This window comes from Andrographis paniculata, unplaced genomic scaffold (assembly GCF_009805555.1).
Source record: "Andrographis paniculata isolate CXL003 unplaced genomic scaffold, ASM980555v1 Contig56END, whole genome shotgun sequence".
Classification (NCBI taxonomy): Eukaryota; Viridiplantae; Streptophyta; class Magnoliopsida; order Lamiales; family Acanthaceae; genus Andrographis; species Andrographis paniculata.
In genome coordinates this window covers 1,189,603-1,477,960 of record NW_026137591.1, presented here as the reverse complement: position 1 = coordinate 1,477,960, position 288,358 = coordinate 1,189,603, and the positions used below count along the sequence as shown (strand labels likewise).

The 288,358-nt window shown below is 26.9% G+C and overlaps 23 protein-coding genes and 1 non-coding gene across 34 annotated transcripts; 16 read left to right on the top strand and 8 right to left on the bottom strand.

The window, feature by feature from the left end:
- The first annotated feature begins 16,220 nt into the window (after positions 1–16,220).
- Positions 16,221–17,483, top strand: LOC127256787 (calmodulin-binding protein 25-like). Its single transcript, XM_051282978.1, has one exon. It carries the CDS (start codon positions 16,479–16,481, stop codon positions 17,133–17,135), a length of 657 nt encoding a protein of 218 aa, XP_051138935.1. The 5' UTR covers positions 16,221–16,478; the 3' UTR covers positions 17,136–17,483.
- Positions 17,484–34,784: 17,301 nt separating this feature from the next.
- Positions 34,785–39,668, top strand: LOC127256581 (uncharacterized). 4 transcript variants are annotated; one of them, XM_051282666.1, is made up of 3 exons: positions 34,785–34,945; positions 35,390–39,248; positions 39,396–39,668. In XM_051282666.1, the coding sequence occupies exon 2, from the start codon at positions 35,454–35,456 to the stop codon at positions 39,225–39,227; it is 3,774 nt and encodes a 1,257-aa protein (XP_051138623.1). In that variant the 5' UTR covers positions 34,785–34,945; positions 35,390–35,453; the 3' UTR covers positions 39,228–39,248; positions 39,396–39,668. The 4 variants fall into 4 exon arrangements, with proteins under 4 accessions (XP_051138623.1, XP_051138622.1, XP_051138624.1 ...); XM_051282665.1 differs by having other exon boundaries at positions 39,387–39,668; XM_051282667.1 differs by having other exon boundaries at positions 35,418–39,668.
- A 5,193-nt stretch (positions 39,669–44,861) lies between these two features.
- On the bottom strand, positions 44,862–44,935 carry TRNAV-AAC (transfer RNA valine (anticodon AAC)). The gene has a single exon. It is a non-coding gene; the product is annotated as a tRNA-Val (tRNA).
- A 3,397-nt stretch (positions 44,936–48,332) lies between these two features.
- On the top strand, positions 48,333–52,135 carry LOC127256689 (histone-lysine N-methyltransferase, H3 lysine-9 specific SUVH1-like). Of its 4 annotated transcripts, none has more exons than XM_051282821.1 (4): positions 48,334–48,446; positions 48,562–48,586; positions 48,797–51,192; positions 51,836–52,135. In XM_051282821.1, exon 3 carries the CDS (start codon positions 49,029–49,031, stop codon positions 51,156–51,158), a length of 2,130 nt encoding a protein of 709 aa, XP_051138778.1. In that variant the 5' UTR covers positions 48,334–48,446; positions 48,562–48,586; positions 48,797–49,028; the 3' UTR covers positions 51,159–51,192; positions 51,836–52,135. The 4 variants fall into 4 exon arrangements, with proteins under 4 accessions (XP_051138779.1, XP_051138778.1, XP_051138782.1 ...); XM_051282823.1 differs by having other exon boundaries at positions 48,401–48,446; positions 48,901–51,192; XM_051282822.1 differs by lacking the exon at positions 48,562–48,586 and having other exon boundaries at positions 48,333–48,446.
- Positions 52,136–53,800: 1,665 nt separating this feature from the next.
- LOC127256762 (probable protein S-acyltransferase 1) lies at positions 53,801–59,622 on the top strand. 2 transcript variants are annotated; one of them, XM_051282937.1, is made up of 7 exons: positions 53,802–54,347; positions 54,652–54,831; positions 54,904–55,209; positions 56,651–56,872; positions 58,088–58,543; positions 58,803–58,901; positions 59,189–59,619. In XM_051282937.1, exons 1-5 carry the CDS (start codon positions 54,246–54,248, stop codon positions 58,538–58,540), a joined length of 1,263 nt encoding a protein of 420 aa, XP_051138894.1. In that variant the 5' UTR covers positions 53,802–54,245; the 3' UTR covers positions 58,541–58,543; positions 58,803–58,901; positions 59,189–59,619. The 2 variants fall into 2 exon arrangements, with proteins under 2 accessions (XP_051138895.1, XP_051138894.1); XM_051282938.1 differs by lacking the exon at positions 54,652–54,831 and having other exon boundaries at positions 53,801–54,347; positions 59,189–59,622.
- Positions 59,623–64,871: 5,249 nt separating this feature from the next.
- On the top strand, positions 64,872–69,085 carry LOC127256812 (uncharacterized). Of its 2 annotated transcripts, XM_051283020.1 has the most exons (6): positions 64,900–65,010; positions 66,353–66,403; positions 66,599–66,803; positions 67,158–67,246; positions 68,163–68,270; positions 68,642–69,085. In XM_051283020.1, the coding sequence occupies exons 3-6, from the start codon at positions 66,626–66,628 to the stop codon at positions 68,846–68,848; spliced, it is 582 nt and encodes a 193-aa protein (XP_051138977.1). In that variant the 5' UTR covers positions 64,900–65,010; positions 66,353–66,403; positions 66,599–66,625; the 3' UTR covers positions 68,849–69,085. The 2 variants fall into 2 exon arrangements, with proteins under 2 accessions (XP_051138976.1, XP_051138977.1); XM_051283019.1 differs by lacking the exon at positions 66,353–66,403 and having other exon boundaries at positions 64,872–65,010; positions 68,642–69,084.
- A 9,388-nt stretch (positions 69,086–78,473) lies between these two features.
- Positions 78,474–84,236, top strand: LOC127256538 (stomatal closure-related actin-binding protein 1-like). 2 transcript variants are annotated; one of them, XM_051282589.1, is made up of 13 exons: positions 78,474–79,092; positions 80,036–80,333; positions 80,435–80,563; positions 80,917–81,009; positions 81,097–81,237; positions 81,348–81,416; positions 81,496–81,579; positions 81,654–81,834; positions 82,355–82,471; positions 82,548–82,606; positions 82,695–82,829; positions 82,909–83,058; positions 83,916–84,236. In XM_051282589.1, exons 2-13 carry the CDS (start codon positions 80,052–80,054, stop codon positions 83,952–83,954), a joined length of 1,479 nt encoding a protein of 492 aa, XP_051138546.1. In that variant the 5' UTR covers positions 78,474–79,092; positions 80,036–80,051; the 3' UTR covers positions 83,955–84,236. The 2 variants fall into 2 exon arrangements, with proteins under 2 accessions (XP_051138546.1, XP_051138545.1); XM_051282588.1 differs by having other exon boundaries at positions 78,474–79,099; positions 83,916–84,235.
- Positions 84,237–88,576: 4,340 nt separating this feature from the next.
- LOC127256761 (proteasome subunit alpha type-3) lies at positions 88,577–92,566 on the top strand. Its single transcript, XM_051282936.1, has 9 exons — positions 88,577–88,858; positions 88,962–89,045; positions 89,160–89,233; positions 89,357–89,443; positions 89,534–89,618; positions 89,711–89,757; positions 90,130–90,195; positions 91,042–91,132; positions 92,339–92,566. Exons 1-9 carry the CDS (start codon positions 88,715–88,717, stop codon positions 92,408–92,410), a joined length of 750 nt encoding a protein of 249 aa, XP_051138893.1. The 5' UTR covers positions 88,577–88,714; the 3' UTR covers positions 92,411–92,566.
- A 3,573-nt stretch (positions 92,567–96,139) lies between these two features.
- Positions 96,140–98,493, bottom strand: LOC127256786 (probable cytochrome c oxidase subunit 5C-1). Its single transcript, XM_051282977.1, has 3 exons — positions 98,370–98,493; positions 98,227–98,280; positions 96,140–96,708 (listed from the first exon to the last, which is right to left on the bottom strand). Exon 3 carries the CDS (start codon positions 96,681–96,683, stop codon positions 96,489–96,491), a length of 195 nt encoding a protein of 64 aa, XP_051138934.1. The 5' UTR covers positions 96,684–96,708; positions 98,227–98,280; positions 98,370–98,493; the 3' UTR covers positions 96,140–96,488.
- A 2,391-nt stretch (positions 98,494–100,884) lies between these two features.
- Positions 100,885–105,810, bottom strand: LOC127256580 (probable protein S-acyltransferase 4). The gene is made up of 6 exons (XM_051282663.1): positions 105,410–105,810; positions 104,832–105,014; positions 103,642–103,950; positions 103,278–103,499; positions 102,065–102,541; positions 100,885–101,254 (listed from the first exon to the last, which is right to left on the bottom strand). Exons 1-5 carry the CDS (start codon positions 105,464–105,466, stop codon positions 102,101–102,103), a joined length of 1,212 nt encoding a protein of 403 aa, XP_051138620.1. The 5' UTR covers positions 105,467–105,810; the 3' UTR covers positions 100,885–101,254; positions 102,065–102,100.
- A 10,854-nt stretch (positions 105,811–116,664) lies between these two features.
- On the top strand, positions 116,665–118,564 carry LOC127256691 (uncharacterized). Its single transcript, XM_051282827.1, has 3 exons — positions 116,665–117,030; positions 117,394–117,620; positions 118,118–118,564. The coding sequence occupies exons 1-3, from the start codon at positions 116,673–116,675 to the stop codon at positions 118,394–118,396; spliced, it is 864 nt and encodes a 287-aa protein (XP_051138784.1). The 5' UTR covers positions 116,665–116,672; the 3' UTR covers positions 118,397–118,564.
- Positions 118,565–127,990: 9,426 nt separating this feature from the next.
- Positions 127,991–129,947, top strand: LOC127256722 (uncharacterized). The gene is made up of 3 exons (XM_051282870.1): positions 127,991–128,348; positions 128,918–129,147; positions 129,669–129,947. The coding sequence occupies exons 1-3, from the start codon at positions 127,991–127,993 to the stop codon at positions 129,945–129,947; spliced, it is 867 nt and encodes a 288-aa protein (XP_051138827.1).
- Positions 129,948–135,489: 5,542 nt separating this feature from the next.
- On the bottom strand, positions 135,490–137,323 carry LOC127256699 (uncharacterized). Its single transcript, XM_051282836.1, has 3 exons — positions 136,952–137,323; positions 135,994–136,223; positions 135,490–135,861 (listed from the first exon to the last, which is right to left on the bottom strand). The coding sequence occupies exons 1-3, from the start codon at positions 137,307–137,309 to the stop codon at positions 135,583–135,585; spliced, it is 867 nt and encodes a 288-aa protein (XP_051138793.1). The 5' UTR covers positions 137,310–137,323; the 3' UTR covers positions 135,490–135,582.
- Positions 137,324–141,774: 4,451 nt separating this feature from the next.
- LOC127256747 (uncharacterized) lies at positions 141,775–146,921 on the bottom strand. Its single transcript, XM_051282908.1, has 3 exons — positions 146,576–146,921; positions 144,749–144,978; positions 141,775–142,050 (listed from the first exon to the last, which is right to left on the bottom strand). The coding sequence occupies exons 1-3, from the start codon at positions 146,919–146,921 to the stop codon at positions 141,775–141,777; spliced, it is 852 nt and encodes a 283-aa protein (XP_051138865.1).
- A 6,686-nt stretch (positions 146,922–153,607) lies between these two features.
- On the bottom strand, positions 153,608–155,866 carry LOC127256709 (uncharacterized). Its single transcript, XM_051282855.1, has 3 exons — positions 155,448–155,866; positions 154,534–154,763; positions 153,608–153,886 (listed from the first exon to the last, which is right to left on the bottom strand). Exons 1-3 carry the CDS (start codon positions 155,803–155,805, stop codon positions 153,608–153,610), a joined length of 867 nt encoding a protein of 288 aa, XP_051138812.1. The 5' UTR covers positions 155,806–155,866.
- Positions 155,867–162,282: 6,416 nt separating this feature from the next.
- Positions 162,283–165,682, top strand: LOC127256606 (uncharacterized). Its single transcript, XM_051282717.1, has 4 exons — positions 162,283–162,293; positions 162,451–162,833; positions 163,722–163,954; positions 165,404–165,682. The coding sequence occupies exons 1-4, from the start codon at positions 162,283–162,285 to the stop codon at positions 165,680–165,682; spliced, it is 906 nt and encodes a 301-aa protein (XP_051138674.1).
- Positions 165,683–182,258: 16,576 nt separating this feature from the next.
- On the top strand, positions 182,259–186,878 carry LOC127256550 (probable auxin efflux carrier component 1b). The gene is made up of 6 exons (XM_051282607.1): positions 182,259–183,622; positions 184,704–184,980; positions 185,076–185,161; positions 185,253–185,410; positions 186,346–186,422; positions 186,512–186,878. Exons 1-6 carry the CDS (start codon positions 182,542–182,544, stop codon positions 186,576–186,578), a joined length of 1,746 nt encoding a protein of 581 aa, XP_051138564.1. The 5' UTR covers positions 182,259–182,541; the 3' UTR covers positions 186,579–186,878.
- A 17,567-nt stretch (positions 186,879–204,445) lies between these two features.
- LOC127256697 (transcription factor bHLH106-like) lies at positions 204,446–206,949 on the top strand. Its single transcript, XM_051282834.1, has 2 exons — positions 204,446–204,634; positions 206,472–206,949. Exons 1-2 carry the CDS (start codon positions 204,461–204,463, stop codon positions 206,928–206,930), a joined length of 633 nt encoding a protein of 210 aa, XP_051138791.1. The 5' UTR covers positions 204,446–204,460; the 3' UTR covers positions 206,931–206,949.
- A 15,824-nt stretch (positions 206,950–222,773) lies between these two features.
- Positions 222,774–228,325, top strand: LOC127256542 (probable disease resistance protein At4g27220). Its single transcript, XM_051282594.1, has 4 exons — positions 222,774–222,845; positions 224,025–226,922; positions 227,450–227,930; positions 228,020–228,325. The coding sequence occupies exons 2-3, from the start codon at positions 224,052–224,054 to the stop codon at positions 227,909–227,911; spliced, it is 3,333 nt and encodes a 1,110-aa protein (XP_051138551.1). The 5' UTR covers positions 222,774–222,845; positions 224,025–224,051; the 3' UTR covers positions 227,912–227,930; positions 228,020–228,325.
- A 25,141-nt stretch (positions 228,326–253,466) lies between these two features.
- Positions 253,467–259,854, top strand: LOC127256641 (CDPK-related kinase 1-like). The gene is made up of 11 exons (XM_051282753.1): positions 253,467–254,501; positions 255,264–255,394; positions 255,727–255,768; positions 256,133–256,241; positions 256,631–256,709; positions 257,238–257,534; positions 257,628–257,740; positions 257,841–257,948; positions 258,035–258,097; positions 259,180–259,347; positions 259,447–259,854. Exons 1-11 carry the CDS (start codon positions 254,016–254,018, stop codon positions 259,600–259,602), a joined length of 1,752 nt encoding a protein of 583 aa, XP_051138710.1. The 5' UTR covers positions 253,467–254,015; the 3' UTR covers positions 259,603–259,854.
- Positions 259,855–261,020: 1,166 nt separating this feature from the next.
- On the top strand, positions 261,021–261,748 carry LOC127256801 (60S ribosomal protein L12-like). Its single transcript, XM_051283003.1, has one exon. The coding sequence runs from the start codon at positions 261,103–261,105 to the stop codon at positions 261,601–261,603; it is 501 nt and encodes a 166-aa protein (XP_051138960.1). The 5' UTR covers positions 261,021–261,102; the 3' UTR covers positions 261,604–261,748.
- A 3,588-nt stretch (positions 261,749–265,336) lies between these two features.
- Positions 265,337–269,650, top strand: LOC127256811 (uncharacterized). The gene is made up of 6 exons (XM_051283018.1): positions 265,337–265,738; positions 266,493–266,585; positions 266,928–267,161; positions 267,409–267,511; positions 268,128–268,357; positions 269,010–269,650. The coding sequence occupies exons 1-6, from the start codon at positions 265,416–265,418 to the stop codon at positions 269,230–269,232; spliced, it is 1,206 nt and encodes a 401-aa protein (XP_051138975.1). The 5' UTR covers positions 265,337–265,415; the 3' UTR covers positions 269,233–269,650.
- A 1,069-nt stretch (positions 269,651–270,719) lies between these two features.
- LOC127256764 (rhomboid-like protein 20) lies at positions 270,720–276,344 on the bottom strand. 2 transcript variants are annotated; one of them, XM_051282945.1, is made up of 9 exons: positions 276,143–276,344; positions 275,954–276,054; positions 274,978–275,118; positions 274,395–274,461; positions 273,835–273,986; positions 273,587–273,688; positions 272,945–273,073; positions 271,070–271,261; positions 270,720–270,943 (listed from the first exon to the last, which is right to left on the bottom strand). In XM_051282945.1, the coding sequence occupies exons 1-8, from the start codon at positions 276,165–276,167 to the stop codon at positions 271,094–271,096; spliced, it is 885 nt and encodes a 294-aa protein (XP_051138902.1). In that variant the 5' UTR covers positions 276,168–276,344; the 3' UTR covers positions 270,720–270,943; positions 271,070–271,093. The 2 variants fall into 2 exon arrangements, with proteins under 2 accessions (XP_051138902.1, XP_051138901.1); XM_051282944.1 differs by having other exon boundaries at positions 270,720–270,892; positions 276,143–276,343.
- Positions 276,345–280,582: 4,238 nt separating this feature from the next.
- On the bottom strand, positions 280,583–284,677 carry LOC127256559 (F-box protein At2g26850-like). Its single transcript, XM_051282620.1, has 5 exons — positions 283,890–284,677; positions 283,661–283,740; positions 282,771–282,943; positions 281,817–281,903; positions 280,583–280,877 (listed from the first exon to the last, which is right to left on the bottom strand). The coding sequence occupies exons 1-5, from the start codon at positions 284,484–284,486 to the stop codon at positions 280,690–280,692; spliced, it is 1,125 nt and encodes a 374-aa protein (XP_051138577.1). The 5' UTR covers positions 284,487–284,677; the 3' UTR covers positions 280,583–280,689.
- Between the last annotated feature and the right edge of the window lie 3,681 nt (positions 284,678–288,358).

The window sequence follows — 288,358 nt, the reverse complement described above, 5'->3', positions numbered from 1 at the left end:
GATTTTGAATACTAGATCTTTAATTCAGATTTCAACAGCTTCTTCGAAGACTTTTGGAGATTTTGAGGAATTGATCTTTGATTTGACTTTGTCACTTTTGGACGATTTAATCTCTGGGCATACAAATTTGGTTTTCGACTTGACTATGATGGATTATTCGAAGACTTCTAGAGATTTTATCTTCGTGGGGGTGTATTTGGTGCTCTATAACATTTTTTGTGGTGTGTTTCTTTGACTTTTGGATCGAAATAAGACGGCTTGAATGTTTTGACGAAGAACACGAAAAATCTTGAAGTTCTAGCATAAATCTAATGGACTTTTCATTGACTTTGACATATTCTTTAACGGATTTTGGTGGTTTGATCTTCCCAACTGTTTGAACATACTTCGAAGAAATATTAATTCATCGATTTATCAATTAATATTAGATTATTTGTCCAAAATAATAATTTTTTATGAAGAATACGAAAATTATTGCAAAGATGGTCTAGAGACTTATCTATTTGCTTGAGTCTTCAAATAAATTTCGGTGTATTAAATGACTTGGCCATAACCCTTATTTACAAGGAGATAACCTCGTTTTTTTTTTTTTTTTTCAGACGAGGTCACGTGGCGCATTCCGATTGGTTTACAAGTAACACTTTTTGTTTTACTGGATATTGTTCCATCTTTTAAGGAAATTTGATTATATTTTTTCTTTGTGGTCGAGATTTTTATATTATTTACTTTCTCGTCATATATCAATTAGATATTTTCTATATTGACGAGATTAATTTATTTTATTATCAAATTTATTATGGATTCAAATATGTAAATAATATTTGTATGATATTTTTAATATTAAATAAATTTTGCATTAATGATTGATACTTATTGTATCAAATTTGATATATGTGCATAGTTAAATAGTATATATTTGTTTTATTTAAATATTATTTTATATACATGTGTTGATTAAGTCAAATCAGCAGAGTATTGATTTGACCCAATAAAGTAATCTTTATGGTTAAAATTTCTTAGACTGAATTTATTTAAGATAAAATTGGTGAAATGATAGGTGTGTTCAATTCCGTTTTATGAAGGATATATTTTTTTATATTATGTATGAAAACTCATATTTTTAAAATACAAAATTATTGAGCGAATTCTATTGTTGATTAGGTCAAATTTATTCAATCAACATATATAATAAAGATGCATAATATATATTTATTTAGTCAAATCAGCATCATATCTAATTTGATCCAATCAGTACAAGATTCGTGCCTAAAATAATATTACAAGATCCGTGCCTAAAATAATATTTTATGTTGAATTAAAATTTTTATTAATAAATAAAATGTATATTACATATATTGTATATAAGTATGCTCAATCTATCATAGTTAAATTACTTTTTTTACCATTTGTCTACGTCCACTCAAAAGTACCACTTTAATGTTTTAGAAAAATTAATAATACAATAATAGCAAAATACTTTTTAATTTTTACTTAAATTACAAATATATCATTACACATAAATTACTTTATACATAAAGTCAAAAGGCAAAAATATCAAAATATTTACACACTTTTACTAATCAAAAAAATACTACTTCATCCGTCCCAACTCAAATTACATTTTTTATAATTTTCGTTTGTCTCACTCCAAAATATTTCTTTCATATTTTAATAAAATTAATGATACGCCAATATCAAAATACCTCTGATTTTTACCTAAATTACAAGCATACTATCACACATATAATTACTTTTAGTTAAAGGACAAAAATGTTATAATCTCTTATTAATTAATAAAATATTATTATTTCTTAATCTACTACAAAATTCCAAAAAGCCCCTCTGAACCGGGACAAAGTGAATATATTTTTTAATCTATTACAAAACTCTAAATGACCTCTTTTTAGTGAGACGAAAATAATATATTGTATCTTTAATAATATTCATTGAAAACTGTATATTAATAAAAATATATTAGGTGAATGAAAATATTGTTTGTATTAAATAATACACCTTCCGTCCCGCAAAATTAGTCGCGTTTTTTGTTGGCGCGAAATTTAAGAAAATTTGGTTTATATAGTTAATTAGTATGATTAATTAATGTAATATATGTAATAAAATTTTATTTTAACTATTTTTATTTGATAAAATATTGAAATAAAAGTTGAAATATTATTTTATTTTATTTAAATTTAATGTTTTATTTATTGAAATTATTTTATTTTAAAAATATTATTATATTGATTGTAAATCATGCAATTAGATAAAAAAAAATTAATTATAATAATTTAAATACAAAAATAACAGCCGTAATACTAAAATTTTTAATATAAACAAAACATCAATTTTTTCGAATTTGATTGTTGGTAGGGATAGTTCGATATTACATACCAAAATTTATAACGCATATTTTATATATCATACCAAAATTTTTAGTATGCTATTTTATTGTAATGATATATTGTACCAATAATTTGGTATATCAAATTTATAGATGAAAAAATACTAAATTATAGAAATAACACTTATCGTACTAAAAAATACCGGAAATGCCAAATTTCGGTGCGGTATACAATATGATTCGGTATTATCTGAATACAATTTCAATCATTTCTAATTGAATTACATAAATGGTATCAGAATATAATAGTTTGTGCTGAAATATAAAAATTAAAAATAATTTTTATAATTTTAAAAATATATTAGAAAGTTAATTATTTTAGTATCAATATACTAAATTATTGATATACCCATATAAATCAAATACTAAAATATCAAACAGTATTGATATTTTTTTATATATATTATACCAACAATCACTACAGAAAGATAATATATTTGTAACGGAATTTCGTCTCTAAAGTTCACGTAGCTAACGTAATTTCATTCTTAATTCCGTCTCTAATGTCATTAGTAACGGAAAAAGTACATTTAAAGACAAAAAAATTTTGTTACAAAAATGATTTTTTCTTGTAGTGAATGTTAAAAGTATATGTAATTATCGTACTGAAAATTTTCGGTACGGTATCATACCATATAAAAATTTACGATATACAATAATTTTGACATTTTGGTATTTTTTTCATACGGTACTTGCATTATTTGAACAAATTGATATTTTTCACTCTTAATAATAGAGATAAATGAATTTTTTAAATATAATATAAAAATCAAATTCTAAATCAAATCTCATTATTAACTAATTTTCAATCGTAAAATATCAAATCAAATATTTTTAATATTATATTAAAAATTAATTAAAATTTTGGACATCACATAAACGCTATTTTTATATCATATTGAATATTTATTAATTTTTATTATTTAAAATTCTAGCCCTACTTTTAAATTTATAATAAAACAAACAATAAAAGTTAGAGGTACTAGTAATGGAATAAAATATAGTTAAATTTGTAATTGTAATTAGTATTTACTAATTATTACTATATTATGAAATGTGACTACTTTTGCGGGACGGCCAGAAGAGAAAAAATTGACTAATTTAGCGGGACGGAGAGAGTATATTGAGAGTATTTTTTAAAATAAATACTCCCTCCGTCCCAAAAAGAAGTATCCATTTGTTTTTTGTACGTAGTTTTAGAAATATTAGTATTGTATTGGGATATAATAGGAATAAAGTATAAACGACTAAAATAACATTGTTAGTATGTGTGATATAAAGGTAATGACATTTGTGTAATATATTGAAAATTGTAAGGGTATTTGTAATGTTAGGTAGATAGTACAGTTACTAAAAAAGGAAATTGATACTTTGTTATGGGACGGACTAAAATGAAAAAATAGATACTTTATTATGGGACGGAGGGAGTATATTGTTTGTGTTATTTTTTTTAAGTAAAATAATAACATATCAATATGTTTAAGTGGATCGGACCGCATCAAAACCGAGATAGGTCTAACAGATTCGGGTTTGAAATCTGTCTTGGTCCTTAATATGGGCCGGACCAATCCGGACCGGATCAATCCAACTCAAGAATTTAAATTAAATATTATATTTTGTATAAAATTAATGAATTTTTAGTTACCAATAATAATAGTAATAATAATGAAACAAGTAAAAATCTTAACGGCGTTACAACGGCAGGAAATGAAGGCAAATAAGACAGAGCCGAGCCGAGCCGAGCCGGGGTGTGGCTTGGGCTACAAGCCTGTCCGTGTATTGGGAATAACAAAAAGACAAGGCTTTCGGTGTAAGCATCATCTTCTCAATCTTGTCTGCTCTGCTCCTTCCCACCACGTCAGCACCGCGTCACCTACACGTCACCATGACGTCACAGCTGGCGACTGCACCTTCCTCACATTTTCGATTATTTTAATATTGTTTTAATATAAAAAAAAAAGGCTTCTAGAAAGTTGGCCCCCACTATATTCTTTCTCGGTCGACATTTAATGCATCTGTCTCTAATTTCAGTCACAATTTCCTTTTTTTTTTCTTTTTTCAAAATTCTACATAAATTAATTTTATTAAAAAATAAAAATATATTTTATTGAAGAAAATTATATCATAGAAGTTTGAGCAATCCTAAATGATATATATTGAATTAATTAATATTCAAATTTTATTAGAAGTATAAATATATCAATTAAAGTGAAATGGACTAAAATATACTCCTTTCATCCCATCGGAATTGAACCATTTGATTAGGAACACAGTATTTAAGGTGAGAATATTTAATTAGTTAATAATAATTACTTATGATATTATTATACTATTTTTTATAATTAATTATATTTATATTTTTAAAATAATTTAATATATATATGATTAAAAAAATTAAAATATATATTTAAATATTTAAAACTTATATAGGAATTAAAAAATATATGCAATATAGATATCATTTTGTAGATAATAAAATTTTTTATAATACAAGTAAATAAAAAAATATTTTTGTTTATTTATAATTAACATAAATAAATTTTATAAAAGATGTGTAGTTTTAAATATAGATAAAAATATTTATTTTTTTTAAAAGAGAGGCAGAAATAAATAGGTTTTAAGTGGGTCGTACGTCATTTATGATGTTGTATGTTACGTAGTTAATTAAGTTGATTTATATTTGTTAAATATGTTTTGATTTAATAATTTTTACCAAAAATAGAAATGTGTCAATTGTTACGAGACAGACAAAAATAGAAATTGTATCAATTGTGGTGGAAGAGAAGGAGTATATATATATATGAATTGATTTGAGACCGGAGAGAATAATTGTTCGATTAAATACTATTTTAAAAAAATAAATTAAAAAATAATACTATCTTGTCCCGTAACAAATATCATTTTTTTAGTCTGTCACATAAGTGGTCTTTTTCTATTTTTGACAAATTTAACAATATTAAATATGCTTAATAAATATAAATCAATTTAAATAAATTTTAAAATTTTTTACGCAAAAGAGTAAAATAATTTTTTAAAAATATAAAGACATAACATATAAATGACCTTTTTCTATCTCTTTTTTTAATAAATAAATTTTTTTCTCTACAAAATAATATTAATGCTATATATATTATTGAGATATAGTATTTAAAATATATAAATATCTCTTTTAAATTTCTTTTAATTATATATATTAATCAGTATTCTAAAAATAATAACAATACTATTTATATAAAAAATAATAAGATGATATTATAACCATTACTCCCTCCGTCCCAGAAGAAGCGTCTTGCTGGGAGTTGGCATGGGAATGAAGGAATAATAATATTTAATTGAAAGTGGATATAAAATAGAATGTAAAAGACTAAAATATCCTTATTTTTTTGAAGGATTTTAAAAAATAGGTTAGAGTAATAATTATGGATAGTTTGGAAAAGTATGAATAATTTTGTTATAAGGTGGGGACAACTGTTACTAAATAAGGAAACATGACAATTATTTTGGGACGAAAAAAATGAAAAAAATAAGACAACTCTTTTTGAGACGGACGGAGTATAATTAATTTATTAAATTACATTGTTTAAAATACCATATTTTTAACCAAATAAATTATTTATACCCGAGATGAAAAGAATAAGATTATTTTCAAAAAGAAAAATCTAAAAAAATAATAATAATAATTAAATTTAAATTCAAAATATCTTTATAATAATAAGCCTACTACCGATTATAAAGATTGATAACATGTGCCTTGGACTTAAATGGCACGTGGGTCCATTCAACTGCAAATAGGCGGGAAAAATAGAATCATCCTTATAACTACTAAGAGCAATTTGAACTTCAAATTAACTATCTAATTGAAATTCTATTTTAAATTTTATTATTTTAAATAATTTTTTAAAAATAAATTTAAAATTTATCGTAAATTAAATATTTTTTTGAAGGATTTGTATTTTATTTTAAATATAAAATTAAATAATAATTTTGTATAATATTTTATTAAAAAGATAGTACTATAGGTTTGTTCATTTAATTTATTTTTTGATGAATTTATTTTTTAAATTATATATGATAAATGGTATTAGTAATATAAAAAATAATATTTTATATTGATTGATTTTTTTTAAATAAATAAAATATATTTTCTCTTTCTGTGTACACTACTAAATTTCTGATTTTTAATTGTAGTGTATCAACATCAAAATTTTAAATTTTATTTTATTTTATAAAATAAAATAACTTTCAACTAAATAGCAAAAATATTCATACTTTTTAATAATTATACATTAATAAAGTATATACAATATAAATATTATTTTGTAAAAAATAATTTTTATATAATATAAATAAATAAAATAATATTATAACTTATTATTAATAACTACTAATCTACACTATCTAAAATACCGTGGCTTAACCAAAAGAGTCATTTGACACTGAAAAGTATTAAAATAACTAATTAATTTAATTAAGATTAAATAAAATTTTAAATTTAATTAAAATATGTAAAATAAAATTAAAAATGAGACTTGAGATGTAAGACAAACTATATGGACAGAAGATATGGAACAAATTAGATCTGAAAATAAATTATTTGCGTCATATTGAATACTTTGAACGAGTTAAATTAAAAAAATTAATATAAGTTGTAAGGAAGTTGTAGGGATTCGCAAATATTTAACACGATCCATTTATTATTGTGTCGGGTTCGTATTGATTCTTACATCGTATCGTGTTCGTGTTGACCTAAGTACATAATTAGGTCAAAATTCTAAATCCAAATCCAATTGCTTCTTGTTTGGCGTGTTAGATTAGGTTTTGTCAGATTTGGTTTTAACGCAATGTTTATACTGAATTAAATTAAATTATTTAAAATTGAATTGAATTTAAATCTATATATACGGCTAATTACTAAATTAGAATTATTATATATATAGTAAATTTATTAATTAATAATAATATATTATAATTGTATGTCATGAGTTAAGATTATCAACTCTAATTCAACTCGTTTATTATTGTGTCGAATTCGTATTGATTTATATATTATTAGATCAAAAATTTTGACCCAAATTTACTTATCTCATATCGAATTGTTGTATCGAATTAATTTTTTCTAGCTCTAAAATAAATAGAATACAAAAATAAAAAATAAAAATAAAAATGGTATTTAAGAGGTAATCCAACGGTAGAGATTAGTGGGGCCCCCATGTGATGCGGTGCCCTCTTTCACCATTAGTTCGTTTCCGCGTGGGTCCCATTTAGTTTTATTTTATTTTTTATTTTTTATTTTGTTAAGGGCTTAACGTTAACCAATCGTTTTCAATTTAATATTGTTTGCACTTTTTACCCTTAAAAAGGCAAAAATTGCGCGTAACTCCCTTGTGGTTTTGAAACTCAGCGTAAATTTTTTCTCTATTTTAAAAATTGCATGACGTCCCCTTATACCTTAAAAAATGTTGCATGAAACTACTTTTTGGTTTCGAAACTCAGCATAAATCCCTATTTTACTTTAAAAAATTGCATGACGCTCACTTATACTTTCAGAAATATTGCACAAAACCCCTTACCATGCAAAACATATAGATAGGAAATCATCTTCTTATCACAAGAGGAAAGTTTCATGGAGGTGGGGTTTCATGCAACGTTTTTTAAAGTATAATTATATCATGCAATTTTTAAAGTATAGGAAAACTTTACGCTAAATTTCGAAACCACATGGGAGTTATAAGCAATTTTACCCCCTAAAAATACTTTTTTTTTTAAATATTAAATTAAATATTTACTTATTGTTTATTATATTATATTAAAATTTAATTAAAATTCAAAATATTAGTATATTATTTATAAGTAATTATTCCAATAAAATAATTAATATTTAAAATTAAAATTCAAAACTAAAATCTTATAAATAAACATACTTGTAGCTAAAAATAAGAGTAAAATATAGTATAATACATAATTGTGATTTAATAAAAATATACAAAATACTCTATTTTTTATTTAAATAAAAAAAATTATGTTAAATTAAAATATGAACACAATATCATTTTTTACAAATAAAATTGGTAAGTACACATCTAATTTAATTATGCAAGTTTTTTACAAATAAAATGAGTAAAATATCTTAAATAATATTTTTTTTTGAAGAAAATAAATAACTAAGTAATATATCAATTATTCATTAAATAGGTTTTTTAAAAAAAAACTATTGTTACCAAATTTATTTATTTATTTTTTTTTAAAAAAATTGATCAATGATTAACTTTATTTTAATAAGGCTATTATTATTATTATTATTATTATTATTATTATTATTATTATTATTATTATTATTATTATTACTATTATTATTATTATTATTATTTATTTGATAAAAATTGTAAAATTAGATGTATGTTTACAACAAAATATAAGTTTTGGACGAATATGGTATTTTATGCATATTTTAATTAAATATAAGAAAATTCTATATAATAAATAAAAAAAATTAAAATATTTTGTGAATTATACTAAAATAAAAAATGCATTATATAAATTACCCTAAAAATAATAATAGAAAAAAATCGATATACTATATATTTTTTACTATTTAATTATATATATTATTAAAAACTATTTTTAAAATTTTTATTTTAATAATATTTCAAAATAAAATGCAAATACAAAAGTATGTGTTTATTTTATTTTAGTTTGAGCCAATTCTTTTATATAAGATGTAAGAACCTTAGTCAAAAAATAATAATAAAAATTGTAGCACGATTCCGTATAAATATTATAAAAAAAATATAATATACTCTCTCCGTTCAGTTAGAAAGTATACATATTTTTATTTTGGGACGTCCAATTATAAAGTAACTATTTCATTAAATACTCTATTTTTTCCACAAATATCCCTATTTTACATCACATCGTTACTTTTATACCAAAAAAGTAAGGGCAAAAATATCATTTTACTACTTTTACCGACCCACTATAATTAAAATACTATTATTCCTTAATCTCCGTGCCGGAGGGAGTATATTTTAACACAATATTTATAATATTATTTTATTCACCAACAATAGTCAACAATTTAACATTAAAAATTATTGATATTAATTTTTCATATCCAAAAATATAAAGTTAACACATCCTGAAATTTTACATTCTATTATTAACTTGTTATGAGAGAATAAAAAATATATACTTATTATTTTATTAGGAAGACGTGTATATTTGTATTTTTTATTAATAATTATCGAAAATCATATTAATAAAAATTATTTGATGAACAAAACCGGAAGAGTTGATTTATTATTATTATTTTTTGTATTGCCTAATATATAATCTATTTTTTATTTTAAAAACACTAATTTAATAATTAATTTTAGGGTAAACTGTTTTTTTTAGTCCCGTAACTGGACCCTCTTATCACTTGGTCCCGTAAGTAGAGCGTATCGCAAACTAGTCCCATAAGTGAAAACTTTTCGCTGTTTTAGTCTTCCGGCACCGAAGACGCCCGCGTGGCTCGCCGAAGGTGACGTGTCCGCCAAGTATCCCAATGTAAAATTGATTTTTGTTACTCCATCCGTTCTAATACAATACTCTTGTTTACTATTTATGTCCGTCCCAAAACAATAGTTTTATTTTCATAAATAATCATATCACCATAAAACTAACCCTACCTTTTCATTTTTATTACACAATTGTCATTACTTTTTACACTAATACACTCACAAGGGCAAAAAAATCTTTTATTCATACTTTTTATCCGATACCAATATAATATCAATATTCTTTAAATTTCGTGTCAAACCCAATTAAGACTATGTTTATGGGAAGGAAAAAATATAGTATAAAAAATAAAAAATAGGTGTTTGATTTGATGTTTGTTGCGGAAAAAAATGAGATAAATAGTGTATTTAAAATCCAATTCCAAAAAAACAAAACTAATTGTTTTGATTTATTATAAGAAGTCAAATACAATTTATTTAAAATATTTAGATTACATGATAAAAATATCGAACATAGTACTAAAAAGCACTTTATTATTGTATTTATAAGTTGATCTCGTACTTGTACTTTTATGTAACCGTGTGTAAGCTCTCACTCCATTATAATATATTTCTTAAATACAAAGGGTTTGTTTCAATTTTTTTTATGGCATAATTTTTTATAAATATTATTTAAAAAAATGATATATATTCATATTAACAATATATATAATTTACATATTTTATTTATTTACAAAAAAATTAAAAATTAAATAAAATATATTAACCTTTTATATTACCGACACGATCATTGTACTTACATAAAAACAAATTTATTTAAAAACACTAATAACTATACGATATGAAAATAATTATTTCCAATTCATTCAAAAACGCTAATGACTATACGATAGAAACATACAACATACGGAACAGAAGATTAATTATATTTAACATAATATAAAAATATCATATGAACGGACAATACGTGATATATTGTTACAATTTATTTCAACACAAAAAGTATATTACCATACAACACTGACATATTTTATTTAATACAAACATATTTTATTTTCCATCCGTCTCATTTAAAACAGATTATTTGAGATTTTGTAATAAATTAAAAAATAATAATATTATACTAGTCAGTAGAAGTGTGTAAGAGGTTTTGACATTTTTGTTGTTTGACTTTACATATAAAGTACTTTATATTGTACGTGTAATTCTATCTTTATAATTTAAATAAAAGTTAAGTTAAAAATATTTTGAATTGCTGTATAATTACTTTTTAATATAAAAAATAAGAGAATATTTTCAAATCACACGGATGAAAAAGGATAAAAAGGTACTTTGAATTAGAATTGAAAAATTATTAAATAAAAGTATGTAATATATGACTATTTTATTTGTACTTACCAGAAAATTCAACATAATACGGCCTACATTCGCATTAAATTTGTTTATTTTAATTAAACAATTTATATAGAACAGACGTATATATAGAAAGAATAAACAAATTAAGTAGGATGAGGTAGAGGTGGCAATTCGGCTCAGCCCGGCCCGACTTAGTTCCAAACACGCTGGGTCAGCACAACCCGATTTACATCGGGCCCGGAAAGGCCAGGCCGCTTTCTATTTTTAAAAAAATTTAAATTATTTTACTTATATTTTTAGCTTAGGATTAATTTAGAAGGGAATTGAACTCACAGCTAAACATATATAAACTAAAGCTTTAGCATCAAGCAGTGTTGTAATTTTGTATTTATTTCAAATATTAATATATATATATAAATTTATTAAAATTTAAATATTAATTCTAAAAATTAGGTCGGGCCAGGCACGGCCCGACCTTCATGAGTCTGGGAACAACCCGGTTCATTAGCGTTCCGGGTTAGGCACGGCCCGAAAATAATTGGGCCTATTTTTAGAGGCTCAAGCACGATTTTTTTTGTATCGTGTTTGGATCAGACTTTCGAACCGTACTTATTTTTGCCATCCGTCTGACTTATCGTATCTACATTTTAATTTCCGTCTGTCCCATTTATTATGTCACTTTTTTTTTTGAAAAAAATTTATATACTTTAATCTTATTTTAAAATTTTTAATTTTAATTAGACTAATTAGTTATCTTAAACTTAATTTAAAATTATTTTTATTATTCAATAATTATTTTCACTAATATATTTTTAATCATTTCTAATTATACTCCCTAAATTCTCGTATCTACGGTAAAAGAGACACCGTAGCCGAATCGAATGGAGTATTTTTTTCAATCAACACCATCGTCATTCCATAAATATATCATTTCTTTGTTTACTTATGGCTTCTTTTTTTTTTTTTTTTTTTTTTGCATTATTCTTAAATTTTCTTTTCGTAAAATATTAATTCATTTACTATACTAAATTTTTAAACCTTAAATATATTAGATTTTTCTCTTTGATTTTTATACAATATTTCATACATAATATGTATTTACATTATATCAATATATTTTAATTCATTCTTTAAAAAAAAAATTTAAAATATATTTCAATACATCGTTATATATTGAAATCTAGAGTTAATATTGTAGATTCCAAATTTATTAATGACCTAATGAAAAAAAAAACAAAAAAACAAAAAAAATCTCATATAAAAAAAATATGTTTTAATTAGAAGTAACAATGAATTGGGTTCAATTGAACCTCAGATTAAAATTAGATCCGATAAAATTCGCTTGACCTGACCTGACAGATCCAAAATACTTTTGCAGTATCTAATAGTTTAATTTAAAATTGGACTGGCACCCGCATACGTGAACTCAACACAAATTGAAATTTATATACTCCATTTGTCCTATAAGAATGTTACAATTTTTCATTTTTGTCGGTCCAAAACAATGATACTATTTTATAATTTAGTAATTGTACTAACATAATAAATATTTTTATAATTACAATATATTACACAAGTATAATTATTATTATATTACATCATAATAATAAACATATTTTGTTTTTTTTTTCATATTATTATTATCATAAACCTAAAATTCTACGTGCGAAAAGCCTATGTTACTCTTGTTATGGGACGGATGAAGTATATGATTCAAAAATGTCCATTATAAACTCATTATATAAATAAATAAATCAAATACAACAAAAATATTTTTAATATAATTATATTGTTAAAAATTATTATTTTTTTAAATATTATTGATATATTATTAATATATTAATCAAATCTAATTTGATCCGAATTCGAAATGGATATACCTAGAGGTGAGCAAAATATTTGATATTCAAAAATTCAATCTGAACAAAATCGAAATTTGAAATTTGGTTCGGATTTTAGGATTTTAGGACTTGTTAAGATTGAATATTTTATAAATTCTGAATAGGTATACTAAAAAGCCGAACCCATTCGAAATCCGAATAATATTTTTAACATATAATTTATTATATATCTTTAATATTTTAATCAAAATATAATATATTAATAAAAAAACTAAAATTTATTAATTATATTTTAGTATATTTATTTGTATTTATTATGTATATTTAATATTATAAAACAATTATAAAAATATAAAATTTTATAAATGTTTTTTAAAAAATAACAAAGATATAGAATTTCAAATTTTTCGGTTCAATTCGAATTTTGGTTATTTCAAATTGGATTTTGCCAAAAATTCAAAATTTTGAATCGATTCAAATTTGGCAAAATCTGAATACTCACTCCGAATATACCTGTAGACCCATATCCTGAACTAGATAGGATATATAGTACCCAACCTTATATTCGAATAATTAGATCCAACCCTTAATAAATGTGGGTGAAATCTCGCTTGTGTTTCGGGTCTATTCAAATCCATTGCTATTCCTAACTCTAGTCCCCTAAATTTTTTTATTTTTTTATTTTGTTATTTTTTAATTTCATTCTTCTATTTTAACATACATTTATTTTTTTAAACTATTTTTTAGATATTGATTATTAAATATTATAATTTTAATGTTTTATAATACTGGTAAAAATCGTCATTCGTCGGTGATTTGGATTGAACATATTAATTTTTAATTAATTCCATCGTGAACCTCAACAGTTATAAAATATATATACATACATCGTCATTTTATTTTTTTTTAACTATAGAAGATAAAGAATGTGTTCTTCTAAAAATATTTATTGAAACCGATATTCCTGATTAGTATTATAAAATATATATATATATATTCACATAACACTATATATTCTATATATTCAATAAAATTAGCAATTTAATTAAAAAATATTTTTTTTTTATATTATCAACACAATTTTCAATATCCAACATAAAAACACCTAAATCAAAATTTTACTATTATCTATCTATCCATCTAAAATTATTTAATGATGACATGGAAGTAATCTTTGAAACTCTTTTAACACAAAATCTTGAATATATATATTTGTTTTTTTCAAAAAAAATCTTGAATATTTGAAACATTTCTTATACTTCATCCGTCCCTTAATAATCTATCTATTTTTCTATTTTGGTCCGTCCTATAACAAAGTATTTATTTCCTTTTTTAGTAATTGTACTGTCTACCTAATATTACCAATACACTTCCAATTTATAATATATTACATAAATGTCATTACCTTTACATCATACAATATTAATAGTGTTAATTTAGTATTTTTATTTTTATTTCTACTTTATCCCAATATAATACTAATATTTCTAAAACTCCGTACAAAAAACAAATGGATATATAAATATAGAACGGAGGGAGTATGATAAACAATCGTTTCAAATCAAATTTTTACTATTATCAAAATACATTAAATTTGTGTGTTTATTTATAATATTTAATCAAATTTTTATTATTCATACAAAAAAAAATATTCCTATAAATATCAAATTAAACGCATATTTTTTATTTTCTATATTATATTAAAAATTAATTTTATATTTAAACATTACATTAATACTCATTTATAATATTATACAATTATTTAAATTCAAAAATTTATTATTCAAATCTTAAACTAAAATTCAAACCTTTGAACAAGAAATATTTAAAATGATTTTGATATTTTCATTATAAATATAAAAGGAAAAAATACTTTTATAAAAATTAAAAATAATTTTTATTTATATATATATTAAATTTATTTTAATTAAAAAAATATACTTTTAAATGACACAAATAAAAATAAAAATAAAAACTTTTAATTGAGATAAAAAGATTATTAGTGATACTTTTCCGGTGAGTCAAATTTATTTATTTTTTATTTTTGTTTTTGTCGTTAATAAATACTGTTATCAATATTGCAGATTATATACATTCTGTCTCATTATTTTCTTTAGGAAATACTTTCAACTTTTTTATATTTTTCAAGAAAATATTTACTTTCTTCGTTTCATTTTAAAAGATGTTTTTTTTTTGGGTTACGAGGTTTTTTAAATTTTATAGTAAATTAAAAAATAATAATATTTTATTAATTAGTGAAAATATGCAAAAGATTTTAATATTTTTGTTGATAACTTTATTTATAAAATCATTGTATATGTAATGATATATTTATAATTTATAATAAAATTTTAAAATATTTTAGCATCAATATATAATTAATTTTACTAAAAAAAATAGAATTAGACAAATAAAAATTATAAAAATGGTACTTTAATAGGGAGGAAAAGAGTATTTTTAGGGTGTATTTGTTCGGGGGTTTAAATTTTAAATTAAGATTTGAATAGTAAAAATTTTGAATTTGAATAATTGTATGATATAATATACATAGGTATTGATGTGATGTTTTAAATATAAAATTAATTTTTAATACAATATATAATAAAAAATATGTGTTTGATTTGATATTTTTTTTAAAAAAATGGGATAAATAATATATTTAAAATCCTATCCTCCAAACAAAATAATTTTTTTTTAAAGAAAAAGAAAAATTAATATTGAGTAATAAATAGCCTCAACATTTAAAAAGTAATGAAGACTGAGGCTATACTTATGTACTTTATACCCTTTTTTTTTTAACAATGACGGTAACCTTGTTGAATATATATATATATAATTAAAAAATAAAAAATAGCGGCGGCATATTTGGGTAACGGCGCCGTTAATATCGCGGAAAAGAAAAGAACAGAGTGAACGACGGCGTTAATCGATGCCGGCGCGGGTAATTATTCATAAAAATTACACTCTACAGTAAAAAAGTTTGTCCCCTAACTCAAATTAAATTAATCCCGGTTTTAAACCATGGTTTAGTTTCCGTACACATTGCCTGATCGGCTGCCACGTGTCCCTCGCGACACGGCTCGGATCCTTCCTTCAGTCACCGCGCTATTTAAAGCCCCCCTTCTAACCCTCACCCCCACCCACCTCCTCATTTGCTCTCTGTTCTTCTTCACAAATATTCGCTTCCTTCCTTTTCACACCTTCGTCTTCGAGAAAATTCATTCTCTCCGCCTAATTTGAGATTTTATCATGTTTTTTATGCCTTGATTTGTTGTTTCTCTGTGGATTGGCGGTTATTTTTGTGTAATTTTTGTTGCAGATTGTGGATTTGAGGAGGAGGAGGAGAGGTTTGATTTTGATTTTGAGCTCGGTGTTGGTGTGGAAATGGCGTCTGATAATCTGATGGCGATGGAGCAATTGCCGTGGTCGTTTCGATCGTCATTTGCGGACGCTTGGATTTCGGATTTTTTCAACAGAGATTGCGACGCTGCAGCGACGAAGGCTATGCAGCAGTCGTTCGCGTCTACTTCCTCCGATGGCGACGGTTTCTCGGCGGAGATGGTGGATTCGCTTTTGGTGACGCCGGAAATCAATATTCCAGTGCAGACGCCGGCGGTTTCCGGTTGCTCCGAGCACGAGGCTTCCGCCTCCGTCTCGAAGCAACGCCGGAGCCTCCAGCCGAACGGTAAAGTCACGAAGCGTAAATCTCGTGCGTCGAAGCGTTCTACGACAACGTTTATCACCGCCGATCCTGCGAATTTCAGGCAGATGGTGCAGCAGGTCACCGGCGCCAGGTTCGGCGGTTTGAACGGACAGTTACCGGCGGCGGAGGTGCTGAAACCGGAGGCGAAGAGAGCGGTTACTCTGCTTCCGCATAGTAACGGCTTGCCGACGCTCGATACTTCTACCTTCTTCCTCAACGCAGCCTCGTCGCTGCTACCTCCGCCGCCGCCGCCTCCTTCCGACGGCGCCGCCGCTGCGGTGCTCGACTTCGACTCATTTTGTAGCTTTCCCACTCTGGAGTCGTGGAAAGTCATGTAGCACGAACCGTTCCGTACTTGTTATTCCCGTTTTGCCCTTCCTTTTGGCCGTTGGACACTTACAGAGGAGGGGTAAAATTGGAAATCTGTTAATATCTGCTTCGGGGTTGGGGTAGAAGGATAGGGTAAGGAACTATGGGGGTAGGCATGGCGTGTAAGGTTGTAACTCTTTTTTCTTTTCTTTTTTTTAAATATCTTTTTTTTTTTTATTTCTTTTTTTATTTTCATCGTATATGTCAATTATGCTGATGAATATTTTATTTTTATTTTTAAATTAAAAAAATAGAGAGAGAAATGTTATAATGTAAAATATTAAATTCGTATATCTGCAATTATTTTTCATTTTTAATTAAGAGCTAACAATTTAAATTAAATAAAAATAAAATATTATAGATATATGTATATATATAGTTATAGATTTGTTTGGTCACAACTCAGTAGCTTTGCAGCTTTAGAATTGTAGGTTTCCAAATATTGCATTTTATTTAATTTCCACTGTCGCTCTAAAATAAGATTGTATTATTGTACCATTGTCCATCATTTCACAAATTTTGCGTTTTACTGACATATATTAGTAAAAATAAAATATTAAAATTGAAAAAATTAAATTAAAAATTTTAAAATAAAACTAAAATGTATAATATTTTTTTCAAAAGAAAAAAAAAGTGACAAAATAATAAAGGTGTGTTTGACAATTAGCTGATTCGATTAGTTGTTAGTTGTTAGCTGATTCGATTAGCTGTTAGTTGTTAGCTGATTCAATTAGTTGATTTGACTAGCTGATTCGATTAATTGTTTGTATTAAAATATTTGGTAAAATAACGGTTTGATATTAGTTATTTATATCAATAATATGCATATTCTTTTCGATATATTTACTGAAAACATTATAGAATTAATTATGCAGTGGGGTCAGTCTACGATTTCGACACGTCGGATTTGTGTGATTTGCACACTGAGGTGTTCCAAGAATAATATTATTAGAATTTGAAACTCAAATCAAATACTCCCTTATATATTTATATGCATACTTTTTAAAAATTTTACATTATTCATAAAAAATATTATTTTAGAAAATATCACATTAAATGTACCTTTTCGCATTATAAAAATTCTACAAATTTATGGGAAAATGGAGTTTTTAGGTTTGTTTATATAAAAAATAGGAATTATTTTTGGTTTGTCCAAATATTTTTTATTTGATATGATTATTTTATATATATATGATACATATTCTATCAATTTTTTTAAAAAATATCAGTATGGAATATGATTATTTATAATAACAACTTTATTTTTTTTATATTTCTCATACAAAATACATCAAATCAAAACATTAAACACACAAATTTGTTTTTGGACCATTTAAAAAAATGTATATATAAAAAAGCTATCGATCAATAACATAAAACTCTAAAAAATATACGCAATTAAACATATTATTTCCTCTGTCCACTTCTAACGTTTATATTTTTTATTTTTAGTCCGTCCAATAATAAAATTTACATTTTTTTCATAAACTATAGACATTACCACTAACTATTAATACTTTCGAGATTTACTTGTGAGATTTGATTTTCGATTTTACTATTTCAATTTTTTTTCCTCCCAAAAACATCAATTCAATCACCTATTTTTTATTTATTATATTACCACTAAAATTAACTTTTATATTTAAAACATCACATTAAACAATTATTTCAATTCAAAATTTTACTATTCAAAACCAAAATCTTACAAGTAAACACGCACGATCTTACCGTCATATTATTATATATTTATATCTAAAAGTAGGCTGCGGATTATGTACTGATCCGGCCAAGTCAGTAGGGTGATAATTTGACCGAATTAGCATATGTCATACAGATAACCAGCATATATTTATACATATGCAGAATATTTATAATATAGCATATATTATTAGATTATAACACAACATATGCTGATCCGATCGGATCAACATATCAGACTAAAGTATATAACATATATTTTTGCATAACACGCTGTGTATTGTATTATAAAATATTATATATTGAATTATTAAATAAAGTATAATGTATTATAAATATACTATGATAGTATATAATATATGTTGATTACCTTTATATGTTGATTCGATCAAATCAACATCATGCTGAGCACTGGATACACGACCATTGAAAAATGATTGGAATATGTTTAAATTTTAATTTATTACATCTGAGATTTAATGACCGTAATTAAATTATTACTTTATCCGTCATTTAATTGTGTGCTTATTTGACCGGATACGGGTTTTAAGAAAAATATGTAAGAATATAAATTTTTATTTTTTTGGTAAAGAAAAGTGGTATTTTTTTACTAAAAAATAAAACAGGAATAAATTTGGATGACAACCAAAAAAGAAAAGTGAGAATAAATTTGAATAACGGAGAGATGAGTATTTTTATGGGTAAAATCTAATGTGATAGAAATATTTATATATTACTTCTTTATGTCATAAAAGAGTAGGCTTATTTTACTTTCTTATTTGTTATTAAAATTACAAAAATTCACAAAAAATTTATAATATTAAATATAAATACTAAAAATATTTCTACTTTTATAAAGATATTTATTCTTTTATATTTTAAATGATAAAAAATTAAATTTTACATACTTACTTATTAAACTAATAAAATATTACACTCTCAATTATAAAAAAAATTCAAATACTTTTGGAACTGAGTTTTGTGTATATTAATATTATATTTATATAGTATTAATAAAGTTCAAAAAAATAATAATAGTCTTATTAGTTTTGTATATTATAAAGATAATGATATTTGTGTAATATATTATAAGTTGTATCAGTATATTTAATATTAGATAAATAATACAATTAATAACAAAAAAAATTAAATACTATTTTTATGAGATAAACAAAAATAAAAAGATAAAAAATTTATTATGAAACAAAAGAATATTTTTTTTAACCTATTATAATAAACGAAGAAATATATTGAATTTGGATGGAGTATTATATTTAAATATTTATTTAACTTCATAAAATATTATATCTAACCTTCACTTTTTTAAATAAATAAAAAAATAAAAACCTTAAAATTTAGAAAAAATATATATTTCCTCTGTCCCGTTGGAAGGGTGGCGTTTGCCTTTTGCACGTAGATTTTTTTAATAATAGTATTATATTAGATTGTAATAAAAAAAGACAAGAATACCCCTATTAGTATAGTGTAGTATAAAAATAATGACATTTGTGTAATATATTGTAAGTTGAAAATGTATTTATTATGTTAAGTAGAGTAGTACAATTACTAAATTAGGAAATAGTAACCTTGTTTTGGGACAGACGAAAATAAAAAATGGTAAACTTTCAATGTGACAGATGAAGTAATTTATTTTGTTTTGATTTAAATTTTTATTTATTATTATTATTATTTGAATTTTATTTTTAGTGTAATACTACTATTTTATAAATAAAATAATAATAGTACTCCCTCCGTCCCACATAATTTGTCCCTATTTTCTATTTTCGTCCGTCTCACATAACTTGTCCTTTCTATTTTTGGAAATATAATTATGCACTTTAATCGTATTTTAAATTTTATAATTTTCTTAACTTTTAATTAAACTATTTACTTATTTTAATCTTAATCTATAATTATTTTTACTAATATATTTCTTAATTACTTACTAATTATATTTTATCTAAATTCTCGTGTCTACGGTAATACATCCATATTACACGGGACGGAGGGAGTATATTTTTATCTGAACTAATTAAATGATATATATATACTCCCTCCGTCCAAGCTAAAAGTATACAATTACTTTTGCCGCGGAGATTAAAAAATAATAGTATTTTAATTATAGTGAGTAGGTAAAAGTAGTAGAATGACATTTTTTGCCCTTATTTTTTTGGTGTAAAAGTAATGATGTGATGTAAAGTATGGATATTTGTGAAAAAAACGAGGTATTTAATAAAATGATTACTTTGTAATTGAATGTCCCAAAATAAAAATATGTATACTTTCTACCTGGACGAAGGGAGTATATATTTGAAATAAAAAACAATAACAGCCTCTATCCAAACGAAACGGCTAGTATGTGTTGGGCAGAAATGAATCTTTGGGCCCAAGCAACTTGTCAAACCTATGATCATTATTTAATTACTCTAATTGCTATTTCAATAAATATTTAATTATATTAAATCTCTCATTACGAATCTCATCACAGCTACATGTTAATTTAGTAAAATATTAAAATAATAAAATAAATTATAATTATTTGTACCCTTAAATATTTACTCTTTTTTTATTTTTTTTCAATTTTTTAAAATATTAGTATTATATATATAATATAGTTTATCTGTCATTTAAATCTATGTTCACTTTTCTTTTTGAATTGTCATCGAAAAATATTCTCATTTCTTTTTTAAGTAAAAAATCATTTGACTTTTGTACTGTTTTTAACTATATATATATAAAATAATTATTATTCATTTTTATTAAAATTTGTGTCCGGTTAAATGAGCACATATTTGCATGACGGAAGGAGTAATATAATATATACACAATGAACAATCATACTTTTAAAATTGTAATAGTATTTAATATGTAAATTTATGGTTTTGTTGTAATAATATGTAAAATATTGTGTTCTTTTGTGGATTATTTATTTGTGATTTGAATTTATTTGAAATGTATATTAATTTGAATTTTTGTTTAAATAGTATTTTGATTAAATATTTTATGAGAAAAAAAAGATTATGTTCTTTTTGTCCCACAAGAATAATATTATTTTATATTTTGTCAATCTCAAAACAAGGTACCATTTTTCTAATTTAGTAATTGTACTGCATACAACTACTTAACATAATAAGTAATTTTACACAAATGTCATTACTTCTATTATACACCGTACTAATAGGTGCATTTTTGTGTTTTTTTACTATAAATCAATATAATAGTAACATTCAAAAATTTATGTGCAAAAAAAATAAAAATTGCTCTTGTTACGAGACGGAGATAGTATATTTATTTTTATTTAAATATACTGGAATTTGTAGTAGACTAAGAAATACTCTCTCCGTCCCAGTTAATTTGCACGTAGATTTTTTTATATTAATATTACATTAGTTTGTATTAAAAAGATAAAAATACTTCTATTAATATAATGTAATATAAAAATAATAATATTTTTATAGTATATTGTAAATTTTAAGTATACTTATTATTATATTAAATAAATAGTAAAATTACTAAATTAAAAATAACAACCTTGTTTCGAAACAAATAAAAATTTTAAATATATATATATATACTTCCTCCGTCCCATGTAATATGTGTGTATTACTGTAGACACGAGAATTTAGGTAAAGTATAATTAGTATGTAATTAAGAAGTGTATTAGTAAAAATAATTATTATTTAGTAAAAATAATTATAGATTAAGATTAAGATAAGTAAATAGTTTAATTAAAATTAAGAAAATTATAAAATTTAAAATTTAAAATGCGATTAAAATATATAATTATATTTTCAAAAATAGAAATGACAAGTTATATGAGACAGATAAAAATAAAAATAAAAAAAAAAAATTATATGGGACGGAGGTAGTAATTTCTTATTAGTACGGATGGAATATTACATTTTGTTCCCAAGTCAAAAGTAGTATTTCTAAAGGTCGAACTAAATTGTTCGTGTTAGGTGACAGCCTTTTAATGCTTTGACTTGGGTCTACAGTTGCTCTGTTTATTATTATTCTTTTTAATATTAATTTATTTATTAAATACAGGTTGGACATCCTTTCAAATAAGAAGGAATAAAGCAGAAATTACTAAAATAATTTTATTAGTACGTGTGATATAAAGATAATGACATATATAATATATTGTAAGTTGTAAGGATATTTGTAATGTTAAGTAGATAGTACAGTTACTAAGAAAATGAAATGGATACTTTGTCATTGACAGACTAAAATGAAAAAATTAATACTTTGTTATGGAGTATTACATCTTCATATCATCAAAATATATAGTTATATATATATATTAGTTTGTTCACATAGTCTTTTTTTTTTTTTTAATTGAAATAATTTTCTATAAAAAGATATATACACACAATAATATATATATTATATTTATAAAAAGTTAATTATTCAAAATAAAATATTACTGTATTTTTTATATTACTAGCACTGTTTTGTACTACACAAAATTTTCTTTTTTTTATTTATTTATTTGTATGTTTTTTTTTAAAAGAAAATCTACATACATTTGGGATTGAGTTCGGGACGTTAATCTTATAAAAGAGATAACAACCACTTCACCTTTAGACAAATATTGTCCCGTAAGAATAGTCTGGTGGTGTGGAGGTTGAACATATCATGGCTTCAAATCCCTGACGCTTCAGATTACTGTGTGAATTTATATTTTTATGTTTCGTAATATAAATAATATATATTATTTTTTTGTGAAAACTGGGAATAATTTTTTTTTATTACAATACAAAATAAAAATAAGTATAAATTCAGGTGACCAAAAAAACTATTATTTTAATTATCAAACTATAATTTTTTTATTTGATATATAATGAAAAATGAGAATTTATTTGATTATAAATTGAAATTTCAGTAAAGTTGATTTTATTACTTCCTTCGTCTCGAAATTAAGTATTCATTTATTTTTTGTACGTAATTTTAGAAATATTAGTATTATATTGAGATATAGTGAAATAAAGTATAAATGACTAAAATAAACTTATTAGTACGTGTCATATAAAAGTAATGACATTTGTGTAATATATTGTAAGTTGTAAGGGTATTTGTAATATTAGGTAGATAGTACAGTTACTAAAAAGGAAAATGAATACTTTGTTATAAGACGCACTAAAATAAAAATATAAATATTTTGTTATGGGACGGAAGGAGTAATAATAATATGGTATATGAGATACTATTTCTTTGCAAAATTATAAATAGAACTGTTGAAAACAATGACTAAAAAAAGGTCAATCATGGGATGCTATGGGTAAGGTTGTACTATCATTGTACTCTGCTATCAATATGTTCCTTTTTGTTTGACTTTGACTCTTACAATATTTTTATTTTATTTTATTTTATTTTATTTTATTTTAAAGTTCAATGGGTTTGAATAAAACAGCCAAGGTTTTCAATAACATCAAAAGAGATGATATTTAAAAAGAAAAAAAAAAGAAAAAAAAAAGAAAAAAAAAAAAGTCAGCATTCTCAATAATCCTCTAATCAAAATAACAGTAACAATAACAATGGATCTACTTGTGTTTGTTTCGAGGATTGGATTTTAAATAAACAATTTATCTTATTTTTTTCGTCTAAAAATATCAAGTCAAACACTTATTTTTTATTTTTTACATTATATTAAAAATCAATTTTACATTTAAAATATCACATCAACACATATTTATATCACATTATACAACTATTCAAATTCAAAATTCTTACTATTCAAATCTCAGCTCAAAATCCAAACTCTCGAAGAAACACAAAGACAATGTTTGTAGGGTTTGAAATTGTATAAGCAGTTTGATGCGACGTTTTTATTAATATATATATATATTTATTTTTCTATGCTAATTGCATTATTAAGTTCGCTTAGTGTATCCTATTTTGGTGACCTAATTGCAAATTATTAAATTCGATCAAAAATTTATTTGAAGTGCACTTAAAAAATAATCATCGTAAATTTTCAAATCATAAAAAAATCACAACTTTAATATAGTAAATTAATTGAAATAAAATTCCAATATATATATATATGTATATATCGAACCACTTTCAAAATATATTTAAATACGATTATAGTATTTGTATATATTTATGGCGTAGTATATTAAAAAAAATTAAATAAATTGTTGATTTTCTTTTGTAAATAAAAAAATGAATGATGTCTATACCATCGGTTTAAATATTTAGGTGAGTTGGTTATTTAATTCATCTAACATGGTATAAGAACTTTAAGTTTCGAGTTTGTATTTCACCGTTCCACATTTGTCGTCGTTTGCTAATGTTTATCCTCTTTTCCTAGAGAGAATGTGGTCAATTATATTAATATAATATATTATTTTTTTAAAAGAATATATGTATTTTACAAAAAGAACACTCTTGTAAATAGGTCGATTTCCAAATGTTTTAACTTTTAAATCGATTAAATTATTTCATATTTAAAGTTCTTTTTTTATTTAAATAGAGCAAATTTAGGTTTTAAAATAAGTCTTTTAATTAACATACCGACCTATTTATTATTATTATTTTTTTATAAATATATTTTTTGAATTATTATATATTAAGAATAACTTTTCATATAATAATAAATTTATTAAATAATTTTAATTATTTTATCATAAAAGTGAAATTTTTAACTTTTTCATATATATTAAATAATTTTTATTTCTTTATTTTTAATACTAAATTTGCATATAAATAAAAAAATAAAAATATTATGTAATCTTTTAAACAGACTTGTAGACCAATTTAAAAAAGCCCGGCTAAGGGTTTTAAAAAAATTTGTTTAGATATATAGGCGAGGTTTAGGCGAGTTATTTTTAAAACAAATCAAATTTATTTAGCCAAAGTCTGACCTATGATTCTATATACTTTCTTTCAATAATTGATAACTTTTAAGTTTGAGTATTTTTTACGAATAATAAAATTGATGTGTTAAAAATATTTAAATATTGAAAAGTTTTGATTGAAAATCCGGGTAGAAAATTAAGTTTCAAAGAAGTGATAATGCCCTTGCAATCAATGGTTAGATTCTTTGTATACAGAGCTTGGTATCATTAGGTACAAAATAGTTCCTTATACACTTTAATTAAATAGGCTGATTGAGAGGATGAATCAAATTCTTTTAGATAGAATTAGAAGTACGTTGACATCTTCGAATTTGCTTGAAATGCTTTGGGGTGATGTTGTTATACCAGCAATCTATTTAATGGACAGATCTTTATCGGTTACTTTGAATGGAAACTATCCCAAATATGTGTGGTTAGGAAAGTCTATGGTAGAAAAAATATATTTTTCTTGGTTATCTAAAGGTATAAAATGTTATAGTTTGTTGATTAAAAACAATCAATGTTTACAAGTAAATGTAAGTCGGAATGTTATATTTAATGAACTTGAAATGTCTTGCTTGAGTAATGTGTTATCTGTTTGAATTTTTGAAATTGATAATATTTAAAATAAAACCGAGTTTGATGATTTTTCCTTCAAAAATGATGAAAATGAGAGTTTTGAAAATTCTAAATATTTTCAAAATAATTTTAATCGAATTGAGATAAATTTTCAATTTGAAATGATGGTAATTTGATTATGTACTGATTGATAATCAATGTGCCGATTTTCAACAAAAAAATGTGTTTTAATTCTTTAAATGATAATTTGTGTCAAAGTATTTCAAATAAATCTAAAAAAACTACTCAATCCGCAGCCAATGTAAATTTAGGCATGCATACAGAGAGAAACAAGGGGAAAAATGTGATATTCTTAAATCATTTCTGTTATGTGAAAAAAATGAGGTTAATTAGTTTAATATAGTTGATTCCATAGATGTTTGTGCAACATTAATGTCACATTTTTCTTAAGTAAAAACCAGTCTCCTAGAACACGAGCTATTTTTTTTATTTTTTTATTTTTATGACGTAAAAATTTGCAGTTGTTACTTTTCGAGTGCGCGCTGAGTAAATATCCGAATGAACCTAATACCCTACAAACTATAACACAAGCTAATTTTGAATATATAAAATTTGTGTCTTATTATAATGCAATATGTTTGATTATGTACTCTGTGGTAAGTATTCGATCTAATATTGTTTATGTTGTAAGTTTTTTAAACCAATTTATATATAATTTTGGTGTGAAATATTGATATGTTTTAAAGTAGTTTAAATATTTGTGTGAGACTGGTAATTTAGGTTCAAAATACTCTAGTTGTAGTGTGAATTTGAAGTGAACTAAATGTCGGTCTATTTTGAAATTAAATCGTGTTTAATTATTTTTATTTTTATTTTTTTGATAGTTTTGATTAGTTTGTTATATTCTGTTTTAGATATGTGCTTATTAGTGTTATTGAAAAATATGTGCGGCTATGATGATATTCTTGTTTGTGTATGAATCTCGACCAAAAAAGATGAAGAGATGTATTTTTTGCCTAAAGATACGACCCATATTAAGCCTGATCCGCGTTCCTGTCTCTACTTTTCTGTGTGACCTGCGACCCGTGATTCGTATTTGGCGTTGACCCGACCAATGCGCGACCCGCTCTCCCCAAGATTAAATCCGAAATGTCCATCATAGGTCTTCAATCTGAGTCATTGATCGATAAATATATGTTCACTTTAATTTTTTATTTTTTATTTTTTATTATTATTTTTTTTTTGTGTGTGTTTTCTCTACTATCTATGGTTTTTGGTGATTTTAACCATGGGATCGAAAGCTTCTTCCAGTTTTGTGTCTTTGGGAGTATTTGTAAGGATTTTTATAGTTCGATTTTTCTGTTTCATTCTATTTTTATTTTGAGGGTGGGATTTTTGCCTCTTTGGGTAGAAGATAAGCGTTGTTGTTGGGGTTTTGTTGGCTGGCGCCAGAGTTGTTTGTCATTGTTCAGTCTCCTCTTCGTTAACAGGGGCTGACTTTGATAAATTTGCGATACATTGTGTGTGTTTGTTTGTTGATTTTCGATTGTTTTACGTTTTCGTTTTTTTGTTCTTTAATAAAAGTTTTGTTTAGTTTTTTTTTTATTTATTTCATTTAAATTTCTTTTAATTTTTTTTTTTTAAAAAAAACTTCAATTTAGTATGTAAAAAGTCTAAAATTATACTCGTTTCATCCCATATGAAGGATTTAATTTTTTATTTTTGTCTGTCCAAAACAAGGATATTATTTTTAATAATATTTTAATTGTATTACTTATCTAATATTATAAATATGCTTACAATTTTCATCATTACCTTTTATTACATAATACTAATATGAGTATTTTTTTCATTTTTACTACAATCCAATTTGATACTAAAATTAACAAATTCATGTGTAGAAAACAAATGTTACGGTTTTATTGTGATGAATGTAATATGAGTGAATAAAAATAAAAGTGGTGGTAAATTAATACTCTATCTGTCCCACGTAATTTGTCCATATTTTCAATTTTCGTCAATCTCACATAATTTGTCATTTTTTTTTTAAATATAATTATACATTTTAGTCCAATTTTAAAATTTAGAATTTTTTTAATTTTAATTAAACTATTTAGTTATCTTAATTTTAATTTATAATTATTTTTATTAATATATTTTTTAATTATACTTTACCTAAATTCCGCCATCTATCTACGATAATAATAGATCCTACTCCCTCCGTTCCAATACAATAGTTTTGTTTATCATTTTTGTCTGTCTCAAAACAATAGTCTCATTTTCATAAATAACTATATCACCATAAAATGATTCTTATTTTTTTATTATTATTACACAATTGCCACTGTTTTTTACACTAATATACTCACAAGGGCAAAAAAATCATTTATCTTTTATTTTTACTAACTACTAATATAATATCAATATTTTTTAAATCTTGTGTCAAACACAATAAAACTATACTTTTGGAACAGAGAGAGTATTATACGGGATGGAGGGAGGGAGTAATTGGGGATTGCCAATTTACAATTCGAATAATTGGGATGTGAGAAGACGTGACTTTTCAATAATTGGGGATTGCCGCATCCACCGTCCAATATCTTCCCACCAAATCATCTGACGGCTGTTATGCGACGACGTGGAGTTTCGTAGGGTGGAGATTGGTTGCTTCTGTACCTTGGATTCCAATTCAGCAATTGCATTTATTGCTCCCCTCCTAACAAACAAACAAGCTTTATTGACTTCCTTCAAATTATCATCCAACTCTCATTTTATTTAATTATATTTAGGGACACTTGGAATTAATGTACTCCAGTCCTATTGCTTTGTACACGAGATTTAAAAAATATTACTTCTTTCGTCTCACGTAATATGCGCGTATATTACTGTAGACACGAGAATTTACGTAAAATATAATTAGTAAGTAATTAAAAAGTGTATTAGTAAAAATAATTATTATTTAATAAAAATAATTATAAATTAAGATTAAGATAAGTAAATAGTTTAATTAAAATTAAGAAAATTATAAAATTTAAAATTTAAAATGTGTTTAAAGCGCATAATTATATTTTTAAAAATAGAAATGACAAGTTATGTGGGACGGACGAAAATAGAAAATAAGGACAATTTATGTGGGACGGATAAAGTAATATTATATAAATAGTTGGTAAAAAAGTAAAGATAAATGACTTTTTTGCCCTTATTAGTATATTAATATAAAAAGTAGTGACAATTGTATAATAATAATAAAAAAGTATGGATAGTTTTACGGTGATATGGTTATTTATGGAAATGAGATTATTGTTTTGAAACGAACAAAAATGGTAAATAAGACTATTGTATTGAAACGGAGGGAGTATAAATTTTTGTTTTTTTTTTTTTTTTAAGTACAATAGTATTTAAGTTCAGTCTTTTTTATTTTTATAATAATGTGGTAACTTTCAATCGCTACTCGAAAGTACAAGTTTAGTATTTATAAAGCATTGTACTATTTATTTTTTATTTTTATTTACACTTGATTTTTAATAATACTTACTACCTTCGTCCGGTTCTAAGGGGTTGCATTTACTTTTTGCGTGTTAATCTTTGAATATTAATTATTATATTAAAATGTAGTACAAATTAAGAAAAAATTGCAAAAATACTTTTATTAGTGTCTTATAATACTTATAGAATGATATTTCTATAAAAATCATGCAGATATAAAAATATTTTAAATTTTAAATACAATAATACAAAAGGTAAATGTGATTTTTAGAAGCGGACGAAAAATAAAGTATTTTTATTTCTAAAATCACCATATAATGTAATGAATATTGTATATACTTGTATTATTTTAATATAAAATATTATTTTTATATTATCAATACAAACTTTGATATCTAACGTTAAAAAAAAAAAATCATTAAAGAATATAGAATGAAAAAACTTAAATATGATAACCCATCTGTCCCACATAATTTGTCCATATTTTCTATTTTTATTCGTTCCACATAATTTGTCCTTTTTATTTTTGGAAATATAATTATGCACTTTAATCGCATTTTAATATTTTATAATTTTCTTAATTTTAATTAAACTATTTACTTATCTTAATCTTAATCTATAATTATTTTTACTAAATAATAATTATTTTTACTAATACATTTCTTAATTACTTATTAATTATACTTTACCTAAATTCTTGTTCTTGTGTTTACAGTAATACACTCATATTACATGTGACGAATGAAGTAGTTTTCTTTTGAATTTCTTTTACCAAAAAAAAGAAAAAGGATAAATAAGTTTAGTAATATTATATTAACCCAAGTGTCAATATTTTTATTACTTCTATTTTTATATGATTGTTTTAATATTATAATTTAATAATTATTTTATTTTTAAATTTTATTTAATACTATATTTTGTAAAATATATTTATAAGGGTATTCTTATTATAAATAAAAATAATCATAAAAAATTAGGCTCGTATAAACTTTTGAAAAAGTTTGCAGTTTTTATTAACAATAAATACAAAATAATATTATTCTAAATAACTATTGCCTCTTATAAAATATTTTATCAAAATTTAATTTTTTTGTTATCATTTTTTTTAAACATTAAAATTCAAAAAGCATGTTCACCGAATAATAATTAATAAAAATTATATATATATATATATATACTTGTCAATTAATATACAAAGAACATTAGGTGTTTCGTTTAAAGGATTTTTACTAATTTTTATTATTTATAAAAAAAAATTTTCTTTAAAAATATTAAATCAAAATTTTTTTTTCTACTTTATTCTTTTCACATTTTTTATTTAAATACATAATTTATTATTTTAAAATATATATATAATTATACATTTTATAAATTTTATAATTTATAATTTTTTAAATTTTAATGAAATTATTTAATTATCTCAATATATAATAATTTTTATTATATAGTAATTATTTTTATTAGTATATTTTTTAATTACTTGCTAATTATATTTTACCTAAATTTTCGTATCTACCGTGAACAATTTATCCGATACAGAGGGAAGTTAGTATTATACTAAAAAATTAATTTTATATTCAAAATATTACATCAACACTTATTTATATTACATTATACAACCATTCAAATTCAAATTTTTTTTATTGTTCAAATCATAACCTAAAATCCAAACCCAAACAAACAAACCCTATACATACATACTTATACAAAATTACGAAATAGTATACTCCCTCTCTCCCAGTGCAAGGTTGTCGTTTATTTTTTGTACGTGATATTTTAATATTAATATTATAATAAGTTGTTGTGAAAAAAGACAAAAATATCTCTATTAGTATTGTGTAATATAAAAGTACATTTGTGTAATACAGTGTAAGTTGAAAGGATATTTATTATGTTAGATAGGCAGATAAATTACTAAGACAATCTTATTTTTAAACGAACGAAAATAAAAAATGATAATATTCCACTGGGAATGATATTTTTCATATTTAAGTAAACTTTTGAGATTAATAATATTTAAAAAAATAAAAAATTATTGCTATAGGTTGGAGGAGGGGGGCGGTAGTGGGGATGGTTGTTGACCTGACCAAGGGTCTACACCCAGTGACGTGGCACTTTGACTTTGTCAAAGTCTTCCTTCTCTTGTAATTGACTGACTTCATGCTTATCATCTCATGATATCATTGTGGGGGTTTAAATATTTTATTTATTTATATTTTTATTATAGACCTATTTCCTTTGATAAAAAAATTCCAGAGTGTTTGAAAAATAATTTTTTAAGAATTTATTTATTTTTTTGAAAAAGTTTTTAGTTATTTGATAGTGATTTAAATATTTGATGAATTAATTTTTTTAAAATAATTTATAAATTTTACAAAAGTCGTGTGTTCTTTCACACTCCTTCAAACATTAATTTTTTTTCAAAAAAATAAATTAATATATTAAACACATTTATTATTTTTATATTATTTATACATAAAAAAATATTTAAATTTTTTAAATTTCAGATATAAAATATGAAGTAATGGAGGGTTTCTTCGTATTTTGAAATGAAATATTTATTTATAAATATTACAAAAATTATATATTTCCTCCGTCCACTGAAATAGTTTATTTGGGTCCGACCTGAAGTTTAAAAAAAAATATTTTATTGAAAAGGTGATATATAATTGAGATTTTTTAAAATTTAGTTAAAAATAAAAGTAAATGAAAATATAATATAATAAAATTAGTGATATTTATTATAAATAAGCATTGAATGAATAATATTAATTAAATGTTGATTTTGTCTAACTTAGTAATATGATAACTTTAAGAGATCGACTAAAAATAAAAATAATAATAAATTTGGCAGACGGATGAAAGTAATATATATATACCATATATAATATATGCATTTGATTTATTTACAAAAGTAAATAATTCAACATAAATATTATTTTTTATAATATTTATATAATTTTTCATATTTACTTAAAATACACTTTCATCTAAAAATATAAAATAATAAAACTTTCATATTAAATATATATTTTTTATTTTATTTTATTTATATTTTAAATTTTTCCATAATCTCAAAGTTCCTATTTAAATAAGCATTAATATTGCAACTACAATGGTATATAGTGGAATGGTTGGGACCATAGCCCAACTATTTTATAATAAAGCATAAAGCCAAATCTAAGGATAAATTAAAGGGTTGTTTGGATTGATTTTTAAAACAACAAAAACTAAAAGTATAAATATATATAAATATAAATAATTTTTTTAAAAAAAACTAAAAGTATAAATATAAATATAATTTTTTAAAAAAAATAAAAAAAATAATAATAATTTGATCTTGTATTTGGATGTTTTGTTATGTAATAAAGTTAAAAATATTTTTCAACCGTAAAAAAAAAAGATTGTTATTATTATGATTATATATACCGAATACACATTAAGTATAAATCAATAACATAGCGTATAAATTTAATATAATATAAATATATTTACAATTTCCATCATCAAAATTTATGCATATTTGATTGAATATGAATTTTTAAAAAAGTGAGTAAAATATATAAATTTTTATAATAAAAAAATAGAAAAAATAATATAATTTTTTACAAAAATAAAATGAGAAAATTGTTTTGATGACAACAAAAATATATAAATTTAGAACATATAAATTTAAATGACGGAAAAATTACTCTTTAGCTTAATATAAAAAATAAATCTTCATTTTTGTCATTATTTTGTTAATTAATAATTTTAAATATTATTTTTAATGAATTTAGCTAGGCTAAGCATAGTTCATCTTTTATGGGTCATGGAACGGCTCCGGCTCAATTCATTGGCGTGCCGTCAACCATATATGACCTGAAAAATTACGAATATATTTTTAGAGACTTACGCATAGCTTTTTCGTATCGGATTAAAATCAAATTTTCGGACCGTACCTGTATTTTTTGCTAGCTCTAGTTGCGAGTGCGTGGGGTAGAAAGAAAATTAATATATATATTGACTTTGATTGTGTTTTTTTAGTATTTAATACTACTTCAGTCCCTTAACAATCTATCCATTTTTTTTTTTTATTTTGGTATGTTTCATAACAAATTATTCATTTCATTTTTTAGTAATTGTATCATCTACCTAACATTACGAATACCCTTTCAATTTACAATATATTATACAAATGTTATTACATTTATATCATACGATACTAATAGGGTTAATTTAGTCTTTTTTACCTTTATTTCAATTTTATTCCAATATAATACTAATATTTCTAAAACTCTGTACAAAAAGTCAATGGATGTATAGATATGAGACAGCGGGAGTATGATTTTTTAAAATTTTATTATTAGTTATTTGTAACTATAAATATGTTATTGATATATTTATTTTTAAATTTTTTTATAAAAAAGAATATATTTTGATTAGAAATTACCGATTTAAAAATAGTATTTTTTTTCATATAAAATGTCACACTTTCTATTTTTGTCTATCTAACACATTATGTTACTTTATTTTTTTGAAAAAACATTATAGGAGTAGATTTTAATCATATTTTAAAATTTATAATTTTAAATTGTAAATTTTCTAATTTTTATTAGATTAATTAATATCTTAACTTTGATCAATAATTATTTATATTATATTGTAATTTATTTTATTTTATATTTTAAATTATTTATTTACCTTACATATGTTAAATTAATACTGACACAGTATTAATTGAAAGCAAATACTACACTTCAAAAGAAAAAATGATTATGAAGAAAGAAACAATTGTATGGGCAGTATTCTATTGACCAAACTGGTCAGGCTCGGCCCATACTAGTCAGGCCCAATATAGTCAGCCTATTTAAAACGACTTTACTTAATGGGCCGGGCTTAATGTATAGCTAATTCAAAAATGATATTTGGGCCCAATTATTACATCAGCCCAAAACTTATTTTACTTTCTCTACAATAAAATTCTGAACCAAAATAAATATATAAATTAAAATCCTACGTAGGGTTGTCGAATGGCGATTGGTATGCTGTTTTGAACCGACTTTCCCTAAGCCCAACATCAAATAGAGAGATACAGCTATGGTGGGCGTTCGATTCTGATATCATTTGGGCGCGCGTGGAACGCACTTCACTCTCCCAATCCTTTCGATTCGGCGCAAACTACCGCGATTCAGGTCAGTTGATGTTTTCTTCGAAACTAATTGCATCAAAAATTCAAAATACCTAGGTTTAGGGTTGGATCGATTATGTTTTCTTACTTTACTGCTTCAATCGGTACTTTTCTAGGGTTCCTGGATTGTGTTGATTATTTTCCCTAATTTTTCTTTGAATCGTTCGGTACTTTGTTAGGGTTTCTGTATTGTTTCGACGGTTTTGTAAATTTTAATTTTCTACGCGCTTAAGGGTCTTTCCTTTGTTGTAGATCTCGAAACGCCCATGGATTAGCTTCGAGGGTTTGAGTATCTTTGAAATCTAATTTTTATCGTTTTAAGTTTCATTTCTCCATGGTTTGGTGTTAATTGATTTTCTTATTCAAAGGTTGCTCGATTTATAGCACTTAGGGTTTGAATTTGTTCAAAGCTTATCTATCCATAACTGATTTTGTGTATTGGCTACAGGCGACTGAATCTAGGGTTTGGTTTTTAGTTCTAGCTTAGCAGGAAAAGGTTGGAGGTATAAAAAATGGATGTCGATGCAGAGATTCAGAAGGTCAAAGAAGAGAGGCAGAAAATGGAGAAGGATCTGGCTGCACTCACCTCTCTAACGTTTGACACCGATCTTTACAGTTCAAGCAAGTTCGAAGGTTATGAGAAATCGATCCCTGTTAACGAGGAGGAGGATAATATGGATGCAGCGGAGAATGAAATTGCTCGAAAAATGGCTTCCTTCACTGCCCCAAAACAGTTTTTCAAGGAGCCTCTGAGAGCCGGCGAGGATGATGATACATCGGGGTTTAAGCAGCCGAGCAAGATTATTGATAGAGAAGACGACTACAGGAGGAGGAGATTAAACAGGATAATATCTCCAGAAAGGAATGATCCGTTTTTGGACAAGACTCCCGGCCCTGAGGTGAGGACTTATGCCGATGTTATGCGAGAAGAAGCTCTGAAAAGGAAGGAGGATGAGGTGAAGAGGGAAATCGCGAAAAGGAAGAAGGAAGAAGAGGAGGCGGTGAAGGAGAATAAAGATGTCGAAAAGCCGAAAAAGAGGAACAGATGGGATGTTTCACAGGACGAAAGTGGCGCTGGGAAGAAGGCCAAAGCAGGGTCCGATTGGGATATGCCCGATTCGACTCCCGGAATCGGTAGATGGGATGCAACGCCGACTCCCGGGAGACTCGGTGACGCTACCCCTTCACTGTCGAGGAAAAATCGATGGGACGAGACGCCTACGCCGGGGCGGGTGAATGATTCCGATGCAACTCCTGCCGGAGGGGTCACACCCGGCGCAACCCCCGCCGGAATGGCGTGGGATGCGACGCCGAAGCTTGGCGGGTTAGCGACTCCGACTCCGAAACGGCAGCGGTCGAGGTGGGACGAAACTCCGGCGACTATGGGTAGCGCCACTCCGGGTGCTACCCCTGCTGCGGCGTATACGCCGGGTGTCACTCCTTTTGGCGCTGCGGACGCGGCTACGCCAACGCCGAATGCGATTATGCGTAGCGCCATGACTCCCGAGCAGTACAATCTTCTTCGATGGGAGAAGGATATCGAGGAACGGAATCGGCCGTTAACCGACGAGGAGCTCGACGCAATGTTCCCGGAAGAAGGGTATAAGATTTTGGAACCCCCCGCGTCGTACGTACCGATTAGGACTCCTGCTCGGAAGCTTCTTGCGACGCCAACTCCGATGGCGACGCCGCTGTACAACATTCCGGAAGAAAACCGAGGGCAGCAGTTCGATGTGCCGAAAGAGCTGCCGGGCGGGTTACCATTTATGAAGCCCGAGGATTATCAGTATTTCGGATCGCTTTTGAACGAAGAAAACGAAGAGGAGTTGTCTCCGGATGAGCAGAAAGAACGAAAGATTATGAAACTCTTGCTGAAAGTGAAGAATGGCACTCCCGCACAGAGGAAAACGGCATTGCGACAGTTGACGGACAAGGCGAGGGAATTCGGTGCCGGGCCGTTGTTTAATCGGATTTTGCCGCTGCTTATGCAGCCGACTTTGGAAGATCAAGAACGGCATTTGTTGGTGAAGGTTATTGATCGAGTGCTGTATAAGTTGGACGAGTTGGTTCGTCCGTTTGTCCACAAAATTCTCGTCGTTATCGAGCCTCTACTGATCGACGAGGATTACTACGCACGTGTTGAAGGTCGAGAGATTATTTCGAATCTGAGCAAGGCGGCTGGATTGGCAACTATGATCGCTGCGATGCGTCCGGACATTGACAACATCGACGAGTACGTTCGGAACACTACCGCAAGAGCTTTTAGCGTCGTCGCCTCTGCGCTCGGGATTCCTGCGTTGCTGCCGTTCTTGAAAGCTGTTTGTCAGAGTAAGAAATCGTGGCAGGCTCGGCACACGGGGATTAAGATCGTGCAGCAGATTGCGATTCTGATAGGTTGCGCTGTTCTTCCGCATTTGAGGTCTCTTGTCGAGATTATCGAACACGGTCTGAATGACGAAAACCAGAAGGTTCGAACCATTACGGCGCTGTCGCTTGCCGCTCTTGCTGAGGCTGCAGCTCCGTACGGCATCGAAAGTTTCGACTCGGTGCTGAAGCCTCTCTGGAAAGGTATCAGATCCCACCGTGGGAAGGTCTTGGCGGCGTTTCTGAAGGCGATTGGGTTTATCATACCGCTGATGGATGCGATTTATGCGAGCTATTATACGAAGGAAGTCATGGTTATTCTAATCCGTGAATTTCAATCGCCGGACGAAGAAATGAAGAAGATCGTGCTGAAAGTGGTGAAGCAATGCGTGAGCACTGAAGGCGTGGAACCAGATTATATTCGAAACGATATTCTGCCGGAGTTTTTCCGTAATTTTTGGGTCCGGAGGATGGCGTTGGACAGGCGAAACTACAAGCAGCTCGTCGAAACGACCGTCGAGATCGCCAATAAAGTCGGGGTTGCCGATATTGTCGGTCGAATCGTCGAAGACCTGAAAGACGAGAGCGAGCCGTATCGAAGGATGGTTATGGAGACGATTGAGAAGGTCGTCGCGAATTTAGGGGCTTCTGATATCGACGCTCGATTAGAAGAGCTTTTGATTGACGGGATTCTTTATGCTTTCCAAGAGCAGACGAGCGACGACGCGAATGTTATGCTTAATGGGTTTGGTGCCGTCGTGAATTCGCTCGGCCAGAGAGTGAAGCCGTACCTTCCCCAGATCTGCGGTACGATAAAATGGCGACTAAACAACAAAAGTGCGAAAGTTAGGCAACAGGCGGCGGATCTGATTTCGAGAATCGCGGTTGTTATGAAACAGTGCGGCGAAGAACAATTGATGGGCCATCTCGGCGTCGTGCTGTACGAATATTTGGGCGAGGAATACCCGGAAGTTTTGGGTTCGATTTTGGGTGCTCTGAAAGCGATCGTGAATGTTATCGGTATGACGAAGATGACGCCGCCGATTAAGGATTTGCTGCCTCGTTTGACGCCGATTTTGAAGAATCGACACGAGAAGGTCCAAGAGAATTGTATCGATCTCGTCGGCAGAATCGCGGATCGTGGCGCCGAATTTGTTCCTGCGAGAGAATGGATGCGGATATGTTTCGAGTTACTTGAGATGCTGAAAGCCCACAAGAAGGGCATCCGGAGGGCGACGGTGAACACGTTCGGGTACATCGCGAAGGCCATCGGCCCGCAAGACGTGCTTGCGACGCTCTTGAACAACCTCAAAGTTCAAGAACGACAGAACCGCGTGTGCACGACTGTCGCGATAGCGATCGTCGCGGAAACGTGCTCGCCGTTCACCGTTTTGCCCGCGCTGATGAACGAGTACCGTGTCCCCGAGCTGAACGTCCAGAACGGTGTTCTGAAGTCGCTCTCGTTTTTGTTCGAGTACATCGGCGAGATGGGGAAGGACTACATTTACGCCGTGACCCCGCTGCTCGAGGACGCTCTGATGGACCGGGACCTCGTGCACCGGCAGACGGCGTCGTCCGCGGTCAAGCACATGGCGCTCGGCGTCGCGGGTCTCGGTTGCGAGGATGCGCTGATCCACCTGATGAATTACGTCTGGCCGAACATTTTCGAGACGTCGCCGCACGTTATTAACGCCGTCATGGAAGCGATCGAAGGAATGCGAATCGCGCTGGGTCCGGCTGTGATTTTGAATTATTGTCTTCAGGGTTTGTTCCATCCGGCGAGGAAGGTCCGGGAGGTCTACTGGCGAATTTATAATTCGCTCTACATTGGCGCGCAGGATGCGCTCGTTTCGGCGTATCCGGTCCTCGAGGACGAAGGGAGTAACGTCTACTCGAGGCCTGAATTGCATATGTTCGTCTGATTGTTGCACGACGGATCGAAGGTAGTAATTGGTCTCGAATTGGTATCGTTTTTAGTATCGCTATTTTCGTATTATTACTGCAGAAGACTGATTTTTGCTTACGCTTTTATCGTTTAAAATTCGATTCCGGGTTCTGTCGTCTTATCTCGCTTATTGAAGGTGTTGTAGGTGTCGTTGAATGGTTTGATCGTCGAGTGCGCGGCGGAGGGATGTCGTCGACTTACATTATCGTCGCCGGACATCCTTGTAAGTGCCGTTATTAGTTTTATGGTTTCTTGGATATACTTTGAGTCGGATATTCGTATTGCAATTTTTTTTCTTTTTTTTTATATATACTTTGAGTAGCATAAGTTTCTGTGGACACTGGGATGTTATTTTGGTTAACTTTGTTTGAATGTGCTTTTGTTGTGATACTTCCAACTTGATTGCTTGTTTTGCTTTTGATTGGGTTTGTTACAATGGTATAGTTCACATAGTTTTTTTTTTTTTTTTTTTTTTTTTATGATTTTGCTTTTAGTTTTTGTTGGGATTATTTTATAAATCATGTTATATTTTGAAGGGGAAGTTTTGTAAAAAGAAAATGTTGTGGAAGATTTGATAGCGGCATAAATGAAAAATAATTGCAAAAGATTTGAAATTGGGAGTATTTTTCAATGCATTATTTTGAAAATAATGAAAGATTGAATATATATATATATATATAATGTAATGTAAGGGTGTGTTTGTTTGGGGGATTGGACTTTTTTGTCACTATTCATCCAATTTTTTTTTCCAAAAATATCAAATCAAACACCTATTTTTTATTTTTTATATTATACTAAAAATCAATTTTACATTCAAAATATTACATCAACACATATTTATATCATATCATACAATTATTCAAATTCAAAATTTTTACTGTTCAAATCTCAACTCAAAATCCAAATCTCTAAACAAACACACCCTAAATATATTTTGAAGTGTGTTTGTTTGGAGGTTTGGATTTTGAATTCGGATTTGAATAATAAAAATTTTGAATTTGAATAATTATATGATGTGATATAAATAGGCGTTGATGTGATGTTTTGAATGTAAATTTGATTTTTAGAATAATATAGAAAATAAAAAATAAGTGTTTGATGTGATGTTTTTGGGGGAAATTTTTTGAATGAATAGTGGATTTTTGATAATCCCTCAAACAAACACACCTGCATTTTCTTCAATTTTTTATAAGAACTTATCTTTTGGTAATGCTCTTTCTGTTCCTTTTAACAATTTTTTTATTTTTTTATTTTTGTTTGTCCTATAACAAAGTATCAATTTTATTTATTTTTTTTAGTAATTGTATTATCTATTTAACATTACAAATATTCTTCTAATTTCATTAGATTTATGTCATATAATACTAATAAGGGTAATTTAGTCTTTTTACTTATATTTCTATTACATCTTAATATAATACTAAAATTTTGTGAAAAAGTAAATAGATAGATAGATATAAGACGGAGAGAGTAGCATATAACATTTTTTAAAAAATTTTATAAAATTTTTCAGTGTGTTCTTTTTACAAAAAATAATCAATATATTTTTTCAAAAAAATTAATATATTATACATATTAATATTTTTATATTCTTTTCGTCCCACGTACCATGTTCACGTTGCTATTTTTGTCCGTTTCACATTCCATCTCACTTTCTTTTTAAAAAAAATGATTGTACACTTTAATCTCATTTTAAACTTTTTAATTTATTTTTTTTTAAATTTTAATTAAACTAATTAGTTATCTTAATCTTAATTTATAATTATTTATATTATAAGATAATTATTTTTACTAATACATTCTTAATTATCTACTAATTACACCCCTTCTAAAATACCGTATCTACAGTGTAGCAGACACGGTATCTGTGACGGAGGGAGTATTATCTACATAAGTTTTTTATACTTCATATCATTTTTTTTTTCAAATCAAAACACAAAACAAGCAAACCCTTAATTCTACAATTATAAAAAGTAATATTAATAAAATACTCATTTCGTCCCAATACAATAGTCATATTTATCATTTTTGTTCATCCCAAAATAATAGTTTCGTTTTTATAAATAATCATGTCACTATAAAACTACTCATATTTTTTCATTATTATTACACAATTGTCACTACTTTTTACACTAATACACTCACAAGGGCAAAAAAGTCTTTTATCTGTATTTTTACCTACTATCGATATAATATTAATATTTTTTAAATTTTGTATCAAACACAACTCAGACTATAATTTTGAGACGGCGAGAATATTATATTTTAATTTGTGTCAAAATTTTGAGCACACATATAAGGCAAAATAAGTATTGGGGTCGTTTACTTTGTTTTTTTTTTTTTTAATGAAGGTAAATTTTGATGTTTAGAAATCGTGTTACTATATTTTTATAATATTTATAGGGACTGTGCCAAAAAAAAAAAGAAGTTAGGTGAATAAGCTCATTATATATATATATATATATATTTATAAATAATTACATTAAAATACTATTAAAATAAAAAATTAAATTTCAAATTATAACTGAACAAACTCTAATGCTAAAATGATACTAGTATTTAAACATCGTTTGAATTGACTTTTACAAAGTGTTTTTTACTTTTGTTTCAAAAAAAAATTATTTTTATTTGTATTTGCTTTTGCTTAAAAGCTTTTGGGGTAAAAAAAATATTTTTTTATAAGGGTGTGTTTGTTTCGGGGGTTTGGATTTTGAGTTGGGATTTGAATAGTAAAATATTTGAATTTGAATAGTAGTATGATGTGATATAAATAGGTGTTGATGTGATATTTTAAATATAAAATTGATTTTTAGTATAATATAAAAAATGAAAAATAGGTGTTTGATTTGACGTTTTTTTTTTTGGAATGAAAAATGGGATGAATAGTGGAAATAAAATTCAATCCCCAAACAAACACAGTAAGGGGTGCTTATATTAAATTAAATTAAATTAATTAAAATATAAATTATCTTCAAATTAAAATTTAATTATATAGTATTTTAATTATTAATTGAGATATTAAATTTTAAAATATAAATTTAATTATATAGTATATAATTTAATATTTTTAAATATAATTTATAAATTTTAAACTAATTTGTAGAGTAATGTAAAATTTGATTTATGCATAAATTTAGTAAATATGTTTTCAATTAAGGTAGATAGTGTAGAATTTTTAAATATAATTTATAAAAATTTTAAAATAAATTGGAAAAGTTTAATAAAAGAAATAAATTTATATAAGTGTGTCATGTTTGGTAATTTTATGCACTTTCAATTTTATTATATCCAAACAAATTTTATTTTTTTATAAAAAACTGTTTTTGTAATAATTCATCCAAATATAAAATGGAAAAGCTTTACTTTTGGCTTCTATTTAAATTTTTTCAGTCAAATAGACCCTAAGTGTTTAAAATTTAAAATATTTATAATTTTTTTAAGATATAACATTTTAGATTAAAAATATATATATTAAATACTCTCTCCGTCTAAAAAATATAGTCCTATTGTGTTGAGCACGAAATTTAAGGAATATTGATACTATTTTTGTAGCGGGTAAAATGTAAGGATAAATGACTTTTTTTGCCATTGTGAGTATATTAGTGTAAAAAGTAATGACAATTGTGTAATAATAATGAAAAAATATGAATATTTTTACGGTGATATGATTATTTATAAAAATGAGGCTATTGTTTTAGGACAAACAAAAGTGGTAAATAATACTATTGTATTGGGACGGAAGTAATATATAAATTAAAAAAAATAAAAAATGATTGTAATACTTTATATGAATATAAAATATTCTAGTGTAGATTATAATGTAAAAGTAAGTTTACGTTTAAATATTGATATTACAAGTTTTGGAATTAATTTTCTATCTTCGTCCCAATAAAATTTTGTTTTTTTTTTTATCCATTTAATTTAATGTAATTTGTTTTTTAATTTTTAAAAATATAATTATACATTTTAATTATATTTTAAATTTAATTATTTATAATTTTTAATATTAATTAAATTATTTAGTTATTTAATCTTTTTTATTAATATATTTATTAATTACTTATTAATTATATTTTATCGAAATTTTTGTATTTTCAATAATGTGAACAAAATATTTGAGACAGAAAGAATAGTACTTATGTGATACTTTTTTGAAAATATTATTTTTAATAAATTTTATTAAAACTACTCTCTTCGTCCCACATAATTTGTCCCTATTTTCTATTTTCGTTCGTCCCATATAATTTGTCTTTTCTATTTTTGGAAATATAATTATGTACTTTAATCGCATTTTAAATTTTAAATATTATAATATTTTTAATTTTAATTAAACTATTTATTTATCTTAATTTTAATCTATAATTATTTTTACTAAATAATAATTATTTTTACTAATACACTTCTTAATTATTTACTAGTTATATTTTACCTAAATTCTCGTATCTACACTAATAGTCTCATATTTTATGGGACGGAGGGAGTAAATAAATAGATGTATATCTTTGATTGTGAAAGAATGGGTGTTCATTCATAATGAAGTATTGTTTGTTTACTCAATAATTTTGATTTTGATTTTGATTTTTATTTTTTACAATTATTAATAAAAATAAATATAAAATATATAACTTTTCGTGTGTTTGTTTGGGGATTAGATTTTCAATTCACTATTCATCCCATTTATTTTCTCCCCAAAAATATCAAATCAAACACATATTTTTTATTTTTTTATATTATATTAAAAATCAATTTTACATTCAAAACATCACATCAACACATATTTACATCACATCATACAACTATTCAAATTCAAAATTTTTACTATTCAAATCCCAACTCAAAATCCAATCCCCGAAACAAACACATACAATCTATCTATTTTTTATTTTGGTATGTCCATAACAAAGTATCCATTTCATTTTTTTTTAGTAATTGTACTATATACCTAACATTACAAATATCATTCCAATTTAAAATATATTACACAAATGTCATTACCTTTATAGCATATAATACTAATAGGGTTAGCTTAGTTTTTTTACCTTTATTTCTACTTTATCCCAATATAATTGTAATATTTCTAAAACTTTGTGGAAAAAATAAATGAATATATAAATATTAGATGGAGAAAATATATACAAAATTGTATTGGTAATATAAAAAATTATTGTTATTTTTTGTTAAATTGCATATATTATAATTTTTTAATAATATTTATAGAGAATCGTTCTACTGAAAAATACTAAATTTATATTATCCATATAATTCAAACTTTGACATAAAAAAAAAATATATATATTCATTTGAAAATACATTAACACATAAATGTATGAACTCAAACAACAATGTTAACATATATATATATATAAATAATACTCCCTTTTAACAAGAAGGTTAACATATATATATATAAATAATACCCCTTTTTTCCCAAAGACCGTGCAATATTTTTTTTTCGATATGTCCCAAGCACTTTACAATATTTTTAAAATAGGAAATAATTAATTATACATAATTTCTACCCCACATTTTATCCCTTCACATCATCCAAATTAAAAAATTGTACTATTATTTAATGAAAAAATATAAAAAATAATAATAATAATTATGTATTTGGCGTCGCCCGGACTCGAACCGGAGACCTTCAGTGTGTTAGACTGACGTGATAACCAACTACACCACGACACCTTTGTGTTTGGCTAATTTAAATATATAATATTAATATTTATAATATTTTGTATTCATAAATTGAATTATCTGTATAGAAAATAAAAGCTTACAAGAATAACAACTTTGCTCATCCAAATATTTTTTTGACCAAAATTAATTCTAAAAAAGTATATTAGAAAGTTGATTTTTTTTTGGTTTAGTTAATATGATAATTGTAATAGAGTGATTATTGTTATTTACTTAATATTTTATGAATAAAATAAATATAAATTAATTTTTAATGTAAATATTTTTTATATTTAGACAAAATATTGGTGTAAGTATTTGTAAAAATACTAAAAATTTAAAAAGTATACTAATATAAATTTGAATTATTTGTAATAAATTATTATTGTAATTATATAAAATATAAATAAAAAATTGTACACTTTATTCTTCCAAGACTAATTTTCAATTGTGATTTCAAAAAATAATAATAAACTAACACAAAATATTTTATACAAAACTTAAAAATTCAAAATGAAAAAAAAACTTCAAATAATCATTCAAAAAATAAAAATAAAAATAATCAAACATTCAATTTAAATAATACTCCCTCCGTCCACAGATAAAGTATACATTTACTTTTGACGCGAAGTTTAAGAAATAATGGTATTTTAATTATAATAAGTAGGTAAAAATAGTGTAATGACATTTTTGTCCTTACTTTTTTGTATAAAAATAATGATGTGATGTAAAGTGGGGATATTTGTGGAAAAAAGTGGGGTATTTAATTAAATGGTTACTTTGTAATTGGACGTCCCAAAATAGAAATATGTATACTTTGTAGCTGGACGGAGAGAGTATATTTTATATTTTTAACACAATTCTTCATATCACATGCCAAAAATCAATTCATCTAAAAACGTTTGGTGAACAAATATTTTTTCTTTTTAAATATATTAAATTGAATTTTTAACAAATTTCGAATTTTCGGATCGGATCGGATCGGTATACTTAAAATCCGAACCAATCCGAAATCCGAAATATAATATTTTAATATTTTTTTATTATATATATTTAATATTTTATTAGAAAATATTATATTTTAATATAAAAAAACTCATATTTATTAATTATATTTTAATATATTTAATTTGTATATATTATATATTTAATATTATAAAATAATAATAAATTATAAAAGAATTTAAAAATTTTAAAAAAATTATAAAAATATTTAGAATTTCGGATTTTTCGGTTTGGTTCGGATTACGGATTTTCGGATTTCGAATTTCAGTTATTTCGGTTCGGATTGGTTTTTTCAAAAGTTTCGAATTTTCGGATCGGTTCAGTTTGATTTTTCCAAAAGTTTCGAATTTTCGGATCGATTCGAATTTAGCAAAATTCGAACCGAAAATTCGAATGTTCACCCATACTAAAAATACATGTAAATTGATTAGAATAGATAAAGTATTAATTTTGAATTTTAAAAAAAAAAACAAAATTTAAAAATTAAAATGACCCAATTGGTTAGTAATACACTGTTTAAATAATAATATTTAATTAATTAATAATAATAAGTTATAATACTACTGTTGCCCAACTAAATTATTTCATTTGGTTTAGGCACAGAATTTTATATATTATGTAATTAGAAAGTAATTAAGAAATATATTAATAAAAATAATTATAGATTAACATAACTAAATACTCCTTCCGTCCCGGTGAAAGAGTGACGTTTGCTTTTTGTAGGTACATTTTTTAATATAAATATTATATTGGATTGTAATAAAAAAAAATAAAAATATATGACATTTGTGTAGTATATTGTAAATTGAAAGGGTATTTATTATGTTAGGTAAATAATACAATTAGGAAATGGTAACATTGTTTTTTTTGGACAGACGAAAATGGAAAATGACAATCTTTCAATTGGATGGAGAGAATAATTTAATTAACAAAATATATAAATTATAATTTTTAAAATGTGATTAAATTATATAATTATATTTACAAAAAATAAAAGAGTAAATTATGTGGGACGAACAAAAATACAAAAATAAAACAAATTAAATTGGACGAATGATGTATTATTTATAATATTTTTATGCGAACTAAATTGTTAGTATTTTAAAAATAATAATTGATATATATGTATAAAAGAAATTTAAAATATATATATATAAATATTTAAAAAATTATATTTCAAAGAAAATATATATATATATATAATATAAATATTATTGGTTGACACTAAAATTTTATGTAATATAAGAAATTATATATTTATTTATTTATGATAAATAATTTTGTAAAAGATGAGAAATTAATAAATATAGATAAAAATATTTATTTTATTTTTTTCATTCAAATCTATATTTATTATTATTTTATTTTTTTTGTGATTGTCATAAAAATTTATATTTTTGTTAATTATTTAAAAAATTTGTATCTAATCAAATAGATATAAGTTTCAATGGTGTAAGTAATATTTATTTAAGAGTGAGATAGAAAGAACAAAGTTTTAAGTAAATTATATACTTCCTCCGTCCGGCTATAAATTATATGTATTTCTATTTTAGAACGTTCAATTACAAAATAAATATTTTATTAAATACCTCATTTTTTTTCTTCACAAATACCGTTACTTTACATCATATTATTATTTTTGCACTAAAAAGTAAGGACAAAAATATTATTATATTATTTTTAAATACCTACTATAATTAAAATACTATTATTTATTAAACGTGCCGAAAAAAATAAATATTTATTTTGATGTGGACGAAGAGAGTGTAATATACTATAATGTTATATAGTCCTTTAGACTCAAACTAAGGTTTTTATTTATTATTATTATTTTTTATTTTTATCTATTTCAAAACAAAGTACACAATTTTTTATTAAATTTTAACTCAAAAATCAAAATTCCGAACAAACACACCTTAATAGTGCTCTATTCGTCTCAGATACCGTGTCTGCTATACTGGAGATACGGTATTTTAGGAGGGGTGTAATTAGTAGATAATTAAGAATGTAGTACTCCCTCTGTATACCGTGTCTGCTACATTGTAGACACAATATTTTAAGAGAAATGTAATTAGTAGATAATTAAGAATGTATTAGTGAAAATAATTATTCTATAATATAAATAATTATAAATTAAAATTAATATAATTAATTAGTTTAATTAAAATTAAAAAAAAATAAAATTAAAAAATTTAAAATGAGATTAAAATGTGTAATAATTTTTCAAAAATAAAAAATGACATGTACGTTATACGTATAGAAACTGCAACTATGTGGGACGGAAGAAGTAATAAAAAAGTCTTTGGAAACGGTGAGAGTATAATCAAATCGCCTTTCAAAGTGGGCTCTGACGGGCTAATTTAACAGCGTCAGTCCATTCTGACGGTTCAGTGACCTGTGCAGAGTCAGAGTTAAAAATATATGATTATTTATTCTATTCGGATTTCGGAGGCGCCTTTTCATCTCCGCTCTCTCAAAAGGGCGCACACTCTCTAAAGCTCAAAATCGACGTCTGGAGGTGAGATTTTACGATTTCCGCTCCAATTTGGTTTCGGATTTCTCCGCTTCACCCTGTATTTTGTTTCTAATTCATGTTTGTTTCGTTGTATTTCTCCATTTTGATCCGATCCTAGGGTTTGGTACTGGAATACGTTAGAGGTAAAGATTGCGTTTTATCGTCGATCTTCGAATCGTGTTCACATGTTTTGTTGCTATGCGTGTGAAATCTTTGTGTTTTATGATCTTTTTCTTGCTCATATCTTGTATCAATTTCTAGGGTTTAGGTAGAAATTGCGATTTCCCCCCCTTTTTTTGCAATGGTTGGTTTTTCTCATGTTTATTTCTTTGTGCTTATGCGAATTGCTGCAGGAGCGTGGTTTTTCCTTCATTCGATTCTTACTCGAATGATCGCTTTTAAAAATTGGTGCAATCTGTCCTGAAGTTGTTCTACCATTTCGATTTATTTTGTATAGCGTGTTGGTGAATTATCGTCTGGTATGGAAGCTAGGGTTTCGATGATTATCAAGAACAATCGAATTTAAGTTGATCATCAGTCAATCAAGAAATATCCTTAGATTCAGCAGTGTCTGTTCGTCGATAAATGGATAGAGATTTGGGGTCAGAGCCTACTCCAATCGATAAATCTACTGTGTTGGATGTGAAGCCGTTGCGATTTCTCGTCCCGATTTTTCCGAATGCTGCTTCAGCTTCAACCCCACAGCCTACACCCTTTACATTTACGTTGCCGTCTGGACCCTTTCCACCGGGAGTTCTACCATTTTACCCTTTCCTTGTGCAAGATGGATCGCAGAGATACGCCTCGGGTGCTCAAAATCCGAATGTTGATTTCGGGGTAGGTGGTAGTATCCCTGCTCCGGTTCCTTTGAATTCATTTAAGACCCCATCGACATCTCATCCAAACGGGGGTGTTAATCGGCGCAAGAGGACACACCGGGGTACCGTGGATATTGAAGATGATGACTACAGTTTCTCGCCAAATCAGAGCGGACAGAATGGAAGCGCAAGTGGATTTAGTGCTCCCGGGAATGATTTTGAAATCGGTAGTACCGGGAAACGGAAGGGGGGCCGGCCGAGGAAAATCGTGCCGGAGAATGGGGAGGATACTTTTGACGTAACGCCGATAATGGATAGCTTCTTGGCCGTGTTCAAAATTCACGATTTCGAGGAGTTTAGACGATCTATTGGTGACACAGATGCTGCCCAGACCATACTATTGGTCTACGATTTGATTCGGAGACGGATTTTGCAACTCGAAGAAGCAAAAGGGATATCCTCGGGTGTATCCCGACGCCCCGACTTGAAATCTGGAGCTGCTTTAATGGCGAAAAGGGACCGGACAAATAAAACTCGGCCGATCGGGCGTATACCCGGAATTGAAGTCGGAGATATCTTCTTCTTCAGAATTGAGCTTTGCGTCGTAGGTCTACACGCTCCAAGTATGGCGGGCATCGATTACATGAGTTTTAAAGATACCGGAGATGACGAACCTTTGGCTGTCAGCATAGTATCGTCGGGAGGATACGAAAACGATGGCGACGATGCGGATGTGTTGGTTTACTCGGGGCAGGGCGGAGTACAGAGGAAAGACGGACGAATGTTTGATCAGAAGCTCGAAAGGGGGAATCTTGCTCTTCAAAAAAGTCTAACTCGCGGTAATGACGTACGCGTCATAAGGGGTATAAGGGATAATAACAACTTGGCTGGGAAAATCTACGTTTACGACGGCGAGTACCGAATTCAGGAGTCGTGGGCGGAAAAACATAAACTCGGATGTAACGTTTTCAAGTATAAATTGGTTAGGGTTCCAGGGCAGCCGGAGGCTTTCTCGTTATGGAAACGGATTCAGCAGTGGAGAGACGGAACGGATACCCGCAACGGGGTTATTATTCCGGATCTAACGTCGGGTGCCGAAAGTCAGCCCGTCGTTCTCGTCAACGACGTTGATGACGAAAGAGGACCTGCGTATTTCGCGTACGCTCCTCGACTTAAGTATTCTAAACCTTTTGTCACGTCGAATTTTACGACGGGGTGTCAGTGTCTAGGTGGGTGTCAGCCGGGCGACACCGCCTGCCCTTGCGTTCGGAAAAACGACGGAGCTCTGCCCTACACATCGCTCGGAATAATTCTAACGAACAAATATCCGATACACGAGTGCGGAATGAACTGCGCCTGCCCTCCGGATTGCCGGAACCGTACATCTCAGGCGGGTTTGAAAATTCGATTAGAGGTTTTTAAAACGAAGGACAGAGGTTGGGGCCTCCGATCTTGGGACCCGATTCGAGCGGGAAGTTTTATCTGCGAATATGCCGGGGATGTCGTCGACGTCGTCGATGCCGATGAATATGGGAATGGAAATGACGATAATTATGTATTCGATGCAACCCGTCGCTACAAGCAGCTAGAATCACTCCACGACGATGACTCCGCCGGTGTCGGTAAATCGCCGTTTCCTCTTGTTATAAGTGCTAAAGAGAACGGGAATGTTGCGCGTTTCATGAACCATAGCTGCTCGCCGAATGTCTTCTGGCAACCTGTCGTTTGTGAAAGCAACAATGATTCGTACGTCCACGTCGCTTTCTTTGCCATCCGACATATTCCTCCGATGCAAGAGCTGACGTATGATTATGGGATGGTTGCTCCCGAGAAAGTAGATAAAGGAAAGAAAAATTGCTTATGTGGATCCACAAAATGCCGGGGCTACTTCTACTAACGGCACCGTGCTCGTAATTACTGGATTAAGAAAGGTTAATTATTGTTACTTTTTCCCCTACATCTATATTGTTCGATTTGCTCGTATTGCACTTCATTTGTAGTCGTTAAAAATAATCGTTTGTTTAGACAGGGTTTTAGAGATTTTTGGAAATTTGAAAAAAAAATAGAAAATTAGTATTTGATTTGATATTTTATGAGAAAAAATGTGTATTTGATGTGAATTTTTTGAAAAATGAATAGTGTCAAATAAGTGAAAGTTATGTAAACAAATAGACAAAATTGGCCACAATTTCTCAGTGGTTTCGAAATTCAGTGTAAATCTCCATTATATTTTGAAAATTGCATGACGCTCTTCTTATGTTTTAAAAAATATTGTATGAAACTTCTCGTCATGCAAAAAAAGTGTAGATGATAAATTATCTTCTCATCACAAAATAAATGTGAAAAGAGGTTTTATGCAACGTTTTAGGAGAAGCTATGTATTTTTTAAAGTATAAGGGGATTTATGGTAAGTTTCGAAACTACATGGGATTTATTGATAATTTTGCCAAACAAATATATACTTTTTGTACTTGCTTTCATCTGTCTGTAGGTAAAAGTCGAAATTGTTTGTCGACACACTTAAGTTTATTGAGCAAGATGTTCTCTGTTAATTCTCTTACCATGTTGTTACAGGTGTCGGACAGTGACCAGAATAGAATTTTCCGGTAGCGCAGGATTAAGAACGAACGATCTTTTTGAAGTTAAGAGTCGGGCTATGGATTCGCCACTCTGCTAGTATCGGTAATATGTTTATACATATATATATGTATGTATATTTTAGTACTAGTTACGGATTCGGCGAGGCAGTTTTGTTTTTGGACACCCCACACCCTCCCAACCCTTGGACATAAGTTAGGATGTTCAAAATTGTTTTTTTGACTATTATGTGGTAAGAATCCGAGAATATTTATTTGCCTGGTTCTGTTCGGTGCCTTTTATTTGTCGCAATTTTGCTGTTTATATGCGCAATTTGGCTGTGTTTATATACTATCTCTCGATGTCTGTCGAGACAAGAAATTCGATTTCTTGGGATGTTCTTTTGCCATGTCTTGTTTGAGGAATCGGTTCTTTCAAATTTGGACAAGAAATTTGAATTTCTTGGAATGATCTTCCCATGTGTTGTTCGAGAAATTGTATTTGCTCAAAAGTTTGGAGTAATTAGAATAGGTAAGGATGAAGTTCGTTGCAGTAGCACCTAGTTTAATTAGGTCGGGATCTCTCTAACTGTTAGATTCAGAACAGTAGAATACTAACTAACAATATAGTTAGAGCTGACGATGAGTCGATTCGTATTAACTTGAATACTTTAAACGAGTTAAATTATTCAACCATAACCTGACCCGTTCATTATCGTGTTGGGTTCGGGTTGATTGTGTTAACTCGTATACATAATTAAGTCGAAATTCTTGATTCAAATTAAATTAGTTTTTGTCGTTATGTTAGTTTTTATTGGTTTGAGTCTAAATTAAATTGAATTATTTAAAATTGAACTTGTTTAAATTAATTTATGAGAAAATTATTAAATTATGATTATTTTTTATATATAATAAATATATTAATCAATATTAATATATTATAATCTGGTTATTGTGTCGGGTTAAGGTTGAGACTGGTTCAAGTTGAAAGCCTCAACTTTAATCCGACCCGTTTATTGTCGTGTCGGGTTCGTATATTAATCAATATTAATATATTTTTTGCATGTTGATGTTTGAATATTAATTATTATATCAAAACGCAAGTACAAAGGAAAAAAAAGACAAAAATACTTCTATTACAATGATATTTGTGCAAAAAAAATTATACAAATATAAGAATATTTTTAATATTAAGAACAATGATGCAAACTGTCCTATTTATTCTGTCACTAATTTTTTTGAAAATAATTATATCTTTCTATTTTTGTCTGTCCTATTTATTCGGTCATTTCTTTAAAAGAATTATTAGGTTTTAATTTTATTTTAAATTTTTAAATTTTAATTATATTTATTTTAGTTTTAATTTAAAATTCTTTATAAATTATACATTTCTTAATTCTTTGTATCTACGGTAAAAGGCACATCGTAATCTGAATGGAAGAAGTAATATATTAGGATCATTTTTTATTTTTTTCCCTTATATTATACATAGGGTTTGTTTGCAAATTTTTATCCCTTACATTAAAAAAAAAAAAAAATTTAAATCAAAATAGTAAATAAACAAATTCACAATGTATAACAACAAACAAAAATGGACAAAAGACAAAAATATTTTTCCCCTTGAAGGATTGATATTTGGTTTTTGCACGTAGATTTTTAAATATTAGTATTATATTAAATTGTAGTGTAAAAGACAAAAATACCCTATTAGTATGATATAATATGAAAGTAAGTGAAAGAGTATTTATTATGTTAAGAAAGGTTTAGAAATAAAAACCTTATTCATGATTTACGATGAAATCAAAATAATTTTTTTCCCAAAAATAATTATAAAACATCGTTAAAGGGAACCGGGTTCAGTTTGAATCAAGGCGTAAATGGACCTAGATCAAACGTGTCTGTCCCGGACCGGCCGGCCCGTTGGGTACATTAAACCGATAACGACGTTGTTGTCTCATCAGTCATGCGACTGTAAGTGTTCTTCAAATCCAAAATTGAAATTCATCATCGACGACAAGCATGGCAGTGCGCGCGGATGGCGAAATTCATTGCAGCAATCCAATCATTATTCGTATCCGTAAAAACCGCTTGGATTGTGCAAATCTTCGAAGCTATTTCGAGAGGGTGGGAGAATCGGAGAGCAGGGGTGGGTATGGGGTAGCCAATTTTGCCAAATTAACCCTAGAAAGAGGGGCCGATATTGAGAAACCATATTTACGCATATTACTTCCTGTCCATGACTCAAATTTGTTGGCCCCTTTGACAAAAATCTTGGTATTGTCTCACCCATCATCGGACAGATCACAACAAGGTTGTTTCGAATGCGAAACGGAAAACGCCGATTTCAGGCGAATTGACTGACGGAAGAAACGCCGACGGCGATCGTGAAGTAATCAATTAGTTCTACGATGATGGGTGGGCTTCAAAATCAAGGTTTTGATCCGCCCTCCCAATCCGTCGAATCTTCTAGATCAAAGACGAGGCTTTACAGAGTTTGGAAGGGTCGCAATGCAAGCATTTCTTCCCCTCTTTTTCACCTAATTTTGTTTGTTATGTTTTATCTTCAATTCCGATTATCGAATGTTTATGCTTTCCCCGTTTTATGAAAGTTCTTCAATTTAGGGTTTCTTATCAATTGGATTGTTTCATTTCCCTCTGATTGATCTTCATTTTTGTTTTGCAATTATGGTTTTAGCATTGTGATTATGGTTCATTTAAAGTGAAGAATTCAATAATTTAGCAATTGGAAGTGCATATTATCTTGTGTTTAAAAAAGTTGAATGATCATTTCCATGGTGTTGCTTAATTCTTCAGAAATTTATATGTGGTGGGAGGTTGATCTTTGGTCCCGACGGCGGGTCCGTTGTTTTGTCGACCTTCTTGATAGGGGTGCCCGCCGTAACATTTTGTATATCGATGCTTCTAAGGATCCCAAAAGTTGACGAGTTGTATGGGCGTATCGTATTGATAGTAGGAGTTGTCCTAACAGTATTGGTGAGTTGAAATTTAGGATAACAATGTCAAAAATGATCGGTAGAACTTATTCTCGTGGTTTGTGTTTGACAGGACTTGATTTTTCTGTACATGACTTCTGCGACAAATCCCGGAATCATTCCTAGGAGCACACAGCTCCCGGAATGCGACAATGTGTCCGAATTCTTGGGATCTATGGATTGGATCAGCAGTGCAAGTCTCGACCTTCGGATCCCGAGAACAAAGGATGTTATTGTGAATGGCCACACGGTGAAAGTGAAGTTCTGTGATACTTGTTTGTTGTATCGCCCTCCCCGAGCTTCTCATTGCTCCATCTGCAATAACTGCGTCCAGAGGTTTGATCATCACTGTCCTTGGGTGGGCCAGTGTATCGGCGTTGTAAGGTTTCCGACACTTTTATTATGGATATGTTAAATTTTCCGGTATATCGTATGTGGGGAATTTTGCTAGATGTTTAGTTGAGAATTATACTCTTTCTGTCTAGGTTACTTACGCCACTTTCGTTGGAATGGAGACTAAAAAATATTAATATTACATTTCCTCTGTCCGGCTCTAAGGGTCCTATTTACCTTTTGTATCATTGTGCTTTAACATTAAAAATATTTTTATATTTGTATAATTTTTAGCACAAATATTATTATAATAATATTATAAAACACTAATTGAAGTATTTTGACCATTTTCTCTTAATTTGTACTACGTTTTGATATAATAATTAATATTCAAAGATTAACACGCAAAAAGTAAATGAGACATTTAGAGCCGGACGGAGATAGTAATATATATGTGAAGTAAAAAGTAAGTAGATGTATTATGAGAATTTATTAAGGGAGTGTTAAAAAACGTTGTAGGGTAAGTAGAAAAAAGTAATGAAAAATGATTATTATTAACTAAAATAAGGGTATTAAAATAATGCATGGTTAAAGAATTTTTGGAAAAATAGCATAAAAACCACTTTGGTTTATGAAAATTACACGAATGCCTCTTATTGTTTTGAAATTGCGTCAAAATCCTTATAGTTTCAAAGACCATGCATTTAATCCCCTCTTTTGTTAATAGTGATTTAGTAGTTATGCAGTTTCTGAATTACCTTCACAGTTAAAATGCGCGTAGAGCAATTGCTGTTAACTAATGACGGAATGAAAGTTAACACAGGGAAGTCTAAAGTAGTGTTAAAACAATAGGGGTTTTACGCAATTTTCATAAACCATAGGTGGGTTTTATGTTGTTTTGGCATGTTCTTTACTATATATGGATTATGTACAAATTTAGGGTGTGTTTGTTTGAGGGTTTGGATTTTGGGTTGGGATTTGAATAGTAAAAATTTTGAATTTGAATAGTTGTATGATGTGATATAAATAAGAATTGATGTGATGTTTTGAATGTAAAATTGATTTTTTTTAGTATAATATAAAAAATGAAAAATAAATGTTTGATTTGATGTTTTTGGAGGAAAAATTTTGTGGGAATAGTAGAAATCCCACAAAATCCCTCAAACGAACACACCCTAAGTGTACAACTAAAAAGACTCGACATAATTATACCGGATGTAGGGAGTATAATTTAGGGTGAAGTATAAATTATTTTCATGAACTACAAATATTCGATAGATAGTTTTCTTAAAATAGTGTAATCTACCTCTTTTAATAATTTTGGGTTTTGTTAAAACCGAACCATTTCATGGAGGATAATTTGGTTGTGTTTGTATGCATATATTGGTTATCTGTAGCAGTACTTCACTCTTGACTTTTGGGATTTTGATTTCCTTGATTTTGTTGGATCTGCGACTAATGTTTGCCTGGTTGATGTTTTGTTGCAGCGAAACTACCGCACATTCTATTTGTTTGTATCAACATCGACAATCTTGTGCTTATACGTTTTCATATTTTCTTGGATGAACCTCCTAAGAGAACCAGGCCGCATATGGAGATCCATGTCAAGGGATATGGTATCGGTTGTGCTAATAATCTACTGCTTCATTTCGGTGTGGTTTGTTGGCGGGCTTAGCGTCTTTCACTTCTACCTAATTTGCACCAACCAGGTTAGCAAACTTCCGTGATTGACATATAGAACTATTTTCATATTAGAGTGTGCTTTTGTTTGAAAAAAAGTGCAAGAAGCTATTTGCAAAACCTTCTACTTCTAAGGCTCTGTTTGGTTGGCATTCCAATCAAAGTTGGCACTATGCTCTCAATTTCTTATTCAAAATATTAAATCATACGAGACCCGCTCAAAATTCATTTAAAATCTTCTATTTTTATACCTCTTTTTGATAAATATATATTCGAAACTCTTCGTTTATTTGTAAATTAATTTATATTAATCATAAACAAATATTTATATTTTTTTATTTATTTGAATTATATAAAATTTTATTCTCTATGAAATGATATTTATATTGTAACTATTTTATTAAAATATAGTTATTAAAATGATTAAATAGATATTTTAAAAAATTTTAATCCTATATATATAGTACATCATAAATCAAATAGTAATTAAATAAATGACTTCCAACTCAAATTCCAACCGGTAACCAAACGCACTATAAGTTAGTAATTTTACATATATTTTGTATGTAGTATGTATAATTGTTGACTCGATGTTACCATGTGTCGTTTCTATTTATATAAATTGCTGATTAAATATTAACAATTTACTATTTGTATCTATAATCTATATGCAGAGTGGTGTTTGAATATTCTAAAGTTATTTTATCAAATGTGTTGAATGGATGTTAATTATGTGTGAGTAAACATTAATGATGTGTTGCTTGTATTTATATACATAATGTTTTTAAATATAAGTTACTTTAGCTAACTGGCCTAAATGGATATTATTCGTGTGTTGTCTGTAATTATATATATAGCGTTGACTGTGTTGTGTGTATATATATGTATATAGATGTATCGTTGTAGATTTTATTTTTATTAAATTTATACTAATATTACTTTTCTACTATCGATTAAATATTAGCCTTTAAATTAAAAGCTAATAAGTTAAGTAGAAAAGATTAGTTATAAAATTTTGTAAAAAACCCAAAAAGACAAACAACAAAAAGGAGTTTCATAACTTGTTTTAAATATCAATTATCAATAGACACTTTAAATTATTGTTATAAATAATCAATAACTATTGAGGATCTTTGATAGTGATAAAGATATTTGGTATTATTTGTAATTAAATTTCAAGACCTTGATGCAGTTCTATTTTGATGTATTGTTGTAACACTAAAATTAGTTTGATGATTGTACAGACAACATATGAGAACTTCCGGTATCGTTATGACAAGAAAGAAAATCCATATAATCGAGGAATGCTCAAGAACTTGAAGGAAATATGTTTCTCAAGGACAGTGCCTTCACTTGTCAATTTCCGGGAATGGGTGGCCGAAGAAGACTATTCTAGTATGGCATCCATAAGTAGAAAATTTGGTGTGGACACTCTGAAGTCGAATGGCAAGATAGACCTGGAACTTGGAGTCATTAGCAAGGACGGTAAATCTGTCCCGACTATTCTGCAGAATTTAGATTATAGTGGAATCAAAGACAGCTTCAAGAAAGGTACCAAAGATGGAAAGCCCAACCTTGACCCGATATTTTTATCCTTCGATGAAGAAGGCTCTGCCGCAGAAGATGCTAGCACCATTGATGATAATGGGACAGATGATCGTCCTCAGAAGGCATCGGCTGCAGGGCCTCGGAGATAAAAGGTATGCCATTATTTAAAGTTATCAAATGCAATATTGATCCCATTGCAATATTGATGCAATGAAAATTGGTGTTTGGATACAATTTTTTGAATATAAAAATAGATATTAGATGCAATGCTACTCTATGCAAATACAAACACAAACAAATGAACATTATTTTGTCGGAAGTAAACAAACTATTTTGTTGTTGCTATAAAGTGTTGTAGTTTTGATCTCTAAATACGTCCTTTTTTTTTTTTTTGGGAAAACGCTCATGTAGCATGAAAGGGTCGATGAATCCATTCCTAAGAGGTGAAGTCGATGAAATCATTCTGGGAGGAGGATGCGCCACAAGTTACCTTAGAGGAAAATCTGGCAGGTAATTATCGATGTATATAATTTTTAAGGAGCGGATATAATTGTTTAAGCTGTTTTTGTTTCATTTTTGTTTATGGGCAATTTTTCTTTCCCACGAAAATTGCTTGCACTATATTTCAAAAAGGGTATTATTTTTGCACATGATATGATGAAAGACGAAAACCATTAGACAGGTGAACTTGTAAGGTGTTACCGTGAAGTCATGGGTTCAAATTCCTACGTCTTCCGATCTTGTCTGCCGCACATAGTTCGCTTAGTATGACTTGTTTTGTCGGATATAATTTGCAGGCTATTAAGCTTGACCGGTGGTTTATCTAGAGCGCACACGAAAAGTAGCGGTTGCAGATTCTCACGGAAAAAAAATAAAAATTAGATAGCTAAATGAATTAAAATATGCCCATTTTTGCTGCTCATAAGCCTGAGGTTAGGTTGTAATAACACCACCAATATTGAATTCTCCTAATTAAAATATAAATTATTATTATTATTATTTTATTGCTATTGTTATTGTTGTTGTTGCTATGTTGTTGTAACTGATTGATTAGATGAAGTAATTGAAGGAGTTTGATATTGAATTGTGTAAAAGAATATCATGAATAATGTAAGAAATGTATTGTATAAGTGGATGTGTTTGGTTGCAAGTTAGCGAGGTGTAGATGAAAGTTTGAATTTAATGTTGAGCAACAAGATATTTTGATTGTAAATTGAGTTACAATGTAATACATATTTTATTAAAAAAATAATTCTAACTGTGTCCGCAACTAGTGAAATGGTACTTATAAAGCTGGTAATAAGTTGATTCATGTTGGTTGAATATTTTAAATGGGTTGAATATTCTAACTCGCCTATTTATTATCTTATCGGGTCCATGTTGATCCGTGTTGACTCGTATACAAAATTAAATTCGGATTGTCGTATCGGATTCGAGTTGAGAGTCTTAACCATGACTCGATTTGTTTATTATCATGTTGGGTTCGTATCAATCCGTATATATTATCCGATTGAAAATTTTGATCCAAATTCAATTATTTTGTATTAAATTCGTATCGAATTGTCGTGTGGTGTCAATTTTTGCTAGTTCTAGTTATTTATGTGGTATAATAATAATAATAATAATAACACTACATCTGACCCTGTAAAAGTATTCGATGATTACTTTTGGTGCATAGTTCAATGAAAATTTGAATTTTAAGTTACTAGTAGGACTTATTAATACATGTAAAGATTATTTTATCTTTCATATGTAAGTTAATGAACTGATAGACAACACCAAAATTACCTGTGGTATAGGATTCCATGATTCTCGAATCACTGCATGAGTAGAATGACGCTCGACCAAAATCCATGACTCCATTGGACTGCTGACGCTCAGAATCAGCGCATCGGATATCTCCTCCGTTGCGTTTGCTGAACCCTGATCCTTCTCCGGCGCCCTACACTGTCGTTTCAAGTGCCCCTTGCAGTTTCAATATACCACTTGACTTGCATCTTCATTGTCCTTATTCTTCGGCTTCAACTTTGACCATTCTTGATCTTCACCCTTTCCTTTTGCCTCAAATCTAAATTCAGTCGAGACATTCTCCCAAAGGGTTAGTCGAACCGCACTCATCGTCTTCCTGTCGATCTTCTTGTATTCGGCTTCATCCATGTCTTCGAATTTCTCCTTCAATACCGCATCTAGATCTTTACCATACATGTAATCTTCTATCAGCATATTTCAGAAATCGAAGTTCATACCATCGAATACCTTGACAACATGACGATCACCCATCTTAACTCCCACAAACAAACCAAGGTTCACTTGATATGAGAGCACATCGGATATCTCCTCCGCTGCGTTTTCCGAAACCCTTATCCTTCCCTGCCAACCTTGCACCGCCTATCACAAAGGGACTCGCTGCCTGACCTACCAGTCGGGACCGACCCAACACCGCCAGGAGACTTTCGACACAAGGCACCTCCGCAGGTCACAAGGGATTCCCACAACGATCCAACGTCCGATTCCTCTCAATCCACCCTATCAACGAACTAGGCTCTGATACCACTTGTTATGAAAATTTCAGGAAATCAAGATGAAATAACAAGGACAAAAGAACACAAGAATTTGGTAACCCAGTTCGATCACGATGATCTACGTCTGGGGGCGCTGCCAAGCCAGGAATTTTACTATAAAATACGCAGGCACATGTTAAAGTGAGAATACATGGATATTTATAGCCTAAGTCTTTGACAATAATATCCAAATCATATCTCCAAAATCTAAAATATAATATCCAAATTATATCCCTAGATTTTAGGATATAATCAGGCTTCATATCCCAACAATAGTCTTATAATACTAATAGAAGAACATTTGTACAATTATTATAGCTATTCATTTCCTTGTCAATTTATCTTGAGATGACTGTAAAACATAAATTGAGAAAATGACACAAAGCATCAGCCCTGCTTGTCAACCATTGAGAAATATATATATATGTATGTATATATATATATATTGAACTCAATATGTTGAAAAATGAAATAGTTTTGAAACTACTTTGAGGTTTAGATTTTGAAAAACTTACTTGACTTAGGATATTTATTTTAAAAACCTCAAAAGAAGGCGAAGGACTAATCGATGCCATTTATGCGCATTCTTAATCACACTATCAAGCGCAATCACAAATCATGAATGATTTTGGTGCATTTATGCACATTCTCAATGTTGGTGGGCTATAAAATTATTAATGATTCTTATCCCATTAAAGCTTAAATTTTTAGGTAAAATATTTATTTAACACTCAACATCGACATATAAATAACCAAATTCTTAAACTCAAGAGAATAAAAGGGAAAAGAAATCGAATGGTAGTTTTGGCTTGAGGTAACTAATGTTACACAATCATTTTATGCAATAACCAATATATGGCTCAAGAATAGCCTATAAGTCCTTCAGGGGCATCGATCCAAAAGTTTTTAAAAAGATTGAGACTCGTCGCTTAGGTTGAAAACCTTCACTCCGATCCGGGATAGTATCTTTGTTTGCTTATTGAATACATGATGTGAAATTGAGCCCTCGGAAAATAAATATTGTTCCCTATTTTTCCCGGGAAATCTACTTTGATATAGGAATTAGATCCTCTATGTTAAGAAGGTCAGTGATCGAGGTTCCAACTTAATACAAATTGGTACTAAATGGAATAGTTCACTCTTATGAGTAATATGAAGTTCCTACATTATTACTATGTGGGGCAATATTTAATACTCCAAAAGATGATAATCTTAAAAAATTTAAACCATGTTAAGAAGGAATTTCAACTTAAAATCAATTGGTACTAAGTGGAATAGTAATTCACACTTATAAGTAATAGGGAACGGAGGGAGTATATGTTTGTCAGGTTGGCCCCGAACGCGGAGGATTTGGAGTGTGGCGGGTCCTGAGGCCAGACTGAAGCAAGCTAGGCAGGGCGTATCCTAGACATAATGGATGTGTTTCTTTAGGGGAGTTTGAGAAAATTTGAGTTTTTATTTAGGTTTTATTTGAATTTTTGGATGAGTTTGAATTTTGATGTTTCTTTTGTGTTTAGGTTCGGTTTGGGTTTGGAGAGTTTTGATGTGTATTGATTTGATAGATAATGAATAAAATAATATAATGTGTATTAAGTTTAATTGATAAAATTTATATTATATGATTTGATTATGAATTTATATTATACCCAACATATATATTTTTTATTTTTATTTATTTCTATTATAGAAAATTTTATTCTCGAAATATATATTATATATATTTTTGTTACTGTATAATTATTATAAATATTAAATAAATATTTAAAAAAAAATTATATTGCAGCTTTTGCTGCAAGCTGCATTAATTGTCGGTCCGGTTTTGCATAGTTATTTTGCCCGGGACTTGCAGAAGCAGACCCAATATTTCTTTTAACAAGGCGGTCCAGGAACTATAGAACCCGTTCCAAATCCACCCCGTTGTCGTCCCCCACCCTTCAACATAGTAATCGCGGCTAAGAAAATAACTTATAAAAAATAGTAAATATTGTATAATAAAATAATTTTAAAAAATCTCAAAAAATATTGTTAAGTGTGTTTGTTGGGTTTGGTTTAAAAAGATTTAGTTTAGATTTTGTATTTTAATAATGTATAAGAAGATATTTTATAAATAAATAAAAAATGAGAAATACAAAATTCAAATACTCATTCTATTTCTTAATAACGTATTTATTTACTTTTTGGATTATTATACTTGACTCTTAGAATGTTACTTCCTCCGTCGTATATTTATATATTCAATTTTTTTAGATGAAAATTTTAAAAATATTAGTATTATATTAGAATAAAAAAAAATAAAGGTAAAAAAACATTAACCCTATTAGTATTGTATTATATAAACGTAATGACATTTGTGTAATATATTGTAAATTGGAAGGGTATTTGTAACGTTAGGTAAATAGTACAATTACTATAAAAATAAATAAATACTTTATTATGAGACGGACCAATATAAAAAAATGAATAGATTATTAAGGGATAGAGGAAATATTATATTTGTATTATATAATACTAATAAAAATATTATTATATTTTTTTCTTGATTTGTACAATGTATAAATAATATTAATATTTAAAATTTAATACGCAAAAAATAAATAAATATTTATTTAATAGACGAAGAGAAAATACAATTAAAAAAAAAAAAATCTTTTAAAGAAACACATCAAAAAGCTTCCAAACCAAGCATACGTATTTATTTTTAATTGAATATATAAATAGTCGCATCTATATTAAGACACACAAAAAAAATAGGCCCATATTCAGCAGCTATAATTTTGGGTCTTAATCATCTTGGGCCAGGCCCATTTAATTTCCATATATTTTTTATACACTAAGGGTGTGTTTGATTTAGGATTTGAATTTTGAATTGAGGTTTGAATAGTAAAAATTTTAATTTAAATAGTCGTATGATAGGATATAAATAAGCGTTAATACGATGTTTTGAATGTAAAATTAGTTTTTAGTATAATATAAAAAATAAAAAATAGATGTTTAATTTGATATTTTTGAAAAAAAAATGGGATGAATAGTATATTTAAAATCCAATCCCCAAACAAAAACACCCTATGAGTGTGTGTTTGGAGAATTTCTCCAAAAATATAGTATTCATCCAAATTTTTTTTCCAAAGACATTAAATTAAACACTTATTTTTTATTTTTTATATTATATGAAAAATTAATTTTATATTCAAAACATCACATCAACATCTATTTACAAATATTACAATTCAAACTTTTTATTATTCAAATCTCAATTCAAAATTCAATCTTTCGAACAAACACACTCTATACCTTAGCCTTAAGGGGTGCATTTCTTTAGGGGGGTTTGGAGAAATTTGCGTTTGGGTTTGATTTTTATTTAAATTTTGGGATGAATTTGAATTTTGTTATTCCTTTGGTATTTGGGTTTGGTTGGAGTTTGGAGAGTTTTGATGTGTATTAATTTGATGGATAATTAATAAAATAATATAAATGTGTATTAAATTTAATTGATAAATTTTATATTGTATAATTTGATTATAAATTTATATTATGCCCAATATATATACTCTCTCCGTCCAGGTGCAAGGTTATCGTTTACCTTTTGCATGTAGATTTTTAAATATTAGTATTATAATATATTGCAGTGAAAAAGATGAAAATACCCCTATTAGTATTGTGTAATATAAAAGCAATGATATCTGTATAATATAGCGTAAATTGAAAGAGTATTTATTATGTTATGCACAATTACTAAATTAAGAAATAATAATCTTGGGACAGACAAAAATAAAAAATGACAACATTTATTTATTTATATTATAAAAATTTTATTGTCTACAAAATGACAGCATATATATTTTTTTTTCGAAGAAACAGACCCTGATATTCCGGTTTATATATGCAGTACTTTTTGCTACTTGAAATTACATAATTATCCTCTAGTAATTTTCAAATCTGCACCTTTGCCCTGTGTAACCTCTGCGCAGCCGCCGAATATCTTATTCTCTTTCTTCATCGTTTCCTTCTCCTTCGCCGTTTCCGTGCTGCTCTTCGAAAGGGGATCAAATTGACCGCCGGTAAGTTCAATTTATGTATTTATTGTTGAAGAGAGTCGGTTCACGGTTTCAAGATTATTGGAATCGAAAAAGTTGGGTTTTGGTTCGGTGAACATCAAGCACCGTATCCTCCTCCCACTCCTTTGCCATATTTTGATTCATCTGTTTGTTTATTATCGTAGGTGAGGGAATATTTATTAATAATGTTTGTTTCTTTCCTTTCGTTTATAAAATTTTCAGTTTTACACGAATTGGCTTGGATTGGTGGTATTGGGTAGTTAGTTGGAAGATATATTTACCTTTCAGAGCTGAAAATATGCATTATTCGTCTAGGAACTGATTTACCTTCTTATAATCATCTTCCTGTTTGATTTTATGCAATTTAAGAGCAAGCATATTTTAGTTGGAAATTAGTCTTTTATGAATGGGTTGTCAGATTTGGCTTTTGTTTTGTTAATTTGATGAAAACATTTCACTTGTATTTACACTTGTGTGTTTGTTTGGGGGTTTGGATTTTTTTTGTTTTAGTTTGAATTGTAAAAATCTTCAATTGAAATAGCTGTAAGATGTTATATTTTGAATATAAAATTGATCTTAGTATAATAGTTTAAAAATTAAAAAATAAATGTTTGATTTGAAATCTTTAATTCCTTAGAAACAAGTGTGTACCTAGAGCATAAGCATGTTCGTTAAAGATATTCTTATGTCATTTAGCTATGGTATGTTGTATACTTGTATACCATCGGAACAAGACTTAATGCTTGTCTAGCTAGAATTCAAGAAGAATTGTTTGGCGTTTGCATTTATCCATTTTATTGGGCTAAGATATGAGTTTCCGATGTGTTTACATAGGTTGATTGTGGTTTATTACATAATTTTAAGCCTTGATGCTGGAGTAGGACATGTTGTAGCTGCTTGTAGTTGATTTATGTTGCATTATCGGGCTTTTTGTTACGGTTTGTGAGGCTTATAATAGATTATAATACTTTTTGATTTTTTTAGTGTCTATTATTTTTAGAGATGTGAAAGAGTTTAATGAGTTATATTAATTTTAGAAGAATTTGCCACGCCATGGGATCGGCATTACAATTCTACAATGTGGCACACATTGTTATACCTGTTGAATTTTTCCAAATAGTTTTTCTTTTTTTTCCTTGTCAGATTAGACTCATCCATTTATGAAGTCATACAACGTTTTTGTTTGCACGGGCATCCGCCAAGTCATTTCATTAGGTGTTTAATATTATATATTTCTTGGCAGCTCCATTATTGTTGTCAAAATGGACCTATGAAATTTTTTAATTTTATTTGCATTGTACTCTCCAATGGCTGCTAATAATATTACACGTTGGGTGAAATACAGAAGCAAGGCATTGGAACTTTTCTTTATCAAGCAAATTAAGGCTCATTGCTGGTATCAACTAATCAATTTTAGTAATAAAAATATAAGTGAATCTCTTGATGTAACTATACATGTTACCAAAATTATGAAATATATATATTCATACTATATTTCTGATAATGCATACTAATCTTACATTACAAAGCACTTGTGCGCCCTGTGAGATCTAGAATATATGTATATATTGAAATCCATCGAGGTTTGCAGAAATTGGCTGTAGCGAAGAGCTCAAGGATGGATCGTGGACTGACGGCGGAAGCAGCAGCGCAGCTGCAGGACGGAATTAACTTGGTGCTATCTCGATGGGCGGCCCTCCGGATGGCCGTGGAGAATGAGTGGGGCGGCCGAGATTCGTCGCAAAAGGCTCAGCAGCTCGGCCAACAATTATGCTATCTCCTCACCCAATCCAAAGGTATGGACTAGATGTTCTTTTGATAGCGTGTTGGTGGACACGATGGTGTCCTTTGTTGTAGTGAACAAATTTGAATTTTTGCTCACTGAGTTTTAGCTTTATTGCATGAATCGGAATTTGCAAACTGCTATTTGGAATTTGTCTATGGCTTTGGATTTGATTTGTGCTTGTAAGTTCAATGTATTTAGTATGCGAGTTTTGATGCAATTGAATTTAATTTCCAGTGCTATTGAATTTGGTCTTTCTTTCTTTATATTTCAATCCGTCCCTAATTTGTCTCAACTTAGTTGTGCTAAAAACTTGATATACCCTAAACTTGTGTTCTCAATTTGTACTTTTTGTTTTTGGCCCTAGAGCAAGTATACATTGAAGATTTGGAGGATATGCTTGAAGAGTCCGTTCTTTCTCTCAACACCGTGATAGATGATGGAAGCATTGAGGAGGTATGACCTATCGACAAATAGATGTGAGCTTCACGTATATCAAGTTATCAATATAGATTATGCTTGTTCTTCATTTTCTATATTTCCCGAAACAACAATCAACTAGGTCTGGGAAAACTTATATGGTATATGAATCTGATGTGTACAAATTTCGATTTAATAATGTATAATTTTGAAAAAATTTGAATTAGTAATGTAATCCTGAAGCACTTTCTGTATTAGTGTGATAACGGATCTGTATGTGCTTCAAGATTTAGTGTTTGTTTTGTCAATTGATTGAACTTTGAAGCCAAGGCAGACTGCTTAGTATTTTACGTTTGTTTGAATTGGGAAGTTTGTTATAGAGATATTTATTATTTTTTGTGCCTAAAGCTAGCTACTGAAAATAAAGATTTGTGTGTGCTGCATACTCCTGTCGTGTATACTCGGGCATATCTTATTTTAAGCTTAAGCAACTAACAAATTATACAACTAACGTAAGCTTAAGAAACTTATGATTTGTATTAGCAAACCTTTGCCACACTGTGCCTTTTATGTACTCCGGAGTGTTATATTAAGCTTAAACAACTGACGAATTGTATAGTAAACATTTGCCACATTGTTCTTTTATATACTTGAGAATAACTTATGCTAAGCTTAAGCAACTGACAAAGTGTATTGGGAAACATTTTTCAAATTGTGTCCTTATGTACTCGGGAGCATCTTATATTAAGCCTAAGCAACTGAGGAATTGTATCATAAAACATTTGCCACATTGTGCTTTCAGAATATTTAACTTAGAGAACTATTATTCATCGGGCTTGTTGAACACCATGGGTATTCATTTTTATTTATATTTTTATTTTCACGGTCATCTTATTATTAGTATTTTTTTCACTAGTTTGTTCATGGATCTAACAAAATTCTGTCATACCAGGTGGCAGAAAAGTTGTTGGTGATGCATGAAGAATGTGTACAAGGTAACTTTGACTCGATCGAAAAATTGAAGAGATCAAATGCTCCGAGTCTGACTTATGTCAAACAGGTAAACATGACTACATTGTGCTTGAATTTTTATCCCAAGATTATTGAACCCTTTAATATCTTATGCTTAGCTGTACATATTTTCAACTAGTTTTATTCAACTTCCGTATTGAGATCCGAGACCAAGTTACCCAATGGTTGAAATTTTCTACATTTATACAATACCATAATATGAAAACTATCCAAACATTTTCATTAGATGGATTAGATAGAACCACCATTGTAAATGAAAAATGCGTTGGACATGATGTTTAAAATGAAAATTAAGTTTTGGACGTTTGTTGTGAATAAACATTCGTGTTTGGTGCGACTCTTTTGTATTGTAGATTGAACTAAGTTGAGTGGGTTTTGATTAGTTTGGTGATATTTCAGCCCGGGAATGATGATGAAGAGAGTGAAGATGATGAAGTCAACATTAACCGGCCTTCGGATATGGAAGTTGATGTTCAACAGGGCGAACCAATCCCTAATACGACGGCCACAACCAGCGGTGATACTGATAGCCGCAGCCAAGCACCCGAAGTTGTAGATGGATGGACCGTTGTATCTTCCCGGCGCAACCGGAGTCGAAGAAACTAGAGGTGAAGAGATTTTGTTACTTCCTAAAACCTCTCGTGGTAAGATTTTTTGTTCTTTTGGTAATTTATGTTATAAGCTATTTTATGTCCATTTAGTCTAGCAGTAAATTTCTACAGACTCTACTTACCTTGTAGTATTGTGAATTTCGAGGTTTCAGTAGTTTTGAGGTGAGTTTGTTTGGAGGTTTGGATTTTTGGATTTGATATCTTAATAGTAAAAATTGAGTTGAAATAGTTGTACAGTGATATAAATAGGTGTAGTTGTTAATGTGATATTTTAAATATAAAATTTATTTTTAATATAATATAAAAAATAATAAAATATGTAATTAATTTGATATTTTTTTGGAGAAAAAAAAAATTTACTAAGGTTATATTCAATCCATCAATTTTATTTATCTAGTTTTAACTCCTCGCCACAATCAATAACTCTATTTTTTATTATTATTATTTAAATATTAAATTTTTTTTATTATTTTAAACAATTTTTTATTTTTATAATTAAAATACTTTTTAAAAAAAATTATAAAAATAAAAAATAAATGTACGAAGTTAAAATTTAAAACTTTAAATATATATATATTAAGGCAACACTGTTTTTTGGGCAGTGCAACGCCAAATCCGGCGCTGGGTTGAAGATTAAATAGTATTCCCGTCGACATAATTTATCTCTATTTCTTATTTTAGTTTGTCCACCTAATTTGTTTTTTTTTTATTTTTGGAAATATAATTATGTATTTTAATCACATTTTAAATTTTATAATTTTTAAATTTTAATTAAACTATTTACTTAGGTTAATAATCTATAATTATTTTTATTAAATAATAATTATTTTTACTAATATACTTCTTAATTATTTATTAATTATACTTTACCTAAATTCTCGTGTCTACAGTAATACATCCATATTACATGGGACAGTAATACACCCATATTACATGGGACGGAGGGAGTAAATTTTTTGAAAGATCTCAAAAACTAACACACGTGTAATTAATTCATAAATGAAATATTGAATTATTAATTGAATTTTGATAAGTTCGTAAATTTAATGTTTTTAATTTTTTTTTTCTTTTGTTTTTAAAGAAAATGGTAAATACATTATAGTAAATTGGGCTGAGCTTTTGCTTAATGGGCTAGGTGGAGCTAAAGTGTTGACCCGGGCTGGATTTTGTGTGATGTTCGGGCCTCTTGAACTGGGCTGAGTTTGGTACTTCCTTCGTCTCAGAACTATTGTCTCGGTTGTGTTTGATATAAAATTTAAAAAATATTAATATTATATTGATAGTAGGTAAAAAGTACGGGTAAAAGACTTCTTTTTCATTGTGAGTGAATTAGTGAAAAAAGTAGTGGCAATTGTGTAATAATAATGAAAAAATATGAGTAGTTTTTATAGTGATATACTGATATGGTTATTTATGGAAATAAGATTATTATTTTGGGATAGACAAAAATGATAAACAAGACTATTGCATTGGAACGGAGGGAGTATAATGGACCGGGTTTGTTTGTGTGGATGGGCCCATATAAAACGGGTTGGTCTTATATAAATAAAAATGGATTGGCCTTTCCAGTTCTTCGTAGAGGTTTGTTTTTTATTTTTACTCGTATCTCTCCATGAAATTCGAACTTCCAATTTCGAACATGTAGAGAAAGTTCGACCATTTGAGCTACACTTATTTCACTTTCAAGCATGTCGAGTGAGCTCGACCGTTTGAGTTATACTTCTACAAATTTTTTATAAAGTAAGGGTAAAGTGCTTTTGTTTTTGTGAAATTATTGTTTAGATAGCGGTTTTTTGAGGTTTTTAGAATTTTAAAAGTTTGAAAAACGTAAAAAATTAGTATTTAATTAAATATTTTGTGATAAAAAAATATATTTCATGTAATATTTTTTAAACAATGAATAGTGTCAAATAAATAAAGGCGTGTATCGTAAACAAAACCTTGCTTATTAGAAGCAATGGAATTTGAAATCCAATTAATGTTGGAAACTGGACTTGAGTATATTTTTATTTAAAAAATAAAAATGGACAAAAAAAAAATTATAAAGTATGGACTATGCTTTTTTTTTTAAATGTTGAAAAATTATAAAAATTAATTTGTAGGATGTTGTGTTATAAGTATGTATGCCACTTATTTTTTATATTTATTTCGTCCCTTATTTATCTATCTGTTTATTTTTATACTGAATTTTAGAAATATTAATATTATATTCGAATGTAGTAGAAATAAAGATAAAAAGACTCAACTAACATTATTAGTATTGTATGATATAAAGGTGATGACATTTGTGTAATATATTATAAATTGTAAGGGTATTTGTAATGTTAGATAGATACTATAAAAAAAATGAAATTGATACTTTGTTATGAGACATGACCAAAATGAAAAAATAAATAAATTATTAAGGAACGAAAAAAAGTATATTTTATCCTTTTACAAAAGTCAATATTCAATATAAAATATTATTTTTTATACTATCGGGCTGCACATAAAAAATCAAATCATAACATTAAACAAACAAATCTAAATTGCTTTATAAAATAAGATTAAGAAATAGCATATCAAACATAAATCTCTTTTATAAAAAAAAATTCATGAAGTATATATATTACTCGTATATTGTAATTTTTTTAAAGTGTAAATTATATAATATCCCCTTGTGTTTTACTAAAAATGCACAAAATACTCTATATTTTATTTATTATGTAAAACCTTATTGTGTTAATATAAAGTTTGTATGAAATACTCCTTATTCAAAACTGATATTTGTTCTAAATAAAGACTTAAACTAAGCAAATTTTATATATATAAAAACATAAAACATCTTAAATATTTTTTTTTGAATAATATAAATAAATAAATAATTCATCAATCACTTACGTTTATAGTTTGTATAACAATCAGATAACAATTTTGTCTCAAAAAATTATAAAATAAAGGATTAATCAATTAATTATTTATTTATTTTGTTTAAAAAAATTATTTAAGATATTTTGCATTTTTTATTTGTATAAGATTTGCGTAATTTAGGTCTTTATTTAAAACCAAATATCAGTTTTGGACAAGGAGGATGTTTCGTGCAAATTTTACATTAACACAAAGAGTTTCACGCAATAAATAAAACACATGATGTTTTGTGCATTTTTACTAAAACACAAGGAGTGTTATATAATTTACCTTTTTTTAAAATAATATTTCTTGAGAATTATTTTATTAAAAATACTAAAAAAACAAACTTAATATTAAATATGATATTTATCAATTTGCTCAATAATAATCATAACTGCATAAAAAAAGAAAAGGCAACGTTGTAGGACAACATCCTACAAAGGAATTTACATTAAACTCAAGCATTAATATATTAATCATAATTAAAACACTAATTGATCGTCCTTTATTAATTAGATTACAGATAGGGGAAATCTTTGTTTGTTTTTGTTTTTTTTTTTTTTTTTTTTTTTTATAATTTTGAGATAATTAATTATGAAATACAATAGTGCAATATTTGAAGAGGTTTTTGGTGCTTGTCAGCGTTATTCCGTCGAGGAAGCTAAATAATTTTATTGAGGTTGACAAATTAAATATTTTTATCATTTTGAATAAAATCGATAATAAAAATATATTTCTTCGGTCCCGTCATAATTGATACTGTTTTGGCTAAAAATTATTAAATCAAAACATACTTAACAAATATAAATCAACTTAATTAACTACATAATATATAACATCATAAATGACGACATAGGATCCATTCAAAAGTCTTTTATTTCTATATCTCTCCTAAAAAAATAAATAAATAAATAAATAAATTTACTTACTTGTATTATAAAAAATTTTATTGACTACAGAACGATATTCATATTGCATATATTGTTTTATTGCTATATAATTTTTAAATATTTAAACATATATTTTATTTTTTTAATCATATACATTAAATTTATTTTAAAACTATAAATATTATTAATTACATAAAAAAAAATAATATAATAATATTATAACTCATTATTATTAACTAATTAAATATCATTACCTTAAATACCGTGTTCATAATCAAATGGTTCAATTCTGGTGGGATAGAGTGAGTATATTTTGACTTATTTAGTCAATTTAAAAATACTAACATAGTAAGGATTAATCGAATAAAATCAGACAAACGGTGAATATAATCAACAATATAATCGATGTAACGGCGGAGACGATAGTTCGTGGAGCTCGAGATCCCCTAAGCCTCTATGTGGCCCCGCCACTAATCCCCACTGGTTGTGGCCTCCGTGTTGGAATTGTCCCGACCCGTTGAACATCAACTTCCATATCAGGAAGCCGATTAATATTGACTTTATCATCTTCATCTCTATTCCCGGGCTGAAATATTACCAACATAATCAAAACCATTGGATTTAATTAATAATACTTTCGTCCGGTTTTAAGGGTCTCATTTACTTTTTGCGTGTTAATCTTTGAATATTAATTATTACATCAAAACGTAATACAAATCAAGAAAAAATTGCAAAAATACTTCTATTAGTGTCTTATAATACTAATAGGAGGACATTTGTAAAAAAAATTATGCAAATATAAGAATATTTTTAACGTTCAATACAATGACGCAAAAGGTAAATGTGACCCTTAGAGGCGGACGAAGGAAATATATACAAACATGTGGTGTATTCAATCTATAATACAAAAAATTCGCACCAAACACGAATACTTATTCACGACAAACGTAAAAAATTTATTATTCGTAAAGCTGTCAAAAGTAAACACGACCCAAAGACTCAATCCGAATTCGGCACAAAAAACTCGTGTTTGAGCCTAAAAAAATATACCAGAAAAATTCGAACCGTGTCCGTGCCTAGCCAAACATGAATATGAACCGGCCGTCTCCGGGCCCATCAAGATCGGATTGTGCCCGACTCGCCCGATTTGTAAGTTAAATACTACCTCCGTCCACCGCCAATCTATCCATTGTTTTTAACATTAAAAATATCTTTATATTTGTATAATTTTTTGTACATATGTTATTACATTAGTATTATAAGACACCAATATAAATATTTTTGTCATTTTTCTTTGATTTGTACTACGTTTTGATATAATAATTAATATTCAAATATTAACATAAAAAAATAAATGGATAAATTGACGGTGGACGGAGGTAGTATAATTTGTTTTAAAAAATTATAAATATATTAATGAATGAACTTACGTTAGAAATAAAAATATAGTCTAATAGTTTGATTTTATTATTGTTCATGTAAAATAATCATAATTTAATGATTTCCTCACAAATTAATTTAAACTAAATTCAATTTTAAATAATTCAACCTAATTCACGCTCAAACCAATAAAAATTAACGACAACACAACAAAAAATTATTTAATTTAAATCAAGAAATTTGACTTAATTATGTATACGGGTCAACACAAGTCAATCCGAACTCGACACGATAATAAATGGGTCAACCCAATCCCGATACGATAATAAACGGGTTGAATAATTTAACCCGTTTAAAATATTCAACTTGACACGAACCCGATACAAGTCGACCATTGCCGGCTCTATTAGTTGGTTCAATTTTCAAACTTAACACAAATATTCTATTAGATTGTTTTAGAATTAAAATATATTAAAATGGGCCGGGCCGGGCTATGCCTGTCGGGTCTGGAAGTATTATCGGGCCAGCCCTTTGTCACCTCTGATTTTTCATTCTAAATATCTTGTTCGAACACATTTTTCTATTTATATTGTTTGTTTAAATAAGATAAATTAAATTTGAAAATTAATTATTTTTTTTAAAGTCACATAACTCAAACTTGAAAAATAAATTATTTTTATTTTTCTATTTGTAATTCTTTTTCACATGCATCCTAAGAAAAATTAATATTGATGCAGTATATTTCTTCTTTTATTTTTGTACTATTAATTGTTAAAATGTTTTATAAAACTTATATTATTTCAAAGTTACAAAACATAAAATTTATTTGATTATTCAAATATTTAATTGTTGTAAGTTTTAAAAAAAAATATATACTAAAATTTGTCAAAAATATTTCTTCATTGATTTTTACTAGATAAAATCATTTAATCTTGATCGATTCATCCATGTAACTATATTATATTATATTTTTCAACACAATTATCTATTTTATCAAATAAAAGAATTAATTCTCATTTTTCTAATGAATTTATTTTATCTTTAATTTTATTCTTTACTCTCATATTTCTGTATCAATAGCTTAAAGAATTTGAGAGTGTGTTTGTTTGAAGGATTTTAAAAAATTTACACTATTCATACAAATTTCTCCCAAAACACGTCAAATCAAACACCTATTTTTTGTTTTTTTACTACCTCCGTCTGATTCTAAGGGTTCCATTTACTTTTGCGTGTTAATATTTAAATATTATTAATTATATCAAAACGAAATACAAATTAAAAAAAATTGCACAATACTTCCATTAGTTTTTTATAATACTAATAAAATAATATTTGTAATAAATTATACAAATATAAAGATATTTTTACTGTTAAGTACAATGATGCAAAAAGTAAATGTGACCCTTAGAAGCGGACAGGGGAAATATATTATTCTAAAAATCAATTTTACATTTAAAACATTACATCAATACTTATTTATATCACATTATATAACTTTTTCAATTCAAATCTTTTACTATTCAAATCACAATCCAAAAAAACAAACACATATATATACTCCCTCAATCCCATTGAAAAGTTATCATTTTTCATTTTCGTTCGTCCCAAAATAATGTTATCGTTTCTTAATTTAGTAATTGTACTACTTACATAACATAATAAATACCCTTACAACTTACACTATATTACACAAATATCATTACTTTAATATTACACAATACTAATAGAGGTATTTTCGTCTTTTTCATTACAACCCATTATAATACTAATATTTAAAAATTTATATGCAAAAAAGTAAACGGCAACTTTGATCGGGACAAATAGAGTATATAATTTGCAGATAGAAATAGTGGTTCAATCTAATCCTTCTATTAAAAGTGCATTAGGACATGGAGATTTAAGAATATAAAAATGATAATTAAATAGTAAAAAAAAAAAAAATCTTGATTAAGTTACTAACCATTTGTTATTATTTCCAATAATTTAAGCGATAATCTTGATTCATTTTTTTAAAAAAAAAATTCAAATAATTTAAGCGATAATTTCTTGATTTAATTATTTATTGTTTTAATTCAAAGAATTTATTTTGTAAACAGAATTTTTGAGTTGGGTTTTTTAAAATAAAAGTTAAACTCTGTATTGGGTATCCAATTTTAGAATATATATATATAATTTCAATTTATTTGAATGAGCTTATATCACTTGTTTCGGTCAAGTCAGTATAGTGCTGATTTGACGGAATATTATAACATATATTGTATTATAAATATGTTGAGATATGTATAAATATACGATTGTTACTCATATTAACATATATATATATATATACGTTGATCAGATCGAATCAGATCTGCCGCCTATTTGAATATACAATTATATTTACTTTTGAAAACAAAGTATGTAATATTAGGTATCTTTTACAATGTAGGGACAAGTAACAAAAAATAACTATAAAAAATATAAATATATATCTATATATTACTTTTCCAAGAATTATATTTTTATATATAAAAAAGGAAATATATTCTTAAATAGTTGTACTATAGTGTATATGAATGAGTTGGGAAATTTAGATGAAAATATTCAATGATTATATTTATTATCCATTGACAAACACTTTAGACATTTTTATTTAAGATAATTGATAGGCACGTGCCATATCACGTGCGTCGCTTTCAATTCATGGGCTCTCACACATTAGCTATTAGGTGGACCTAAAGTCTAAAGTGCCAAAGCGGCGCAACTACCCATTTGATCCAAATAAATAATTAGGTGTATTTTATTCGATTTTATTTTTTTTTTAAATATAAAATTTATAATGAATTTTAAATAAAAGATAAATATTATATTATTTATATTAAAAAAAAAAGTAATTAAGAAAATATGTATGGTATTTTGAAATTGAAATAATTAGTGGATACAAGTGTTTTGGTTTTAACTTTTTAAATAAATTGTTTGATATGATTTTTTTTTTATGAAAATAAATATTATAAATAATATTTTTATAAGAATTGTAAAAATGTGGGTGTGTTTTTTTTGTGTGATTTTTGGAAAAAGGTTTTTTTATTTTTATTTTTAATGTGAAGTATAGAGAATAGTGTAAAAAATATAAAAATAATGAATATGTGTAATATATTAAATTTTTAGAAAAATATGCGGAAAAATTAGAAAGAACAAAGTCTGCATATTTCATTGTTTGGATATTTATAAAGTAAAATAATTAATAGATATAGATTTTATTCTTTTAATTTTTTTTTTCTTTTTTTAAGTATTTTGGATTGAGATATAAATTATGAAAAATTATATTATTAATATAAAAAATAATATTTTATATCGAAAATTTACGTGTGGTAAAATGATAGTATATATACCATATTATATATCTTGTGAATTATGTATAATAAATAAATAGTTGGGGAAACAAACTTATTATTTCTCTCTACAATAGATATATTTACTTTTAACATAATTTTTCTTAAATATTATATTTAAATAATAATTGATAAATATTTTATACAATATATTTTTTAGTTTTTATATTTTAATTTAATATAATAAATATAAATTTGGTAAAATTTATACTTGATAAAAACTTTCTTTTATCATTTAGGTCTGTTCCTTTAAATTAATTTTTTCAAATTTTACAATTTGAACTATGTGTTTTAGTAAAAAATAAATTTTTTTTAATCACAACACATCTCAACAAACATTATTTTAAATCAAATCCAAATCAAATTTTACCAAACTCAACCAAAAGAAACATACCCTATATTTATTTTTTTGCTGTAATAAAAGAATATTTTTGTTTTTTTAATAAAATAATACTATTTTTTTGTACTATTTTTTATTATAAAAAGAAATGATTTTTTTTTTATTTATTTTTGTAAAAATTTATTAACAATTCAGCGTCCATAATTTTCGATGATAAATGGAATATATATAATTTATATTCATACATGTAAAAACGATAAAATGTATATATGTATATATATATATATATGTTGAGTTGATTTATATGTTTGTTTAATCTTACTTATTTTATTGGGTTTAATTGGTAGAGTATTAGATTCGTACGGAAATTTATCCGCACATAGCGCCGACGAATTCCCACATTATAAAAGATTTTTTAAAAAAATTATGATAAAATGTATTCCCTCCGTCTCAATACAATAATCTTATTTACTATTTTTGTTTGTTCCAAAATAATAGTGTTATTTTCATAAATAATCATATCATCGTAAAATTATCTATATTTTTTATTATTATTATACAATTGTCACTACTTTTTACACTAATATATTCACAAAGACAAAAAAATTATTTATCTTTATTTTTTACCTACCATTAATAATATTAATATTTTTTAAATATAGAACAACATTATAATTTTGGAACGAATAGAGTATGTATATATATATAGAGTTGATTGATGAATAAAAAAAAAGAACAAAAAAAAGAAAATCAAAAGACGAAACGGACGTTAATATTGCCATAATTGGGCATTCTCGTAAATAACAGCAAAACCAAGTCCGAAGTTCCAAACGTCGACCTCTGGGGAGCGCGACAGCTAGCCAAAAAGTCCTCCACGCGCGGCGCCCCACGCGCCAAAGACAGCCTCTGATAATTGCGTGTCGCCACGCGAATGGGGACAGGCGCGTGGGCAGTTTGAATGAAGTAGCGCTTTTAACGATTCCGACCACGACGCTTTAACCGAGATGATTGAAACGCGACTTTAACTGACTTATTAACGGCAGCAAACTTGAAAGCGCACTTTTAACGCGAATTTACATAATTACCCCCGACGAGGATCACAGCAGCAAGGGTATTAATGTCATTTCGTACTGGACCAGCGGCGGGGCTGTATACAGACTGACAGTGGTGGTATCAATGGGGAAGGGTGTGGCTGGGGCGACGGAGCTTTTCCCTTTTTTCCCCATTTTGCTTTTGGTAAAGCGGGCAGAGATTTCTTCTCCTTAAACAACCCCACCGAACAGAAATCGACGTTTTTTTTTGAGGAATTTGTATATGAACACTAGCTGCTTCTGGTTGCTGTAAAAGTCTGCGTATCTTCTTCCGATCGGTATTGTGTGAGTTGCATTTTGTTCAATTTGTTTCTTATTTGTGCAAATTTTGGTGCAGCAGGCTCGCTAATGGCGTGTATTTGGTTTCTACTTTGTTAGTTTTCGTTCGCCGTTGTTGCAATTTCATGGTTTCTTTTTCTGTACTCAATGTACTATAGCTATGATGAGATTCGATTTTCACAAAATATGGTTATGAAACCGAATTTTGTTATGCAATTTCGTGAGAAGAAGAACTTGTCTGGAAAAGTTTCGATCCTTTTTTCTTTTTGCATTATTATTACCCTCACTTCCTGTGGTTGTTTTAATAATTATGTTTTGTCGCCTCCATTGATGCCTATGCTCGAAGGAAAGCACTTTTTTGATTTTGAGCATGACAGCCTGTGCAGAACATTATACAATTGTAACACCAACACCTCTACTTATTTGGATATACTTGTAAATGAAAGTATGCAGAAACATTGATCAGATTATGTGTGATTTAATAGAGATTAGATCCAATGATGAGGATCAGTCCGAAGTTCTTACTGTTGTAATTTGGATATACTCGTGAAGGAAAATATATGTAGAAACATTGATCAGATTGTGTGTGATTTAATAGAGATTAGATTGATCCAATGATGAGGATCAGTCCGGAATTCTTATTGTCGTAATTTGGATATACTTGTGAGGGAAAATGTGCAGAAACATTGATCAGATTGTGTGTGATTTAATAGAGATTAGATCGATCCAATGACGAGGATCAGTCCGGAGTTCTTATTGTCGTATTTGGATATACTTGTGAAGGAAAATGTGCAGAAACATTGATCAGATTGTGTGTGATTTACTAGATATTAGATCGATCCAACGACCAGGATCAGTCCAGAGTTCTTATTGTCATAATTTGGATATACTTGTGAGGGAAAATCTGCCGAAGCATTGACCAGATTGTGTGTGATTTAACAGATATTAGATCGAGCAAATGACGAGGATCAGTCCAGAATTCGGAGACTCGGAGGTGCCGGCAGTGTGGACAGTATCAGCTGATGCAAGTTTTCAGTGTAATCAGTTTCCGAAGTACAGGTTAGGGGCCAATAATGAAGTTTTGGATGAGGTCAAGGATGATAACAAGTGTCCGTCGTTGAAGGAAGCTGTTGTTCAAGAAACTAACCAGCTAACCGAACAACACAAGCGTCTATCTGTTCGTGATCTCGCCAGCAAATTCGACAAAAGTTTGGCTGCTGCAGCGAAACTATCCGAGGAGGTCGATTGTTTTAACTTCTAAATTGATGAATCAATGCATATATGGTATCTCAGCTGTATATTGATTTCCTTCTAAGGAGGCTAAATTTGTCGATTTTTCAGGCAAAACTGAAGGAGGTCGCATCTCTGGACGGACATGTGCTTCTGAAGAAACTTCGGGATGCATTGGAATATTTGAAAGGTCGATTAGCGGGACAAAATAAAGAAGTTGTGGAGAAAGCTATTTCAATGGTTGGTTTGTGCTTTTCATTTCTGAATATCAAGTGTCGACGTCACTTTTGTAAATTAATTAGTTTTGTTGGATCCCTATGATCTATCCGTACTAATTAACCATGCCATTAACTACATTATTTGAATCGTAATTAGTTCTCTCTAATGCAAACAAACAAAAACGAAGCGTAGATGGAGTAAGTATAATGAAGTAAGCATGCCTCATATATGCATTTTTCACGTTTTTAAAGTGTCGAATCTCTTTTCCATGTGAAGTATTGAATATAAATGTTAGTGAGTTTCTTTTCACGGTGTTCATTTTCCGGACAAAATCTTGTACAACATTGTTGTGATTAATGACTTTGTTTGACTAGGTGGAAGCTTTGGCCGTCAAACTGACTCAAAAAGAAGGAGAGCTGATTCAGGAAAAGTTCGAAGTGAAGAAACTTGTGAACTTTCTTAAGCAGGTTTTACGATTTTCCTCTTTTGTCGGTACACATCGTGCGCAATCATATCTTTAAGCACAAGAGTACGCCATTTTTTTTTTCTTGTAGGCTTCGGAAGATGCCAAGAAATTGGTGAATCAAGAGAAATCTTTTGCATGTGCTGAAATCGAGAGCGCACGAGCTGTCGTACAAAGGATTGGCGAGGCCCTTGAGGAACAAGAAAGAAACCAAAGCCCCGGGAAGCGGCAGGTAACTTCGATTCTTTCTAAGTGCAAAGTTTTTTGAATAAAATTAGTCACTTAGTCGATCTTTTGTTTATCTATGATGGAAAATGGTGATCGAGTTTTCGATATTGATAGGAACTTGAAGGACTAATCGAAGAGGTCCAACAGGCCAGAAGAATCAAACTAATGCATCAGCCTAGAAAGGTTTGTCGAAATAGCCAAAAGTTGCATATCTCCCAGCACGTTATATTTCTTAAATCACGTCAGTATATGTTATGTATAGGTTGCGGACATGGAAAACGAACTTCAAGAGCTGCGGCTTCAGATTAGAGAGAAGTGTGTAATTTCGGTGAATCTTCAAAACGAGGTTAGCTGTTCATCATGTGACCTTTTCTCAGTAAAAATAGTTTATTTCGAGGCTTACCATTTTATGTTTCGCAGCTGGAAATGAGTATGAAATCCGAGGAAAACATTCGCGGGCTCTACAAATTAATTGGTTCCGAGAAGTTAGGTTCTATTTTACGGATTCAGCCTTGTTCAGACAAAGCAGTAGAGCTTTCAAAATGTTCGATCCAATGGTTCCGTTTGTCATCTCAATGCAGCCGTCGGGAGCCTATTTTAGGTACATTTCGGGCTCTGAAAATTCCGATATGTTTCGTTATCCCATGATTGAAATGTTGAAATTTATCAGGAATTAAACCCTAAATCCAGTACTTGTCGTGTTGAGATAATTGAGATATAAAAATAAAGTAATTAAATCGAACCTGATTCCATTAGCTTCGTTAGATTCGAATTGGCAAACAATGGAGGATTTTGTGTTCTTGAAGCCAATGACGCAACCCTTTTGAAAAAATCGTGAGGGCGTTACTGAAGTAATTGTTTTTTTTTTTTTTTTTTTTTTTTTTTTTTGTTTCTAGACATGAGATCACAACTCTAATTTATATCCCTTGTTATTAATTGGCTTCTTCACCCAATTAATAAGTTACCGAGTTTTCGTAGTTACTAAATACTTTGAGTCCAATAAATTTATTAGATCACTTAGTATAGGCTTAATCTGATTGATAGCTAAATAGTTACATTTAATCCACAATTGAATTTTTAATCAAATACGAAAACTAATCACTAATGCAATCTTTCACCAGGTGCCAACAAGTGCGTCTACGCCCCGGAGCCAATCGACGTAGGGCGAGTTCTACAGGTCGAGGTAGTGGCAAATGGCCATAAAATCACGATCACTGCCGATAGCCAAATCCAGCAAGGTTAGTGATCGATCGTCGTCTAATTCATAATATACGAAACGAAATTAATCTCCACTTTTTCATGTCCCCCCGACAGCCTCAGACTTCGCGAGCTATGCCGAGGCGCTTCTGAGAAAACCGAGCATCGACTTCAGCGTATGCTGCCTTAAATAGCTAAATCGTGATCGTCATTTCGAGCAACTCATTTTTTATTTTATTTTTTCGAATGATCCTTACATTGCAGGTCTGTATCTTCCAAATGAACGGCCGGAACTATTCTTCCCAATCTACGCACGTGTTCCACATAGGGAAAACGAGGATAAAACTTAGCCGAGGATGGATCACAAAGGCCCGAGAATCGTACTCGAAGTCTATGCTGGTATGTGCGATGGCCATAACCGGCGTTTACGTACGTAGAATCATGATATTTTAATGATGCTCGACTATTTGTTTCGCAGCTGTGTGGATTCAGAGGCGGCGGCAACTCCGCAGCCAAGTCGCTGTTTTGGCAAGCCCGGAAAGGACAGTCGTTCGTGCTTGTGTTCGACTCGGAACGGGATCGAAATGCAGCGTTGATCCTCGCCCGGAAGTACGCATCGGATTGCAATGTGAGTATAGATCACATTACTTCTACTTCTCGTCGTCATTTGTGTCGAGTTGAGTATTTCTTTTTAGACTCGGCTTAAACTTTTATTGAACTGAGTTCAAGCTCACTATAAATAGTTAAGGCTTCTTTTAGATAGAAGTTTTAAAGTTTTAGAAAATTTTAAAAATTGTAAAAATTTGAATGTTCGACAGAATGTTTATAGAAAAAAAAAAAAAAAAAAAGTGTTTATTTTTATTCTTTCATATAGATGAATAGTTCCAATGTCCAATCAAATTGAACTTATGAGAGGTTATAGTACTCATTGAAGCAATAGGCAAATAATGCATAGTTTCAATTAACACAAGACATGTTGTGTTAATTGAAATCTATTGTGTTGATAGTCGGGGCGGATCTAAATGGGGGTTAGGCGTTGCCGGTAAAAAATAATAAAATTATGTATTTTTTTTATTAATTTGCCTTCTTACCTTCCTAATTTTTTATTTTATAGTGTAAAAACTTATAAAAAGTTTGTCCATTCTTACATTTACATTTTTAGTCTTTAAATTTTATTTTTTTACAATAAAAAAAATGTTGAATTTTTTGTAGTTTTATTGAAATTCTTTCTAAAATATTTAAATTTTCCCAATTTTTTTGTTTTTCTTATACCCGGCTGTGTTAGAAAAATGAAAAAAGATTGCATTGAATCGATAAAAAAATATTGATATTTTGTCCCGGGGAATTTTACGGCCGGTTCCGTCACCGTTGATGATTCATACTTATATATATATGTGTGTGTGCACAATGAGTTTATTATCTTTATCTTATCGAACTTTTTCGTGTAAAGCCTCCTCGACTCAATAATTCTTAATGCGGCGACAGGTGTTGCTCGCGGGTCCGGACGACGATGCTCTGGCGTAAAGATGGATATTCCCCATTTTGGTTTCGGTTTCGATTTCGACTTCAATATCAGCATATTTTTCTTAGCTGGAGAGTGATGGGATTTGTGTGTATGTAAATGTTGGAATCCGAATTGGGAGAGAAGGTTGTGAAAGTGTAAGTGTTGTGTGTATTATTGTTGTGTGATGAATTCTGTAGGCATGGTTTTTGGTTTGCCGAAATTCTTCAACTTTTTATTTTTTTATTTTTTTTTTGTGCGAATTCGAAGCTGTTATTCTTCAAGTACGTTCTAATAAATTTTCAGTCGAATTTAATAGTATAGTAGCTTGCAGCTTTGCAAGTTAAGCCTCGTAAGACAATAACTATTGGGTACAAGTAACTATTGGGTGCAAATTTAAGTCTCATATGCTTAAGTTTTATATAGGAAGATTTCAAGAAAAAAATTTATATTTTATAAGTCCAACATAAATTTTACTAGTATGAAACTAATGGCGCTGGGTTGGATGATTTGACGTCGGTAAATTTAGTGCCATTTTTTGGCGTTGCACTGTAGCAACGTAAAAAAATGACGTTGCTTCCTTATTTATTTTTATTTTTATAATTTTTAAAATTTAAAATTTTAATTTTTAAATTTATTATTTATTTTTCTAAATTTTTTAAAAAGATATTTTAAATTATAAAAATAATTAAAAAAAAAAGTTTAAAATAATAAGAAAAATTGAATATTTGAAGAATAATAGTGAAAAATAGAGCTATGGTTGGAGTAAAATTACTGTAGCAACTGCATATTTAGAGTTAAAACTGTATAAATGGAGTTGATGGGTTGGAGATGACCTAAATTCATTGAAGTTCTTTGCGGTAATACTCTCTTCGTCATATTCAAAGGTTATTATTTTCTATTTTCGTGTCTCAAAACATAAGTTACTATTTTTTAATTTAATAATTGTACTAACTATTAACATAATAAATATGCTTCCAATTTATAATATATTACACAAATGTCATTACTTTTATAATTTTATATTACACAATACTAATAGAGGTATTTTTGTATTTTTTTTAACTATAACTCAATATAATAATAATATTGAAAGATCTATATGCAAAAAAGTAAACGACAATTTTGCAATGAGACAAAGAGAGTATAAAAATAAAAATATTTTTCCATCCAACTATTTTTAATTGTAAATACAAACGTCTAATTACATAAAGTGTTTTTTTTTTTTTTCTATTTTTAGTGACATGGGAATCCACCGCCACTCCTCGAAAGTGCGCACTAGGTAAACGTTTAATTACATAAAGTGTTTTATAAATATAAAATGTGGAATTTTTTAAATAATCTTATTTGAACAAAATAAATAAATTAATATATAATTTTATTCGAAAATGTTATTTATCAATAATAATATATATATATTTTTTATCTGTATAACAATTAAACTAGCATAACTAAGTGAGTATTTTACAATCAATGTCAATTTTGAAGGAATAAATATTTTTTTGTACCTATTTTAATTTAACACAAAATTTCAAACAAAAAATTGACTTGACATAAAAGATAACATAGAATGTGTTATATTGAATAATGTGTTGTTAACATTTCATTACAAAAGAGATTACATAGAATAAGTTATATGGAATAATGTTTTGTTTGAGTTATACAGTGTATTATGATGTATAATTTGCTTATTGCGTTAAAATCACAATATATTGTGTTATAATAAATTATACAATATGTTATGCAATATTTTGTAATATTAATTTTTATATAATCTATTTATTGCATTGAAATTGAAATGTATTGTGTTGCATTTAATTATAGTATATCATCAAAATATGTATTATATATTATACTCCTTCCTTCCCATAACAAAGTATCTATTTTTATATTTTAGTCCATCCCATAACAAAGTATCCATTTTCTTTTTTAGTAATTGTACTATCTACCTAACATTACAAATACCCTTACAGCTTACAATATATTACACAAATGTCATTATCTTTATATCACACATACTAACAAGATTATTTTAGTCATTTCTACTTTACTCCTACTATATCTCAATATAATACCAATATTTTTAAAACTGCGTGCAAAAAGTAAATTGATACTTCTTTTTGGGACGGAGAGAGTATTAAGATATGACGTGAGATATATGTTATTTTATTTATAAACATGTGTTGCCCATCCTATACATTTGTGATAAAATCACAAATACAAGTGATTCATAATACTGGTTGTCTCACTTTAAAGTACTTTTTTTAATTTTAATAATAAATTAAAAAATAGTACTTCCTCCGTCTCATCGAAATTGAATCATTTGATTAAGGGGACGATATTTAAGGTGATGATATTTAATTAGTTAATAATAATTAGTTATGATATTATTATATTATTTTTTTGTATAATTAATAATATTTATATTTTAAAAGTAAATTTAATATATATGATTAAAAAAAATTAAAATATATGTTTAAATATTTAAAAATTATATAGCAATTAAAAAATATATGCAATATGAATATCATTTTGTAGAGAATAAAATTCTCTATAATACAAGTAAATAAAAAAATGACGAGAGAGAGTTAGAAATAAAGTGGTTTTGAGTGATCCTACGTCATTTATGATGTTGTATGTTATGTAGTTAATTAAGTTGATTTATATTTGTTAAATATGTTTTGATTTAATATTTTTTACCAAAAATAGAAAGGTGTAAATTGTTATGGGATAGACAAAAATGAAAATAGTATCAATTATGGTGGGACGGAAGGAGTAGTAATTTTTTATTAATTAATAAAAATATGTAAAATATTTTTAATATGTATTTTTTATATTTTATATATAAATTAATTATATATATAATGATACATATTTATAATTTATATAAAAATAAAAAACTATTTTAATATTATTATATAATTATTTTTACTATAATAAAACATAAAAAATTTTATTTTAATGTACCAAAATGATAAAAGTAGTCTTAGTTGGAAGTACTCTTTCCCTCGTTTTAAAGTATTATTTTATTATTTTTGCCAATCTCATTTTAAAATATCTTTCATATTTTTTAAAAAATAATCATATTTAATAATAAAATATCTTTAGTTTTTACTTAAATTACAAATATATTATTACAAATATAATTATTTTATACACAAAGTAAAATAACCAAAATATCAAAACCTCTTAAATATTTTAATTGACCAATAAAACACTAAGGTTGTGTTCTTTTGTGAATTTTACAATAAATTTTTACTATTCAAATTTTATTTCCCTCCAAAAATATTATATCAAACAATTATTCTTTTTATTTTATATTTTATATTATACCAAAACATCGCATCAATATTTATTTATACCATATCATATAACTATTCAAATTCAACTTTTTACTATTAAAAAATACAAACAAAAAAATTAAAACCCACAGACAAACACACCCCTTATTTCCTAATCATTTACAAAATCCCTAAGATTGTGTTCTTTTGTGATTTTTACCACAGATTTTTATTATTCAGATTTTTCTTTATCTCTAAAAATATCTCGTCAAATAATTTCTTTTTTTTTTTTTTATATTATATTACAAATTTACTTTACAATTAAAGCATGGACAACTTCCACATATCTTTCTAATTCTATATTCATATTCTTATTTATTTCCTATACATTAATTTTATCTTTTTTACTCCCTATTTTTACAAATTTATTATTTTTCACTCCCTATTCATCTAAAAATCCTATAGTACCCTTATTTAATTTCTTTATCATTTTTTTAACTAAACTGTAATTTTTATAATTTATTTTTATTTTTTATTAATTTAAATAAAAATAAAAGATTACCAAAAAAAAAAATTGACAGGAAATAATAATAATAATAATAATAATAATAATAAATATAAATATATAATACAAAAGTACTCATAATTCTTACATTATAATTATATAAAATATTTATAAGAAAAATATTGATTTCAATTAAATATAAGTATGAGTAATATAATAAACAAGCTGAAAATAATGAATTTTTATTTTAAAAAAATATTTTTTCTATTATAAAATCTTGCAAAAATAATTGAGCCATAACTAATAGATTCTATATATAAAAATTTATTTATATAAAATAAATAGATTTGTTCCATATATAAACAAATAATATATTTAAATATTATTTAGCTAAGGGTTTTGAATTATATTTGGTGGATAAAAATATGAATAAAAAGTTATTTAGAGGATAAAATGGGTAAAAATATGTAATAATTACAAACATGGAGTAGTATGGAATAAATAAGGAGGTAAATGAAAAAATTATATGAATAGGGATTGATAAGAAAAATGATTTAGAAATTAGGGATTTAAATAGAATTAACACTTAAAATATTGCATTAATCTTTATTTATATTTCATCAACCAACTGTTCAAATTCAACTTTTTATTATTAAAAAGTACAAAACAAAATATTAAATCTTCAAACAAACACACCTATTATTTCCTAATCATTTACAAAATAAGGGCCTTTTGAAATGGACCGAAGGGAGTATAAATGAAAATGTGATTCCTACGGGGGCTTTTGCGCAATTTCGGTAAAATCCTCGTCTTCCTTTCTTCCTCTCTTTGAGCTGTCTTGCTTACAAAGAAAACTCCCCAAATACTATAATTTAAAATTATAAATTGATTATAAAAACAGAAAGGAGAAGAAGGCGAAGCAGACTGAGAAGAACTTCGAAGCACACCGCAGCTTCAATCGGAGAGACTCTCGAGAGACGGTAAAGAGGTACGAAAAATGAGCAGCATAGGCACCGGCTACGATCTGTCCGTCACCACATTCTCGCCGGACGGCCGCGTTTTCCAGATCGAGTACGCCGCCAAAGCCGTCGACAACAGCGGAACCGTCGTTGCAATCAGATGCAAAGACGGCGTTGTTATGGTATTCACAGCTCTTGATTTGATTTGATTTTTTTTTTTTTTATTCGTTAGGGTTTTAATTGGGGGTTTCGTTTGCTATTATCTGTTTTCTTTCGCTGTTTCAGGGAGTTGAAAAACTGATTGCTTCGAAAATGATGTTGCCTGGATCCAATCGTAGAATCCACGCCGTTCATCGTCATTCCGGAATGGTGTGTGCACATCCATTAATTCTTTCAATTTCTTCCTCCATCCATTTCATTCGATTCGGACAATTTAACGTTGGTGTTAAAGCTAATTCGACTGTTTCCTTGTTGATTTTGCAGGCTGTCGCTGGATTAGCTGCGGATGGCCGGCAGATTGTTGCTAGGGCAAAATCTGAAGCAACTAATTACGAACGGTAGTTCGTTATTATTATGTTTTTGCTTCATTTTTCTTGAATTTCTTTAGTATGATTATAAATTTTTGTTCATGTAGTGTGAGGAGTTTGATTTTGGTAATTACTTTGCTAATCTGATTGCAGTGTTTATGGTGAGCCAATTCCTGTGAAAGAGCTTGCAGAGCGTGTAGCTAGTTATGTGCATCTGTGCACACTATATTGGTGGCTGAGGTTTGATTTCGATATTGCTTAAGATGTTTTATTGACGGGATTAGCATCTGTTATTTAACTGCAAGAGGAATCGCACTCTGTATTTTTCAGGCCTTTCGGCTGTGGAGTGATTCTGGGTGGTTACGACAGAGATGGGCCGCAGTTGTATATGGTCGAACCATCTGGTGTTTCTTATGTGAGTTTTGTTAAGTGTTAATGGAAACTAATATGTTTTTTTTCGTTCTGGTCTATGAATTGCTTGTAACTATTTCTTGGTTTTTGATGCAGAGATACTTTGGTGCTGCTATAGGGAAAGGGAGGCAAGCTGCAAAAACGTAAAATATTATGCTTCATTTATCTACCTTTCGAAAATGATTCATAAGACTTAAGAATATGAAACAGAACGTACAATATATATTAATTTTCTCGTATGTGCCTGCCCGCCTATTAGTATTGTGATAGCTCTTGCTGCTCTTCTCATTTAAGTTGTTTGCGACATTTCTAGTCGTGGCTCTATGTAATATTGGGGTATTACTAGTGTTCGTAACTGTTTACGCCCTTACATTAATTTAATTTATCTTTTTTGTTGATGAATTTTGTTATATTTCAGAACAGCTACTACATCTTTTGAAGATTCCTTATACCATGTACTTGTTTATCCATTTTTTATTTACACTGAGTGATTAATTAATTTTTGTTTTTGACAGAGAAATTGAGAAATTGAAGCTTTCTGATATGACATGCCGACAAGGGATTATTGAGGTGGCTAAAATGTGAGTTCTATCTTTTCATTTACATAAACGTGCTTCTTAAGGAGCTTGATTTGTATTCAATTGTTCTAGTGGTATAGATCATGTATTGACTTTCCAAACAGCTGGATTATCTGGAATTAAGGCGAGCTAAAACTATGAAAGTTCTACTGCTCTCTGTTCTTTCGATCATGCATTGTAGACATGCTGAATATATATAGGAATGTCACTACATATTTGCTGGGCTATAGGATTAGGATCTCTTATAATGAACATAAGATAATAGAATTGTAAAATTGGCATTTCTTTTCTTCTATATAATGTCCTCAATCAGTGATAAACACTTCGCAATTAAGTTCGAAGTTAACAACTATTTATGTTTCCAAGAAGCAATCTTTTATGCTGCATCAATCTTTCTTTCTTCTGTTTTTTTTTTTTTTTTCCATTTCTTGTGTTTTCGGATCATCATGACGGCATTTTTTGAATATTCTCTATCATTGTTCTGAGTTAGAAATATCAATTCTACTCATATTCGATCAGTCTTCTTGATTAATTTACCTATAAGCAATACTGACCTGTTAAGCTCATATAAAGTAACTTAACTGCCAAATTATTGCTTGCTTTAAGTTGGTGAATAATTCGATTTTTGCAAAATAGAGTTGCAAAGCAGCCAACGTAATGTTGAAATGTTACATGGCATATTGATTTTTATTTTTACCATTCGGTATTGCTTATTCTGGAAGTGTAATTTAATTTTATTGTAAGCTGATATTTTACTTTTGTGTAGCCTTGATTTGTTGTATCCTTTGGACCTTTTGTTGGTATCTTGTTGTGGCTTTTCGATTTTTGATGCATTGCCTGCATAACCAGTATTTATGGAGTGCATGATGAGGCGAAGGACAAGGCCTTTGAATTGGAACTGAGCTGGGTTTGTGACGAGTCAAACCGTCAGCACCAAAAGGTAAAACTAACAACTACATGCACTCTTTTTGAAATCTAGTGTCGTACTTTCTTTCACAAGTGGATTTAAGTAGAAATTACAGGTGTGCTGCTTAAAATGATATCAATATTTTGAGTCGAATCTCTGAAAATATTATACAAACTGTTGGCTGTGCCATTGTTGTTAATAGAATGTATGGGTGTGTTTGTTGGTGGGGTTTTGGTTTTGGATAATAAAAATTTTGAATTGAAATAAGTATTTGATGTGATAAATAAGTATTCATGTGATGTTTTGAATATTAAATTATATTTTAGTGTAATATAATAAATGAAAAATAGGTGGTTGATTTTGATGATTTTAGGGGATTTTATTTTTTTGGAATAATAAAATCAAAACCAAAACCTTACAAACAAACACACCCTAAATGTTTTGTTATGTTGGGTTTTGATTTCCTTGGAGCTTGAGTTGTTCGCTCATGTGGTTCTATATTAGTTATATGCTAATTAGAAAACACAATAGTTATTTTGGAGCGATGGATCATTCCTAATATCAAGCTTCTTTTTTTTTTCCTTTTTTTTTTTTTTTGTTTTTACATGTGACATTGTCTTCACCCATATATGTTATGGTCAAATTTACATTTGTAGAGTTGGATCTTGCAATGTTTGAATTTTAGAGGTGTGTTTGTTTGTGGATTTAGGAGTTGGATTTTTTATTTTGAATCTGAATAATTTATTGCTATGTAAATAGGTATTTTGTTTGATAATTTATGTACCTTATGTATGAGGGGTTACGGTACATTTGGAAAAATCAGCATGGTGTTGATTTTCATTTTCCTAATTAGCACAGATAAAATATACAGATAACACATGTCTTTGTTTCAAAAAACACATGCTGTGTGCTTCGTGAAATAAACACATGTGTTGTTTATACCTACAAAGTGTCATGTGAGACTATCTTATGTGCTGCATTTTTATTACATTAATATATACGAGATGTTGTTTGTAGTAATATCGTGTGATTTCTGCTAGCACACGACCGTAACTGCTACTTCTTATGTACTGAATTCAATTATAATGTGCGCTGTATAGACTATTGTCACGTGTTGTCGGTTATAAGATGCATTCTATTATATTAATATATACCATGCACTATATATACGCGGTTATATCACCATATATATATATATTATATATTATATTCATTTATATCCATCTCATCCGTCCGCAGGTCCCGGAGAATCTATTAGAGGAAGCAAAGTCAGCAGCTAAAGCAGCACTCGAAGAAATGGATGCAGATTAGTCTCTTTTACCCTCCTCTACTGTTATATTTACTTTCCGGTTTTACTCTATGAACATTTTTCATTGAATCCCGATGTGATAACTTGATGAAAAGACATGTCCCGTGTTAGTTTGCTTGCTTGCTGGTTCATCTTTAACTTTGCGAACTTGGATTTCATTGTCCTATCTAATTATTACAATGTCGGGCGTCCGAGGAGATATTCGATGCTAGAATGGGATCTCAAATTTTATTTTGGATTTGAATTCACCTGGAAATGAAATCCTTTTAGCAATCATTTGTTAGAAATGAAATCCACTCTTAGTTTATTGTCGGGGGTGAGTATTGGTCGGTTCAAATAAAAAAAATTCTAATTTTTTTTTTTTGGCTCGGACTATTTGGTTTAGGTGGTTCGGTTCAGTCCAAAATCGAATTTATAAATTTTGGTTTCGGTTGGGTTATGGTTTTCAATTTTTAATTATAGTTAACCGAAAAAACTTAATTTTTAAAAATAATAAAATTTATATATTAATGAATAAAAATATACTCTCCCAATCATTTAACAATCTATCTATTTTTTTTATTTTGGCCCGTTTTTCATAACAAAGTATTTTTTTTTAAGTAAGTGTATTATCTACCTAATATTACAATATATTACCTGTCATTACCTTTATATCATACAATTAATTTAGTTTTTTAATTTTTATTTATATTTTATTTTAATATAATATTAATATGTTTAAAATTTCGTGCAAGAATATATAGATATAGGACGGAGGGAGTATATTATAATCTAAGAGTATTTCTATTTGATTTTGTATATGTAAAATATATATTAATAAATGAAACATCGGTTTCTTCGGTTTTAAATTGAACTTGGTTCGGTTTATTTGGTTTTGAAAAATTTTGGTTCGGTTTCAGTTTTTAGTAACAAAAATCCAATCAAAATTGAAGGTTGGGTGCGGCTTTGGACAATCTTTTTATGTGGCATATCTTCTCTATGCAAAATGTTTTTATGAAAATTTGGGCGTGTTTGTTTGTGCTTTAGATGATGCTCATTTTGGATTAGAAATTTTTTGAATGAAAAATAAGTTTAAAATGTAATGTTTTTAATTTGAATTTTGCCTTAAATAATATTCTAATATAATATTTGGTGGTAATTAATAATGTATTTTTATTGATAATAATACGGCCAAAACAGTTGAGTTTTGGTTTGAAATTCAAAACATGCACTCTTAGGGTTCCATTTAAATATCAAAGTTGGATATTTTTACTAGGATGTCAAATAGGTTGGGTTAGCTCGGATCCGTTTTCATGGGGCGGTTTTTGGTCTAAAAAATATGTTTCGGAGCGGATTGTGGATTTTAAAATTTAAACTTGACCGGGTTTCATGGTGGATTATGAATTTTACTAAAAATACATTCTACTTTGGATATTACGGGCGGATATTTTAATAATTATTAAAATTAATATATATATATTTATATAATATATATTATATTACATATCTATTTGAAAAAAAATAAAATATAAATTAGAATTCTAATTTATAAATCAAATTTGTATTGAATTTTGTTTTTTTGTGTTTTTTTTTCAATTTTCTTTCATAATCATGACTACTATCGTCCCTGTTACTGCGGACCACTGTTAATATATGATTGTTGTTGACTTTGGGGTCTAATATTTTATAGCGGGGCGGATATCGGACCATACAAAATCTGTTCCGAACCCGCCCCGTTGACATCCCTAATTTTTACTACCGAGTGTTATTTAACAACAATATATGGGATCATTTCTGCACCTTTGCTGATCCAATAAAACTTAATTATGTTAATATAATTAATTAAATAATATAATTAAAGTAATTATATAAATTGAATTTGAGGTGGTGTTTTTATTCACTTACATATATATATATATATTTTATTATCGACGGGAATTTTTGTATTTCATAAAAAAATATTTTAAACAAAACTACATAACAAACAAATCTTATATATTTAAAATTATATCAATTGTATTTTAATCTAAAAATATCATTTTAAATAAATATTTTCTATATTTCTTATATATAATGTACTTTATTAAGAGCATTAAGAATTGAATAATTATGTTTATTTATTTATTATTATTTGAAATTGGTTCATCTTTTTTATTCCCGTCCAAATTGGAAAGTTCGAAGCGGAGGAAATGTTAATATATTTTAATTATTTTGAATTACTATTATAATTTTAATATTATTTTTGTCATTCAAATTTATACATAATTTTCTTTTTAGTTTGTCAGAAAAATATTTGTTATTTTCAGTAAATATTATTTTTTATATTTTTTTACTATAAATAATAATAATTATTATTCACTTTTATTAAATTTGTGCTTAAATATTTGAGTATATAATTGAATATTGGAGGAAATATTCTATTTAAGATTTAATTAAACTAATCCAATAATTTTTGTTTGATGTTCGGTTGAAAAATTTTGTTACTCCCTCCGTCCCGGGTGACGTTTTCTTTTTGCAAGTACATTTTTTAATATTAGTATTATATTGGATTATAGTAAAAAAAAGACAAAAATACCTCTATTAGTATGGTATAATATAAAAGTAATGATATTTATATAATATATTGTAAGTTGAAAGGGTATTTATCATGTTAAGTAGGTAGTACAATTACTAAATTAAGATATGATAATCTTGTTTTGAAACGGACGAAAAATGAAAAATGGTAACCTTTCAATGGAACGAAAGAAGTATTTTATTTTAAAATTCTATGAATTGAATTTAACTACAAGTCTACAAACATTCTATTCCAATATATTATTGATAAAATACAAAACTAAAATATTTAAATTGATAATAAATAACTCCCTCAGTCCCATATTTATATATTTATTTATTTTCTGCATATATTTATTTATCTTTTGTACAAAATTTTAGGAATATTAGCATTACATTAAAATATAGTAGAAATAGAAATAAAAAAAAAGAAACTAAATTAAGTATTGTAGAATATAAATGTAATATCAATTGTGTAATATATTGTAGTATTTATAATGTTAAATAGACTGTACAATTATTTTAAAAAAATAAAAAAAAAATGAAAAAAATAGATAGATGGGTAAAGGACATAGGAAGTAGATCAATATTAAATTAGATTACATATTTCAATATTTTTATTTAGATAATATAATAAGCTTTATTTAGTTTTTTAATTATATAAACAAATAGTATATGATTATAAAACAAGGTATTCATATAAAATTTTAAATTAAATTATTTTCAATCTAATTGTATTTTTCATCGAACTAACCAAATAGAAATTCGGATCTAAATTAATCAATTCATGTTACTTTTTTATTGTAAAATTTATTTATTTTCATTCCTCAGCCATTTCCAATTAAATACAAAAACATTACCTTTACTCCTTATTTTTCACTCCATAAACAATTAAATCCAAACTACCAAACTATGGGTGTGTTTAGTTACCGAATTTGATCGCTGATTTTACTATTTCAACTTTCTTATCTCTAAAAAAAAAAAATTATCAAATCAAACACTTATTTTTTTATTTATTTTATTACACTAAAATCTAATTTTAGTGTCAAAACATCACATCATTACATCAAACAGATTTTTACTATTTGGATTCTTTTTTCCATCCAAAAATATCACATCAAACAATTACTTCTCTTTTTTTTTTTTTTTTTTTTTATATATTATACTACAAATTTATTTTACATTCAAAACATCACGTCTTATATCACATCAATCAACTATTCAAATTCAACTATTTACTATTCAAAAATCCAAACCCAAAAACTAGAACCCACAGACAAATACATGTCCGCCCTCAAAACAACACATGGCAAAAACATGAAATGATCGAACATCTTAGACTGTTTACCAAACACACATTTCTGTAATGTCGTAAACTCATCCAATCTTTCATCGTGAAGAAAACAAGTTTCGATGCATTTGAAAGTACGATTATTATTGTTATTACCCAAACAAGTTATTTATAACGAAATGCAAGTTAAAGGGATGAGAAAGCACACCGTGACCATCCATAGGAGCATCGATGATCAAGATCAGCGCAGAATGATTTCATTCCTCGGCAACGACCACAGAGATTTCTCCTTTGTCCAGCGCGTCATAGAATGCTCTGACCCTCCGCTGCTCGTTCCAGTGATGCATTTTCCATAAACTTCCAGCAGCAATGCCGAGTGCGATTCCAATTGCAATCTCCTTCACCACACTTGGTCCTTTCAGAGTGGCGTGAGCGATTCTTGGGCCCGACATATTAGCTTATAAAATGATACAGTCCCTGCAAGCGATGTCAAAATAAGATTATGTGCGCACGTGCACTAATTATTTATAAGTAAAGGAGATTGAGGTCTAAATTAAAATAGTGAGAATGTAAGGATGTATACACATAGAAATTGTTTTTGTTATAATCTTGATCGTCATAGCAAAAGCGGGAAAATGCTGGGGAAACAAATTTTCTCGATAACTGTTATATCTTTGTACAATTTACAGGAAATTAGTTCACGAGTAGTACCACAATAGCAATGATAATACTAGTCAATAATGAATTTCTATATGAATTGTCGTATAGTATTTTAATCCATGGTGCGATTTTGTTGAGTAAACCTCGCCATGGATTGAGGATTTATAAGCTCAAATAGTTGCAATGTGTAGCAAACTACAAATATCAAAGCATTTGAATAAATTATAAAACCAAATTTTATGTGTTTCTTTGGCTTTTCTTCCGAGTTTTTTACTATTTTGACTATGCATTTTCAGTATTTTTTTTCTGCTCACAAAACAAAAACAAAACATCAGTATTATTTAAATGCAAAACCCAAAGCAAATCTTTCCAATCCAAACCAAAAGAAGCTTTCACACAATTGACTTGATTTCTAAATTCTAAGCACAAATTGCCAAAGTAAGTAACACGAAAAATCAATAAGATACATAAATTTTTAAAATCCTCAAAATGAACGGAAATCAGAAACTTTGGTCATAAAACAAACACCAGTATCCAACTGCCTCGAATTCTAACTTATCACACCGAAATAATTTATCCCTGCCCCAACCACATTCTTGTTTCCCTTTCTCTTTCCCTCTTACTATACCGATTACCAAAGATGCTAAAACCAAAAGCACTAGACCAAAAAGATCAATTCTAATAGCACAAATCAACAGCTTCCAGCAATTTGTGATACGCGTGAAATATCGACGACAAATCTCACCAAAGAACACAACTCACACAGTTTGATAGCATGAAATAGAAGCATTCAGTAAATTCAGCATAACTTTTGGCTTACAAATGTTCGAATGAAGTTAATATCACATTGAGGATATTACATAAAGCACAGAAATTGTATAGAATAAACACTACACAATTGTATTCATATAACTTTCATTCTTAATACATCACCTAAAAATGAAATTTTCATGAAAACGCAATAATCCAAAGTTATCAAGATCTGCAGCGCTGTACAGAACCCCAAAGCCTTTCAGTTAATTGCTAAAACGCCGATTTTTTTTCTTCCATTTTAAGTGACTGTTCCAGATTCAGACCTTTTTTTTTTTCACTGATTTATACGACTCACTGGTTTTTTGCAGCAAAAATTTAACACACAGAGGAACAGCCAAATCGATTTGGTACAAACTCCGCATCGAATAACACGTTTCGTTATTTGCAGTGAGGCAAACACGAACACTATACAAATGGATTCATTTCGGATTGGAATTTCCATTAAATGAAAAAATTAAAAACCAAGCGAACACCAATTGCATCTGAAACAAACAAATCCAAAACGAAACGATATCCGCATACCGATATATGAAAAAGCTCAGACCGAAGCCGCAACAACAATTAGATCCGCAAAACCTGTAAACAAAAATTGGAAAACAATAACACGGTCCGCAAGCTACCGCAGAAATTCGATCCAACGGATTGAGAGAAAGAGAGGAACTTACCCTAAACGAGGAATTGGGCGCAGCAGACGACGACAGAACAATACATACACAAGGTTAAATCAACGACGATGAAACGCTGTCGTTTTGACCTCAACGCCGCGTCTATTTGTAGTCAAATTCCGGTTTTGGTAGTCCAAACGGTTTTTAAGAGTGAAAATTAATACTCCTTCCGTCAGCCTAGGAATTATACGTATTTTTATTTTGGAATGTCTAATTATAAACTAAATATTTTATTAAATATCTCATTTTCTTTCGCAAATATTCTTACTTTACATCACATCATTACTTTTACACGGAAAAAATAAAGGCAAAAATATCATTTTATTACTTTTAACTACCCACTATAATTAAAATACTATTATTTTTTAAACACTGCGCCAAAAATAAATGTTTACTTTGTGTGTGGACGGAGGGAGTATTAGTTTCAATTAAATCTATATATTTTTTTTTTTTTGGTCTCATTTCAAAATTAATCTCGTACAAAAAAGAAAATATTATTTTTGGTTTCACCTATAAAATTTCAATAAAATATATTGACGTGGATTCAACGAAGGTAACAATTGCATATAATTTGGAACGAACATGATCATGTTAACTATAGCAAGGACGTATTATTTTAATAAATAAAAAAAATAATTTAAATTTAAATAATACTAAAAAATTTCAAACTCACGCCCGGTATCATATAAAAGGCTGTGGATCAAGCCTAAATATGAATTTATTGCAAAGCCTAATTTTGGGCTAAGTCGGAGTGGACTAACCCAGTCTATTAAGGGTGTGTTTGTTGGGGGATTTTTCCCCAAATCCATTATTCATCTAATTTCTTTTTTTTTTTTTTAAAAAAAAGTATCGAATCAAATATTTATTTTTTATTTTATATTAAAAATTAATTTTACATTCAAAACATTACATCGACACTTATTTATATCACATTATACAACTATTTCAATTCAAAATTTTTACTATTTAAATCCCAATTTAGAATCCAAACTCCCAAACAAACATACCAACATTAGATTTGAAAATAAAATAAAAATGTGTTTAATATATAATAATGAAATAAATATATTAGTAACAGATGAATGAACTATAATTTTTTTATATACTATTTTAATAAAAATAAATATTTAATATAATATTTAAGGAAAAAATCTCTATAAAATAAGTACGCACTGATTACACCCGGTCCGACCTAATATTTTTATTTATAGAGTATATAATATGTTAAATAAAAATGTGCTATCGGTTTTTATTTGTAGTATAGGATATATGACTAGTCTCTATTTAGTATATGTTCAATATAATTTATTCTTTTTTCTTTTGAAATATAAGTATATATTTTAATTATATTTTAAATTTTATAATTTATAATTTTATTAATTTTAATTAAACTATTTAATTATTTTAATCTTAGTCTATTATTATTTTATTATATAATAATAATTTTTTATCAATATATTTTTTAATTATTTATTAATTATATTTTATCTAAATTCTCATATTTAAACGAAGGTAGACAATTTATGCCATGTTTCGGGTTATAAAATTCAAACAATAACAACCTTTAGTTCAAGAGAGCTGAAATCTTAAACAATGTGACATTTTGGGTGTGTTAATGTGAACTGGCATTGACTTTCAACTATATATTACTAAAAAAAACGATAAATTGAATTTTCAATCCCATTATTAGATTTTTTTTATTATTTGTCTTAAAATAGTTCCGTAAGTGAAATCATGTGGCACCTGCGGGGCATGATGACAGACACATATCGGTCAAATCAGCATCATGTGTCTGACACGTGTCCGCACATGAATTATTTTAATTTTTATATTTTGTAATTTTATATATATATATTTAATTTTATTATTTTATTATTAAAAAAATAAAATTAGAAAAAAAATATCCACATGGTGGCCTCGTATATATGACGTTGATCTGGCCTACACGTGTCCGCCAGCCAGCTGTAAATACCGCATAGCCATTGAGAACTAAATTGAGAAAATTTTTTACTTATAAGACTATTTTAAACCAACTTCCAATTACTGAGACTAAAAAATAGTTTAACCAACTAAAAAGATAAAATCAAATATCACTTATAATATATATTCTATGAATTATATATATTTATATATTGTATTGCCTATTTATCCCGCTTTGCTCGACAATAACTATATAATGTCAGGACAATAATTAATAAATTTATTCAATGACGTATAAAAACAAATTAACAATTATTTCCAGCACGTAGTTTGAATTAAATCAACATATATATATATATATATTCTCTGCTAACATACTTATGGACGCCATCGTGTCATGTATTGTCGGTTCATATATTATATTTTTATTATATTAACATGCACTATGTACTATCAATTTATACCTTCATGTGTTGCCGATTTATACTTCATGTGCTAATGAGTTCTAATCAGTATACTTGTATCTACGACTTTCTAAAAGCGAAAAACAATTGGGCGGATATAGTAAATCCATTGATAGAAAACATTTATTCATGTGGGAATAGGAAACCATGTAATCTTTTATCATCCTTCGACAAGCGAATCTTAAAATTATACGCGCGCGCCCGGCGCACAAGTTAGTGAAAGAACTTTCAAGGAAATGAAAGGACAATGCAAAGGATGATTATACAGAACAATGAAAAATAGTAAAGCCAGATGAAAATAAAAAATAAAAAATCAACTGTTTGTTCATATTCATTAAATCCAAACTACTACTTTACTTCCACAGGGTTTATCTTCACCATAATCAATCAATCAATCAATCCTTGCAATACCCTGAAGCTAAATTTGATGTTTTCTGATTCAAGAAACCTCAGAAAAGAATCCCTTTTTCTAGCTGTCTTGAAAGTAAGCAATACAAACATCTGCAATCACATTATGAACTAGTGTCTGTCAATAAGCTGTTTAATTCAATCCATTCACCCTAAAGATCATTCATATGAAAAATAAGAAATCATATGATTAGACTCTAGGGAGATTTTAGCGATAGGCTCTATAGGAACTGGTCGATTCGATTTGGTTAAATATGTAGCGACAAACTCCTATGTTCCTATTTATTACGGTAGTTCTGAACAAGTTCTTAGATAACAAGCCTAAATAATATCACTTTTCTAGATCATAGATGTTAAATGCTATAGTGATAGAGAATGTCTAGTTTCCCTAAAGTATCGTGTTTGTATTTTAAGTATTTCCGTGTATTATAGGTTTTTCTGGATATGCATAGGGGTGTGCATTTGGTCGGTTCGGAACTTTCAATTTCGATCAGTTTTCGGTTTATAAAAATTGAAACCGAAACCGAACCGAAGTTTTCAAAATAAAATAAATTGAACCGAACTAGTTCGGCTTGGTTCGGTTTAAAACTGAAGAAACCGAACTTTTATTTATTTATATATATTTTACATATACAATCAAATACAAATACTCTTAATTATAATACATATTATTATTATTTTTAAAAGTTCGATTTTTTCGGTTAACCAAATTACAAATTGAAAACCATGATTGAACCGAAACTAATCAACCGAACAGTTGAAACTGAAAAAATTTCGATTTTTTCAGTTTGAACCAACCAATACTCACCCGTAGATATGCATAATTAATATCAACTACACATTGAAATCAACTAAAAAACATTTATTATTGTAGGCAAAAACATAAGTGTTAAGGAAGTTTACCTGTATTGTATAGTTGCCTTGATGCTTTACTTTGTTTCAGATATCATCGTCATATTTCTCTTCGGTTTTGTCCGTAAATTTGGTCTTCGAGCTGCTCGTGGGCTTGTCGATGTCTTGTTCGATGCGATTGACGAATGGGTGAGGAGGAGAGCGTTCGCTTTCTTCCCGGTGTTTCAAACTTTCCTCGATTTCATCCAATTGCAGATTCCGCAAAATATGAGGAACATTCATAGCGTCATTCTCGTTAAATGTAGTTCCCCTTTCGACACCTTGTTCTATATCGTCATTGACATTTACATTCGATGTGTGATTCACGGGCTCCATATTGGCAGCCCCATCTTCCCTTGCTATTGCTCGGAAGTCATTCATCGATGGCGGGATACTAGAGCTAAAGACTTCTTTGAAGTTCATGATCACCCCTTTGTTATATGGATTCTGCTTTCGATTGTATCGATACCTGAAGTTCTCGTACGTAGTCTGCATGTGATTGAAGTTGCATGTGATTGAAGCCTACAACTAAGTATGATATAGACTGTATAAATTTGACTAATATCAAACCTAATATAGATAATCGGAAACTAATCTACGATAAATTGAAAATGACAGTCGCCAAAATTCTCGACTTAGTCAGAGTCAGTGCTTTCTGCTGAGTTAGAGTTGGAAACAAAAGTCGCTCACAATAAAATTAGAGTTAAAAATATGACTCGCTCACAATAAAATTAGAGTTAAAAATATGACTCGCTCACAAAAGAGTTAGAATAGGAAACGAGACTCGTTTACAATAAAATTGGAGTAAGATACATGACTCGCTCTCAAAGAGTTAAAGTCGGAACAAGGCTTACTTATAATGAAATAAAGGTAAAAAAATGTGAGTTTTATGAACGAACTTTATTGAGACTTAAAAAAAAAAAGATTTGGCGAAAAATAAATTTGGAAAACGGGAACCGCAAACATTTCAAAATCGGAAGACCGGGGTTGAGTATCTTGGAAAAATGTAGCTACGATACTATGTTATATTTTGCAAAATTTCAAAATTGTATATTACTAATAATAATATTAGGACCTATCGTGATAAAAAAAAATATAATCTAAACCATATATTAAATATCTAAATATTTCTATGCCGATGCTCACTTAAGCGCATATACACACACAAACATTGACTATGAAGATGTTGAAGAAACATAACAAGCAATGAAGCCCGAATGATCACCTGGTTTGTGCTGATCAAGTAGAAGTGGAAAATCGTTAGTCCCCCGACGAACCAAAACGCGATGAAGCAGTACACGATAAGAACATCCGACAAATAATCGTGCGATATGGCTTCTAACAAACTGCCTTGCTGGTTGATTATATAGTACCAAGAGATACAAAAAATGTATACGCATAGGATCGTTGATGTTGAAATGAACATGTAGAAATATCTGTAATTGCGCTGCATAAACCAAAATGATTCTGTTAGCTTCAACTAAAAAGAAAGAACAAGTCGAAATGATCAACATTCCAAAAGAATCGAAAGATACGTGTTTTGATGAGATTCATAAAGACATGTATAATAAGCATACGAGAATACTCACTATACCAATGCATTGGCCAACCCACGGGCAATGATGATCAAATTTCTGAACACAGTTGTTGCAGATGGAGCAATGAGATGTTCGAGGAGGCCGATAAAGCAAACATGTGTCGCAAAACTTCACTTTGACAGTGTGTCCATTCACAAGAACATCCTTGGTCCGAGGAAGTTTCATATGAGGGGTTCGACCATTAGTCCACTCTACTGAAGGCGTGTTTAGTTCGAGTGTTTCATCACATTCCGGAGGCTTTTCATTTCTTGGGACAATTCCAGGATCTCTACTGGATGTAAAAAAGAGAAACAATATATCCTGCACAAGAAAAAGCCGATTTCCAGATAGATGTCAACAAGAAATCTTCGATGAAAGTAAGCCATTACAGAGTTCTTCACTCACTTATAGTTCATTTTCATCGCTATATCAGTAAGGATTCTCAATAAACAAACAGCCAAGAACACATATGAGCAAAATTACCAATAAACACACAACAAAATGCTGATCGAAGATCGTTTGCTTACCAATATGGTTAGCAGTTAAAAGCAAACAGCCTAGAACACATATGAGCAAAATATACAAATAAACATACAACAAAATGTCAATTGAAGATCGTTTTCTTACCAATGTTGTTAGCAGTTAAAAGCAAACAACTAAGAACACGTATGAGAAAAACAACTAAGAACACAGCAAAATGCTGATCGAAGATCGTTTGCTTACCAATACGGTTAGCAGTTAAAAGCAAACAGCCTAGAACACATATCAGCAAAATTATAACATACAACAAAATGTCGATTGAAAATTGTTTGATCACCAATATGGTTAGCAGTTAAAATCAAACGGACAAGAACACATATGAGCAAAATTACTAATCAACATACAACAAAATGTCAATTGAAGATCGTTTGCCTACCAAAATGGCTAGCAGTTGAAATCAAACAGCCAAGAACACATATGAGCAAAATTACCAATAAACATACAACAAAATGTCGATTGAAATTTTTTGATTACCAATATGGTTAGCAGTTAAATTCAAACAGCCAAGAACATATATGAGCACTAATAAACATACAAAAAAACTCAATTGAAGATCGTTTGCTTACCAAAATGGCTAGCAGTTAAGCAACAGCCAAGAACACATATGAGCAAAATTACTAATAAACATACAGCAAAATGTCGACTGAAGTTCGTTTGCTTACCAATATGGTTAGCATTATGGCGAAAACGAGTAAGGCATACCAATGACCAACATTTGTTGCAGTTTTGATGATAATGAAAACCTTGACACAAAATGCAATTACTGGACCAACAATCAGGAAAGTCGACAACAACAAAGATGCTGCGTCCGGACCGAATATCAATCTTCCTCCAAATAAGAATTTCTGTTACAACATTCAAAAACATCAGAACCTGTTGATACAGTGCTTCATTTCAAGTTCTAAATCAAATGAAAATGGCGATACAAAGTTACATACCTATGCACACACAAGTAATTACCAAAACTGCAATCACGAACTTATAATGAATCTACCTACAACTCCTACACAGTTTCACCCCCAAATCGATTGTATTTTGAATTTGAACTTGAATCTACCAAAACCTAAAAACAACACTCAACAAAAATAAATCCAGCAATTACAATTCAAAATTACCGAAGATAATATTCTCCTCAATTCAAAATCCCCAGCCACAACAAACTATCGATCAAAACACAACCGTAAAAGAACAAAAAACTGAAAAAAAAAACAATAAAATAATAACAAAATCAATTCCTTACATTACTTCCTTTCCAAACTTGATAAATCCTCTTAGGTTGGGGTTTCTCCAGGTCCATATAGAGGCGGAAATTGGAAGTGGAACAAGAACCGGGAGCCGAAAATCCCAAAATCAAATCCCAATGCGCATATCATCCATCAAAATTGATTCCATATCCTAGCCTCGAGATTTAATTGAAATTGTGTCGTTGATAATTGCATGCCCAAACATGCAATTCATTTCAGCGTTTTCCCGAATCGTTTGAGCCCGAAGAAATTGGGAGGATCGGGATTACCGTATAGGAATTTGGTTGATGAAGCGATTCAGCATACAGCACAGCACAGCTGCCGAAACCAATGGGACGGCACTCTCGACGGAATTTCTTAAGAACAGATTAGCAAATTCATTTCCCCTGAAACTTGTCCCGCCTTTGTTTCTTTCTGGTTTTTGTTTCTATTTGTTATGTTCTTGTCGTTTTCTGCATTCATCCTTGTTTATTATTAATTAATTAATTGTTAATTGCGTATTTATTTATACATTGGAAATGAATTTAAGGGTGTGTTTGTTCTGAGATTGGATTTCCACTATTCATCCTATTTTTTTTTTTCAAAAATATTAAATCAAACATCTATTCATTGCTTTCTTCCATTAATTTTGTTTCAATTAATTTTCGGCAACTAGCTTCCCATCCTTACTTTTTACATTTGTCCGATTTAATTCTATTCGATTTTAATCAAATTCGATTAGTTCCAAATTTACTCAAACCGATCAGCTTTGTTTGGATCCGTTTGCACATTAAGGGTGTGTTTCTTTGGGAGTTTGGATTTTGGATTGAGATTTGAATAGTAAAAATTTTGAATTTGAATAGTTGTATGATGTGATATAAATAGGTGTTGAAGCTATGTTTTAAAGGTAAAATTTGATTTTTAGTATAATATAAAAAATAAAAAATAGGTGTTTGATTTGATATTTTAGGGGAAATGGAATGAATAGTAAAGTTTGGGGAAAATCCCCAAACAAACACACCCTAATTTATCGTGAGATCGAGCTCAAATACTTTCTTGAGTAAGCCAAAAAACTCGATTCACGTCGATTTCGATAGACCTAAATTTATTCAGCCATTATACCAAAAGTTTCATCAATAACAATATTATTGTGTTATTAATACCGTACTATATATTTAATTAATACATTAACCACAACCCAATATAATATTAAATTTTTTGTCATCTCTTTGTCAAGTTTCACAGCCTACACCCCACAAAACAATTCAAAATTATTTGTTTGGTTGTGATTTCATTTTAATTTAAAATTATTAGCATTTACTTTGCATTATTTTTAATAAAAATATGATATTTATTTTCATAAAACATCACATTAAAATAGTATTATTATTATTATTTTTGCAAATTGATTTTTTCTTTTCTTTTTGGCATGTCTTTTAAATTTAGCCAATTATTAATTTTAGAAAAACTAAATTTCAACATTTAACTATTACTTTCTATTCAATACTCATTTACGGTCACTATATTTATTACATTAACTATCTTCATTACCGTTAATTACTAACTAAATTTACAAAGATACTAAGTTACTTTTTTTTATTATTTTTTTTTTACTTTGGTCAAAATTCAATAAAATCTTTACTTTTTTGATCACCGAATCCAACATGAATTATTTTTTACACAAGACGGAGAATGTATTTTTAAACAAAAATTCAAATCAATGTCTCATTTCGAATCATATTCAAACAATAACAAAACAAATCTTAAAACTTTTCAAAAAAGGCTGCATTTCCTAAGCACATATTACCTCTCTTTCCCACCATTTTCACATTACCAGCTTCAAACAAACAATTTTTTTTTTTTTTTTTAAAGGAAAAAACCCTAACCCCAAAAGGCTTTCTATATTCAGCAATTAAATATCACATGGCCATAATTGGGAAAGAATTTTGTTCCTGCTTCTGCTTAATTCTCCTGCTGCTGTTAATGGTTTTAGTGCTGCAGAAGAATCCATCTTGTTTTGCTGATGAAGAAGAAGATCGACATTCTGATAAAAGGGCTGCTGCTGCTGCTGCTAGAAGATCATCATATGATCATGTCAGAACCATCCACAGATCAGAAATTTCAAGAAACATCAACAATGGAAACTATGACGATGATAATGATGATGAAGTTTATGTTCTTGGGGATGAAAAGAGAAGAGTATACACAGGTCCCAATCCTCTACACAACAGATAACTACTAATTTCAATAAATCTTTCAAGATTTTTAATTTGAATGGTAACTTGTGTGTAATAATTATTATGTTTAATTTGTTTATTTTTTTAAGGGTTTGTTCACTTCGAATCTTTTATAAATTCTTTGTGTCAAGGGTTCTTGATGCAAGTTAGGATCGGAAATTGTCACGGGAATATTACAATTTTCAAGATTATACTATCAATTTAGAAAAAATTAACTATGGCAAATTTTGTCATTTTTGTGGAATTTATATTTTATTTGGGCTAATATTTCAGATTGGACAAAATTCGTACGGTTCATTCGAAATAATATAAGGAGGCAAAGCCATTGCTTTACGATGATGCATCACATTTTTGGGTTATTTAAGATCCTTTAGGACTTCAATTTATTGTTTTTCTATTTTTTTACAACTATTTTTATTTAGAGTTATTTTGGATTTTAGAGTTAGTAGGGTTTGTTTCTTTCACTCCAAATTACAGGTTTTTACTATTTAGATTTCGTTTAAAAAAAAAAAAAAAAAAAAAATTCTCTTACAAAACATCTCATCATATATTATTTTAATACCATCCCTCCCTTTTTAATTTTTTTTCCCATTTTATAAGTAGTTTTGCTGAATGTTTTTGTTTTATTCGATCCTTGATAAGCACTACAAGAAAAAAATATTTTTATAACAAATTTTTTTCGTCCCTCGATCTACTTTTTTCTTTTTTGTTACTAATGACATTAAAAAAAGAATTAGGGATGAAATTACCTTAACTATATGAACTTTAGAAATAAAATTTCGTTACAAATATTATTATTATCGTTAATTTTTTTGTAATGAAGTAGTTTTGTATATTTTCAAGTCATATATAAAATTAAGACTTTTGGGAGAATAATTCATTGTTAAAATTTAGCCCAAATGATAATCCCATTTGGATTAATGTTTGTTTGCATCTTAGACAAACTTTCATCCAAAACATTAAAACTCTATTTTTTTCATCCAAAACATCGTATCCAAAATTTGTTGTCCAATCTTTAATTTTTCTGCAAAAACATCCCAAAAATACAAATAATATATATACTAATAGAATATATTTTTTTATTTTTTTATTTTTATTTTTTATTATAGTACTGATAATTTTTTTTTTTTTTTTTTAAATCAATTAATGTAGGCATTATTAATGGGGTTGTTGGTGTAAATGTAATGAGGCAAATTAATGAAGAAGGCATGCAGGCAGGCCAGCTGTGGTTTTAAATATACATATGGGTTTGTTTTGTCCAATATTTTTTTGTGGTACTATTCTCTATAAATTTTACAAGAAATACAATATATATATAATATTTTATTCATTAAAAAAATTAATAATTAAATATAAAATATTATTTTTTATATTATCGATACAAATTTTTATACTTAATATAAAAAATTCATTCATAAAAAAAAGTACAAAATGAACAAACCAAATACTACCTTCGTCCACCGTCAATCTATTCATTTGTATTTGACGTCATTGTTTTTAACATTAAAAATATCTTTATATTTGTATAATTTTTTGTATAAATGTCATTACATTAGTATTATAAGACACCAATAGAAATATTTTTGTCGGTTTTCTTTGATTTGTACTATGTTTTGATATAATAATTAATATTCAAATATTAACATTAAAAAAGTAAACAGATAGATTGGTGGTGGACAATCGTAATATTATTTCCTCTGAAAGAAATAAAGGAGGAATGTCCCTTGAGAAAGTCATCTTCACTCACTCTTCCATTTGGGCAATTAATTTCTTTTCAAATATCAAGTAAATAAGATTCATCACCCTCACCACACACTGGACCAGCAATAATGCTGTGTTCTTTTTCGATTTATTTTATTTTGAACTATATATATATATATATTGTATTTTGGTTTTGATTTTTAGTTTATACAATAGTTGGACATAATATTTTATAAGAAGAAATTATTTATTTTTTAAGGATTTTTGAGGATTATACTGTATTTGTTTATTGTTTTAGTTTGAATATTTTGTAGGTTGTGTGATATTTTATGAGATAAAATATTATATTTTTATAGAGTTGTAAGGATTGTATACTAAATAATTAAAAAAAATTAAAACATAACAAAGATTAGGGTTTGTTTGCCTACATATTTTTTTTTCAATACAATTTTCAATATATATATATATTTTATCTTTTCACAAAAGTCAACATTTAATATAAAATATTATTTTTAATATTACCGATGCAATTTCTTATACCTCATATAAAAAATCAAAATAAAAAATACTAAAGAAACAAACCTAGGTTTTTTTTTTTTTTTTTTTTTTTTTTTTTTTTTTTTGAATTATAGAATTTGGTTTCAATAGTAGTTAGATGTAATATATATAATTATTTCAATGTTATCATACTAGAAGATATATATATATATATATCTCTCTAAATTTATATCTAATTCTTTCAACATATATAATACTTTCACTTTGCTAAAATTTTCATCAACGAGTGATTGTGTGGATTTGGAAAATTTGTAATGTACAATCAAAAGTACCTATATTTTGATTCTTTACCTTAAAAACAATCGTGTGTGTTTTTTTGTCCTCATGTCCTCTCTGTCCGTAACAAAATATCCATTTTTCTATTTTAGTTTATCCCATAACAAAATATTCATTTCATTTTTTAATAACTGTACTATCTACCTAACATTGCAAACATTTTTACAACTTACAATATAGTATTATACAAATACCATTACCTTTATATCACACAGTACTAATAAGGTTATTTTAGTCATCTCTACTTTATTCCTACTACATTCCAATATAATACTAATATTTCTAAAACTCCGTGTAAAAAACAAATAGATACTTAGTTATGGGACGGAGGGAGTACATTACTTTGTTCCGATGGAATGTACATTTGTACTTTTTTGTACTCCCTCCGTCCTATATAAGATGGACATGTTACTGTAGATACGAGAATTTGAGTAAAGTATAATTAGTAAGTATTTAAAAAATATATTAGTAAAAATAATTATTATTTAGTAAAAATTAATATAGATTAAGATTAATATAACTAAATAGTTTAATTAAGATTAAAAAAAATTTCAAATTTTAATATTTAAAATATAATTAAAGTGTATAATCAATTTTCCAAAAAAGAAAGGACAAATTATATAGGACGAATGAAAATAGAAAATAGAGACAAATTCTGTGGGACGGAGAGAGTATTAAATTAAGAAATTATAGCATGTGATTGATTAGTAGAAATATATAAGAAGATTTAAACATGTTTTTCCTTACAATTACAAAAGAAATGAAAACTTTTGTAAAAATTAGGAGTATTTTAGTGTTTGCATATACAATATTTTTACTATAATAAAAAATACATATTTTTAATTGGAACGAACAAAAACTATAAAAATAGTACGTTGAGTCGAAAAGAAAAAATACAAAATATCATCTTTTTGTCATTGAAAGACTAAAAAAATGATTGATAAGGCAGGGTAAATGATCAAATTATAGTTAAGAAAAACTAAAAAATAATATATATATAAAAGAGTGATAATTAATCACTGCTATAAGCACTAATACAATTGTTTTCCTTGGATTTGAAGTTGGAATTTCCCTTTTATGATTTTATATTACATATTCATTTCCCCAATTTTGGATTTATTGTATTAAAAATAACAATGTATACATGCAATGATGAAAATATGATATATAGTACTTCCTCCGTCCTATATCTATATATCCATTTGTACAGAATTTTAGAAATATTAGTATTATATTGGAATAAAATAGAAATAAAAGTAAAAAGATTAAAATAACTTTATTAGTATTGTATGATATAAAGGTAATGACATTTGTGTAATATATTGTAAATTGGAAGGATATTTGTATTGTTAGGTAGATAATACAATTACTAAAAAAAATAGATATTTTGTTATGGGACGGACCAAAATGAAAAATTGAATAAATTGTTAAGGAACGAAATGAGTATATTTATTTCAGTATTATTACATAAACATGTTGGGAAAACAATCTTAAGTCATTGAAAAAAATAAAGAAAATTATTGCTTTATACATATTAAGAGGTTTTTGTGAAAATTCATAAACAAATTCGTGAGCCTGATAAAGAATGGATAATATCATACTAGTATATATATATATATATATATGGAATTAAACAAATCTTAACAAATTGATATCAGAGCAAAGTTCAAAAGAAGTTAGCATGTGGCCGGAATTGATTGGGGAAAGTCTTAAACCTTTGGTAATTGGGTAAACTGTTTTTAGTATCGTAATTGGACCCCCTTATCATTTTAGTCCCGTAAGTGGAGCCTGTCGTAAACTAGTCCCATAAGTGAAAAATTTTCGCTGTTTTAGTCCTCCGGCGCCGAAGATGCCTGCGTGGCTCGCCGGATGTGACGTGTCCGCCAGGTGTCGCTGACCTGGCGGACACGTGGATTTATTTATTTTTTTTTTCATTTTTTTAATTTTTTTTAAAAACTTATTTTTAATTTATTTTTAATTTTATTTGTATTTTTTTATTTGGTCCAATTAAAAAAAATTAAAAAAAATGAAAAAAAAAATCCACGTGTCCGCCAGGTGCCGCTAACCTGGCGGACACGTCACCTCCGGCGAGCCACGCGGGCGTCTCCGGCACCGAAGGACTAAAACAACGAAAATTTTCACGTATGGGACTAGTTTGTGACAGGCTCCACTTACGAGACTAAAATAATAAATGAGTCCAATTACGGGACTAAAAAAAACAGTTTACCCTTGTTAATTTTATGATTGAAATATGTGTTTTGTGTCTTTTATTAAAAGTCTTTCCGATGTTATGATGTTCAAACAACGGATCCCTTTGATGAATAGAATATCACTATAGAGGATAGACTGTGGTTTGAAGGGATAATTTGTTGGGGAAACAAACCCAAATCCTATATCAATTGTGAATTTGTACCCGGATAGTTGTTGTTTATCGAATAAACCTCGTAAACAAATATACTATTTATTGGTGGAAGCAATAATTGATTAGGGAAGATTAACTTAAAAAAAAAATCATCTACGTTCGATTAGCGACCAAATGAATTCCGTTGACGAGATCGAATGAGAGACGTACTCTAAACTAAGGCGGCGGTCGACAGCAACTACCGGCGGACGGCTGCTTCAGGCAGCATTTAAAATTTTTTTTAATAGGATAAATTGCATGATACTTTCGTGTATTTTAGTAAAAATATACAAAATATATCGCATGTTATTTATTGCGTGACCCTCGTATTATGCTAAAAATATATACAAAACACTCAATTCGTCCTGAACTGATGTTTAATTTAATTATAAACACATCTAATTATGCAAATTTTATACAAATAAAATACTTAGGGGTTGTTTGGTTCATGGACTTTTTTGGTGGATTGAGATTTCAGACTAGGATTTATATGTGATGGGATTTATTGTATTTAGGATTTGGAATCCATATTATGTTTGGTTGGTAAAATGTGGTGGGATTTATATTTCGTGGATTTGGATTATTTATATTCTAAATGACATAATTGTCCTCTTATAAAATTGATTTATTTTGATAAATTAAACCTTTAATTCATTATTAATATAAATTAAAAATATATCAATAATTTTATAGGATGACAATAGATTCGCGTAAACTCGAGACCTGACCGAGCCCGACCTATTTATTTGAAGTTGAGTCCAATTATTTGAGTATTAGGCCTGGATCCGGGTCATGATCAGGGTAATATAATAATAATATATCAACCATACATATGAAAAAATAATTTCGAATAACATAATTATATTAAAAATATTTTTTATGTTTAACGTATTTATTATTTTATTATAATAATTTTCTAATAAAATACATAAATTTTAATATATATTGGATCTCGTATATGTGTAATTTTAAATTAAAATTTAAGAATTGTAAAAAAAAATGGATTTTTTGGAACCATCAAGTCTTACCGGCTATAGTCTCGGTCGGATCTAGTATAATCGGATCGAATTTGAATCTCGGATTTAACAATATATATTTGGGATGAATATCAGTTCCGACTGAACCCGACTTATGGTCGTCCCTATAATTTTATAATTCAAATAAAATTTATAATAAATAATAATTTAAACAATAAATTTATTAATTTATTTAAAAAGTATTGTACAATAAAAAATAATATAAATTTAATTAAATATATAATTTAAATAATAATTAATTTTAAAATTATTTAGTTTTTTATATAAATATAATACTATTATTTTTTTATAAGATGATATAAATGTAAAAATTAAAATTTCAAGAATGTGATTTAAAAGTAACAGGGTATCCCGTTACAAAAAAATCCCTTATTTGTAGAATTTTAGCCCCATTTTTCAAATCCTATCATTTTAAATTCTACCTTCCTTTTTTTTAACCAAACATGAATTTTATGGAATTTTAAATCTAAATCCCATTAAATCCTTCAATCAAACAGCCCCTTGAAATATCTTAAACAATCTTATGTGAATAAAATAAATAATTGATAATTCTTCATTTTTATATATTTCTTTTGTAAATATTAGGTAACAGTTTGTCTTAAAAATGATTGAATGAATCGTTGAGAATTTATTTAGTTATTTATTTTATTAAAAAAAAATACTATTTAAGATATTTTATTGCTTTTCTATGTCTAAAATATGTAAAATTAAGTGTGTATTTACAATCAAACATCAATTTTGTTAAAAATCTTGTGATTCGATCTTCATAAATGTGAATTTGGTTTACTATTTCTTTTGTGCTATGTCTCATATAGTCGGATTGATTTCGAATTGAATGTGAAATTTTAATATTTAATTAATGCTATTATATATTTTAATAATTATTGATATTACCTGAATTTATAATATTATATCGTTCTCATTTTTATTATTTTTTATGTTTTAATTATTCACAATTTTCAATATATTTATCTTTAAACTTACAAAATTTTCTTGGCAAAGTACACCAATATCACCGTGATTGAAAATATATAATCAATATTGGGATTGATTGAGATTTTTAAATTTTGAAGTATTTGAGTTTTTTTATTATATCATATTAAAATGCCCCATAAAATAATATTTTATAAAATAAAACATATTTTTTTGAATTGGTCCCGAACCCGATGAATTTAAGGTGACGCAGGTTGCCGAGGTGGGCTGAATTGGCCATCAAATCTTCTATTCTCATTTTTCCTATTCCTTCTCTTTTCTCCAATAAAAGGTTGTCACATGTAAGGAGAGAAAAGAAGTTATCTTTTTTTTTTTTTTTTTTTTTTTTTTTTTTTTTTTTCTGTTATTATTTTATTTACTTACTAGTTTTTTAAAATAAAATAAAAATTATATTCTATCTCAATTTTTATTATATTATTTTTTTATAAAAATTATTATTTTCTCAAGATATTACACTTATTATTTAGATTCAATAATATTTTAAAAAAAATTATTTGAATTTGGTAGTGATTTTTATTTTGGATATAATATTTTATGTTTAAATAATAATTATTTTTTTAAAAGTAATGTAAGAAATAAGTTAAATTAAAATTTCATATTATTTTTTATTTTATTTTTAAAGAAAATATTTTAATAAATAAGCAAATATTTAGATCATAAATTTTAATATTTTTCCATAAAATTTCATATAAAATATCATTATAAAATTGTGTTTAAACAACATCTGAATATTATATTTTAAAAATATAATAATATATTTTTTTTATGGTAAAATAGAAATATAATAAAAATTAAAATAGAAAAATTATGAATGAAATTTTATTAAATGTATTTTTTGAAAAAAAAAAAAAAAGCAATAGAATTATAGTTAAAAAGAAATACATATTCTCTCTCATCCTCGTATCCACGTGACTCTATTTCATTGGAGGGAACAAAGATAATAGAGAGAATTGAGTATAGAGAATTTGATGCCGCTTAAGTGAGTGTTAAACTTTGAACTAATACTTAATTATTTTTTTTTAAGTATATATATATATATATATATAGTAAGTTTGATTATGCTAGATATTATAAATATAGTTAAACTTACATTTATATATATATATATATTAATATCTGTACATCGAATTAAAAAAATAAAACAAAAAAGAAATCTTTGTACATAAAAAATGATCGATTACGATTTAAATACAATTATTTATTTTTGAGTATATGTATAAAATGAAAATATGTACGCTGTTAAAAGACCAAATTAGTAATAGTACCCTAGCCTTCTCGATATATTTTTACAAATATTCTTTATTTAATGACTTTAGTATTAAGAAATTAATTATTTAACAATCGGGATCATCGTTCGTTCCCCGCCTACTTTTAATTAAATGCATGTGTCTTTTCTTAGTAATTGAGTTTTGGATACATATATCTTATGGGTTCAGTTATCCTATTCTGTACTGTGCTTTTTTTATACCGATCAATCAACTTCTACTATGTATATTTTAATTTTTTATTTTAAAAGTACACGTAGCGGAAGATGATTGGTCTGTATTGTAAGAAATACAATACATTAGAGGTTGGGTAATTGAAGCCATATATATTGTTTGAAAATATATTTGTCGAAATTTGAGATATGACGAATTCCAAAAACACAAAATCAGTAGATGCGAAATCAAATCCGAGCCTCGCGTGGAAACGAATTCGGCCTTCCACCGATCGTCTCCCATAATAGAACGAATTATCAACGGAATAACCGATTCCGCAAACCGAATTAGAAACCTTTTGATTGGAAGAAAATTTGGAGAGAATTTTTTAACATTTAGAAGGAAGATGTTTTTTTTTGTATTCTGAAAAAAGAAAGAAAATATAATATATTCAGATTATTTTGCATTTAACCACGTGTAGAGGAACAAACTGTCAACAAACTATTTTATTTGATTATTTATTTATTTATTTTTTCAAATCAAAATAAATTAATCAAATAATTTGTGGGACAAATAATTTATTTCTTTTTCACCGATTTAATTAAATAACCTATATATATATATGTTTACTCACTGACTCATAGGAAAGCTACTACATTATGGGAACGCAACCACGAGCCGACAACAACTTGGAGCCGCGGCTTGAGCCGAACAAGATCGTCATGGTGACTGGCGCGTCGTCGGGGCTCGGTTGGGAGTTCTGTCTCGACTTAGCCAAAGCCGGATGTCGAATCATAGCTGCAGCCCGGCGCGTCGATCGCCTTCACTTACTATGCAATCACATCAATGAAAAGTTTCCAATCACTTCCTCGGCCGAGCCGAGCCAAATTCAAGCAAGAGCCGTCGCGATGGAGTTCGACATCACTAAAAACGAGCCAAATATTGAAGCTTCTGTAAACAAGGCTTGGGACTTGTTTGGAAGAATCGATGTTTTGATCAACAACGCTGGCATAAGAGGTAAAATAGCGATTGCAATTTCTACTATTTGCAGATCATTTAGGCTGTGTTTTTTTGTGAGTTTTACCATAGTTTTTTTTGCTAATTCAGATTCTTTTTTTCCTCCAAAAGTATCACATTAAATAATTATTTTTCTTTTTTTATATTATACTAAAAATTTATTATAATTCAAAACATCACATCAACCTCTATTTATATCACATCAAACAACTATTCAACTTCAATTTTTTATTATTCAAAATTCCAAACCCAAAAACTAAAACTCACAAACAAACACACCTTAATTTATTTTTTTTTGAAAAATTTGAATAATAATTTGAATGTCGAAAACTTTGCATTCTCATTTTTTTTTTGGCGAGAAAGGGCGTAAGCATGCTCCGTTGGATTTATCGCAAGAGGAATGGGACAAGATTATTCGAACTAACCAAACCGGGACGTGGTTGGTATCCAAGTACGTGTGTCGACGTATGTGCGATGCTCGCCGAGGAGGGTGCATTATCAATATCTCGACCCTTGGGCTCAATCGCGTAATATTTCCCGGTGGGGATGCCTACGCCGCTTCTAAATCCGCCGTCAACACAATCACCAAGGTCAGTGTTAGACTGATGGAATTCAATACTAGTATAATATTATTCGTTTTAAGCTGAATTCGTACAAATTTGCTTTTAGATTTCTCCAAAAGGTTTCATACCGATGTAATACTTAAATTTAGATTTCTCCAAAAGGTCATAATATATAATATATATATATTTTTTTAAAAAAAAATGTAACAATTGCTTCGAAAATTCCGAAGCTTTTGGAAATAGTTGTGGAAAGTCTGAAGCAACATAAATGGCAGCTAGTTTTTCTCTTCATGTATGATTTCGAGATAAAATCCGAAGCCAAAATTAATTTGCCTCACAACTCTTTTAAATTCTGAAGCAATTTTTCCGAAGCTATTTTAATAAATTCTAGTAGTGTAACTTATAATCAATATATATCATTTGGAAAAGGGTCCAACAATTGCTACATGAAATCTTTTTTTTTTGTGTCTTGTGTTGAGATTTGCTCGATTCATGAATAACACCATCGGTGTCGGGGTGTGTAGATTATGGCGAAGGAGCTCGGACCGTACAACATTAGAGTTAATGCGATTGCTCCCGGATTGTTCGACTCGGAGATAACTGGTAAGCTGATGCAGAAGCCGTGGGTTGTGAGTATGGTGGCGAAATTAGTCCCGTTAAGCACTTTTGGAACGGTTAATTCAGCGTTGGCGCCGCTTGTGAGGTACTTAATCGACGAGTCGTCTCGATATGTGACCGGTAATGTTTTCATCGTCGACGGCGGTCACACTTTAGCCGGTGTCCCTATTTTTTCATCTCTTTAAAGCCAAGTCTTAGTTATAGGGAAGCTTTGAGAGTAAGGTTGTATAAATGTACTTACGAATGTTCCTGTCAGCTATAGATGTCTCTTTTGTATTATTTATTTTAGTTTAGTCCGAACCTAGTATATATATCCTTGTACTCTTATTTTCGTAATAATACAATTTTATAATTTTTCCACAAATTCAAATGGTTAGTTTATATATATATATATATATATATACTCAAGTCAAGTTGAATCCACTTTTCCGTTTTCGAAATTGTATTGATGTCATTTCGAGCATGATTTACTAATCGAAGAAGTTGTAGTCGTTAGAAAATATTTATATGTGAACTCAAGCTCAAATTTGAGACTTAATTCTGTGATTTTATATAACATTATATTGTTTCACTCTTGCTAAAACATCGTATCTGTCCCGTTGGAAGGGCGGCGTTTGCTTTTTGCACGTAGATTTTTGAATATTAGTATTATATTGGATTATAGTAAAAAAAAAAGACAAAAATACTCCTATTAGTATGGTGTAATATAAAAGTAATGACATTTGTGTAATATATTGTAAGTTGAAAAAGTATTTATTATGTTAAGTAGGTAGTACAATTACTAAATTAGGAAATGGTAATCTTGTTTTGGGACGGACGAAAATGAAAAATAATAACCTTTCAATGGGACGGAGGGAGTATCATTTTCGAATAAAAAAACTAGTTTGTTTTCTCAAAATTTTCTTTCCAATACGGTTTTCAATATATATATTTGATCATATCACAAAAAGTCAATATTTAATAAAAAATATTATTTTTATATTACAGAGACGATTTCTATATTTTATATCGAAAAATAATTCTTCGAATCAAAACACTAAACAAAATAACCCTAAATTAGAATGAATTAGGAGAAAAAATAAAAATAAAAATCACAGCTTTTAGCTAATATATATATATAGTGGTGTCAATTTTTTTTTGTTGTGTTGGTTTGAAATATAAGTATAACAAAAAAAATCTGTCAATTAATTCGAACCCGAATTTCAATCCGAAACTCTAAATCTGAATATGACACAATTTTTTAGGTCAGATTTAGGTTAACTTAATTTTGTTTCAGATCAGTCAATAACTCGAACAAAGCTGACATAAAATAGACCCGAAAACTTGAAAACTAACACAAAAGAAATCCGAAACTAATATTTTAAAGTTATCTAGAAAAACCCGATATCAAATAGATTTAAAAACTTAGTTTTGTGTTTTTATTATTAGTAATTAATTATTTTTTTATAATTTTAAAATTCTTTATATTATTTTTATAATATATTATAATCTCAAATAAATAAAAAATAGTTTTAATTATAAAATTAGGATAAAATCATATCGGGTTTAGATATCAGTTTATTAATTGACCCGATTTCTATTTTTTAGGTTACCGGATCAACCCAAACCCGACTTGATCCACCTCATTTTTATTTTTTTGTTTAAAGTTTAGATTGATCTGATTTTTTTAAAAAAAAAACCCGAAAAACTTGAACCTAAAAATTCAGCTCGAATGAGTTTGATTTTTTAAGTCGAGTTCAATATTGACACCCATATATATATATATATATATATATCTAGAAAAATCTTAATTTAATAATCTTATTAAAATTATTAAGTATTTTTTCGAGCTCAATCTCGAGTAATTGTTTAGAATTTTATTGGACATGGATAAGCATTGAAGTTAAATTTAGAATGCTTATATATAGATAACATTTTATTACAATTCAAGGCTTTATGACACTTTTTACAAGTTTTGTTATTTTGGTGTAATAATTTTTTTTTTCTTTTATTTTTTTTCAGAAAATAGCACATCATAATATTTAATTCCTATAACAAAATATAATACCATCTTCATGTCATAAGAAAGGTAACCTTTGTTTTTTACATCATTATAATTCACATTAAAAATATTTTTACATTTAGATTATAAAAGACTAATATATTATTTTTATTTATTTTTTAATTTATATTATGTATTAATATAATAATTAATATAGAAAAACTTAATATAGAAAACCAACATCGCCTTTCTTTTGGGATGAAAGAAGTATAAAATTGCACGATTTTTAACCTATATTATTTTTATTTAAAAAAATATCATATTAAAATATTATTTTAAATTAAAATAAATAATAAGTCCACAACTGTGCTGTAAATGGAGATGGATAAGCATTGAAGTCAAAATAATGCTTTATAACACGCCTATGATTTGGATAAATTTCATAAATTTCTAAATATGTAATACTCCATCCGTCCACAAACTAATGTCATACTTTCTTATTTAGGACGTTCAACAACTATTATCCTATTTTTTTTTAAAATACACATTTTACATTTTTACCCTTCATTCATTTATTACTTTTAATCTCTACCATACAATTAAGGACAAATTTGTCAATTCATAACAAAAAGACAATCACCTAAAAAATCGTGCAAATATACTTTAAGACAATAGAAATTGGACGAAGGGAGTAGGTACTTTTGTGATAACATGCAATTTATGATAACAATTAAATTTAACCTAAAATAGATGTGAAGTGACACAGTTGTCCTTTTGTAAATAAAACTTAAATTATACTATTTCCGTCCGACTCTAAGGTTATTATTATTTTTTTTTATGTTGATATTTGAATATTAATTATTATATGAAAATATAGTACAAATTAATGGAAAAATGACAAAAATACTTTCATTAATGTCTTATAATACTATTACATTTGTGTAAAAAATTATATAAATATAAGAATATTTTTAATCTTAAGTACAATTACGCGGTAAATGAACTGCTGTCTTAAATTATAATCGTAAATTAAATGTCTTATCTTCTTCCTTATATCGCTGTACTACTTCTTCGTTGTTTTTCATTTTCCTTGCTATCCATGTTTCGTCATTCTTGAAGATGAAAGTGAGATCGATCGAGATAGAATGCTCGACGATTAGCTTATTTATTAGCTTATAGTTTATTCAATACTTAGAGCTGTGAATTAATTGTTTTGGGTTCGGGTGGGATTAAATTTTTAAACGGATTAAATTATTTAATTCAAAATTGACCAATTTATCTAAACGGGTCAAAAGATCGACGCAAACGCGACTCCTTCAAATTCGATCAATCCGAAAATATAATAACTTGTTAATCCATTTAATAAATTTTCAAACATGTTAAATGAACCAATACGAAATCCGACATGACTAACACAAAATTGATTCATTTACCCATTTAATATATTTTTAAAATTAAAATTCCACAAATAAAACAATATTCAAATAATCAATCCCCAAAAGAAATCTATAAGTCAATAAAAAATAGTTTTACATACGCGGTAAATAGTAAAAATTATTAAAAATATTATAGCTATATTGAGCTCTATTTAATAATTAATATTAATAATAATAATAATCAGATTGTGGTGTCGATTTCGAATTGAAGACCTCAAGTCTAACTCAATATGTTTATTATCGTGTCAAATTTGTGTCGACCCATATAGATAATCGGGTCATTCTAGTATAAAAAATTGGATATTTATATTTATTTTCATAAAAAATAATGTTAAACTGTGCATTAGAATCGAAATCGGAAAATACAAATTAAAATCATGACTTATAAAGTTTAGTTTTGGTTTGATCTTTTCATAGTAACATTTTTATTATAATTATTTTTATTCTTTACATGTCATTAAACACTGATCATCTCCCTTATACAAATATTAATAAAATTTTTATTGCATTATTCAGTAATTATTTTAATATATATTTTTTAGTTTTATTATGTTATGATTTTATTTTTATAATTAATATAATTAAAATTATTAAATTTTCTAGATATAAATTATTTTATTTGTAAAATATATATTTATTAAAATTAAAGCAAAATAAAAATATAAATATTAATCTCAAGTGATTTTATATTTATAATTTTTTACAGATAATTTTATATTATAAAATAATAAAATAAAATAAATTTCTTAGGAATTGCAAGAGTAGTGAGATAATAAATTAATCAATAATTAACATCATAAATAAATATACATAGATATGAAGAATTTATCTTTTACATTTTATATAATTTCTAATAAGAATATTTATACTTTTCAATAAAAATATATCAATTCTCTTCAAGAAAAATTATGAAGTTTTAATCGGATACGGAAAGTAAGAAATAATAATATTTTAAAATTAAAGTGAAATAAGTAAAAAAAAAAAAAGGGTAAAGTACCCTAAAAAAATTTCATTTAGGGGTTAATAAAAAGATTGTAGGATAAGTTGAAAAATAACGACAAATTAATTATTATTGGTTAAAATGGGATAATACAATTATAAATGACTGAAATTGTTTAATATAAATGAAATAAGCATAAATTTAGCTAAAAATTAAAAATAAATAATAACCTAATTTTAAGACACATGAAATACTATTTTTTTTTTTTCAAAAACTATCTTAAAAATAACAAAATATTTTAATTATATTTTAACAATTTTCAATAACTATTAATAATAAAAATCTTAAAACCCTAACACTAAATAAATCCAATTGTATTTTAAAATAAAATAATTAACTAATATCAAACAATTATCTCAGCGAACATTCTACATTAACAACTAATATATTATAAAACTGATAATAAATTTATATAGTCAAACTAACTAATTAAAAAAAAACATTTTAATATATTTATAGTAAAAGATAAACCAAATAATAAATTTATTTAGTCAAACCAATTAATATATTACAAAAAAAATAAATAAAAGTTTTAACATATTTATATTATTAATTTAAATTTTGACCACTTTTGGTATTTTTAGTTATTTTTGGTATTTTTGATATATTGATAATTTTGCAGTTTACTATTAATTTTGGTATATTAAATTTTAGTTTAGTATACCTATATTTGGTATATTGAAAAATCAATAGAATATAGTGAAAATATTGATGCGGTATTAATATGAAAATTCGTATAGTGTAAATTTTTATTAACCAAATAGTATAATAAGGTATTGGTATGATATTTTTTTTATACCAATACTTTCGATGCGAAGGACGTGAAATTTATGATTTATTATGTCGTCCGACTGAGATAGAAAAAAATAAATATTTGTTTTTTTTTGCTGAAATAAGCTATCATTTTGTATATGTCTGGTTTATGCTTAATTTATACTTAATCACTAAAATTATTGAGGTAAAATTATATTTTTTTGAATAATCAATAAAATTAATTAGGCAATTTTTAGTTCTAATTCATCATTAAAATAAATAGGAGAATTTTTTATTTTTATTTTTATTTTTATAATTAATTAGTGATGTTTTAATTATGGACCAAACTTGTTAAAGAGAGTAATGTTTAGTACTACATGATATTACAAAAAATAATGTTTTCTTCAATTTACAATTAAAAAAATATTTCTAAACATTTTAATATAGTAAGTTTAAATATAAAATAAATTTATTACTCGTTATAAAAATTAAGTAATATTTTTGAATTTCTAACAAACATAGATTTGTTTACTTTGTTCTTTTGATCGAATCAAAATCACGTTGATTTGACAAAATCAGTATATATTATACATGTAAAAGATTATATGGTACATATCGGACCATATTTATAATCCACTCATATAATAACACATCATATGATATTTTATAACCGTTGTACCATGTAAAACTCTACATTTTTTACATTTATATTGAATTGTTAGATTTTTGTGAATAAATAAAATATATTATATATATTATTTTAATATGTATATTATATTTTTTTATGTAATATTTATGAAAATTATATCATCCAAAAACACTATAAGTAATTAAACAAATTCATCTCCATAAAATATAAATAAAATAATACTATTATAATCCAATATTATTCAGTCATTAAACATACTGTATAAAATACCATAACTTCAACGCATCAATTATTTTATGACGAATGGAGTAAATTTAATACTATCTCCGTCCGGCTGTACATGTTTCATTTAATTTTTGCGTGTTGATCTTTCAATATTAATTATTATATTAAAACGTAGTAAAAATTAAGAAAAAAATAACAAAAATACTTCTATTAATATCTTATAATACTATTAGAATGACATTTATGCAAAAACATATACATATATAAAAATATTTTATATTAGATATAATGACGCAAAAAGTAAATGAGATTTTTAAAACCCGACGGAGAGAGTATTATGGACTCCCATTATTTTTATTTAAAATTCCAAAAATCCTTTAGATATATTTATATATAGACATAGATGTAGAGTATTATGCATTTTAAACAAGCTATGTATCTATTTATATCATACTAATTGAAATACATATCTATAGTTAGGATGCTAATAACTAGATATTACTCAATACTACCTATATGAAATATAGATGGCCAACTGCCTAAATTATTACTCCTTCCGTCCCATGTTGGATCTCTAGGTCACCATAGACACGAGAATTTAGTATAAGTATAATTAGTAGATAATTAAGAATATATTAGTGAAAATAATTATCCTATAATATAAATAATTATAAATTAAAGTTAAGATAAATTTAATTAAAATTAAAAAAATTAAATTAGAAAATTTAAAATGAAATTAAAATGTATAATTATTTTTCAAAAAAAAAAGTAACATGGAATGTAGGACGAACATAAACGACAATGTTGACATAGTAGGTGGGACGAAGGGAGTATTATTATTATTATTATTATTATTATTATTATTAGTTTATATTAATTTTAAATATATGTTATTTTAATATATTTTTTATGCAATTAGACTATTGTTATTTGTTTAAAAGTTATATTATGAGTTATTGGATATGGTATATTTAATGTATGGTCAGCACAGTGCTGATTAATTTCAATTAGTATATATATATATATATGACTTCAAAGTTTGTTTGATTTAATCGGTCTATATAATAAAAAAATAATATATTTATAAAATAAAATAATCAAGTTTATTATCATAGGTATCTTTCATGTAGAAAGATGAATAAGTCCACTCATTCTTAAAATCAGCTTTCTTAAGACCAAAGAGTTGGGCGGAAAGGGGGGAAGCCTTTTCTATTCTATTATTATTTTCTATTCTATGTGAGTCCGTCGTATAGAAAGCAACCTCTGGTATTTTTCAAAACTATTAATTGAATTTTCTATCAGGTTCTAGAAGATGCAGATGGTACAAAAATACTTTTTAAAGAGACTAATGTCGTAATCTTTTATTTTTTTGTTCCTCTTTTTTCAAGGTGTATACGTGAGACACAATACTACGTATTAATTTCGTTATTAATTTATTTGATTTAATTAGTCTATATAATAAAAAAAATATATAATATATTTATAGCAAATTGGTGATGCTCCAGAGTTGGGTCGTTGCTTGGTCAACTCTCGTGTGTGGATCAGCAGGTATTAAACCATCTGAAGTTGATTAGATGTTATATGGATTGAATAAACTATTCATATAAACAATATGTACATTTCTTTTCGGGAGCCCTACTGAAAAAACTTTAGAATTAAATGTGTTTGCCCTAGAGTAATTTGAGAATACGTGAGAATTCTCCCATAAGCGTCCTGGAAGGACTCATGTTGATCTGTAAGGTCAATCTACAATCCCGACACATCCAACTTTGCGTGACTTGCGGGCCGAGATGTCACAAAATCATATGTTTTGTTATAATATATCAATATATCATACATTTCATTATGTAAAAATATATAGTGAATGTTTTTATTATATATTAATTGGGTTAAATCATCATCATCGCTATATTAATATGATCCAATCAAATCCGCATCATATTGTATTGAGATTTATTAATCTATGAGTGATGCCGGCTACAGTCTAAACATAATTTGTCCCTAATGTATATTATCATGTTGGCTTCTTAATTGTGTGGTTAATTATCGGTTTGGCATGCCGTTGAGCCTATTTTATTTTTTAATGCTATATTAAATATAATATTATAAGTAAATAATATTTAAATATGAAAATTTAAGAGAAAAAAAAAATTCATTGTAAAAATTGTTATTCCGGTATATGTCGGTATCCGTATAGAAATAATTATATATTATATCCGCTAAATTTAAAAAAATATCTTTAAATTTTGCGGATGGAGAGAGTACAATTTATTTGGGTAAATTATATAACATCTTTTTGTAATTTTAGTAAAAAATGTACAAAATGTCTCGTATTTTATTTATTACGTGAAATCTTTTGTATTAAATTAAAACACGTGGATGTTACCATAATAATAATAATTGTATTATAATAATAATAATAGGGGTAAATTGATTTTTTCGTCCCATAACTAGACTCTTTTATCATTTTAATAGTAACCGGAGTCAGTCGCAAACTAGTCCCGTAAGTAGAACATTTTCGCACTTTTAGTCCTCCAATGTCGGGATGCCTACGTGGCATCCGCGTGGCTCTCTGGAGAACACATGTCCGCTAGGTCAACGGCACACGCCGAACACGTGGATTTTTTTTTTTCTTTTTTAAGTTTTAATTTAGTTATTTTGTCTTTTTTTGTAAAAACTAAAAAATTTCGAAAAAAGTTTTGAAAATTAAAAATTTCAAAAAAATAATATATATCCACGTGTCCGCCAGATGTTGCTAACCTGGTGAACACGTGTCCTCCGGCAAGCTACGCGAGTGCCACGTAAGTATCTCCAGCGCCGGATGACTAAAATTGCAAAATTTTTCTACTTACAGGATTAGTTTGCGACATACTCCCGTTACAAAACTAAAATGATAAAGGAGTTTATTTACGGGAGTAAAAAAATCAATTTACTCTAATAATAATTGTGTACGTGTAAGTTCAACATATTCATCAACCATCAAGCACAATTTATAGCAGTTTGATATGCCGAATCTCATCAAACTCTGAAGCTAAATGTTGTTTATATTATATATATTCTTAACAAAAAAAACTAATTTAAATTTAATCATTTTATGTTTTGTTTATTTGCCGTTTGAATACCAATTAATTGAATATAAAGTTTTGTAGAAAAAAATAATATATTATTTTCTAAAAATTATAATAATTCACCGTTAATAAAAAAAATAAAAATCGAACTCTAAAAATAATTAATTTTTATTTATCCCTGTGATAGACAACAAACATATTATTAGTCAATTCACCTCACGTATTACTAATCTCAACACAAAAGATCAGTGCAATATCCCCATAAAATATAAATTGTCATCACATATTGTTGTAATTAAAATCATATATTGTCTATCGACAATCTCTCTGCTATCAACACAATGTTAAATAAAATAATTCATCACTGTAACAGCCGCCAATAAAAAATATATATTTATACATATATACAGGTACGGAACTACACTAGGGCTTAAAAATATTAATTTTTTTTATGTATTTATATACAATTTGTCCCCCCAAAATTATCTAAATTCATATATAATTATGTTATTATTATTTATTTAAATTTATTAATTAAATATTAAATAAATTATAACATTTTGTCCCCCAGGATTTAGATGCTAGTTTCGTCACTGTATACATGTGTATATATATATATATATGCATACTTACTCACAACCTCAGATCAAAGCACCTGCTAAATATTATGGGAACTCAACCACGAGCCGACAACAACTTGGAGCCGCGGCTTGAGCCGAACAAAATCGTCATGGTGACCGGCGCATCATCGGGACTCGGTTGGGAGTTCTGTCTCGACTTAGCCAAAGCCGGATGTCGAATCATAGCTGCAGCACGGCGCATCGATCCCCTTCACTTACTATGCAATCAGATCAATGAAAAGTTTCCAATCACTTCCTCGGCTGGGCCGAGCCAAATTCAAGAAAGAGCCGTCGCGGTGGAGTTTGACATCGCTACAAACGAGCCAAATATCGAAGCTTCCGTAAACAAGGCTTGGGACTTGTTTGGAAGAATTGATGTTTTGATCAACAATGCCGGTGTAAGAGGTAAAATAGCCCGTACAGAAAAGTTGAAATTTAGTTGCAAAAAATTTTGTAACAAAAGATAATGAATTTGTAGTAAAAATATTTATGTGACACCTATGCCGCGTAGTAAAGGTCTTTGGCGACAAATATGACTTCCGTAACAAAAAATAAATTTTTTTGCATGAAAATTAAGTAAAGAGATATAGCTAGCAAATATGATTTCGCAGCTAAAGCTCTTCTGTTATAAAAATAAAATTTATAACAAAAGAATTTTAACAACAAAATATGTGTGATTTTCAAATGATTTTAGCAATAAAAAATAATTTTGTAGCTAAAACCCTAGCAAAAAAAATTTATCGAACGAAATTAATTTTGTAGTATATACTTTATTTTTAGCGATGAAATTTATGTTTGTTATTAAAAGACACATAACAACAAAAAAATTTCATAGTTAAAAATATTGTAGCTAATTAGATAAAGATTGTTTTTTCTCCTATTCGCGGATCACTTAATTTTCTTGGGTAGCTTCAATGATAATTTAAATGCCGAAAACATTGCATTTGTCATGTATTTCCTTTTTGGCAAGAAAGAACGCATACATGCGCCGTTAGATCTATCGCAAGAGGAATGGGACAAGATTATTCGAACTAACCAAACCGGGACGTGGTTAGTATCCAAGTATGTGTGTCGACATATGCGCGATGCTCATCGAGGAGGATGCATTATCAATATCATCTCCCTTGTCGGCCTCAATCGCGTGATATTTCCTGGTGGAGATGCCTACGCTGCTTCTAAGACCGCCATCAATGCAGTCACCAAGGTTAGTTTCGTCGATGTTGCTAGACAATATTATTTATGTCTTCCATGCTGAGATTTTTCATTACCCTATAAAAGTTATTTTGGTGCAGAAGACACGTTTTGTAAAGAATAAAATTTTAAAGAATATAAATAAATAAAAATATATTTATTTATTTATTTATAATTAAGATAAATTAATTTTACAAAAATATAAAAGAGTTTTAAATGTAAATAAAAATATTTATTTATTCAGAAAAATAAAAATAAAGAGATGTTCAGTGAAAACTATATTATGCATGATGTTATATATTATGAAGTTAATTATATTTATATTTGTTAAGTATATATTTCGACTTAGTAAATTTTACGAAAAATAAAAACGTATCAATTGAAATGGGAAAAACCAAAAAATAAATATGAGTCAATTGAAATGTGACGGAGGGAGTACTAATATTGTCAACAACTTAGTACAATACCTTCTCCACCAAAATAACTTTTATAGATTAGTTGGTTTACGAATATCGCCGTGGTTGGATTGTACAGATAATGGCAAGGGAGCTTGGACCGTACAACATTAGAGTAAATGCGATTGCTCCCGGATTGTTTGAATCGGAAATAACTGGTAAGCTGATGGAGAAACGGGGGCTTGCGACTGCATTGTCGAAAGTTCTCCCCTTGGGCTCTTTTGGGACAGTTAATTCAGCGTTGGGACCGCTTGTGAGATATTTAATTGGCGAGTCGTCTCAATATGTGACCGGAAATGTTTTCATTGTCGATGCCGGTCTCACTTTAACCGGTGTCCCTATTTTTTCATCTCTTTAAAGCCAATCCTTACTTAGAAAGGGATGTTTGAAAATAAAATGTTGTCTTAGTGTAGTCAAGATTGTATTTATAGGGTTGGTTTGAGATTTTTCCGAGTCTAGAGTTGTTATTTGAGTCGAGTTGAATCAACCGTTTCATTTTTTGACCTCAATTTGAACCTTCGTCGAGGTTAGTTCAAGTAATTGACTTCATTAATAAAATGAATTCGAGCTTGAGCTTGATTCGTTAGACTATAATTTTGATATAAACTCAAGACTTAGCTAATATGTATTAAAAGTAATAGAAAATATTTAAATTAATGATCGTATTGAATTTATTCAACTTGATAATTATTCAAGTATATATATATATATATTTTTCGACCTTCTCAATCATAATTAAGATCGTCATAGAATGACACACTTAGTAAATTTATAACTTTTTTTTTTAATAAAAATTAATTTGCTCCTACCAACAACATAAAGCACATTATTTTTCATCGTTATTTTTAGACGGAAAGAGTATTCGATACAAACTTTATCTTATTATAGGCATTACGGTATATACCAAAATACATAACATAATAAATTAACAACTTATATCTCAAAATAAAAAATATATATATAAATTATTATATTTATATTAAAATTTCTAATTATCATAAATTTCAATATTTATAATTGTTTTTATTTTCTAGCATAATACTCATGCTATGCATGAAAAAAATAAATTAAAAAATCATTTTAATATAATTTATATATTAAATTTTAATTTATTTAATATTGTTTTTTAATATGTAGATTTTTTATAAATAAAAAAATATTTAAAAATTAATTTAACTTAACAGTATAAAATATTAAACACACAACAAATAAGTTCTTCAGGTCTTGCCTGCTACAAGCTTCGACCCTCCATTCTTATCAAAATAATAAAATAACAATAAAATTTTCATATATTAAAAATATTTTACAATGTAACAATTAATATTTTTATAAAAATAATATGATTTTTTCTAATAAAATATTAAATTTAATTTATTCAAAATCAAAATAAAAAACCAAACACGTCAACAATCAAATGCAAATATAATTATTTAGAAAATTTAAAAAACTCATTGAGATCATCTATACATTTTAAATAGTTCTAAAATTTCTTGCTTATTGATCATAGCCATTCAATTTCCATGGTTCATAAAGAGGTTGGACGTATATAAATAGGTGTTGAATTGTTTTTCTATTAATTCATTCAAATAAAAAGATATTATATTTTATTTTGTAAAATATAAGATTTTTTTTTCTTTTTTTTTTTTCACTATTAAGTTTCAGAAATTGTATTTGAAGATGATAGTCTATTACAACAAAAATAATTGAATTGGATATATTTCCTTTGGCATACTATATTCACAAATAAATATATTTTTGACGTAAGTATATCTTTCGCGAAGTAAAAATCATACTCTAATTTTATTGCGGACAAAAAGTAGCTACAAATAGCTTCCGGTGCTGTCTCAAGGAATTCAAATGGAAAATATATATAACATAATAAAACATATTAAAAAAAGAAATCTACACGAACTGGATGAAAATACACCGTGTGATTTACTATTAAGAAATAGGTAAGTAATTTAAAACTAACATATTCTTTGCCATTTTCAAAGTCTAGGCGCATTTTTTACGTTTTGCATTATCTTCGTAATTGGTAATTGTGAGTTTCAATTTCGTTCGGAAGTCATTCACAATGGGAACAATGTTATGGATCACGTACGAATAAGTAGAAATTAATTGTTTTTTTTTTTTTCAAGATTATAGGGCAAGTATTCTTAAACTTTAAATATCTATTATCAGTGATATAACCAGCAATAAAAATTCGGGCGCAAAAAATTGATTTTTTTTTATCGATTCAATATTGTTGTTTTTTTTTTTATTCATAGTACACCTCGATAAAAAATTAAAAAAATTAAATGTTTTAGAAAAATATCAATAAAATTACATAAAATTTAATATTTTTTTACTATAAAAAATAAAATTTAAAGACTAAAAGTATAAATCAACAAACGGATAAAATTTTTATGATTTTTTACATTAAAAAATAAAAAATTAAGAGGGATAAATTACTATAAAATATATAATTTTATTAACTTTTATATAAAAAACATATATATTTTAAGAACTGGGTTCAGTTGACCCTCCTAGCCCCCCGCATAATTCCGCCACTGTCTATTATTATAAAATTCCGACAAAAATAATCCGTTTCTATTTGCATTTTTTCGCTTAGCAAATCACCATCTTAATCATCCCAAATAATACATAAAAGTCATAGAGAAAAAAATATCAGTTAACTTAATCAAATAAAAATATATTTTTATACAATATAAGATTTTTCAATACAGTTGTTCGGCTTGAACTCTGAATTAAATTATATTACAATATATGTTATCATGTTTCAAAAATTATAACTAAAATGTGTTTGTTTAGTATTTTAATATTAAAAAATAAATTGGATAAATAAATATTTAAAAAGAAAACATAAGTAATTAATAAATCTAGCAAATTCAAACAAAATAATAAATAATATATATGATAAATAATTATACCTCAATTGTTTTGCACAACGTTTTTATTTTTTATTATATTTAAAAATAATATATAGGGAGAAATAAAAAATTATATCCTTATTTTAATCCACTAGCTTATTCATACATTCTATATGGATATACGAAATTTAATTTTATTTATTTATTTATTATTAAAAAAAAATTAAAAATCTTTTAAAGCAAATATCATTTTCTATTAATTTCAAATTTCCGTATCAACACAATATATCACTTTCAAACTTTTCTACTTTTTGTTTATCCTGTAAACCAGGCCTGACCGGAAAGTTACACTAGGTAAACCATCTGTGGCAAGTGACCTGAAGCGTCGGAGGTTTGAACCCATGACCTCACGGTCACAAGTCCAACCCCTAGTGATTTTAGTAACTATTGATTTTACTTTTTTCTATAAATATTTCTACTTTTACTATCATATCATTACTGTTACACTAAAAAACAAAAACACAATTACTTTTCCACTATTTTTAAAGTTTTGCACAAAAATGAAATATATACTTTGTAGCTGAACAGAAAAGTATACTCTCCATTACGGCTATATATATATATATATTATACTACCTCCGTTCGGTTGTAAGAGTCTCATTTACTTTTTGGGTATTGATATTTGAATATTAATTATTATATCAAAAAGTAATATAAATTAAGAAAAAATTGCAAAAAAAATCCATTAATATCTTATAATACTAATAGAATGATATTTGTATAAACAATTATAAAAATATAAGAATATTTAATGTTAAATATATTTAACGCAAAAGTAAATATAAGAATATTTGAGGCGGACGGAGAAAGTATTATATTAAAAAATTAATTTGAATTTTACTGAGTATCTTTTTTAATTGTTTATTAATTATCTATAATAATATATTGAATTATTTATTTTATAATATTTGCACAGTGAATAATTCCATATTCAATATTTATTATTATTATTATTATTATTATTATTATTATTATCATATCCGGAAGACTCACTCAATCACCTCCGCTATTAACGGGGTCTCGGTTGATTTCCCTTCCTTTAGCTACTCAGATGTTTCAGTTATTATTATGTGTATGAAATCTTTATATCAAAATTTATTGATTATTTACTTTTTACAAGAAAATATATTGTTGAATAAATCAAATTCAATAAAAATTTCATTTTTTTTAAAAAAAATAACACTTTTCATCATTTATTTATTATTCTCTCTGTCCCATGTAATATAGGTGTATTACTGTAGACACGAGAACTTAGGTAAAGTATAATTAGTAAGTAATTAAGAAGTGTATTAGTAAAAATAATTATTATTTAGTAAAAATAATTATAGATTAAGATTAAGATAACTAAATAATTTAATTAAAATTAAGAAAATTATAAAATTTAAAATGAGATTAAAGTGCATAATTATATTTTCAAAAATAGAAAGGACAAGTTATGTGGGACCGACGAAAATAGAAAATAGGGACAAATTACGTGGGACGGAGGGAGTATTATAATTAAATTTTAATCCTATTCTAGATGGGCCACCCTATTTTATCAATCTTTGCCAAGTAAAATGAGGCCTAAATACTCAGGCCCAGGCATAGCCCACTTTCAAATTGTGCTGGGCCGCGCGAGCCAGTCTTATTTTATTTTATTTTATGCTGTAGAGATATTTTGCATAATTTCTTTTTTATCAATAAATAAATTATGTTAATCTAAATAAATACAATTATATGATAAAAATAATATTTATATTGATAATAAAAAAACTTAAAAATTAAATTTATAATTAAATGTTATCATTTATTCATAATATATATTTAAATTATATACGACACGTCATAAATTATATATGATATAATTTATAATTATATTTAATTGAAGATTGTAAATATTAAATTATTAAGAATAATACTCCACTTCAAAGTATTTTTTCAGAGTTGTGTAGCAGATTAAAAATAATAATATTTTATTAATAAATAAATATTTAAATAAATTTTAATATTTTTATTCTTTGACTATATATACACAAATTATATATTTGTAATTTTGGTAAAAATCAAAAGATATTTTGATATTTATGTATTGTTATTTTTATTAAAATAACAAAAATATACTTTTGAATAAGACAAATAAAAATAGTTAAAGAATATTTTTAATTGAGACAGATAAAATATATTGGATATTCACATATCCAACGATCCATTTATAAAGCCTTAATCGGACTATTCGCAATTTGATGTGGCTTAGATTGGACCAAGATAATTTTTGGCCAACAAATTTATGGTAAAGAGTATTGAACACAAAATTTTACTATTTATTATTTTTCCCAAAAAAAACTATTAAATTAAATATTTATTTTTTATTTTTTATATTATATTAAAAATTAATTTTACACTAAAAAAAATCAAATCAACATCTATTTATATCACATCATATAATTATTCTAATACAATCGTGAGTATATAAAAGCAAAAAATTATATATATACTATTTTTCTATATAAAATATCATATCTAGTCAGAGCTTTTAAAAGAACCGAGTCGTTCGTGAACTCGGCTGTTCGATTCGGCTCAGTCAAAGCTTGTTCGCGAATGTTAACGAACCGAGCCGAACAATATAAACAGGCTCGTTTGATTAACGAACGAGTCCGAGCTTTGTTCGCGAACGTTTGTTTAAATGATATATTTATTATAAATATTATATATACATATAAAATTATAATTTATAAATATATAAATATTAATTTAAAATATATAAATAAAATAATTTTAATTTTTTTTTATAGTTTATATAAAAATTTTAAAAAATAAGACAAACGAGCTCGAACGAGCTTAATCGAGCCTAAATGAGTCGAACACAAGCTCAAACAACAAAAATTCTTAACGAGCCGAGCTCGAATACTACGAACGAGCTCGAAAACTTAACAAACGAACACGAGCCTTGTTCGCGAACATTAACAAACACTTAAAATTTAGCTCGACTCGGATCGTTAACAGCTCTATATCCAGTAAATATTTTGAATTAAAATACAAAACAATAATAATAAGAATTCCCATTTCCCTCGTGAAGGCTTGCCTTTAAAGGGATGAAAAAATGGGAACACCGGCTAAACTGAGACCGGCATCGATGATGAAAACATTACCGGTCACATATTGAGACGACTCGCCAATTAAATATCTCACAAGCGGTCCCAACGCTGAATTAACCGTCCCAAAAGAGCCCAACGGGAGAACTTTCGACAGTGCAGTCACAAGCTCCCGTTTCTCCATCAGCTTACCAGTTATCTCTGATTTAAACAATCCGGGAGCAATCGCATTTACCCTAATGTTGTACGGTCCGAGCTCCTTGGCCATTATCTGCACACCCCGACAACAACGGCGTTATTCATGAATCGAGCAAATCTTAACATGAAACAATTATAATATCGCGTGTAGCCATATATAGTTGGACCCTTTTCGATAAATATTTGTTGCAACAATGAAACTAACCTTAGTGATTGTGTTCACGCCGGTCTTAGAAGCGGCGTAGGCATCTCCGCCGGGAAATATTACGCGATTTAGCCCACCAAGGGTCGCGATATTGATAACGCACCCTCCTTGGCGAGCTTCGCGCATATGTTGACACACGTAATTTGATACTAACCACGTCCCGGTTAGGTTAGTTCGAATAATCTTGTCCCATTCGTCTTGTGATAGATCTAACGGCTTGTGCAAGCGCTCTTCCTCGTCAAAAAAGAAAATGTATATATAAAATAAAAAATAACGTATTCACTTAGGGTTTGTTAGGTTGTGGTTTGAATTAATTTGAAATGAAGAATTAATTTGAGTTTTTATTTAAATAATATTTTGATGTGATGTTTAATTTATAAAAAAATAAACAAATTATGTATTTTTATTTGAAACTGTACAGAATAAAATACCGGTGATTTCAGTTTGAAATCACACAAGAACAAACTCTTAATGTTATATTGCTCCACTACTTCTTAACAATATTACCCGAAAAATATAATGTATAATATACAATATATATACACATAACAATAAAAGTCGATAAAAAGGTATAAAATATCATTTTCTATATTACTTTCATATATAATTCTCTATGCATTATAATAAAAATACTTAAAACTATAAATACTAAATGAACACGAGAAAATTGCAAAATATATCTCACACGTATATCCCATTATCATTTTTTGTCATGTATTTATCTCGTTGACAAAATATATCCTATATGTTTACAAAATTGTTATTTCTTTCCTTTTGTTGAGCGTGACTTTCACACGGGTCAAATGATAGAAATAACAACTTTTGCAAATATGTAAGATATATTTTACCAGCGAGATAAATATAGGACAAAAGTGATAATGGAGTATACTTGTGGAATATTTTTTGCAATTTTTCCAAACAAACACGCCGAAAGTTTTCAGGATTCAAATTATATTACCTCTTGCGCCGGCATTGTTGATCAAAACATCGATTCTTCCAAACAAGTCCCAAGCCTTGTTTATACAAGATTCGATATTTTTCTCCGTCGTAGCTATGTCAAACTCCATCGCCATGGCTCTATGTTGAATCTGGCTCGGCTCGGTCGGGGAAGTGACTGGAAACTTTTCATTTATTCGATTGCAAAGTAAGTGAAGGCGGTCGATGCGCCGGGCTGCAGCTATGATTCGACAACCTGCTTCGGCTAAGTCGAGACAGAACTCCCAACCGAGCCCCGACGACGCGCCGGTCACCATGACAATCTTGTTCGGCTCAAGCCATGGCTCCAATATGTTGTCGGCTCGGCTTTGAGTTGCCATAACCTCAGCCTGTACTTTCATCTAAGTTTTTGGAGTAAAGAAGACTTACTTAAATATGCATCCAAATTTCCAAAATATACATTGCAAAAAAATAAATAAATAAATAAATAAAATGAGAAAGACCTTTAACACGTTGAACACGATGCCAAATTGTCAATGATCATATCAAAGATAAATATTTTCTTGAAATAGTTAATTAATTAGTTTATTTAATGATGATAAAATAAATAAGTTTGAAAATAAATTGCCGAATATGTCATACACAATAATTATAATATGAATCTGAGTTTTGTGTATTCGACATATAATTAATATAATTGCTATTTTATGTGTAATTATTTGCTATACAAAATTAAGTTATCGATATCAAAATAAAATGCAACAAATAAATCCCAAATGTTCTTAGCATGCCTAAGTTAAATCACACACTTTTTACAATTTTTTTTTTAAAAAAAATTTTCTACGGTTTTATTCTCTAAATTCTTCAATAATAAATAAATAAATACAAACAATAATAAATATATACAAACCAAACACATAAAGGACTCTATTTTTATTGATCTCAATTTTTGGCTATCTATACTATTTATTCTAATACAATATCACTTAAAAATACTGTTACTTAAAAAAAAAAAAAAAAACCAAAAAAAAAAAAATCCACATAAAATATTGGTTTGTTGTAGGTTTAAAGATTCCAACAATCCAAATTGAATAAGAATATATTAGTAATTATATGGTTTTCTTATTTTTTGAACTTTCGATAAAATATGTATTGTGTATTATATTTACAACTGACATATATTAAACTGTAATATTTAACCAAAAGGTAAATGATATATCTGTTTGTTTGGGGTTCGGATTTTTTTATTTAATTTTTTTACATTTGAATTGTAAAAATTTTGAATTTAAATAAATTTATAGTGTGATATTTTGAATATAAAATAAATTTTTAGTATAATGTAAAAAATAAAAAATAAATATTTGATTTAATGTATTTTAAAAGAAAAATTTTGATAAATGGTAAAAATATGAAAAATTAAAAAAAATGATAAAAAGACACTCTCGAACCTCAAGTCATTTGGATAATTGTTATTTATTTAAAGATTATAAAAATTCGTATTGAATTATAATACGAGTTAAATGATGCAAAAATGCATGCTCCTGCAAGCTAATGTCAATCTTCCATCATGTAAAATTGTAAAAATTAATCTGGCTTGCAGAGTATTAGGTTCAACTGGGGATTTATCCGGTGCGCACTTTCGAATAGCGATTTCGGATTCCCACGTCATAAAAAAAAATTGTGAAAATCAAGATAAAAGAAAAAACCATAATTTGGTAATTCGGTTCGTTCATATTGATCTACGTTTGAGTAGTCAAACCAAGTATTTTCATTATTTTTTTTTGTATTGATTTGCGAGAGAATACATCTGAGTATTTATAGATAAAATGTGTTATGTGATGTAATTGATTGTCTCATTTAAAAGTTCAACCTTCTAAAAATATACTACCTCCATTCGGCTCTAAGGGTTTCATTTATTTTTTGCGTTTTAATCTTTGAATATTAATTATTATATGAAAACGTGGTACAAATCAAAAAAAATGGCAAAAATTATTCTATTAGTGTCTTATACTACTATTATATTGACATTTATGCAAAACATTATACAAATATAATGATATTTTTAATATTAAATATAATGATGTAAAAGATAAATGAGACATTTAGAATCAGATGAAGAAAATACATCATTTCTTTATATATATTTTACGGGAATATATATTTTACGGGAATCAACCAACCTAGCTAGCTATTGTTTTCCTTCTAACAAGTTGAACATAAAAGAAAATATCTTAATTGCCAGTTATATAATCTGAAATAATTCATTATCTAGTTGGCATAATGATTAAGAAATGCTTTATTTAAACATAATGATTGAATTAATTGTTTTGTGAATTAATTTGAAATTGAAATTTTAGTGGTACAAGAAAACTTTTTAAAGCTATTTATTTATAAGTTTTTGTTCAGGGTTTGACTATTTATAGAAGAAAGAAATTTCTAAAAATATGAAATAAAATATCTATTTTTTATACTCTCTCCGTCACACAAATGTGTGATCATTCGATCGAACATGAATTTTAATAAAAGTGATTAATAATTGTTAATTTTTTCTTTTATAGTAAAAAATAATACAAAAGTAAAATGATTTTGTACTTAAAAAAAATAAGAATATTTTTTATGACAATCAAAAATGAAAATGAATATAAATTTGAATAACGGACAAAATATTACATTAAAAAAAATTCTATTAATAATTCTTGAAATTTAAAATTTTACTATTTAAATTCAACTTTAAAATTCAAACAAGACAGACAATCGGAGCCTAAGGATCCGTTTGGTTATTAAGTTGGCCTTTGACACTATAGTACTTTTAAAAATTTGAGTCGTTTTCCAAAAATTTCAAGATAAAACTATTTATAATCTATCATTTCTATTTCTTTACTAAATAAATAAATATATGTATATATTTATTTAAAACTCAATATTTTTTATAAAATATATATATTTATGTATTTGTATTATATAAAATTTTATTTTTTATAAAAATAACATTCATGTCGAATATATATATTTTTAAATAATTCAAAAGATATTGAATTTATTTCTAATAAAATATACTCCCTTCGTACGACTATAAGGGTCTCATTTACATTTTGCGTTATTGTACTTAACATTAAAAATATTCTTACATTTGTATAATTTTTTGCATATATGTCATTATAATAGTATTATAAGACACTAATATGAGTATTTTTGTCATTTTGTCTTAATTTATACTACATTTTTATATAATAATTAATATTCAAATAGCAATACGCAAAAATTAAATCAGACTCTTAGAGCCGGACGGAGGTAGTATGTTATATCATAATCCAATTATTAATCAAACATCATCTTATTTCAAACTAATAAAATCAAACTCCAACTAATATCTCCAACGGACCACCAGACAATCATCTAAGAAAATTATTAATCCCGACGCTTCCAAGTCTTGTCTAGTGTGACTTATTTTGCCGGTCTAATTTGCAGACTATTAAATTGGACTGAAGATTTAGCTGGAGTGCTTCCAATAGAGCGGCGGGTTCTTACTCATAAAAACATATATATATAATCCACTTATAAAACATATCAACTATCTAAATAATCAACTATCTAGTGTGACTTTCCCGTCGAGCCTGGTTTGCAGGGTATTAGGTTCGGCCGGAGGTTTACCCAGTGCGCACTTTCAGGTAGCGGCTGCGGATTCCCACGTCATCAATATATATATACTGTTGAACTACTAAATTATACTCTATCTGTCCCACATACCATGTCCACGTTGCCGTTTATATCCGTCCCACATTCCATCTCATTTTAAACTTTTTAATTTATTTTTTTAATGTTAATTAAACTAATTAGTTATATTAATCTTAATTTATAATTATTTATATTATAAGATAATTATTTTTATTAATACATTTTTAATTATCTACTAATTATACCCCTTTTAAAATACCGTGTTTACAGTGTAGCGGACACGGTATATAGGATGGAGCGAGTAATATAAATTTATCTAAGTATTGAATTGAATGACTGAAAATTATGCACAAAATATGTTAAACCTTACCTAATCCCAATACTGCAAATCCACTAAATCAAAGATTGAGATTTGGAATCAATCGATTCAGATGCGTTGCACGAAATCACAACAGGTATATATACCTAATTTTAAATAATGTAATAAAATTAAAGGGAATATGTGTTCCTAAGAATATATTAGAAAATTACAAAAATAATATCGTTCACTTATACTCAATTATTACTTTTATCATTTATTATGTCATTTCTGTTATTTCACGTGCGCCCACGCATGCATGGCCCCTACTCAACGAGTGATCAATAAGCCGTCGGAAAAGAGTTCAAGCGACAATAATGCTAGTAAAGAACATCAATAATTATTTTGTTCGACAATATTTTTTTGTTTGTACTTTTTTATTTTTGTTTTTTTTTTAAGAAAAAAAAATAGTAGTATTACTTTCTTGTTACTTGTTAGCACATGGTTACGACAATTGAATTCTCACCAAATCCAAATCATGTTTTGGAAGTTGTATTCTTTTAGTATTTAGAAATTTTAGAAGTTTATGTTGTTAATTATGGAGAATTGTGAAAATGTTATAAAATTATTTATTATTTATTATTATTCAAATACTACGTGAAAATATATATATATATATATATGTATATATATTTATATTAACAAATATCCCTATAGGGAATGGTAAGAATTGAAAGTGAACAAACTAAAGTAAAATCATATCTCTTCAACTTAAAAAAAGAACAAGATTGAGACAATCTATCAAGAAAAACATCTTATTGATATATCTTAATGTGAAAGCGATAAATGCGAATTCATTCGACATCATTTTTTCAGAGTGAAGAAAAAATCGGAAGTCCGGGTAGGCTTATACCCCCATCCACGATGAATATATTTCCCGTAACATAATTGGAGGATTCGTGAATTAAGTAGCGCACGAGTGATGTCAATGCTGGATTTGTTGAACAAGTGAAACCCATCGGGATACCTTTCTTTATTACATCCAACGCATCTTGTTTGAAAAGAGCTTCGGTGATCTCGGACAGGAACAATCCGGGAGCTATTCCATTCACTCGGATGTTGTATTGTCCCAATTCTAGCGCCATAGCCTGTTAACATTTCGCGTAATAATTGAGATATATTTAAAAGTGATTCATCCTTAAATTCGAAGTAATTGAGATATATATCATTGTGAATTTAAAAAGATAATAAGAAATAAACGAAAAGAGAAAATTAAAATTAGTCCAATTACATAAACTAGAATAAAAGCCGAAAGAATCGAAGAAAAATATATTTGAATTAAATTTCCCTTTTCCTTTAGACGATTACGTAGATAATTTTAATTTTCCAGTGAGATTAACACCACAAATTTATTGTGTTTTGTTTTAAAAGAATATTTTTATGTAAGATATAAGAAATTAAGTAAGTAATATAAAAATAATAAATGTGTGTAGTATATTCATTTTTTTGAAAATATGTTAAAAAGTTTAGGTAAAAGAATAAAGCCTTAATGCACAAACCTAAAGGAAAGAAGAGAAGAAAATCAAGAAGATTTTTTATAGCTAGAAATCGCATGCGTTAAATGTTCATATTATATGCGATATTTGATTGAATTTTACCTAATTTATATGCGTATTGTTTATTTGCTGTATGCATAGGGCAAATATCAAATTTGGTGTAATTGGTAGAAAAAGTAAAGAAATTTTCAGATTTGCACCACCTAGCTCATGACATAAAAATTTAATTAAAGGCTCAAAAGCTCAACTACAAAATAATTAGGGCAAAAAAAATAAATAAAAGGAGAGGATCACATGCAGAAAAAAGAGGGGGAGAACAGCCAGAGCATATACGCACAAGAGCAGGAGACGAGACTGATATAATCATAGATTGCGCAGGAGCAAATCGACAGAAAAGATTTTCCCTCCCACTATGATTTTATCTTTCTTGATTGTTCTTTGTTATTTGATTATGGAGCGATACTTTTCTGTTTGAGAGGGGATAATGTTTTGGTTCTTGTGTTTTGGAGATTTTTACTTTTCTTTATAAAAGTTCTCTTTTATTATCAATAATTGTGTACGTTTGTGATTGTTGGATTGATTGAATATTTTGGTACCGATGTTTGAATTAGTCTGATAATCTAAAGTCAATTTAGGTAGGATATCCGTAATTGTATTCGCACTTGAATAGGCGACAAATGAGTTGAATAGTTCGTTCCCGGGGTTAGACAATCAAATCTAATTGCTCCTCTTAGATAATAATTGTTTTGAATTGGGTCTTTCTAGATTAGAATGTGATTAGACAATAATTCCTATGGGTGTACCTAGGTCTTTTTTAGCTTAATTAGGGGTAGTTAACGGTCGTACCTTAATTACCTACATTGTAAAGAAAAATTGGTTGTCAGAGCTTGTTGATAACTATAACCAATTTATTGATACTTTAATAAGAACTAACTTTATTGAATAATGATAAAACACAAGCGTCATAACTGCATCATCCCTTGAGCCAAACATGTCCGTAATAGCTAGTTTTTCCTTAATTTAATTGCTTTCTTATTTTATTTTCATTAGATAATAAAAGAAAATTCCCCCTAATTATTTAGGGCATTAGAACACGAAAGAGAGTGAATCACACAATCCATGTAGAAATGATTCATTCACCTGTATTACATCAAATTGTGATCATGAAATAGATGAAATATTATATTGACCGCGCGACAGGACAATTTTCTTTCTTTCTTTTTTCTAACGTCAATTCAAATTGATTATTTATTGAGTTATTTTGATTTAATGAACTGAAAATTGTTAAAGATAATTCTTGCTAGGCCAAAAAGACATCGAACACAATAGCAAACATATTTAATCACTCCATACTTAGTCAAGATAAAATTATACATTTTGTCACATATATGTCTAATTATTAGTTTTGTTGTATAGTTTTTTCACGTCCATATTTTGATAATGCAAATTAGAGTAGTTCACAATTTTGGCTCTGTTTATATACAATGATAAAAAATTGTTATATATATATATAAATAAATAAATAAATAAATTTTTTCTACCATTTTAAAAACATCACATCTAATATATATTTTTCATAAAATATAATTATATAAAATACTCAACTTTAATTTTTATTATTCAGAAAAATATTCAAAAATCATAGATAAACAAAGCGTCGGTTTTGCAAGTTGTATAGCATCTAGATGATAAAACTAAAATTGCAAACTATTGCAATCTACAAATTAACATGGACACAAAATCATTTAATAAATATGATACTTTTACGAACGAAATAACAATCACTACAAGAAAAAATCATTTTTGTAACAAAACTTTTTTGTCTCTAAATTTACTTTTTCCGTTACTAATGACATTAGAGACGGAATTAGAAATTGAATTACGTTAGCTACGTGAACATTATGGACGGAATTCCGTTACAAATATATTATTTTTTTTGTAGTGAATAAACCTCTCTATCAGGGTCGGTCCTGGACACGGGCTACACTCAAACTCTAAATTTTTTAGCCCTTTTAGGAATTATTTTACAAAAAAAAGTGTATTTGTATATATAAAAGAAAATTTATTAATATGCGTATAATATTAAAAATATATATATTGTAGTTCATTTAATTATATTAAAAAAGAGTTTTTTTTTTTCATTTTTTGCCCTAGACTCGTCAAAATTCAGAAACGATCTTGCTTCCTATGATCGAGTTATCTTAAGAATTCTACATGGTATTGATAGACAATTATAAGAAAAACTAAAATAAAAGGAACATATATATATTCGAAGAAAGAGGCAACAAACCCTAGTCATGGAGTCAATTCCCGACTTAGAAGAGTTATAGGGCACGCCGCCGTGAAATTGCACACGATTGAGACCGGTGATCGACGATATGTTGATTATCAAGCCTCCCCGGCCCGTGGAATGCATTCGGGATGCTATGCATTTCGATAGTTTCCATGTACCCATCAAGTTGGTGTCGAGAATTTGCTTCCATTCTTTGTCGGATATCTCGAGTGATGATCTCAATTTCCCTAATTATGTTACAAAATTTGTTCACATATTATGAAATTTTCACATTAGCACATAATATATTATTGATTCAACATTGAATGATTGAAACAAATTAAAACAAGCGTTTTCTAATAAACATGGCCTATAATTTCACTAAATAAGATTTTAAATTAAGTTAGTATTAAAGAACTAATTCATGGTTTGTTTGATAATATGGTTTTTTATTCTAGTCCATTAAAGTAGATATCATGATCTAACTTTTTGAGAAAATTTAAAACAAAATGAAATTTTATTTTTTGATGAGATGAAAACTTATAGTCGCCATTTTTTAGTGTTCGTGTTGGGTAAAAAATCATATTTTGGTCAAAAATAATTAATTTTTACCATATAATTTTAAAATTGTAGTCATACTCCCTCCGTCCCACGTACCATATTCATGTTGCCGTTTTTATCCGTCCCACATACTATGTCACTTTCCTTTTTTGAAAAATGATTACACACTTTAATCTCATTTTAAATTTTTTAATTTTATTTTTTTAAAATTTTAATTAAACTAATTAGTTATCTTAATCTTAATTTATAATTATTTATATTATTGGATAATTATTTTCACTAATACATTCTTAATTATCTACTAATTACATCCCTCCTATAAATACCGTGTCTACAGTGTAGCAGACACGGTATATGGGACGGAGGGAGTATATGGTTAAAAATAATTAAAATTTATTAAAACTTTGGTAAATCAAATATTTTGGTATTTTAAAATTTTTATTTATTTTTTATTACCGAAAATATCAAAAATTTTGTACGATATCATATCATATATACCGATCTTTTTCGATACGGCAATGGTATATAATTTGATATTTTGGCATTCGATTTATACCAATATATAATTCAGTATAGTAATACCAAAATTATTATTTTAATTTTTAGTAATTCAACATGAAATGGTATAATACCAATATCATACCAAAAATTTGGTATATCAAAATTTTGGTACTATATTACTCCCTTTGTCCCATGTAATAGGTGTATTACTGTAGACACGGGAATTTAGGTAAAGTATAATTAGTAAGTAGTTAAGAAGTGTATTAGTAAAAATAATTATTATTTAGTAAAAATAATTATAGATTAAGATAAGTAAATAGTTTAATTAAAATTAAGAAAATTATAAAATTTAAAATTTAAAATGCCATTAAAGTACATAATTATATTTTCAAAAATAGAAAGGACAAGTTATGTAGGACGGACGAAAATAGAAAATAGAAACAAATTATGTGGAATGAAGGGAGTAGTATATACATTTGTCATGCCTATTTTTTTATATATTGAATTTTTGGTATGATATTCGGTATGATTTGATATTTTTTATATACCCTACCGAACCATCGGTATACATAAAGTTAAAAAAAATTAGACCCCATTGAACAGCCCCAAGTTTGGAGGCTAATTCCGCCACTTTGGGTAATCTAAGTTTTTATTTTTTGTTTTTTCCTAGCTTGGTCAATAAATGCATTAATTTTATTTTTAATCTTTTAATTAATTTAAATATGGTTAAGAAACACTAAAACTTAAAATAAAAAAATAAATAATAATAATAATAATCGGTACCTCTTACTCCGGCATTGTTTATCAAAACATCGACGCGACCAAATACCTTCCAAATTTTTGCTACACAATCGTCAATGACTTGGCCCGGTGATGTGATATCGAGCTCTATTGCCACAGCTCGGCAAATCGGGTCACAATTTTCATCAACCGGCCTTAATTGATTGATTTCGTTACAAAGAGAATTGAGCAAGTGCACTCTACGAGCAGCTGCGATAATTTTGCATCCGGCCTGGGCCAAGTCACGGCAAAAATCACGACCAAGCCCCGAGGAAGCCCCCGTCACCAAGACTACTTTGTTATTCAAACATGACCATGGCTCTAAACAACGCAAACTTCGAGCTTCCATGTACAAAAGTCGCCGTAGTTTTAACTATTACACAAATTTAAAAAAGAAAGTAATTGCGAAATTTAATTGTTATTTATTTTTTTGTACATATTGAGAGGATTTATAGATGCACAGTTCAAATATGAACACATTAATGAATGTAGTGAGGTTAGGCAGAGCTTATTAGATTTAAAAGGTTGTTTGAGAAACGGCATTTTTGAGAGCCTTTAGTTGTTGGTCGATCCAAAAGTTAGTTTAAGTATTTAGAAATTAGTTTTTTAAAATAACTTACTGATCCCAAAAGGCTAATGTTTGTAACGCCGAAGTGTTCCAAAATAATTGTTTTGTTTTATTTTATTTTATTTTTTATTTGTCCTTGAAATAATTCATTTTTTTTTACATATATTGATATATTTTTCATTGTTTTATTTATTTATTATTTTAATATTTTTTCTTTTAATGATTTATAAATTTACTTTTATAAATTTAAATTGATTAAATTATTAGTTTTTATATATAAATTATTTTATTTGTAAAATTTTTTAATTTGTTCTAAATAAAGACAATATAAAATATTAATATTACTAATTTATTTATATATACTATTAGTTTGTTTCTTTTGCTTCTGAATCTCACGTTTCTACCCTTTGGTCTTTATGTTTTTCGAATAGAGGAAAAAATATATAATATCATGTATTTTTTTAATACTAAACTTAAATAAAATTTTTTCAAACTCATCAATTATTTTTTTCATATTATTTTTTTATTATTGATGAATATATAGAATAAATTTATTTAAAATTATAAATCTAATGAAAAATAAATTATTTAGACATTAAATTAATATAAATACATATACAAATTATTTATCTTTTAAAATTTATACTATTTCTAATGAAAATATATATTTATATTTTTCAATAAAAATACATTAATTCTTCCAAAATATTTTTAAAATAACAAAAACAAATATTTTACTCCCTCCGTCCACAAACTAATGTTCTACTTTCCTATTTGGGACGTCCAACAATTATTGTCCTATTTCCTTTTTTAAACAAAAATTTTACATTTTTACCCTTCATTCATTTATTACTTTTAATCTCTACCATACACTTAAGGGCAAATTTGTCCATATATAACAAAAAGACAGACACCTAAAAAATCGTGTAAATATACTTTAGGATAATAGAAAATGGACGGAGGAAGTAATAAAAACTTTCATAATTTCCAATAAAAAATAATAAAAACTACAAAATATCCTACACACCATAAGAACACAACTAATTTTTCAAAAATAAAATACAAAGTTCTTTTACCTTTCATTTTACATATAACAACAAATATAAAACAATTATTTTACCAAACACTTTAACACAAATGGCTAATATAATCAATTAGTCAAATCACCTAATCTAATCAACTAACAACTAATTGTCAAAACGCTCTTTTTATTAGGATAATTAATTTTAGAGTAAATTGTTTTTTTAGTCTCGTATCTGACCCACTTTATCATTTTAGGACTTTAAGTGGACCCTGTCTGAAAATAATTTCGTAAGTAAAATTTTTTCGCTAAAATGGTCCTCCGGTGCCGGACTCGCTATGCTGGCAGCCGTTGCTGACGTGGCGCTGACGTGGTTGACATGTCATCGCCACGTAGATGCCACGTCGAAGGACTATTTTAGCGAAAAAATTTTACTTACAGGACTATTTTGAAACATAGTCCACTTAAATGTCCTAAAAATGATAAAGAAAATCATTTACAGGACTAAAATATATTGCACGTGCGCTGATGTGATATCTACATGGTGAAATAAAGTTCTAAAATGATAAAATGGTCAGATACGGAACTAAAAAACAATTTACCTTTAATTTTATTTTGAATAAAACTTAATATATATTCTCAATATTTTAAATAATAATCTAAAATATTATTTCTATAATGTTGGTATGTTATCTTTTATAACAAATTCATTCCTAAAGATTATATGCGGCTTCAGGCTTTGTTTGCCTCAAATGTTTCGCATAGGTGTAATTCTTGTCGGACCTAGTTTGTATGCTATTAGATTCAATCGAAAATTTATCCAGAATGTGCTCGAAGAAATAGCGATCGAAAGTTTTTGCGTCACTAAAACAAAAAAAAAAAAAAAAAAAAAAAAAAAGAAGTCTCTTTTGTGGTTAAAACGGTTGGGCGATTTGGTTTGTTTGTGGATTTTAGGTTTAGATTTAATTGTTCTATGGGTTTTGATTGCACAGAAAATTATACTTCTTCCGTCCTACTTAATTTGTTTACTATCTTCAAATCGGTCCGTCCCACGTAAATTGTCTTTTTTCTTTTTTTGAAAATATAATTATACACTTTAATCATATTTTAAAATTTATAATTTTTTATTTTTTATTTTAATTAAACTATTTAATCATCTTAATTTTAATCTATAATTATTTTTATTATATCGTAATTATTTTTACTAATACACTTCTTAATTACTTACTAATCACATCATACCGAAAACTCTTTGCCCCAGCTAAAATGGACAAATTAGCTGGGACAGAAAGAGTAAATATTAATGTGTGAAATAGGATGTGGGTTTATTGTTGCATCCGATAAGGAGATAACCCGTTTCAAGCACATTCTTGGTTGGGCGGAACCAAAATTTGACGAAAGAGAGGCTGATTTTTAAAAAACTTTAAAATAACATAACCTATTTATTATCAGATAATTCTATTATTCGAGATGTCATATTTTAAAAACCTTACAAAATAACAAACTATGACAACATCAACTACATATTGCAATATTTATTATTGTATTGTTTAAACTCCATAAGTATTTTTTATTAGAAAAAGAATCACTTAAAAAAAGGAAAAAAAAAAAAAAAAAAAAACTTTAAAGGTGTTTGATAAATAGCTTTTTCAATTTAATTTTTTTTATTTCTTATTTGTCTTTAAAACATTATTATTTATTTCATATAAATAAAAATATATTTTCTATTGCAATAATTATCAATTATTTTAATATATTATTTATTAAATTATAATTTTATTTTTATAATATTAAATTAATTAATTTTTATATAATTAATTTTATTTGTAAACTATATATATTTATTAAAATAAAATAAAAATAAAAACATAAATATTATTAATTTATTTTTATATTAAAAGTAAATAAAATAGAATAAATTTATTACAAATTATTAATACAATAAATTAATCAATAATTAATATAATAAATATATTTACAAAAATTTTATTATTTATATATTTTACATCATTCTTAATAAAAAAATATTCATATTTCATATTAAAATATATATTATTTTTCTCAAATTTAAAATTAATAAAATATATATATTTTATAACATATTCAAATAACTAATAACAAAAATTTTAAAATTTTCAGAACTAAAAAAAATTTAAAAGCTAAAATATAAATATTTTTTTATTGTCATTTTACGTATAAATGACTAATATGAAACATTTATTTTACCAAATACTTTAATACAAACAGTCAAACCAGCTAATTGAATAAGCTAAAAGCTATCGGCTAATTGCCAAACACACATTTATGGAAGATTGTTTCTTTTTCGTTGGAATTTTTTAATATTTTTAATTTTTACTAAAAATTAATTTTATATTTAAAATATCACATAATATTTATTTATATCACATAAAAAATATTTAATGTATTATTCAAAATTCAAATAAACACACCCAATATAAACTTTAAATTTATTCTAATTTTTTTATACTATGTATACATGAATATTATATATATATATAGGGGTGGGCAAAAAAACCGAACCGAATCGTCGAACCGTTGAACCGAACTGAATCAAACCGAATTTTCGGTTAACCGAGCAAATTCGGTTCGAATACAAATACTGCATATTTGATATTTTTTCGGTTCGGTTCGGTTTCTCATATTTTTTTCGGTTCGGTTAACCGAACCGAATATATTTATGTATTTATAATATTATATTTTAAATTTATATTAATAATTATATACGGTTCGGTTTCGGTTCGGATATTTGAAATATTTGCAAATATTTTTTATTTAATTAGAATTTTATTTTTTTTATATATATTTTTTCTTAATTTAAGTTCGGTTCGAGTTATTTGCAAATACTACAAATATTTTCGATTCAAATACGGTTCGTTGTTTCGGGTATTTGTTCGATTCGGTTCAGTTATCAAATACCTGCATATTTGCAAATAACCGAATCGCGCCCACCCTCTATATATATATATATATATATATCTTAATTTAAGAAAATAAAGGTGTAAGATAGGGGAGGAGGGGCAGCTCCCCCTAGCCGCTACCTGCGTCCACCCCTGGTTGGGCAGATTATTAATTGCTTTTAGAGACTATGTGTTCGATTTTGGAGATTAACCTTTTCAATCGTTATTGTTTGATAACATAATCCTTCCAGGTTTTAAGTGATATTAATGATGTTTAATGATTTATTTAAATTTAATTGTGTTGAAAAAATGACGAAAATCTTTTTTTCTTTTTATTTTTGGCATACAACCAAGTGGCTGGTTTGTTATGAAAGTGTTTAATACGATTCGAAAATTCTGCAACACAATAAAAAAGTTGACCGAGTAGTCATCTTTGGCTTTATCAAAAGATGCTTACGGCCTTACTTAATGTGCACTTTTGGATAGCCATTACGGATTTCTACGTCATAAAAAAAAAAAAAAAAAAAAATGTTTTACACCCGATGGATTGAGAAAATTCGAACTGTCTCATGTAGACAAAATCTAAATGAAGACAAAGGTGTGTGACACGACGTTTGAATGGCATTTATCACGTTGGACATGCCGCGAAGTGACACACAAATCAGAATGGTAAAAAGTGTGTGTAGTAGGTATATTTGAATAGAGATACAGTGAGAGGAGAGACAAGTGAGTTTCTCACAATTCTTGTGCGAAATTTTCTCTTCTCACTTCAGAGAGTTGAAAGGTGTTTAAATGGAGTTTTGAAACTATCCAAAAGAAGGAGAAAAAGAACTTTAAACGGAAGGAGATGACCAATATGAAGACAATATTACGCAAAACTTGAATGTGGATCAACTCGTGTCGTTGCGATGTAGTAATAACTAGTCCGTCTGTGTTTGTAAAACAAATTGAAGTTTCGGTAGATGATAGATTGGGTCGATTTATTTGGTATCTTACATGGTTTAAAAACCTAGTGCTTGATTTATTGAACGACTCTTGGATTTGTATCCTCAAATGTAGATTTCAACACCAACTTGGTCAACAAATTGTGTTGTTTGTTCTTATTTTGCACATATTTAGCCATAGAATCATGCACATATACACTGTAGTTTCAACCATGAGATAATCAAGTGTTCAAAATTGTGTTAACCATCGATAACTTCATTATTCGTATAAAGTTCAGAGGCATTGGGCCTCTTTTGGACTGATTCGCATATACAAAAAAATGATTACGGAAAGGCCACAACTTCCTTAATTTAATTAGAATTTATTTGTGAACGATGGACTCAATAACAAGATTATTGCCAATCGGATCCAACAAAACCCCAAACCGACAAGGTCAAACAACCGAAAACCTAACTCAACTAATCGACACGCCAAAACTCATGAAAATGAAGACTTACCAAAAAATCGAAAAGAAGAACGGTTGTAACTTACCAAAAAAACAAATCAACATAATATATAAAATTACCAACAAATATAATGGTAATATATATAATTTGTGGGCCCACATACAAATACTTTTTGAAAATACAAAAGAAAAAAAGAAAAGTCTCACATGTGTTCGATGCGAAGTATATGTAAATATATATGTATGTATATAGTTCCGTCTTCGATATCATGTCATGACTACCGAAAATACGAGATTTTAAGAGAGATATAATTAATAAATAATTAAAAATATATTAATAAAATTAATTACAATATAATACAAATAATTTTATATTAATATTAAAATAACTAATTAGTTTAACAAAAATTTTAAATTTTAAAATATAATTAAAATGTATATTTTTTTCAAAAAAGAAAAATAACATTACACGTGGAACAGATAGAAATAAAAAATGTGACATTATATATGGAACGAAAGAAGTATAATTTATTTTAATCACGTAAGAACAAGTGTAAGAACAACAATTTCATTACTCCCTCCATCCCGGCGTAAAATATATATTTACTTTTTATACGGAATTTAAAAAATAAAAGCATTTTAATTGCAATGGATAATTGAAATTAGTTTAAAGATATTTTTCTTTTATCTTTTAATGTAAAAAGTAATAAATGTTAAATATGTTAAATATATATGTATATATATATACACGTGCGTGAATATTTGTATTATTACTAAAGTGAGAAATATATGCGTTGTTATAAGACGAACAAAAATAACAAAATGTACACTTTAAGCGGGACTGAAAGAGTATTATTATCATTACTATTATTATTATTTAACTGGTCTGTAAGCATTTTATTTTTTTGTTATTATTTATTAATGAAGTAACAGTTATATATATCATATTTTAAATAATAAAAGAAACAATTAAATAGTAAAAAAAAATTTGTAGATTTGGAGTTTAAGTTTGAATTTTGAATAATTGTTTGATACGATATTTTTAAAAATATATATATATAATAAATAATAAAAACCTTTTGGGAATTCAAAAAAAAAATAGTAAAAACTCAATTTTTATTCCGAGTTTGGACATAATCTAAAGAGATGAGAAAATAGGGACCCCAGCCAAAGTATAGCCGCCATCAACAATGAAAACATTCCCGGTCACATATTGAGGCGACTCATAGATCAAGTATTTCACAATTGATCCCAATGCTGAATTAACCGTCCCGAAAGAGTGCAACGGGACTGTTCTCACGATCGCATTCTCGAGCGACGACTTCTGCATCAGCTCCCGAGTTATCTCTGATTTTAGAAGCCCCGGCACGATCGCGTTTACTCTTACATTGTACTCTCCAAGTTCCATAGCCATTACCTGCATATATATATATATATTGATAGTTGATTCCCTCGTATATAAATAAATAAATTATGACTACCAACTTAATCTTTTAGGTAAAATCATCATTTAACCTAATATCAGAGTCGAAAAATTTAAGATTTTAGACTTTGTTGTTTGTCAATCAACCAATTTGAACTTTTTCTGTGTATTTTGAATGTAAATTTTAGTTTAAATAATATTTTATGTGACATTTTATTAAAGAAAATAGTATTTTTCTTTTAATTAAAAATAGTGAGAATTGAACAATAAAAAGAATTATAAAAAGAACAAAGCTCAATGTCTAGTAAAATTAGATCTTGTGGCAATATTTGCAGAAAATAAAGACCCTCTAGATTATATGTTTTTCTTTTATCTACGATATTAAAAAAAAAAAAAAAAGTTTGAGAATAAAATTTTTCAAGTATTTTCAAACTAAAATAGTTAGAATAGTGTCATTATGTTCTTTATAGATAGCATAATAGTATACTTGATGTCAATCGATTTAAAAATTTGAACAATTCTCTCATCTATTAAAATTATAAAGCACCATAACAAAAATGTTCAAAGAGAATAATTCTTAATTTACTAAAGAGAAATAGTAAAATTTATATTTAATCTTAATATTTTGCGAGGCCCCGAACCTTAGTGATTGTGTTGAGGGCAGCCTTCGAAGCAGCGTACGCATGGCCACCGTGAAACACCACGCGATCAAGCGCCGCAAGGGATGAGACATTAATAATGGAACCCCCGAGACGAGCCTCGCGCATACGGCGGCACACACATTTGGACACCAACCATGTCCCCGTCTGGTTAGTTCGGATAATCTTGTCCCATTCCTCGCATGATAGATCTAATGGACCGTGGAGGCGTTCTAACACAAAAATAAAATAAAATAATAATAATAATAATAATAATAATAATTATTATTATTATTATTATTATTATTTAAAAAATTGAGTGTTTGTATTCGATCAAATTATTATCCCAAACTTTTCGAAAGGAAAAATTGTAAAAAATATCATTGGCGTATACCCAATTATCATTTTTATCTTTTATTTATCTCGCTGATAAAATATATTCTATATGTTGGCAAAAGTAGCCATCTTTGTCCTCCGGCTGCGAGTAGAACAAACAGCCGTCATGTGAACATGAAGTATGGTCGAATGACAGAAATTGCGATTTTTGCAAATATATATAATATATTTTGCTAACAAGATAAATAAATAAATAAAAAAAGATAAGTAAGGGTGTGTTTGTTTGGCAGATTTGTAGGATTTCTATTATTCACTAAATTTTTCTCCCTAAAAATATTAAATCAAACATCTATTTTTTTTATATTATACTAAAAATCAATTAATTGTACATTCAAAACATCACATTAACACTTATTTATATCACATCATACAACTATTTCAATTTAAAATTTTTACTATTCAAATCCAACTCAAAGTCCAAACTCCCAAACAAACACACACAAGTATACATGGAGGATATTTTTTGTATCGAGGCAAGAAGAGTAAATGGAAAATAGGCAAAAAAAGTGAGTTCTACTAACCTCTTGCGCCGGCATTGTTGATTAAAACATCGATTTTTCCAAAAATGTCCCATGCCTCATTGACACGGCTGGCAATGACCTTCTCGCTCGCGCTGATGTCGAGCTCCACGGCCACGGCTGTAGGGCATGCTCGAACAGGCTCGCCGTAGGCTGTCTGTGGAAATATCTCGTTGATTTTACTACAAAGTGATTCGAGTCGATCAGCGCGCCTGGCTGCCGCTATAACTCTGCATCCGGATTCGGCTAAGTCCAAACAAAACTCCCAGCCGAGCCCGGACGACGCGCCGGTTACCATTACAACCTTGTCGAGTTCGAACCATGGCTCCATTCTGTTCTGTAGTTCTACTACAGTTGCCATAACTTCAGTTCAATGGAAAAATTAAGACAATTATACCCAAACAATGTAAAGTGGTGTTAGGGATTTATAAGTGAAGCCTGATAAGAAGTGTACAGCCTAGTGATACAATTAGGGTCTTCTTGTCATGTATAAATATATATTCCGTTCACGCAGCGTTTTTAGATGAAACAATTTTTTTATGTATGGCATGAAAAATTATGTAAAAGATATAAAATAGTACTCTCTCCTTTCCAAAAGAGGTGTCGTGATGGGGAGAGTAGACACTGGAATTAAAAAACAATAGTATTTAATTAAAGGCGGGTAAAAAGTAAAATGTAAATATCTAAAATACCGTTGCTTTTTTGAAGGGTTTTAAAAAAATTAGTTAAAACAATAATTGGGGTAGTTTTAGAAACATATGAATAATTTTGTTGTAAAGTTGGAACCACAATTATTAAATAAATAAATATGACAATTGTTTTGCGGACTAATGAAAATAAAAAAATAATACAATTCTTTTGGGATTGATAAAGTATCTTATTTTAAGTTGAATATTTGACTTTCTGATTTCTTTAATGACTTTTTTACAGTATTTTGACTATTTGACTTTTATTTAAAATATTTTGTATTTTTTATTACTTTTTCTATAAAAAGTTGTTAGAAAATAGTGATGAAAAAACAGAGCTTATAATTTCAACCATGTATATCCATTCAAAAGTGATTTTTTATTATTATGGTAAAACATAATTAATATACAACTTTAATTTTTATAAAAATATTTATTTTATTTGCAATTATAAACACAAATTATTTTATTTACATAAAGGGATACATTAAGTGGTGCCGAAGGGAGTATATTTTTATTTTTTTTTCTTTATTTATTTATTGGTATTTTTTTTATGTAATTTCTTAGGATCCATTTGGTTGGATGAATTTGGAGATGATGGATTTGAAATGGTATATTTAGATTACTTCGGATTTGAAATACTTTATAATTAAAATTCAGTAATTGATTGCAAGAAAATAACACTGTTAGAAAGGTTATTTGAAATATTAAAGATAATGAATTTGAAATCTACAACTATTTTTTAAGATTTATATCATAACGTCAAACGAAACTAATGAACATAGTTATTGGAAATATCTTCATCCAAAGATTATATTACCAAATAGGTTCTTAATATTATTTTATTTGAAAAAACTACAGTAAAAAATATATAATTTGGCAACCTCCCAAAAATTAAATAAGTTTGAATCAAACTAATAACCATAATTTTTCTTTTTTTTTGGTAACAAGCATATAGAAGAAGCAGGGTAGGCAAAAAAATCGAATCGAATCGTCGAACCGTTGAACCGAACTAAATCGAATCGAATTTTTGATTAACCGAGCAAATTCGGTTCGAATACAAATACTGCATATTTGATATTTATTCGGTTCGGTTCGTTTTCGGTTTTTCATATTTTTTTCGGTTCGGTTAACCGAACCGAATGTATTTATGTATTTATAATATTATATTTTAAATTTTATATTAATAATTATATACGGTTCGGTTTCGGTTCGGATATTTAAAATATTTGCAAATATTTTTTATTTAATTAGAATTTTAATTTTTTTATATATATTTTTTCTTAATTTCGGTTCGGTTCGAGTTATTTGCAAATACTATAAATATTTTCGGTTAACCGAAATTTTCGGTTCGAATACAGTTCGCGATTTCAAGTATTTATTCGATTCGATTCGGTTATCAAATACCTGCATATTTACAAATAATCGAACCGTGCCCACCTAAGAAGAAGCATTGCCATGGGGATTCACACATTGAATTTATTTATATTAATATCTAGAAGTTAGGTTCTTTCGTTGTCAGCAACAAGACAAACATAGAGATTAGGAGCCACACCTGGAGATCTGAAATCCATAAATAATTTACTACAGAAATAAATAAATAAATAAAAGAAGGATACGTGTAGGCAAACCTAACTTCACACAGAAAGGAACACAACACTTGGCTGAAAACAAATACTGAAATTAAATGAAAAAAAAAAATATCAATACGGTACCATAGCGAAAATTGCAAAAAGTATCTTCTACGTTATACTTAATTATCACCCTGGTCTTTTAAATATTATTCTAGCAAAATATATTTTACATATGTCGTAATTTTGTTATTTCAGTATATGCGTGAATTTTTATCCGAGTCACACTTACTTGCATTTCATGGACACCCTAGCAAAATATATTATGTATACAATATATCAAAAAATACTAAAAATATCATATTTTTATTATAGAATTTTTTTCAATATCATAGCGAAAATTGTAAATAATATTATGTACGTATACTTAATTATCACCCTGGTCTTTTAAATTTTATTGTAGCAAAATATATCTTACATATGTCATAATTTTGTTATTTCAGTATATGCGTGAATTTTTATCCGAATTACAGTGACTTGCACTTCATGGACAGCCTAGCAAAATATATTATGTATATACTGTATCGAAAAAATACTAAAAATATCATATTTTTATTATAGATTTTTTTTTGCAATACGATATCATAGCGAAAATTGTAAATAATATCATGTACATTATACTCAATTATCACTCTGGTCTTTTAAATATCATCCTAGCAAAATATATATTACATATGTTATAATTTTTTTATTTTAGTGCATACTTGAATTTCTATCCGAGTTACAGTGACTTGCACTTTATGGACATCCTAACAAAATATATTATATGTCACAATTTCACTAAAAATATCGTATACATATTTTTGAATTTCTATCCGAGTTACAGTGACTTGCACTTTATGGACATCCTAACAAAATATATTATATGTCACAATTTCACTAAAAATATCGTATACATATTTTATCTATCAAATATTGTGTTACATCTCATTCAATAGTAGCAGCACGTGGATTCGGCGAGATGTGAAATTCACGCACAATTAATATATGAAATAATAAAATTGTGACACTTGGAGGATATATTTTGTAATGGTAGCAATTAAAAAATAATAGTGATAATTAGGCATATATACAAAATATTTTTTATAATTTTTCCCAATATCATTACCATAAATTTTCGTAGGATAAAAGTATAAATTTTTGTATACATCTCTATATTGTTACTGTACCAAAGTTCAGGTATAAATTGGTATCATACTATCGTTTATATACCAAATAACATAAAGTAATTAAATGAATTAATAAAAACAAATAAAAGTAGTAGTATTTATATTGTTATTTTATATTTTGATAACTAAAGGCATTTTTTGCCATATTTTTTATTTCAGTATTTTCAATATATTATACCAGTAATCACTACAAGAAATTATCAATTTTGTAACGAAATTTTTTCGTTCCTAAATTCACTTTTTCCGTTACTAATGATATTAGAGACGAAATTAGAGATGGAATTACGTAAACTACGTGAACTTTAAGAACGGAATTCCGTGACAAATATACTATTTTTTTTTTTTTGTAGTGAATCTATGATACACAGGTGTTTATTTGGGGATTTCACTACAAAAAAATAATATATTTGTAACGGAATTTCGTCCCTAAAGTTCACGTAGCTAACGTAATTCTATTCCTAATTCCGTCTCTGATGTCATTAGTAACGGAAAAAGTAGATTTAAAGACAAAAAAATTTTGTTACAAAAATGATTTTTTCTTGTAGTGTTTAGACTTTGAGTTGAGATTTGAATAGTAGAAATTTTGAATTTGAATAGTTGTATGATGTGATATAAATAGGTATTGATGTGATGTTTTGAATGTAAAATTAATTTTTAGTATAATATAAGAAATAAAAAATAGGTATTTAATTTGATTTTTTTGAAGAGAAAAAATTGAATGAATAGTTGAAATCTTTACAAATCCTATAAACAAACACAACTTTCGGTACGACATACCAAATTTTTGTAAATTGGATACAAAAAAAATCATTATAGTATCGATATAAAAAAAATTATATCATTATTTTTTTGTATAGGGAAAATTATGGTATTGATATTGCACCCTTATCTTCAATATGGTCTACGAAACAACAACGTAAAATTTTTGGTATAATGTACTCGTATCATCCTGAGTAAGAATCATATGGTTGTGTGTAAGAAAAGGATTGAAGAAGAGAATATATTTTTCTTTCTTTGATTAAATGTATCACTACAAGAAAAAATTATTTTTATAACAAAATTTTTTTGTCTTTAAATCTACTTTTTCCGTTACTAATGACATCAGAGACGGAATTAGAAATGGAATTACGTTAGCTACGTGAACTTTAGAGACGAAATTCCGTTACAAATATATTATTTTTTTGTAGTGTATTGGGACAATGACTTCGTAATAGATAATATTACAATCAATTCACTACAAGAAAAAATTATTTTTGTAACAAAATTTTTTGTCTCTAAATCTACTTTTTAGTTATTAATGACATTAAAGACGGAATTAGGAATTAAATTACGTTAGCTACGTGAACTTTAGGAAAAAAATTCCGTTACAAATATATTATTTTTTTTGTAGTGATTACTCTTGTTAATTTTTATCATTATGCTAAATTTTTGACCAATTTGTGTGTTCAAATATGTTTAGAAATTGTTTTTTTTTAATATATTAAAAATAGATATTTAATAAATTAGGTGTTAGAAGAGAGTTTTTCGCTTCAAATTAAAATTAACTATATTCATCTTGCACAATTTTCAGTAAAAATGGTATTTTTTTTTCCTTTCGTAAAATATCACATCAAAATATTATTTGAACAAAAATTCAAATCAATATTTCATTTCAAATTAATTTCAAACCACAAAAAAAACAACAAAACAAACTTATACAATATTTTAAATAAGTCTTTGATATTATATTTTTTATGAATATTTTTAGAGAATTTTATTTTAATGAGCAAGAGAATTAAAATTTTAAATAATTTTAACCTATATTATTTGTTCTCAACATTATTCCCCTCTAATTAGTAGAGGATAAATATTGAATTGAAACTTATCCATCTTGCATCTTGTTGTAATGAAGTGACAACCTACTTTTTAAATTTCTAGTTATATGGTAAAAATTTAAACAAAAGGAATAGAAATTGAGATGAGCACACATGAAAGTTTTATGGACAATTCCGAAAAAAAAAAAAAATATCTCGGGGGCTCCCGTCGTTGGTGTTGGGCTTGGATGTCACTAATCCTCCATGTTTCAATTCGACTTCGCAATATACACTACAAGAAAAAATTATTTTTATAACAAAATTTTTTTGTCTTTAAATCTACTTTTTTCGTTACTAATGACATCAGAGACGGAATTAGAAATGGAATTACGTTAGCTACGTGAACTTTAGGGACGAAATTCCGTTACAAATATATTATTTTTTTGTAGTGATAACCAAAAAAAAAAGATTAATTATGTTACAAAAATGGTACAAATATGTATATATATATATATATTTATATATAAGTCAAGAAAATTTTATTACACAATTCGATCCAAACTGATCTAGGTTTGGGAGTTGTTGTCCAACTAAGAATTTCACTATACTCACTGCCAAAAGAATTAATAAGTGATTACATCAAATGTAATAGAAATAAGATATATTCTCTCCATCGGCCAAATGCATCATTTTGATTAAAAAATAATATATTTTATTGGTTAGTGAAAGTAAGTAAAAAAAATTATGATATTTTTGCTCTTTATATTATACAAATTAATAAGGTGTGTATTTTTATTTGTAATTTAGATAAAAATAAAAAATATATAGTATTAATGTAGATTACTCTTACTACAAGTATACATTTTTCTGATAAAGACGAAAAATAATAAAAATAATAAATATTATTGAGATGAATAAAGTATATAAGGTTGAAATTCTAAACTTATACTCCCTCCGTCTATTTTCTAATGACCTATTTGGTATTTACACGTATTTTTAGGCAATTAGAGTTTTTGTTATAAAATGACAAATTTGCCCTTAATCTTGTTTATAAAAAATGAAAGAGTAAATAAAGTAAGGGTAAAAGAGTAAATTTTGTGTATAAAAATAGAAAGATGAGTTGGACATTCCAAATAGAAAAGTAGGACGTTAGTTTGTGGACGGAGGGAGTATTTAGCATGGTTACAAAATTCTAACTTTATCCATAAACTTTACCCTTTCTAATTAGATTTCACAACACAACAATCTCCTTTTTAAGAATAATTGAATTTCTTACTTTCACTTTTCAATGCCAATGTTAGCTTCGAACCCTTTTTTTTTTTTTATATAAGGTGCAAACCAACAATCGCTATTTTTCGAGTGCGTTTTAGGTAAACATCCGGCCAGATTTAATAGCCTATAAACTAAGTCGGTAAGGCAAATCAAATAAGACTAATTGTATGTGATAAACAAGACTTGGAGACTATGGAGTTATTATTAATTATGAATAATTAATATAAAATAAATTATTTAAACTAAAAAAAAAAAAAAAAAAAAAAAAAGATAAAGGAGATGAAACAATGAGTCACAAGTTCTCAAGAAGAATTTTAATTTAAATAAAGTAATCTGGTCAACTTACATACGAAATTATAAAATTTTCAGCCAATCTCATGAGGACAATTAATTTCTTTACAAAGCAGCAACTGTTCTTGATCACTTTCCACAAATCAACCTATAAAAAAAAAAAGAAAAATCAGAACTGAATCGTCCATATCAATCAATAAATTAATTTCTATGGCAACCAAAGGGGAGATTCAAAACAACAAAATCGAATTTGAGCCATGGTTGGAGCTGAACAAGGTTGTAATGGTGACTGGTGCATCCTCAGGTCTTGGCTGGGAGTTTTGCTGTCACTTAGCCAAATCTGGATGCAGAATTATTGCTGCAGCTAGGCGCGCTGATCGACTCGAATCGCTATGTAATAAGATCAAGAATGAGTTCCCACTCGCTAGAGCTGTCGCAATAGAGCTCGACATAAGCGCCACCGAGGCAGTCATTGCAGCTCAAGTAAACAAGTCTTGGAATGTCTTTGGAAGAATCGACGCTTTGATCAACAATGCCGGTGTAACTGGTAACCTTGCATTCGCGGTTTATTTACGTTTTATTTTTATTTTATTTTTTTCTTGGTAACTCTTGTTAAGATATTGTAATAGTGATATTGGTTGTCTTCACTTTTGAGGGGATATGTTGGATTCAAGTGTTTGTTCTTTTTAAGATTTGGGTTTGAAGTCGGAGTTTGAGAATCGTAAAAATTTTGAATTGTAAGACTATTCACGTCGAAGAAACTATCTAAAAGTGTCTCCCCGTCTACGCATCATACATTTATTATAAAAGATAAAACAAATGGATTTTTTTTTTGTGTGTTTCTTTGCAGAGAAACCCAAAAGTCCAAATATATATTTTTCTATTGTTTTTTTGTTGATCGAATAGTTTTGAGGGGATATAAATAAAGGATTGATATAACACTTTAAATGAAATAAAAAAAAAAAATGAATATTTGATTTAATAATTAAATAAATAAAAAGTTAATGATCAATAGCGCTAGACCAAAACCAAACCTAAGTATTGATTCCTTTCAAGGTTTAGGTTTGGATTTAGGGTTGAAAATACTAAATATATAAATTGAAATAATGTTTGATTTGATAGAAATAAATAGCTTATGCAATATTTGGAATTTTTTTTTTTATTTAGTGTTTTAAATAAAAATAATTGTTTGATTTTACCAAATACCAAACCTAAGTGCTAATTCCTTTTATGGTGTGGATTTGGACTTAGGGTTTGAGAATACTAAAAATTTAAATTGAAATAATGTTTGATTTGATAGAAAAAGAGATAATGAATGTTGAAAATAATCGTTGTTGAATCTGACCTCCCAAGATCGAAGATCAATAAATAGTGCAATATATACCAAAATCAAATACTACTAAAAGAACCGACTCTAAATCTTTTTGTTCGATAGGAAATCTTCATGCTCCCTTGGATCTATCGGAAGAGGAATGGGACAACGTTATTCGAACAAACCAAAGGGGAACATGGCTAGTGTCGAAGCTTGTGTGCAAGAAAATGTGTGATTCCGGGCAAGAGGGCGGATGCGTCATTAATATATCCTCATTTTCTGCCGTCAATCGGGTTATATTTAGTGGCGGTCATTCCTATGTTGCTTCTAAGTCCGCTATCAACACTATATCGAAGGTAATTCTATTGTCCATTTTCTTCCGCGCAATCAGTATATATGTTAAAACATTTTATTGTAGAGTATAAGGCTTAGTTTGTGTTGGGGTTTTTTTCTTTTTAAATTTTTATTTAAGTAGTTATTAAATATGATATTTTATAAATATATATATACTACATCCATCTGCCTCTAAGGGTCACATTTATTTTTTTGCGTAATTTTACTTTATATTATAAATATCATTATATTTATATAATTTATTTTTTTACAAATGTCCTTCTATTAGTATTATAAGACACTAATAAAAGTATTTTTGTAATTTTTTTTAATTTGTACTATGGTTTGAAATAATAATTAATATTCAAAATAAATGCGCAAAAAATAAATGAAACCCTTAGCAGACCGAGGCAATATATATTTTTATTGGATATCGTGAGAATCGAACAATAAGAAAATTGGGGGGGGGGGAGGAGAATGGGAATAAAGCAAACCCTAATGATTTACAAGAAGCATTGTCACAAAGAAGCAACCTAACAAAGGTAGGTAAAGTAGTTGAGTCAAGTCAACCTAAAAACCTTGATTTGAACCTACTTGAATTTTTATATATTTATTATTTTAAATATTACTCGATTATCATTGTACTATTTTTAAAAATAATAATAATAATAATAATAATAAAAGAAGTTGACACAATTGTTTTTTTTTTTTTTTTTTGCACATTTGAACTTCGACTTAAAAAAAATCACTTCAAACGGATTATAAATTTTAACATTTTAACTGGTCTGGTTCAAAAAAGTATGAGTTTTTTAACAACTCATCCCGAACCTCGCCCAAATCTAGACTCGTTTTGTTCGATAATTTTCAAAATTAATATAAATAAATATACAATAGAAAGTCTATAATATATTTTTCTCCAAAATTTCTAAATTATAAATCTTAAATATATATATGTATGTATTTCCAATGTCTGAAAATTATATATTAATTTTGTTTATTGATGTTTTTCTAATTAGAAATCTTTGATATCTTTTTAATAGATTTTGGACACATGTTATAATGTGGACATGTAATAATTTGTACTTTCTATCTTTTATAATTAAAAATAATATATACAAAAGGAAAAAAATATATATGATTTATACTAAAAATATATATGAATAATTTTTTATGACATTAAAAAAAAAACAGTAAAATATTTTTTTTATGAAAATTGTGTATTATTTTAACTATTTTATAAATTTTTTGTATTTCCATTAAGTCTAGTTTAAAAGTTAGAATGATCATAAGAGTAAGCCATGATTCTAGGTTGTCTTCTTTTTAGGTTGTTTAACTATATAGTAATTTGAATATGATATTCATAACGTATTTTTACAGAATTCGAATGATTGTATAATAAAAATAAAAAAATAAAATAAACTCGAGCATAACATACCGTTGGTTTCTATTCTCATTTGATTTTTTTTGTTTAGGTTATGGCAATGGAGCTCGGGCAATATGGTATCCGAGTAAATTCTATATGTCCGGGCATATTTGAATCCGAAATAACTAATGGTCTAATGAAAAAACCATGGCTGAAGAAAGTTCTTTCAAGAACAGTTCCTTTAGGAACTTTTGGGACAGTAAATCCGGCATTAACATCGCTCGTAAGTTACTTAATCCACGATTCTTCCCCATACATCACTGGTAATAATTTCATCGTCGATGCCGGGGCCACTTTGGTTGGTGTCCCTATTTTTTCATCTTTGTAAACTCTTCTTCATTGTTATGTTTGTAGTGTGGATTTTGTGTTGTTTCTTTCATGTTAAAGAAATCATTGGGTGTGTTCTTTTTTATGTATATATAGGTTAGAATGTAATGTTTTTTGAAAAAAAATAATAATATACTTTTATCAAAAATAAAACTTAAACCAAACTTCTAAAATAGAGCTGCCATAAGGCGAGAAGAACGTCCAGGGCCGGCCTTGAGCATGGGCTACACAACCCCCCGTCCAATGCTCCAATGTTTTCGGCCCCTTTAGGGCCCCAATTTTCACAAAAATAAAAATAAAATAAAATAATCTTCCGTCTATAAAAATTACATTATAATTAATATTAAAAATATCATTATATTAATATATAAAACACTAATATATATAGGTTTATTGATACTAAGTTTTTATAAATATAATTATTTTAAATATATAATAGAAATATATAACAGAAGCTCATTATAGTTTATATAGTAATTAAATAGATACTATTTATAAAACATAATTGTTAGGTTTAACTATTAAAATTATCAATTTTCAAAGTTGATTATGATGAAGAAAAAGTACACAATAAGTCACTTTTCTTTTTAATTTGTAATTTGATTTTTTCTTTTTTCTTGTTTTTTTTTTTTTTGCACTATTTTATAGAACGCATATTTATTTTTTCTCTTAAATTTACTTTGAAATTTGGTAAATTGTTTTTTATTCTCGTATTTGACCTTTTTTTTTTTATCATTTCAAGACTTTAAGTGAATTATGTCTGAAAATAATCTCATAAGTAAATTTTTTTCGCTAAAATGGTTATCCAGTATCGGACTCGCCATGTTGGCTGTCGTTATTGACGCGGCTGACATCTCATCGCCACGTAGATGTCACGTCAGATGACCATTTTTCGAAAAAAATTTACTTGCAGGATTATTTTCAGATAGAGTCCATTTTTAAATGTCCTAAAAATGATAACAAAAGGTCATATACGAGACTAAAAAAATAATTTAGCAAGATATTTTGTAAAATAAAAAATAAAAAAAAAATCACGTTTCGCTGACTTTGTGACATCTACATGGTGATGACATGTCAGCTGCGTCAACGCCACGTCAACAACGGCGGGCCAGCGTGGCGAGTCTGGCACCGGAGGACCATTTTAATGAAAAAATTTTACTTACGGGACTAAATTTCAGACATAGTCTACTTAAAATCCTAAAATGATAAAGGGGGTCGGATACGGGACTAAAAAATTAATTTACAAATTTTATATTTCGATTCATAAATTTAATATTCCAAATTCATTCATAAATCACATACATTTGTAGTTTGGTTTCAGATTTTTTATTATGCAAAAATTACATTTCACTATAAAAATGGATCAATTTAGCTTACAAAATCATATCCAAAATAATATTCAAATCAAGAGCCAATACCAAATTTAAAACAAATGCAATCATAAGTTGATGGAATTTTCTAGAATATGTAGAATTGGTATAATATTGTAGATATTCTAAAACATTTTTCCTTAATCAATTGTAGCCACTAAATGTAATGTATATTAACTATCCTTTGTCTAAGGAGACATGTATAAAAAGGATACTAACTATGCATCACTCACCATAACAATTGAATTTATTTTATTTTTTTTATTATAGGTTTTTAAGAAATAGGAACATTTTCTTCTCTTTAAATATTTTTCAAATTAAAATAATTATCTATAATAATAATAAGTGAGAATAAATTCCGATTAATTTATTTGGAAACAAAGAGTGGAGATTGTTTAGGCGCTCTCATAGACACGTTACTAAAAATATCTAATAATATTAATACGATAGATACATAAATAAATTTGGAAGTTGTCATAAAATTAATTTAACTATTGAAAAATTAATAAATAATTCCTAATGAGTTTGATACGGTAAAAAATACATTCTAAACAAAATGTTATAATTAGTCAAAAAATTTGCTATGGGGTGTCAAAAAAATGACTCGAGATAAAAATGGTCCAATATTTGAAAGCAACACCATTGCTCGTTATGTTTGCTTCATTTATGGATCTTCCTTAATCTATTATGCCTACACTGAGCAAGAGTTTGATTTTTTCGCAACTGAGATTAATGTGAATATTGGCAACCGATTGAATCAACGATTAAGAAATAAGTTAAAAAAGAAGAGGCTAATCCTTAAGAAAGAAGAGGAAAAATAAGCACCTAAATGACATTGAGTCGTACAAATGAATGTTACGACATGGAGTTGTATGAATGATCAAAGGTTGATATCAACGATGAAGGTCAAAAGTAGCGTGTGAATAATATATATATAAGATGATCGAAGATGTCGAACCTTTTAAGGGTGCTAGTTTATTAGAAAATATATATTATATTTATGATATTTGTTTTATTTGAGATGTTTGTATGGTTTTTAACTTATTTAGATAATTTATATATTACTATAAATATATACAAGTTTTTAAAAATAGATAATTTCAATTTCATATTCTAATATGGTATCAAAGTCAAATTTTTTTTTCAAATACATTAATTATGATCTGTTATATCTAGTGTTTGTTGATATGATTGTTTATATATCTATTTTTATCACGTCGTTGCCGTCACTTCAATCTCCACTAAAAGATCGATGTTGATATTTTATAGAAGTTATACATTCTACATATTTAAAAATATTAGTTATATTTTCTTCATTCAATTTGAAAATATACATTTATTTTTGGCATCGGATTTAAGATATAATAATATTTTAATTACAATGGATAGTTAAAAAATAATTTACAAACAATTTTATTCATGTTTTTTTTGGTATAGAAATAATTATATGATGGTAGAGTATTGGTATTTTATAAAATAAATAAAAAAATCATAATATTTTTGAAATTATTACTTTGTTATTAGACAATTAAAATAGAAATATGTATACTTTGTGAGTGGAAAAATGTAATATAATTTTTTATTCAATTTATCAATGTAATATAAGATAAATATAACACATTTCAAACAAATGTGATTTTCTAAAAATGGTTTATTTTAATTTTAACATAAATCTAATATAAAAAGTAAAACCCTTATTTTGTTTACCTTTTTTTAAAAAAAAAAAAAAAAATTGTGTTTGTTAATCATTGGTATCATTACTTATATGAGTGTATTTAGTTTGAGTTTTAAATTCATATTAGTATTATTAAATATATGTGATTTTTAATTAAAATATACTCTCTTCGTCCACTTACAAAGTTTACATTTACTTTTGGCGCGGTGTTTAAGAAATAATAGTATTTTAATTATAGTGAGTAGTTAAAAGTAGTGTAATGACATTTTTGCCCTTCCTTTTTTTGTGTAAAAGTAATGGTGTGATGTAAAGTAAGGGTATTTATGGAAAAAAAAAGTAGGGTATTTAATAAAATATTAACTTTGTAATTGGACGTCCCAAAATAGAAATATATAAATATTGTAAGTGGACGGAGGGAGTAATATATTTCCTCACAGTATATTAAGTTAAAACATTATTTAAAATAAAATTAAAATCAAATCTCAATAGCAATCGCATTCTCAATCTCAATATCAATCTTAAATCAAAATTAACCGATTATAGGGTTTGTTTGATTGTGATTTAAAATTGATGTTTTCTGAAAATATATACTTCTTTCGTCTCATAACTAGGTATCTATTTGCTTTTTGCACGTAATTTTAAAAATATTAGTATTATATTGAGATGTAGTAGGAATAAAGTAGAAATGACCTTATTAGTATAGTGTGATATAAAAATGACATTTGTGTAATATATTGAAAATTGTAAAGGTATTTGTAATGTTAGATAGATAGTACAGTTACTAAAAAAGAAAATGAATACTTTGTTATGTGACGGACTAAAATAAAAAAATGAATACTTTGTTATGGGACTGAGGGAGTGTATATATATATTTAAAAAATTCAATACTTTAGAAAAAAAAAATATTAATTTATATAATTTAATTATATTATTAATATAATAAAACTTAATTCAGCAGCACCTGATCTTAACCCAAACTCTATATAATTATATTTGGTTTTATGGGTATTTATTTTAATATCTTTATTATTCAAAAGGTTTTCTAGATGAAATTAATAACTATATGAGTAATATTTTTCACGAGAAAATGAAATCTAGGAATTGATATTTTTGAAAGAAAAAAAAAAATTAATTAATTAATAATATAAGAAATAACTAAAAAGTGAGGGTAATATTTTAGAAATGGTGGACGTAATATTTTAAAAATATTTAATACTCCCTCCGTCTCCATTAAAGGTTACTATTTTTCATTTTTGTCCGTTCTAAAATAAGGTTATTATTTTTTAATTTAGTAATTGTACTACATACTTCATATAATAAATACTCTTTCAACTTACAATATATTACACAAATGTCATTACTTTTATATTTCACCGTACTAATAGGAGTATTTTTGTCTTTTTTACTACAATCCAATATAATACTAATATTTAAAAATCTACATGCAAAAAACAAACGTCACTCTTACTGTGGGACGGAGGGAATATAATATTTTTAAAATAATATAAATCGGTAAAACACCACAAGTGAACAAGCACATATAATATGTATATAATATTATTAATATAACTTCAAATTTATTAAACACACTGTGGAATGTCACTTTAATCTTTTATTTAAAAATTAATTAGGGAGCCACCAATTCGTGCTACAAATTAAAATAACTTTTTTCACAGTTTTTTAATCTTCTGTCACTTTTATTTTTATTTTTATTTTTATTTTTATTTTTTTAGGATTATACGTCTTCATCTTATTTTGAATTTTTTAAATTTTAATTAAATTAATTAATTAGATTAATTTTAATCTATAATAATTCATAGTATTATAAAATAATTATTTTCATCAATGTATTTTTAATTATCTACAGTAACAAAGACATCCAGTGTGAAATGAAGGGAATATAATAATAATAATAATAATAATACTTTCTTCGTCTCATAACAAAAGTATTCATTTTTCTATTTTAATCTGTCTCATTAAAAAATATTTATTTTTTTTTTAGTAATTATACTATCGATCAAACATTACAAATACCCTTACAATTTACAATATATTACACAAATATTATTATTTTTATATCACACAATACTAATAATATTATTTTAATTATTTTTACTACATCCCAATATAATACTCGTATTTCTAAAATCTCGTATAAAAAACAAATGCACACATAGTTATAGAATCGGATGGAGCAATAATAATAATCATAATAGTAATAATAATAATAATAATAATAATGAATGTTCAGACATGATTAAAGGGGCACCACATTTATTCTATGAATATTATTTTAAGGGATTAATTAAATAAATAAATATTATATATATATATATAATTAATTAAATAAAATTGAATATGCTGTCTAAAATTCCTTTTTGCAGAAAAAGAAAAAGCCCAAACATCACCTTCACTGTCTCTTTCATAAATTGACAAACTATTTATGTGGGCCATCAACTCAATATAGCTTGTGTTTGTTTTATATTTATACTCTCCCACCTGTATTTTCATTTCGTCCACTTTAAAAGTTTATATTTATTTTTTAAATATTTATATTTGAATATTAATTATTATTTCAAAATATAGTATAAATAAATAAAAAAAATAAAAATATTTCTATTAGTATCTTATAAAAAGTATGACGTTTATAGAAAAAATTATACATATATAAGGATATTTTTAATATTAAGTACAATGACGGACAGAGTAGATAGTATAATAGTTGATATTTTTTTAATAGATTTATCATTTTTATATATAATTAATAAATATAAATTAATTTAATTAAATTTTAACATGTTTGAGATTTATTCAAATTTTTTTTTTTTTTATTTGTTCTTTTTTATAAAATAATTTATGTGAATTGTAAATAAATAAATAAATATATTATCTATAAATAATACTCCCTCCCTCCCATATCTATATATCCATTTATTTTTTGTACGGAGTTTTAAAAATATTAATATTATATTGAGATAAAGTAGAAATAAAAGTAAAAATACTAAATTAATCCTATTAGCATTGTATGATATAAAGGTAATGGCATTTGTGTAATATATTGTAAATTAGAAGGGTATTTGTAATGTTATGTAGACAGTACAATTACTTAAAAAGGAAATAGATACTTTGATATGGGACGGACCAAAATGAAATAATTGATAAATGATTAAGGGACGAAAGAAGTAGTATATATTATTAAGATATACTACTTTCATTTGTCTCATATAAGAAGTAATATTTGGATTTCGGCACACGAATTTAGATGTGTAGAATAAAGTGTAAATTAAATAATGTGACAAGAGAGAAAAATATTTACTTTTTTTTTTTTTATTTAAGTGGTGCGGTGAGATAAAGTGTATTAATTCTTTTATATTTTGAAAATGTTGCAAAATATGTATAACAAATCTAAATAGAAAATTTTAATAATTAAACACTTTATTGTTACTATTTTTTCTTAAAATTTTAATTTGAAATATTTTTTTATGATATATAGAGAATTATATCGATAATATAAAAAATAATGTTGCGTTGAATATTGATTTTTTTTATGAGAATAGCGAATATATATTATATCTATTAGAAATAGTATTAGAAAAAAATTGATTGGACGAACAAACTCAATTATTTTAGTAATAAATATATTTTTAGCAATTTAACAACCATACTAATTATATATATAATATATTTATTAGCATGCACCGGGTATATATATATCAAATAATTTATAATTATTTGAAATTATAATTATACACTTTAATCGTATTTTAAAATTTATAATTTATATTTTTATTTTAATTAAATTATTTAATTATTTTAATCTTAATATATAATTATTTTTATTAATACATTCTTAATTACTTTTTAATTACGTAATACTTGAAACTCTCTGCCCCAATAAAAGAGACAAATTAATTAGGATAAAACGAATAATAGTTTATTGGTTAGTAAAAATGTGTAAGATGATTTTAAAATTTTTGTCATGTAGTTTATATATATATGTAATGATATAATCGTAATTTATGTAAAAATTAATTATATTTTAGTATTAATGTATCAATTTTTTTTAATAAAAAATTTATATCTTTTAGTGAAATAAACAAAAATTATAAAAATATACTTTCAATGAAAAGAAGAGTATAATTGTAATATGCAAGTGGAGTAAATAAAAACTAAAGTAATAAAAATATTGTTATTATTATTATTATTATTATTATTATTATTATTATTATTATTTATTATTATTAAGTGTTAAAATAAAGATAATAAAATTATTGATTGATAAAAAAAATTATTATGCATAAATATTGATAGGACATATGACATGTTTTTATTTTTAGACGGAACAAATAAATTATTTTTATTTTTAGTAAATTTATTCATTTTAAATATATTTAATAAATATAAATTAATTAAATTAAATTTTTAATATTTTATACCTACGATTCATTCAAAAAAATTTTATTTTTATTATTTTCAATAAAAAATATTTTATTTATTTATATTATAGTAGAAAATTTTATTATTTACAAAATAATATTTTATTATATATATTTTATCGAGATGTATTTCTAAAAGTTTTTAAACGAATATTCAAATTTTTTCAATTATATTTCTTCGGTCTTACTTGAATGTAACCCTTCTTGATTTTGTAATGAATTAAGAATTAATAATATTTTATTAATTAATGTAAGTATGTAAAATATTTTAATATTTTTGTTATTTAATTTTATATATAAAATAATTATGTGTAATAATATATCTGTAATTTAAGTAAAAAATTAAAAATATTTTGATATTATTGTATACTTACTTTACTAAAATAAAATTTTAATATTTTTCTATAAGACATACAAAAATAATAGTAAAAAAGTACTTTAAATTTGAACAAATAAAGTATATATTAATTCATATTTTTAAAATACAAATAATATTATTCATATAAATAAATAAATAATTATAATTACTACTTTCTTCGTCTTTTAGTAAGCTATCTATTTTTTAATTTTAGTCAGTCTCATAACAAAGTATCAATTTTTTTTTATAATCGTCGAACCGCTGAATCAAACTGAACCGAATCGAATTTTCGGTTAATCGAGCAAATTCGGTTCGAATACAAATATTGCATATTTGATATTTGTTCGATTCGGTTCGATTTCGGGATTTTATAATTGCTTCGGATACATTTATATATTTATATTTTTTAAAATTTATATTAATAATTATATTAAGTTCGGTTTCAGTTCGGATATCTAAAATATTTGCAAATATTTTTATTTAATTAGAATTTAAATTATTTTTTAATATAATTTTTTAATTTCGATTCTGTTCGAATTATTTGCAAATTTTTTTTTTTAACCGAAAATTCGATTAACTAAAATTTTCGATTTGAATACAATTTACGATTTTGGATATTTATTTGGTTCAATTCGGATATCAAATATATAGACGGTAATAATAATAACAAAAACAAACACAAAGACAAAGACAGGGCAGACAGAGGAAACTTTTTCATTTCTTTAATGTTTGTGGAGAAATATGATTGTTTCACTTAAAAAGGCCAGACCTAAAATGATGAAAAAACCCACATGTTTATTTCTTTTAATATTATTATTGCACAAGTGGAGAACAAGAGTAACAAGAATCTTTTCTCTCTTTCTCTATTTATTATTATTATTATTTTTTAAAAAATTCCGTTCAAATAATATTCCCTCCGTCCATAAACTAACGTCCTACTTTCCTATTTGGAATGTCCAATAATTATTGTCAGAGGCGGAACCAGACCAGGATGAAAGGAAGGGCTAATTTTTAAAATTTTGAAACGATCATCATCTATTTTTATCCAATAATTTTATCAATGGAGATATCATATTTCGAAAATCTTACAAAATATTAATCTACATTGACAACTGCATATTACAAGATGAATTTTGTATTATATGAAATTGATAAATAATAAAAAAATTTATTAAAAAAAAATTGTTAAAAATATCATTTCCGTTATATTTGATTGAGAAATTTTTGAAGATTTTTTTTTTAATTATTATTTATTATTTTTTTGTTCGTATTTATTTTTATATTATCAAAAAATTATTATAATGTAAAATTTTTTATTATTCAAAATTTAAATTCACATAAATATTCTATCAATTTTTTGTAATTTTTTAATTTATTTATTATTTTTTATATTGTATATTATAAAATAAAAAAAATAAAAATTACGAGGGAGTGGGGTGGGGGAGGGGGGCTGGAGCCCCCTTGCCCCCATGTACATCTGCCCCTGATTATTGTCTTTTTTCTATTTTTATACACAAAATTTACTTTTTTACCCTTACTTTATTTACTCTTTCATTTTCTATACACAAGATTAAAGACAAATTTGTCGTTTTATAACAAAAACTCTAATTGTCTAAAAATACGTGTAAATATCAAATAGGACATTAGAAAATGGATGAATGAAGTATATTTTATATTTTCTGCTATTGGACTAATTATGTCATACTCCCTCCGTCTAATTTTTATTATTCTAAAGTATATTTGCACAGTTTTTTTAGGTGATTGTCTTTTTATTATGAATTGACAAATTTGACCTTAATTGTATGGTAGAGATTAAAAGTAATAAATGAATGGAGAGTAAAAATGTAAAATTTGTGTTTAAAAAATGAAATAGGACAATAGTTGTTGAACGTCCCAAATAAGAAAATATGATATTAGTTTGTGGATGGATGGAGTAATATTTTGTCAAAAAAAAATTTAAAAATAATACTCCATCCGTCTCATAACTAAGTATTCATTTACTTTTTGCACGTTGATATTTGAATATTAATTATTATATCAAAACGTATTACAAATCAAGGAAAAATTGCAAAAATATTTCTATTAGTGTCTTATAGTACTAATATAATGACATTTGTATAGAAAATTATACAAATACAAGGATATTTTTAACATTAAGTACAATGACGCAAAAGATAAATGACTACCTTATTATGGGATGAAAAAAGTACTAATATTTTAATATAAAATAGAGTAAAAATAAAAAGGTAAATTATATAACACCCCATTATATTTTAGTAAAAATGCATAAAACAGTCCGTGTTTCATTTATTACATAAAACTCTTTGTGTTGATATAACGTTTGCATGAAACACCTTTCATATCCAAAACTGATATTTTGTTCTAAATAAAAATTTAAATTACACAAGTTTTACGCAAATAAAAAATGTAAAATATTTTAAATATTTTTTTAAAATAAAATAAATAAATAAATAATTGATTAATCCTTCATTTTATAATTTGTGTGAGACAAATTGTTATTTGATTTTTATAAAAATTATAAAAATAAATGATTTAATCAATTATTTATTATTTATTTTATTCAAAAACTTATTTTAAATATTTTACACTTTTTATTTATATAAAATTTGTATAATTTAGGTAGCTTTGGATAAATATGGTGTTTTATGCAAATTTTGTATTAACATAAAGAGATTTTACGCAATAAATAAAATATATGTATTTTTATATATTTTTACTAAAACACAACGGAGTTACAAAATTTATCCAAAATAAAATTTTGATGGTATTATATGAAATTTATTAACAAATTAATAAAATAATATGGTAAATAAAAAAGATAGTACTCCTTCCGTCCCCGATAATTTGACCGCATTACTGTAGACACGGGAATTTAGGAGGGGTATAATTAGTAAATAGTTAAAAATGTATTAGTGAAAATAATTATCGTATAATAAAAATAATTATATATTAAGATTAAGATAATTTATTAGTATAATTAAATTTTAAAAATTAAAAATTAAATTTTTAAAAATAAGATTAAAGTGTATAATTATTTTTCAAAAAAGGAAAGTGACAAAATAAGTGAGACGGACGGAAATGGAAAGGTGGACATGAGAAGTGAGATTGAGGGAGTAGATATTTATTGCGTGTTTGGCAATTAGCTGATAGCTGTTAGCTGTTAGCTGATTCAATTAGCTGATAGCTGTTAGCTGATTCAATTAGCTGGTTTGACTAGCTGATTCGATTAGCTGTTTGTATTAAAATGTTTGGTAAAATAACTGTTTGATATTAGTTGTTTATACGTAAAATGACAATTGAGGACATTTCTATTTTATTCTTGTTTTTAATATATTCAATTATATTTTTTTTAGTTTAGAATGTTTAAATTTTTTGTTATTAGTTATTGAAAATTGTAAAAGTTTTATAAAAATATTTATTTTTATTACAGTTAGATTTAAAAAATAATATATTTTTATTAAAATATATAAATAGTTTTTTTTATTGAAAATGATGTAAAATATAAAATAATAAATTTTTCGTGTATATATTTATTAGATTAGTTATCGATTAGTTCATTATATTTATAATTTTCAATAAATTTAATTTATTTTTAGTATAAAATTTATATAATGTAATTTTAATAAAAAAAAATTATTAATATTTATATTTTTTATTTTATGTTGATTTTAATAAATTTATATATTTTATAATTAAATAATTTTTATATAAAAATTAATTATTTTAAATTTATAAAAGTAAAACTATAATATAATAAAATATTCTAATATAATTAATAAATAATCAAAATAAATTTATTTGTGTAAAATTTATAATAAATTTTTAAGGGCATATAAGGAATAAAAAAAATTTTACAGAAAAAACTATTTCAAAACGCTGGGTTAGTTAGCTTTTCAGAAATTAGTTTTTTGGGTGCAAAAAGCTATTCCAAAAAACTAATTTACCAAACACCTAAATTAGCTTTTGGACTGGTCAAACAGCTTTTCAAAAAGCTATTTGCCAAACACCCCTAAAATAGAGATGCATAAAATAATGATAAATTTGTTATTATTTATTAAAATAGATATAATAAAATTATAAATTAATAAAAAAATTTATTACAAATATTTTGTGTATAAATTTAATAAATGAAAAAATGGTATAATTGTTCATAAATTTAGTAAATATTTAAAAAAAAAAATTGACGTAATTATGACAGACGAAAGTATACTATCTAACCTACTAAAATAAATGAATACTCTATTCGTTCCAATACAAAAGTTATATTTTACCATATTTGTCCATTCTATTTCATATATAATCATATTAATATAAATTTATCATATTTTTTTCATTATTATTATATAAATATTATTTCTTCCATCTCATTTACCATGTTCACGTTGTCGTTTTTGTTCATTCGACATCTCATATCACTTTCTTTTTTAAAAAATGATTACACACCTAATCTCATTTTAAATTTTCTAATTTAATTTTTTTTAAATTTTTTAATTAAACTAATTAGTTATCTTAGTCTTAGTTTATAATTATTATATTATAGGATAATTATTTTTAGTAATATATTCTTAATTATATACTAATTATACTTATTTTAAATTCTCGTCTCTACTTAACACACTTATAATGACAAAAAGTCTTTTATACTCTCTTCATCCTTTAACAATCTATCTATTTTTTTTATTTTGGTCCGTTTCATAACAAAATATCAATTTTATTTTTTAGTAATTGTCTGTCTTCCTAACATTACAAATACTCTTCTAATTCACAATATATTACACAAATATCATTACATTTATAACATACAATACTAATAGAGTTAATTTTGTTGTTTTAGCTTTATTTATACTTTATCTTAATATAATACTAATATTTTTAAAACTCTGTACAAAAAATAAATAGATATATAGATATAGGACGAAGGGAGTATATTTTATATCAATTATCAATAATATTAATATTTTTTAAAATTTTGTATCCAATACAAATAAAATAATTATTTTGGAACTAAATGAGTATATGTATTTATATATTGTTATATTTTTTATTTATTTTTATTGGGCTTCTTTCATTTTCTTTGATGATGTTGTTTGGTGTTTTCCCTCTCATGGAAAAAAGAAAAGATGCTGTCTGGTTTCTAGATTGATTCTTGGAAGCTACCAGGAGCTGAGCTCCTACTCGATTTGTGTGGCTAGCAGATTAGCTTCTTGGAGTTCAACTCCCGGGATCTTCCAATTTTTTATAACTATATATGCATTCCTTTGTATGTATATTTTTGTGTGTTGTAATATCAACAAATCTCTTTTTGTATATGATACTCACTTTTTTCACAACTTTCTTATGCATTTGTCACCATTATCATTGGATGAATTTTTTTATTTATTTTATTTTTATAATATTTGAATTTTATTATAATTATGTGTATAAATTAAAATGTATATTCTTTTGGTTTGTTTACTTTATATATATATATATATGTGAAATGATTACGTTATGCGCATACTTTATCCGTGATTTAACAATTTATTCATGTTTTTATTTTAGTTCGTTTCATAACAAAGTATATATTTTCATTTTTTAGTAACTGTTCTATTTACTTAACATTACAAGTATTCTTTCAATTTACGATATATTACACAAATGTCATTATATTTATATCATACAATACTAATAGGGTTAATTTAGTTCTTTTACTTTTTTTCTACTTTATTTCAATATAATACTAATATTTTTCAAACTCCGTGCAAAAAATAAATGAATATATATGAGACGGAGGGAGCATATAATAAATAAATAATAAAAATATTACTCCATCCGTTCTAATTTAATATGATATTTTGGAGTTTTGTAATAGATTTAAAAAGTAATAATATTTTATTAATTAGTGGAAGTGTCCGAGAGTTTTTGATATTTTTGTTATTTGACTTTATGTATAAAATAATTGTATGTCTAATAATATATTTGTAATTTAAGTAAAAATTAAAAGTATTTTCGTATTAATGTATAACTATTTTTTTAAAATAAAAAATAAATACTTTGAAATAGGACAGACAAAAATAATAAAAATAGTATTTTGAATTGAGACAGAGCAAGAATATTTTATTTAGCAAAAAAACCATACTCCCTCTGTCCCGCAACAAGAGCACCATTTGTTTTTTGCACGTAGATTTTTTTAAATTAGTATTATATTGATTTCTAATAAAAAAAAAGAAGATAAAAGATAAACATGTCTCTATTAGTACGATGAAATATAAAAATAATGGTATTTGTGTAATATATTGAAAGTTCAAATAATATTTATTATCTTAGGTAGATAGATAGTACAATTACTAAATTAGGAAATGATATTTTTATTTTTAGACGGACAAAAATATAAAATAATATTCTTCTTATAGGACAGGTGGAAATAACATTTTTTAAATATTTTTTACTATAAATAGTAAACTATTATTATTATATCTATTTTTATTAAGTTTTATACTAAAATATTTGAGTATACTGTTAAAGAGAAAGTACAATATAATTCATCTGTCTATTTTGAAATGAATTTTTTGAAATTTTGCAGTAATATTTTTTTATTGGTTTGTGAAAATATGTAAGAGATTTTGACATTTTTTTTTAACTTTTTGTATAAAATAATTATATGTATAATATTATATTTATAATTTAAATAAAAATTATAAATATTTTAAAATTAATATATAGTTACTTTTACTAAGAAAAATTAAAATATATATATATATATATATAGTAACACCAAAAATGGTGTTTGATTGGAAGAGTAAATGAATGCAACACATTAGAGATGTCTTAAGACATGCATTATATAGTTGACATGAAATAAGTAGTTGGATTTGATGTTATTAAAGAAAAAATAAATGTTGAATTTATTATGTTTGGAGAAATTTTGAAATAAATAAATAAATGTTGAATTTATTATGTTTGGAGAAATTTTGAAAAAAAAAAAAAGAAATTGAAAATATTAAACAAAGGATTTCTTATTAGTAGTACTTATTAAACAAACGATTTCTTATTACATAGTACTCCCTCCATTTTTGTTAGTTGTACATTTATGTCACCTTTTTAAGAATATATATATACATATCCTCCCTCCGTTCCGCCATAGATGATCTTATTTTCTTTTTGGTACGTGTCATCACAAAAAATGATCCTTTTTCATTTTATGTAAGTTTATTAATCTTAAATATACTTAGTAAATATAAATTAATTTAATTAAACATCTGACATGTTACATGTAGGACCTATTCAAGACCCTTTTATTTTTATCTCTCTCCTCAATTAACAAATATTTTTATCTACCTTTAAAACTCTTCATTTTATAAAAAACTAATTTAGGGTAATGATAAATAAATAAATATATTTTTTATTCATTTGTATTATACAAAATTTTATTGTATACAAAATGATATCCATATTGCATATGAGATACAATTTTAAAAATATTTAAAATACCAACAATATTACACATATAAAAAAATAATAAAATATTATCTCAGCTTATTATTAATAACTTAATAACCTACGTTACCTAAAATACCGTATCATTGACAAAAAGCTCAATCTTTCGTAGGACGGAGCGAGTATTACATTTTAACTTTTATAATTTATATTTTTTTAATATTAATTAGATTAATTTATTTTTAATATAGAATTATTTGTATTTATATAATTGAAATGAAACTATTATTTTAGGATAAACAAAAGGGTAAACAAGACTATTGTATTTGAACAGATAGAGTATAACAATCTATCTATTTAATATTACAAATACATTTCTAATTTAATAATATATTACACAAATATCATTAATTTTATATCATACAATACTAATAAAATTAATTTAGTCTTTTACTTTTATTTATACTATATTCCAATATAATACTACTATTTTTTAAAACTTTGTGCAAAAAATAAACAGCTAGATAAATAGGAGACAAAGCAAGTATAATTTTGTTTGGATACAACTTACAAATAAGATAAATAAAAAAAAAAGAGTAACAAATTAGTTATTATTAATTTAAGCAAGAACAATAAAAATTATTTGTTATAAATAAAATAAACTATTCATTCTGGCCATATAATTTGTCCTATTTAGTTTTAGGTATTATGTAATTAGTAAGTAATTAAAAAGTATATTACTGAAAATAATTACTATGATTTAATAAAAATAATTATAAATTAAAATTAAAATAAGTAAATAGTTTATTAAAACAAAAAATTATAAATTATTAATTTTAAAATGCAATTAAATTGTACAATTATATTTTTTAAAAAAAGATAATTTATATAAGACGGATTAAAATAGAAATAATGGACAAATTAAATGTGAATGAGAGAATATAAATGAGCGAAAATAAAAAAGAAAAAACAAAAAAAAAACTAAATTGCACTAGAGGATACAAAATTGCGCCAAATCCACCGTACTTCTAAAATTGTGTCAAACTTCCTCGTAATTTTATAAACTCGGTGTCTAATCTCCTCGCAGGTTCTTATTTAATAGTATTTCTAAATATTCTCCAATAAATTTTAAAATTTTAATTTCTAACTCATTAAAATTACAAATATATATATATTTTTTATATTTAACTTTAAAAAATAGTAAAAATAACTTTTCAAATAATAATAATAATAATAATAATAATAACTTACATAAATTTATCGTGAGTACAAATTATAAAAGGCTTTCTTCTTCGTTGAGCTCCATTCCATCCCCTTTCATATCAGCAGCTTCTTCTCTTCCGTTCCGATTCCGCCATTGATTCCGATTCCCCCTTCCTTCCATCTCCTCTCTCCTTCCCAATCCTCCTCCTTCTTCATCTTCTCCTGAATCGATTCGATTGTTTTTCATTGCAGTTACCATTGCCGTTAAGCAGAGGAGATCGTACTGAACTGAACTGAGCAATCGATCGGAAAACCTTCCGTTTGCCGCCATTACCGAAGCTTTTTTTTTTTTTTTTTTTTTTTATCTCCGGCTAGGACACAATGATCTCCGCCACCGACCTCTACCACGTCCTCACCGCCGTGGTCCCCCTTTACGTCGCCATGATTCTCGCGTACGGATCCGTGAAATGGTGGAAGATCTTCACGCCGGATCAGTGCTCCGGAATCAACCGCTTCGTGGCGCTCTTTGCCGTCCCGCTCCTCTCCTTCCACTTCATCTCCACCAACAATCCTTACGCCATGAACTTCCGCTTCATCGCCGCCGACACTCTGCAGAAACTCATCGTCCTCGCCGTCCTCGCCGTGTGGTCCTGGACCAGCTCCAATGGCTGCCTCGAGTGGTCAATCACACTCTTCTCCCTCTCCACGCTCCCCAACACGCTCGTGATGGGAATCCCCCTCCTCAAGGGGATGTACGGCGACTTCTCCGGCAGTTTAATGGTCCAAATCGTCGTTCTACAGTGCATCATTTGGTATACCCTAATGCTCTTCCTCTTCGAGTTCAGAGGCGCTCGATTGCTCATCGCAGAGCAGTTCCCCGACACCGCCGCCTCCATAATCTCCTTCAGAGTCGATTCCGATATCATCTCTCTGGACGGTAAGGAGCCTCTGCAGACCGAAGCTGAGGTCGGAGAAGACGGTAAGCTTCACGTCACTGTGAGGAAATCCACAAGCTCCAGATCGGAGGTTTTCTCCAGAAGGTCCCATGGCGGATTGACGCCGAGGCCGTCGAATTTAACCAATGCTGAGATTTATTCCTTGCAATCGTCGAGGAATCCAACTCCTAGAGGTTCGAGCTTCAACCACACCGATTTCTACTCGATGGTGAATGGGAAGAACAGTGTTAGTCCGAGGCAATCGAATTTTGGGAACTTAGGGTTTGATGAAGAAAACCAGTCGAAATATCCTCCTCCTCCTCCTGCTCCTCCTGCAAGTGTTGGAATATTCTCTCCTGTTTCAGGTGCTAAAAGGAAGGTTAATGGAGGATCTGAAACCGCCATGGCTAAGGACCTTCACATGTTCGTTTGGAGCTCGAGTGCTTCCCCTGTATCTGAAGGTGGAATTCATGTCTTCCGTGGAGGTGATTATGGTAATGAAATTAATGTTGGAGCTCCTCCCAAAGGTAATTCAATTATTTTTTACTGTTCTTCGATTGGGGATCTTTACTGTTCTTTGGAATCATCTGCATCTGTCGTTGTTTGAATTTTTGTTGTTTGTCTTTTTCGTGTTGATCTTCCATGTTTGATGAGAACTCTGTTCTCTGTTTTTGTCACCATTTCCTGAAATTGCGGCCATTTTTGTCTGCTTCAACTATGGATTTTCATTTGTTGTTGATGATGATGATGCATAGCTTATGGAGTACTATAAAATATGAAAAATGTATTTGTTTGATTCGATTTTTTTTTTTTAAAAAAAAATAATTGATGTGGAGTTTTAACTTTTAATAATTCTAAACAAACATAGCCTTAGAAATTATAGTATATAGTTGGCATTGTACAGCAAAATTATTCATATTTTTTTACAAATATCCATAATTATTATTCTAATATATAATTTTTAAAAAGTAAAGATAATTTAGTCTTTTATACTCCGTCCCGCAAGAATGTTAGCCATTTGATTTTTGCAATCATTGTATTTAACATTAAAAAAATATTCTTATATTTGAATCATTTACTCTGACAAATATCATTGTATATGTCTCATAAGAGACTAATAAACATATTTTTATTTTCTTTTCTTGATTTGTACTATAGATTGATATCATAATTAATATTCAAATATCTAACACGCAAAAAGTCAATGACAACCTTCTTGTGGGACGGAGGAAGAACTATTATTCTTTAATTCTCGTACCAACTCCCAAGAAAGACATCTTTTATAGGACCGAGGGAGTATAAGATATACATTTGTTTGGTTTTTGTTTGATATTGGAGTTTTTAGGAAATGTTACGGTGCTAAAATCAATTGTTGCATGTGTTGTACGAGTTTATATTACAATTGTTGTATGTGTTGTACGAGTTTATATTATGTGTTGTGTTTGTATTATATTAATATAAATTATGTGCTTTCGTGCCTTTTGTGAGTAATTGGATGTTATACAGCTGTTGCTGTTGTTTCATGATTTATAGTTCTATTTTATTATATTTTTTTTAATGAATTGTGAAAGTATTATAGAAAATGATATTTTGTATAATTGTCCGTAGATTACGACAATTTCGGTTGCGACGAGTTTAGCTTCGGAAATAAGCGAGGTTTAAACGGGGCTGAGGTAGACGGCCCGACATTGTCGAAGCTCCGATCGAGCTCCACGACGGAGCTTCACCCGAAGCCGAGCGCAGACCCAAAGCCGAAGCCAGCAGCAATGCCCCCGACAAGTGTCATGACGCGGCTAATTCTCATTATGGTGTGGCGAAAACTCATCCGCAATCCCAACACCTATTCGAGCCTCATCGGCCTCTCATGGTCCCTAATTTCGTTCAAGTACGCAATCGAGATTTTTAAATTTCCTTCGAAGATTGAAAATCGATTCGATTGTTGATGTGTTTATCGTTTTACTTTTTTTTTTTGTTTTTTAGGTGGAATGTCGCGATGCCGGCTATTGTTGCCAAGTCGATATCTATATTGTCCGACGCGGGTCTCGGAATGGCCATGTTTAGTCTCGGTAACGAAATTTTATACGTTTTAAATCTTTTGGGATCGTGTTTGAAATTGATTTGTAACGGGGTGTCGATGTGATTTCGCAATGTTTTCAGGTTTATTTATGGCATTGCAGCCGAGAATAATCGCGTGTGGGAAATCCGTCGCGGCTTTCTCGATGGCCGTTCGGTTCCTCACCGGGCCGGCAGTTATGGCCGCCGCCTCCATCGCTGTCGGCCTCCGCGGCGTGCTCCTCCACGTTGCCATTGTGCAGGTAACAAACGATCTCAACATTCCTTGATTCTTTTGAACTAATTGTTTGTCCGTGGGTTTAATTTTGGGTTTGAATTTTTAATAGTAAAAAATTGAATTTAAACAGTTATTTGGTAGGATATAAATAGAGGTTGACGTGATATTCTGAAGATAAAATAAATTTGTAGTATAATTTGGGGGGGGGGGGGGGGAAAAAAGAATTTGAACAATAAAAACTTGTGGTAAAACTAAAAAATGTTGCATAAAATTCATTTCTGCTTTCGAAACTCGGTATAAATCTTTATTTTATTTTTAAAAATTGTATGTTATCTTCTTATACTTTGAAAGAACGTTGCATGAAACCTCTTTGTGCTTTCGAAATTCAACGTAAAATCTCAATTTTACTTTAGAAATTGTATAACCCTCCCTTATACATAAAAAAAAATTATTGCATGAAATCCTCTGTCACGTAAAATATATATATATATATAGATAAAAAATCTTCGCATTATACAAAGAAGGTTTTAAAAGAGATTTTAAAAATATAGATAAAAAATCACTTTCTTATTACAAAAAAATTTTACGTTAGAAATTCAAAACACGTGTAAATTATGAGCACTTTTTAATACTTCAAATGTTTTATATAAGCGGAGCTTAATTAAGACTTTGTTAATATAGATTTTTTTTTTTTTTTTCATTCAAACGTGTATATATATATTGAATTGTTATAAAATAAAATATATATTTTTTTAATAAAATATTATACTCAATTTGTCATAAAAATATATATATTTTTTTCTAATAGGTACGATTCTTTTTATAATACAAATTATACTATTTTTTTAAAACTTCTATACCAATTTTTTCTATTTTTTATTATAATTTTTATTTTTTAATTAAAAAAAAAAAATCTCTCTCTAATTAAGTTAACTTATGATGAGTTTTTTATACATTTAGGCAGCTCTTCCACAAGGGATAGTCCCATTCGTCTTTGCCAAGGAATACAATGTCCATCCCGACATCCTCAGCACTGGGTGAATTATTTATTTATTTATTTATTTATTATTTATTTAAACCTTAAATTAAATTATTTAACTATTTTTTATAATTATTAAATTTGCAGGGTTATATTTGGGATGCTGATAGCTCTCCCCATCACACTAGTCTATTACATTCTGTTGGGTCTCTGATCAACATACAACAAACAACAAAAAGTGAAATCCCCATTTTGCCCTTGAAGAAAATCAGGTTATTATTATTATTATTAATTAATTAGGGAAGGTAGTAGGTGGGTGGGATTGATTTTGATTGTAGTGAAGTGTAGTGTAGGTCAGTAGGTGTAGGGGTGCAGTGGGAAATAGAGAATTTTCTTTTTCTTGTCCTTTTGTCCCCTCTTTTCTGCTTCTATATGTCTTTTTCCTTTTATTATTATTATTATCATTTTAACTTTTGCACTTACTTTACATCAATCAATCGATCTGCAAGAAAACAAAAACAAACACCACTCTCTCTCCCACTAATTAAATTCTTTTATTTTTATTTATTTATTTATTTATTTATTTATTTATTACGATGTAAACAAACAACAATCTGCGTAGGAGGAGAAAAAGCGGTGAATAAGAGAGTGGGTAGACGGCGACATTAATTAATTAATTAATTAATATTTTATTAGTTTTATTTTAATGGAATATTAAGGAGTGTTTGTTTGGGGGATTGGATTTAATTTTTTCTATTCATCCCATTTTTTTTTTAAATCAAACATTTATTTTTTATTTTTTATATTATACTAAAAATTAATTTTACATTCAAAATATCACATCAACATCTATTTATATTACATCATACAACTATTTAAATTTAAAATTTATACTATTTAAATCTCAACTCAAAATCCAAACCTCCAAACAAACACAACCTAACTCTTTCTAAAAAAAAAAAAAAAAAAAAAGTGGCTGATTTGATATTAGACATGTGAATTAAGGAATAATAATATTTAATTAAAATTTAGTATAAAGTAGTTAGTAAAATATTAAAATATTTTTACTTTTTGAATGATTTTAAAAAGTATATTAGAGTAATAATTATGGCTACTTTCGAAAAAATATGAATAATTTTGTTATAAAGTGGAGACTATAGTTACTAAATAAGAAAATAAAATAATTGTTTTAAAACGGACGAAAATAGAAAAATAAGATAATGTTTTTGGGACGAAGAAAGTATTTTTTATTTTTCTCTATTTATAATACTCTCTTCGTCCCAATACAGTAGTCTTGTTTACCATTTTTGTTCGTCCCGAAACAATAATCTTGTTTTCATAAATAACCATATCACCGTAAAATTACCTTTATTTTTTCATTTTTATTATACAATTGTCACTACTTTTTACACCAATACACTTATAAGAGCAAAAAAAAAAAATTAATTATATTTTTTTACCAATTATCAATATTTTTTAAATTTCGTATCAAACACAACCAAATTATAGTTTTTAGACGGAGGGAGTATATAATATATACTCAAAATCTTACTCTCTCTCCCAAATACCGTGTACCCTTTAATATATATACGATAATTTAGAAAAAAAAAATATAATTAGTATATAATTAAGAATGTATTAGTGAAAATAATTATTATTTAATAAAATAATTTTATATAAAAAGTAAAATAATGTATTAGTGAAAATAATTATTATTTAATAAAATAAATTTATATAAAAATTAAAATGACTCATTAGTGTAATTAATATTAAAAAAAATAAATATGAGAATAAAGTCTATAATATTTTTTCAAAAAATAAAAGTGACAAACGGAAATAAAAAAAAAAAATGGACATAGTAAATAGGACGGATGTAATATTATTTTTCTGTTCTCAAAGAATAAATATTTATATTTATATTTAAAATTTCATAGTTTTATAAAGTTAGTTTATATTAATCATAAATAAAATTTAAAATATTATTAAATATATTAATATTATTTTAAAAGAATAATAATTTATATTGAACACAAATAAATAAATATGAACAAATTAAGTGGACGTAATGAATGTTTGTTTTCAATAAAAAGCAACGGGTGAAAATAGTGATATTATTATTATTATGTGAAATTGTACAAAATTTATATGTGATTTTCGGAAATAACGTTAAATTTCCAATACTTCTAAAATTGTTTTATACTTCCTCATATTTTTATAAACTTTGCGTTTGATTTCTTTGGCTATCCTTATTTATTTAACGGTATTTCAGTGGCACGCGCTTAAAATACGAATAAGTTTCAGAATCTTCATTTCTAAAAATTTTCAAAATAACAAATATATTATTATTATTTTATATTTAATATCAAGAAACAATAAATATACTCAAGAATAGTTTATTTCCTCTTGTTCTAAAAATTTCCTTTTTGTTCTATGGACTAAATACAAGAGAAAATAGATAGATTTATAATTTTAGACGTTTAGATATAAATATTTTTAAACATTTTCACAATTTGAGTGCGCACAGGTCAAATACTGTAAATAAAGACGGCCGAAGAAGTTAAACCTAGAGTTTTATGATAATATAAAAAACAAATTGACACAGTTTAGAAAATATGAAATATATGGCGCAATTTTGTGAAATTATAGGATATGAATTTTGTACAATTTTTGCTTATTACTTCCCTCATTCCATTTATCATGTTCATATTTTCATTTTCATCTATCTCATTTGTTTTGTTATTTTTTTTTCTTGAAAATAATTATACATTTTAATATCATATTAAGTTTTTTAATTTTAATTAGATTAATTAATTATTTTAATTTTATTCTAAAATTATTTTTATTATAATATAATTATTTTACTAATATATTTTTAATAATTTAATTATTATATTATTTTAAAATTTTTGTGTGTACAGTAAATGAAACACGATAATCGGTACGAATATAGTATTATTGTCAATGTGGTGTGGCAGTAAATAACTTCTTACTTAGTAGCCGTTGGGAGGAATGGAATAATAAATGCAGCAGGAAAAGTGTAGTGTAGGCAACGGCGAGCATTTATTGCCGAAGCTAAGCTAAGGGCTGAGCCAGTATTTGTTTTTCCGACAACACTATTATTCCCTCCGACCTAAATACCGTATCGTCCTAAATACCGTGTCTGTTACACTGTAAGTACGGTATTTTAAAAATAATATAATTAGTAAATAATTAAAAATATATTAGTGAAAATAATTATCATATAATATAAATAATTATAAATTAAGATTAAGATAACTAATTAGTTTAATTAAAATTAAAAAAAAAATAAAATGAGATTAAAGTGCGTAATCATTTTTCAAAAAAGGAAAGTGACATGGTATATAGAACGGACAGAAACAGTAATGTGGACATGGTATCTAGGACGGAGGGAGTATTATTATTATTATTATTATTATTATTATTATTATTGTTAATCATATTTATATACTTTTTTCGTTTCAAAATTATAGTTTTAATTGGATTGAATACGATATTTAAAAAATATTGATATTATATTAGTAGTTGGTAAAAAGTATAGATAAAAATTCTTTTTGCCATTGTGAGTGTATTAGTGTAAAAAATAGTGACAATTGTGTAATAAAAATAAAAAAATAGAGGTAGTTTTATGGTGATATGGTTATTTATAGAAATAAAACTATTATTTTGAGACGGACAAAAGTGATAAACAAGTCTATTGTATTAGAACGGAGGGAGTATATTTTTTTATTTTCGTATATTTTACTGTAATTTAAACAGTGTATTTTTATTTATATTAAAAAATATTTTTTTTTACTATTAATATATTACTCCTTGCTCTCCATTTGTTGATAAAAAAGTTTTCTTTATTTTTTTACTTGAATCTTAATAGGATGTGTATTTTTTATTTTCTTTTATCTTTTATAATAAAATAATAGAAAAAATAATACTTACCCGGTCCCGGAACAAGGATGACGTTTGCTTTTTGCACATAAATTTTTTAATATTAATATTATAGTGGATTGTAGTTAAAATAACGAAAATACCCCTATTAGTATTGTGTAATATAAAAGTAATGACACTTGTATAATATAGTGTAAATTGAAAGGGTATTTATTATGTTAGGTAGGTAGTACAATTACTAAATTAGGAAATGACAACCTTGTTTTGGAACAGACGAAAATAAAAAATAATAACCTTTCAACGGGAGAGAGAAAATATAATTCTTTTGTTAAAAAAAAACTACTGATATTATAGAAAAATAAAAAAAAAAAAAAAAAGCTTATTATTTTATGACATAATACGTATTAATTTTTAAAAGTAGATACATTTAAGCATATTATTATCTTATATATAAATTGCATATGATATACTTTTTCTTTAGTTCAAATATCATTTTTTACATCAAAAAATATTTTATTTTATTTTTTAAATCATACAATTTTTTTTTTAAAAAAAATACATACTCAAATAACTAAATACACAATTGAATGATGATGAAAATATTTATTAAAATTTTTTAGACTTTTTATATATCAATAAAATATAATTATTTTTTTCTTAATATATAAATAGACAATAAATAATTTATAGGATAACATATGAATTGTAGCAAATGTTATACTCACAATATTTATATATATATAACATGACTTGTTAGTTAATGAGGTGTATATACTCTTTTTGTTCCGTCACAAATGACTTATTTTTATTTTTTATTTTCGTCTCACAAAAAATAACTAATTTTTATTTTTAGTAAAATTATTTATCTTAAAATATATTTAACAAATACAAATTAATTAAATTAATTTTCTAAGATATTACACCTAGGACGAACTCAACACCCATTTATTTCTATTTTTTTCTTAATAAATATATATTTTTATTTATATTTAAAACCCATCATGTTTTATAAAACTAATTTTAAGTAAATTATAAATAAATATATATATTATTTATTTGTATTATAAAAAATTTATTCTCTACAAAATAATATTTATATTGTATATATATTTTATTGAAATATAATGTTAAAAATTTTTAAAATACAAACATCACTACTCATATAAAAATAATATAATACTCTCTCCGTCTCATATCTATATATTTGCTTTTTGCACGGAGTTTTAGAAATATTAGTAATTGGGATAAAGTAGAAATAAAAATAAAAAGACTAAATTAACCCTATTAGTATTGTATGATATAAAGGTAATGACAATTGTGTAATATATTGTATATTGGAAGGGTATTTTTCATGTTAGGGAGATAGTACAATTACTAAAAACGAAAATGGATACTTTGCTATGGACAGACCAAAATGAAAAAATTGATAGATTGTTAAGGGATGGATGAGAGCATATTCGATTTCCGTTCGACGGTTTAGAGTATTTATAAATATTTTTATTTAATTGGAATTTTAATGTATTTTTTCTTAATTTTGGTTAAGTTCAGATTATTTGTAAATATTGCAAATATTTTTTATTAATCAAAATTTTTGATTCAAATACAGTTCAGAGTCTGGTATTTGTTCGATCTAATTCAAATACCAAACACATGTATCATGCTTGCTTTAAAAAAAAAAAGTCCAAATTCTAATTTATTTTATCCAATAATCATTATTAGTTGTAAGATATACAAATATAAATGCTGTATTTATTGTAAATAAATAAATAGAAAAGGTGTAAAAAAGACATTTTTTTTCAAATTAATATAATAAAAAAGATAGTGGAAACAGAACAAACAAAAAGCAAGTATTTTCCATCTTTTCAGCTGAGGAAAAAGCCAAAACCCATTTTTAGGTAAATCTTTTTCCCACATTAAAAAGATTCTTCAATTTAAAAATAAAATTAATACTACAATATATATAATTTACATTTTCCGATTTTATACATAAATAAATTCTTTTAAAGGTTATTAAAGCAAAATAATAATAATAATAATAATAATAATAATAATAATAATAATAATAATAATAATAATATTTTTAAGGTGATTAAAGCAAAATAATAATAATAATAAAATGTGTGTTTCTATGTGGAAATTTATAATTTAATTATAAATATAATCTCTATATAAAATATTTTAAATTTTTTAACTCTAACAAGGATGACTTAGGGGGTGTATTTAATCTAAATTTTGTATAATTTTGTTGGACTTTCAAAATCAGGGTGTATTTAATCAAAATTTTTAAAATCTTAAGGTATTCAATACAGATTTTTAAAACTCTTTTAAAATCTTGAAATATTCAACCATTTAGATTTAATCAAAATCTATGGATTTCAATAGATTTTAATGGAAATTTGTGAAAATTTTGTATAGGTTAGAATCTCTCATGATCAGCACAGATTTTGATGTATTCTTAAAATTATTATTATTATTGTTGTTGTTGTTGTATATGTAATACTACATCCGTCCCACATACCGTGTCTGCTACACTGTAGACACGGTATTTTAAGAGAGGTGTAATTAGTAGATAATTAAGAATGTATTAGTGAAAATAATTATCCTATAATATAAATAATTATAAATTAAGATTAAAATAACTAATTAGTTTAATTAAAATTTTTTAAAAAATAAAATTAAAAAGTTTAAAATGAGATTAAAGTGTATAATTATTTTTCGAAAAGAGGAAAGTGACATTGTATGTGGGAGGGACAGAAACGGCAACGTGGACATGGTACGTGGGACGGATGGATTAAATAATATGATAATATTTATTAATATTATTATAATTTTTAGGCAAAACAGCAAAAAAACCCTGTGGTTTACCAAATTTGCTGAAAACTCTCCGTAGTCCTAAAACTCCAAAAAACCTATTTGTAATTTGTAAAATGTTGCAAAAAATCCCCCATCCGTTAGGATTTAATGGAGGTTGTATATCAAGCGCCTAAAATGCGATTTTTGGTCCATAGAGTGATATATTTCTGTATAAAATTACTAAAATACCCTTATTGACTATTTTTACAACAACTTCTTCCTCGTTCTTCTTTTTCCTCGTTCTTCTTCTTCTTTCTTCTTCTTCCTAATTCATTTTTTTTATTATTTTAAATCCGCTAAACACAACATAAATTTTACCAAATTTATCACAATTAATTGACCGGACATAGAGATGAAGATGAGAATGCGTAAGTTATTATTCACCGTCGATTTCTTCTTCTGTTTTACCAAAACCCAGAAATACTTCTTCTTCTGTTTTTACCAAACCCATGAATCTAAAAATTCAATTTGACATCAAGATTTGAAATCAATCTAAGAAGAAAGAAAGAACTTGTTGTTACTTGCAACCGTGGATGAAAGAATAGGGAGAAAAAATAAGAAGAAATAAAATTAAGGAAAAAAAGATAGAGAAAGAAAAAAAAAATTGGAGAAAAAAAAAAAAATCTGATGTTCAACCCCTTCTTTCTCCTTTTCTTCTTTCCCTTCTATTCTTTATTCTCTTTCTTTTCTTTCCTTTCTTCTTCCCTGCTCCAGTCGTTTCTGCCCGTCATCTTCTTTCTCTTCTTATTTTTTTGCAATTCTTCATTCTTCAAAGAACAATTGGAGATGAAGAAGAATAAAAAAAAAATTGGGGAAAAAAGAAGAAAAGAAAGAAATTGGTGGAACTGCTATGGCCTGAAAAAAAAATTGGAGAAGAAGAAGAGAAAAATTGAGAAAAAAGATGTGTGAAGAAGAATTTAGGGAAAAAAAGAAGATGAAAGAAAGAAATTGTGGAAAAGAGAAGAAGAAAGAACAGAACAGAGAGAAACCACAGCGGCAGGGGCATAACGGTATGATAAGGCTTAACAGCGTTAGTGTGATTTAAAAGGGGGGCGAGTGTGCAACGTTTTACAAACCACGAGTAGGTTTTTTGGAGTTTTAGAACTACGGGGGGTTTTCAGCAGATTTGGTAAACCACGGGGGGTATTTTGTTGTTTTAACTAATTTTTAATAAAAATAATACTCCCTCCGTCCCGGTGCAAGGTTGTCATTTACTTTTTACATGTAGATTTTTTAAGATTAGTATTATAATGGATTGTAGTGAAAATGACGAAAATACCCATATTAGTATTGTGTAATATAAAAGTAATGGCACTTGTGTAATATAGTGTAAGTTGGAAGGGTATTTATTATGTTAATTAGGTAGTACAATTTCTAAATTAGGAAATGGTAACCTTGTTTTGGGACGTACGAAAATGAAAAATAGTAACCTTTCAATGAGACGGAAGGAATAGTTTAAAACTAAAATATATTAGCAAATTATTATAAATTTTTTAAATATATATTTTTATATTATAAATATAATTTTAAAAAATATTATTATCATAGTAAATATATATTACTGTCGTCTTTTTTTTCAATTATCGAATATAATATATTATCATTCCGGTGTAATTCTTCTTTTTCAATTATCAAATACACTATATTATCATTCCGATGACGATGAAATAGATATGTAAATATATATTTTTTTGTTGAATCGTTATTTTTATTTATTTATTTATTTTAATATTATTTTTCAAAAATTGTAAATTATATATATATTTATTTAGATACGTATTTATTTTTATGTAAAAAATTTATATAAATAATAATAATAATAACTAATAAATAAATATAAAACTAATTTGATATATTGAATAATAATATAATATTAAAATTATAAAATTAAAATTAATAATCTACAATATAGTTGTGTTAGAGATGTTACAATACTTTTACATTATTAATAATTATATATTATTTATTAATATTAATTTTTTATTAATAATTATATATTATATTTATACAATTTGTATTTGATATAAATTTATATAATTAATATATATCCATAAAAATTATTTTTCAATCCTGCAAAATCCTTATAAATCCATAAATGATTCAATCAAATATGTAGATATCCATCTAAATCAATTACTAAAATCCATCTAAATCAATTACTAAAATCCATCAAACTCACTCCGTGGATTTTCTAAATCGATATAAATCCATAGACTTTTTACAATCCAAAAAAATCAATTAAAATCTCAATTAAATACACCCCCTTATTTGGCTAGGGACATAATAATTTAGATAGTGTAAATTAGTAACTTATTAATAATAAGATATTATATTATTTTATTAATTTTTACACGAGTAATGTTGTTGGTATTTTAAATATTTTTAAAATTGTATCTAAATAAAATATATGTAATATTAATATCATTTTGTAGATGATAACATTTTATATAATACAAATAAATAAAAAAATTAATTATTTATCTATAACTAACTTAAAACTAATTTTATAAAAAAATAATAAATTTTAAATATAGATAAAAATTATTTGTATATATTTGTATTTTATATTATCAAATTATAAAATAATTATTTAAAAATACCCTATGTTTTTATAAATATTCATATTTTACAATCATATTATTATTTTTACACCAAAGAAAAATAATAAATAAAAAAGCTGTCTTTATACTATTTTCACACCAAGTATAATTAAAATATTATAATTTTTAAAATTTGGTGGAAAAAATAAACGTATATCTTCAAATTAGACGAAAGTAGTATTTTTTATAACTATCGGTTAAAACAATAAAATTTTCTTTCGTCCACAAAATTTATATATATTTGAATTTGATGGATTATAATGAATATAATATCATGAATATTTACTTATTATATAACGTAATAATATTTTAAAAAATATATAAGTAAACTAATAATGTAAGAGATTTTTTTTTAATGAATTGAATTTTCAAATAATTGGGGCATATTTATAAATATTTATCACTTATTCCTTGTACAAAAATTATATCAAATTACTTGTAAGGTTTTAATTTTGAATTTTGATTTTAGGAGATTAATGTATCTCGAAGTCGTCCATACATGTTTCGGACCGTCAGATTGGTCATCTCTTTTGTCTCGATTACAGTCGGACACCTGCCCTTCATCAACCAAATCCTTTCTATAAACTATGCATCGTATTCTTTTGGCATCTATCTCATTTCCAACAAATCGATTAAGGACACCATTGGAACATGATTGAAAAACCTGGCGTGAAAGGTCGTTTTCAAATCTTCTCATGTGTGTATGTACCCAGGTGACAGATTAACAAACCAAGAAAAAATCGTCTTGGTCAGAGACAAACCGAACAACTGTAATTTATAAAAGAGATTGTTACCGATTTCACCCGACTGGGCCGTGAAACGCCCTACATGTTCAATAGTAGAAAACCTATCATCTTTCGAGAATGCGTGAAAGTTGGGTGGTCAATAATTCATGGGAAGAGTATGTTCATTGATGATTCACTCAGCGAATGCCCGTTGATATGCGGGCCTATTGGTAACATGTGGAGTCATAACGAAATGAACCATCAAGACGTGTGCGACGTTGTCTGGGTCCAATCTAACCGGATGATGATCCGGAACTGGAATGAGATCATGGAGATGACCTCCAGATCGGTCATCCCTATGTTGAAACGGCTCAGACCGAGTCCCGAGAGGGATATTATTTGGAAAAGTGATGGGAGTTTTCTTTCTCAACGCCCTACTAGGGGCTATAGCACTTGAAATAGTGCTATCCACGAACGACGGCCCTACGAAGTTTGTCTGAAGGCACAACAGAGACATTATTAGAGGTGAAGGCTCGGACTGAAGCGAAACTTTCGACAGGGGCTTGATCAAGCATATTATGTATTAAGTTTTGATACTCGTGCAACATTATCTGCAGGGTTGGCGTTTGCTAATTGTTCATTTGTTGAGCATGTTTTAACCATTTGGATGGTATTATAGAGACGATTCCATAGTGTGGATTGATGGTGGAGTTGCCGTGGTGGCCCCAATGGCTGTGTTGAGGCTTGGAGATTGAGAACATGCCATAAGTTCCTTGCAATGACTCGACTAGATTAGAATTGTATAAAATTTTCGTTAGACATATGATCAACAATTTTGTCTTTCTCCCACTGTGGTCGTCAATTTGTTGATGGTAAAGTTTTAACAAATAAAAAGTAAAATTCAAAAATATATTTCGAACTTGAACAATAAAATTTGAGACTATAAATCCTCAAGTGAAAAGGAAAAGTAAAGCTGAAAAGGAAAAATGGAAATAAAATAACGATTCACAATGAGATTCTCTTGGAATTTTGTCTCATTGAATATGTCATCCTCTATCGTTAAGGGTGCTTGCTTATATACGTATTAAACCAAATTGTCCGAAACTGCTTCCATGTCGGTTACCCTTGAAAACTTCTTCCATGTCGGTAACCGTCAAAAACCGCTTTCACATCGGTTACCTTTGAATCGTTCGAACTCGCTTCCTCGTCAGTTACCGATCACAACCGTCCGAACTTGCTTCATCGTCGGTTATCAATATGTACGGTCTGAATTCTTTTTTTAGTTGGTAACCTTTGTGACAAACCGAACAGCCGTTCCACCAAAACCGTTTCTACATTGATAACCTTTGTAGCTGTTTTAAGCCAAAACTCGGATAAAAACTGTCCGTATGGGCAACCGTACGACCGGCCTGGCCTCAACAACCATCCGACCAAATGACCTAGCCTTCCATTAGATCGCCATTGGACCTATCCATTCATCATTCTTGGACTTAAACTCTGACCTTATTTTTTTTGCGCTCAACAGAAGTATTTTTCGAATCGATGCTAATGGGCTTCCGAGTTTTCGATTCTGGTAACTTTTTTGGCACTTTTTTTTATAGTTGGACTTCCGGTTCTTATTGAATCTTGCTATATAGTTGATACTTTCTTAGTATATGTTTATTCATAGTTTATAGATTGAAGGTCCCGTCTCAACTCCATTGGTAATATATATATTTTTAGAAAGTAATGATTTAGTTGTCATTCAATTAAATACTCAAATATTTGGGAGTAAAAAAAATACCCAAAAAAAATATATAATGTACTTTTTTATTTAAAAAAAATGAAAAATTACAATAAAGTATATTTGGGAGTTAAAAAAAATACCCAAATAAAATATATAATGTACCTTTTTATTTAAAAAAATGAAAAATTACAATAAAAAAAAAAAAGAGTAAACATAAATTTGAATGACAAAAAAAATATTTTTTATATATAAAATTTTGGGTCAACCGTTTCTTTAGTTCTGTAATTGACTTTTTTATCATTTTAGTCTCGTAACTGAAAAATATTTTAAAATAGTCCTGTAAGTGAAAAAATTTCGTACATTTAGTCTTCAATACCTATGGCACTCGCGTGGTATATTAAAATTTAATACTTTTTATATTTTTAAATAATTGTAAAAAATATTTTCTTTATAATATAATTATATATATGAAATAATTTGAATAAAAAACAAAAAATGATAACGAATATGACCATATTCAAAATATGGTCGTGAACATAGTCGTGAACATGGGTATGAACACGACCGTGAACAAAAGTATGAACAAGGGGTTAGGGTTGATTCGGTACGGTATACCGAAATTTATAACGTATACCGCATACCGTATCGAAATTTTCGGTATGGTAATTTATCATACCGTTACCGAACCGAGAAATCGGTATATCGAAAATTCGTATGACTTATATTTTATATTGTACCGTACCGATTATTCACTATGCCAAACTATTCGTACGTTATCGGTATATACTGATTTATACCGAAATTTAAACGGTATCAATGTATATCGTATTATACTGAAATATCGAAAATTTAAACAATACAGTGTATACCGCATTATACCAAAATACAGAAATATAAAAAAAAAAAAAAAAAAAAACAATAATTTCGGTAACTATAAATACCGAAAATAATGAAATACCGACATATAAAAAGTAATTCGGTATGTCGATTTTTTCGATATAACCGAAAATATCAAAAGTCTATACTGTTACCGTACCGAAAATATACGATACGATATCATATCGTACCAAAATTTGCGATATATCAAAACTTCGATATTTTCGAAATTTTCCCGCCCCTACCGTGGGTGGCAATTCGCCAGCCTTCACACCGGACCTATCCGTTTTATATTTATTTTGAGTAATTTTTTTCTTTATTTTCTAAATTTTAAACTAATTTAATAAAAATTATATTTAAATGGTCAAAGTGATAATTGAACTCATACCCATATGTTAAGAACTTCATCGCCAAACTATCTCTTAATTTTTGTAACTATATCATTAATTAACATATACTATATAAATATATTCAATAGTAAATAATATTTTTGAAAAATAGGACCGGTCAAACACGATTCGACTTTTATGGGCCCGAACCCTGCCCGAAAATTTTCGAACTTATTTTTTAGGTTCAAATATATATATTTTTTTTGTGCCGAGTTCGGACTGAGGTTTTGTGCCATGTCTATTTTTGTCATCCCAAATATAAATACGGCCATGTTCAGTGCATGATAATGAACAAACCTGTGTTAGATGTTTGGATTGCCGTGTAACCTTTCCGAATTATCCAATACGGATTTAATCCCTATCAGCCACTATGGAGTTAAAATTAATAAATTTTAATTTAAATGAGATCAAAATTAATAGAAAAATTTCAGTAAAATCAAAATTGATAATTATAATTATATAATGAGATAAAAATAATTTTTACTCTAAAAAATACTCCCTCGGTCCACACATAAGGTATACAATTATTTTTGGCGCGATTTTTATAAAATAATAGTATTTTAATTAGAGTAGATAGTTAAAGGTAGTGTAATGACATTTTTGTCTTTACTTTTTTGTGTAAAAATAATGATGTGATATAAAATATGAGTATTTGAGAAAGAAATAAAATATTTAATGAAATATTTACTTTGTAATTGAACGTTCTAGTATAACCGACAGAATATTAAAATACTGGAGTGGAATCAATGGAGACACGCGTGTCGTTGAATTGACCAAAGTTCCAAAACACTAATCATTTCACACCTTCCACGCTCGCATCATTATTATTATTATTATTATTATTATTATTATTATTATTTCACACCTTCTATATAATATGGATTTATTACTGTAAATACGAAAATTTAAGTAAAGTATAATTAGTAAACAGTTAAGAAATATATTAGTGAAAATAATTATTATTTAGTAAAAATAATTATAAATTATGATTAAGATAACTAAATAGTTTAATTAAAATTTAAAAAAAAAATTAAATTTTATATTTTAAAATATGATTAAAGTGTATAATTAATTTTTCAAAAAAAGAAAGAACAAATTATGTGAGACGGACAAAAATAAAAAATAGAAATAAATTATGTGGGACGAAGGGAGTATTATATTTAAATTAAGTTAAAAAAAATTATTTCCTCCATTGAAACCTATGTTTTTTGTGCTGTGAAGTATTAAAAAAATATTCAACACGAGATTTAAAAAATATTGATATTATATTGATAGTGGGTAAAAAAATACATGTAAAAGATTTTTTTTACCTTTACGAGTGTATTAGTGTAAAAAGTAATGACAATTATGTAATAATAATGAAAAAATAATCATAGTTTTATAGTGATATGGTTATTTATGAAAATGAGATTATTATTTTGGAATGAACAAAAATAGTAAACATCACTATTGTATTGGAACGAAAGAAGTAGTTTTTATATTCTAGCAAAAAACATATATCACATTTTTTGTATTTTTTATTATAAAATAGAAAATAATTATTATTACTACATATTTATTAAAATAAATGCCTAAATATTTTAGCACATAATTAGATAGAGTATCATTTATTTGTACTCCCTCTCCTACAATGATTATATCAGTTTATTTATTGTGAGTTAAATTCATATATAATTCATTTATAATAAAAATAAAAAATTATTTTACTTATAATTCTATTGTACTTTAGATTTCTTACACAATTATGTATTTATCATATAAAAAATAATATCTTAAAATTATTCATTTCGTCCATTGACAATTTATCTATTTTTTTTTTATTTTGATTTGTTTCATAATAAAGTATTAATTTTTTTTTAATAACTATATTATTTACTTAACATTATAAATACAATTTCAATTTATAATATATTACACAAATGTCATTACATTTATATCATACAATACTAATAAAAATAGTTTAATACTTTTTATATTTATTTCTACTATATCTCAATATAATATTAATATTTTTAAAATTATATAAAAAAAGTAAATTGATAGATAGATATGAAACGAAAGGAGTATTTCACAAAATAAATACAATTTAAAAGTGCATAAAACATATTTATATACTAAATTGTAAATAATATAAATAGGAAATAATATACATACAAAAATTGTAAATTATTATTTTTATAAATTTTTTAAGTTTGTTTGATTGTGAATTGAAATTAATTTGAAGGTGAGTATTAATTTAAATTTTTTATTCAAATAGTATTTTTATTTAATATTTTATAAAAAGAATTAACATATCTTTTAGAGTCCTACAAATTAAATATATTAATTTTGTTTGAAATTACAAGCAAATACCAAATAAAAGAAATGCATTATTAAATAGTGTTTATTTAGTTTCGGTTTTAATTTAAATATATTTAAAATATATGTATAAAAAATAATTATTAAAAAATACTCTCTCTGTCCTACAAAGTATTTTAGAAGGGGTGTAATTAGTAGATAATTAAGAATGTATTAGTGAAAATAATTATCCTATAATATAAATAATTATAAATTAAGATTAAAATAACTAATTAGTTTAATTAAAATTTTAAAAAAATAAAATTAAAAAGTTTAAAATAGATTAAGGTGTATAATCATTTTCCAATAAAGGAAAGTGACATGGTATGTGAGACGGACAGAAACGGCAACGTGGACATGATATGTGGGACGGGGAGAGAGAATATGTATATATAGCATAGAAAAGATTAAAGAAAAAAATAATAATACTACTAATAATAATTTTAGTGTAGATTTTTTTTCTAATAAAAATGTATTAATATTTTTTATTTCAAAAAAATATAATAGAATATTTACAATATATGGTCACTAATGCTATTATAATTGTTATTTTGTAATTTCTCCGTCAAATTTTAAGGGTCTCATTTACCTTTTGCATCATTGTATTTAACATTAAAAATATTTTTATATTTGTATAAATTTTTGTATAAATATTATTATAATAGTATTATAAGACACTAATAGAAGTATTTTTGCTTATTTCCCTTGATTTGTACTATATTTTTTATAAAATAATTAATATTCAAACATCAACACGCAATAAGTAAATGAAAATTTTAGAGTCGGACGGAAGTAGTAATATTTTCAAATTATAATAATTGGAAGAATAAAATTATTTGGACAATAAATAGACATATAAATATATTTATTTCGTCCCGAAATAATAATTTCATTTTATATTTTAGTTCGTTCCAAAACAAAAGTCATATTTTCATAAATAATCATGTCACCATAATTTATTTCTATTTTTTTAGTACTTTTTAAACAAATATACTAACAAGAATATTTAAATCTTTTACTATCTACTTTATACTGATTGTTATTTCTTAAATCTCGTGCCGAATTCAAATGTTCCTATTGTTTCTTGAGGGTGTGTTTGTTTGGGGGTTTGAATTTTGAGTTGGGATTTGAATAGTAAAAATTTTGAATTTAAATAGCTGTATGATGTGATATAAATAGGTGTTGATGTGATGTTTTGAATGTAAAATTGATTTTTAGTAAAATATAAAAAATAAAAAATAGGTGTTTAATTTGATATTTTTTGGGGAAAAAATGGAATGAATAGTGAAAATTAAATCCAATCCCCCAAACAAACACACAGGATGGAGGATTATCTTGTTAATTTAATAATACATATAATATATACTTTATTATTTAGAAAAATTAATAATTCACTAAAATTTATATATATATTAAATATAATTACTTATACTTAATATAAAATAATAATAAATTCATCAAAAAAAATAATATGAATGTAAAATTGATTTTTAGTATAATATAAAAAATAAAAATAAATATTTGATTTGATATTTTGGGGAAAAAAAATAATTTGTGTAAATAGTAGAAATCTACCAAAATCATTCAAACAAATACAGAATTCATATATTTAGCTTCAAATTCTATGTGCTCATCTTAATCTCAAACCAATTAATCGCGATATTTTTGGCTTCTGATTTATTGCGGTTTATTCGAACGCGAGACAAATCCGAACATTTTTTTGAATAAGTCGGAGAACCCAATTTGACATCGATTCCGACGGAATCAAATCGATTAGGTCATAGATGTCTATTTATGCATTGGAGACATTCCCTGAGCGTCCGTAGCTGAATCGATGATAATAGTTAAATATTAAAATTTTTATTTTTATCAAAATTAATAATATGATAATTTTAAAACATATATGAAGAAAAAGAAAATTAATAATATGATAATTTTAAAACATATATGAAGAAAAAGAAAAGACGAATAAGTTTGACGGACATATGAAATATTTTGTGTTAATTTGTTAATTTTTTTAATAGATAAATATATACAACATATTCTGTAAATATATATATATATTACTCAATTCGTCCGAGATAATTATGTCACTTCTTTTTTGGTTGTCCGCTAAATTTATGTATATATATTACTATTTATCAATTTTTCAAGTAAAAAATATCAAATCAAAAACATATTCTTTCATATTTTATATTATACAAAAAATTAATTTTATATTTAAAATATCACATCAATATTTATTTACATCTCATGATATAATCATTCAAATTTAATACTCCTCAGTCCCTATACAATAGTCTTGTTTACCATTTTTGTTCGTACCAAAATAATAGTCTTATTTCCATAAATAACCATATTACAATAAAATTACCCCTACTATTTTATTTTTATTACACAATTGCCACTATTTTTTACACTAATACACTCACAATGACAAAAAAACCTTTTATTCGTACTTTTTGTCCACTACCAATATAATATTAATATTTTTTAAATCTCGTGTTTAACCTAATTAAGATTATATTTATAGGAGAGAGGGAGGAAGTACGTTACTATTCAAATTTCAAACCAAAATTCAAACAATCCAAACAAACACAACCTTAAAAAGGTTTCTCACAAACCCCACCCAACCCTAACAGCTAATTAATACCTCTCTCTCTCCTCCCAAGCAATCGAAACTTTGTTATATGCAATCGGAATCTTACTCCGGCGACCGGATGTCAGCCGGCGGCGACGAAATTCCGGCGATGAAGCAGAGATCGTCGTCGGAGAATCATAGAGAGGCTGAGAGGAAACGAAGGCACAGAATCAACGCCCATCTTCACACTCTCAGAACTCTTCTCACCTCCACCAATTCTAAAGTAAGTTTTTTTTTTTTTTTTTAATTTACTTATTATATATATATATATAAATATATTACATTACAACAACTAATTTATTAATTAATTGTATCATAAATTAATTTTAATTATTATTTGATTAAATAATTCCGATTGTGACGACATCGATTTATGCTTGTCGTTGATTAATGCTCATAAGATTTATACTTTCCTCCGTCCCAGATACCATGGACATATTGCTGTTTTTGTCCGTCCCACGTGCCATGTCATTTTCCTTTTTTGGAAAATGATTACACACTTTAATCTCATTTTAAATTTTTTTAAATTTTAATTAAACTAATTAGTTATCTTAATCTTAATTTATAATTATTTATATTATATGATAATTATTTTCACTAATACATTTTTAATTATCTACTAATTACACTCCTCCTAAAATACCGTGTCTACCGTGTAGCAGACACTGTATATAGGACCGAGGGAGTAAATAGGAAGATAAATAATCTTTAATTAGTGAAATAGTTTAAATATATATATATGTTAAACATAAAAAAAATTTTAAAAAAAATACAAAATTACAAGTATGTGTAATATATAATTTTTTTAAAAAAAATAAATATATTTTTGAAAAAATGTATTTTTTACAAAGAACACACCTAAGTGTCAGAAAAATAAATGGATTGCAAATATATTATATATATCTAAAGGTGTATATGATTTTTATTTTTTGATTCAATAATGTAAAATTTGGAAGAGAAAATAATAAATTTTTACAAATCACAATAATTATATAATAAGAAATTAAAGCAAAATTTCAAAAGAAAACACCCGAATTTAATTTTGTGTTACATGATTTAAGTTATTCATTTTGTATTTTTGAATGAATGTGTTTTTTTTTTTTTTTTTCTAAAGTTAGACATTAAAAATCGTATTGATAATATAAAAATATACTTATATTGAATTGATGATTTTTTGTTAGTAAATAAAAAAATATATATTATTGTGTTAATATGTATATATATATATTTTATATTTATAAAAAATTGTGTCATTTTAAAAAAATATTAAATGAACAAACCCGACAAAGATTGTAAAGAAAAAAAAAATCATACAGGCTCTATTGTTTTGGATTTAAGTTTTTTTTTAATAGATTTTAGAGATGATTTTTTTTTTTTTTTAATTGGAAAAAGATAAGGCTTCATTTACATACTAATTTTGGATTTTTTATTTTATACATATTTTTAGAAAATAACATTAAATATTTATTTTAATTTAAAATATTTTATAAAATGTATTCACTCCGCCGCAAGAGTATATATTTTCTACTTTTTGCACTATTTATATATAATATCAATTTTAGGAAAAATATATTTTTCAATATATATTTTATATTATAAATATAATAGAAAATATTTACATTTTACTATTTAAAATAATTTTTAAAAACCTCTAACTAAATGAAGTTTTGATTCTAAGTAAAAAATATAAAAATAATTGTGTTTGGTTTTATTATTATTATTATTATTATTATTATTATTATTATTATTATTATATCATACAAATATGCTATTCCCAATAAAAGTATATATTATAATTTTTATATAAAATATCAAATATAATAACAATTTCATTTGACTTTATTTACAAAATAATTATATATCTAATGATATGTTTGTAATTTAATTAAAAGTTACGAGTATTTTGATATTAGTATATGAATATTTTTTCTAATATAAAAAATGAATAATTTTGAATGAAATAAACGAAAATAGTAAAAAAAATATTTTGAATTAGAATCAAATAAGTATATATATGAAAAGAGAGAGTCTAAGATCATAATGATATTGTTTAATAATAGACAGACAAAGCTTCACTGCTCGCAAAGGTTGTCGAAAGCATGAAAGAATTAACACAACAAACATCGGAGATCGCAAAATCAGGATTCACATTTCCATCCGAGGCGGATGAATTGACCGTGCGCCAAAGTCAAACCCAGGTCATTGATGGTAAATTGTTCATTGAGGCAACCCTTTGTTGTGAGGATAGAGTTGACCTCATACCCGATTTGATCGAGACCCTCCGGACATTGCCTCTAACCTTAGTGAGCGCAAAACTTGCGACATTAGGAGGTAGAATCAAGAATGTAATAGTACTCGTTGGAGAAAATAAGGATAAAGATCGAATAGATCATTTAGTTTCGACATTGAGAGATGTCTTAAGGACTAATGTCCTAAAATCGGGCTTTGGCGATGGAGGAAGGAGCAAAAGACGTAGAATGTTCGATCCGACGGCGGAGATTTATGGATTGAATAAATAGTGACCGTTGGATGTTTTAATGTACATGCTTTTTATCGTATTAGATTGTATGTTAAATTTTCATTTGTGTTGGTACAAAAAATACGACACTTTGATTATTAGCGTTTTCGATGTTATTTTTACTATTTACTAAAAAGGATTTTGAAAAAAAATATTTCAACATATATTTTCAAAAAACATTAATCTATTATATATTCTTTATTTTTATATTAGCTATACAATTTCGAATAGCTCACATAAAAAAAAAATATCGAAACACAAAACAAATACACCCTAAGTGTTCTCATTGATTTTTTTCTACATATTTTCCCTCAAAAAATAACATATTATATACATTTTCTATTTTTATATTATCTACACAATTTTCTACTCATACATAAAAAAATATTTTTAAATTATTTTACAAAATGAACTCATTGTTGTATCCAAAATATATTTTTATTTAAAATTGATAAATATCTATCCTTCTGTCCGAAAAAAAAAGATATACAGATTTAGTTGGTCTCGAAAATTAAAAAAAAAAATAAAATAAAGTATTTTAATATTAAATTAGTTAAGTAAAAGTAAAGTGAAAGTATTACAAAATATTTATTAATTAATTGATAAAAAATAGTTAAGTAAATAAATAATAATAATAATGGTAAATTAATTATTATTTGTTAAGTAAGAGTAATAAAACTATTGGTGAATAAAATTATTTATTATAAATAATTGTGCAATTTAGTGGATAAAAAAAATAGTGATATAATTTTGATTTATGTAAAAATATTTTATCTATAAATTTAATTTAAAATGAATATGCATATTTATATTTCTTATTATAGTATTACAACAAAAATATTAAATAAACAAATGTTATATATTTAAATTGATAAATAACTACTCCTTCCGTCCGAGGTAAGATGTACATTTTAGTTAGGGATACGTTATTTTATATGGTGTAATTTAATAGGTTAATAATAGTAATTATAATATTATCTTCGTCCAGCTCTAAAGGTATTATTTACTTTTTACGTATTGATATTTGAATATTACTTATTATATGAAAGCGTAGTACAAATTAAGAAAAAATGAGACAAATACTTCTATTAGTGTCTTATAATACTATTATAAAAATATTTGTACAAAAAAAATTATACAAATATAAGGATATTTTTAATGTTAAATACAATTTCGTAGAAAGTAAATAAAACTTTTAGATCCGGACGAATGGGGTATTATTTTATTATTTTTCCTATAAATAATTTTGTTGTTATTTTAAAAATAAAAATTATATAAATAAAAAAATTTAAAATAGGTATTTCAATATTTTAAACATTATATCTCAATAATATACTACATAATATGGATATTATTTTGTATAGTATAAAATTTTATATAATACAAATAAATAAATAAATAATATTTATTTATCTATAATTAACATAAATTAATTTATATATAAAAAAATAATAGTTTTAAATATAGACAAATTTTATTTTTTATTGAGAAGAAAAATAAAAATAAATAAGTTTTTTAATGATTTCATGTGTAAAAGATTTGAAATTTAATTAAATTGATTATACTTGTTAAATATGTTTAAGATGTTAAATTTACCAAAAATAGAAAAATTTCATCTTATATGAGACAGACTAAAAAAAAATAGTCAAATACTTGAAGTTTTAAAAATATTTGAATATAATATTTTTTTTAAAAAAGTAATTGTCGATAAATAGTACTCTCTCCATTGGGGATGTCAAATGGGAGTAGATTAGCCCCGGAGCCGCCCCGGACCCGGTCTTAATGGGACGGATTCGGGTCTAAAAAATTTTGTTCGGAGTGGGTTGTGGATTTTGAGTTTTAGATCCGACCGGGTTCGGGGCGGGTTACGGGTTTTATTATAAATCCGCTCCATCTCGAACCTGAACCCGGATATTTTAATAATTATTATAATTTGTTTATAGTTTTATACAATATAATTATAATATTATTTATTTATTATAATTAATTATAATTATAATTAAAATAGAACCTTAATTATAAATCAAATTTATTTTCGCATTTGTTTTCCTACAGTTCCTTTTATAATCGGGACTACTGTTGACCATCATCGGACTATTGTCAATATTGATTGTTCTTATTTTTTATAACTATAATTTTTTGGTACTTTGTCTTATGTTTTTTTTAATATTAAATTATTTTTAACAAAATTTTATTTTATTCATTTTTTTTAAAAAACGGATTTGTCGAGTTGGCTTCGAACCCGAAGGGTTCGGTGCGGAACGGGTCCTGAAGCCGGGTTGAAGCAGGGCGGGCGGGTCTTGAGTTTTAATATTTTCTAACGGGGCGGATCCCAGGGTCTGCAAAATCCGTCTCAAACCTGCCCCATTGACATCCCTACTCTCCGTCTCACTTTCCTTAGACACGGAGATTGATTTGTCTACATAATATATGTTTATTTGAGTTGAATATAAATTTTAATAAATATTTATATGAATTGATTGTGATTAAAAAAAATATGAATTCTTTTTATAAGTGTACGGTGAGTTAATAATACGAGATAAAAATTTTAATATATCGAGTATATAAATAATGATGAAATATTTATAAATAAGTGTAATATTGAAATATATAAATAAAAAAGTATGTAAAAGTTATTGCTTAAATGAAAATTGCATATTTTTTTGGACAAAACTAAAAATAAAAATAAACATAGATTTAATGGACATATGAAGTAGTATTTTAATATAAGAGTGGGTACGTAACAAGTAAATTAAAAGTTTTTATGAAAATTTTATAAAAAAATTAATAAAAATTAATTAAATAAGTAAAGAAAAAATGACAAATTATTTAGTATTTGTTAAAGTATAAATATTAAAAGAATAAGTAAATAAAATATCTTACTACTGTTTGTTTCCTATTGTAATATAATTTATTTTTAATGTGAAGAATATAGAATCGTATCGATAATATAAAATATATTTTCTTCGCCTCATATCTATATATTCATTTGTTTTTTGTACGGAGTTTTAAAAATATTAATATTATATTGGAATAAAGTAGAAATAAAGGTAAAAATACTAAATTAACCATATTAGTATTGTATGATATAAAAGTAATAACATTTGTGTAATATATTGTAAATTGAAATGATATTTGTAATATTAGGTTGATAGTATAATTACTAAAAAATGAAATAAATACTTTGTTATGAGACGTACTAAAATGAAAAAATGGATAGATTATTAAGGGACGAAGGGAGTAATATTTTATATTTAATTTTAATTTTTGTAAGATGATAAAATATATATTGAGAATCATTTAGAAGAAAAATTCTTAGGTAAACAAACCCAAATTTAAATTTAACATATAACTAAAAGAAATTATATAAGTATTCCAAGTGGGAAGAAACAACAAAAGTTTCAAAATATGTATAAACATTATTTACTACAAGTAAAATTGTGTAAAGAATTATTTATTATAAATAAAAATTACATATTTTTTAAATAATAAAATAAGCATAAGTTTTATGAGCAAAATAAATTAATATTTTAATATAAAAATGAAAAAGACAAAACGTAGTAAAACAATTAGTACTCTCTCGGTCCCGGAAGTAAGTATTCATTTGTTTTTTGTACGTAGTTTTAGAAATATTAGTATTATATTGAGATGTAGTAAGAATAAAGTAGAAATGACTAAAATAACCTTATTAGTACGTGTGATATAAAGGTAATGACATTTGTGTAATATATTGTAAGTTGTAAGGGTATTTGTAATGCTAGGTAGATAGTACAGTTACTAAAATAGAAAATAGATACTTTGTTATGAGACTGACTAAAATGAAAAAATGGATACTTTGTTATGGGACCGAGAGAGTATAATTTTTATTAAAAAATTAATAAAAAAAATAATTGAGTAGGTAAAAATTATAATTTTAAGTTAATTATTATTTATTAAAATATAAAAATAAAATAATAAATAAATAAATTCTCTTTTTATAAATAAATTATATATTTTTTTACCAGTACTATTTTTTTACTATTTTAGTTTACCTTATTCAAAAATATTTATTTTTTAAAAAAAGTAATTATATATTAATACCAAATTATTCTTAATTTTTATTTAAATTACAGATATATCACTACACATATAATTACTTTATATATAAAGTCAAATAACAAAAATATCAAAATCTCTTGTACACATTCACTAACACATATAATATTACTCTCTTCATTCCACCATATATGATTCATTTTCCTTTTTTGTTCATCCAAAAGAAAGATATAGACATAAGTGGGAGGGACGAAAATGAAAATATAGACATAATAAGTGAGACGGAGAGAGTACTACACAAATATAATTACTTTGATACTATACAATACTAATAAAAATAATTTTGTCTTTTTCATTACAAATTAATATAATACTAATATTAAAAAATTTATATACAAAAAATAAACTACAACCTAATACTCCCTCCGTCCCAAATACGGTGTCTGCTACACTGTAGACACGGTATTTTAGGAGTGGTGTAATTAGTAAATAATTAAGAATGTATTAGTGAAAATAATTATCCTATAATATAAATAATTATAAATTAAGATTAAAATAACTAATTAGTTTAATTAAAATTTTAAAAAAAATTAAAAAATTTAAAATAAAATTAAAGTGTGTAATCATTTTCCAAAAAAGGAAAGTGACATGGTATTTGGAACGGACAGAAACGGCAACATTGACATGGTATCTGGGACGGAGGGAGTATAATACTAATACAACTTTTGTCCCATAAAAAGAGTACAATTGATTTTCTGCGTGTTAATCTTTAAATATTAATTTTTTTTTATCAATATGTAATACAAAATCAAGAGAAAATGACAAAAATATTTCTATTAATCTCTTATAATACAAATACAATGATATTTGTAGAGGAAATTATATAAATATAAATATATTTCTAATATTAAGTACAATAACACAAAAAATAAATTGTACTGAGACAAAAATAATATTAAAAAATTTACGTAAAAAAAAATAAGCGACAAACATTGGATGGTCGGATGGAGTATAATTGTTTCGATTCTAACCAAAAATTCGAAAGTAAGTATGTATAATACAATGTCGTACCAAACACACATTGCACATTTCCTGACATTATTTTGGAATAAAGTGTACATAAAAACCATAGACAGACAGACAATGGGTAGGAAGTGTGCGACAATTGAGGTCACGCGCGCCAGCTAGTGTCGGGTGCTGACGTGTCATCCCCTCCGCTTTATTTATTTACTCCACCATCTTCATTGTCCGATTTTTTAAAACATGAAATTTAGCTAAAAATATACTTTTTTTTTTTTTTTTTTTTTTGTCACAGCTAATTTGTCTATTTTAATTTAAAAACAAAATTTTAAATATTATATAATTAATAAGTAATTAAAAATATATTATTAAAAATAATTATAAATTAAAATTAAAATAATTAATTTAATTAAAATAAAAAATTATTTTCTCCGTTCCATATACCGTATCTGCTACACTGTAGATACGGTATTTTAGAAGGAGTGTAATTAGTAGATAATTAAGAATGTATTAGTGAAAATAATTATCTTATAATATAAATAATTATAAATTAAGATTAAAATAATTAATTAGTTTAATTAAAATTTAAAAAAAAAATTTAAAAATTTAAAATAAAATTAAAGTGTGTAATTATTTTCCAAAAAAGAAAAGTGACATGGTATGTGGGACGGACAGAAATGGCAACGTAAACATGGTATGTGAGACGAATGAAGTATAAATGATGAATTTTAAAATGTAATTAAAATGTATAATTATATTTTCAAAAAAAAATAACAAATTATATGGGATAGACAGAAATAGAAAAAATAGACAAATTAATTGGGAGGAAGAGAGTAGTAATTAGTACTCCCACCGTTCCGGTCCAGATGGGTCATTTGGGGTTTTATAGTATATTCAGAAATAAAAATATTTTATTAGTCAGGAGAGTGTGAGAGAAGTTTTGACATTTTAACTTTACGTAAAAAAATAATTATATGTGTAATAGTACGTTTGTAATTTAGGTAAAAATTAAGGGTATTTTGTTATTATAGTATAATTACCTTTACTAAAATAGATAATTTTGAGTGACACGGACGAAAATTGTAAAAATTGTATTTTGAGTTGAGACAGAGGGAGTATAAAATTAATAAATACTTTCGTCCCACCATAACTCACATTATTTTTAATTTTGTCTATTTTATATCAAGTGATATTTTTTTTTTTTTCGGTATAACGTACGTACTAAATCAAAATAAACTTAAGAAATATAAATCAACTTAATTAACTATATAACATATAACATCGTACATTACGTAGGACCCACTTATAACCTATTTATTTCTCTCTTCTAAAAATAAATAAATATGTTTATCTAAATTCAAAATTCCTCATCTTTAATAAAATTAAAATTTAAGTTAGTTTTAAATAAATAAAAGTATTTTTTATTTACTTGTATTTTAAAAATTTTTATTCTCTGCAATATAATATTTATATTGTATATATTTTTTATTGCAATATAATTTTAAAATATTTAAAAACATATTTTAATTTTTTAATCATATATATTAAATTTATTTTAAACTTATCAATGTTATTAGTTACATAAAAAAATATTATATCCGTCAGCCTCTAAAGGTTATATTTACATTTTGCATTATTATATTTAACACTAAAAGTATCCTTACATTTATATAATTTTTTTTTACAAATGTAATTATAGTAGTATTATAAGACACTAATAAATATATTTTTGTCAATTTTCTTTAATTTGTACCGTGTTTTGATATAATAATACTCCTTCCGTCCAGCTAAAAAGTATACATATTTCTATTTTTGGACGTCCAATTACAAAGTAACTATTTCATTAAATACTCTTTTTTTTTCAAAGATATCTCTACTTTATATCACATCAATACTATTATTTCTTAAACTCCGCGCTAAAAGTAAACGTATATTTTTTGTTTGGACGGAGGGAGTATGAAATATGAAAAATTGTAAATAGTATAAAATATATATATATATATTTTTTTGAATTGAATGTTGACTTTTTATAAAGTATACATATTTCTATTTTGGGACGTCCAATTACAAAGTAACTATTTCATTAAATACTATTTTTTTTTCACAAATATCCCTACTTTATATCACATCAATACTATTATTTTAAACTCCGCGCTAAAAGTAAACGTATATTTTTTGCTTGGACGGAGGGAGTATGAAATATGAAAAATTGTAAATAGTATAATATATATATATATTTTTTGAATTGAATGTTGACTTTTTATAAGAGAATAAAATGTATATTATGTGGCGGATAAATAGTGCAGCATTATATTGAACAATACACAATGTACTAATAGACAACACACGATATTACTATTGACATGTCTTTGTTTTAATATAATACAAATAAAGTACATAAAGTAACAACACATAATATTATCTCGTACAATACATTTAACAATTAATTAGCACATTACATATTTTTATACAACACACACGCTATAATTATAAAAAAACAACATACTTATATTTTTATTATAAATAACGCATTATATATAATAAACATATATATTACTTTTATAAGGTTGATTCTATGCTGAATTATTAAGGGTGTGTTTCTTTAGGGAGGTTTGGAGAAATTTGGGTTTGAGTTTGGTTTTTATTTGAATTTTGGGATGAATTTGAATTTTGTTGTTTCTTTTTGTGTTTGAATTTGGTTGGGTTTGGAGAGTTTTGATGTGTATTGATACGATGGATAATGAATAAAATAATATAAATGTCTATTAAATTTAATTGATAAAATTTATATTGTATGATTTGATTATGAATTTATATTATACCCAATATATATTTAAATTTTTATTTATTTATATTTTAGAAAATCTTATTCTCTACAAAATGACATATATATTGTATATATATTTTTTAACTTATAATAATTATAAATTTAAATAAATAAAATATTTTAATTATATTTATATTTTAAATTAAAAATAAAAAAACAAAGTGCAGCTTTTATGCTGCAATTTGCAGGTCTTTTCTGCTGCGCTGCAGCCGCTTGCAGGTGCTTCCAGTTTGGCGCCCAAATCACTGTGTACAGTAATTGTACAATAATTTTGTCCGAACCGAGCTTGAAGAAACATACCTAAATTCGTATGCTGAAATTTCATCTCCATCCTTAATTCAAAAAATATCATAATATATTTAATTATTATTAATTAATTTCTCTCTCAGCACATGATTCATCTTCTTATTTTTATATTTTATGTGTGTTGATATTTTTAATTATGTAACTCTTTCCATATTTTACGCGTTGTCGGTAAAATAAAATTGTTTAGATGAACAAAATTATTGGCTTTGTTCACCCAACACTATTTTTCAATTACGATTTTCTAAAAAATAATATTAATAAGTAATAAAATTAACATTTATAAAAGTCAAAAGTCAAAAAAAAAAATCAAATTCTTATTAAAATAAGTCAAATATTCAATTTAAAATAATATATTTTATATTTTTTAGAAACCCTATTATTCATACCACGTACAAAAAAATTTAATTAATCCAAAAATGGTGGATGAACAGAGCCATGAATTAGATAATATTCCATTTCAACTGAATTTTCAATGACAATCACTTTGGTGTTTGTTAGTAGTTTCTGGATCAATTTTGTATTATTGATCATTTTTTTATTTTTTAAAAAATAATATCAAATCAAATGATTATTTTTTGTACTCTCTCTGTCATATTGGAAGGGTGAAATTTATTTTTTACACGTAGATTTTTTAATATTATTATTACATTGGATTGTAGTAAAAAAGAAAAAATATCCCTATTAGTACGGTGTAATATAAAAGTAATGACATTTGTGTAATATAATGTAAGTTGAAAGGGTATTTATTATGTTAGGTAGGTAGTACAATTACTAAATTAGAAAATGGTAACCTTGTTTTAGGACGGACGAAAATAGAAAATGGTAACCTTTCAATGGAATTTTAGAAATATTAGTATTATATTGGAATATAGTAGAAATAACGGTAAAAGGACTAAATTAACTCTATTAGTATTGTATGATATAAAGGTAACGACATTTGTGTAATATATTGTAAATTGGAAGGGTATTTGTATTGTTACGTAGATAGTACAATTACTAAAAAAAAAAAAAAAAGTAGATACTTTGTTATGAGACATACCAAAATTAAAAAATAAATAAATTATTAACCGACGGAGGAAATATTAAATAAAAATTAATTTTATATTTAAAATATTAAATTACTATTCTAATTTAAGCTTTTATTGTTAAAAACTTAAAACGCAGTCTCAAAAGCCACATAATCTGCCTCTTGTCAATTTATTGACTTGTTTTGGCAGGCATTTCTTAATATATCTGAACTGTGCACACAAACTTTCATAAATAATACTTTAATCTATCATAAATAAATAAATAAATACAGTCATTTTCTTTATTTATCTTTATAAAAAATAAAAATAAAATTTATTTTTATTTTAATTTATATCATAATCATAAATTTTGATTTAATCTTTTTTTATTATTATTAATTTTGGTTTCATCCAAATTAAAATTAATAAATTTTTATCTTATTCTCCTTTCTTCCCAATACAATAGTCTTGTTTACCATTTTTGTCGGTCCTAAAACAATAGTTTTATTACCATAAATAATCATATCACCATAAAATCACCCCTACTTTTTCATTTTTATTACACAATTGTCACTACTTTCTACACTAATACACTCACAAGGGTAAAAAAGTCTTTTATCTATATTTTTTACCAATTACCGATATAATATAAATATTCTTTAAAATCTCGTATCCAATCCAATTAAAATTATATTTATGGGACGGAGGGAGTAATAGCTTATTGAGACTAATACAAATGTATTAGCTTAAATAATTCAGAAATGTGGTTAAGCTCTACAGATAATTCAGCAAAACAAAATGTAAAAAAAATTTAAAATGTAAGAATAATTTAAATTTTTAATATTTTCAAAATATAACTGAAAAATAACAATAACAATAATAAATTTCTATATACTATCTCCGTCCAGAAAATAAAGAAAAAAATTGTAAAAATACTTATATTAGTATCTTATAATATTAATAAAATGACATTTTTGTACACAAAAATTATACAAATATAAAAATATTTTTAATGTTAAGTACAATGACGCAAAAGGTAAATATGACTCTGCGGACGGAGGGAGTATATTTTTTTATAATCATAATTAATCATATTTTTCAGATTTTATAGTAAAATTATTAATAGTGTTAATTTATTAAATTTTAAAATATAAAACAATTTTAATTTATAATAATCCATAATTTAAAATATAAATATAATATTATAAATTCTGAATTATAAATATTTAAATTAATATTACAAATATTCTTTCATTTTTTATTTTTAAAATTATAAATTAATTTTTTTATAAAATTTGAAAAATATTATTAATTATAATTATTAAAATAATTTGAAAAAAATTAGTGAAACAAATAGAATAAATAATAATAACCTGATTATTATTTAGTAAAATAAAAATAATTAAATTGTGAGAGAATAAGAGCTTGATTGCCCAAAATGAATACAACTTTAAGATAAAATCAGTGGTGGAGCCACGTAGCCGTTCATGTTGTTACATCGATGATAATGTTGATTATATAAATATATATTTGTTCAAATTCGATTAATTTTTATTAAGCTAATTTTTTATATAAATTGAATGCGCTCAAATATATTTTTTTATCATCAATTTTATTCAAAATAATAAAAATATTTGATTTTTCAATTTCAACAAAACCTTCATCATCTTTGGCAGAATAACTCTAGTATCGCCACTAGGATAAAATAGTAATCTCTCTGTCCAATTTCTATTGTCCTAAAGTATATTTACACGAGTTTTTAAGTGATTGTGTTATTGTTATGAATTGGCAAATTTGTCCTTAATTGTGTGGTAGAGATTAAAATTAATAAATGAACGAAGGGTAAAAATGTAAAATTCGTGTTTAGAAAAGAAAATAAGACAATAGTTATTAGACGTCCCAAATAAAAAAAAGTAGGATATTAGTTTGTGAACGGAGGAGGGAGTATTTAAATATAACATTTTTATATAAAAAAAATATTAAATAATACTCCCTCCGTTTCAGTCAAGATGATCCCTTTTGTTATGAATACGGTATTTTAGGTAGTATAAATTAGTAAGTTATTAATAATAAGTTATGATATTATTTTTTTATTTTTTTATACAAGTAACGTTGTTGGCATTTTAAATATTTTTAACATTATATTTCAATAGAATATATATTATATGAATATGATTTTGTAGAGAATAGAATTTTATATAATACATATAAATAAAAAAATTATTTATTTATAATTAATTTTTAGAAAACTAATTTTATAAAAAAAAATAAAGAGTTTTAAATATAAAAAAAAATATTTATTTATTAAAAATATAGAAATAAAAAAATTTTCCGTTGATCCTAAGTATAACAAATTAAATTTTTAATTAAATTAATTTATATTTATTAAAATGTTTAAAATAAATAAATTTATTTAAAAAATAATAATAAAAAATCATCTTCTTAAAAAATAACAATAAATAAATATGTTGTGACATGTGTCTGACTCTAACTCATCACCAACTTCATTGACTTTCCTTCCGACTATGTGTTTGTTCGAGGTGTTAGATTTTGCATTGAGATTTGAATATTAAAAATTTTAAATTATAATAATTATATGATGTGATATAAATAGGTGTTGATGTAATGTTTTGAATGTAAAATTATTTTTTAGTATAATATAAAAAATAAAAAAATAGGGATTTGATTTCATATTCTTAAAATTTTATGTATAGAAAAATTTTGAAGAAATTTTCCAAACAAACACACCCTAAATGTGTTTCTTTACATTCTGAAATTTTGGGATGTTTAATTTTTTTATAAAAATATTACTCCCAATATTATATAATGTCATATTTTTCATTTCGGTTTATTTTACATTTTATATTAATATTTTATAAAAAAAATTTACAACTTTAATTATATTTTTATTTTTTAATTTTAATTAGACTAATTATTTATTTTAATTTATAATTATTTATATTATATTGTAATTAATTATGCTAATATATGTTCTTAATTATTTATTAATTATATTCTTTTCTAAATTCTCTTGTGTACAATAATCGTGATTATATCTAGGATGGAGAAGTATATTAAATATATTTGGTAAATTATATAATATTTTCTTGTATTTTAATAAAATTATACAAAATACCTCATATTTTATTTATTTTAAATTCTTTTGTGTTAAATTAAAGCATGAACAAAGTATTCTATTCCTCCAAAGTTGATGTTACGTTGTAAAAAATAGATAACAATTTTTCTTCAAAATACTACTCTCTCCGTCCCAGATATTTTGAGCTTATTATTGTAGATACGAGAATTTAGGTAAAATATAATTAGTAGGTAATTAAAAAATATATTAGTAAAAATAATTATTATTTAGTAAAAATAATTATAGATTAAGATTAACATAAGCAAATAGTGTAATTAAAATTGAGAAAATTTTAAATTTTAAATTTTAAAATTTGATTAAAGTGCATAATTATATTTTTAAAAATAGAAAGGACAAGTTATGTGGGACCGACAAAAAATAGAAAATAGAGACAAATTAAGTGAGACGGAGTGAGTACAAATTAAAAGATTAATCAATTATTTATGTATTTATTTTTCTAAAAAGACTATTTAATATGTTTTGCTTATTTTATTTGTATAAAATTTACATAATTAAGTCTATATTTACAATTAAATATCAATTTTTGGACGAAAATGATGTTTATATGCATACTTTAATTTAATATAAAATATTTCACACAATAAATAAAATACAATGTATTTTTTTTGTATTTTTATCAAAATACAAGAAATATTATATAATTTAGGTAAAATTGAACAAAATTTACTTGTGGTTCCGCAAAATTGTGTTAAATCTCCGTACATTCGAAACTGTATTAAACTTCCTTATATTTTCATAAATTCTGAGTTTCATTCCTTCGGTCGTCTTTATTTAATAGTGTTTGACTTACACGCATTCAAACTGCGATTAAGTTTCAAATCTCAAATTCTAAATATCTAAAATTACAACATATTCATTCATCTTATATTTACTTTCGGCGAACAATAAAAGAATTATTAAAATCAAAATAAAATAATTATTTATGCGTGTGTATATATATACTGTTACTTGAGGCTAAATATAAGAAGTATAAATATACTTATAATTTCATGGATTTTAAGACCATAGTTTCTTAAACAATTTTGAAAGTACGAAAATTTGACGCAATTTTGTAAAATTACAAATTGATTTGTATAATTTTCTTATAATTTTTCTAATTTATTTTTATCTTATTTCCTTTTCTCTGTCATTTAAATTTATTTTTATTTTTTTAAATAAAAAATACTATTTTTTTTTTCTTTACCGTATTTTTTTTTCTTTCTATTTTTACACAGTTTTTTTTTTTTTTTTTTTTTTTTTTTTTCTTTTTTTCTTTAAATCCTTGCCTGGTCAAATTGTCATAAGTTTATAAAGGGAGTATATAAGTGTCACTTTAAATAGAAAAACATCATAATCCATTCGAGCTCCGGGACTTCAGCACCAGTTAGCCCCTTCTATTCCAATGCGATTCTGTTTGGTCCTGGGAGTCGCCACACAATCTAAAAAATTAATTAAGTTATCCACATATGGTATATATAATTGCTTAAATTAAAAATATCATATTTATATTCCAATCATAAATATATTATATACAAATTTTATTATATCACTCACTTTCATAACGACTATTTATTAATTTATCTAACAGTACGGGTTTGTTTGGATGAATTTTTGCGCTTGGATGAGAAGGTTTCAATTTTATTTTTTATTTCAAAATACGGTATAATATCCATTTGATTTTTGTACGCAAATATTAGTATTATATTGAGATAAAGTAAAAATAAAGATAAAATGACTAAATTAACCATATTAGTATTGTATAATATAAATGTAATGACATTTGTGTAATATATTGTAAATTGGAAGGATACTTTTGTAATCTTAGGTATATAGTACAATTATTAAAAAACAAAATGGATATTTTGTTATGGGACGGACCAAAATAGAAAAATGGATAAATTGTTAAGGGACAGAGAGAGTATTTACTTTTTATATTTTTATTATAAAAATATTTTTACATTCAAAACATAATATTCATATTTATTTATATCAAATCAAATAATTCGTGTAATTTAAAATTTTATTATATTCCACATGCACTGTAATAGGGTTTGTTTGTCCAATCAAAATTTTTTTGACATGATTTGTAATATATATAAATATGTATTTTATTCTTTTAAAAAAATCAATATTCAACATAAAATATTCTTTTTATATTACGGTATAATTTCAAATTATACATCAAAAGAATAACTCAAATTAAAATACTAAACAAACAATTTTTTTTTTTTCATATAAATATCCTATACATCAAAAGAACTAAACTAAAATATTTTAAAAATAAAATATAAAATATTCTTAATTGTTATTTTAAATATAAATATCTAATATAAAATTGCTATTTTACCAAATATTTTAACACAAATACCTAACATATTCAGTTAATTAGAACAATTAATCGAATTAATAATTATAAACTAACAACTAATTATTAAACACTCTTTCAAGGCGGCGGCAACACTGTGCTGAATAACTCATCGTGTCCTGTTAGACAACACATAATATTACTACAAACAACACACTGTATATGTTAATATAATACATATACAACACATGAACAAAACACGCATGCTATAGTCTCAACAACACACAATATTACTACATGCAACACACAATATTACTACATACAGTACATTGTATATATATATATTAATATAATACGAATACAACATATGAACTAACAACACATGTTATAGTCTCATATAGCACACACACTTTTCATATTTAAAAAACAACACATACCTTTATTATACATAGTATGTGTTGTCTGTAATACTAATGTGTATTGTTTGCATATATAACGTGTGCTGATGATGTGAAAAATGTGCTGATGTTTACCATCCCCTCTTTCAATAAAAACAAGATGGATTTTAGAATCCATAATATTTTTACTACAGTTGGCAATGAGTCGATTCGTGTCGGATTAAATACTTTAAACGGTACTCAATCCTAATCCAACCCGTTTATTATCGTATCGGGTTCGGGTTGATTCGTGTTGACCCATATATATAATTAAGTCGAATTTCTTAATTCAAATTAAATAATTTTTTGTTGTATTGTCGTGTTATGTTAGTTTTTATTGATTTCAACGTAAATTATGTTGAATTATTTAAAATCAAACTTAGTTTGAATTAATTTATAAGAAATTACTAAAATATGATTATTTTACATCTATAATAAATATATTAATCAATATTCATATATTATAATCGGATTGTCGTGTCGGGTTCGATGTGAGAGTCTCAACCCTAACCCGACCCGTTTATTATTATTTCGGGTTCGTGTCAACCCGTATACATAATCAGTTTTTGTCGGCTCTAAATTTTATGGAACAATTCTGAAACCTGCAGAACCCGTCCAAACAAAGCCCGAGTGACTCGCAATAAATGAAAGCCACATGAAATTTCGATCTGGTCTTATAAATTAAAAAAAATAATAATAATAATTAATTAAATAATATAAGTACCTAATCATATCTCTCTCTATATATATATTATACATAGACTGGATAATGTAATTTTGGCTTCTTCTTTCTTAAGATACCTTCGTCATTCCCAGTTTCAGGAATTGCTTCAATTGTTGCAGGTTAGTACTCTCTTACTATTTTATTTTATTTTGAATTTGATTTTAATTCTTACTCTTTTTATTTTCTATTGGGTTTGAAAATATACATTTATTCAGATGATATTTTTTTTAATAATTATATTTTTCTTATCCCCACAATTCTGGATAAGTATCTATTTACTTTTAATACAAGATTTAAACCGTGATTGAATATATTTTTAACTCTTTTTATCAATTTATTTTCGTGTTTGTGTTTTAATTTTTAGATAAATGAAATTGTTAAATATAATATTTAATGTAGTTGTATGTTTAATAATATATTTAATATTTTTTTTTTTAAAAAAATTGATGAATAATAAAAATTTCGTAGAATCCTCCCAACAAACGCACCATCTGTAAAATAAAAAATAGTAAAAATAAAAATAAAAAATCAAAGTGGATAAATAGAAATGGCAACAGTCCGGATAAACCTGAGATCCACTTATTTATTTGGAATTGGATCCAGTAATTACCCGAATATTGTATCGGGTATGGGTATGGGTCGAATGTTATATACCGGATCCGGGTCAAAACTTAAACAGAGCGTTTTATGCCGGCCACCGTGCTCCGCCGCTTCATTAAATGGGCCTCGCCGGCGTTTATCCGAACATTTTGACGGAGTAACGCCGTCGGCGCTTTACTATTCATGAGTGTGTTGCCTGGTGTGTGGATTCGAAACTATTGGAACAATTTTTGCTTTCAAATGTGAAAAGTGGAGAGGTTTCAAAGGAATTCTCGAAGTAGAGAAGTAGCAAGCAGTTGAAGGAATTTTGATGGTTTCTCATAGGCAAATCCTAAGGCAAAGCACTCTGTATTAGGAACATTCAATGCGTTCTTCACCTTAGTTATCTAATTGATTCATTAGCATGTTTTAATGCCTCAATTTACGATTTCCTTTGGTAGTTTGGTTACTCGTCTGTATCGATCTTCTGTTGTTTTGATTTTAGATTAGTTTGATATAATCCTGTTTATGTTTTTGTTTATTTAGCTCTTTCAGATTCCTGTGTTGTTTAATTTCCTCCATTGTTGGTTAGCTTAGATCTTTTAGGATTACTGCAATTTGTGAGCATGGTATGCTCTTGAACTTGTGTTTTTGTTATTTCCATTGTTGGTTAGGTCTTTCTGTATGGTATAATCTTAATTCTGTATTTCCATCAACAGCAAGAAATGCCTTAGGGATTGCAGAAAATGGCTGTCATTGCAGCAGTAATCTCAAACGTTGTTTGGCCAGCCATAGAACTTGGAAAATTAATCTATCCTCCAATCAAGCGTCAGTTTACCAATCTCTGTTGCTTCAATGGCAATCTTCAGAGCCTGAGGGATGCATCGAAAAGATTGGATGATGCAAGAGAAGATCTGCAGATGCAAATCATCAGAGCAAAAAACAATGGTGAACAGATTGTTCCTCAAGTTCATACTTGGTTAAAAACTGCTGATGAGATCCAAGGCAGTAAGATTGTAACTGAAGTTGAGGTCCCAAAGGTGGGAAGAGCTTTTCTGAACATCAAATCTCGATTTTCGCTGAGCAAGAAAGCGAACGAGACGGCAGAATTGATGAGGAAGCTTCGACACGACTGTCGATTCGACTCCATTTCGCATCCGGCGCTACCTGCTGCAATGGCGCCATCGATCCCAAACGCTCGGGCATTGGAATTTGAATCGAGGAAACATGTTGAGGCCGAGATTATCGAAGCTTTGAGAAGTAAGAATGCTAATATGATCGGTGTTTGTGGTTTGGGCGGCGTTGGAAAGACGACCATGGTTAGAACAGTTATGAATCGAGCTAAGAAAGAAGGTTTATTCGACGAAGTTGTGATGGTGGTTGTCGGCAAGGAAGTCGACTTGTTTAAACTTCAGCATGAAATCGCCGAGTTATTAGGCTTGAAATTCTCGGTCGAGACGTTATCAGCTAGAGCGCATCAACTCTGTTGCAGACTCATGGATGAGAAGCGAAAACTCTTGGTTTTGGACGACGTTTGGAAGTCGATAAGGTTAGAGGATCTCGGAATATCGTGTAACAACGGTTGCAGAGTTATTCTTACATCGCGTGATCGAGGAATTTTTCGAGCAATGGATATGAACACATTTTGGGAAGTCCAAATCTTGCTCGAACGCGAAGCGTGGTCTTTGTTTAAAGAAAAAACCGGGGATTGCGTCGTCGATGAAAATTTGGTTTTGATAACTAAAGAAGTTGCGAAAGAGTGCAAAGGCCTACCGATTGCGCTTATAACAGTCGGGAGAGCGTTAAAAGATCAAAGAAGCAAGCCGGTTTGGGAACATGTACTCGATCAATTAAGAAGCGCAAATCCGGAAGACATTCGCGACGTTATTGCAGAAGTTTATAATCATCTCAAGTTGAGCTACGATTTTTTGGACAACAAGAATGCGAGATCGTTGTTCTTGCTCAGTAGCTTGTTCCCCGAAGATTCGAACATTTATCTCGAGCATTTGACTTGGTATGCTATGGGGTTAGGGGTGTTTGAAGGAATCCGAAACATGAAAGAGGCGAGGAATAAAGTGCACGCGTTGGTCGACATACTTAAAGATCGTTTCTTGGTACTCGACGGCCGCGACGAGCATCACGTGAAAATGCACGACGTTGTCCGCGACGTTGCCGTGTTCATCGCATCGAAGGAAGGGTGTGTTCATCTCAGTTCGACGAATTGGCTGCTCGAACACCGCGACTGCACTTGGATATCGGTGATTTCGAAGGACTCGACGGAGACTTCTTCAACTATTGATTTTCGGAGGCTTAACCTCTTGTTCGTCGATAATTCCGACGACATCGAATACCAATTGGACGATCGGTTCTTCGAAGGAATGCGAATGCTAAAGGTTCTGTTTTTAAGATCCTTCTGGCTGCATTCGCTCCCGCGTTCGATCGAAGTTCTAAAACATCTCCATACGTTGCATTTAGACACTTGTACGATGAAGAGCATCGCGATCGTCGGCGAGATGTTGAGCCTCGAAATCCTCAGCTTTCGATCGTGCCACTGGATCGAGGAGCTGCCGGTGCAGCTCGGGAGGCTGAATCGATTACGACTTCTCGAATTTTCAGATTGCACGAGCCTTGAAACGATACAGCCCGGGATTATATCGAGGCTAGCGCGACTGGAGGAGCTGAAGATGCTGGGGAGTTTTCGGAAATGGGAAGCTGAGGAAAACGGAAAAAATCGACGAAACGTCTCGCTCGTCGAGCTTCAATACTTGACGAACCTCGCGTCGCTAGAGATCGAGATCGGTAACTTCTTATTAGCCGCGCAAGAGATGTGCGTTTCGCCGAAGATACAAAAATTCGATATTCGAATCTACGGAAGATGGCCGAGCAATATAAGTAGTCGCGAAAAGAAGATGCTTCTCCGATTGCCCGAGGCGACGACGTTAGGGAATTGGGTTCGGAAGTTTGTGACGAGGACCGAGTTTCTCGACTTAACGGGAGACGGCTCGCACAGTTTGGACTTACGACAAGTTCTAAACGTGAAATCGCTCGGGCTAAACGATTGCTCGACCGTTAGAAAAGTTGTGAATTCGACGGCATCGATCGTTTTCCCTGTTCTTGAGTCGATGTGGCTTTGTAGGCTTCCTCGGCTCGAGGAAATTTGTGATGGCCCGATCCCGGAAGGATCTATTTCTTTCCGGAATCTAAAAGAATTGACTCTCGACTGCTTGCCGTTGCTGAGGCATTTGTGGAAGAGCCCGAACCAGAATGTCGTGCTCGACAACCTCTGTTTCATTCATGTCTGGATGTGCGACAATCTTCGAAATCTATTCTCGTTGGCGATGGCGAGGGGGCTTTCGCAGCTCGAAATGCTCGAAATTCGAAGCTGCGAAAGGATGGAGGAGATCTTCTTGAATGAAGATGAGAATCATGAGCAAGGTAAAGTTACATTTCCGAAATTGAAGAGGCTGTCGTTAGGTGATCTGCCGAGGCTCGCGACGTTCTTCAAAGGAATCGAGACGGTGGAGTTTCCTCGGCTGACTTACGTGGAAATTGACAACTGTCCGAACCTCGCTAGCTTCGCTAGCGACGAGTCGTTTCATCTCTTTTGCAACCCGAAGGTACGCATTTTATCCGTAGAAAAAAGTTCCATCGACATATCTGTGAACTATGATTATATATTTGTTACAATTTTATTAGTTTGGAGGCAAAATTGGCCGTAACTTTCCTGTGGTTTTGAAACTCAGCGTAAATCTCCTTTGTATTTTAAAAATTGCATGGCACACGCTTGTACTTTAAAAAATATTGCATAAAACCCTTCGCCATGCAAAAATATATAGACGAGAAATCATCTTCTCATCATACAAAAAAACGTAAAAAGAAATTTTATACAACATTTTTTAAAGTATAAGAAGATTTACCCTGAGTTTCGAAAATACGGGAGAGTAATGGTGAATTTTGCCTAGTTTGAATTATAATAATGAGATTAATTTATAGATTTTTATTGTAAATTTGTATATATGATGATTTTTATGTGTATTCATAAATTTTTAAATAGCGAACATTATGTTGTTATCCCGCTATAGCATTTTAGATGTTGACCGCCCTATATTGACAACTATGTCTACATGGTGAACTTTTTTCGCAGGTTTCTTTCGAAAGCTTGAAGGAACTATACATTCACTCATATGACAATGTTAGCAATGCATGGTGCCGGAAAATTCCCATTGGCTTCTTCGGCGAGCTGGAGAAATTGGTGATAAACAATTGCAACAAACTTAACAGCCTCTTTACATCCTCCATAGCCGAAAATCTTGTCAAGCTCAAAGAATTGACAATTCAAAATTGCGTGGAGATGGTAACGGTGCTTTCAGATGATGAAAACGTGCACCAATGCCTTCGATTTCCATGTTTGGAAACGTTGGAACTTCGGTGCCTAAATTTGAGAAGTTTCTACGAGTCGAGATGCGATCTTGAGTTTCCCGCATTGAAATATTTGTCGGTGTTTGAGTGCCCTCATTTCGAATGCTTCACCCGGGGATCCCTAAACACGCTGATCTTGAAAATCTTCAAAATCGACAATGAAACCATTGATATGGAAAACTCTTGATGGTTTGACTATTAACTATGTAAGTTACCGATGCATATTTCTATAAGCTTAAACTTTTAGATGAAATGATCATTTAATAACCCTATACTGTTTTTTTGTTTTGATTAGATGTTAATTTGCTATCGTTTAAGAATGTACGCCAAATGAAGAAAAAGACGAGGCGGAGGAGCAATGAGTAATAGGTACGCGACTCATTTTAGATTGAATTCCTCGGTTACATGGGTACGTTCCTTCGGGATTGGTTTGAATTTGATCTGTATTTGAAATTTTGTGTAGTTTCGGAAAGATGTGTTCTTTTGGATTAGTATGTTTGATTTGGGTTTGAGGAGCTTAATGTGTATTGATTTGATAGATAATAAATATAATAATGTAAATATGTATTAAATTAAATTAATAAAATTAATGATCGTGTGATTGGAGTATTAATTTATGTTAATTATAAATAAATATTTATATTGTTTTATTTATTTGTGTTATATAAAATATTATTCCTTAAAAAATTACATATGGTTTGTTTCTTTTGTAAGATCTTTCAAACACATTTTTCTAAAAAAAATTAATATATCACACGTACTTATTATTTTTATATTATTTACGTAATTTCTTATATTTCACGTAAATATGTTTTTGTGTTCATGTTATTATATCGATACACCCATGTGACAATGCATTGTTATTGTTTTTTTTAGCTCTGCCTGCAAGGTTACAATCTGAACTCGAGTTTACTTCTTTATAAATGATTTGGTTTTGCTTGAAAATGTCGAAAAGGGATTTCGAGTATTCCAACTTGATTTTTTGACAGGGAATAAATCAAATTTATGATCAATTGTTGATTGGCTTATGGAAACACATTGTTAAAAGTTGGTTTTCTTTTTTTTTTTTTTTTTTCTTTCTTCTTTCATTTTTAGAGTATTTTTTGTGTGACATCAAAGAATATGGTAATTATTTTGGAAGTTGGGTATTGTTTTGTTTGAATAGTGGTTTGAATATAATGATTCGTAAAAAAAAGAGATGTGGTAATTTCTCTACTCTTCGATTGCTTATTGGAATTTGATAAAAAGATTGGAGTTGGATTTTTTGTTTCTTTTTTTTTTAATTATTATTTTTTAACTGCAATAGCTACTCTTCAATTGTGTATTAGGTAAATTTCTAACAAAATGTAATAACTTACAAACTACGCCAAAATAAAGAAAGTTATACTAGACGAACCTTATGTGAGAAGTAACTACAAACCTTCCCTGAACACATTCTCTCCACCAATTCCTCTTAATTTGCAACATGAACTCTAGACAATATATCAGCTACTTTATTTTCAATTTCCTTTTTGTGTTCAATAGTGTAATCAAACCCCAAAAATTTAGTCAAATACTTATACCGCAATGGTGTCGAGACTTTTTGGTCTAATAAGTATCTCAAGCTCTTTTGGTCTATTCTAATAATGAATGGGGCATGACAAAAATGAGGCCTTCACTTCTCCACCGCCAATATAATAGCTAAATATTTCCTTCTCATATATTGATAATCCCAAATTCTTAGGACCTAAGGCTTTACTTAAAAAATGCCAAAAGGTGCTGGTCCTGCATAAGAATAACTCCTAAATCCTTGTAAGATTCAATAGTCTCCACAATAAAAGGTTTGGTAAAGTCAGGTACGGCTAAGATTGGAGTTGTAACTTTTAAGTAGCTGGAACGCCGCTTCAGCCTCTTAAGACCACACGAACTTACTCTTTTTTTTCAGATCAGTTAAGGCCCTAGCAATCATCCTATAATGTAAACTTCTTGTAGTATCCAGTGAGGCCCAAGAACCATCTTAGGGTGTGTTTGTTTGAAGGATTTTGGAGGATTTCTACTATTCATCCAATTTTTTTCCCCCAAAAACATCAAATCAAACACCTATTTTTCATTTTTTATATTATACTAAAAATCAATTTTACATTCAAAACATCACATCAAACTCTATTTATATCACATCATACAACTATTCAAATTCAAAATTTTTACTATTCAAATCCCAATCCAAAATCCAAACCCCCAAACAAACATACCCTTAATGTCTTAATATTAAATGGAGTTGGCCAATGTAACATTGTTTGGATCTTGGACATATTTATATGTACTCTCCCATTCTGTATTACGTGCCCTAAATACTCAACCTCCACCTTGCCAAAGTTGCACTTTGATTTTTTGGCAAATAAGGTGTGCTATGACAAAATATTAAACACTTCTCTTTTAAGTGTTTCAGATGTTTAACTTGTAAATGAGTATATCATCAAAGAAAACAATGATGAAATCTCTCGAATGAGACTTAAAAATTTTATTCATGACTGCTTGAAAGGTGACTAGTGCAATTATGAGGCAAAAAAGCATCACAACAAACTTATATAGTCCTAAGACATTGCAAATGTTGCCTTAGGTATATCATTTTCATGCATTTTAATATGATGATACCCAGCCCATAAATCTATCTTTGAAAATATAGTTGCTTATCCTAGCTCATCCAATAAATCTTCTACCAAGGGGATACGAATGCTATATTTAATTGTGGCTGCATTGAGTTTTAAGGTAATCACTGCAAAACCTCCATAAACCATCCTTCTTTTTAACTAGTAGCACATGTGAGGAATAAGGGTTGCTACTAGGTCGAATAGTCTCCGTTTGCAACATCTTATTCACCAAATTTTCAATTTTTCTCATTTGAAGCATAAGATACCTATAAAGATGTTGTTAATAGGTCTTATATCGAACTTAGTGGGGATTTTATGATTACGTTCCTCTTAGGGGATAAATTAGTAGGGACTTTGAATTGGTTCCGAAACTCTTGGAGCAATGTCTCAATATCTTAATGACAAACATATGTCTCCTCTTTTGTTTGTCCAGGTATATTGATGTTTTAATTTGTTATTTTATATAAAAAAATATTTTGTAAATTAAAAAATAAAATAAAATAAAATTGTCCCCCTCTAAATATATTCTAGTTCCAATACTGGATGCATAGAAAAATCCCAATGCCTTTCATTTTCAACTCCTTACTAAATTGGATTACAGTGAGCATACTTAATGCAATTCAAGTTAAATTCCTTTAGGGGTTGTTTGGTTCATGGATTTTTTTGATGGGATTGAGATTTTACGGTAGGATTTATATGTGATGGGATTTATTATATTTAGGATTTGGAATCCCATATTATGTTTGGTTGGTAAAATATGGTGGGATTTATATTTCGTGGATTTGGATTTTTTATATTCTAAATGACATAATTGTCCTCTTATGAATTTTATTTATTTTGACAATTTAAACCTCTAATTTATTATTAATATAAATTGAAAATATATCAATAATTTTATAGGATGACAATACATTCGCGTAAACTCGAGACCCGACCGAGCCCGACCTATTTATTTGAAGTTGATTCTAATAATTTGAGTATTTAGCCTGGATCCGGATCATGATCAGGGTAATATAATAATATATCAACTATACATATGAAAAAATAATTTTAAATAATATAATTATATTAAAAATATTTTTTAAGTTTAACTTATTCATTATTTTATTATAATATTTTTCTAATAAAATACATAAATTTTAATATGCATTAGATCTGGTACATGTGTAATTTTAAATTAAAATTTAAAAATTGTAAAAAAAATGGATTTTTTGGATCCATCAAGTCTTACCGGGTATAGTCTGGGTCGGATCTAGTATAATTGGATCCAATTTGAATCTCGGATTTAACAATATATATTTGGGATGAATATCAGTTCCGACTGAACCCGACTTATGGTTGTCCCTATAATTTTATAATTCAAATAAAATTTATAATAAATAATTAAACAATGAATTTATTAATTTATTTAAAAAATATTGTACAATAAAAAATAATATAAATTTAATTAAATATATAATTCAAATAATAATTAATTTTAAAATTATTTAATTTTTTATATAAATATAATACTATTATTTTTTTTTATAAGAGGATATAAATGTAAAAATTAAAATTTTAAGAATGGGATTTAAAAGTAACAGGGGTATCCCATTACAAAAAAAAATCTCTTTTTTTTTTTTTTACCAAACATAGATTTTATGGGATTTTAAAATCCAAATTCCATGGAATCTCATTAAATCCTTGAACCAAACAGCTCTTTAACATTCCTTTAATTATAACAATGTGCTCCGAAAAATCAAATGTTTCAGTTTTTCAAATTGACTTAGCAAGTCAACCCCAATAACCATGTCACAATCCCTAATTTCAATAATCTCACGTGAATACTAAACTTGTGACCCCCTATTTCCGAAGCAAACATGGGGCATTTAGAATTTCTTAACAATGGCGTTGAAATGAACTTGACCTGCCACAACATTCCAAGAGATTTGGAGTTCTTCCAACTCTACTTTCTTTATTTATTTTTTTGCACTTATATTTTATATAAAATTTTCTTTGTCTATGATCAAATATACTTTTATGCACTTGTATCCTATATTGAACACCTTATTACAATTGAAGTACAAATTCTTCTCGCTCTTCCATTCATTTTTTCAAGATTCCGGATACTCAAACATTGATCAAAGTAATAGGTTTTTTTTTTTTTTTCCTATGATTAAATATATTTTTTTTTGCACTTGTGTCATATATAAAATTTTCTTTTACTATGATTAAATATATTTTTTTACACTTAATGTCTTGTATAAAACACCTCGTTACAATTGAAGCACAAATATTTACAATTGAAGCGCAAAGATAGTCAGTTGAATAGCACTTTGTCAAAATAATAGGTTTTTGCTATATTCTTTGTAAGTCAGAGTTTAGGATTAATATACATTTTAATTTTATTTTTTTTCACTTTTTTTTTTAATTTTAAAATAATTTAATAAAATTCTATATGTTAAGTATAATATTTGAACCAATGACTTCATCTACACCAGATAAACTATATTATTAGACTATATTTCATTTTTAACCTAAATTCATTTATAAATGTTTTAAAAATTATATTTAATTTTAAAATCGGATCAGCCAGACACGACTCAATATTTTTCGAGCTTTCTTTAGGCTCAAATACGATTTTTTTATGTTGAATTCAAGTCGAATTTTTGAGTTATACCTATATTTGCAAGTTCTAACTACGGACGATAAAATAGCTATCTAGTAAAACACCACAAAAAGAAGGGGACGCAACTGAAGCAAGTCTTTCACGTATATCACTTTAAATAATAGTTCAAATGTAAGATTTTGGAAAAATAATATAAATATATAGAAAATAGTAAATAGTAAAGATTGTACAATTATTCTTTATTTTTTTCTCTTTTCATTTTAGAACATTTTATAACATTTTTGTGTGACATCAAGGAACAATGGTAATTATTTTGAAGTTTGATTTTTATTTTTATTTTTTTAAAATAATTGTTTGTATGTCATACAAAATATTCTAAAATGAAAAGAGAAAAAAAAAAATGAAGATGATGAATAAATTTACAATCTTTACTATTTTCTATATATTTATAAGGCAAACAGGTGGGACGTGTTTGATTAGAGTTCATTCTTTTTCGTTTTTTTTCTTTTTTATTTGTTTACTATTTATTCTTATTTTTTTAATTATCAAATCAAATTTTTTATTTATTTTTTATTTTTATAATATTCCCTCTGTCCCGATGACTTTTTTTTTTTTTTGTCCGTCCTATTAAAGATGACCCTTTTTCTATTTTTAATAAATTTATTCATCTTAAACATATTTAATAAATATAAATCAATTTAATTAAATTTTTAACCTCTTATACGCAGGACTACTTAAAACCCCTTTAATTCTATCTCTATCCTCAATAAATGAATATTTTTATCTATATTTAAAACTTCTTAGTTTTAATAAAATTAGTTTTAAGTCAATTATAAATAAATAAATTATTTTTTTTATTTATTTGTATTATATAAAATTTTATTCTCTACAAAATGATATCTATATTGTATATATTTTATTGATATATAATGCTAAAAATATTTAAAATGTCAACAGGGAGTAAAAATTAATTTTATGTTGCAAATAATTATAGAATAATTTTAAAATTTTACTATTTAAAACTTTAACTCAAAATTCAAAAATAATAACAAATGCTTTGGGAGTTTAAATTTTGGGTTAATATTTTGAATAGTAAAATTGTATTTTTAAATAATTATTTGATGTGATATAAATAATAATTATTGCAATATTTTTAATATAAAATTACTTTGTATTATAAAAGTTTTTTTAAAAAAATTAATCTAACCTAATATTTTTTGAGAATTTTTTTTATTAATAATAGAAATCCTCCGGACAAACTTTAGACTTTGTTTACACAATAAATTTTTAAGTTTTTGCATTAACTTAGTTTCAAAAAATATTACATTAAATATATTTTTTTCTCATAAAATATCAAATTAAATATTAAATTTATAGTATTTATAAATTTTCAAAACACCAAAACACTCTTATATTAAGTGGGCCTTAAAAGAAAATTCTTGTGGGCCTATTTTAGAATTACATTTGGATTTGCATACTTGGTCTGGTTTGTTTGCTTTGGGTTGGGCCTTTAGTTTGTATCCACAAACAAACATACATAAAGTTGAGGTTTTTTGAGTTTGCAATTTTTTTAAAAAAAATAATAATAATTTGACAGTTCTTTTATCTAGAATTAATTAATTGACTTTATTATTTTAATTAGTTCGAAATTTATTTATCTACTCCCTCGGTCTCATTTTGTCATTTTCGTTTGTCCGAAAACAATTGTATTTTTTTTCCATTTTCGGTAACTATTTCCCCACTTTTTTTACAAAACAATTCTCACTTTTTTGCCATAATTACGTAAAGTAGAGTATTTTTGGTCTTTTAAAAATATTTTTAAGACCACTGTTAATATAATATTATTATTCATTAATTCTCATATCTATCCCAAATGTCCCTATTATTTTCGGACGAAGAGAATATATTTTTAGTAATTTTATGATCTTCATACATATTAAAAAATACTCTATTATTTTCTCCCTCACAATTCATTATTTTATAGAAATAATCATTTTATTTATATTGGTAAGGACAAAACTATTAAAATTATTTTACACAATTTTACAAATCAATAAAATATTATTATTTTTTTATCTTCTAACAAAAATAAATGAGCATTTTGACTCGAGATCGAGATAATACATCTTAGCTATTATTACAACAACATCGTCAATATAAATGAACTATATTACAAAATATTATTTTGAAGGATTTTGTAGGATTTTCACTATTCTCACAAAAAAAAAAAAATTTCAAAAAATATTAAATCAAAAACTTTTTTTTTATTTTTTATATTATAATTTTATATTCAAAACATCACATTAATTCTTATTTCTATAATATCATACAATAATTCAAATTCAAAATTTTTACTATTTAAATCTCAACTCAAAATCCAAACTCTCAAACAAACACACCCTTAAGTAAAATTGAATATCTTCCTATAATCCTATTATGCATATTATCTGGTAAATGATGATTTAGTAGTGTAAATGTGAATCCGTGACTATGAGATTATGGATTCAATATTCCGAATTTTATAGGACTTATCTATCACAATGTAATTTATTACTTCTTTTGACTGCAGACAATAAAAAAAATTAAAAAAAAGGAACAATGTGTTTTGTTTTGTAAAATAATTGAAGGAATTTTTTAAATGACATCTAAAAAATTATATAAATAATATAAAAATAATAAATATATATAATATTCCCTCCGTCTCGGAACAAGGGTGACGTTTGTTTTTTTTACATAGATTTTTAAATATTAGTATTATAATGAATTGTAGTGAAAATGACGAAAATATCCCTATTAGTATTGTGTAATATAAAAGTAATGGTATTTGTGTAATATAATGTAAGTTAGAAGGATATTTTTTATGTTAGGTAGGTACTACAGTTACTAAATTAGGAAATGGTAGCCTTGTTTTGGGACGGAAAAAAATGAAAAATGACAACCTTTCAATGGGACGGAAGGAGTATATTAATTTTTTGGAAAAATATGTGTGTTTATTTTACAAAAAGAACACAATTTTTCTATGACAAAAAGTATTTCTTCACTCTAAATCAATGTAATCTTTTTATTATATTTGTTTGTATTATTTAAAAATATTTATTTTCAATTACAATAAAAATAATTATAGATAAATACCAAAATATAACTTTTACAAATATTATTCAACCTTTATACTTTAAGAACAAAATTATCAAAACTATATTGTACATTTTCACTATTTAATAAAATACTATTTTTTTCGTTTGAACTAATTATGTCACGTTACTTAAGTACGAAAACTAAGAAATAGTTATATTTTAATATAAAATTTGGATAGGTAAAAAGTAAAATGAAAGTATTATCGGAAATTTATGAAATAAATAAATTTTAAAATATGATGATATTTAGAAAAATTAGTGGCAAATCGGTTATTATTTGTTAAAGTATATATAATAAAATTGTAAATAAATAAAATTGTTTATTATAAATAAATCTAACAAACAATTCAAAATAAATCTAGCATAATTATAGCGATGGAGGAGTATTATTTTTTAATCAACTATATATATATAAATGTATACATAAATTTGGTTGTGGTTCAAAATTAATTTGAAATTGGATGCTGATTTAATTTATTTTAAAAAAAATAATATTTGAATGTGATATTTTATGAGAGAAAATAAAGTATTTTTACTGGAGACATTTGGTACATAGAATGAAAATGCAAAAAAAAAAAATAGGGATAGAGAATGGAATCCAGAGAAAATGAAATAAACAGAAAATTAGAATTAATTTTTTATTTGGTAATATAGATAATTCGATTAAAAAATGTAAAAGACAATGCTGCTATGTGAATGGATCGAACAAGAAAACAAATGATTAATTAGACAGAAGAATTTTAAGAAATGAGAATTTATGAAAAAATATTTTTTGTGATTTTTTTTTTATAAAAATATAAATTATAAACAATATTTGTAATATTATATTTTGGTACAGTTTTAAAAAAAAATCGTAAAAATTAAGTACTTAATAATAAATTAAATATGATTATTGTAAAATTGAAATAATATAATTTTAAAAATTATAAAAATAAAATAGTACCAAAAGAATATATATTGCAACATTATTTTTTTTATTTATCTGAATAAAAGAGATAAATAAAAATAAAGAATAAAAATAATTTTTTTTTAAATTTTATTTTCTTGACTTAAATAAACAATAGAAATTAAAATATTTCAATTTTTCTTGACTTAATTAATAATAATAATAATAATAATAATAATAATAAATCATCCAAAATTGAGAATTCTATTCAAATATATTCATTGGATATGTGAGTAAAAGATAAATGGTGGGGCCCACCACACAATGCCTTGCTTATAATGGCATCCAAAACTAATCATCACCCATTTTTGGCAATCATAACACATTATCTGATTTTGTGCATATAAAATAATGTACTACCTTCGTCATCGTCGACAATTTATCAATTTATATTTGACGTTATTATTTTTAACATTAAAAATATTTTTATTTTTATATAATTTTTTCTACAAATTTCATTATATTAGTATTATAAAACATCAATAAAAATATTTTTGTTATTTTTTCTTGATTTGTACAATGTTTTGATATAATAATTAATATTCAAATATTAACATGCAAAAAGTAAATTGATAAATTGACGGTGAACGAAGGAAGTATGTGTTTGTTTGCTTGCTTTGAACTGTTGGATCGGTAATTTAATAATTCGGATGGTATTCGGAGATGCCAAATTCAGTATTTTTTAATTTAATTTTACTATTTTTTAATTTGGATTGACCGATTTTAGATTTAAATAATTATTTTATTTAATATTATATATACATATATTTTATTATAACACTACTTCACCAAATGTAAAAAAATATATATATATAATTTTATATTATATTATTTTATTTAAATTTAATTATATTAGTGTAATATTTTAAATCAATTAATAAATTTAAATCATCATAGTTCAAATTAATTTTGAACTGAGAATTTGAAATTAGAAAATATAAATTTAAAATTGAATATAAATCAAATTCAAATATCCAAATTATCTGTTTCGTTTTTTATGCACACCCTAACTTTGGAATTGTGTTTTTGAGTTTTAAATGATAATATTTTGAATTAAAATAATTATATAAACCGTAATATTTTGAATATAAAATTAATTTTTAATTATTTTCAATTAACCAAAATTATAAGAGTTTTCTTTATTGATTATTTTGTTAAATTTATATATATATATTATTTATAGTGAAAAATGATTATTTATTATTTGTAATTTTATTATCTTTATTTTAACAAATAATGGTTAATTTATTCATATTTTTTAATTATCAAACTATTTTTTAATCCATCTTAATAATATATTCATTTTATTTTTTACTTATCATACTTTTATATTACCTTATTATTATCTTTTAGATAAAAATACAATTTTGATTTAATATTTTTAAAATAAAAAAAAATAGTGGATAATAAAATTCGAATTAAAGACTCACAAACAAACAGAACCAATATCTTTTGTTAGAATTTGATTTTAGAGTTTGATTTTTGTTATGTTTAAACTATTGTTGAAATATAGGATGTGTTTTGTTTTGTGTGTTCGTTCGACTGGGCATGAATTTTAAATAAAATGAGTAATAATAATTATTTTTTTAATAAAAAATATATAAAAATATAATGATTTTTACGAAAACGGTAATATTTTCTTATGATAATCCGATAAAATGACGGATAGAATATTTAAACTATCACATCAAAATATATTTATATCATATAAAATAATTATTTTCAAAATTTAATCTACGCAAAATCAAAACTCCACAAATAAACGTATTCAATTTTCAAAAATACTTTTAACTAATTTTTTACTTTTCTTGTTTTATTATTAATTTTTGTGAAAACTCTAAATAGACTAATTTTTGTAAATGGAAGAATATATATATATATTTAACTATACTATATAATTTAATTCTTGGATAAATTTATAAAATTTTAAAATATTTTATAAAAGTAAAAAAAATAACCAAATGCTCATCGGCAAAAAAATTAAATATTCAATTTTAAATAATACTATATATTTTATATTGTTGGCAAAAAAATTAACTTATTTAAAAATGCTATGTCACATTGCAATATATTCAAATAAAATATAAAAATATATATACTTTTAACTTTTATTTATGTTTTTTTTGTTTATTTTTGTAAAAATAAAAAAATAAATCCAATCAACACGGATTGATCCATAAAAAGATGTGTTTGGGAAAGCAAACAGGAGAAAATAAATTAATTTTACATTCAAAATATTTTACAAAAATATAATAACTCACTAAAATAAAAAATTTTAATTTCACTTTTATATTATGAAATTCATAGTATAATATCTTTCCTCTCGAAATTTTTTTTTTTTTTCTTATAGAACACATTATTCGAAATTTATTTATTCATGCAAAATAACACATTTGATATTTTTCAAATTATTATTTAAATGATTATATCTAAATTTATTTTATATTTTTTTAAAAAAAATTAAATCCAAACCACACCACCGAATGTTAAATGAATTAATAAGACAAACAAAATTACATATCTTAAAATTAATTTTTTTTTTATCAGATTATAATTAATTCTTTTTATTTGTGCGTAGGAGAAAAATGGTTGTTCGCTGTGTATTTTTCAACTACATAATTCTTTATAAATAATATTAAAATATATATTATTATATATACATATTTACATAATATAATATATATTTTTTTAGTAAATCACAAAAATTAATATAATTTTTTTATTTATTATATCGATACAATTTATCGTACTGTAGTATTAGAAAAAAGGTCATTCAAAAATACAAAGTGAACTCACCTTGTTTATTTTATTATTATTTTGTTTTTTTTTTATTTTTTATTTTTGTATATTATTGTTAAAATATTTCATTATATTTTGATTTTTAAATTTTTATTAAATAAATAATTTATTTGTAGCGATAACCGTATTATATTAAGTGTATGTTTGTTTTGGAAGATTGGATTTTAAATTTAATCTTATTTTTCCCAAAAAATATAAAACTAATAACTTATTTTTTATTTTTTATATTATACTAAAAATCAATTTTATATTCAAAATATAACATCAACACCTATTTATATCACATCATACAACTATTCAAATTCAAATTTTTTTATATTCAAATCTCAACTCAAAATCCAAACCCCCAAACAAACACACCCTAAAAGTATACATTTATTTTGTGTGTGTGTATTTTTTTAATTGAATCTAATATTAAAAAATATACTTCCTCCGTCCCATTGAAATGTTGTTATTTTCCATTTTCGTTCGTCCTTAAACAAGATTATTATTTTCTATTTTAGTAATTGCACTACCTATCTAATATTAAGATATACCATTCTAACTTACACTGTATTACACAAATATTATTACTTTTATATTATACAATACTAATAGAGGTATTTTCGTTTTTTTCACTATAATTCATTATAATATTAATTTAAAAAAATTTACATGCAAAAAATAAACGACAATCTTGCATCGAGATTGAGAAAATATATATTTTAATAGAGAATATTGTGTAATAAAAAAGGTGAAACGAAACTTCAATAAACACATAATTTTATTCCTCAAATAAATAAAGGCATGGAAGGGATTAGGGAATCAAAGAATAAGAATTTTTCTTTCCTTTTCTTATATTTCTAAAAAGTTTCTCCACCATACAAAATCAAAATAAATATCTTTTCTAAAAACAAAAAGTAGACCAAACATGTTTGGTCCTGAATTTGAATACTCTCGTAACTAGATAATCATTTGTTTTTTACATGTAATTTTAGAAATATTAGTATTATATTATGATGTAGTAGGAATAAAGTATAAATGACTAAAATAACCTTATGGGTAAACTGTTTTTTTAGTCCCGTAACTGGACCCTTTTATCATTTTAGTCTTGTAAGTGGAGCTTGTCGCAAACTAGTCTCATAAGTGAAAACTTTTCGCTGTTTTAGTCCTCCGGCGCCGGAGACGCCCGCGTGGCTCGCCGGAGGAAACGTGTCCCGCCAGGTCAGCGACACCTGGCGGACATATGGATTTTTTTATTTTTTTTTAATTTTTTAAATTTTTAAAATTTTTTTTTAATAAGATCAAATAAAAAAATAAAATAATACAAATAAAATTTAAAATAAATTAAAAATAAGTTTTAAAAAAATTTAAAAAATGAAAAAAAATAAAAAAAATCCACGTGTCCGCCAAGTCAACGACACCTGGCGGACACGTCACCTCCGGCGAGCCACGCGGGCATCTCCGGCGCCGGAGGACTAAAACAACGAAAATTTTTCACTTATGAGATTAGTTTACGATAGGCTCCACTTACGGGACTAAAATGATAAGGGGGTCTAGTTACGGGATTAAAAAAATAGTTTACCCTAACCTTATTAGTATGTGTGATATAAAAGTAATGACATTTGTGTAATATATTGTAAGTTGTAAGGGTGTTTGTAATGTTAGGTAGATAGTACAGTTACTAAAAAGAAAATTGATACTTTGGTATGGGACGGTTTAAAATGAAAAGATAAATACTTTGACGGAGAAAATATTTATTTTGATTTATGTATATATTTATTTATTTTTGTTGGTTAAGACATTTAAATGATCAAATATATTATTGCATAAATATCAATTTATTTGATAGTTTTTTTAATCCATTACAATTTATTTTTTATGTTGCCTTTTTAATATTATGTTAGTTTATAATTTTAAAAATTATGCCAATAAGGGTAACAAAAGAAAAAATTTAAGTATAAAATAAAAGAAGAAATTATGTTGTTATATTTGAAATAATAATAGTAATAATATAATAATAATAAAGGTTATGATTTGAAAATGATTTGAAATAATATTTTGAATTAATTTTTTATTTAAAAATAATATTTTATAAGAGAACGTAGAAAATTCTTTTTATTAAAAAACATGTAAAATATATACTTTATTTTATTTTAAAATCACCAAAAAAAAAAAATCAGGACGAAATTATTAATTTAGAGATGATGGAATAAGTGACATGTAATTATTTCTCTAAAACCTTAATGGAAAAGGGTTTGCATTTTTTTTTTTTTTTGCCTAAATTGTACAAAAAAATCCACTGTAATTTCACGAAATTGTGCCAAATTCTCATATTTTTAAAACTACGTCAAATTTTCTCGTGGTTTCATAAACCCTCCGTCTAACCCCCTCGGCTGTCTTTATTTAACGGTATTTGACCTAAATGCGCTCAAACTGCGAATAAATTTTAGAATATCAATTTCTAAACCGCTAAAATTACAAATATATTTATTTTTTTATATTTAGCCTAAGAAAAATAATAAATATACTCAAAAATAGTTATTTTCTCAAATTTTAAGAGTTTATTTTTATTTTTTTTAAGCTAAATATAAAAAAAATAAATATATTTGTAATTTTAGGGATTTAGAAATTGAGATTCTAAAATTTATTTGCAGTTTGGGCATATTTAGGTCAAATACCGGTATATAAAGACCGCCGAGGGGGTTAGACGAAGAGTTTATGAAACCACAAGGGAGTTTGGCGCAGTTTTAGAAGTACGAAGGATTTGACGCAATTTGATTAAACCACCGGTAAATTTTGTGCAATTTAGCTTTTTTTTAAAAAAAAAAATTATACTCCCTCCGTCCAAGCAAAAAGTATACATTTACTTTTGGTGCAGATTTTAAGAAATAATAGTATTTTAATTATAGTGGGTAGGTAAAAATAGTGTAATGGTATTTTTGCCCTTACTTTTTGGTATAAAAGTATTGATGTGATGTAAAGTAAGGGTATTTGTGAAAAAAATAGGGTATTTAATGAAATGATTACTTTGTAATTGAACATCCCAAAATAGAAATATGTATACTTTATAATCGGACGGATGGAGTAATATATTACCCTATATACAAAAGCAACACATAATAGATTGTTTAAAATAATTATTACACTATTATGATTGAAAAAAATTACTTTTGAACCAAAAGTATTAAGAATCCAAGAAAAAGAAGATAAGAAGAATAAATTCCAAGAATCGCTCTTTATATATATAAAATATTTAGGAAAAAAAATTTATTCCCTCCCGTCCACAAACTAACGTCCTACTTTCCTATTTGGAATGTCCAATAATTATTGACCTCTTTCTATTTTTATACACAAAATTTATTCTTTTACCCTTACTTTATTTATTCTTTTATTTTTTATACACAAGATTAAGGACAAATTTGTCATTTTATAACAAAAATTCTAATTGCCTAAAAATACGTGTAAATATCAAATAGGATATTAGAAAATGGACGGAGGAAGTATTTGAATAAGACTATTATAATTTTTAAACTAAATAATATAATCACAATTTTCCATTAATATTAAATGTTAATCTAATTTAATAATTCTCAAAATAAGTGTTGATTATTTTATCATATTTGTTTGTTGGTTTTGATTTGTAAGATTTTGTTTATTTGGAATTTTGATTCTGAGTCATGATATTTTGTGACATGAAAAATTATACTCTTAGATAAGGTGGGCACATTACTATATATACGACAATTTTGATAAAGTATAATTAGTAACTAATTAAAAAATATATTAGTAAAAATAATTATTATTTAGTGGAAATAATTATAGATTAAGATTAAAATAACTAAATAGTCTAATTAAGATTAAAAAATAAATTAAATTTAAAATTTTAAAATATGATTAAAGTGTATAATCAATTTTTCAAAAAGAGAAATGATAAATTATGTGGAACGGACAAAAATATAAAATCGAGACAAATTATGTGGAACGGCGGGAGTATTTACATAAAAAAAAATTAAAAAATTAAAATCAAGCTCCAAGTAAAATGAGCTAATACATTTGATTGGCAAGAATTGGAGTCAAATTCTGTCGGTTGTGTTTTTTTTAAAAAATAAAATAAAATTGATTTAAAATAAAATATTAATTTGAATTTTTATTTAATAATATTTTGATTTGATATTTTATAAGAGAAAATAATATATTTTTATTAAAAATTTATGTAAATTAATAATATTTATTTTAGTTTAAAATAGCAAAGAACAAACACAATGTTTCCATATTTGGTTCAATTTTATGTTTACTTTTGCTCCGTTTTGACAAAAACTTTTGAAATTTTCGAAGTTTTGAAAAAAATTAAAATAATGAAAAATAATAGTATTTGATAAAATAATTTTTTTAAAAAAATATATATTGTTGATAAATAGTATTCCCTCCATTCTAAAAAAGGTGCAACATTTACTTTTGGCACGGATTTTTAGGTGGGTAGTATTAAGTAAGATAATTTAGAAATTAGGTGATGTGATGGAGAGAGAAATATATATTTTATTTTTTTATTTGGATGATGTGAGAGGATAAAGTGTGGGGTAGAAATTAAATATAATTAATTATTTTATATTTTATAAATATTGCAAGGTGTTTGGGACGTAAAAAAGAAAGAAATATTCCAGGGTGTTTGGGACGGAGGAGTACCAATCTTTTAATCAAAAAGAAGAGAAAATTGAAATCATTTTTGTACTGTTTGTTTGGAATGTTTTGAGCTAAATATATTTGGAATGATTTCAACAAAATTATTTAAGGGTAAACTGTTTTTTTAGTCCGGTAACTGGACCCCTTTATCATTTTAGTCCTGTAAGTGGAGCCTGTCGCAAACTAGTCCCATAAGTGAAAAGTTTTCGCTGTTTTAGTTCTCCGGCGTCGGAGAGCCCACGTGATTCGCCGGAGGTGACGTGTCCGCCAGGTCAGCGACACCTGGCGAACACGTGGATTTATTTTTTATTTTTTTATTTTTTTTAATTGACCCAAAAAAAATACAAATAAAATTAAAAATAAATTTAAAATAAGTTTTAAAAAAATAAAAAAAAAAATCCACGTGTCCGCCAAGTCAGCGACACCTGGCGGACACATCACCTCCGGCGAGCCACGCGGACATCTCCGGCACCGGAGGACTAAAACAACGAAAATTTTTCACTTATGAGACTAGTTTGCGACAGACTCCACTTACGAGACTAAAATGATAAAGGGGTCCAGTTACGAGACTAAAAAACAGTTTACCTTTATTTTATTTACCAGTATCATGAATTTCAAATTTCTAAAGTATATTATAAATTTTAAATTAATCTCTTTTAATAAGTTAAATATTTTTATTTATGTCGTATTATTTCAAATAAATTTTTTTTTTTTTAATAACAGTATAGTAAACAAAATTATTTTATTTTTATTAAAAATGACAATTATTACATAGTAGAAACTCTGAAATTAAAGTTCAAATGAACATAGCTCAAACTTTCTTTACATCTATATTTATTATATATTTTTGTTTTATTTTATTATAAATAATACTCCCTCAGTTTCAAACAAGGTGCAACATTTACTTTTGACACACATTTTTTTAGGTGAGTAGTATTAAGTAGGATAATTTAGAAATTAGGCGATGTAATGGAGAGAGAAATATATATTTTATTTTTTTATTTGGATGATGTAAGAGGATAAAGTGTGGGGTAGAGATTAAGTATAATTAATTATTTCATATTTTGAAAATGTTGCAGGATGTTTGGGACATACCAAAAGAAATGTTGCATGATGTTTGGAACGGATAGAGTATTTAATGCAGTATTTTAAATAAAACTAATAGTTATTTATTTAATTACTTTTACTATTTAATTTCCAAATTTTTGAATAAAAGCATCTAATATCTCGTTTGCTTAGTTGTAGTCGAAAATAATTTGAAATGAAATGTTGATTTGAGTTTTTATATAAATAATATTTTAGTATGATATTTTATGAGAAAAAATAATGTATTTTTATTGAAAAATGTGCTTTATAAATAATTTTAATTAGAAAGATGAAAGATTTACACTGTATTTTTGGATAAATGCATTTTTTATACTATTAGGTATGAAAATTTGTGTTAGTGATATAAAAAAATAATATTTTTTGTTGAATTGATGAATTTTTGTGAATTGGTAAAAATTAAAATATATATTATATATTGTGTTAATATGTATATATATTATATTTTTTAATTATATATATTATATTTTTTAATCATATTTAAGAAAAATCATGTGTTTCTTTACCCCCAAGACCCCAGCTTTTTACTGTTACGACTATGTGTTTTTAAAAAAAAAAAATATATTTTTTTCTCTTACAGATATCCAATCATACATTATTTTAATGTCAAATTCAAATTAAAATTTTTTGAAACCCATAAAAAGAAACAAACCCTACAAATCCAAAAATAAAATAAAAAATACAAGCAACTAAATCATAGTGTGTTATTATTCGAAAATAAAAGATGGAATACTAAATAATAAACATTTCTATTGTTTGGGCTAATTATGTAACTTTACTTTAATACGATGATTAAAAAATAATAATATTTAAAAATAAAAGTAAATAGATAAAATGTGAAATGGGGTATTATATAAAATTTATTAATAAATTGATAAAAATGTCATGTAAAAAAAAATAATAATAGTAACAAATTTGTTATTACTTTTGTTTCATAAGAAGGGTATCGTTTGTGTTGTACGTCATTGTATTAAAATTAAAAATATTTTTATATTTATATAATTTACTCTATAAAAATCATTGTATTTGTATTATAAAAAGACCAATATGGATATTCTTATATATATATTTTTTTATTTATACTACGTATTAATATAATAATTAATATTAAAAAATTAATATGAAAAAACTCTTCTTATATAAGGTATTATCTGTTAAAGTATGGATAATATTTAATAAAAATGTGATATAATTCTAGTAGATGAATAATGTATATATGTTTGAATTTTCATTTTTATTTATTTATTTATTTTTTTAAGAAGCACTATTATGTTACTTGTATTGAAATTTTAAATCTTTGGAATGAAAATATATGCATAAATTATCTAAGATTAATAAATTTTATTTTAAAATATATGCATAAATTATCTAAGATTAATAAAATATATGCATAAATTTTAAATTTTATTTTTTTTAATCAAATGTGATTTTTTTTTCTTTGAATAAAAATATTACCGTTGCAGCAAACGTCAATTAATGATAGTTATTATCAATTAATTGACATTCAATCATCAGTAACTTCCACCGGCTAATATTAAATTTCATTTACTAACCTTTGATACTATCACTTTTTTTAAAAAAAATAAAAAATACTCTCTCCGTTCCATGACTAGATATTCATTTGTTTTTTTACTTAATTTTAGAAATATCAATATTATATTGAGATATAGTAGAAATAAAATAGAAATGACTAAAATAACCTTATTAGTATGTGTGATATAAAGGTAATGACATTTGTGTAATATATTGCAAGTTGTAAGGGTATTTGTAATGTTAGGTAGATAGTACAGTTACTGAAAAAGGAAATGAATACTTTATTAAGGGACAAACTAAAATGAAAAAATGAATACTTTGTTATGGGACGGAGGGAGCAAGTGATGTGATACTTTTAATAAAAATTGACATCAAATGCAAGGTTTTTTTAAATTTATTTTTAATGATTAATTCTATTTTTTAAAATAAAAATATAGTCAATTCATTCCGATTAAAGGTATATTTTAAATTTTTAATAGGTTAAAAAATAATTATATTTTATTATTAGTTAGTAAATGCATAAGATAATATTGAGATTTTTATAACTTATATTATATATATATAAATTAAGGGAAAAAATTAATTTTGATCTCAATATAATCAAAATTAATCAATTTTGGTCTCAATATAAAAAATTCATCAATTTTGGTCCCAATATAACTAAAATTTATCAATTTTGGTCCCAATATAAAAAACTCATCAATTTTGGTTCCAATATAAACAATTTCAATCAATTTTGGTCCCATTATAAACAATTTTTATCAATTTTGGTCCCATCGTTAAAAAACTAACGGAAATTGCTGACGTGGACATGACAGAGGTGACGTGGCAGTTGACCTGGAAAGTACACGGCCATGTACAATTATACACGGCCATGTTGTTACAGGACCATGTATATTTCAGTGTATAATTATACATGTCCATGTTGTTACAAGGCCATGTACAATTATATACGGCCATGTTGTTACATGACCATGTATATTTCAGTGTATAATTATACATGACCATGTTGTTACACGGCCATGTATATTTCAGTGTATAATTATACTTATATTTATATACTCGATAAATACTTATATTTGAACTAAAATTGATATATTTTAATTATATTATGATTATTTTTTATTTTTTCATTTTAACTATATCAACTATTCTAAATTTAAAAAAATAAAATTAAAAATATAACAAAAAATTAAAATTTTAGACCGAAACAGAAAGATACACGGCCGTGTAGAATTATACATGGCCGTGTAACAACATGGTCATGTATAATTATACACTAAAATATACATAGTCATGTAACAACATGGCCGTGTATAATTGTACATGACTATAATTATACACTGAAATATACATGACCCCGTAACAACATGATCGTGTATAATTTTATATGGCCGTATACTTTCCAGGTCAACTGCCTCGTCACCTCCGTCATGTCTACGTCAGCAATTTCCGTTAGTTTTAAACGGTGGGACCAAAATTGATAAAAATTGTTTATAATTGGACCAAAATTGATTGAAATTGTTTATATTGTGACAAAAATTGATGAGTTTTTTATATTGGGACCAAGGGGGTGTTTGGCAAATAGCTTTTTGAAGAGCTTTTAGCTTATTGAACAGCTTTTAGCTGTTTGACCAGTCAAAAAGCTAATTTAGATGTTTGGTAAATTAGCTTTTTGGAATAGTTTTTTGGATCCAAAAAGCTAATTTCTGAAAAGCTAATTTAGCCAGCGTTTTGAAATAGCTTTTTCTATTAATTTTTTTTTATTCCTTATAAGCCCTTAAAAATTTATTATACATTTTACACAAATAAATATATTTTGATTATTTATTAATTATATTATAATATTTTATTATATTATAGTTTTATTTTTATAAATTTAAAATAATTAATTTTTATATAAAATTATTTTAATTGTAAAATATATAAATTTATTAAAATCAACAAAAAATAGAAATATAAATATTGATAATTTATTTTTATATTAAAATTACATTATATAAATTTTATACTAAAAATAAATTAAATAAATTTAATTTATTAAAAATTATAAATATAATGAACTAATCGATAACTAACATAATAAATATATACACGAAAAATTTATTATTTTATATCTTACATCATTTTTAATAGAAAAAACTATTTATATATTTTAATAAAAATATATTATTTTTTAAATCTAATTGTAATAAAAATAAATACTTTTATAACACTTTTACAATTTTCAATAACTAATAACAAAAAATTTTAAACATTCTAAACTCAAAAGAACATAATTGAATATATTAGAAACAAAAATAAAATAGAAATGTCCTCATTTGTCATTTTACGTATAAATAACTAATATCAAACAATTATTTTACCAAACATTTTAATACAAACAACTATTCTAATCAGCTAATTGAATCAGCTAACAACTATCAACTAATTGAATCAGCTAGCAGCTAATTGCCAAACACGCCCTCTTTAAATTAATGTTATTTAGCTCACATAATTTTAAATTTAAAATAAATATATATTTAATAAATATCAAAATAAAATACTATTTATATTTATATTTAAATTCAAATAAAAGAAAACAAATCCTTACTATGTTAATATTGTATTTTAATTCTATATCATTTTGTGTCATTGTAAAATACTTTATTTATCCACCAAATATACCAAATATATGTTCATTTGGTTTATATGAATTTTAATAAATATAATATTATATTTAGTAGATATATTTTGATGATTATACGGGTGAGCTAATGAAATAAAAGAATTTTTTTGATAAATTGAGTATGTAAGTAATTATTGTATTTTTTAAGAAATGTGTTGTATATATGTATTTTTAATTATTTGTTATAAATGAAAAGTGAATATTTTTCATAGCCATACAAATATATATATATATATATATATAAATTTGGTGGACGAAGAAGATAATAATTTGCATTAAATTATGGACTTTTTGTAAGTAAATACATTATACTATAGGGTGTGTTTGTTTGAGAATTTGGATTTTGAGTTGGGATTTGAATAGTAAAAATTTTGAATTTAAATAGTTGTATGATGTGATATAAATAGGCGTTGATGTGATGTTTTGAATGTAAAATTAATTTTTAGTATAATATAAAAAATGAAAAATAGATGTTTAATTTGATGTTTTTGAAAAAAAAAAATTAGGATGAATAGTATATTTGGAGAAAAATCCCCTAAACAAACACACCATCTAAGGATCACATTAATTTTTTTTTATGTAATTGTACTTAATATTAAAAATAACCTTATATTTATATATTTTTTGTACAAATGTCATTCGATTAGTATTACAAGACATTAATAAAAAAAATTTTTGCAATTTTTTTTATTTGTACTACATTTTATATAATAATTAATATTTAAAGATTAACACACAAAAAGTAAATAAAACTTAGAGTCGGACCAATGAAGTATATTATATAGCTTTTATATTATATTTTGTTTTACTATTTATTAAAAAATTGTATCAATGAAAACTTATTTAGTAAATACATGGTGTATTGTTTTACAAAATATATCAATGATTATATAATGAAAAAATCAAACTAGAAATCAAAAGAATAGAAGCAAAAGCAAACACCTTGCCATATCTATTTTTTTTTTTTTTATCAAAATATTACACAAAAAATATATATATATATATATAGAGGGGCGGACGGAAGTGGGGGCAAGGGTGGGCTGCAGCCCGCTCCCACCCCACCCCAATTTTTTTATTTATTTATTAAAATTTATGTATTTTTATATAAATATATATAATATAGAAAAAATGGATAAATAAAAAAATACTGAAAAATTGTATATTTTATCTGAATAAAAAGAATACAAAAAGAAATATTTATAATACAATGTATAATAATTATTATTGTTGTAGTTCGTTATTTGTATTTATTTTTTTTTAAATATAATAATCAGAATGATAATTTTTTCGGATAACAAATAAATATTTATAAATTTTAAAATTAGCTCCTCATCGAATATAATTCCAGGTCCGCCACTGTGTGTATATATATATATATTTATAATATAAAATATATATAAAAAAAATCAAAATTCAATAAATACACCCTTAAATACCTACAAATTCTAGGCATGTGTACAATCAACTCTCAAGTAGGGTGAGAGTGGGCTGGTTTGAAAGTGAAAAAAAAAAAAATAAATAAAAAATTGAGGTTTTGTTCTCACAAATATTTTTTTTACACGATTTTTAATATATATAATATATATTTTATTTTTTTAAAAAAATATTATTTTTTATAAAATAAAATAATTTTGTATATTTCACATAAAAAAAAAATTGAGACAAAAATACTACACAAACAAATTTTGAATATAAATAAGTGTTTCGATGCTCCCTTCATTCCATAACACTCAACACGTTTGGTTTAAGAACGGTATTTAGAAAAATATAATTTAATAAATTAATGATAATATATTATGATATTAATTTATTATTTTTTTATATGACTGATAATTTTGATATCTTTAAAATAAAAATTAATATATATAATTAAAATATTTAAAAATATGTATTTAAATATTATATTTTAATAAAATATACTTTTTCTATCAACTTGTAAAGTTTATATTTGTTTTTTGCGTGTTAATTTTGAATATTAATTATTATATCAAAATATATAGTATTAATCAAGGAAAAATGCCAAAAATACTTATGTTAGTGTTTTATAATACTAATAGAAATGACATTTATACAAATATAAAAATATTTTTAATGTTAAGTACAATGACACGCAAAATGTAAACTTATTAAGTGGACAAAAAAGTATATAATATGAATATTATTTTTATAGGGAATAAAATTTTGTTTATTTAATTATGATTAACCTAAATTAATTTTATAAAAAAAAATGAGGAATTTTAAATATAGATAAAAATATTTGTTTATTGAAGAGAAATAAAAATAAAAGAATTTTAATTGATTCTACCTATAAAATATTAGAAATTTACTTAATTTAGTTAAAAAGAGATAAAAATAAAAATATTTTGAGCTGATGTCATACTCCCTCCTTCCCAGGTATTACGTATTACAGTAGATATGAAAATTTAGAAATTGTATAATAAGTAAATAATTAAAAATATATTAATAAAATTAATTATAAATTTATATTAAGATAATTAATTAATCTAGTAAAGATTAAAAAAAATTACAAATTATAAAATTTAAAATATTATTAAAATATACTATCTCCGTTTGGCTCTAACTTTTTGCGTCTTGATATTTAAATATTAATTATTATATAAAAAATAGTACAAATTAAGAAAAATTGTAAAAATACTTCAATTAGTATCTTATAATATTAATAGAATGACATTTGTACAAAAAATTATATAAATATAATGATATTTTTAATGTTAAGTAGCAAAAAAATAAATGTGACCCTTAAAGCGAACACAGAGAGTATAATTTTTTCTCAAAAAACGAAGTAACATAATACTAAGATGATTGAAAATAGAAATTGTAACATCACATGTAAGTACGAGAATTTCTTTTACTATAATATTATATGAACCAAAGTAAAATGAAATTTTAGAATTATATAATTTTCTTTTAACAAACAAATTAGATAAAGATGATATTTTTTTCGTCCCATAACAAATAATTTATTTTTTTATTTTAATATGTTCCATAACAAAATATCTATTTCCATAAATAATCATATCATCATAAACTTGTTTATTATTTTTGTCCGTTCCACAACAATAGTCTCAATTTTACAATAATGATATCACCATAAAACTATAATTACTTTTAATTATTATTAACGATTGACATTACTTTTTACACCAATATACCAACGCAAAAAAGTCATTTATCTTTACTTTTTACCAACTACCAATATAATATCAATATTCCTTAAATCTCGTCACTATACTCTTGGGACGGAGAGATTATTATACAAATATCATTACCTTTATATCATACCATACTAATAAAATTATTTTAATATTTTTATTTTATTTTTATTATATCTTAATATAATACTAATATTTTTAAAATTACAATAAAAACAAAATAGGAGGGACGAAGCTAGTTGTTTTTGTACTATATATATTTTTTAACCAATTAAATACGCCCATAATTTTACTGGGGATTGCCAGCCAACAAGCAACAAAGGAAGCTAGAAAATCAGCTGCAATAAAAATTTGATTTTCTCGATGTCCTAAAATTCAAAATCCCCAAATTCAGTCAAAATCAGTCATTGATTTTCTTTTTCCAAAAAATAAAAACCCTAATCCAAGAACCTATCCTCTCAGTCTCAGTCTCAGTCTCAGTCTCGAAACGGACAGGCTGGAACGATCTAACCCCACCTCCATCATCATCATCATCAATTAATTACAATTACATTTACAATTTGCCTTCAATGATCGATGCAACCAAACACAATTCCAATCCGCCATTAAAATGCCCAACTAAAGCTCCAAAAAGCAGGAGGAGGAAGACGAAGAAAGTGGGGATCACCTTTCTTTTCTTGTAGCCTCTGCTAAGCATCTTTTCTCCCTTTTATGCTCTTCCCTTTTTTTTTATTGCCTTCTTCTCACTCCCCTTTCGATTTTCTTCCCCTCTCCTCTGCTCTCAGTATTTATTCATCCTTCGTTCCCAATTCTTATAATTTCTTTTTGCCAATCGTCTTGTTTTTTCTCGGATTCCTCTTCCCAAGTCTGTAAATCTTTCATCATTTCAGATGAATTAAAGATTTTCCCCTTTTGATGATTGATTGATAGATGGATGGATGATGAATCCCCTTTTTGAATAAACCCTAATTTCTGGAATGGTTTGAACTTCTAATCGCTGTTTTCCTCGATTTTCTCAACATTTTGACTCTTCCATGGGGCTTTGTCATGGAAAACCGGCGGAATCCCGGCGAAATCCGGCCGGAAATCCCCAGCCAATCTCCGACGAAATCAACGAATCGGTTCTCAATTACTCGACGGGGAAGACGCCGAAATTTCCGTTCTACAGTCCGAGTCCGCTCTTCAGGAACTCTCCGGCGAACTCCAGCAGCGTTCCGTCGACTCCTCTCCGGTTTCTGAAGCGTCCTTTTCCGCCGCCGTCGCCGGCGAAGCATATTAAGGCTTTGCTTGCGAGGAGACATGGTTCTGTGAAGCCGAACGAGGCGACCATACCGGAAGGGAGTGAGTGCGAAATTGTTGGATTGGATAAGAATTTTGGGTACTGTAAGAGCTTTCCGAGAGACTATGAAATCGAGGAGGAAGTTGGGAGGGGACATTTTGGTTACACTTGTTCGGCTAAGGGGAAGAGAGGCAGCTTGAAAGGGGTGGATGTAGCTGTTAAAGTTATCCCCAAATCGAAGGTCTGCTTTAATGGCGATTACAGTTTTACTTGCCTGTTGCTATTGTTCTTGCTGCCATTGATGATCGGAACAAGTTTAGTTTCATCATTGATTTCGTGTTTTTTTGCCTTCATTCTCGGAAAATTGCTTTAATGGCGATTCCAGTTTTGCTTGCCTGTTGCTATTGTTTTTGCTGCCATTGATGATTGGAAGAAGTTTAGTTTCATCATTGATTTCGTGTTTTTTTGCCTTTGATGCTCCAAAAATTGCTTTAATGGCGATTCCAGTTTTGCTTGCCTGTTGCTATTGTTCTTGCTGCCATTGATGATAGGAAGAAGTTTAGTTTCATCATTGATTTCGTATTTTTCTTTGGTGTTCGAATTCGTTTGTGTTTCGACTTGCATGGATCGAATTCGAAGTTTGATTGCTTTTATGTTGTTGGTTTGATCGTTTATCTGCAAATAGCTTTAAGGGATGTTTGAGTTCGTTTGTGTTTCTTTGAATTGATCGAATTCGAATTTGGATTACTTGTGTGTTGTTGATTTGATCATTTATCTGAAAATAGCTTTGAGGGATGTTCAAATTTGATATTGTTTTGATTTGAATGGATCGAATTTGAAGTTTGATTGCTTGTGTGTTGTTGGTATGATTGTTTATCTGCAAAATAGCTTTAAGGGATTGATGTTATTGTTCTCATTGTTCTTCGTATGATCGATAAAATTTCATTTTTGAAGTTTCCAAAATTGGGTTTCTTCTTGGATTGAATTTTGTTAGTTTGTGTAGATGACGACAGCAATTGCGGTGGAAGATGTCAGGAGAGAAGTGAAGATATTGCGGGCGCTGACGGGGCACAAAAACTTGGTGCAATTTTATGATGCGTACGAGGATGAGGACAATGTATATGTTGTGATGGAGTAAGTTTGGTTTTTGTCATTAATTATGATTTTGAGTTCGACAAAAGTTAACCCTAAGCTTTCGAGCACGTTTAAAATGCATGCTACATGTTATCGTCGCACATTGTCGAAAGATTTTTTAGATGTTAGGCAAAGCATCTATTACCGTAATCGATAGTAACCATTGTCAGAATAAGACACCAAGCATTTATTACTGTAATCGATAATAACCATCGTCCGAATAAGACAAGATTGACACATGAATCTTACATTTCGGGTGCTACTTTTGGAAACGACAGCGTGTAATATTTTTAAGTTGTGCATCTCACCTTGTCGCTATTCTCCTAATGCAGATTATGTAAAGGCGGAGAATTACTCGATCGGATACTTTCTAGGTATGATGTTTAATTCTTTTGGTTGTATATACATTTTACTATTTTGGATTATTCAATTACAAAGTAATCATTTTATTTTTAGTAAATATGCATTCTACTTCTCTTTACAAATATCTCTATTTTATCATTGAACTTTTAACTACCCATTATAATTAAAATATTATTATTTCTTAAATTTTGCACAAACAAATATCTCTATTTTATCATTGAACTTTTAACTACCCATTATAATTAAAATATTATTATTTCTTAAATTTTGCACAAAAAGTAAGAGTATTTTTATTTAAGCATGAATTCAAATGTAAAAATTGTGTAGAGACCAAAAAGAAACACACCTAACTCTTTTTTTTCCCTCTTGCTTTAGGGGCGGCAAATACTCCGAGGAAGATGCCAAAGTGATAATGTTACAAATTCTAAGCGTGGTTGCGTACTGCCACCTCCAAGGTGTTGTCCATCGTGACCTAAAACCCGAGGTAGAAGCTACTAAATCTCAAATATACCCCACCCCACCCCACCTCACGATTTTCGTGCTCGATGTTGAGACCATTGATCGTTTTTTATGGCAAAGCTATTGTAAAGTAGCATCTTTCATTCGCCGGCTATGCTTTACAAAGTTAAAGTCTAGCGTAGTTCTCTGCATTTGGTCGCTATTTTGGATGCTTACAAAGTTACTAGATGTGATGTTACGTGTTCGAAATTCAAAGTTTGTTTGGTGTGAGAGTATATAGATATTTCCATTTCATTCATGTTGCGTAAATTAATCTTTACTAGTGTAAAAGGGTTAATTTCCCTAATAAGAAATGGTTAATATGTTTGTTTTCTTGTGTTCCCTAATCGATGTGAATTTCATGTACTTTTCCAGAACTTTCTCTTCACTTCAAAGGACGAGTATGCACCTCTGAAAGCCATTGATTTCGGACTCTCGGATTACGTAAAGCCAGGTTCAGTCTATTGCTTACAGTTCGGCACGTTGCTCCTAGTTAGAACCGTTAAACGAACAAAGTAGTTCACGATCCGACTCGTTAACAGCTTGACTCGACTTGTTTGTAAAGATAAATGAGCCGAATTTGAGTTCGAAAATTATTTTTTTCTATAACGAGTCGAGCTCGAGCTCGTTAGGGATAATATATTTATATTATTTATATATTAATATCATATAGGAGTATAAAAAATTTCATATCAAAATTTGATAATAATTATGAATAAAATTGGATATATTTAATTTATATATTAAAAAATGTGTATAAAAGTCAAGCCAAATTTGAACTTGAGCTCGAGTTCGAACTTGAATTTGAACCTAATGAGGCGAGTTCGAGCCATTATTTTAACTCGAATTGTTAACAAGCTGAGCTTGTACTGTTAACAAGTTCGAGCCAAGCTTGGACAAGATATACTCGAGCTTGCTCGGCTCTGTTTAACAGCTCTACTTCCAGTTCTACAATTGACATATAAATTCGATGTTTTGTTAGATGAAAGGCTGAACGACATCGTTGGAAGTGCTTACTACGTAGCCCCCGAAGTTCTGCATCGCTCGTACGGAACCGAGGCCGATATGTGGAGTATTGGTGTCATTGCTTATATACTTCTTTGCGGAAGCCGACCATTCTGGGCTCGGACAGAGTCCGGAATCTTCCGAGCCGTTCTAAAGGCTGACCCAAACTTCGACGAATCTCCGTGGCCTTCGATGTCTCCCGAAGCCATAGATTTTGTGAAGAGATTGCTGAACAAGGATTACCGTAAACGACTAACGGCAGCACAAGCTCTTAGTAAGCAATTATTTTACGTCGATTATCACTTGGTTAATTTACGTATTGTTTCATAATACTTGGATGCATTTTTTTAATTTTTTTTTTTCGTAGGTCATCCGTGGCTTGCCGGTTCGTGTGACATGAAAATCCCTCTCGATATAATAATTTGTAAGCTCGTGCGAGCTTATATATGCTCGTCTTCTCTGCGAAAAGCGGCTTTAAAGGTGTGTATTTGTTTTGTATCTACATGTATATATATATATATATATATCTTGTTCGACAAATGTTTACGTTTTAATGTTGCATAATTTGCCTTTCGGACAGGCTCTTGCGAAAACATTGACGATTTCACAGCTAAGCTATCTTCGGGAACAGTTTACGTTATTAGGACCGAGTAGAAATGGTTTTATATCCCTACAGAACTTCAAATCGGTCGGTCCTGTCTCCGTTATCTCTAAAATCGCGCGTATATTCCGTGTATGTAGTTTGATAATTTTTATTTTTATTTTTTTTCACAGGCAATGGTGAAGAGCTCGACGGATGCGATGAAAGATTCGCGGGTTTTGGAATATGTCAGCTTGGTATGTATGTCGATTAGATGCACCGTTCGTTATTTGCGTTTTGGTTCAAATAGTATTCGCTCAGGCCACTTATAATATATATATATTTGTTTTTTGCGCGAAAGTAAAAAAATTTATAATAATGCTCCATCCATTTCAGAACTATAATTTTAGTTGTATTGAACACGAGATTTAAGGAATATTGATATCATATTGGTAGTCGGTAAAAAATATAAGTAAAATATTTTTTTACCCTTCTGTACATATTAGTGTAAAAAGTAATGACATTTGTGGAATAATAATGAAAAAATAATTGTAATTTTATGGTGATATAATTATTTATGAAAACGAGGCTTCTTTTGTGACGGATAAGAATGGTAAACAAAGACTAATTGTATTGAAACAGATGGAGTATTTAAAATTATAGTTGGTTGTATATTTTTGTGTAAAGATTTTTTTTGCCGTTGTGTTCATAAGTGTAAGATTGAAGGTATTTCTATAATTCCGTCAAATGTATTTGTGTTTGCCTGGGTTTGGATTTAAAGTTGGGATTTGCATGCAAAAAATTTTGAATTGAAATAGTTGTACGATATGATGTAAACAGATGTTGATGTGATATTTTGAATGTAAAATTGATTTGTAATATAATATAAAAAATAAAAAATAAGTGTTTGATTTGATATTTTTTTGAAAGACAAATTTGATGAATAGTAGACTTTGGGGAAAATCCCCCAATCAAACACACCCTAAAAATTGATTCGGGTGTATTTGTTTGTGGTTTTGCGTTTGAATTTATGAATAGTAAAAAGTTGAATTTGAACCGTTGTTTGATGTGATATAAATAGATATTGATGTAATGTTAATGTAAAATAAATTTGTAATATAATATAAAAAAAGAAAAGTAATTGTTTGACTTGATAATTTTAGAGGGAAAAAGAATTTGAATAGTAAAAAACCTGTGTTAAAAACTAACAAAAGAACGCAACCGAAATGTTTACCTTGTTAGTGGATTAAATAGTATTTTGACGTGATATTTTGTAAGAGAAAATTATGTATTTTTATTACAAATTGTTCGGACCAAAATCAAAATGTTTTGCGTGTAGGTGAGTTCGATTCAGTACGGGAAATTGGATTTCGAGGAATTTTGCGCGGCGGCGATCAGCGTGCATCAGCTGGAAGGAACGGAAAGCTGGGAGCAACACGCGCGCCGCGCTTACGATTTCTTCGAGAAGGACGGAAACCGGCCGATTATGATCGAAGAACTTGCCTCGGTACAATTCTCTCGACTCTATCTCGTAACAACATTGTTTGCACATATTAGATCGTCGTCTGATTTTACTGCGAAAAAAACATCGTCTGAATTCGGACAGGAGCTGGGGCTGAGTCCGTCGGTTCCGGTCCACGTTGTACTCCAAGACTGGATTCGACACTCGGACGGGAAACTTAGCTTCTTGGGGTTCGTCAGACTTGTGCATGGGGTTTCGTCGAGAGCGTTTCAGAAGGCCCGGGAGACTCAGGCAGGATGAGGGTACCCGTCGTCGACCGCCCTCGATCGGCGGCGGCGGTGGCGGCGGCGGCGATTGTGTGGGTAGGTAGAGAGAGAAAGTGAGTATGTGTGAGATTGTGATTGTGTAGAGACAGCCATGGAAGAATTGGATATCTCAAATGTGTTCTACTTCTACTTCAACTTATTATGTATGTATATATAGATATTATTATTATTATTATTATGATTATTATTATTGTTATAAAAAATATTACTAATGTATTTTTTTCTCTTTCTTGTCTCAGTCTAGAGTAGGCTGTAGGTGGGGATATAACGGGGTAGGTTCAGCTCGGACCTGACCCGTTACAAAATATTAGGCCTCATGATCCAGTCCCGTTTCAGTCCAGCCTCAAGACTCGCCTTCATCCCGAACACTTTGGGTTCGGGGTTAATTCAGTAAATTCGGTATTTTTTCTTTTTAAAAAAATATAATTTATCTAAACAATATTGGCGAACAAGAAAAATCAAATGTGTCTACCAGAAGCGAGTCAAAATTTTAGTTCAAAAAACAAAAATAATCAAATGTTAGCAATGGTCCGTAGTAATTGCGGCCGGTGACAGGCGAAGCGATGACAGTAGTCTCGATACGGAGAATTGAAGAAGAAACAAATGTGAATACAAATTTGATTTATGAATTAAGATTCTATTTTATATTTAAAATTTAAAATTTAAAATCTACGATCCATCCCGAAATATATTTTTTAAACCCGAACGAACCTGTTCCATGAAGAGAGGGTTCTCGGGCAACCCGCCCCATTTTACATCCCTACTTGTAGGAATGACTTACTGCTCAAGTGAATAAGATTGCGTTTAATTTTTAAAAAATATTCTATTTTCATATGTATTTATTTTGCTATATTTTTGTGTTCTAAGTTGATTTTTTTTATCATTTTGGTTTTGTAACTTGAAAACAGTCCTAAAATAGTTTGTATAATTTTCAATAATAGAATTTTACTCATATTTTAAAAAAAATATACTTCATCCATCTCACTTAATTTGTCTCGTATTTCTATTTTCGTCGGTTCTATATAAATTTTTTTGAAAATATAATTATACACTTTAATCATATTTTAAAATTTAAAATTTATAATTTTTTTAATTAAACTATTTAGTCATTTTAATCTTAATTTATAATTATTTTTACTAATAATTTTCTTAATTACTTATTAATTAAGCAATAACTAAAAATGCATGTATAAGCTAAATAGCTAATAAAATAATTATTGAAAGACTTCCATCTTCTTGTTGGTATATTGGACCGGAAAGTGAAATAGTTAATTGGGCCGGTTATAGTTTATACTTATATTCTGGGCCGGCTGGCATAACACAGCCCAATAAACTCAGGGACACATAAGTCATTTCACCCAGAAAAACCCTAATTATAAATTACAGTACAAACCCTCCAGCACAGCAGATCGATCAGCCTTCCTTCCTTCCTTCCTTCCTTCCTTCCGTCTCTAAGCTCGCCGGATCTCTGAAAATGCCGCCGAAATTCGATCCCTCGCAGGTCGTCGAGGTCTACGTCCGCGTCACCGGCGGCGAAGTCGGCGCCGCCAGTTCGCTCGCTCCGAAGATCGGTCCTCTCGGTCTCTCTCCCAAAAAAATCGGTGAAGACATTGCCAAGGAGACCGCCAAGGATTGGAAGGGCCTCCGCGTGACGGTGAAGCTCACCGTCCAAAACCGTCAGGCCAAGGTCGCCGTCGTCCCCTCCGCTGCCGCATTGGTTATCAAAGCACTTAAGGAGCCGGAGCGCGACCGTAAGAAGACTAAGAACATCAAGCACAGCGGCAACATTTCGCTCGATGATGTAATCGAGATCGCCAAGGTTATGAGCCCGCGGTCCATGGCGAAGGATTTGTCTGGCACCGTTAAGGAGATTCTCGGCACCTGTGTTTCCGTTGGATGCACTGTTGATGGAAAGGATCCCAAGGATTTGCAGCAGGAGATTACCGACGGCGATGTGGATATTCCGCAGGATTGAGCTGAGCTATGAGCCGAGCCGACAAAAAAAAAAAAGCAAAGCAGTAATTCTAAATTCTGTTATTTATTTCTGCTTTATTTTCGAGAACTTGTTATTCAGTGCCGGTGGAGTTTTCAGTTTATTTTGAATGAGATTTTAGCTTATATTTGTGTGTTTTGGTTCCTTTTTGTTTACTTTGGCATATAATTAGGCATTTTGTTAATTTCATTTCATGGATCATCTTAATTATGCTGTATTACTTAAGCAGTGTTTGAATTTTCCAGTCGATTAAGCAGGCCTTCCTGGTTTCATAGTCTTGAAAATAGCAATTTTATCAGCAATTTTTCTTGAAAGAATTGAATCAGTTTATCCATTTCTCTATCTATTGTGTTTTGTTTGTGGGTGAAACTAGGATCCATTTAATGTTATGCTTTATGTTGTTTCTAAAAAATGGAACAAGAACAATCCATCTTCTTTTTGGTAAATCAGAACATGTTTTGCGGCAACACGCTGATCTTGTTTGTCTAATTGATTTTTTTTTTTTTTTTATGAACTAGAAGCTAAATCGAGTTGGATTAATTCCTAACTTCTACTTTAGGTCTTATGCCCTTTTTTTAGGGTCTTCAAACATATAATTTGGATTTTCTCTGTGTTTTATCCGAATTTTGTGTCTGACAGATGCTTGTCAGAGACATTATGCTGATTTGAGTTTCTTGATTTAAAATTCAATGAAAGAAATTGTGATCCTGTTTATATATATACTAGTGGATGATGACTTATGCTGATGTAGCTTCTTGTTACGGAAAGAATTTAAGGATCACGATCTTTCGTGAATCTTGTTCATGGGCGTAAGTATTTAAGGATCAATTTAGTCAATCATTCCTATGCATCTTGTTTTTTTTTTTTTTGTTTTTTTTTTTTCTGATTTAGGGAACTGATTTTTAGGGGTAAGTAATGTATTGGTGAAGTTATGTGATATGTACTTAGGAACTGAATATTTTGGGAGTTCATATCAAGATTTGCTTTTAGATTCTTAGGGGTTGATAGTATATGCAAGGAGATCTCATATAAATGTTTGATAATAGAATTGTTGCTTATATATTTAGGTATTTATATTCTTAATGTTCATTAGTTAAAATGGCTGGCTAGAAATATCGGAAACAGAGAATAATTTTCCTCGGATTTTGATGGGTTTCGGTTAAGGGTTTAGAACCATAGTTAATTCTTCTTATAAGTTTCACACTTTGAATAAGAAATGTGTTATGGATTTTATAATTTCTGCAATTTGATTGTAGAATTCTAATGTTCAGTTTTGTCATATTCTGGATCATCTTTGGTCGGGGTTATAGACCTAATTGTCGATCGGTACATGGAATTTGCTCGATGCTTTATTTTAAATGCTTAATATATGCTACTATATAGTTGGCGAATAAATTGTTCACTTATGGTGCATTGTGTGCTTGTCCATAGATACTATCTATCGAGGACTCTTTACTTAGTCATTGTTCACTAACAACATGGCCGTGTTTACGCCAAAAACACTCCTTGGAAGTGTGGGCTTGTTCGAACACGGTCGAGGATGTAAAGAATATTTTTGTGGACGATTATTTTACTTTTATGATATAAAAAATGATATGTACTTTTGGAATTAATTAAATGTAATATAATATTATTTTTATATATTAATATTTTTAATTTAAATAATTTTATTATATTATTATTCAATATATTAATTTATTTTAGTTCTGTTATATGTGAATGTGTTATTAATTTGACGAGTTTAATGTGAAATACTAATTAAATAAAATGGAAAGAGCAAGTTGATAGTGGGATTAACAATTAGAGTTCATTACAAAATACTACTTCCGACCTGCGAAACATCATTTTTGTTAGGGACACGTCGTTCCCCGGACACGGTATTTTAGGTAGCGTAGCTTATTAACTTATTAATAATAAGTTATAATAATATTTTGTTATTTTTTATATATTTTAAATATTTTTAGAATTATAAGTTTAAAGGCAGAATTGATTTATATTTGTTAAGTATGTTTAAAATTGATAAATTTATAAAAAAAAAAAGGGTCATTTTTTGTCGTACCAAAAAAAATAGGGTCATCTGTGGCTGGACGAAGAGAGTACTATTTTGAAAATAGCTAAAGAAAAATTACTCTTTCCAATTCAAGCCGAAGCCCCGAAGAAAATTCAGAATTTCAATAACAATATATCAATATATATATACTCTCTTTGGCTTTAACCATCTATCAATTTTTTTTATTTTAATTAGTCCTGTCTCATAACAAATTCGTCCTTTAACAATCTATTTATTTTTTTATTTTGATCCGTCTTATTACAAAATATTTTTTTTTTTAGTAATTGTATTTCTATTAATATTAAAAATATTTTTACAATTTACAATATATTACACAAATGTCATTATTTTTATATCATAAAAATATTTTAGTTTTTTTTTAAATTTATTTTATTCATACAGCATTCCACTATAATATATTAATATTGCAAAAAACAAATTGATGTTTATGAGATTTTTCACAAAATTTTACTATTTATAAAAAAAAAAATAATAAATATTAAATTAAATATTTATTTTTTAAAATATGATGTCAATATTTATTTATATTATATTACTTCCTCCGTCCCGGATAATTTGATCATGTTACCGTAGACACGAGAATTTAGGAGGGGTATAATTAATAAATAATTAAAAATGTATTAGTGAAAATAATGATTGTGTAATAAAAATAATTATAGATTAAGATTAAGATAATTGATTAGTATAATTAAAATTAAAAAAATTAAAAATTAAATTTTTAAAAATAAGATTAAAGTGTATAATTATTTTCTAAAAAAAAAAAAGAAAAGTGACAAAATAAGTGAGACGGACGAAAATGAAAAAATGGACATGAGAAGTGAGACGAAGGGAGTATATAATTATTTCAATTTAAAATTTTTATCGTTCAAAATTCAACTTAAAATTTAAGTTTTAAACAAATATTTTCGCAAAAACAAAACTAGATTGGCACCAAGACCCATTAATTCAGTTATGGAAATCTCACTCCATTTCTGTTATTTACTTATATAAGGGTTGTTATTAATATTATTAAAATAAAAAATTAATAATTTTTCGATCCCAATGACCTATTTTGTTTAGATGCAAAAATTTAAATAGTGATAATTAGTTATTTAAAAATTGTATATAATAAAAATATATTTTAGTAATATATATGATCAAATATATATTTAAATATATTAAATAATATATATTAATAAGAATATATACAATATAAATATTATTTTATAAAAAAATAAAATTTAATATAATACAAAAACTAAAAAATTATTTATTAAAATCAAGGAGCTTTAGATATGAATAAAAATATTTATTTATTAGAAAAAAAAAAAGAAATAAAATAGTTTTTTAGTGAATCCAAAAATATATTGTTTTGTTAAATAGTCTGAAATAATATTTTTTTTGTATGTAATAATATAAAAAATTATATAAATAATATAAAAATAATAAATATGTATAATACATTTTTTTTTAAAATATTAATATTTTTTAAAAAAATAATATATCAAGCCATAAAAATTTAATTTAATTAATTTATATATGTTATATAAAAAAATAAAAAATCATTGGCATAAATAAATAAGTGACGTTACTGAGTGAATTTTGCCCCATTATTAATTAATTTAAATTATTTAAGGATCCGACCCGAATGACACGATCCACATTCACTTCAGTTCTGCGAAACAAAGAAACAAAAAATTCACAGAAGAGAAAAAGAAGGAGAAGAAGAAGAAGCTTGACGCCAATGCGGATCTCAAAATCCTTCCAAAAGGCAAAATCAGCGAAGCCTAGATCTCCATTCCTCCTTCTCACCGCTTCAATTGCATTGATTGCGCTCCTATACGTCCTTACATCTTTACTTTCCACGAATGGATTCTCCTTTTCCACGCAATCAACCATAAGGAAGTTGGGCAACGCCTCCGCCAATCGCCACACGATGCACGAGAAGTACTTGTATTGGGGCGCCCGGATTGATTGTCCTGGAAAGCACTGCGATTCCTGCGAGGGTTTGGGGCACCAGGAATCCAGCCTTCGGTGCGCTCTCGAAGAAGCCATGTTTCTCGGCAGGTATGTTTCTGAGGTTAGGGTTTTGATTCTCGAGCTTTAATCGCCCATTGGTTACTGTTTTGGAGTTCTGTAAGTGTTTGGAAATGAAATATGAATTTTAGGGTTACGAGTTTAATTTCTTCTAATAACCACCCCCAGAAAGGAGCTTGGAGGATTAGCATTGCTGGATAAGTTCAACTGGAGTTTGTTCATTGAATCTTTCAGTTTGGATTACATCATTGATAGTTAATTTAGTTTAAGGTGCCATTTTAGGAGGAACATTTATCTTCTCTAATGAAGTTGCATCTTTCATAATATTCAGTGTTGTAGAATCAGGATGTAGTGGTGAATTATGCCATGGATTTATTAGATCTGCTGTGTTTGTATGCTGTGTAGGAGACGAAGTTTCTTAGGTAAAAACTATTTGTTTGAATGGGGGTCGGATTTTTATTAAGGACATAACTAAGTTTTCAAAAAAGATGTGATGTTAAGAGATAACAATCCTTATCACTCAATACAGGACAGGAGGTTGTGGATTTTCAAGCCCGATTGCCTTATTTCAACTTGAAAATTATAAGTTTAGAGATCAATGATAAGATGGGAGGGAAGGATTTTGTACCCTTATCTTTTTTCTTAGGGTCTTGCAAAGTAGAATTTATAACTTTTATGTTTCTGTAGTCGATGGATGTCTTGTTTGAGCTGTATTGCCACTCCTGCCATGTTCATACTCTTTTGTCGTAATTATTTTCTATTGTTTTTTAAAATCTTATCTCAGGACCTTTGTGATGCCGTCTAGAATGTGCATAAATCCTATACACAATAACAAAGGGATTCTTCATCAGTCCGATAATATGGCTTCTGAGGAAAGGTCAGTTTATGCTACAGTTTAGAATATTGAATTTTTTTTTATTAGAATGAAGAACTTTAAATCCGGTGCTCGATGATAGCATAGTTTGTATTGTTGATTAACTGTTACTCATATAGATCTGCACTAGAAAGTTGGATTTTAGTAGTATTTGAATTTCCAATAGTTGTATTTCATAGTAACAATTGCACATAAGAATTTTGTTTGCTAATACGGATGGAATCATTTTCTGGAGATTGCAAAAATTGAAGTTCTTTTATCTCAATTGCTGTTGTTAGTCTGGTTATGCTCCGACCATCGTAGGAAATGTATTTTTCCATGTCTTGATTTGAATTTGGTTGATAGGTGGGCAACTAACTCCTGTGCTATGGATTCTTTGTACGATTTGGATCTCATCTCAAATACAGTACCTACAATTTTGGATAATTCAAACTGGTGGCACGAGGTCTTGGCAACAAGCATGAAATTGGGATCCCGAGGGGTAGCACATGTGCAAGGAGTTAGTCGAGTAGATCTCAAGGAGAAAAGTTCCTATGCTAACCTTTTACTCATAAATCGAACTGCAAGCCCCCTGTCTTGGTAAATTTTTATGCCGGAAATTTTCATCGACCTCATTTCTGGTTTCTACTCTCTTAATGATGTCTGTTAAGTTCACAGAAACTGTCGGAATAGCAATTAATCTGTATGCTTGTGTCTTTGGATAATGTTTTATGCATTACGTTGATTTTCTTTGCAATGTTTTACTCCCTGCCAGAACACGTAATTAAGATTATTTTTTGAAATCTTGGTAGCTTTTGTGTAGGTACTAATCATGATAGTCATTCAGGTTCATGGAGTGCAAGAATCGAAATGACCGAAGTTCTATTATGTTGCCATATTCATTTCTTCCTAAAATGGCTGCAAAAAGACTACGAGATGCTGCAGAAAAGGTAAATTTTATTGCTTTGTTAATTTACCCTTAGTAATACTACTTTCATCTGCTTTTTACTTTTTATTTTTATTTCTGTGATTAATCAACAATAGGGTATTCCAACGGATTCTGCGCTTTATGCTCAATATTTGAGTGGTAAATACATTGATCATATTAGTTGTTAGATCCCATTTTCTCATTTCGTGTCATGGATTTGACAGAATAGAGAAAAATAATAAACAAAATGGTCTGATTAGACAGAAATTTTGGAAGTTTTGGAGTTTTTGAAAATTTTGAAAATAGTAAAGAAAGTCTATTTGACATGATGTTTTATGAGAGGAAAAAATATATTTGATGTGATTTTTTTTTTTTTTTTAAATGTTATCGTTGACAAATAATCGAAAAGTTTCTAAAGTGTATGTAAACAGTAATCTCTGCATTCACTTTAATATAAAAATAGTTGGTTCCTTGTTTTACCGTCTCACTAAAGATCATTTATCAGATGTAAGAATCGAATATTTTGGTTTCAAATATTTGAGTATTGTTTCTGTTTTCTTATCTTCTGCAATTGATCTTACTATTAAGTAGATTTTTCGTTGAATCCATGCTCTCGCATTGGATGTATGTTAATATAGATTAAAGCCCTACTCGGAGATTATGATGCTATCCATGTTCGGCGAGGTGATAAAATCAAAACTAGGAAGGACAGGTTTGGGGTTGCAAGAACATTACATCCTCGTCTCGATAGAGATACTCGCCCTGAGTTTATTCTTTGTAGAATCTCAAAATGGGTTCCTCCCGGGCGAACCCTTTTCATTGCATCCAATGAAAGGACCCCGGGCTTCTTTGCGCCTTTGGCCGTAAGGTATATCTCACCTATTCGCATACTTTTACACTCATGAAAGTTTATATCGTCCGGGATGATTACATCTGCTAAATTTACTCTTTATTTTTTTTTTTACTTTTCCGTCCGTTCTTTAATTTTACCTTATTATTAATTTTGGCGAAATCAAATAAAATACATTTTCTTAATCTCCACACCGACCCAATTCCAACGGAGTAATTATTTTTTCACTATTTTTTCTATTTATCATACTAATTTTTTATTTTTTATTTTTTAATACATTTTTTTTATATTACTCTCATTTTTTTTTTACTTTATTTTTATATTAAAATATTAATATTTCTTTGTCAACATTTTCTACTCTGTGCAAACTCGATTTTAAATTTCGTCGTCTCCATCGATCTCTATGACGATTTCAATGGCTGAAATCAAAAGAAATATTGAAAAGTCGACAAAGTTCAAGATCGCGAGAACAACATTCACAAAATTTTTGGGTGTGTTTGTTTGTGGGTTTGGATTTTTTAATAGTAAAAAGTTGAATTTGAATAGTTGTTTGATGTGATATAAATAAATGTTGAATTTGAATAGTTGTTTGATGTGATATAAATAAATGTTGATGTAATGTTTTGAATGTAAAATAACTTTTGTCTTTAATCTCACATGTCATTTGCAGATACAAAATGGCGTATTCATCCAACTACAGCAGCATTTTAGATCCATTAATCGAAAACAACTACCAATTATTCATTATCGAGAGGCTCATTATGATGGGAGCCAAAACATTTATAAGAACCTTCAAAGAAGACGACACGGATCTCAGCCTAACAGACGACCCTAAAAAGAACACCAAGAACTGGCAGATACCTATTTACACCAAGGAAGGAGACAAATGCTAATTGACCTTTCGGTATTTCTTTTCTTGGTCGAAAAAATTGTCGCCAATATGTGGTGGACTGCTTCCACACCCTCTACTCCGACCAGGTCTGCTTCTTCATACAATACATTACCCAGCCTGGATCTGCATTGTCTGAACCCGCCAGTAAAGGTAACCAACTCGACTCGACTCAACTTTGTTTTGGTATATATTAAGTGAATATATATATATATATATATAATTGATAGCTAGACTGGAAACTTGGCTGGTTGAGTTCATTTTTTGATTGTTTTGTGAACTACGGCTTCAAATGTGTGTATGTGTGTGTAACCTTTTTTATATGTACGATTTTGGAATTGAAGCGATAGTATAGAAGATGAAACTTTAAGTTTTCGACATGAAGAACATTTTTCGAGCCAAGAAACCTATTATTGGTTGAATAGTCATCTCTTTTTTTTTCTTTTTTTTTTTCTTTTTCCTATCGTAAGGATCAAGGTATATATATACTTAGAAAAGTATATTGACAACTACACCGGGAAACCAGAAACCAATAAGATGGCTTACATGAAATCGAAGCTCCTAAGAAGTAAGCCATAAACAAAAGAAGCCATATCTTTCCTTAGGGTATAGTTATATTATTGATTTGGAAATGTTGATTTGCCCCGATCAGTACATGTATTTATTTTTTGTAAAACATGTGCTCTTAGTTGATATTTATGCGTGTGTTGTATAAATATATATATATATATATTGTGCTGAAATCAGTAGTAGCACGTAATATATATATATATATGTTGATGAATGTATTTTGATCTTAATAAATGATTTTATTTTAGTTTTATAATTTAAAGGTCACGAATTTGTGTAAAATGTGTCAATCAACTGTTGTAGTTTCGTCTTACATATTTGTCACAGCTTTTTGTACTGTTTTTATAATATTTACTCTTTGTCGTTTATAATTAAATCCATTCAATCGGGCACGAACATTTCTTTTTATAGTAAAAGATAAAATAATGATATTTTTTTTTATAAAAAGAAATATAGAAATCTTTTTGGATGATAATAATAATTAAAAATATATATGAATATAAATTTGAATTAGTAATAGATAGCAAGCCACCGTTTGTTTTAACCAATATTTTCTTTATTTGAATTTGTATTTTCCAATTTTATTTTTTATTTTTCTCTAAGCAAACATCACACAGGATTTCTAAAAGCTTGAATTAAATTCCAAAAGAACAAGATCTGAATTTGGCATGCATATATATATATATATATATATAAATATGGTTATTGAGTTGATTAGGCAGGCATGATAAAGTACTATCATGTGTAATATTTATATTATGTTAATATAAATCAATTGTTATCTATCTCTATATATATATCTTGTGCTACGTGTTCTTATATCATTTTAAGCTGTTAACACTGTGAATTCAACACACAGCAATCACCTCTATATATATATATATATATATATATATATGTATGTTAGTTTAAAAAAAAAAAAAAAAAAAGGCATATTCTATCATAAACATTTTTAAAAAAAAGTGCTAAAAAGTCTCTCACAATATTTCAAGAAAAAAGTTACAGTGCTTAAGAAGCAACTGTACAAATGGCTTCTTCTTCTTCTTCTTCTTCTCCTTCTTCAGGTTTTACAGCCTTCTCTTTTCTACTCTTCCCTATAATATTCAGAATTAACCTCCAGTAATAATTTTTACTGCAATAAAACACTACACAGAAACACGACGAAAACATAGACCAAACGCCGTCACAATCCAATCCAATCCGATCGACGACTAACTCCCCAAAATGGCTCTCAATTAGGAGATGATACAACAAGAACAAGTTTTACCTACCTCGATCTCGGATTCACTTTTTGCTCAATGCCCCTGCGACTCAAGTAGGAAGTTGGTGGCGGCGTTCATGTCGTTCCTGGCGCGTATAAGCGCTTGCCTAGCTGCATTTCTATCGAACCCCATTGAGACCAGAGTAGCAATTGACTCCTCCGGCGGTTCCCCTGTCGATGAATACGGAGCTTGATAATGTCCCTGTACGAGAGAAACCTCGAATCATCGTTACATATGCAAAAAGAAGCAAATGTATTTTTTGTGTGTTTTTTTTTTAAATACACTGTTCATCCCATTTTTTTTCCCAAAAAACATCAAATCAAACATCTATTTTTCATTTTTTTATAGTATACTAAAATCAATTTTACATTCAAAACATCATATTTATATCACATCATACAACTATTCAAATTCAAATGTTTTACTATTCAAATCTCAACTCAAAATCCAAACCCCCAAACAAACACACCCCTTGTTTCCGCACTATCCGATTTTTCCCTAAAAGGGTGTGTTCGCCCAACCACAAAAAAATACTCCCTCCGTCTCATAAAAAGAGTTTCATTTTTCATTTTTGTCAATTTTTCTAATTTAGTAATAGTACTACTACCTAATATAATAAATACCCTTCTAATTTACAATATATTACACAAATGTCATTAATTTTATATTACACAATACTAATAGAGGTATTGTTGTCCTTTTAACTACAACCCAATATAATACTAATATTCAAAAATCTACATGTAAAAAACAAATGTCACTGGGAGTACATGCTTTTCGATTAATACTATTTAAACAATACAATATATACATAAACTCATACAATATATATATATATACTCTACTAGTAAAGAATCGATAATTCAACATAAAATGTTATTTTCTCTTTTTGCACTAACTACACGCTTTTCCATAACTAAGATAAAATATATATATATATATATATATAGTTAAAGCCTATTTCCATTTTTGAATTTCAAATAAATAATACCCCCCTACATTGAAACTTACGGTACTGTTTTCAAACACAATATCTATTTTCATTTTTAATATAAATTCTACTACACATTACAAATACCTTCAAACATACACTTATTTACATCAATACCATTACATTAATTTACACATTAAGGTCAAAACAATATCTACGTACAAAAGTACTACCCAACTAATATTAAAATACAGTATTGATTAAGCTCTACACCTAAAGTAAACGAGTGCCTTTTAGACTGGACGGAAATAGTACCTCAAAACATTCAAAAACACTCCAAACACAATTAGATACTCTAGATGCATAGAAAGAAGAAATGATATATACAGTAGTTCTTCAGGAGTTCTACTTCAGTACACATGCATAGAATTTAGTTACTACGGAAAAAGTACCACAATTAAACGAAAACCGTACAACACAAAACATGAAAGCAAGAGATGCATCCATCTCCGGTGACTCGGATGCCATTTTTATCCGTAGGGAAAATTGCGATTTAATCTAATATGTATATATATATACACACACAATATTCCTTCTTATCCTGAAATTTGAATCATAGTACTCAATTCCTAGGCATTTCATTTTCCTTTTTTTTTTTCACAAAATTGTGGATCTCATAAATTAAAAAAATTTATAATTTGTGTTCAAGGTCAAAAAGTCATGAGAAAAAAGAAATATGTTGGCCTAAGCCACGACAACTTAAGGTTTTCCTTCTGTATATTATCTTGATCAAAAGGAAAATGTAAATGGGCATTTTGGAGGGTGGGGGGAGATGTGATAATATTAAGGAAGTAAAAAGAGACCTCAGGTGTCATTTGCAAAGGAAATTAAAGAGACAAACCCGAAGTAGCTAGTAAATGTCTCTGATTCATAAATATGAAGAGAGAAAGTACCTCCACTGGACGGCCACCATATGATGGTGCATTCCCCACAATGTTCCTAGATGGTCTAGGGGGAGGCGTAGTACTCCCCGTGGTTGGCCAAGAAAGCCTTGAGAAGAACGAAGCAATAAAATCCGGGAACTGTAAGGTAAGTACCATCCAGTCAGTTTTAATCGGATCAGAAATAGCTATCTTTAGAAAATTCACTCCAGCGACAAAGATCCAGAGTAACTTTTATCTATCCATGAAAATTATGGTGAAGCAAGTGGAGCTTTTGAAACTTATCCTCATAAATGGATCCAAAAAGTAATAATAATAAATAAAATGTTTGTGTATAGTGCTCGTCATATTTTGAAAATCCAACTCAACCACATTATCTCTTGCATTGCTTAGAGAATTCATTCCAGCGACATAAATCAGAGTAACTTTTATCTATCTATGAAAATTATGGAGAAGCAAATGAGCTTGTGAAGCTAGCCTCGTAAATGGATCCTAAAAAAAAAAAACAAGGAAACATGTGTGTTTTTTTACCCAGAATGTTTGTTTATAGTGTTCGTCATAAACTAATAGCATTATCAAAGAAAAATGTATAGCTTAAGATTCATTGTCATAGTAGAGTATGAGAATGCAATGAACTAGAAGATTAGTATCAACCTTCATCCTCCGTATGCGGAAAATATTCAAGCGATATAAAGAGCCTGCTAGAATGCCGCAAATCCCTGGCAGCATGGATCTTTTCCATGATGACAGAAATAACTGCAAGATCCAAGCAGCACCCATTAAAGGTGAAGCAATATGCAAAACATCGAAGCAGTAAAAACACAATAATATTCAGAAAATTTTCCAGATGTTGATAAACATAAAAAGAGAAGAATTGACAGAGACGTGTGCTAACAGATTACCTGAAGTCCAGCTAAATAAATAAAAGTCTTGTCGGAGAAGTTCAGGCCAAATGTACGAAACCGTGTTGAAACAGGAATGTCGAAAAAGAAGGGTACAAATGAAGAAAATATAAGACCGTAGGGTCCTGAAGTGAGGATCTTCAAGGAGGGATCTGTCAGAAAATTAATCCAAGCCACTTGAATTAAAAATATATATATGGAATTAAGCAAAAATCGAATGTTCCACCTGCTGTCAAGCACTTGAAATAGACTGAACAATAATAATACAAAGACCACTGCAAACTGAATGTGTAAATTTTGCAAGTAGAAAAGCTTGTTATTGAGATCATAGCGTGAGAGAAAAATAAATAAATAAAATAAAATAAAAACATGGAAGTAAATGCAATGTAAGCCGAAATATCACACAGTGGGTGTGTACTTTATGGACCACGCCTTATAAGGTGACATTGAAAAATAAAAAAAAAAAATATTATGTGACAGCCGAATTTATTCCATGTGGGATATTAATATGTTGTCACATTACATAGAATGGAACAAAGAAATAAAGAAAACGATCGTACCTTTTAGTAGCATGAGTGCCATAACTTCAAGCAGTACAGAGGCTATAATAGAAAACAAAATAAAGACCTGAACCAAAGAGGGAGATGGAGAAATAATTAATTTTTGATGTTATTTATTAAATTTTACTGCAATTTGACAGCATGAGAAGAATCGAAATCAAGAGATCTTTTTTAAGTAACAAAATAAATTGTAGACGTATGGCTCAAAACTTTAACATTCCAATTTCTACCAGCCAACATTGAAATCAGTTCCTCTGTGTTCACTAAAAATCGAGAGAACTTTGGTGAAACCAAACCAGTAATTCTGATTCTGCAGTAGAGTATTAACCTTTAAACTAATGATGTATCAATCCTTTACAGTTTTCACCGTCAACTGAATAATTATTTAACTTCCGGACATCAGTGGCTTAAATTTACCCTCAAAAGACCTATATATATATATATATATTCATTGAAGTAGTTTCTATAATATTGCAAATGTAAAAATGTTTTTATTAACATCCATATAACGGTGCCTATAGGATTTGCAATAATAATTCATAAGAAATGGAAAATGAAGAAATGCACACAAACAAGGAGTTACCGTGTATTTATTAGAACCTATCTGCCTCTCAAACACACGGAAGTAGTACAGCAGATAAACTCCAAAAATTAGTTCGGGGGTTGATGAAAAGCCAAAAAGCGAAACTATGAGCTTCCATATTTGGAGCTTCTTGAAAATGTCCTGTCACAAAGAGTCGGGTTCAAAGCTGCCGCTAAACAGATAGACAATGAAGAGGACAATATATATATGTATATATCTATATACACTAAAAAAGATAAATCTGAAAAAAAAACAAAAGTTTTCCTTCTAAATGGATACATCAAAAATATTCAATTTCCTTAACCATCTATTCTGACAGACTTTCCATGCTTCACTTTTATACATCTCTTTATTGAACCAAATTAAGAATAACACGACGGAAAAGTTCTTGATTTCCAGCATTTCATATAAATTGAGAACCATACAAAAAACCCCGTATTTGTCATCAAAACAACCAATTTTCTAACAGCTTCCGGAATCACAGAATTTTTTACAAATAAAAATAATACTTCAAAGAAAATTTTAACAAAAATAAATTAGCTTTCTCGATACATAATCAAGGGCACCTTGGCAATAGACTACTGAGTCAAATCCATACTTGTATCGAAGCCAACACAATAGCAGAAAAATGCAAATTTGAAAACCAAAAGTCTCAAAAACGATGCTAACTCTTGCATAAAATCAATCACTCTAACCAACTTATTTTTCATCAACACTATGTATAAAAGAAACTGAATGGAAAAAAGTCACACAAACATATATATATATATATACACCAAATTCTCATTCTATCCAATCAAACTGCATTACCCAAAACAAATTGAATTTAATCGAAAGCTACAACTAAAACGCGATTAAGAAAGACCAAAATTGAACAGCACACTACCAATATTTCAATCGAATTTCAGAGAAACAACAAATTCAGCCGAATCCAAAGCAAAACAAGCTAATAAATTAAGAAACAGTTCAAAATTACCTGATACGACCAGGCTAGATTTCTGGAGCGACCTTGGATCCCAAATATGATTGTGAAAAGTGCACTGGCTATTACAATCGTCCTCGTCACCGGAGCATTATCTGTCGACACAAATCGAGCTCGCATAAACCCTAATCGATTGAAAAACAAACAAATCATTTGAAAAAATTAAGCAGAAGAAATCCGTACTGAAACCAGATGGGCCGCCGTTCATTTTCCGGGCGAACCAACCAACCAATTCTCGAATTCCTCGCGCCTCAATAATCAAACGATTGAATATGCCCTCCGATGCGTATAATCCTTGCGATCTTCCAAAACAGATTCCGCAGAATTCCTTCTCTCGATACTCCTTCTCCTTCGAAGAACAGTCTTCCTCTTCCCCCTCTTCGTCTATATAATTTTACCTGGGTTTCAATTGAATTCTTTATCGGGTTCGGGTCGGCCCGGCCTTTACTTCGGGTCCCTCTAATTTTGTATTCGGGCTTTTATCCCTATTTGCGTATTTTTGTTTTTGTTTTTATGTGTTTAAGCAACGCAATGAGTATAATTATAAACCTCAAATTTTTGTTTCATGGATTATATAATAAAATATAATTAAAAATAAGATTATTAAATTTTAATAATATATTTTTAATTGAAGTCATATCGATATAGCAATAAGTAACCGAATAATAATTAATTGAAATTTGATAATTTGAAGGATACAATATAATTAAAAGTTATAAAAAAAAAATAAAGATAATAAAAGTAAAAAAAATAAACATAAATGTGTTAGTGAGGTTTTGGTTTTTATTGAATTATTCCTCCAATAATCTTTTTTTCTGATGAAATATAAAATATATTTTTATACTTTCATAAAAAGTTAAACAATTCAACACTTTTAAATTACTACTCCCTCCGTCCCATATAATATGGGTGTATTACGGTAGACACGAGAATTTAGGTAAAGTATAATTAGTAAATAATTAAGAAATGCATTACTAAAAATAATTATTATTTAGTAAAAATAATTATAGATTAAGATTAAGACAACTAAATAGTTTAATTAAGATTAAAAAAAAAATTTAAATTTTAAAATATGACTAAAGTGTATAATTAATTTTCCAAAAAAGAAAATGACAAATTATGTAGGACGGACGAAAATAGAAAATAAAAACAAATTATGTGGGACGGAGAGAGTAATATCTAATATAAAAGTACATCTATTAAAAAATAACAAAATAAACACACATAATATACTTTTGAAGTAAAGTAAAAAAAAGAAAAAAAAATTTAGATTTTAAATCAAAAGTTATAAAAAATAAAAAATAAATAAAATGTTTTAACAAAACAATTGTTAAGTAGAGTGAATTTTCTATAAAATTAAAATGCTACATTTTGGATACTTTACTAGAAGACACTTTTATTATCACCTCAAAGGCTCAAATATGGGTCTATTTAGTTATATTTTTATTTTTTATTTTTTTTTATTACCTAGGAACGGCACTATTCGATTAATGTATTCGGAATAAATATTCGATCGACCCTAATAGTCTGCAAATTAAATCCGATAAAATAAGTCACACCATGCGTGACAAACAAAATCCGGAGATTTCGAGAGTTTAATATAAATTTTTACTTTTTTTATTATTATTTTTTTTACGGTTATAAGTTAAAGTTCAAGTTGGCATGTATTATTATTATTATTATTATTATTATTATTATTATTATTATTATTATTTTAAACTCTTATTTCGACTTGCAAGCCGCGCAAAATCGAACGTATCGGAATTAGATTGACCCTCAGGTCAACACGAATTTTTTCAACGCGCTCAACTCTAAAGTTTTTTTTAATAAAACTCTCAAAAAAGAAATGCGACATACTCCTTGAGTTCCATATATAATGTGCACTATAGGGATATTTCATTTTGATATATCTTACATTTTATGTTACTTTTATTTTTTGAAAAAATATATATATTTTAATTATATTTTAATTTTTATAATTTATATTTTTTAATTTTTTACTAAATTAATTAATTTTATTAATATATTTTTAATTATTTATTAATTATATTTCCCTTAAATTTTTATATCCATAACTACGACCTATTACGAAGAACCAAATGAGTGATAATTATAAATTTATAATAGGTCATGGTCATACACTTGGGCCAGGCCCAAGTACTGACAAACTGCTAAATAATAATGGATTTTTTATGTTTTAAATTTCTACCTTTTCTAGAAATATAATTTAAAAGGATGTATTAAGAAAAATATATGCATTAATTATATTTTAAATTTTTTTATTTTAATTATTTACTAATTAGGCCACTTGTAAAAATCTTATTTATAATGTACTGAGACATAATATATGAGACAAAGAGTACATCGAATAACTATTGAATTTAAAATTCAAAATTCAAATTCAAATCCCGCAAGCAAACAAACAAAGTACAAAATACTTCCGATATATATAGGATGTCTTTGTTTTTTGTTTTCGAGTATTCTTTTTTATGTTAAATATGAAAAAATATATATTGGTCACATAAAAAATATATATAGTAACTTTCACACTTTATTGAAAAAAAAAATATATATATATATATATATAGTAATACTTGTATTAGACTTTTTAAAATAGATATATCATACTCCCTACGTCTTGAGTCAAAATGTATTTTTTATTAGTTTTGTTTGTTTCACTCTAAAGTATTTAAAATACTTTAATTCTTACATCTCTGACATATAATTACTAAATATTAAAACTTCTTACACACTTCTACTAATCAATAAAATTCTATTACTTTTTACTCCCTTCATCCCACATTTTTCGTCCATTATTTCTATTTCTGTTCGTCTCAACCTATTTGTCATTTTTTTCTAAGAAATATAACTATACATTTTAATCACATTTTATATTTCATAATTTATAATTTTTTTAATCTTAATTATACTATTTGATTATCTTTATCTTAATTTATAATTAATTTTATTATATAATAATTATTTTTACTAATACACTTCTTAATTACTTATTAATTATAAGGGTAAACTATTTTTTTAGTTTCGTAATTGAACTTCCTTGTCATTTTAGTTCCGTAAGTGGAGTCTGTCGCAAACTAATTCCATAAATGAAAAAATTTTGTTGTTTTAGTCTTCCGGCGCCGGAATCGCCCGCGTGGCTCGCCGGAAGCCACGTGTCCGCCGGGTGTCCCGCCAGGTCAGCGACACCTGGCGGACACGTGTATTTTATTTTTTTTTTTAATTTTTTTTCAATTGGACCAAATAAAAAAAAAATGGGTAAACTGTTTTTTTAGTCCCGTAACTGGACCCCTTTATCATTTTAGTTCCGTAAGTGGAGCATGTCGCAAATTAGTCCCATAAGTGAAAGTTTTTCGTTGTTTTAGTCTTCCGGCGCCAGAGACGCCCGCGTGGCTCGCCGGAGGTGACGTGTCCGCCATGTCAGCAACACCTGGTGGACACGTGGATTTACTTTTTTTTTTAATTGGACCAAATAAAAAAATACAAATAAAATTAAAAATAAATTTAAAAATAATAATAATAAAAAAAATACACGTGTCCGCCAGGTCAGCGACACTTGGTGGACACGTCACCTCCGGCGAGCCACACGGGCGTCTCCGGCGCCGGAGGACTAAAACAACGAAAATTTTTCACTTATAGGACTAGTTTGCGACATGCTCCACTTACAGGACTAAAATGATAAGGGGGTCCAGTTATGGGATTAAAAAAATAGTTTATCTTAAAAAAATTTAAAAAGACAAATAAAATTAAAAATAAAATTTTAAAAATATATAAAAAAATGAAATAAAATAATAAAATCCACGTGTCCGCCAGGTCTGATGAGCCACGCGGGCGTCTCCGGCGCCGGAGGACTAAAATAGCGAAAAATCTTCACTTATGGGACTAGTTTGCGACAGGCTCCACTTACGTGACTAAAATGATAAAGGGGTTAGTTACGGAACTAAAAAAACAGTTTACCCTAATTATAATTTATCTAAATTATCGTATCTATACTAAATAAGACATAAAAGGTGGGACGGATGGAGTAATATACTAAGAGTGTGTTTGTTTGGGAGACTTTCCCAAACTTCCACTATTCATCAAAATTTTTCCTCAAAAAAATATCAAATCAAATATTTATTTTTTATTTTTTATATTATACTGAAAATTAATTTTACATTTAAAATATTAAATCAAAACATATTTATATCACATCATACAACTATTCAGATTCAAATATTTTACTATTTAAATCTCAAACTCAAAATCCAAACACGACACTTGTAATATTCATTACAATCAAATTTTAAAATTAATTTATTTAAATAAAGGGTAAATAAAAATATATACTCTATCCGTCCCATAAGAAGATATTCATTTACCTTTTGCGTCATTGTACTTAACGTTAAAAATATTTTTATATTTGTATAATTATTTATATAAATGTCATTATATTAGTATTATAAGACACTAATAGCAATATTTTTACAATTTTTCCTTGATTGTAATATGTTTTGATATAATAATTAATATTCAAAGATTAATACGCAAAAAGTAAATGAATACTTAATTATGACCCGAAGAGAATATATATTTTTTAAAAAAAAAATAAGAAAAAGCTAAACAGGCTTAAGCATCCTCATCAAAAAGGATGCACCAAAAAAACATACAAAGCCTGATCTCATCTGATTTCCTAAGTTACACAAATTCGATTCGATTCAGGTCAGTTCAATTCATTCGATTGTACATTTTGGGAAAAAATGTTTCCATTTAGCAATTTCCTCTTCTCTACAAAGCATTCGGATTCCGCCGTAAAATCCGTCAGTCTCGTTCCCAATTTCCCGGTGATCTTTGCGCTCCACCGTCACTCTCCTCCACCGTGATCCCGCGCTGTATTGCTTGAACTCCAAAACCACCGTTTCTGCAAATCACGCGACGTTTTTTTTATTTATTCATAGAAAATTTACAGCGACAAAAATTAGATACAATGTTAAATGATCACTTTTTAACCGATAGTTAATTTGCTTCTGAGGTTCTGATATTATGTTAAAATTTTGAACAAAAGCTTAAGAAATGGCGTGCTTGTTCATGATTTCAAATCAAAATCTACATATTCAGTATTTTTTTATACAATTATTTTTTTTAATAATTATACTGTATATTTAATGTTTGTAAATAATCTTATAATTTACAATATACTATTTACATAAATATTATTATATTTATATTATAGTAGTACATGATACTAATAGAGATGTATTTATTTATTATAGTTAATTAGAGATGAAAAATAATATTACTAAATAATTTAATTAAAACTAAAAAAAATTATAGATAGTAAAATTTAAAAAATGATTTAAGTGTATAATTATTTTCTAAAAACAAAAAAAGGAAAAATTATGTAGCCGGACGGAAAATACTTAACACTTTATATAGGACGAAAAGAATAATACCCCCTCCGTCCCATAAATATAGTCTTAATTAGGTTGGACACAGAATTTAAGGAATATTGATATTATATTATTAGTGGGTAAAAAATATGAATAAAAGATTTTTTTACCCTTGTGAGTGCATTAATGTAAAAAGTAATGACAATTACGTAATAAAAATGAAAAAATATGAATAATTTTATGATGATATAGTTATTTATGGAAATAAGACTATTATTTTGGAACGGACACAAATGGTAAACAAGACTGTTGTATTGGTACGGAGGAAATAGTATTTAGTACGATATTTAATTAATATATATATATATATTTATTATGATATTTTTAAAACAATAGATAAATAATAACAAAAGTATATGCATAAATAAATTGCACATGTGTGTGAGGTGTGTCAATTAATTACTACTTACCATTGGTGTGACAAAGGCAATTGAAATTGAAATCCAAAGAATTTCGACCACAAGAGTCAAGATGCCCAACAATTCCATACCACCAACCTACATTTCATTAAATCAACTAATTAAAATAATAATTATTTATTTTTAAAAAAATAAAAATTAAAAAATAAAGCCCATTAATTACGACAGCTAGGATGTATCTTCCCACCAATAACACCCCACCCCACCCCACCCCAAAAATATAAATTCTATGTATACAGAATTATAAAATTTTAAGAATAATGTAAAAAATATAAATATAGTTAATGTAATATTTATAAAAAAAAAATATTTAATATGATATTTTCTTTGAAAAAAAATAAAATAGATGTTGATGAATAATAGTAACAAAGATTTCAAATATATATTGTAACAGAGCCATATATTGCAAAAATGCAACCCTTTTTTTCCCCCATTTTTTGTGTTACACTTCTAGAAATTTTCATACTATTTATTAATAATTTTTTTTTGAAAAAAAATTACATTAAATATATATTTTCTTTTTCTCACAAAATTTTGTTATACTCATATCAAAAAATTTTAAAAGTTTCTATGTAAATGGAGTTCAATATTTCATATAAAAAACATCATATATATATATACTATTTCATTTAAAAAATATTGAAATCTAAAATACAAATACACATAATAAAATATAAGAAGCATAATGTGATTTATTTATTTATTTTTATTTTTCTTATAAAAAAAAAGAGATTTATATTACTATTATTTAAGGCAAAATTAAAAGGTGCATTCTCTTGGCATATAATCAGCACAATTTCGTGAAAGTCATTTTGGCGCAAAAGACAGTTCAAATTTGGTACCAATTTTAGTATATTATATTGGCGCTATTTTTTACGCCAAAAATTTACTAAAATTGACACCAACTTAGTACGACATTTTATGTAATAGAAAAGAATGTATTACCATATGGGAACTCTTTGTTTTTCCTCCATTGAATTTCGATGTGATCGCCGGGTTTAAGGTTGTCCAAACACTTGGAAATGTGAAGAACATTCGGAGGGGTGTTGACGCTCGGCGCCCTTATCCGATCCCATTCGATCCCTTCCTCAATTACAGTTCTACCCCGCGCCGGATACCTAAAAATAAAAAAAAATTAAAAATTAAAAAAGAATTGAAAATTCAAGAAGCAAAATACGCCCTTTTAACTACGCAATAATTACGATTTCACGTAAAAATTTATATTTTTATAAGTATCCCCGGGCGGGATACCTATAAAAATTAAAAAATAAAAAATTGAAAATTCAAGAACCAAAGCACGCTCTTTTAACTATATAATAATTACGATTCCACATAAAAATTTATATTTTTTCTCACAAAATATAACATAACAATAGAATAACTAACAAAAAAAAAAAAAAACTAAAACTATACAACAATTACAATTCCAAATAAATTTTTTGTAAATTTCTTTTACAAAATATGACATCCAATGAATACATTATAATAATTGTTCCCTCCGTCTCATAACTATGTATCTATTTGCTTTTTGGACAGGGTTTTAAAAATATTAGTATTATATTTGGATATAGTAGGAATAAAATAGAAATGACTAAAATGACCTTATTAGTACGGTGTGATATAAAAATAATGGTATTTGTGTAATATATTGAAAATTGTAAGGGTATTTGTAATATAAGATAGATAGTACATTTATTTAAAAAATAATAATAATAAATAAATAAATATTTTGTTACGAGACAGACCAAAATAGATATTTTGTTACGAGAGGAATGAAGTATTATTATTAGAATCAAAATCAAAATCAAAATCAAAATCGACAAAAATTGGCTTACCTAGCAACAAATTTGTCCCTTGTTGAATCATAACTCAGCTTGGCATCATAACATGACAGCATAAATCCAACATGACCATTCTGTCAATTAATTTGGTAAAAAATTAAAAATTAAATAAATAAAAATCAGTTCTTGATTGTTTCAATTGCATAAATTTCAAATCAATTCATCATCATATTTCAATAATCTTTTTTTTTTTTCCTTAAAAAAATAAAATAAAAATACTTACTTCTCTGTTAAAGACCTGTGCTGGGAACCAAAACTTTCCAGATTCAAGAGACAAGTAGAAGTTCATGAGAGAGAAAGAAGAACAGCTTCTGTGATCTTCATCATCATTATTATTATGATCTAATCTGTGGCCGAAAATGGACATCAGAGGAGAGAGAAACCCGCCCTTTCTCACTCTAGAGGTGGTAGGGACAACAGCTTGTGATCTCATCCACTCCTTGTAAGAATCGCCATTAATGAGACCTCCCCATTTCTGCTGCAAATGCTTCTCCCACAAGTGCTCACTTTTGCCTTTCTCTCTCATCAATCTGCACACGCCACACATTCTCCAGAGCTCCAATGGCGGAAGCTTCTCCAGAATCGAATCCAGAGCCAAATCAGGCAGATCCACAAGACAAAACCCTTTCTTTTCTTCTTCTCTCTCATCATCATAATTGCTTTCTCTCTCCTCAAGAAACCCTAATCTTGGCCTTTTTCTGGTTACCAAAACGCCCAATTTCTTCAGTGATTCCCACAAATTCGACATTGATTTTGAACTTTGCTGTGGCTTCAGCAGAAGCAGAAGAAATGAGAGGAAAGAAACCAAGAAAAACAGCATTTTCTTTTAAATTTTTTGTTTTCTTTATGAAATTGAAATGAATGGAAAGATTGGAATTTTATGAAGAAATGGAGAAAACCAGGGAAGAAGAAGAACGCAAAGTTTAGTTCAAGTAAGAAGCTGAAAAAGGGAAGAACGGTAATAAAATAATGGTGACTTGTGATTGCAACAAAGATGGATTATACGAATAAAAAAATAAAAAAATAAAAAAAAAATCTATTACATGAGAGAGAAAGGGGAGGGATGGCCTTCTTAGGGTGTGTTTGGTTAAATATACATGGTGGGGGGAGGGGGGTGTTAGTTTAAGTATTGTTTACCATTTTTTTTTTTCCAAAATAATAATCTTATTTTCATAAATAATCATATCATCATAAAATTATCATTATTTTTCATTTTTATTACAAAATTGCCACTATTTTTTACACTAATACATTCACATGGGCAAAAAAATCTTTTATCCATTTTTTTTTAGCAACTATCAATATAATATCAATATTCCTTAAATCACGTGTTCAACTCAATTAAGACTATATCTAAAGGACGGAGGGAGTATTTCATATGCTATAAAATACTCCCTCTGTCTCATAACAAACTATCCATTTTTTTCATTTTAGTCAATCTCATAACAAAGTATTCATTTCTTTTTTTAGTAATTGTACTATGTACTTAACATTACAAATACCCTTACAATTAACAATATATTACACAAATGTCATTACATTTATATCACACAATACTAATAAGATTATTTTAATCATTTCTACTTTATTCCTACTACATCCCAATATAATACTAATATTTCTAAAACCCCGTGCAAAAAACAAATAGATACATAGTTATGAGACAGATGGAGTAATACAAACATTTTTTTTTTACATTGAAATTAAGAAATAATAGTATTATATTGATTGTGGATGTGGTGTAAAAGTATTTTTAAAAGACCAAAATGCGTCTGATTTATACTTTGTCACATTTACCTTTTGCGTCATTATATTTAACATTAAAAATACTTTTATATTTGTATAATTTGTTACCAAAAATAGAAATGAGATTATTATTTTGGAACAAACAAAATAAAAATAAGACTATTATTTTGGAACGGAAGAATTACTTCCTTTGTTTCAATTCAAATGACCTTTTCAAATTTTATAGTAAATTTAAAAATAATATTACATTCGTCTCATAAGAAGAGCAGCATTTATCTTTTGCATCATTGTTCTTAACATTAAAGATATTTTTATATTTATATAATTTATTATACAAATGTTATTGTATTTGTATTATAAGAGAGTAATATAGGTAATTTTGTCATTTTTTTTATTTGTATTACGTGTTGATATAATAATTAATATTCAAATATCAACATGCAAAAAACTCATGGTACTATTCTTATGGGACGAAAGGATTAATAATATTTTATTAGTCAGTGGAAGTGTGTAACGGTTTTTGACATTTTTATCCTTTAGCTTTATGTTTAAAGTAATTGTACGTGTAATAATATGTTTGTAATTTAAGTAAAAAGTGAAGTATTTTTGTATTAGTGTATGATTATATTTTTCTAAAATATAAAATAGATACTTTGAAATGAGACGGATGAAAATAATAAAAATAGTACTTTGAGTTGGAACATATGGAATAAAAATTTGAATTTGAATAATTATTTTGATACAATATAAATAAATATTAATGTTCATTTTGAATATAAAATTAATTTTTAATATATTATATTTCTTTCGTCCATTCACAATATATATATAGTCATCCAATTACAAAGTAACTATTATCATAAATATTTGTTTTTATAAATATTCTTATTTTACCATCATATCACTATTTTTTTATCAAAAAATAAAAAGTAAAATTGTCTTTATATAATTTTTAACTATCAACTACAATTAAAATTTTATTATTTTAAAAATATCGCAAAAAAAGAAATATTTACTTATTAATTGAACGAATGGAGTAATACGATAAATTTTTTTCCTTATTAATGTATTTTAATTTAAGTGCAAAAATTAATAATATTTGTATAGTAATAATATAAAAGATATAAATAATTTTATGATGATATAATTATTTATAATAATGAAACTATTATCCTTGAATTACAAAATTACTAAAACAAGTCTATCATTCTGTCGGATGATGTATAAAATATTGATTTATTTATATTACATAAAATTAATTTTATAAAAAATAATATTTTTAATTTATATATTTATTGATATATTTTTATTAAAATAATTGAACATATATTTTTAATTTATTTTAATTATATATACTATTTTGTTGTGATTTTAATTTAAAATTATTATTCAAATTACAACCAAGGAAGTGTATGTTTGATTAGGAGGTTTGAATCGAAAGATTGTCATTTTCCATCGTCTATCCTAAAATAAAGTTATAATTTATTAATTTAGTAATTGTATTACCTATTTAATATAAGATATACCCTTCTAACTTATGGGGTATTTAGCAAATAGCTTTTCGAAGAGCTTTTAGTTGTTTGGTAAATTAGCTTTTTCGAATAGTTTTTTGGACCCAAAAAGCTAACTTAGCAAGCGTTTTGAAATAACTTTTTCTGTAAAAAAATTTTTATTTCTTATATGCCCTTAAAAATTTATTATGCATTTTACACAAATAAATATATTTTGATAATTTATTAATTATACTAGAATATTTTATTATATTATAGTTTTATTTTATAAATTTAAAATAATTAATTTTTATATAAAAATAATTTTAATTGTAAAATATATAAATTTATTAAAATCAACATAAAATAGAAAATATAGATATTATTAATTTATTTTTATATTAAAAATACATTATATAAATTTTATACTAAAAATAAATTAAATTTATTGAAAATTATAAATATAATGAACTAATCGATAACTAACATAATAAATTTATACACGAAAAAATTATTATTTTATATTTTACATTATTTTCAATAGAAAAAACTATTTATATATTTTAATAAAAATATATTATTTTTTAAAAATTAACTGTTAATAAAAATAAATATTTTTATAACACTTTTACAATTTTCAATAACTAATAATAAAATTTTTTTAAACATTCTTAATTTTTAAATTCAAATGAACATAATTAAATATATTAGAAACAAAAAAAAAAAATAGAAATGTCTTCGATTGTCATTTTACGTATAAACAGCTAATATCAAACAATTGATTTACCAAACATTTTAATACAAACAGCTAATCGAATCAGCTAGTCAAATCAGCTAATTGAATCAACTAACCGCTATCATCTAATTGAATCAGCTAACAGCTAACAACTATCAACTATCAACTAATTGTCAAACACGCTCTAAACACTATATTACACAAATATCATTACTTTTATATTACATAATACCAATAGGGGCATTTTCGTCTTTTTCACTACAACTCATTATAATACTAATATTCAAAAATTCACTTGCAAAAAGTAAACGACAATCTTGCACCGAAACGAAAAGAATATGTTTAAAAAAATATTAAATTAAATATATTTTTTATATTAAAAATTAATCTTATATTAAAATTCATATTAATATAATTATATTTATATCACGTCAAATAAAATATTTAAATTAAAATTTTACTTGTTGAAAATTTAAATTTAAAATTTCAACTTTCAACCAAATAAATCAAACAGTGTCACTCATTGTTTGTTAATGGCGGAATAAACGAAGAAATTGAGATGGTAATGAAAAGGGACACTTCGCAGAAAACACAACCGACGAAGGTTAAGATTTTTGGTTTTAGATATTTGACCTTAATTTAAATACATATATTTTAATATTATTTATTAAAAACATATTATAATATATATTTATAAAATATTAGATTAAAATATTTTAT

Excerpts from the sequence above, each read along its gene's own strand:
- LOC127256787 (XM_051282978.1), top strand. The coding sequence starts at position 16,479 with ATGGCGTCTGATAATCTGATGGCGATGGAGCAATTGCCGTGGTCGTTT.
- LOC127256581 (XM_051282667.1), top strand. The coding sequence starts at position 35,454 with ATGGATGTCGATGCAGAGATTCAGAAGGTCAAAGAAGAGAGGCAGAAA.
- LOC127256689 (XM_051282822.1), top strand. The coding sequence starts at position 49,029 with ATGGATAGAGATTTGGGGTCAGAGCCTACTCCAATCGATAAATCTACT.
- LOC127256762 (XM_051282937.1), top strand. The coding sequence starts at position 54,246 with ATGATGGGTGGGCTTCAAAATCAAGGTTTTGATCCGCCCTCCCAATCC. Across the intron at positions 54,348-54,651 it reads GAGTTTGGAAGGGTCGCAAT|AAATTTATATGTGGTGGGAG; the intron begins GCAAGCATTTCT and ends TTAATTCTTCAG. Across the intron at positions 54,832-54,903 it reads GAGTTGTCCTAACAGTATTG|GACTTGATTTTTCTGTACAT; the intron begins GTGAGTTGAAAT and ends TGTGTTTGACAG.
- LOC127256812 (XM_051283020.1), top strand. The coding sequence starts at position 66,626 with ATGGATCGTGGACTGACGGCGGAAGCAGCAGCGCAGCTGCAGGACGGA. Across the intron at positions 66,804-67,157 it reads TCTCCTCACCCAATCCAAAG|AGCAAGTATACATTGAAGAT; the intron begins GTATGGACTAGA and ends TTTTGGCCCTAG. Across the intron at positions 67,247-68,162 it reads ATGATGGAAGCATTGAGGAG|GTGGCAGAAAAGTTGTTGGT; the intron begins GTATGACCTATC and ends CTGTCATACCAG.
- LOC127256538 (XM_051282589.1), top strand. The coding sequence starts at position 80,052 with ATGACGAGGATCAGTCCAGAATTCGGAGACTCGGAGGTGCCGGCAGTG. Across the intron at positions 82,472-82,547 it reads CGATAGCCAAATCCAGCAAG|CCTCAGACTTCGCGAGCTAT; the intron begins GTTAGTGATCGA and ends TCCCCCCGACAG. Across the intron at positions 82,830-82,908 it reads CGTACTCGAAGTCTATGCTG|CTGTGTGGATTCAGAGGCGG; the intron begins GTATGTGCGATG and ends TTTGTTTCGCAG.
- LOC127256761 (XM_051282936.1), top strand. The coding sequence starts at position 88,715 with ATGAGCAGCATAGGCACCGGCTACGATCTGTCCGTCACCACATTCTCG. Across the intron at positions 88,859-88,961 it reads GCAAAGACGGCGTTGTTATG|GGAGTTGAAAAACTGATTGC; the intron begins GTATTCACAGCT and ends TCGCTGTTTCAG. Across the intron at positions 89,444-89,533 it reads ACACTATATTGGTGGCTGAG|GCCTTTCGGCTGTGGAGTGA; the intron begins GTTTGATTTCGA and ends TGTATTTTTCAG.
- LOC127256786 (XM_051282977.1), bottom strand. The coding sequence starts at position 96,683 with ATGTCGGGCCCAAGAATCGCTCACGCCACTCTGAAAGGACCAAGTGTG.
- LOC127256580 (XM_051282663.1), bottom strand. The coding sequence starts at position 105,466 with ATGGACCTGGAGAAACCCCAACCTAAGAGGATTTATCAAGTTTGGAAA. Across the intron at positions 105,015-105,409 it reads AAGTTTGGAAAGGAAGTAAT|AAATTCTTATTTGGAGGAAG; the intron begins GTAAGGAATTGA and ends ATGTTGTAACAG. Across the intron at positions 102,542-103,277 it reads ACTTGATCAGCACAAACCAG|ACTACGTACGAGAACTTCAG; the intron begins GTGATCATTCGG and ends AATCACATGCAG.
- LOC127256691 (XM_051282827.1), top strand. The coding sequence starts at position 116,673 with ATGGGAACGCAACCACGAGCCGACAACAACTTGGAGCCGCGGCTTGAG. Across the intron at positions 117,031-117,393 it reads CAACAACGCTGGCATAAGAG|GGCGTAAGCATGCTCCGTTG; the intron begins GTAAAATAGCGA and ends TTGGCGAGAAAG. Across the intron at positions 117,621-118,117 it reads CCGTCAACACAATCACCAAG|ATTATGGCGAAGGAGCTCGG; the intron begins GTCAGTGTTAGA and ends CGGGGTGTGTAG.
- LOC127256722 (XM_051282870.1), top strand. The coding sequence starts at position 127,991 with ATGGGAACTCAACCACGAGCCGACAACAACTTGGAGCCGCGGCTTGAG. Across the intron at positions 128,349-128,917 it reads CAACAATGCCGGTGTAAGAG|AACGCATACATGCGCCGTTA; the intron begins GTAAAATAGCCC and ends TTGGCAAGAAAG. Across the intron at positions 129,148-129,668 it reads CCATCAATGCAGTCACCAAG|ATAATGGCAAGGGAGCTTGG; the intron begins GTTAGTTTCGTC and ends TGGATTGTACAG.
- LOC127256699 (XM_051282836.1), bottom strand. The coding sequence starts at position 137,309 with ATGGCAACTCAAAGCCGAGCCGACAACATATTGGAGCCATGGCTTGAG. Across the intron at positions 136,224-136,951 it reads CAACAATGCCGGCGCAAGAG|AGCGCTTGCACAAGCCGTTA; the intron begins GTAATATAATTT and ends TTGACGAGGAAG. Across the intron at positions 135,862-135,993 it reads GCGTGAACACAATCACTAAG|ATAATGGCCAAGGAGCTCGG; the intron begins GTTAGTTTCATT and ends CGGGGTGTGCAG.
- LOC127256747 (XM_051282908.1), bottom strand. The coding sequence starts at position 146,921 with ATGGAAGCTCGAAGTTTGCGTTGTTTAGAGCCATGGTCATGTTTGAAT. Across the intron at positions 144,979-146,575 it reads AAACAATGCCGGAGTAAGAG|GGAAATTGAGATCATCACTC; the intron begins GTACCGATTATT and ends TAACATAATTAG. Across the intron at positions 142,051-144,748 it reads GAATTGACTCCATGACTAGG|GCTATGGCGCTAGAATTGGG; the intron begins GTTTGTTGCCTC and ends AAATGTTAACAG.
- LOC127256709 (XM_051282855.1), bottom strand. The coding sequence starts at position 155,805 with ATGGCAACTGTAGTAGAACTACAGAACAGAATGGAGCCATGGTTCGAA. Across the intron at positions 154,764-155,447 it reads CAACAATGCCGGCGCAAGAG|AACGCCTCCACGGTCCATTA; the intron begins GTTAGTAGAACT and ends TTTTTGTGTTAG. Across the intron at positions 153,887-154,533 it reads CCCTCAACACAATCACTAAG|GTAATGGCTATGGAACTTGG; the intron begins GTTCGGGGCCTC and ends ATATATATGCAG.
- LOC127256606 (XM_051282717.1), top strand. Across the intron at positions 162,834-163,721 it reads CAACAATGCCGGTGTAACTG|GAAATCTTCATGCTCCCTTG; the intron begins GTAACCTTGCAT and ends TTTGTTCGATAG. Across the intron at positions 163,955-165,403 it reads CTATCAACACTATATCGAAG|GTTATGGCAATGGAGCTCGG; the intron begins GTAATTCTATTG and ends TTTTTTGTTTAG.
- LOC127256550 (XM_051282607.1), top strand. The coding sequence starts at position 182,542 with ATGATCTCCGCCACCGACCTCTACCACGTCCTCACCGCCGTGGTCCCC. Across the intron at positions 185,162-185,252 it reads AATGGCCATGTTTAGTCTCG|GTTTATTTATGGCATTGCAG; the intron begins GTAACGAAATTT and ends CAATGTTTTCAG. Across the intron at positions 186,423-186,511 it reads CCCGACATCCTCAGCACTGG|GGTTATATTTGGGATGCTGA; the intron begins GTGAATTATTTA and ends TTAAATTTGCAG.
- LOC127256697 (XM_051282834.1), top strand. The coding sequence starts at position 204,461 with ATGCAATCGGAATCTTACTCCGGCGACCGGATGTCAGCCGGCGGCGAC. Across the intron at positions 204,635-206,471 it reads TCACCTCCACCAATTCTAAA|ACAGACAAAGCTTCACTGCT; the intron begins GTAAGTTTTTTT and ends GTTTAATAATAG.
- LOC127256542 (XM_051282594.1), top strand. The coding sequence starts at position 224,052 with ATGGCTGTCATTGCAGCAGTAATCTCAAACGTTGTTTGGCCAGCCATA. Across the intron at positions 226,923-227,449 it reads ATCTCTTTTGCAACCCGAAG|GTTTCTTTCGAAAGCTTGAA; the intron begins GTACGCATTTTA and ends CTTTTTTCGCAG.
- LOC127256641 (XM_051282753.1), top strand. The coding sequence starts at position 254,016 with ATGGGGCTTTGTCATGGAAAACCGGCGGAATCCCGGCGAAATCCGGCC. Across the intron at positions 257,741-257,840 it reads TGCGAAAAGCGGCTTTAAAG|GCTCTTGCGAAAACATTGAC; the intron begins GTGTGTATTTGT and ends CCTTTCGGACAG. Across the intron at positions 257,949-258,034 it reads CCCTACAGAACTTCAAATCG|GCAATGGTGAAGAGCTCGAC; the intron begins GTCGGTCCTGTC and ends TTTTTTTCACAG.
- LOC127256801 (XM_051283003.1), top strand. The coding sequence starts at position 261,103 with ATGCCGCCGAAATTCGATCCCTCGCAGGTCGTCGAGGTCTACGTCCGC.
- LOC127256811 (XM_051283018.1), top strand. The coding sequence starts at position 265,416 with ATGCGGATCTCAAAATCCTTCCAAAAGGCAAAATCAGCGAAGCCTAGA. Across the intron at positions 265,739-266,492 it reads GAAGCCATGTTTCTCGGCAG|GACCTTTGTGATGCCGTCTA; the intron begins GTATGTTTCTGA and ends ATCTTATCTCAG. Across the intron at positions 267,162-267,408 it reads ACTGCAAGCCCCCTGTCTTG|GTTCATGGAGTGCAAGAATC; the intron begins GTAAATTTTTAT and ends ATAGTCATTCAG.
- LOC127256764 (XM_051282945.1), bottom strand. The coding sequence starts at position 276,167 with ATGAACGGCGGCCCATCTGGTTTCA. Across the intron at positions 274,462-274,977 it reads TAGGTTCTAATAAATACACG|GTCTTTATTTTGTTTTCTAT; the intron begins GTAACTCCTTGT and ends TCTTTGGTTCAG. Across the intron at positions 271,262-272,944 it reads ATGGTGGCCGTCCAGTGGAG|GGACATTATCAAGCTCCGTA; the intron begins GTACTTTCTCTC and ends TCTCTCGTACAG.
- LOC127256559 (XM_051282620.1), bottom strand. The coding sequence starts at position 284,486 with ATGCTGTTTTTCTTGGTTTCTTTCCTCTCATTTCTTCTGCTTCTGCTG. Across the intron at positions 283,741-283,889 it reads CACAGGTCTTTAACAGAGAA|AATGGTCATGTTGGATTTAT; the intron begins GTAAGTATTTTT and ends ATTAATTGACAG. Across the intron at positions 282,944-283,660 it reads AGGGACAAATTTGTTGCTAG|GTATCCGGCGCGGGGTAGAA; the intron begins GTAAGCCAATTT and ends TTTTATTTTTAG.